The 288,358-nt window shown below is 38.6% G+C and overlaps 1 protein-coding gene across 3 annotated transcripts; it reads right to left on the bottom strand.

Moving 5' to 3' along the window:
* Nucleotides 1-151,135: 151,135 nt before the first annotated feature.
* Nucleotides 151,136-287,972, bottom strand: CD109 (CD109 molecule). 3 transcript variants are annotated; one of them, XM_063724863.1, is made up of 33 exons: nt 287,420-287,953; nt 286,143-286,315; nt 260,803-260,831; nt 253,512-253,742; nt 247,584-247,709; nt 227,399-227,438; nt 225,048-225,132; nt 220,014-220,110; nt 219,612-219,753; nt 218,808-218,917; nt 216,340-216,564; nt 215,538-215,639; nt 215,388-215,450; nt 214,168-214,344; nt 210,807-210,959; nt 201,895-201,969; nt 201,119-201,179; nt 199,641-199,782; nt 198,572-198,689; nt 196,918-197,031; nt 194,943-195,161; nt 193,795-193,939; nt 188,989-189,165; nt 178,466-178,547; nt 174,661-174,889; nt 173,483-173,648; nt 171,563-171,753; nt 170,578-170,733; nt 169,458-169,523; nt 166,595-166,737; nt 163,174-163,321; nt 161,148-161,250; nt 151,136-151,854 (listed from the first exon to the last, which is right to left on the bottom strand). In XM_063724863.1, exons 1-33 carry the CDS (start codon nt 287,491-287,493, stop codon nt 151,727-151,729), a joined length of 4,290 nt encoding a protein of 1,429 aa, XP_063580933.1. In that variant the 5' UTR covers nt 287,494-287,953; the 3' UTR covers nt 151,136-151,726. The 3 variants fall into 3 exon arrangements, with proteins under 3 accessions (XP_063580933.1, XP_054413733.2, XP_024104305.3); XM_054557758.2 differs by having other exon boundaries at nt 151,136-151,838; XM_024248537.3 differs by lacking the exon at nt 151,136-151,854 and adding an exon at nt 156,673-158,264 and having other exon boundaries at nt 287,420-287,972.
* Nucleotides 287,973-288,358: the final 386 nt, after the last annotated feature.

Raw genomic sequence — 288,358 nt, 5'->3', positions numbered from 1 at the left:
TGCCTCTTTGCAAGTCCAGATTATAGCCAGTCTCTTTCCTTAAGGTTAGTTTAAATTTATTGTTTTCCTCCAGCTCTATCTCTATAATCTTCAGTTCTGAGACTCACACTCCCTGAATATGCCAGCTTTCCTGCTCCCTATTTTCAAACATGCACCCTGGAACCTCATGGAGGTTTCCACCTCATATTTTCTCCCCAGCTTTCACCTCTCTTCTTGCTCACTTCATTGCCTAGCCTGCCAGATCTATTGTTTCAGATCCTCCTTTGCCACTGTCCTCAACCCCTCAATCTCTTGTCCCAACCTCACAGCATGAATCCAATCCTGGGTATTAGGGACTGAATATTTGTGTTCCCCCCAAATTCATATGTTGAAATCCTAACCCTCAATGTGCTGGTATTAGGAAATGGGGCCTTTGGGAGTTATTTAGGTCATGAGAGTGGAGCCCTCATGAATGGGATTAGTGCCCTTATAAAAGAGAACCCAGGAGAGTTTTCACGGTCTTTCCACCATCTGTAGATACCATGAGAAGTCTGCAGTCTGCAACAAAAAAGAAAACCTTCACCAGAACCCAACCATTCTGGCACTTTGATCCTGGACTTCCAGCCTCAAAAACTGTGAGAAATAAATTGTTGTTTAAGCCCCCCAGTTTATGGTATTCTGTTATAGCAGCACAAACTCACTAAGATAATTGTTCTGTGAAATAACGTTTGAGTTCTGGTAAATATTTCCTCCTTACAAAGTACATCTCAAGTTTCTTGACTATGCATATATTGGTTTAGTTGTTCTACAATTATTCTTTAAGCTTTATCATGTCCATTACAGATCTCTAAAAGTCATATCTACCTATCCAAACTAATGGCATACTAGAGATCAGTAGCTCATTATGACAGCTTCTGGTTGGGTTAAGATTATTAAAAATTAGTTTTTGCAGATATATCCTTAAAATGGTATCATTTTAAGTGAAAATATATAGCCATCACCCAAGAACAGGAATTATCTCAAATCTATAAATTGATCATTAGATATGATAATAAAAATTAATTTTCAACAAATATTTATTCAATACTTATTGTATGCATGATTTGATAGCAGTGGAAAATTTAGTCTAGTCAAGGACAAAAGACACACATACATAAAAAGATAATCTATACTTTAAGGTGACAAATAAATTTAAAAGCTGATTACTGACAATTATAGGCACAGGACTGCAGAAAAGGGGGCATAACTATGTGCTAAAGTGGTTGAGAAATATAGTATCTGAATGGAGCTTTGAAAGTTGGGAACAATATTCAAACACAGGGAGGGAAAGCATGAAGTATTCAACCAAAGGAAATGGTTTTAAAAATTCAAGGAGTACAGACATATTTAGGAGCCTGTAACTAGATCAATTTGGCTTAAATACAGGTTCAATTCAACTTGTAAAAAAGTGCTTACCGCACCTACTGCAGCCTGACCCTGTTCCAGGTGCTGGGATATCACTGTGAAGAAGTCAAACAGGCTAGAGGGGGCTCCGCTGCTCATGGGGCTTACAATCCAGTGGGTAGAGGCAGACAATCAGTAAGTAAACAAAAAAAAGAATGTCATATGGTGGTAAGTTCTGCAAAGAACATAAAATAGGAAAATAGAACAGAAAGTACACAGAACTCTAGCTTAGATTGGACAATCAGGGATATCTCTGGGGAGATGGCATTTGAGCTGAAATTTAAGTGACTAGAAGGTGCCAGCTACATAACGCTTTGGGGAACCAACACTAATCAGAAGTGATGGGAAAGGCAAAGCCATGGGGAGAATAAACTGGCATGGTCTGAATAAAAATAAGACCAGTGTAACTGGAGCACAACAATCAGTGGGGAGGATGGTGGCAGAAGAGGGGAGCCCCGTCACACAGGGCCTTGGGTCTGGTCATCAATGTAGACTTGGATCTACCTGACATAGGAAGTCATTGGAAGTTTTAAGAAGGGGAGTGATATAATCTGATATATATGTTTTTCAAATTCCTCTTTACTTGTGGAAGTGGCGATTTTAGGAGAAAACATGGAAGCAGTAACGCATTTATGAGGCTAAACGGACTGAATTTATTTTCCACAGAGGCAGTTCAAACTGTGAACACTAGCAAAAAATTGAGAAACTTTTTCCTGTCTGTGCCAACCACCGACCTTTAGGCAAATACGAAGTTCAGATGTTTTCTCATAATTTACGTGGTATACGCTACTGTTTTTCATCCAGTGGACTGTAAACATGACAGTTTCTACATGCACAGCTGATTTCACCATTCTGGTGGTCAAAAATCTGTATGAAACCATCTAACTCTGTCAAAAAATCCATTATCTCCAATCTGTTTTGCCCAGTTTTTACAATTGCCTTGACCAGGGTGTTATGTCCATAAGCATTAGCCAGACCTATGTGAAAGTGGACAGAGCAGTCACCCCTGATCCACATTGCCAGGACTGATGCAGTTGCTCTTTCAGGGCAGCTTGATCTTGAGTGAATAGCTGACACTCCAGCACATGCCCTACCCTGCAGTTTACCAGCTTTGAAATTTTTCATCCTTCCCTTCCCTTCCTTCCTGTATTTTCTGTCTATCTTCAAGCTGTAGCCTCTATTGCTCTACATTTCTAAAGTGAGTAGGAAGAGAATACAGAAGATTTCTTTCCAGGGATTCAAAGAATCATACTGGTGGAAAAAAATATATCATAAAATTTTTTCAGTCTTCTGCAAGTAGAACCAAGCTCCAACAGATCCATGTACTTGGTTATTCCTAATAGTTCACAGCAGAAATATTCTGCCGTGAAATCCAATTTAATGCAACACAACTCTGGGCCAGTGTCACTAGGACCCAAATAACACAATTTAGTTTTGTAGGATTATTATTTGGAAGGGATTTCAAGTAACGCAATTTAGTTTTTGTGTATATACATGTTTTGGGCTACCTATACAGATAAATGACCAAATGATAGTCAAAAGAAACAACTTAAGCACTTTTTTCCTAGACTTGTACAAAACTTTTTGATAAAAAAAGTCCTTATAAATTATGCATTAAAATAATCATGAAAACCATATTTCTAGCTGCATTTATTGTAAAATACAGTTATCTGTCTAAATGATACCTCTTTCACCTGTAAAATGACCATATTAATTCCTCCTTTACAGGGCTTTTGAGAATGTTAGCATTTCTATGCTTTGAAAATATTAAAATATCATATAAATATTATTTAATATTATATCATGAAACAGTAAAGGAAAGTAGCCTATTAAATAAATATGTATTTTTCTATATAGCCCCTGTGGGACAAACTACCTTTTAAGTAGAAAGGTAATTTGTCCTTTTAAGTAGAAAAGTAGTTTGTCCCACAGGGGCTATATCAATTCAAATTATTCAATTAAAACAACTACAGTTAGTTCCACAAAACCTATTGTGTGGATAGCCTCTAAATGGCTCCCAATGATGCCCTGCTCCTGGTTTTCATGTCCTGTGGAGCCTTCTCCCCTTGTATATGGGCTGGACCTACTGACTCACTTAAATAAAATATGACAAAGGTGATGGGATATCATTTCCAGTATTAGATTTTTAGAAGACCCTGGCTTCTGTCTTTTTCCCCTTCTTTTGCTCTCTCAATTCTTTACTCTGATGGAAGCCAGCTGCCATGTTGTAAGCTGCCCTATGAAGAGAGGTCCATGTGAAAAGGAACTGAGGAATGTCTCTGGTCAGTAGCCAGATAGCTAATGCAATCCATAGTTAACTTTGTCCATGGAATAAAATTAGGAGTAATTAAAGATATTTCAATATCTGCAATTGATAGCTTATAGTTATCAATTTTCAGGTGATTTTGATTGAGAATCCATGCTCCATAGAAACAAGAGCAAACAGCTCCATAGAATGTAAAAAGACTGTAAATGGGCCACCCTGTTTTTGTCAAAGAAAATTTATTGCCATCAAATTATTTTATTTTATTTGTAAATATTCATGGTGAGAGGTGACAGCGTGCTGGCAGCCCTCACAGCCCTCGCTCGCTCTCGGCGCCTCCTCAGCCTTGGCACCCACTTTGGTGGCACTTGAGGAGCCCTTCAGCCCACCGCTGCACTGTGGGAGCCCCTTTCTGGTCTGGCCAAGGCCGGAGCCGGCTCCCTCAGCTTTCGGGCAGGTGTGGAGGGAGAGGCGCAGGCAGGAACCAGGGCTGTGCACGGCGTTTGCGGGCCAGCGCAAGTTCTGGGTGGGTGTGGGCTTGGCGGGCCCAGCACTCGGAGCTGCTGGTGGGCTGGCCCCACGCAGTGAAGGGCTTAGCACCTGGGCCAGCAGCTGCTGTGCTGGATTTCTCGCCAAGCCTTAGCTGCCTCCCTGCAGGGCAGGGCTTGGGACCTGCAGCCTGCCATGCCTGAGCCTCCCCCACTCCCCCCACCGTGGGCTCCTGCGCCTCCGGGGCCTCCCCTACCAAAGCCACCTCCTGCTCTACAGTGCCTGGTCCCATCCACCACCCAAGGGCTGAGGACTGCAGCGCATGGCGCGGGACTCGCAGGCAGCTCCACCTGCGGCCCTGGCGCGGGATCCACTGGGTGAAGCCTGCAGGCCTCCTGAGTCTGGTGGGGACTTGGAGAACCTTTATGTCTAGCTAACGGATTGTAAATACACCAATCGGCACTCTGTATCTAGCTCAAGGTTTGTAAACACACCAATCAGCACCCTGTGTCTAGCTCAGGGTTTGTGAATGCACCAATCCACACTCTGTATCTAGCTAATCTAGTGGGGAGGTGGAGAACTTTTATGTCTAGCTCAGGGATTGTAAATGCACCAATCAGCACCCTGTCAAAACGGACCAATCAGCTCCCTGTCAAAACAGACCCATCAGCAGGATGTGGGTGGGGCCAGATAAGACAATAAAAGCAGGCTGCAGGAGCCCCCAGAGGCAACCCCCTGGACCCCCTTCCAGACTGTGGAAGCTTTGTTCTTTAGCTCTTTGTGATAAATATTGCTACTGCTCACTCTTTGGGTCCACACTGCCTTTGTAAGCTGTAACACTCACTGCAAAGGTCTGCAGCTTCACTCCTGAAGCCATCGAGACCACGAACCAACCTGGAGGAATGAACAACTCCAGACGCACTGCCTTAAGAGCTATAACACTCACCAGGAAGGTCTGCAGCTTCACTCCTGAGCCAGCGAGACCACGAGCCCACCAGAAGGAAGAAACTCCGAACACATCCAAACATCAGAAGGAACAAACTCCAGACACGCCACCTTTAAGAACTGTAACACTCACTGCAGGTGTCCGTGGCTTCATTCTTGAAGTCAGTGAGACCAAGAACCCACCAATTCCGGACACAATGGGATACAAGTACAATTTTGCTACATTGATATATTGTATTTTGGTGAAGTCAGGGCCTTCAGTGCATCCATCACTGGAGCAACACACATTGTACTTATCAAGCAACCTCCCATCATTTACCCTCCTCCCACTCCCCTCACCCCTTTGAGTCTCTGTGTGCATCACTCCATACTCTGCTTCCAAGTGTATACATTGTTTAGCTCCCACTTAAAAGTGAGAACATGCAGTATTTTTCTTTCCCTGTCTGAGTCATTTCACTTAAAATAATGGCCTCATGTTCCATCTATGTTGCTGCAAAAGACATGATTTCATTCACTTAACGTAATGTCCACCAAGCTCATCTATGATCCTGTGAATGACAGAATTTTATTCTTTTTTATGGCTAATAGTATTTCATTGTGTATATACCACATTTTCCTTATCCTCCATTGATGGACACTTAGGTTGATCCATACCTTTGTTGTCGTGAATAGTGCTGCAATGCAGATGTCTTTTTGGTAAAATGATTTCTCTTCCTTTGTGTAGATACCCAGTTGTACAATTGCTGGATCATATGATAGTTATATTTTTACCATCAACTTATTTTATACATGATAACTCACAAATCTATGCCTTGTTTATAAAACAGTACCTGTAGGGTCTCCTTTTACTTAGAATAGATTCTTCTATAAAACTTTTGCCAGGACTTCTACCAACCTAATACATATCATCAAGAAGCAGGACCTTTCCAACAAACCAAGGCTGATTAAGTTATTTCTCTTGTTTAAGTGACATGTTACTTTCTACTAAAAAATAGAAGCTTGTAATCATGATATCTTTATTTACCTTTATGGCTAGGAAATTTAGAGTTTGGGTTAGTATAGAAAAATCATAAAATGTAAACCCTCTGTTCTTTCTACCTCTAAAGTAGAATAAGTACTAGATTATCTGCACCCTATCTAGGATTAAAAAACATAAATTTTTTAACTACCCAGTTGATTACCAAGATGGCATGAAAATATCTTTTACCAGCATTCCCTCTTCTGATCATTAGAATTTGTTAGCCAGGCACGGTGGCGCACACCTGTAATCCCAGCACTTTGGGAGGCCGAGGCGGGTGGATCACAAGGTCAGGAGATCCACACCTTCCTGGTTAACACAATGAAACCCTGTCTCTACTAAAAATACAAAAAAAATAGCCAGGCATGGTGGCGGGCACCTGTCGTCCCAGCTACTCGGGAGGCTGAGGCAGGAGTATGGTGTGAACCCAGGAGGCGGAGCTTGCAGTGAGCCGAGATTGCGCCACGGCACTCCAGCCAGGGCGACAGAGCGAGACTGCATCTCAAAAAAAAAAAAAAAAAAAAAAAAAGAATTTGTCAGAAATGTTTTTGAAACAAGTTATCTTTTCTCTTTAGTACCAAAAAGAGATAATGCTAATCTTTTGTTTCCCGCTTATAAGGTAAAGGAACTCACTGAAAATGTATCTCAAGATCAAAAGCCAAATTGAGGAGAAAAAAATATAGTACTGACCATGCTCATGCCTGGGATTTCAATCTGCAGGCAGACCAACATTATTCTTCCAGACTAAAGTTGTCTGGGCATCACAGAGCATCCAGCAAGGTATCTGGAGACACACATGGTACTAATGCAGAGGTGAATCTAACTGACTGCAGGGGACATAGTGACTATCTGCTTGAGGGAGTATCATAGAGTACTAGACAAATAACATAAACCAAAGCCATAGAATTCCCAAATAATTTCCAAAATATCTAAAATTCCTGGATTTTTCTGGGTAGCATATGTTGACTTAAAAGAAAATATTCCCCCACTTAGAAAATAGGGGATATCTAGAGATGATTCTTTTTAATAAGTATTAATGAGGTTCCAGCTGGGACCTAAGTGCTGAAAAAAATGTGCCTTTTACTCTAGGCTTTTCTCGTCACACACCCACATCCTACTCCCTGCTGTATAACTTCTTTTCTAGTTTTCTCAGTATATTTTGGGTTTGGGGTATCTTTGGAGATAGATTTAGATGATAGGTCTTAGTAATATAAAGTGATCACAGTTAATTCCTCTGTTCATTGCTACTATGATCAAAAGCTAAAGTTGTGAATTGACCTATTCTGCGAAGAAAAGTTTAAGATCAAACTTTTCCCCTTGTTTATTTGGTAAATGAGAATTTCTGCACTTCAAATGCTATTTAAAGTCAAAGATAGTTTTACATACCTGTTTGCTAGTTTTATATATCTGTTTGCTTCTGAGGCCAGTTTAAGTTGACAGACCATAAACATTATCAAATATTAAAGAATGATAAATGGTATTACCCCTGAATGGGTGCATCACCCTAATAAATGTATCGCATATCCTAAGTTATACAAAAATTACTATCATTTTGAACAACCCAGTGATATTGACCTTGATGGAGAATACAGTGCATTGCAGGAGGCAGGACTAAGTCATTGCGATTTCCTAACCATCTAGAAAAACCCACATTTTACACATATTTCAATGACCTATCTAATTTCTATTAGGATTATATTCATTTGCTAGGGCTGTTACAAAGTACCATGCACTGACTGGCTTCAACAACAGAAATCTATTGTCTCACCATTTTGGGAACTATAAGTCCAAGATCAAGGTGTTGACTGGGTCAAGTACCCTCTAAAGGCACTAGAAAAAGGTCTGTCCCAGTCCTCTTCTGGTACTTTTTTTCTTTGTGGCAGCATAACTCCAATATTCACATGGCATTCTCTCTGTGTGAAAGTCTGTGTCCAAATTTTTTAAAAATAAGGACATCAGTTGTATTTTGTTAGGAACACACCCTACTTCAATATAACTTTATCCTAACAACTTATTACATCTTCAGTGATGCTATTTCCAAATCAAGTCACATTCTGAAGTACTGGGGACTAGGACTTCAACATATGAAGGGGGAGGTGGCACACAATTTAACCCAATACAAGGATCAATAAACCAAGATCATGAACTACTGATTTTGCCATCCAATTATGAATACCATCACTAAGCATTTTTGCAAATAGGCTATTTTGGTGAGCCTTGATGATAGATGACAGTCACTACCTTGAAAGGGTGATGCTGTCAAAAAGCATCTCTCCTGAAAAAGAAGGCTGACCTGGTAGCCAAGGCAGAAAAAGTTTTATCTACAGAGAGAATATTGATGTACCTCTTTTAAAGCCAGAGGTAAGCAAACCTACAATCAGCGGGGCCTAGGGAAATTGGGCAGAAAAGAAGAGTAAGATGGCTCAGAGATTTTAGAGACAAAATCATAGAAGTACTTAATTTTTTAGTTAAGGACACTGAAGGTAGAGGCTGAAGGGTACACAATTGGTTAGTGGCAAACCTGGAATTAGATTGAAGATCTACTGATACTCTTGTCTAGTGAGCTTTTCTCTACATCACCCAGGTTAGAACTCCAAAATGAGTCCAGGACAACTAGGATTAAAAAAAAAAGTACTAACCCAATACATAATTACTTGTCTTTGCATGTCTTAAACTCTAAAAACAGTGCACATCCAAAACATTCAGTAACTTTCATTCCATTTAGCCAGAAATGCATAGCTTGATGACTGACTGTTAAGTTGGCACTGCCCTCCAGAGGCCTGTGCTATCTGCTCAGTTGCCCCATCTGGCTGCCATCACGAAGCCTCTTGCTTGGCTGCCTACTCAGAACATCACTGTCACTAATTAGCCTTTCCTAAGTGGAAGGTATCCAGTCAGAGTTTCAGCAGCACATTCTGTGCATAATTAAATGCATGCAGTCACCAAACAAGAAGGCAAAGGCATGCTTTCTTAGCATGTGGAATAGTTATCCCTCACTTCACAGAAACTTTGCATAATTCATTGGAACTCATTTATCTGGCATCAGTTCCATAACTGACTGAAAACAAAAGCCAACTCATAAATCCAAAGGAATCGTCCATTTTAATTATGCATAAAATTCAAAAGAGGTCAAAGTATCAAACTGGAAACATGAAAAACAAATTACTATAGACCCATCTAAGAGAACAGTAATAAAATGTAAGATCCCCTTTTATGTTTCTCAGTTTCCTTACCAGAAATCTATATAAAGGTATCTGAGAAAGCAATGTTTTAGCTCTTGTTTCTCTCATTTAGTTCTAATTCTTTCCAGCTTATGATACAAAGAAAATCAAACTGGGACTCAGGAGTCTTGAATTCTGCAAGAATTTCTTCTGCTAAAAAGATGTGTGACCTTGATCAACTCCTTTAACCTCCTGTATCTCAATTCCTTCAACTTTAAAACAAGGGCCTGATTTAAATGATCTCAAAGGGCACTTGCAGATTTAACCCTCTATAATTCTCTGAAATCAATTTTGCAAGAACTAAGTCTTGAATTCCAAACCTCCATGGTCTGGAATTTCCCTACTTTATACACCATAAAGTGGTCTATATTATCAATGCAGTTGCCTTGGCAATGGGTCAAAGAGCTGGAGCCATTACAAATGATGATGCCCAAATAATTATTTCAAATGCCAAAAAGTATTTATTTCTTCTAAATTTATACCATTTGGAATAAGAATAATTTCCATAGGAATTTTCAAACACTCAAAAACATATTTTAATTTTGCCTCATACCTTTTGACCTGACAACTAAGCTGTTAGACATTAACATTTCAATGTAGCAAACTTGCCACGTTCACAGTGAGCAGCTGTGACCACTAATGGGAATCAAAAGCTCCTTCTGGTCAAACTCATAAATATTTTCTCTCAAAATGTGAGTACATAAAGCAGAATCACATATCTTTGTATCCACTCAACTATTCCCAAATTGTTTCTAAATTATTAAATTTGTGGTGCTTCTCACCATAGCATCTACAAGCTACAAAATTATAGGCAGTAAATCCAATGTGCAATTCATTTTTGGAGTTATTTTTGGACAAGTGAATTGAGCATACTCAGAAATGACTCCATGTATTATAAACAGGCATTAATTAATTTCCTCACTAGTTCTGGCAGGGCAATTTGCAATGCAGTTATTACCTATTCAAGATAAGAAAACTATGTAAGCATTTCTGTTGACGTGGTCAACTCAACTCTAAAATATTTTGCTTCTAGAATGCTTATATCTCAGGTTTCCAGGAGAAATATATGCCAAACAATGAAAACCCTTGGGAGGCTCCACTGCATAATAGCACTCCAAAAATGTCAGTAATATGAGAGCTTACTTTCCCATGTGTCAAACTCTATATGGTTAACTGATAGAAATTCTAAGATTTCAATGGTAGTCTATAAGAAAGACTGAACAGAAGGATAAGGCTAGGATCTAACTGAATTATGAATCAAGGGTGATCTGAAGTCCAAACTGCAAAGGAAGAGCACATAAAAACTTTGGGCTCAATTAATACTAATGTCCAGACCCCAAAGATCAATATGGTGAAAGGAAGCCAACAGCAGAAGTCAGCAGGATGCATCTATACTTTTAGTCTAGTGGGTAAAAGCATCAGGGGTACATTGAGGCTTATGTTCTGTGAAATTAAATGTCAGACAGTGACTGAAGGTATGGGGACAAGAACCACCATCTGTTAGAGTGAGAGGAGCAGGCAGCTTATAATAGCTAAGTAGAAGGTCAAGGCCTTCTAGTTTGAGTAGAGAACTGGGATACAAGAAACAGAGAAGGAGCCTAGAATTTGAAAGCTGTACCTCAGTATACCCAGAGCCTTCCCAAGACCAGGAGATTCTGCAATTAGTGAGAGTGATTCAGACAAGTATCACATCCCTTCTATTCTCTTTCTCCAATGGTGGAGATAGAGCTCCTGACTGCTATCTGGCTTGTTTCTCAATGTCTCAGGAATCACACAGAGCTGATGCTGGGAGGTAAACCTTTTGACAATAAGCCCCAAGATGGTGCAGGGATAGGCACAAATTGACACTGCTTGTTAATAACCTGTTAACAATTTCTTCCTTTGTCTCTAAACTGTGATCTTTCTTTTCCTTCATTCAAGCTCTTCTGATAAGGTGTGGGAGGAGTTTAAGTGGAGAAAGACAAAACAAAGTAGAGATGAAACTCATGATTAATAACCGTTGAATGGCACTAGTAAGATTCTTAGACTGTTTAACTTTAAAAGTTTTAAAAACTAAGGAATCCCAACTATTTTTTCTAAATGAGGAAACAAAAGCACAGAGAGGGAATTGACTCACTCAAATTCACACAGCCTGCTGGTCTCAGAACCATAAGAACCAAGATACCCTGCCTTAATCCAAAATACACCCTACTAAAAGACCTTGTCATCATAACTGATGGCCCCAATGGAATTCTGAAAATGGTAAACATCCCACAGATCCATCCCATTTGACAACCAATTTACTGCAGCTGACTGTATTCTTTTTCACTTACTGATGTGCCAGAATAACAGGGCTTTTTGAAAATAGATCCATATGGGTCAATATTTTTCATGAACATAGATGCCAAAAATTCCCAACAAAACACTAGCAAACCAAATTCAACAGCACATTAAAAGGATTATTCACCATGATGAAGTGGGATTTACCTTTGAGGTGCATGGATGGTTCAACATAGACAAAACTATAAATGTGATACACCACATTAATGAATGAGGGGCAAAAACCATATGATCATCAATAGATACAGAAAAGCTATTTAACAAAATGTGGCATCTTTGCATGATAAAAACTCAACAACTTAGGTACAGAAGGAATGTACCTCAAATTAATAAAGGCCATATATGACAAACCCCAAGCTAGCATCATATTCAACAATGAAAAGTTGAAATCTCTTCACCCAAGATCAGGAACAAGACAAGGATACACACTGTCATCACTCCTATTTAACATAGTACTAGAAGTCCCAGGCAGAGCAATTAGGCAAAAAAGAAATAAAAGTCATCCAAATTATTTTTTTAAATGCCAGCTGTCCCTGTTTGCAGATGAGATGATCTTACGTATATAGAAAACCTTAATAAATTCACCAAAAAAGCTGTTAGAACTAATAAATGTATTCAGTAAAGTTGCAGAGTCGACATACAAAATTCAGTAGCAGCTCTGTTCACTAATGATGAACTATCTGAAAAAGAAATTAAAAAGCCAATCCCATTCACAACAGCTACCCCGAAAATGAAACATGTAAGAATACATTTAACCAAGGAGGTAAAAGGTACACTGAAGACTATAAAATATTGATGAAAGAAATTGAAGAAGATGCAAATAAGTGAAAAGGTATGTTCATGTACTGGAAGAATATTGTTAAAATGTCCATATTACCCAAAGCTATCTACATATTCATCACAATCCCTGTCAAAACTCCAATAACATGTTTTCACAGACATAGAAGAAACAATCCTACAATTTGTTTGGAACAACAAAAAATCCTGAATAATCACAGCAATCTTGAGCAAAAAGAACAAAGCTGGAGGCATTATACTACCTGGCTTCAAAATATCCTACAAAACAGCATGGTACTGGCATAAAAGCACATAAACCAGTGGATCAGAATAGAGAGCTCAGAAATAAACCTATCCATTTACAGTCAGTTGATTTTCAACAGAGGTGCCAAGAACACACATGTAGAAAGGACAGTGTATTCAATAAATGGTATTGAGACAACTGGATATTTACATGCAGAAAAAATAGGCCCTTTTCTCATACTATATAGAAAAATCAACCCAAAATAAATTAGACTTAAGTGTAAGACCTAAAATTGTAGAACTACTAGAAGAAAACATAGATAAAAAGTGCCATGACATTGGTCTGAACTATGATTTTTTGGATATGACCCCAAAAGCACAGGCAACAAAGGCAAAAATAGACAAATGGAATTACATCAAACTAAAAAGCTACTGCAAATCAAGGAAAACAATCAGCAGAGTAAATCAACACCCTATAGAATGGGAAAAAATACTTGCAAACCATATATCTGATAAGAGGTTAATATCCAAAATATATAAGAAACTCAAACAACTCAATAGCAAGAAAAAAAACAATTTAAAAATAGGCAAAGGATCTGAATAGACAGTTCTCAAAAGAAGGTATACAAATGACTAACAGGTGTATGAAAAAATACTGAACATCACAAATCATCAGGAAATTTATAGTTAAAACTATGTGATATCACTTCACACCTGTTAGAATGGCTATTATCAAAAAGATCAATGATAACAAGTGTTGGGGAGGGTGTGGACAAAAGAGAATCCTCGTATGTGGTTGGTGGGAATGTAAATTAGCACAGCCATTATAGAAAACAGTATGGAGGTCCCTCAAAAAGTTAAATTTTTTAATTTTTAAATTTTTTTTAAAACTTAACCTTAAATGTAAATGGAACTATCATATGATCCAGTAATTCCACTACATATCCAAAGGAAATGAAACCAGTAAGTTGAAAAGATATCTGCACTCCCATGTTCAATGCAGCATTATTCACAATAGCCAAGATATGACATCATGCCTAAGTGTCTATCAGTGGGTAAATGGATAAAGAAAATGTGGTGTATGTATGTAATGGAATACTATTTCATCTTTAAAAAAAAAAAAAGGAAATCCTGTCCTTTGTGACAACATGGATGAAACTGGAGGATATTATGTTAAGTGAAATAAGCCAGGCACAGAGAGACAGTTCTGCATGACATGACTTATAAGTGGAATCTTTAAAAGTTGAATCCATGGAAGCAGTGGGTAGAATGGTGGTTACCAGGGTAGGTAGAGGGAGGTGGGTGAGAAGGTGTTGGTCAAAGGATAGAAAATTTCAGTTAGATAAGAGGAATAAGTTCAAGAGCTCTATTGAACAACATGACAACTACAGTTAATAACAATGTATTGTATTCTCAAAAATCACTGAAAAAGAAGATTTTAAGAGTTCTAGTCACAAAAAAAGATAAATATGTGAAGTGATGCATGTGTTAACTAGCTTGATTTAGCCATTCCACAAGTATACATATTTCAAAACATTATGTTGTATACAATAAATATATAGTATTTGTACTTGTCAATTTTAAAAATTAATTTTTAAAAGAAAATCAGGCCCTAGCTGTGCATTTGGTCCATACTAGCAAAATCTAGAAACAAAAAATATATGCATAAATAACAGATAAATTTGGATCTGATGCCCACAAAACACTCTGAGAGGAAAACGACAGAATCCCAGAATGAGATGGATGGCATGCAGTCAGCCTGAGAAGCCCCAGGAAGCCCTGACTTAGTGTCAGACATGACATGTTGCCAGCCACACCCTTAGAACACATCTGGAGCTCAAAGGGCACCATGTGAAAAACAGTCATCCAGATGCATTTTTCATATATAGCTGTCATAAAGATTGGTTCTTAGAACAAGCTAACATTTTTCTAATTCCCAAATGTAATGCCAAGACTTGCGGGGGGAAAATGTAGATGGCAGCAACATATGTTGGAATGGACCTAGTATATTCAGATCAATAATGTAGGATGCCAGATGACTCCTCGCACAAATTCTAATGTAAGTGGTCAGATGAAGGAAAACTTGGTTTCCAGATGAGGCACCAGTTTTAAAAGCCAAAATGACTCTATATCCCAGACAGGATATGGCAGGATGCTATAGGCAGAGGGTGGAAAAACTGTCTGTTTCCCCTTCCCCTGCCAAGTCAACCTGGCCATGTCAGGACACCCACTGCACATTTTTGATAGCTCCCCACTGCCTCTGAGGAGTTTCTATCATGCATCAGCTGCTTGACCACAGTGAGATTTAAGCTAATTGCTATGTGAAATATAAATCAGCAAATGCCAATTGAAAGTTCTTGGCAAAGTGAAACAATGCTAATTCTATTCCCTGGGCTTATGATAGCCCAAGCACTCTGCAATAATTATGGGAAAACAGCATTTTAGGAACATTGACAACTTAAAGGTAAATGTTAGGTTAAAGCTGCTACACAGGAATTGTTGTTGTTTGTTGTTGCTGTTTTATAGGAATATCTTCCCCTTTAGAAACCTAGATGCCTCATTCACAGAAAAAAAAAAAAAAGCAACACCAAATGGATATTTCATAGCTGTACATTGCTGAAATCCTGAAAAAGAAGTTTTCATGAATTATTTTCATCTCTACTTTCTGGAACACAGGGCAGCTGTAAGGCAGACACAGCCACAAATAAAAGTCACATAAATGAAAGACAAATATGGATAGAATTAGTACTCACAACTTGCAACATACATGGAGTAAGGTCTTTCTCTAACCCTGTGGCCACAGCCTATTCTACATTCTAATCTAAGAAGTACCCTGACCCTGCCCACATATAGTTTCTGCTATGACTTATGAAGAGGGTTTTTCATTTGTTGTTTTTCTTTTTCTTTTTCCTAGCTGCAACTACAACAAGGATTGGGGAATTTAATTTATTCACCATTCAGAGATGGTAATCTTTCTCCTTCCACCTTACTCCATTCCTACTAAATCCTGTTTTTAATGGGCACCAAGAAACTTGCTAGAAGAGGTGAAGTTTCTTTTGTTGCTATTTAATGTTCTTCCTCTTATCAAAGCACTTGATAGTTGAGTGCAATCAACTATATATATTTTTCTAGACTGGAGATGATTCTCCTATAATAGTGATTCTCAAATTTTAGATGTTTTCATACTCAGCTGACATGCTTGCTGAGACATAGATATCTGGGTCCCACATCCAGAGTTCTGATCCAGGAGGTCTGTCATGAAGCTCGAGAATTTACATTTCCAGCAAGTTCCCAGGTGATGGTGATGCTGCTGATCCAGGAACCATACTTTGAGATCTACTGTTTTAGAATATCCTACCAAGCTCTGAAGGTCATACAAAACAACCCAAAGGAGTTTAAGTCAAGAGAGTGGGTCATCTGTGATTATTAGTTTCAATCTTATTTTATGCAAGTAATGATTATGGCATAAGAACTATTATATTTTTTAAATGCAATAATAAACTTGGACTGGGTTCTCTCCTGTATATTGTAATGCATATAGCATAGCATATATATGTATGCTAGGGACTCACATCGTGAGCTGGCACATCAGATTTCAGAAAAGCACAGAACAGAAACCTTGACCGAGGTTAGGACAATCCAGTGGTGCCCCAGGGTATCCTTTGCTAGCAATCTGCAACTATACTGTGGGTTTTACTTTACAACAGAAACCATGTCTAAGAGGAAGACACTCAGAGAGGGAAGTTGAATAAGGAAAAGACTTAAGGAAGTTGGTATTTGCCTTTAACTGGATAAGATTTCTAAATTGAATATTTTCCAGATGTGAGGAAACAAGATAAAACCCAGGGGCTTCAACATGAACAGAGAAGGAATTTTGACAGCCTATTTGAGACTAGAATATAGACATTATCTTACAATAAGGGAATAAGGGAATGTGAAGCACAATCCAGCTTATGTAGTTACATTTACTTGGATACTTAGAAATAAAAATTGTATTTTGAGGACTTTCTTATTTTTATGAGGTTTGGAACTTTCATGGTGATTGTTATTTCCTCCCTCCTGGTTTTCCCTTTCTTTGGGTTGTCATTGCTCTTTGTATTCTCTATTAGAAAATGATTCTAGTCTTTTTTGTCTAAGTATAATAGAAGTTAAGGGTTTTTTTTTTTTTTCTTATTTAGGGCAAAGACAAAACAACCACAATTCTGAGAGTCAAGAAGCACAGTGGAAATTAAAATGATAGATGCCACAAGGCAAGACAAAAACACAGACAGAATGTTGTAAAACACCTGAATTTCACACTTGGGCATTTCTCACCAAAGAATTTTATAGAATCCTTGCAGGGTTTTTATATTTTTATATAAGCAACTCATTTGCTTAGACCATAATGGGTGCTGTCAGTTTTTTGGCTGAAGATCAGAGTTTTCTGAGTGATTCCAGCAGAAAAAGGTGCCTCTTATTGCCTCAAAGTCCTAATATACAAAGAGTTTGATCAGTAAATATTTGTTTAACAGCTACTTGCCCTAAGTGCTGAATATATTAAAGAAGGAAGCATAGATTCCTCTACCCTCTAAAAACTTAGTCTAGTGGGGGTACATAGACAAGTAAAAGAATACAAGCATATGGAACATCAGGTGAAGCTTTATAAAAGTAGTTCAATGCAGGCTGACATTTGAAAGGTAAATTGAAAAAATCATAACTAGCCAGCCAAAGGGGTGTTTTGCAGGTAGGAAGAACAGAGTACATGAAGGCTCAGTGGTGAATGATACCACATGAATAAAGGGAACTAAAAGGAAATTGGTATAACTGAAGTGCAATGGAGTGAGGTCTTATAAGTAGAGTGACCATATAAATTATTAACCAAACAAGGACAGTTTGGAACTACAATGCAGTTGCTATTTATAAACACACTGGAATAATAATGGCTTAAACTGAGATACATGCTCACTCTAATTGTGGACCATGTTTTGGAGTTTGGACTCTTTTTTCATTTTTCTGGCAATTTTTTTAACTTTAAGTTCTGGGATACATGTGCAGAATGTGCAGGCTTATTACATAGGTATATGTGTGCAATGATGGTTTGCTGCACCTATCAATCCATCCCAGAATTTCATATCCAGCCAAACTAAGCTTCATAAGCAAAGGAGAAATAAAATCTTTTCCAGACAAGCAAATGCTGAGGGATTTTGTCACCACCAGGCCTACTTGGCAAGAGCTCCCTGAAGGAAGCACTAAATATGGAAAGGAAAAACTGGTACCAGCCACTGCAAAAACATACCAAAATATAAAGACCAATGACACACTATGAAGAAACTGCATCAACTAGTGTGCTAAATAACCAGATAGCATCATTCATAATGACAGGATCAAATTCACACATAACAATATTAACTTTAAATGCATATCAGCTAAATGTCCCAAATAAAAGACACAGATTGGCAAATTGAATAGAGAGTCAAGACCCATCAGTGTGCTGTATTCAGGAGACCCATCTCATGTGCAAAGACGCACATAGGCTCAAACTAAAGGGATGGAAGAAAATTTACTGAGGAAATGGAAAGAAAAAAAAAAAAAACAAAGGTTGTAATCCTAGTCTCTGAAAAGACAATCTTTAAACCAACAAAAATCAAAGACAAAGAGCATTACATAATGGTAAAGGGATCAATGCAACAAGAAGAGCTAACTATACTAAATATATATGCACCCAATACAGGAGCATTCAGATTCATAAAACAAGTTATTAGAGACCTACGAAGAGACTTAGACTCCCAGACAATAATAATGGGAGACTTTAACGCCCCACTCTCAGTATTAGATCAACGAGACAGAAGTTAACAAGGATATTCAGGACATAAACTCAGCTCTGGATCAAGTGGACCTAATAGACATCTACAGAACTTTCCACCCCAAATCAACAGAATATACATTCTTCTCAGTGCCACATGGCACTTATTCTAAAATTGACCACATAATTGGAAGTAAAACACTCTTCAGAAAATGCAAAAGAACTGCAATCATAACAAACAGTCTCTCAGACCACAGTGCAATCAAATTAGAACTCAGGATTAAAAAATTCACTCAAAACTATACAACTACATGGAAATTGAACAATCTGCTCCTGAATGACTCCTGGGTAAATAATGAAATAAGGCAGAAACCAAGAAGTTCTCTGAAACCAATGAGAACAAAGAGACAATGTACCAAAATCTCTGGGACACAGCTCAAGCAGTATGAAGAGGGAAATTTACAGCACTAAATATCCACATCAGAAAGCTAGAAAGATCTGAAATCGACACCCTAACATCACAATTAAAAGAACTAGAGAAGCAAGAGCAAACAAATTCAAAAGCTAGCAAAAGATAAGAAATAACTAAGATCAGAGCAGAACTGAAGGAGACAGAGACACAAAAAAACCTTCAAAAATCCTTTTTTTTTTTGAGACAAAGTCTCACTGCAAAACCCAGGTTGGAGTGCAATGGCACGATCTCGGCTCACTGCAACCTCCACTTCCCAGGTTCAAGTGATTCTCCTGCCTCAGCCTCCTGAGTAGCTGGGATTACAGGGGTGCTCCACCATGCAGGCTAATTTTTGCATTTTTAGTAGGATGGGGTTTCACCAGGTTGACCAGGCTGGTCTCGAGCTCCTGACCTGAAGTGATCTGCCCACCTCAGCCTCCCAGCATACTGGGATTACAGGCATGAGCCACTGCACCCAGCCCAAAAAAAAATCTATTTTAAAGATAAAGATTAATTCATAGAATTATAAACAAGGACATGGCATATTCACATTTGTATTCTGCTATGATAATTCTGGCATCTGAATAGAGAATAAGTTGGAGGCACCATCCTGGAAAAACAGAGCAGTTAGCCAACTGTTCAGCAAAATATGATGATTACTAGGGAAGTGCCTGAAGAAATGGAGAGGAGTGAATGAATTCAAGCAAGTCTCAGAGGCTCAGTGTGAGTCTACATGGGACCTATAGAAATTGGTAATTAGGCTGGGAAGAGAGTTATCAGGAAGGTTCTTTCCACTTGTTTTGCATTCAAAATCTGGCAGGCCATTTATAGTCATGCCTTTAATTAAGGAACTTTGATACAAGTTGTGTTTTAAATAAATGAGAATCAGTCATGTTATATGTTGAAAATAGAAATCATATATTACTAATTCCTGAACACTTCCAGAAGTTTAGTTGATACCAAAATAAAAATAATACATATATAGATTGGTATAACTAGATGTCCCAATTTTCTAATATCAGTTTTTATTTCATTTAAATTCACCCTGGTCACTCTTGGTTAAAAATCAATTACTCATTCAGGTTAGAGAAAGATTTCTTTGATACAATAACAAAATCATGATTCATATAAGAAAATTTTTATGTTAAACTTTATCAAAATTAAGAACTCTGCTTTCAAAAGACATTATTAAGAAATGACAAGACGAGCCACAAACTAGGAGAAATATTTTCATATTGTATATCTGATTAAACACTTGTGTTGTAAATATATATAATTTTTAATTCTCAAAACTCACTAACAAGAAAACTAACAATCCAATAAAAGATGGGCAATTTGAACAGACATTTTACCAAAGATAATATATGCATTACAAATAGGCACACCAAAAGATGTTCACATCATTAGTTGTTAGGGAAATGCACATTTAAACTACAAATAAAATCACTACACATTTATTGCAATGCCTAAAACTTTTGAAAAGATTGTTGCAAGTGTTGACAAGGATATAGAGCAACTAGAACTCTCATACACTTCTGATAAGAGTGCAAACTGGTACAACACCTTGGAAAACGATACCTTTGATCGTTTCTTAAAAGTTACACATAAATCTCCAGTACAATCTAGTCAGTCCACTCCTAGGTATTTACCCCAAAGAAATGAAAGCATCTTTCCATGAAAAGGCAGATGCAAAAATGTCCATAGAGACTTTATTTGTAATAACTGAAAACTGGAAAAAAACACAAATGGTGATAAACAGATGGGTAAACAAATTACAAAATGTCCACACAATGAAATACTACTCAGAAACAATCAGAAGAATCTTTTTGACTCTCCAAGAAGCCAGGCCAAAATAGAAGAGTAAAAGATAACACACTATATGATTCTATTCGTATACAATCCTGGAAAACATAAAATAATCTATTGCAACAGAAAGCAGATCAGTGTTGCCTGCAGGTAGGGAGAGAAGAAGAGGGATTACTTTTGAGAGTGATGGATATGTTCATTATCTTGATTGTGATGTTAGTTTCACAGGTATATACATATGTCAAACATTATCGAAATGTATAATCTAAATGTGCAATTTTTGTATGTCAATTCTACTTCAATAAAGCCATTAAAAATAAAAGAAGGAAGAAAAAACCAGTTATCCACAGTGCACAATGTTGAGAATTTCTGATGAGCTGGCAAGAAAAATCAGGTAGTAGGCCAGGCGCGGTGGCTCACGCCTGTAATCGCAGCACTTTGGGAGGCTGAGGCGGGCAGATCACGAGGTCAAGAGGTCAAGACCATCCTGGCCAACATGGTGAAACCCATCTCTACTAAAAATACACAAAATTAGCTGGGTGTGGTGGTGCAAGCCTGTATTCCTAGCTACTCGGGAGACTGAGGCAGGAAAATTGCTTGAACCTGAGAGGCAAAGGTTGCAGTAAGCCGAGATTGCACCACTGCACTCCAGTCTGGCAACAGAGCAAGACTCCATCTCAAAAAAAAAAGAAAAAGAAAAATCAGGTAGTTTTTTGTGAGATCATCACCTACCTTGGCACTGGTAATCGAAATTTATTTACTCTCAAATATGAGCAGGAAGTACAAGAATAAGCCAGGCCAAAAGTGGGCTACTAAGGTGATCATACATACGCTGTCTTCCACAATGGTTGAACTAATTTACACTCCCACCAACAGTGTAAAAGTGTTCCTATTTTTCCACATCCTCTCCAGCGTCTGTTGTTTCCTGACTTTTTAATGATTGCCATTCTAACTGGCGTGAGATGGTATCTCATTGTGGTCTTGATTTGCATTCCTCTAATGACCAGTGATGATTAGCTTTTTTTCATGTGTTCATTGGCCGCATAAATGTTTGTTATTACCCGCTTTCTGAAGCCTACTTCTCTCAATTCATCGAACTCATTCTCTGTCCAGTTTTGTTCCTTTGCTAGTGAGGAGTTGTGATCCTTTGGAAGAGAAGAGGCATTCTGGTTTTTTATATTTTCAGCCTTTTTGTGCTGCTTTTTGTCATCTTCGTGGATTTATCTACCTTTGGTCTTTCATGTTGGTGACCTTCAGATGGGGTTTTTGCGTGGTCCTCCTTTTTGTTGATGTTGATGCTATTGCTTTCTGTTTGCTAGTTTTCCTTCTAACAGTCATGCCCTTCTTCTGCAGGTCCACTGGAGTTTGCTTGAGGTCCACTCCAGACCCTGTTTTCCTGGGTATCAGCAGCGGAGGCTGCAGAACAGCAAAGGTTGCTGCCTGCTTCTTCCTCTGGAAGTTTCGTCCCAGAGGGGCACCCACCAGATGCCAGCTGGAGCTCTCCTGTATGAGGTGTCTGTTGACCCCTGCTGGGAGGTGTCTCCCAGTCAGGAGGCACAGGGGTCAGGGACCCACTTGAGCAGGCGGTCTGTCCCTCAGCAGAGCTCAAGTGCTATGTTGGGAGATCAACTGCTCTTTTCAGAGCCAGCTGGCAAGAACATTTAAGTCTGCTGAAGCTGCGCCCACAGCCGCCCCTTTCCCCAGGTGCTCTGTCCCAGGCAGATGGGAGTTTTATCTATAGGCCCCTGACTGGGGCTACTGCCTTTCTTTTAGAGATGCCTTCCCCAGAGAGGAGAAATCTAGAGAGGCAGTCTGGCCACAGCGGCTTTGCTGCACTGTGGTGGGCTCTGCCCTGTGTTAACTTCCTGGTGGCTTTAACACTGAGGGGAAAACCACTTATTCAAGCCTCCATAATGGCCGACACCCCTCCCCCTACCAAGCTTGAGTATCCCAGGTCAACTTCAGACTGCTGTGCTGGCAGCAAGAATTTCAAGCCAGTGGATCATAGCTTGCTGGGCTCCATTGGGGTAGGATCCGCTGAACAAGACCACTGGCTCACTGGCTTCAACCCCTTTTCCAGGAGAGTGAATGGTTCTATCTCGCTGGCATTCCAGGCACCACTGTGGTATGAAAAAAACTCCTGCAGCTAGCTCAGTGTCTGCCCAAATGATGGCCCAATTTTGTGCTTGAAACCCAGGGCCCTGGTGGTTTAGGCACCCAAGGGAATCTCCTGGTCTGCAGGTTGCAAAGACCATGGGAAAAGCATAGTATCTGGGCCAGATAGCACAATCCATCACAGCTTGCCCTGGCTAGGGTAGAGCGTTCCCTGACCTCTTGGACTTCCCAGGTGAGGCGACACCCCACCCTGCTTCTGCTTGCCTTCCGTGGGCTGCACCCACTGTCTAACCAGTCCCAATCAGATGAACCGGGTACCTCAGTTGGAAATGCAGAAATCACCTGCCTTCTTCATTGATCTCGCTGGGAGCTGCAGACTGGAGCTGTTCCTATTCAGCCATCTTGCCACTTTTCCAATAGTATTTTTTATTGTACATGGGAGGGTATGAATAGCCCAATTCAGAGATCCTGAGCTTTCATTTCTACACATCCATTAAAAATCCTTAACAGGCCGGATGCAATGGCTCATGCCTGTAATCCCAGCACTTTGGGAGGCTGAGGCAGGTGGATCACAAGGTCAAGAGATTGAGACCATCCTGGCCAACATGGTGAAACACCATCCCTACTAAAAATATAAAAATTAGCTGGGCGTGGTGGCATGTGCCTGTAGTCCCAGCTACTCAGGAGGCTGAGGCAGGAGAATTGCTTGAACCTGGGAGGTGGAGGTTGCAGTGAGCCGAGATTGCGCCACTGCACTCCAGCCTGGCGACAGAGTGAGACTCCATCTCAGAAAAAAAAAAAAATCCTTAACAGCTGAGAATGGCTAGAGGTTTGGTGCTGCACACTGGTAAGCAGCTCCTTCAACTCCAAGCACTTCACTTCTCATTTCTCTCTCAACTGTCAGCCAGCAAGGATCTTGGAGTCACAGGTGTGAGATGCAGGTGTTGTTCATTTGTCCTCATGATATTCAAAATCTGACTGATGAGGAGAGTTTAGTAATTATGTCAAAATTTCCTAACTCTCACATTTCAAAATTTCAGAGTTCTTGCTAGAGCCTCATTTTCAATAAACTAAACCAAATAAGGATACAAATGTTGAAGGCAGCAAATATAAAGCTTTTAATAAGCCCATATGCAATATTGTTTAGTTTTTTTAATGTAACATATATAAATTCCAAGTTATAATTCTGAACACCACAAGTTAATTGGGCAGTGGTCACCTCGTCTCATTCATAGTGATAGGGAAATAAGTGATTCTAAAGAAGGTATGGGAACCAGCACAGTTGAATTAATCTCATTCATTTTACCATCCATTTCATCTGTGAATCTTATTAGCATACCTGGAGGAACAACCACATACGAAAAATGTAGCAGAAAATAAGAAAATACTCATAACTAGGGCAGAGGAAGCCTAGCAACCGCTGAAGCTGCACAAACAGTAGCATCTGACTGTTTGGGAAGTGAGCGCACTGGAGTAGAATGGAGATTTACTGAGAGGCATTGCAATCATCTCAAACACTGACAGGAATGTCAAGTGGAAGTGCCGGCATATATGATACAGTGTTCACCAAGCTCTCTCAAAGAGCACTTACACACCTGTAGGCAAAACTGTATTTCACATCATGGTATTAAAAAAATAATAATTCTGAAATTTTAAACTGCAGGTTTCATATACACAAAAACTTGTGTGGTTTCTCCACTTCTCTGAAAAATACATTTTTCCTCATTGTAGTTTATTTTAATTCCCATGTTAGGTCAGGACACTATTTATAGTTTAAGAAAATTAGGGGGAAGAAAAGGTCAGTATAGGGTTCAGTGTGGTAGTGGAAAAATATCTGGCTGGTATATTTTATGGAATGTTTTGCAATCACTTTTAAAATCTCTGGAAAGCTAAAGCTGAAGAACTTTATAGAAATTAAGGAGTTATTGGCAAGGCCTGTTGACTGAGACAGGTCAGTGGAAATACACCAATCACCACCCCTACCCCCGCCAAAAAAAAATCATAATTCAGGTTCTCCCTTTTCTTTCTCTAACAGTTGCCTGCCATCTAGTGGATGTAATGCAGTCAAGTCAGCAAGTGCTTTCTTTCAAAGCAATCAACGGTGCTTATTGAATCATGTAATAATGTCATTTGAATAAAAACAAGGCCAGGAGCTTATCCTACAGCACACCCCCAGAATAAAACCATCTCTGGTGAAGACTTAAAGGAACTATGAAAAGACAAAAAACAGATCATTTTTGTGCTTGGCTAATCAAAAACCAATTCCTTTTAAAGCCAAGCAACATTAAATAAAAAGGGAATTGCCATTTTTATGCTGTCTTTGCATGTTCTTGTGCTTAGTCTACAAATAACTTTATTTTGCTTCAACATAATTTTAACATGTGCGTTAAAAATCATTTAATCAATAATTATTTATTGAGCACCTCCAATGATAGATACTATAGGAAATACAAAAAAGTAAGAGATATAAGCCCAGCTCTCAGATTTACAACCTAGTGAGGAAGAAAAAAAATCCAAATGCAACAGCTAGCAACTGTGCTAACTTATGTGGTCCAAAGGAAGGAAAGATCAGTGAGGAGGAGAGAAACTTTCATAGTGACACTTGAGGACTTGAGGTGTATTTTGAGTATAATTAAAGACAAATGACTAAGTCCCTGGGCCTGGAGACAGTGAAGATACTTTTTACATGAATGGGGAATTTATATCTTAATATAAAGCAAAAGGAAAATGAATCTATAATGAAATAGGCTGACGAGACTGGTCATTTCAGGTGAACCTGGCCATACTGTAGGCAGACCAAATATCACCTAAGCACCTAATGCAACATCATGAAGATCTTTATGAAAGAGTTAAATTATATTGCTACCACCATCTGAGCTCTTAGATCCCTCATTATTTGCCGACAGTTGAGCAAATACTGCCTAATTGTAAGTGGAAACAAATGCCCTAATTGGACTCTACGAATACTCTTGCAAGACTTCCTGTTAGCCAAAGAGAAGCTCAGCTTGCCACACTCTTAAAATGTCTGAGAAGGGAAATCGGAGTTTATAGAGCCAGGTGCACTAGTGAACGCCCCACTCATCCTTTCAGGTGTTCCCTTTTGCCAACCGGTGAGGCCAAACAGCCCTTTGGAGGCTTGGGCTGCTTTCTAGGGCCAATGTGGAGCCCTCACCCTTTTCAGGGGCTGATAACTATTTTCCTTTCATTTCTCCCAAACCAGATTTTTATACTTTAAACTGTTCAGCTCACTTTAATATGAATTTTAAAGTGCTTTAAATTTTAAAGCAATTCTTGGTTCCATAGTTAATCTTTTCTGTTCTCATTTGCCTGTTCTTTGATTTGGGACTCTATCCTATTTATAGGGACTACATAACAATGATTAGAATTATCATTTTTTAATCCACTCTCTACTTATGTTCTTTTATGTAATCCTATAAGATGAGTATTGTTATCTCACTTTTACAGACAAGAAAATCGGAGGCTATGCAAATTGCCTAACATTACACAGAGAGTAACAAAGTAGGGATTTGATTTTAGATTTTTCTGATTTCAAATCATGTGTGTTTGTTTGTTATTTACTGAGCTCTGCTGCTTTCTACTAAGGAATACATCTTTTGTCCTTCTGTCAGAGCTGTAGTCTTTACATACATTTCCTCATGACTCACAAGCCTTGATTTAATCAGATGAATTCAATATGTAAAAGGCCTTTTAGGTCAGGGAGTACAACTTCCTGCCAAGACTAGGATTTTTCTCTATAAAGCATTTATTGTTCCAAACACATTTATAATAAATATCACATTTTTCTATTGCATACCCCCTATGAAGCCATCCCAATATCCAAGATTGCCATGTAAATGCTGTCAAATATTTCCCAACTCCCATTTCCAGCCTCTCACAGTTATAGTTCCCACCCTCCAACTTTTCTGCTTACCAAATAGAAAAATTCTTCCATTTCTACTCAAGGGAATAATTTTTTCAGTGGCTAAGCTATCACTTAACTGCAATAGAGAGACTAGGTTAACAGACACTTTGTCACTAGCAAAAGACTTTGCAAATAACAAGGTGACCTGAACCAAAACCTTAGACAGGCTGGGTTTTCTCGGGGGCCCCACTAGTGGTCACATTTGTGGTAAATACTTGCTCCTGAGGTTCTTTGGGAAAGAGAAGTGGGCAAGGACCCATGTGAGTCCCCAGTTCTCAGAGAATTATTGGCTGGCCTATTGAAATAGCATATTCACTGAAGGGTTCCTAGGGAAAAGAAAGTTTTAGTTCCATTTGAGTGTTTCCCAAACATTAAAAGAACTGTTTCACTGGGCCACAACCACATAAATTGCATTAGAAGCAACTTGTACCCTGTCCCAATCAAACTCTACCAAGCTGAGAGGCCTAGAAGCTCAAGGTCCTTATAGAGAACAAAAACCAAAGTCAGAGTATCAGAATCTTCCACTGGGTTCTCCTAATTAAGCAAGAGATTTACAATAAGGTAGTGAATATTTAAAAGACTTCATTAAAACTTGCAGTAATGTTAAATACACACATTAGTTTAAAATTTGAAAGGGATATTAGGTCACCTTGATGAGGGTTAATTATTTTCATGACTCTGGTCCCCACAAAGAAAGCAGACAAGATCACAGAAAGCCAAAACCAGAATCAGAGACCAGAGGCAATGGCTGCCACGTCTCCGTCAGTGCAGGCAAAGCCAGAAAAGCCAGATGCCCTGTATTAATCCATTTTCACACTGCCAATAAAGACATACCTGACACTAGGCAAGTTACAAAAGAAAAAGGTTTTATTGGACTTACAGTTCCACATGGTTAGGGAGGCCTCACAATCATGGCAGAAGGCAAGAAGGAGCAAGTCACATCTTAAGTGGATGGCGGCAGGCAAAGAAAGCTTGTGTGAGGCAACTCCCTTTTTTTAACCATCAGCTCTCCTGAAACTAATTTACTATCACGAGAACAGCTCAGGAAAGACCCGCCTCCATCATTCAATCACCTCCCACCAGGTTCCTCCCATAACACGTGGGAATTATGGGAGTACGATTCAGGATGAAATTTGGATGGGGACACAGAGCCAAACCATATCATACTCCTTCTACTGGAGATACATTTTACAATGAACAAAAGATAAAAGATTTTTCTGAAACTTAACTGGGGCAGGGGACAAGGGATTGGGTGGAAACTCACAATTTCGGAGCTCCTGAAAATCTGTAAAGAAACAACAGTAGCTAAGAAGACAGAATCAGAGAGCCCTGAGTTCAAATCCTACCTTGCTACTTTCCATGTTAGAAAAGTAACTTGACTTCTCAGAACCACACATTCCCTGTTTGAAAATTGGAAGTGTTGTGAGGATAAAATGAAATAATATCTGGAAGCACTTGGCACACTGCCTAGTACATCCTGTGAATTCAATTAATGGCATTTACCAAAACCAAGGGGGGTTATTAGTGTTGTTGCTATCTCTAATTGTCCATTAAAAAAACAGACACTGTATATAAAAATTTTAATCTAGCATGGCAAAACCCTGGTCCATCTTTACCAACCTCACCACCACTTCAGACACTCCAGAGGGCTGCTCATCCATTGCCTTCAAAATCGCATGAAATAGGCTATTCGGTACTTTCATGCACAAATTCAACTTTAAATCTCTAAAAAGTACGGCAGAGTCTACCAGACCTCCTACTTATATAAGTTATTAAAGTCTGATCTGCCAAAGACCACTGGAGGCAAGCCTGTACTCTGACAAACTCAGATTTATCTATGTAGATGCAGCAAGGGAAGGCACTCCCAGGCAAACACAGAATGCTACTCAGCAGGTAGGAGGAGGGAAGCGTCTTTTCTAAAGTTTGTCTTCTGTGAAAGATTCTGAGGAGTATCTAAGGGAAGCAGGGACAAGGTCTACATTGGTTGCTGTTTCTTGGGGCAAACTAGGAAAAACAAGGATTAACTAGGGACTGGGTGCTGTCATGAGGCAAGTTTGGTTTAGCAATTGGATGTCTCCAGTAATGGATGGGCAAAGTGGATCTGTATACTGGGTATAAAGGGAACTCTGTTGCTATCTCTACAACTTTTCTGTAAGTCCAAATAGTCATAATAGTCTTTTAAATATTATTATTTTAACCCTAAAACTCTTTACCAAAGGAAACTGCCACCTCACCACTCTGCTCACATTGAGTTACCAAGGAACCCCACTGGACAGAACACTCCTGGTGTGGTTTGAAATTCTCAGTTTGGGCCATCCCCTGAGTCACCCTTTCCAGAAGCAGATTGTACTGTTGGCTCATATTGTACTTGTGGAAAACTAAGATCCCTGAAGTTTTTCCTATATAAACTGGTAATAAGCCAGCTGTCCTCTTCACCCTCCTCTCCAAACTATACTCATGTAGCTTGGTTTTTAAGCCAAGCCTAGAACTTTACTGTTAATGTTTATCTTGTAAAGTTCCCCCTCTGTCAGTGCTGTGACATAGTAGAAGAGGACTAAGAATCAGAAATTCCAGGTGCAAATTCTAGTTCTCCAACCAGTTGCATAACTTTAAACAGGCCAGTCTATTCCTCTGGGTCTCATTTCTTTGTAAAATAAGCATGTCATCACTAGATAGTCTGGAAGATTTCTCCCAGCCCTAACATCCTGTCATCTCTCCTCATGCTTCTATCACACTAAGAGTCAGAATATTGCACTAGACTTTTTTCTTTATTTTATCTGCATTTTGTCTTTATTTTACTGATGAATAAAATTATTCCAGTGTGCCAATTACATTGACCAATATATAGCTAGAGGATTCTAACAAGCACTTTCAGGGTCTAAAGTCTCTTTTCCCTACACACAACAGCCTCCCCTTAACCTTGTTGGGTCCTCCTGCATCCTCCATCTCTCCTTTCCCCCTGCACACAAAGCTACCAAAAATCTTCTTAGCCTGGAAAAACACTTTCTGCCCCCATGTAACCTTCACTAGCTACTCCATCCTGTTCCTTCTCATGCAACTTCTCGAAGGGGCTGTCCGTACCCCTGTTTGCATATTATCGTTTACTTATTTCTTCATCCCCTGAAAATCAGATTTATTTTCCTACATGCTTCCAAACTGGTTTCTCAACCAGTAAACCTAGGGGCCTTGTCTCTGTCATTATCTTCACTGACCTTCCTGATACTGCATCTCTGACTCCATTTCCTTCTCCCCAGAGTTTCTCTGAGGCTTCATTTGAACTCTTCTCTTTTTTAGAAAGCTTCAACTATCATCTCTATACAAATGGCTCCCAAGTCTTCCTAACTAGCTCTGAATTTCTTTCATAAGTGACAGGATCATTTTATTGGGATACTAACTTTGAATGGCCTCTCCCTGCATTTTCCTCTTCCTGCTATTTCAAACAGGCAGCTGAGCCCTTAGAGATTCCTTATGTCAGGGCATTTTTGCTTCATAGAAGTCTGAAGGCTCTTCAGCTCCCTGCTCAGCTTCTAGCCTCATTTGCTAATACAACCTACTAGATAGAAATTCTGTCCAACTGGCTATGGGCAGGGCTGTGGTAGCTTTTGTCCAAGAGTACTACTAATAACTAAAAGGCTATAAAGCAGGTAATAGTCCAGAGTGATATTTAGCAGTAGGTCAGAGAGTTAACAGGCATTTTGCCAATCTCTCATAAAAGTACAAAAATGTTCTCTTTTCAGCCAGAGGAAGAACAAGCGATAAAGTTTAAGAGGTGGTCTGGTTACCTAGATGTGTAAATAAATATGGTTTGTTTTAAAGCTGAGAACATTTTTTATAATCCTTATCCATTTGCATGTCATGGAAACAGTCAAAACAATCCATATGACGACTTTTTAGTGCAAACAAGAATTTGCTGTAGAGATTGCTGAAACAAAACAGAAACACACCAAGAATAAAGTGAGAAGACAGCTAAACTGAGGACTCAACACACTAAAAGAAGGAAGAAGAATCTCTCTTCATTCAAAGATGTATTTATGAACACTAATTAAATGTCTTTCAATGTTTTGTGAAACAGATGGGAACTTTATTTGTTGTAAGGATTTAGAGATAATACAGAATTGAAGAGCAAAGCTTAAAAACCCAGAAACCCCACCACTATCACTTATTCTGCCCCCCAAAATTAATATTCAATTAAAAAACTAAATTTAGTCACATCTTTTTAAAAGACCACATTATTTAATTTATGAGTATGAGAAAAGCTGAAAATCAAAATATTTCTATAGTTTTTAGACTACATTCTGAGGTTTGTCCCATTTATATTTTCTAAAACAGTGATGCTGTGGGAAGACAGTAATTTTGAAATTGGTATCACATGTTGCAATGTAACAGACTTTCTGTTGAGTTAGGTCACTTATGGATTATTTAAGGACAGTTTTATTTTCTATTTCTTCTTGAATTCCTTTTTCCTATGAAAGCATGTCCATGATAACAGTTCAACATTAGTGAAGAATTCCCAGTGCCACCTAGCTGGGTTGGAAATCTTACGTCCTGAGATGGGCCTGGCTTTTCAATCATGGAGGTTCATTTCAGAACATCAATTTGAGGGAAGGATGTTATGTATATGAAAATATTTTTTAAATAATCAAATAATATCTGACTCTGAGAGAAAATTACAAAATATGGCTCTGACCATCCTGGGGAGAGAAAAAGTATGACAGGTGGTAAATTCAGATTAGGAATGTGTCATGTATTGCAGAAGACAAACTAAGAAAGAGGACAGGAGGGAACATTAAAGAGTACAAGTTGTTCCTCATCTCTATTTTTCCCCTTATGAGAGGAAAATAAAATCTTGGGACCCCAAACTCACTATGCCAAAAGGAAAAGTTAAACTTGGAAACAGAGTCATGCAAAAAAAGCTGCCTTTCCTTTTGTTCCTAAACAGATAGCTACAAGATAGAAGTCCACATATCTCCACAGGGTGCCTCTCTCACCCAGACAAATGTAAATTGACAGCTTATCTTCATGGGTGTGGGACAAGAGGAGACTAGAAATAGTCCCTTCGCCCACCTTGAGATGAATGCATATTGGACATCTTCCTCTACTCTATGTTTACTTTATCTTATGTAAAATATATATCTACTGAGTGTAAGATGAATACATAATTAAAAATTCCTCTACCCGCTCTTCTTCCCATTCAACATGTGGATTCAGTGAGTGCTATTCAAAGCTTCAAAAGAATGTAACCGCTTGTCTCTTTTGTCTCTTTTTTTCTTTTCTCCTTATCCTCCTGCCTGCTTTTTCCCCTTTAAGTATTAAAGCCCTCAAAATTCTCTTTGGAAAAAGTACAGGCCAAAGTGGCTTGTGTCTTCTTTCCTTGGGTGCATCCTCAACCTTGGCAAAATAAACCTCTAAACTGATTGAGAACTATCTTAGACACTTTTTTGGTTTATACCCTTCTTCTATAGTAATCTACTTTTCAGCTACACACCTGGCCACCTGGAATAAGCACTAAATTTCCAAGAACCTAGATATGGCTATGTGACCTCTAAGCTCTACCCAATGGGATATAAGTAGAAGTTCCTGTAACAGTTTTCAGAAAACTTCCTAAAGGAACAATTGGTATTAGCCACTGGCCCCGTCTTACCTCTTCCTCTATCCAGCTGCTTGGATACAGATGTGATGGCCTGATCTCCATCTCTAACTATGAAGACAAGGAGCACACCTTAGGGATGGCAGAATAAAGGCCAGAGAAGAACTCAGTCCTTGAGGACTTTGAGAAGCATTGCTACCATCCAGCCTCAGATTACTACGTTACTTCCCTAGGGCTGCCATAACAAATTACCACAAACTGGCTGGGTGCAGCGGCTCACGCCTGTAATCCCAACACTTTGGGAGGCCAAGGCAGGCAGATTACCTGAGGTCAGGAGTTTGAGACCAGCCTGACCAACATGGAGAAACCCCATCTCTACTAAAAATATAAAATTAGCTGGGCGTGGTGGCACATGCCTGTAATCCCAGCTACTCGGGAGGCTGAGGCAGGAGGATCACTTGAACCCAGGAGGCAGAGGTTGCAGTGAGCTGAGATTGTGCCATTGCACTCCAGCCTGAGCAACAAGAGCAAAACTCCATCTCAAAAAATAAATAAATAAATAAAATTTAAAAATTTAAAAAAAAATTACCACACACTGTGTGGCTTAAAACAGCAAAAATTTATTCTTTCACAGCTCTAGAGGCTAGAAGTTCAAAATCAACACATAGCCAAGGCCATGCTCACTCTGCACCCTCTGAGTATGGATCCTTCCTGGCCTCTCCCCATCTCTGGTGGTTGCTGGTGTTGGGAAAATAGAATTAAAAACAAAATATTCACTTAACCCAGAAAACCTTTCAACAAAGCTAGAAGAAAAAGAAAATTGTATTAATCAGTAAGCATTAACTAGAAAGGGATGTTCATCATAGGCATTTCACAAACAGATTACAAACCCAGAAGACAAAAATTCACTCTTTTCTACAGAAAAGCCTATGCAATTCATTCCATACATGTTCTCAAGATAAACAAATAACTAGTCCTTAAGTAAGAGGACTTGACTGCACCATTTGTTACACATCCTAGATTCACCTGGCAGCTGGGTGACTGTCTCTGTTTGCTAATTGGATTTATCCACAGGAAAAATAAATTTCTCCTATCTTTGTGGCAAGAGACAGTTTTAGAGAGAGGTGCATGCCCAAGTTAGGCTCCTACTCAGAAGAACAGATCAACGAGACAGAAAGTTAAGAAGGATACCCAGGAATTGAACTCAGTTCTGCACCAAGCGGACCTAATAGACATCTACAGAACTCTCCAACCCAAATCAACAGAATATACATTTTTTTCAGCACCACACCACACCTATTCCAAAATTGACCACATACTTGGAAGTAAAGCACTCCTCAGCAAATGTAAAAGAACACAAATTACAACAAACTGTCTCTCAGACCACCGTGCAATCAAACTAGAACTCAGGACTAAGAAACTCACTCAAAACCGCTCAACTGCATGGAAACTTAACAACCTGCTCCTGAATGACTACTGGATACATAACGAAATGAAGGCAGAAATAAAGATGTTCTTTGAAACCAATGAGAACAAAGACACAACATACCAGAATCTCCGGGACACATTCAAAGCAGTGTGTAGAGGGAAATTTATAGCACTAAATGCCCACAAGAGAAAGCAGGAAAGATCTAAAATTGACCCCTTAACATTACAATTAAAAGAACCAGAAAAGCAAGAGCAAACACATTCAAAAGCTAGCAGAAGACCAGAAATAACTAAAATCAGAGCAGAACTGAAGGAAATAGAGACACAAAAAACCCTTCAAAAAATTAATGAATCCAGGAGGTGGTTTTTTGAAAAGATCAACAAAACTGATAGACCGCTAGCAAGACTAATAAAGAAGAAAAGAGAGAAGAAACAAATAGATGCAATAAAAAATGATAAAGGCGATATCACCACCGATCCCACAGAAATACAAACTACCATCAGAGAATACTGTAAACACCTCTAAGCAAATAAACTAGAAAATCTAGAAGAAATGGATAAATTCCTCGACACATACACCCTCCCAAGACTAAACCAGGAAGAAGTTGAATCTCTGAATAGACCAACAACAGGCTCTGAAATTGTGGCAATAAACAATACCTTACCAACCAAAAAAAGTCCAGGACCAGATGGATTCACAGCTAAATTCTACCAGAGGTACAAGGAGGAGCTGGTACCATTCCTTCTGAAACTATTCCAATCAATAGAAAAAGAGGGAATCCTCCCTAACTCCTTTTATGAGGCCAGCATCATCCTGATACCAAAGCCGGGCAGAGACACAACCAAAAAAGAGAATTTTAGACCAATATCCGTGATGAACATCGATGCAAAAATCCTCCATAAAATACTGGCAAACCGAATCCAGCAGCACATCAAAAAGTTTATCCACTATGATCAAGTGGGCTACATCCCTGGGATGCAAGGCTGGTTCAACATAAGAAAATCAATAAATGTAATCCAGCATATAAACAGAACCAAAGACAAAAACCACATGATTATCTCAATAGATGCAGAAAAGGCCTTTGACAAAATTCAACAACCTTCATGCTAAAAACTCTCAATAAATTAGGTATTGATGGGATGTATCTCAAAATAATAAGAGCTATCTATGACAAACCCACAGCCAATATCATACTGAATGGGCAAAAACTGCAAGCATTCCCTTTGAAAACTGGCACAAGACAGGGATGCCCTCTCTCACCACTCCTATTCAACATAGTCTTGGAAGTTCTGGCCAGGGTGATCAGGCAGGAGAAGGAAATAAAGGGCATTCAATTAGGAAAAGAGAAGTCAAATTGTCCCTGTTTGCAGATGACATGATTGTATATCTAGAAAACCCCATCGTCTCAGCCCAAAATCTCCTTAAGCTGATAAGCAACTTCAGCAAAGTCTCAGGATACAAAATCAATGCGCAAAAATCACAAGCATTCTTATACACCAATAACAGACAAACAGAGAGCCAAATCATGAGTGAACTCCCATTCACAATTGCTTTAAAGAGAATAAAATACCTAGGAATCCAACTTACAAGGGATGTGAAGGACCTCTTCAAGGAGAACTACAAACCACTGCTCAAGGAAATAAAAGAGGATACAAAGAAATGGAAGAACATTCCATGCTCATGGGTAGGAAGAATCAATATCGTGAAAATGGCCATACTGCCCAAGGTAATTTATACATTCAATGCCATCCCTATCAAGCTACCAATGACTTTCTTCACAGAATTGGAAAAAACTAATTTAAAGTTTACATGGAACCAAAAAAGAGCCTGCATTGCCAAGTCAATCCTAAGCCAAAAGAACAAAGCCGGAGGCATCACACTACCTGACTTCAAACTATATTACAAGGCTACAGTAAACAAAACAGCATGGTACTGGTACCAAAACAGAGATATAGATCAATGGAACAGAACAGAGCCCTCAGAAATAATGTCGCATATCTACCACCATCTGATCTTTGAGAAACCTGAGAAAAACAAGAAATGGGGAAAGGATTCCCTATTTAATAAATGGTGCTGGGAAAACTAGCTAGCCATATGTAGAAAGCTGAAACTGGATCCCTTCCTTACATCTTATACAAAAATTAATTCAAGATGGATTAAAGACTTAAACGTTAGACCTAAAACCATAAAAACCCTAGAAGAAAACCTATGCAATACCATTCAGGACATAGGCATGGGCAAGGACTTCATGTCTAAAATACCAAAAGCAATGGCAACAAAAGCCAAAATTGACAAATGGGATCTAATTAAACTAACCAGCTTCTGCACAGCAAAAGAAACTACCATCAGAGTGAACAGGCAACCTACAAAATGGGAGAAAATTTTGCAACCTACTCATCTGACAAAGAGCTAATATTCAGAATCTACAATGAATTCCAACAAATTTACAAGAAAAAAACAAACAACCCCATCAAAAAGTGGGCAAAGGATATGAACAGACACTTCTCAAAAGAAGACATTTATGAAGCCAAAAGACACATGAAAAAATGCTCATCATCACTGGCCATCAGAGAAATGTAAATCAAAACCGCAATGAGACACCATCTCACACCAGTTAGAATGGCAATCATTAAAAAGTCAGGAAACAACAGGTGCTGGAGAGGATGTGGAGAAATAGGAACACTTTTACACTGTTGGTGGGACTGTAAACTAGTTCAACCATTGTGGAAGTCAGTGTGGCGATTCCTCAGGGATCTAGAACTAGAAATACCATTTGACCCAGCCATCCCATTTCTGGGTATATACCCAAAGGATTATAAATCATGCTGCTATAAAGACACATGCACACATATGTTTATTGCGGCACTATTCACAATAGCAAAGACTTGGAACCAACCCAAATGTCCAACAATGATAGACTGGATTAAGAAAATGTGGTACATATACACCATGGAATACTATGCAGCTATAAAAAATGAAGAGTTCATGTCCTTTGTAGGGACATGGATGAAACTGGAAACCATCATTCTCAGCAAACTATCGCAAGGACAAAAAACCAAACACCGCATGCTCTCACTCATACGTGGGAATTGAACAATGAGAACACATGGACACAGGAAGGGGAACGTCACACTCCTGGGACTGTTGTGGGGTGGGGGTAGGGGGGAGGGATAGCATTAGGAGATACACCTAATGCTAAATGACAAGTTGCTGGGTGCAGCACACCAACATGGCACATGTATACATATGTAACAAACCTGCACATTGTGCACATGTACCCTAAAACTTAAAGTATAACAATTTAAAAAAAAATTGCAATGCCTATACCAGTCTTTACATATCTTTTACAATTATACATAAGAGATTATGCTAATCACAACATTACCCAGCCTTCTTTTTCATCTCTATCATAGGCTGAATTGTGTCTCTCCTAAAATTTATATATTGAAGTCCTAACACCCAGTACCTCAAAAAAAGACTCTATTTGGAAATAGGGTATTTAAAGAAGTCATTAAAATGGGGCCATCAGGTGGGCCCTAATCCAATCTAACTTGTGTGCTTGCTAGAAGAGGAAATTAGGATACCCAAAGAGATCCCTGTGTGTCTGCACGGAGGGAGACGTGTGAAGAGCCAGCCAGGGAATGGCCATCTGCAAGCCAATGAGAGCGATCTGGGAGGAAACTAACTGCCAGCACCTTGATCTTGGACTTCCAGCCTCCAGGACTGTGAGAAAATAGATGGCTGTGATTTAAGCCACCCTGTCTGTGTTACTCTGTTATGGCAGCCCTAGCAAACTAACACAACCTGTGAGTACGTGTTTGTGATATATCCATGTCAGTGCTCATGGACCAACCCCCCTCATTTCATCATATAAACTATTATAATTGATTTCATCTTTGCCCTATTGATTGACATTTACATTGACTCCAGGTTTTGGTGTTTTATTTACTAATTCAAACAATGCAGCAATAAACATTTGTGCAGTGAGAAAAAAAAAAAGAGAGAAGAAGAAGACTGGGAAATAGGGCACTATCTTCCTTAATGATTGCATTTCAAAGAGATGGCTCCCAGGTACCAGAGAAAGACATTCCTAAAGAGAAGAAAGCTGGAAAGAAGTTTATTTACCTTTTTAAAAGATTTATGTATTTCTAACAGGCAGATAAAGAATTTATAATTACAAGTTTTCTAAAGTAAATATTCACAGGGAGAATTAAGCCTCTTATTTTTAATTTGTATTTACCCTTATATAGGCAATCCTTGCCTTATAGTTGCATCGTCCCAGTCTCTGCCTCTGTCGTCACAAGGCACAGTCTCTATGTGTCTTTCTATCCAAATTTCCCTCTTCTTAATAGGATACCAGTCGTTGGACTAGAGTACATTGTAATCCAGTATAACCTCATCTTAATTTGATGACATCTGCAAAGAGCTTATTCCCATGTAAGGCCACATTCACAGGTAAGGAAGGGAAAGGTATCTTTTTGGGGGGATATCTTTTGGGGGGACACAATTCAATCCACAACAATTGTCTACTTACAAAATTGTGTGTAGGAGAAAAAATTCTAATTTGGCTAAGCCACCATTATTTGGGGTCCTTGTTACTCACACCCAAATAGTTCTGGGACCTGGCAGAATCTGATGACAAATTAAGAACTCCAGCATCCTTCACTAAACCAGGTAAGCTCCTCTCCCTTGGGGCGGAGGGAACACTCTGGAGAAAATGCCCCAGGCCATCTCTTGTGTCATTAGTCCTTTATTATCCCAACTCCCATCCCAGTTGTAACCCTGAGGTGTTGCCTTCATTTTATCTCCTAGTTGACACCTAAAATTGCTTTAAGAGGAAAAAACAAAACCTTTTAATCATTTAGTTAGAGTTAAAAGTCCTAACAGACATATATGCTAGTTGTGGTAACACTTTAAAGTGAATGGGTTCCTGTAAAAATGCAATCAAACTATCAATCAACAGATATAAATTACTGAACTTAAATCCTTGGCTCTTTTTTAGGGAAAAGCACGTGGTGAGAGCAGAAACATTTCATTTTTCAAAGATCATATCCAGAATACTATTAAAATAGAAGCAGTTTTTGAACAGATAAGATGGAAAATGCATTTAAAATCCTAAATATTTAAGTTTGTTAGAATTACTGGATCAACTAGTGAAATCCTGAACATGCCATAACAACAACACAAAAAGCCCCTTTGTTTCGGCCCTGTGATAATTCCAAACTGCCTGAGGCAGACAACTTCTCTGTTGCTGATATAAGGTTATAGAGCAAAATGCATGCCAAGACAGAGAAGTAAAGAACCCAAAACAAAAACAGAGGCAAAAGGTATGTACGAGTTGTCCAGAAGGGGACTATTTATGGCAAAAACCGAGAGAGACAGCATTTGAGCTAAGCTCTCTATTGCGTAAGGAAAATCTTTTCAAAGGCCCAAAGTTTCAGAGAAAAAGAATGTCAACAAAAAAAAAGAAAAAAGAAAAAGAATGTCAGAATTTTAGATTTGCACTGAGTTAAGCATCACCTGTGTAGGTCCCAGCAGGTCCCTGTCAAGTAATTGAGTTTGACAGTTCCTCCAGAAATCATAAATCCCAAATGCTCAGAAATGAGCATTGAGTCAGTGACTGGTCAACAACCAATAAGCCTTATCACACAGTACAGGGTTTCTGCAGAGATGGTAAAATTAGTTGCACCCCAGGTAATTTTAACTTATCTATACATTTTCCCACTGAAGCCTCCTGAGCTTTCAGGGTTCCCACAACACAAAGCCATTTTCTAGCCAACCACATCAAAAGTTTATCTCAATTTACATAATAGGCGAAGTATTAAGAAAATGGGTTAGAATTCTATATTTTAGCAAGCTAAATTCCATGTTAAATGTATTAAGTTTGTTACTTAAACAATAATATTCTTTCTTTTCTGTGTAGATCTGGACAGTCGTATTTGCATTTTGCTCAACAGGCAAGGGGCACGTGAGAGCTTCTCCAAAAGAGGAATTTCACATGAAGAGAATTTTAAAAAACTCTTTGTGGCCAAAGTAATGAGATTGTTACCAAGCAATGGGAATTTTAGAATTCTTTAACACTTTCATTTTACTTGATCTAAAATCTGCAAGTGTTTTATTTTAGTAACCCAGAGGGCTGCCATTTTGAAGTGCTATGCTAAAATCTCTGACTATAAAAGGATGGCAGATGGCACTTCAGTGGTTGGAGTGATAGAAAGCAGACAAATGCCTTGTTTACTTAGGATTGCAGTTGTTCCCAACATCCTAGAATCACTCAGGAAGACTGCTGGAAATACAGATTCCTGATTCTAACACTCAGAGTTTCTGATTCATAAGGTACAAAGTAAAGCCTCAGAATCTGCATTTTCATAAGCACCCCAAGTAATCTGCTGCAGGTGATCAACCCATCATACTTTAAGAAGCAGTGCCTTACCCGCAAAGCCAAAGCAAGACTAAGCAAAAAGAACAAATCTGAAGGCATCACATTACCCGACTTGGAGCTCTACTCCGAGGCTATACTTACCAAAAGAGCATGGTATAAAAAATAGGTATGTAGACCAATGGAACAGAATAGAGAACCCAGAAATAAAGCCAAATATTATAGCCAACTGACCTTTGACAAAGTAAACAAAAACATAAAGTGTGGAAAGGACACCATATTCAATAAATGGTGCTGGGATAATTGGAAGCCACATGTAAAAGAATGAAACTGGATCGTCATCATAAAAATTCTAGAAAATTAGAAAAACTCCTCTAGATATTGGCTTAGGCAAAGAGTTCATGACCAAGAACCCAAAAGCAAATGCAACAAGAACAAAGATAAATAGATGGGACTTAATTAAACTAAAAAGCTTCTGCATAGCAAAAGAAATAATCAGCAGAGTAAACAACCCACAGAGTGGGAGAAAATATTTTCATACTCTGCATCTGACAAAGGACAAATATCAAGAATCTACAAAGAACTCAAATAAATCAGCAAGAGAAAAACAAATAATCCTATCAAAAAGTGGGCTATGGACAAGAATAGATAATTCTCAAAAGAAGATATACAAGTGGCCAAGAAACATGAAAAAATGCTCAACTTCACTAATTATCAGGGAAATGCAAATCAAAACCACAATGTGATACCACCTCACTCTAGCAAGAATGGCCATAATCAAAAAATCAAAAAAATAATCGATATTGGCATGGATGTGGTGAAAAGAGAACACTTTTACACTACTGGTGGGAATGTAAACTAGTACAACCGCTATGGAAAACAGTATAGAGACTCCTTAAAGAACTAAAAATAGAACTGCCATTTGATCCAGCAATCCCACTACTGGGTATCTACCCAGAAGAAAAGAAGTCATTATATTAAAAAGACACTTGCACATGGATGTTTTTAGCAGCACAATTTGCAATTGCAAAAATGTTGAAACAGCCTAAATGTCCATCAACTAACAAGTGGATAAAAGAAAATGTTGTATATATATATATATATATATATATATATATACACACACATACATATACATACCATGGAATACTACTCAACCATAAAAAAGGAATGAAATAATGGCATTTGCAGCGACCTGGATGGAGCTGGAGACCATTACTCTAGATGAACTAACTCAGGAATGGAAAACCAAACATCATATGTCCCCACTTATAAGTGGAAGTTAAGCTATGAGGATACAAAGGCATAAGAATGATACAAAGGCATAAGAATGATACAATGGATTCTGGGGACTCAGAGGGAATGGTGGAAGAGAGGTGAGGGATAAAAGAGTATATACTGGGTACAGTGTACACAGCTTGGGTGATAGGTGTACTAAAATCTCAGAAATCATCACTAAAGAACTTTTCCATGTAACCAAAATCTGCCTGTTCCCCAAAAACTACTGAAATAATAATAATGATAAAATTAAATTAAACAGTGCTTTAAACTTTAAATTTGAAAGACTACAATTTATTTGTAATGTATAACCCTGACAGTATGTCCCACCACCCCTGGAGCCAGACTACCCTTAACTTCCTGCCACCATCATCTCTCCCCGCCCATATATACACATGCCGTGATTTCTAGTTTGCATGCCAAACCAAACTGATTCTCCCATGTATATAGGGTAATGGGCCATCAAGCAGTAGTAATTACCTGGTGATTTCTTTCCCCTAATACAATCATTGTAAAAACATCCTTGAAATCTAGTCTACTTATTGCAGGGATCTTGATTCAATAATTTAACCAAACAAAGAAGTACCTCTCTGTATAGTAGTTCAAGCAGCAGTGTAATCCACAGAAACCCTTTAGTGACCAAGTACATTAGCACCTAAGTCCCATGAGCACTGAGGCCCACATACTCTCTTTTAAAACCTTGAGCCCTGACCACAAACTTTAACTATAAATCAATAGTGGAATTATTGTAGGTTTTTTATCTAAAAGGTACCTCAATGATCTGGTAACTGCAGGAGTTAGAATTGCATTCCCAAACTGCCTTTGTGGTACAAAAACGTAAGGTAGAGATATCGTAGGAAGCTGATGGGAGAAGTTTCCTGGCCAACTTGTTTTAAAACAAAAATTTACTTACCCAATTAGTTACACTGAAAGAGATTGACAGCAAAATCAAAAATACTACCAACCAAACTAATCCTGGTCCAAATTCCCAATGTTCATGAAATAAACACTTTTGGCAGCAGAACATGAGAAAAAATAAAACATACCAGAATTCCACAAAGAAATAAGGTGTACTCAGAGGATTAAATTTATGAATAACCCTCAGCATCAAAATAAACCATCCCAACTAAGTGTTCAAGCTCTTAATTCAATTGAAAAGGATGAAAAAATTGGGTCCCCATGCATTTCTGTTGAGTAAAGTAAATAAGATCATTTTAATCGTCTAATATGGGAGTAGCAAAGTAATAGAATAGCCAGAAATTTAATCTTTCAATCTGTGTATTTTACATTGCATTAATCATTGTCAAACACATTAGTTTGACAATGCTGAATATGTTCCTAAAAACACAAAGACATTGCTATAAATGTAAAATAAGAATAAGGAATACAAAATAATAAAATAAATAACTTTTGCATTTTACACTTCTACAGCTTGCACAAAGTGTATATGAAGGCATGGGAAACAAATGCTATCATCTAAAAAACAAAGTGTGTTTTACCAGACAGGATGGACCAAATGACCTTTATTCATGCTATTAAAATGTCTTTTGGCCTTTAGTTTATGGAATATCATTATTGAAAATTATGTTTATCTAAAGCACCTCTAAAATATGAATAATCATTTCAACAGAAAAAGCTACTAACATTCTATTGGAATGCCTCATGCTGTTTCGATTACTACAAATCTTTAAGTAGATGAAAAGAAATCATTAAGAGAGACTATAGTTAAAATAGTGAAAGCACTATAGAATATATTTTTATTACAAAAAGAGCAGGTACCATTCTAATCACATGGAATAGTCAAACAGGCAAAGGCCTTTGGGCACCTTTCAGTCACAGTCTTCTTCCTGGCCCACAATACTTTAAATATAAACCTAGATTTACCCAGCTTGGAGACCTCACCTTGGTCATATCTAAAGGTATGCTTGTAACTCAAAGCCTTTATGAGAAAACGAAAGGATTGCTTGAGTAGAACAAAACCGACACCAGTAAATGCATTGTGAACACTTTCCAAACATTTGATATTTAAGCAAATACTACAAAAAATAACAAAAGAAATAATTATACATGGTTATTAAAGTCTGTTGTTACTACCAATCCTCAGAACTGGAATATCAGTGAGATCCCCAGAATATAATACAGTAAGTAAAATTTCTCCTGGGCCATTTCAGACTCTCTTTTCACATCATCCATGCCATTTCCATCCCCAAAGGAAATACATTTGCCAAATAGAATGAGTCAAATGTCAAAAACTGGAAAAGGAGCCAAAGAAATTGCAAGCTAGAGGAACTCAGCCAAGGAGATGCAGAATATCAATAGGAAGTCAAGTTTAATGGAAGCCAATAGTCAGAGAAAGTAAGGTTGAGGGTAAGGACAGGTTGGTGGCACCTCTGTACATGCCAACTGTCAGATTTGTATGAAGGAGTCAGCAGGTTGTACTGGAATACAACTGCAATATCACTGCAACATCTGCCTCCCAGGTTTAAGTGATTCTCCAGCCTCAGCCTCTCAAGTAGTTGGGACTACAAGCGTGTGCCACCACGCCTGGCTAAAATGATGAAAGCAATAAACACATGGACAGGGAAATGGAAGATCATAAGCTTAAGGATTGACTCCTTGTTCCATTGAAGCAAGAGCAAGAATTGCCCTCTCAACCACAAAGAGTTAAGGGATGCAGGTATGACACAGAAAATATCTAACCTGGCCAGGCGCAGTGGCTTATGCTTGTAATCCCAGTACTTTGGGAGGCCAAGGTGGGCAGATCACTTGAGGTCAGGAGTTGAAGACCAGCCTGGCCAACATGGTGAAACCCTATCTCTACTAAAAATATAAAAATTAGCCAGGCATGGTGGTGCATGCCAGTAGTCCCAATTACTTGGGAGGCTGAGGCTGGAGAATCACTTAAACATGGGAGACAGAGGTTGCAGTGAGCCAAGATCACGCCACTGCACTCCAGCCTAGGCGACAGAGCGAGACTCCATCTCAAAAAACAACAACAAACAAAAAAAAGACCTAACCTGGCTGTATTCCCAATTGCTGCCTTATATTTCCCTACCTTGTTGGCCAGGGTTTAATGCCAAAAAATAATTCATAAAACATATGAATTTTGGATGTGTTGGCCTAGTTTACAGTGTTTTTTAATTATAAACTTAGGCACAGTAATCAATAATGGTAACAATCTCAAATACCTGAGCCAGAATCACAAGCCTCTTCTATAAGAAATTCTCATAATTTCTGCATATTTGCAGCTTTACTTACCTTTTTTTAATCCTTTCATTGGTAGAAAACAAGGAATGTCATTTGCTTTATTTCATCTGAGAAATAAATAAGTTGGAAGAACGTAAACTTACCTATCACCTCTTGATTACTTATTCATTCAACAAAGATTTATTGGGCACTGATATGTCTCAGTCATTTTGCTATACACTAGAAATTCCAAACACAAATAAGCCATAATCATATGCTTTGCTGGCCTATAGGGGAATAGCTGTCTTTATCTTTTGGGCAACAGGTAAGGATGTATGGCATCTTGGTTTTCATTATCCTGAAGGAATTCAGTGTTCAGATAGGCCCTACATCCTCAGTTTTACCTAACCTCCTCTAATTTCAGAAATTTTATTTCCTTCCTCCTTCCCCCATTCCCTCCCTTGGCCACTGCCCGGCATCCTGTCCTTATTTAGCGATTCCCCAGCCCTGAGGTGTCAAATTTCGGTGGTCTTCCCTCTCATCTCTATCTCTCGTCCACCTTGCTCTCTCATTCCCTTTTTCCTGCTGAGGTTATTCTTCATCCTTGATATGTCCTCCAGTATGGTTTACTCCTCGACTTTATATTTTTTTCTTCCTTATTTACTATGATCATCATTTAAAACATACCTTGACTAAAACCCAAACTCCCTTGCCACTTGCCCCTCTATTTGCTTTTTTAGAAATACACCTCTGAACCAATCCAGCTGTTCTTCTTTGCTCCATATCCAGCTTATTAAGTGCCATTGAACAAAAAGATTTTACAAATGAAGTATAAGGTGAGGGAATTTGAACTCCTACATATTTATGACCTAGAACTCCATTATATTTTTAATGCTGGTAAACAGTTTTCTGTGTCCTTGAATGGCTTCTCTTCATATTCCATCTTGAGGCTCTTTCATATCTTCATAAGTCTCTTCAAGTATTTAGTCCTACTACTTCTCCCTGCCCTTCCTAATGGTCATTATCTACTTCACAAAGAAAATAAAGGTCATTGGCACAAGCTTCTGTCAATAAGTTTTCTAACTCTTAGTTGATGCCTATGCCCAAGCAAGAGCAGATTGGAGAAATGTTCTTGTCCTTGGCCTTGCTCTGCCTGGTCAATGTTTGGAATCAGAAAGTTCAAATTCCTCTCTCTACATCTATCCATGCATTTTTCTCTCTCATCTCCATGCACCACTGTCTTTTCTTCAGTCTGCAGCGAGTCTCTCTGCTCTATTTTGTATCCCAACCCCTTTATTGTCTTAGGGACTCTATCACATCAAGACAATCTTTTACTTCTCCCTTCCTACTGCCTTCTTTTCTCAGCATATTCCCATGAGCAAAGCGATTCCACATTTAAGACCCTCCCCTTAACCCTAAATCTCCCTCTAACTATGGCCTATCTGATTGTTTCTTTTTTTAGAAAAGTTTTTTTTTTTTAAGAGTAGCCTGGACCCCAGTACTTCCAGGACTGAGGTTCAAGAGAAGCACAGTCTGCTGCCCCTGGAGTTTAACACCAGAGGCAAAAGCATGAAGGAGGTGCAGGATGCCACTTTTAGGACTGAGATTCTAGTGAGGCACCATTTAAGAGCCTAACCCAAAAGAATGTGAACCGTTCTGGAGCCCAGCGATTCTGGGGCTAAGTTGCAAAAGAAGAGCTGGCTGCTGACCAGGGATCTTAGGTGCAACAAATTGCACCTGGGGCTGAAGAGCAAGTGGTACACACATTCTGCAGTCACCAGTCTAGAATGCCATTAGTGAAGGCAGTGACTTCCCACCACAGTGGCAGGGCAGCAGCATGAGGGATTGTCCCACCCCTGCCTACCATGCCCACAATGGCCAGTGTCTATACACACCATGAGGGGATTTGAGAACAATCCAGCCCAGCCCACTTTGCCCCTTGTCCCCATGCTGAAGCACACGGTCTGGGAGCCACAGGATTGTCCAGCCCAGTTCACCAGCATCACCACCTGATCACTCCTCCCAAGGGACTGAGGTTAGCCTACCTAGCCAGCCACTACCACCATATCTGACACCTAGCTGGTGCCACCTGCTGGCATGGAGACTGGGCTACCATGCCCATCACAGTCATTGCCAACACCAGCACACACTGCTCAGGACCCAGAGGGTCATCCTGCCACTGCCATTACCCATGTGACACTGGCTGCCCAGGGGCCTGAGAACTCACCCACCTGCCCAGCTCATGGCTGGCAACATTGGCATCTGAGTAAGCCAACAACACGCCCAAGATTTGGCCTGCCTAGACCCACTAACACCCATGCCAGCATATGTCACCCTGGGACCAAAGGATAGGCATGCTAAGCCCACCACTACACCTACTGAGGCCCAAAGACTGGCCTACTTGGCATCCCAGTCTCCAGCAGAACATCACCACAGCCTCAACTAACAACCACACCCTAAGCCACAAAGGAAATCATAGATACCACTGATGCTCTTCACAGACAAAAAAAAATCAGAGACTACACTACTTCACACACCAAGAATCAAAGCCAAAGTGCTCTACCCAGCCAACACCCTGGATTCATCTTCAGGAAAAAGTAATCACCTATGAAAGCAAATTCAAAAAAGTAGAAGACATGGTGGATACACTAGATGCACAGATATCAACATAAGAACACAGGAAATGTGAAAAAAGAAAAAAAGAATACAATACCTCCAAAGGAACCAAATAATTCTCTGGCAATAGATCCCAATCAAACAGAAATTAACAAAATCCTGGAAAAAAAAAGAATTCAAATCATTGATTCTAAAGAAGCTCAGGGAGATAGCAGAGAATTTCAAAAAAATGAATAAATCAGAAAAACAATTCACGATATGAAGGAGAAATTTACCAGAGAGATAGATATCACAGGAAAGAACCAAACAGAAATACTGAAACTGAAGAATTCACTAAATAAACTATAAACACATTCAATCAGTTCCAAAACAGACTAGATAGCAGAAGATAGTAGAAGATAGCAGAAGAATCTCAGAACTTGAAGTTAGGTCTTTTGAAATAACACAGTAAGACAAAAATAAAGACAAAAGCACTTTGAAAGAGTGAACAAAGCCTTCATGTTATATGGGACACCCTAAGGCAACCAAATTTATGAATTATTGGTATCTGAGAAGGCGAAGATAAAATGAAAAGGTTCAAGAACCTATTTAATGAAAACTTACCACATCTAGCAAAGAATTAGACATCTGGGTACAGGAGGCCCAGCGATCCTCAAGAAGATATAATGTAAAAAAGTCTCCACTGTATGTTATAGTCAAAATATCTAAAATCAATGACAAAGAGAGAATTCTAAAAGAAAAAAAGCATCTAGTCACCTATAAAGGAATCCCTATCAGACTAACAGCAGACTTCTCAGCAGAAATCTTACAGATCAGAAGAGAAAGAGATAGCATATTCAAAGTGCTGAAAGAAAAAACACTGCCAGCCAAGGATACAGTATCCAGCAAAATTATCTTTCCTGAATGTAGGAGAAAAAAAAAATGTCTTCCCCAGACAAGCAAAAGCTGAGAGAATTCATCACCACTAGACTAGCCCTACATGAAGTGCTCAAGGGAGCCCTGGAAGCAAAAGTACAACATTTACCATTATGAAAACACACAAAAGTATAAAACTCAATAGTAAAGCAGACACACAAGTGAGAAAGAGAAAGAATTCAAATGGTACCACTACGGATAACAGCCAAACTACTCTTATTGTTGAAAAACAATAAGAGAAAAAGAAAGGAACAAAGAATATATTTTTAAAAACAAAAAAAATTAACAATATGAGAAAAACAAAACCTTGCAGATCAATAATAACCTTGAATGTGAATGAGTTAAATTATCCACTTAGAAGTATAGACTAGCTGAATGGATTTTTAAAAAGAAAAAACATGATGCAATTATCAGCTGCCTCTAAGAAACACACTTTACCTTTTAGGACATTTATACACTGAAAGGAAAGGAATGGAAAAAGTTCCCATGCAAATGGAAAACAAAAGCTAGTGGGAATAGCTATATTCATATCAGATAAAACAGACAAAATGAAAGCAAAAAAAGACAAAGAAAATTATTATATCATACATATGATATATGTGATATATTATATCATGATACAGGGATAGAGAAAATAACAAAGATTTTATGGCTAAGCACAGGTAACAAAAAAAGGCAAATGGGACTATATTAAACTAAAAAGCTTCTGAACAGCAAAGGAAATAATCAACAGAATGAAAAGACAACCTGTTGAATGGTGGAACATATTTGCAAACTATTTATCCAACAAGGGACTAATACCCTGAATATAGAAGGAACTCAAACAACTCCATGGTAAACAATAATAATAATTACCTCATCAAAGAGTGAGGAAATGACGTGAACAGACAATTTTCAGAAGAAGATGTAAGAATAGTCAACAGGTGTATTAAAAAGGTCTCAACATCACTAATCATCAGAGAAATTCAAATCAAAACTACAATGAGATATCATGTTGCCTCAATTAAAATGCCTGTTACGAAAAAGACTAAAAAATAACAAATGCTGGTGAGGATGCATAAAAAAGGGAATGCTTATACACTATTGGTGGGAATGTAAATTAGTATAGCCAGTATGGAAAATAGTGCATAGATTTCTCATAGAACTAAAACTAGAGCTACCATATAATCCTGGAATCCCACTATTGGATATTTATCCAAAAGAAAAGAAATCAGCATATCAAAGGGATACCTGCACTCCCATGTTTATTGCAGCACTATTCACAACAGCAAAGATACTAATCAACCTAAGTGTCAATCAATAGATTAATGGATAAAGAAAATGTAGTATGTATACACAATGGAATACTATTTTGCCATGAAAAAGAATGAAATCATATCATTTGCAGTAACATGAATAAAACTGGGTGTCATTCTGTTAAGTGAAATAACGCAGGCACAGAAAGACAAATAGTGCATGTTCTCACTCATATGTGTGGAAGCTAAAAAGCTCGATCTCATGGAGAAAGAGAGTATAGTACCAGAGGCTGGGAAGGGTGTGTAGGTAGGCAGGGGCATGAAGAGATGTTGGCTAATGAATACAAAGGTACATTTAGATAAAAGATATAAGATCTAATGTTTCACAGTAGAGTAGAGCGACTATTTAAAAAGTTGTTCTCATAGAGGCAGACAACAGAAAGACACTAGAGACTAGGAAAGGCATGGAGGACAGAGGGTGGGAGGATGAAGAGATGTTGGTCAATGAGTGCAAACATACATTTAGATAGAAGGTACAAGTACTAATGTTCGACAACAAAGTAGGGTGACTATAGTTAACAACAATGTATTGCATATTTCAAAGTAGGTAGAGGAGAGGACTTGAGTTGTTCCCAACACAGAAATAATAAATACTCAAGGTGACAGATACCCTAAATACCTGGACTTGATCATTACCTGTTCTATGCATGTAACAATATATCACATATACCCCATAAATATGTAAAATATCATGTATCAATTTTAAAATTAAATAAAAATAAGTAAATAAATGAAAAATAAGTCATATTTAAATATACTTGACATTTTAGTACCCACCAGGTCTCTACAGATGGATATTAAATAGTTATGATGTTAAAAGAAAATAAAACAAAAAAGAGAGAAAATCAAGATCGCTGCATATAAAGCAGAAAAGTTCTAATTTTAAGAGAATTTATAGATGGGAGTTTATTCAGTTGAAAGTCCCATAATATGAAAATTCCTAAGGTAGAAACCAAGTCAAAATATTACTCATGTGTTAGTCTATTTTTAAGTTTTTTTGTGGAGGTTAAGTAAATCTACAGTGGGAAAAGAACATTTTCCTAAATGAAGTCTCTTACTCTGTATGTAATACCCCAAGAGAATACTGTAAGTGCTAGTGCCTGAAAGTTTTTTAATGAACTAAGATTATCACTGGCAAATGCATTGTGGGAACAGCTCGGGCAGTAGGAGGCAGAAAGAAACCAGATGATCTAATGGTTGGTCTTTTTCTTGTCCAAAAATGATGAGTCTGTGAAGTGGGTAAATCATTATTTAAATGAGCTTTTAAAAATAAGCAAATATGAGAAAAATGAAAATAGCTGTTATGATATTAGAATGAAGCTAAATTTGAAATGTACACAGGGGAGGATTATACTCCAATGAAAGGCAAGAGGCTAGAAGTGTGTGTGTGTTTGTGTGTGTGTGTGTGTGTGTTGTTTGGGAAAGACAATATTGAACTATCCAAAAGTAGTTCTGGTTTGTATGCCGTCCAAAAATGTTTCAGCTGGGATGGAGTTAGCAGGGATGAAAGGTTTGGGAAAGAGCAAACCATGAACATTGTAGGAAACAAACAAAAAGTACTGGAGATATTTCCATTGTCAAGAAATGCCTCCAATAAGTGGACTTAAGAGAAAGTGAAAGTTTTAAAGCATGTTGTGCAAAGAAATACAATATAATAAAAGTAAGCCTTTTTGTATTTAACCTAGTCCATATGAGTATTCATGATTGAACTATTGTAAAGATAACATTCTAGCAGTAGAAGCAGCTTTAAGACTGAATAGACGGCTCAGTGGATTCTGCAGCACTTGCCATCTTCAAAATGACCCTATGATCAGGTTTTTTGTTTTGTTTTTCCACTACTTACTTCTTTCTTAGAAGCTTTATTCAAGCATGTGTATCAACATGACTCATCAGGCATAATTCATCTTGAAAGTGTATTCTATCAGGTATTTATTACAGGACTCTATATCAGCTTCAGCTCTCACCACCCCTCCTACCATGCACTCAGAAACTAGCTCTTTTTACTAGCTGTTCCAGCTTGTCCTCCCAGGTCTAAGGAAATAGTCATCCCTTGCTTGAAGATCATGTAATGTCTCATCTGGGACAGATGTCTTTTAAGGACTATGACTTCTCACCAAGTTTCACCCCATCTACTATTTGTTGCCATTAGACCCAATACTAGGGTCCCATCTCATCATGTTCCCCAGGGGAAGGACAAAGTTCCAACTAAGAAGAGATACCTTATATACCAAAATAATTAAGAGATTTTACTCATGTATGTAAATATATACCTGAGACCAAAGAGAACAGATTACAACCCTGGATCTGCTTACATTTAGTGACATGGGTAGACTTCCAGAGATTTAGGGTTTAATGTTGCAGTATATGCAACTGGAATTAGTTCCTACAGTTTACTTCATTTTTGGCTAAAACTTTGACTTAACTTTGGCCTACATTTAATGAAGTTGAGGTGTCAGAACCTCCTTGACATAATGCAGAGCAAGGAAACCAAAGGTTAAGGGAGATAGGAATGGTAAAGTGGATTTATAATATGTGACTTGCATTCACACTCACTCCTGCTACCTCCCTTGAGAGTTCCCAGAAGACACTCCCCTTACCAAGGCATGAAGAAAGACATTAGTGAGAAGGGTATTAACATTCTTGAAAATCTCTGTTGTTGCTTTCTGTGTAGGCCATGTATCATGGTAGAAGATGACACCATTGAGATGACTGCCAGATTTCAGCGGAGATGATGAGATCCTGGTGACCTCATCACCAGATGACAAAGCCCAGGTGACAGTGCTTAGCTGTCAGAGACAATGTGGATGAATTCACCATAAAGGGCAGCAGGGCCTTGTGGCAATCAGAGTTACTCAACCTATAGGAATCCTTGGCATGGCTAAGTCACAGTGTCCCTGGGAATGAAAGAGATGGAGAGCCTACTAAAATGTTTCTATCTTAGAAACGCCAATACCTCAGAAAAATCTCCCAGCTTGGTGACCAGAAACCTGACTTGAGTTATTACAGTGGGGGGTCATGGCTCTCATTCTGTTTTCAGTCCTAAACAAATTTATAAACCTGGTGCCTCTTGAGTGAAGGGGAGGCTAGGTCCCCTTGAGGAAGAATCCTTCAGCATTGTCACAAATATAGACTATACATTTTCCTCCGAATTCTCCCCAGAAGAATCTGTGCCATTTACTAGAGTGACTGCACACTTAAGGAAAAAAAATACCTGAGACTTTTCAGGAATTACTAGACACTGGAAGATCTCACTGAACAGTAGAGATGGAAGAAACTTACCAATATTATCTTCAGTCATCTCATTTTACAGATAAATTAAATCAGATAAAGAATAAATTAATTACAGATAAAGAATAAATTATTTATCCCTGGTCGGTAAGTAGCATAGACAGAACTAGAATCCAGTGCTCATTTCTTCCACTCTAGATCTCTCTCACAGCTGCTAAAATGAATGTAGTAAGCTTTTGCTTTAAGGGATTTTGCACTTTAACAATGATCAAACAGCTGACTCATCTGTTATAGCTTGCAGCTTTTAATTTATGGATTTAGCTTTTCATTTCCTTTAGATAAAAACTGTGACAAAATTAGATATATATCTTTTAAAATATTCTGAATAAAAAAAATTAAACACCAAAAGAGCTCAGTGCCAATCTTTTCATACAATCCCCACCCTGTGCTCATTACTTGCAATTCCTCAAAACAAAATAGCTGAATGGGCTTGGATTGAAAATAAGAAAATGTATTAAGATAAAGACTTAAAAATGATTAATTGATGGACAAAAATATGACTAAACCAAATATATAAACTAGATACCTCTCTTCCTTTCCTTCTCCTCGTATAAACTAATCTGCTATGCTAGAGGAATTGCCATACTCACCACCCATATAAATTAAGTTGTTGAACTACCTAATCTCTACAGGCTTATTTCACATTCACCTTTTGCTCTCAGAAATATTCAGTTTACCATATATATAAACTCTGAAAGACTATGGGAGATTAAAGCCAAAAGAGACCTGAGCCTATGGGAAATTAAAGCCAAAGGAGACCTGTTTCTTGCCCTCAACATTTTTATCTACAGTCTCACGGAAAAGACAATCAAGGTACCACAAGGACACAGAATTTTTAACTGAATGTTGAGAAAGAGATCTTTTTAAAAAATGGCAGGTGAGATGAATAGGGAGTATTTCAAATACCAGATATAGGAGAGGATTTTCAGGTTAGATTTCCATTCTGTGACTCCTAAAACCTTGGTTATGCTTATGCCAATGGAAGACTAATTATGCATTTAAAAATGTACATGTTAAAAGATCATAAAAGTGAAGATATTGGGCAAGGTTCATTTTAATGGAGAAATTAGCCATGAATCAGAAAGCCGAATTATTTTTATCAAGCACTTAACTCAGGTTTGAAAACAAAATACTATGGTACAATACCAATTATTTTCATTTCATTTCCCTCTTGTAAATGCTTTGGAGGAAAGAGTTTTCCTGAAATTATAGAAAACCTTCTCAGATATGAGATCAAGGTCACCATGGCTGAATTTGATTTTGGTACATCTGAGGTTAAAATTCATAGCATTTTTTAAGTAATCATAAAAAATACAAGCAAGATTAGTGGAAGAATAGCAAAAATAACACATCACTGTTTGGGCATCACTTCAATCACCCGATGGTAGCTGCTGCCCCAGAGATAGAAGAAAATGGGGAACCAAGAACAATATTTTAAAAGCCACTGAATAAACTCAACTTTAGGCAACCAAACAGAACTTTAATCACATTAATTACCTCTCTTATTTCAGACAAATATTTAAGATGAGCTGATGTGTAATAAAACAGCTTTGAAGTCAAACTGCTTGGGTTTGAATCCCAGACCCAGTGCTACTGCCTGTGTAAACATGGCCACATCATTTAACCTCTCCAAGTTAAATATCCAATGAATGTTGACCATTATTAATAATTAATTACCCAGCCCATTTGAAGCAGCACATTAGAAGCAGCACATTTGAAATGAGACCTTTGAGCAGCAGTGGGCATCAACAACATACTATAAGACAGAAAGAGTGAAAACTAGAAGAACTATAAAATTAGAAGCAAGAAGTCAATAAGCAGGGCAGTCTCAGGATGTTTAGCACTGCGACCAACAGACGATGATACTTTTGTAGTCCCTGATGGCAGGAATAAGCTTAATAAGAAATGTACAGAACATTTTTTAAGAAAATAACAATACATTACCAAAACATAGTTTTTAAAAACATTCTAAAAATTAACAGATATTCTATGTTTCTGAATGAGAAGATTCAATATTTTAAAGATATTAGTGTGTCCTAAATTAACATATATGTTATGCAACTACAACTGAAAGTCTAAACAAGATTATTATTTTATTTTGTAAAGGGATTCTACATATGAAAATAATGAATACATTTTAGAAAAAGAGAGAAGGAAGTAGAAGGACTCATGCTTCTGAATACCATAACATTTTAAAAGAATGTACTGATTTAAATAGTTTAGAAAGGGGGCAAGAGTAAAACAAAACATAAAGCCCCAAAAAAGACCCTAATATTATAAAAATTTAGGATTTTATAAGAAAACAGAATACATGGGGAAAGGAAAGATTATTTAACAAATAGTTCTGGGACAATTGGCCATATATTTGGAGTTAGGGGTAAGTTGAATTAAACTAAATTTCTACCTCAGTATACTAAAATATATTAAAATTAAATATAAAAATTAAATCCCTACTGTATTAGTTTGCTATGGCTACCCTTACAAAGTACTGCATGCTGAGTAACTTAAACAACAGAAATTTATTTTCTCAGAGTTTTGGGGGCTAGAAGTCCAAGATCAAGGTGTCAGCAGCGTTGGTTTCTTCTGAGGCCCCTACCCTTGGCTTGTAAATGGCCATCTTCTCCCTGTCTTCACATAGTCTTCCCTCTGTGCATGTCTGTGTCCTAATTTCCTCTCCTTATAAGGACATCAGTCATTTAGAATTAGGACCCACTCTAATGACCTCATTTTAATGTAATTACTTCTTTAAAGACCCTATCTCCGAATACAGTCACATTCTGAGAGACTTGGGTTTAGGACTTAAATATATGAGTGGGGGGTGGGGAATTATTCAGCCCATAACCCTTCCTATTCCTCTTCATTTTTTTTTCCTTTTTTTCACTTCCCTTGCTGTTTAATAGTTCACTTCTAAAGCCGTTGGCTGTGGCAGAATAAGATTAGGCGTCCACATCAAAAACAGAGGAAATGCAGTAATCCAAATTTGGGGGTCAGAGCCTAAGAAGAATGAAAAGCACATCCACGTTGGGGCAAGGGTGCAATTCCTGGCACAGGGTCTTAGAGTTTGAGCAGGGTGAGTATATTTACTTTGCGAGATGTCAATCAAGCCAAGAATAGAGTGAGGAAGTGTGTGCCCATGGCCACAGGGTATTAGAGCCCAAATGAAGTGAGGAGGTTATTCCCACGAAGGGGCACCCTGACATGGAATGCTGAGTCCACTGGACTGATGAGAAGCAGTAGCAATGAAAGGTTTAGCAACAAATAATACTAGAGAAGACAGTTACAAAAATGGAAAAAGAGAAAACTAGAATTAACTCCCTAAGATTTGAATGATATAGAGAGATGTAAATATATATAATATATTCCCTAGCTCTATCCACTGAAAGGGCCTGGGAACAATGGCATCCCAATAACAACGAGCACACCAGGTACCCATGTTTTGACTTCGAAAGACCATTTCTGCTAAGAGGAACCAGAGAACCATTCTTTTTGGAGAAATGGTTCATTTCAACGCTGAGGCAGGATAAGCACAAAATGAGTGTGAAACAAACATCTCATTGTGTCAAAAAATAAGAAGGTGGTCAAATAAAGAAGGGGAAATGCCAAAAGGACACATGAATAAACTCTCACTAGCTAAATAAGGAGACATTTGAGCATCAAAATAATTGATAGTAATCATCATAATGCATAAGATAAAATAGAAAATTCTGAGTCCATGTCAATATAAATAAATAAGTGAATGAATTAAAACTTTGTTTGATAAGAAATGGATTCAAAATACCTCCACACAAAATATGTATCACTTACAAAGGGGAAAACAATAACTTTAACACAGAGAAGTCTGGCAGGCACCATCTTAATCAGGTGATCAAAAATTTAAATCATTAGTGAAACAAATTGAAATCACATGCTACCTGGTAGGATACAATGAGAAGGATTCAGTGTTGCCTCTGTGATAGTCCTGACAAAAGAAAATGTTTAGCTTCAATCTTGTCATAAGGAAATATAAGATAAAACCAAACTGAGAGACATGCTACCAAAAAACTGGCCTGGAATCTTCAAAAATATCAAGACACAAAAATTGTTAAAAGGCTAAGGAACTGCTCAAGACTGAAGGAACTTAAAAAATACATAACAACTAAGTGTGGTTCTAAATTAGATTCACCTAATAGGAAGAATATTATTGTGATAGTTATCAAAATTTGAGTGAGATTGAAGGATTACATGGGATAAATGTATTAATGTTAATTTCCCAATGTTGATGTTTACATTGTGGTTATGTAGGGGAATGTCCTGGGATTTAGATGAGTTTAACTAATGCACATTAAATAGTTTAGGGATGATAAGGCATGAGATCATCAAGTTACTCTCAAATAGTTCAGGGAATAAGTATTCTCTCTCCTGTTCTTACAACTTTTCTCAGGCTTGTGATTTTAGAAAAAAATTGCTAAAGCTTTAAAATAATTAGATTGAATGAAGAACTTTCTAAGCAAAACAGCAAAGAAAAATATCATAGAGAAAAAAACTGATATATTGTTTCAAATTTTATATAGCCAAGAACAAACAAAATTCAATGGAAATAGCAAACTGAACAAAAGCATTTGCAACATTTGCGACCAAAGCCGAATTTTGTTCAGAGAAGCAGGGTATCCAGCTGTAGATGCTGTATTGGGCTACCCAGATGCTCTCTTTAGAACTGAGGCATTCATTCCTCCAGCTTCCAGGAGTGTTGGCAGTTGCCATTCTCAGCTGAGCCATTCCTAAGAGATTGCCCCCAGCCAAAGAGAGCCACCTTGCCCAAGTTTGCACTCCTGCCCAGCAGCAGTCTTCATCCTCGACTGGTCAATATAGAAAATAAAGATCCAATGCTCCTCTACTTTAAGTGACCAAACTCTAAAAGTCTACACCATCATCAAAATGGTAGCAGGGATTGGGGGTGATCTTGTTGCAACTACATCTCAATTCAACTCTTTCCTCTGCCCAGTACAATTTCCTTTTACTTTCCCAAAGGTAAGTTTCCTGAGGGTTTGACACAGTTAATTTCCTGCATACAAATACTCATCTCAAAGTCTGTCCCCCTAGAAACTCAATCTGAGACAACAGGCAAAATGTCCCCAGCCAAAGAAGGGTTGGTGCATTTACACCACCTGATCAATGAGTTTCTGGATGGAGCTTCTAGGAAACAGCTTTAAAAATGGAAAGACTCAGTTAGTACATTCCTATTCTCTTTATCTTCCTCCTTTCTTCCTACCTAGAATATGGATATAATATACAGAAATAGAGCAGCCATCTTGGATCCACAAGAATAAAAGCCAACCCAAATGTCCAACAATGATAGACTGGATTAAGAAAATGTGGCACATATACACCATGGAATACTATGCAGCCATAAAAAATGATGAGTTCACGTCCTTTGTAGGGACATGGATGAAATTGGAAATCATCATTCTCAGTAAACTATCGCAAGAACAAAAAACCAAACACCGCATATTCTCACTCATAGGTGGGAATTGAACAATGAGAACACATGGACACAGGAAGGGGAACATCACACTCTGGGGACTGTTGTGGGGTGGGGGGAGGGGGGAGGGATAGCATTGGGAGATATACCTAATGCTAGATGACGAGTTGGTGGGTGCAGCGCACCAGCATGGCACATGTATACATATGTAACTTACCTGCACATTGCGCACATGTACCATAAAACCTAAAGTATAATAATAATAATAATAAAAGAAAAAAAAAAAAAAAGCCGCCACTAAGGATGGTGGGGCAAAAAGCTAGAAGGAACCTGGGATTCCTATACAGCCCTTGACAGCTTCCCTGCCAATTTGGTATTAGGGAGCTATAAATCAAATCCCAGACATATCAGCCATTAACCAGTTAGGTCTTCTGTTACTTAGAGATGAATGCATTTCTAACCAATACATGAATCCACAACAATCTGCCATGGGCTCATGTGATTACATTCTGTCTTCCTCTCCAGTTTCACAGTCAAGGTCTGAGTTTAGGACTTTTTCATGGACAAAAATCTAATGACTCTTCTAAATCACTTTTAGACATCAGCAGTTATGCATAGCACATTGAATGATTTGCTGTTTATCACACAAGATCATGATCTTGACTTTTCACCATCTTTAAAACTGACAATGGAATCTCAAGGTACATGGAAGATATTAACTCCATTTCTTGTTTATTTTTTTTCCTAGTTGACCTCCACATCAAATGAAGTTAAACAGTCTCTCCTGAAAGTCAGGCAAGTTTTGACAGAAATGTGTTCATTATATGTACAATAATCTCTTAATTATACAAAAAAAGAGCAAGCTCTCTCAGCTTTGAAAATTGTATGATATACTCTAAGACTTTACTTCTCATTGCATCATTTATAGAATGGCATGCATTCTGTGACAGAAACAAACTTTTGTTTTACTGCTATTAATACATGATCATATCATCTTTTTGAATATGCTTTGTGTTACAATTAGTGATCCACATTTAAAACTCAATCACTTGTGAAGATAATAATGACATAATTATACTGAAGTGGTGATTATATGAACTGATGATATCTGTGGGTAGCATGGTTTTTGCATGTACAATGACACTGACAACTTTCCTAGGCCTGGCGGTCAAGTTTTTCCACACTGCCTTCCAATTACAGATATATTAAGAAGAAGGAAATGCCCATCTTAGAAATATGGAAACTTGGTATCAATACAAATTTTTTAGCCTAAAGATGATCATATTTCAGCATCATTCTGCAACTTCCTTTCTCTCAACAAAATACATGGAATACTATGCAGCCATAAAAAATGATGAGTTCATGTCCTTTGTAGGGACATGGATGAAGCTGGAAACCATCATTCTCAGCAAACTATCACAAGGACAAAAAACCAAACACCGCATGTTCTCACTCACAGGTGGGAACTGAACAATGAGAACACATGGACACAGGAAGGGGAACATCACACACCGGGGCCTGTTGTGGGGTGGGGGGAGGGGGGAGGGATAGCATTAGGAGGTACACCTAATGTTAAATGACAAGTTAATGGGTGCAGCACACCAACATGGCACATGTATACATATGTAACAAACCTGCACGTTGTGCACATGTACCCTAAAACTTAAAAATATAATAAAAAAATAGACATTTTTATCATTATGCATAGATCTACACATTCTAAAAGGGCATTTTATAATATGAATATATCATATTTACTTAATAATTTACCAATTTAAGAACATATTAATTCTTGTTTTCTCTAGTTCTATTTGTTGAAAGGGCCTGGGAGCAGTGGCATCCCAATAGCAATTTTATTGTTTGTCTCATTTATAAATATTGCTAAAATGACCATCCTTGTACAAATACTGTAGAATAAGTTTCTAGAACTGAAATTACTGATTTCAAGGGCATGTATGTTTTTAACATAAATTGGTATTGCCAATTTGCCCACTAAAGTTGCTGTATTAATTTACTCTTCCTGCAACAGTTTATGAGAGTATATGCTTCTTCATATGTTCACCCATACCAGCATTACCAATCTTTAAAATGTTTACTAACTTTATAGTCAAAAAGTATTACCTCATTTTTAAAATTTACATTTTTTTTTTTAGACGGAGTCTCGCTCTGTTGCCCAGGCTGGAGTGCAGTGGCGGGATCTCGGCTCACTGCAAGCTCCGCCTCCCGGGTTCACTCCATTCTCCTGCCTCAGCCTCCCGAGTATTTGGGACTACAGGCACCCGCCATCACGCCCCGCTAATTTCTTGTATATTTAGTAGAGATGGGTTTCACCATGTTGGCCAGGATGGTCTCGATCTCTTGACCTTGTGATCCACCCGCCTCAGCCTCCCAAAGTGCTGAGATTACAGGCGTGAGCCACCACGCCCGCCCTAAAATTTACATATTTTTAAGATTTTTGGCCATTTGTATTTCATCTGAATTGCATTTGTATCTTTCACCCATTTTTCTATTACATTGATGGCCTCTTCCTTTATTGATATGTATGTTATCTTTATATTTTTTGCATAGTAAGCCTTTATTTACATGTTGCAAATATGTGAACTTATTTCTTAATAGTAACTATAGTGTTATTTGCCATATCAAAGTTTTAAACATTTTATGTAATTAAATCTTTTTTTTTTTTTTTTTTTTTTTTTTTGCATCTCACACCTGTGACTCCAGGATCCTTGCTGGCTGACTGTTGAGAGAGAAATGAGGAGTGAAGTGCCTGGGGTCAAAGGAGGTGCTTGCCAGTGTGCAGCACCCAAACTCTAGCCATTCTCAGCTGTTAAGGATTTTTCTTTTTCCAAGACAGAGTCTCACTCTGTCGCCAGGCTGGAGTGCAATGGCGTGATCTCGGCTCACTGCAATTTCTGCCTGCCAGGTTCAAGCAATTCTCCTGCCTCAGCCTCCCGAGTAGCTGGGACTACAGGCGAGCACCACCATGCCCAGCTAATTTTTGTACTTTTAGTAGAGACAGGGTTTCACCATGTTGGCCAGAATGGTCTCGATATCTTGACCTTGTGATCCGCCCGCCTTGGCCTCCCAAAGTGCTGGGATTACCATGAGCCACTGCTCCTGGCCAATTAAATATTTTAATATTTTTCTCTATGCCTTCCAATTATCTAGTTTTCATAAAATCCAAAATTATAAAGATACTCATTTCCTAATACATGCCTTTAAGACTATTTAGTACTATTTAGGCATTATCTTATAGAATTTTTATGATATAAGTGGTTTTTATTCATTTCTAATAGACAATTATTTTAATTTTTATTTGACTAATGCAAAAGGCTACTGAAAAAAATATTTTTGAATTTTCAAATGTATAGGTTACATTTTTAATTTTTCATTAGTTTTTATTTTTTTCCTTTCATGTGTTCAGAAAATGTAGTATGTATTATTTTTACTTTATGAAAATCACTGAAATTTTTGTGTGACTAACAAACGTGAATACTTTATAAATGTTACATCATAATTTTAATAGAATAAATATTTTTATATGGTAGGCACAAAGAGAGAGAAAAATTGTTAATTTTATTATTCAAATTCCCTACACATCTACTTTTTGTTTTTTATTTAATAGGTTAGATTCTTAGAGATCCATGTTCAAGTCTCACACTATCATTGTGGTTTGTAAATTTCTTCTGTCATTTCTAAAAAATGTGGTTTTGAATAAAGCAATGCTACATGGCAAAGTGATTTAGGGGAAATGTGTAGAAGTGATTTTAAGATAGATCTTTACAAACAGCAAAGCCAGGTAGAGAAGAGAAGAAAGGGAATTCAAGACTGTTAGGACAACTTCCGAAAAGACACAGAGTACATTAAAGAAATGGCAACCCCATTTCATCCTGGCTTTTAGACACCTGCTTTTTCAAAAGTTAGGCAGCAATACCCTCCAGGGAGGTGAGATCCTGCTCAGGTACATGGGATTAACAAAATTGTGATTTTTTGTCAAGACAGGTTTAAGGATGGACATACTTTTAGCAAATGAGACCTATGGAGAAGTTAGCTGGGGGCCTTCTTGGAAAAGGCTTTCTTCTCTGGCTTAAAAGAAAAGAAAACCCAAGAAGAAACCTCTTCCTTTTTTTGGATGTGATTGTGTGAAGCCTGGCTGGGGATGAACATAAGGCCACAGCTGACATGTATGGAATGCAAATTAAACATTAAAATGCTGTGTCCTTGTGCAGCTGAATTATCAACACCATCTGTCACTGGGCTTTTTGTTATCCAAATAATATATGTCCTTATTATTTAAGCCATTTTTAGTTCAAGATTGTATTGCTTTCAACTGAAATACTAATACAAAAAATATATACACTTTTCAGGAAACATCTAGAAGTCTAATAGTGTTGGCACAGAAAGCAAATTGAAGAATGTAATAGGAGAAAGAAAGGCTGAAATGCATTTTTAAAGAGCTTTAGATGCTGTGCTCCTAAGCTTTTCTGTAAACAATGGGGAATTCTGCGTCTGCTTACATGTAGGAAAGAGCATTTTGGAAAGGATTAGAGAGAGGCTGAAACTAGAGGCTCAGAAACAAAGATAAAGCTAAGGTTCTGACCTAAAGGTGCTATTCTACCATCCCTTTATTTCCAGGGCACTGTAAGAAATCACCTGGTCCTTCCCTTTCTCCCTTATTTTCCTCCTTCCCTATCTCACTCTCTCCCTCTGCCCCTTATGTTCCATGCCTGACAAATGCAAGTTCACTGAAAAGCTATACAAATTTATTTACAGGTTACCTTAGAAATACCATGAGAATGTGTTTTGTAATTTTGGCTACAATAAAGTTGATGTCCTACAAGAAGAGTAACAAATCCATGGCTGAAAATGGAGAATTAGAAATTAAAGAAGTGGTTAAAAAAAAGAAAGTGCAGGAAGAAAGAGATTACAGTTTGTAAACAGGTGTATTTCCTAGATTTTTTACTTTTCTCTCCTCTTTCTCCAGATTACACTCTCAGCCTCAAATCAATAGTCTTGTTCTTGCTCGTGAGAACTGCAGATATTAACAAAGTCAATATTCTACCTATCACTTGTTATTTGGAATTTTGTAAGCCTATAACTTCAGAAAGTCTGATAATGCCATATTAAAAAGTTTAGAAGCATATTAAGAAATTTGGGGTACCTATGCATACAATAGATCTCTACTAAAAATACAAAAATTAGCCAGTGTGGTGTCATGCATCTGTAGTCCCAGCTACTCAGGAGGCTGAGGCAGCAGAATCGCTTGAACCCAGGAGGCAGAGGTTGCAGTGAGCCGAGATCATGCCATTGCCCTCCAGCCTGGACAACAGAGTGAGACTCTGTCTCATAAAAATAAAAAATAATAATGAAGAACATCTTTAAAAGCTGATTAAATATGTCCTCAAAGAAAATGAGCAGAACAATCTAAATAATCCTAGAACACGTAGTTTAGGTGGCATTATTTCCAAATTTCATATTTAGAATGTCCCAAGTAATTAAGAAACATTTCATTTTGCTTTGAATTACATATTCACAACTTTTTAAAAGGTAAACAACTAGAGTCTTCACAGAAAAAAAATACCTGTCAAAAGAGTAAACAAACAACCTACAGAATGGGAGAAAATATTTGTAAACTCTGCATCCAACAAAGGACTAATATCCAGAATCTATAAGAAATTTACACAATTCAACAAGGAAAAACAACCCTACTAAAAAGTAGGTAGAGGACATGAACAGACACTTGAAAGAAGACACACACATGGCCAATAAACATGAAAAAATGCTTAATGTCACTAATCATCAGAGCTATGCAAATCAAAACTACAATGAGATACCATCTCACACCAGTCAGAATGACTATTATTAAAAAGTCCAAAATTAGAAATTGGCAAGGTTGTGGAAAAAAGGGAACGCTTATACACTATTGGTGGGGATGCAAATTAGTTTAGCCCCTGTGGAAAGCACTTTAAAGGTTTTGCAAAGAACTAAAAATAGAATTACCATTTGACCCAGCAATCCCATTACTGGGTATATAGCCAAAGGAAAATAAATTGTTCTACCAAAAAGACCCCTGCACTTGTATGTTCATCATAGCACTAGTCACAACAGCAAAGACATGGAATAAACCCAGGTGTCCATCAATGGTGGATGGAATAAAGAAAATGTGGTATATATACACCATGGAATACTACACAGCCATTAAAAAGAATGAAATCATGTCCTTTGCAGCAATATGGATGCCGCTACAGGCCATTATTCTACACGAATTGACACAAAAACAGAAAATCAAAACCACGTGTTTTCACTTATAAGTGGGAGCCAAACATTGACTATACACAAACACACAGATAGGAGCAATAAATACTGAGGATCCCAAAAGGAGGAAAAGAGAGGGGCAGGCAAGAGTTGAAAAACTACCTGTTGGGTACTATATTCACTACTTGGGAAAGGAATCATTAGAAGCCTATACATCAGCATCACACAATATACTTTTGTAACAAACCTGCACATTTACCCCCAAATCTCAATTTAAAAAAAAAAAAAAACGGAATTTTATAAACAATAAAACCCTACAATTTTCAAAAAAAAAATAGAAGAAGAAGATACACAACTGGTACTAGCCTTCTGGAGGTCCATTAAGTAAAAATGCAACCATTTAGCTCTGCAGCACTGCTTCAAAATGTGCAACAAAGTACTCCCAAATTCATAGAAAACTGCAACAACAAAAATTAAAAGAACTTTTATAGAAAGTTGCAATAGTGAAAAGAAACCCTCAAGAGGAAATGGATTTTTTGAGTTAGATTTTGGCTGGAACTCTCCTTTCAAAAGTAATGAATCTTTCTTCAGGAACCAAAGTCTAATAAAGCCCGTGTGGGGTAACTATAATATAATATATAAATCTATATATATAGATTTATATAAATATAGAGTTATATATAACTATAATATAAATATAAATCCATAATAGCCACAATTTACTAAGCCCTGCTTTCAGATCAGATGTTTTATAGTAATTATTTTGAATCCTCACAACTCTACATAGTAGGTACTATTTTCCTCATTTCACATAACAAAAGAAAGACTCTAGCAGATTATATGCCTAGTCCAAAGTCAAACAGTTAGACAATTATAAAGCAGAAATTTGAACCCAGTTCTTCTAACTCCAAAACCCATTCACTTTTGACTATACTACACTGTTCCTAAAGGACTTAAAAGGCTAAAATAGATTGCTGAAAGTGGTGATCCACCTAGGGATGACATTCTGATTTCTGCTGGAGAAGCCAAAAATAACCAGAGGGTTAGAAGTTACTTGAGACCAGCATTATTCACTTTGTATCCCACCTATTTGGTTTGTTCAGTCACCACAACTAACTAGTGATGTCAGCAAGATGGCAGACTAGAAGCCCCTAGCACTCATCCCCTCACAAAATAACTGAAGGAGAGCATCACAGTGCATCAGAGAAGTAACAGAAGTCTTGGTGAGCACGGAAACTCAGGATGGCTACATAGAGAATCAGAGGAAATGTCAGGACACCACCATCCCATCACCCAACTGAGATAAGCTAGAAACCTGTAAGAATTTCTTTCCAAGGTAAGGTGATAAGCAAGTGGATAACAGCAACCCCAGACAACACCTTGGACACCTACAGACCTCACCACTGGAGTCTCTTGCAATCTTTACAGCCATCAGCACTAAGCCCAGCTGAGTGAGCTGGCTAGAGCCCACATAGCCATGTTCCCTCCAGAAAAGATGCCAACACTGTGCCCCACCCTCTGTGGCCCACATGGCTATTGCACTAAGCATCTTGGAAGTGGAACTACAGCTGGACTGTGTCTTGCTCTGGAGACAAGTAGCCACGGCTCTCCTTCATCCTAAGGCTAAGCCACCACCAAACCACCCCAGTCAAATGGCCTGACATCCCCAAGCTGAGCTGTCAGCATCTGTTACACTCTTTCCCATGCAGCCAAGCACAGGTTGCCACCTACTTCTCCCCCCATCCCCTTGGGCCAGAGCTGAAGCCTCACCCTGCATCCTGAGCAAACACTCTGATTTGGAAACTCAGAGCAATCATGCCTCTCAGGTGCCTAAATTGAAGCAATGCTCTGCCTCTCAAGAAATAGTGCCTGGTCACCCAGAGCAGTCATGCACCATAGTACCTAAGCCAAAGCTCCAACCTCCATCCCAGGGATAAAGTGCCTGGGCCACCCAGAGAAGTCATGACACCCAGGCCTGAGCCATACTGACAAATGGCACCCTGCAGAATTGGTGCCCTGGCTGAGCTGAGCAGCTGAACATCCTAGAGCTGGTTTGACATTGTATCCTCTGTCCAAGGGAAACACCACTGGCTGAGCTGAGACACCCCATGTTGGGTGTGTATATATTTAGGATCGTTAGGTCTTCTTGTTGAATTCAACTCTTTACCACCATCTAATGTCCTTCTTTGTCTTTTTTGATCATTGTTGGTTTAAAGTCTGTTTTGTCTTAAATTAGAATAGCAACCTCTACTTTTTTCTGTTTTTCATTTGCTTGGTAGATTTTCCTTCATCCCTTTACTTTGAGTCCTTTGGTGTCATTGCATGTGAGATGGGGCTCTTGGACACAGCATACCATTGGGTCTCCCTTCTTTTTTCAATTTGCCACCCTATAACTTTTAATTGAGGCATTTAGCTACTTTACATTTAAGGTTAGTATTGGTATGTGTAGATTTGATTCTGTCATCTTGTTGTTATCTGGTTATTATGCAGACCTGTTTGTGTGGTTGCTTTGTGGTGTCACTGGTCTATGTATTTAAGTGTGTTTTTTTAGTGGCCAGTAATGGTTTTTCTTTTCAATATTTAGCACCTCCTTCAGGACCTCTTATAAGGCAGGTCTGGTGGTAACAAATTCTCTTAGCATTCGCTTGTCTGAAAAAGGATCTTATTTCTCCTTCACTTATAAAGTTTAGTTTGGTTCTATGTGAAATTCTTGGTTGGAATTCCTTTTCTTTAAGAATGCTGGATATGAGCCCCCAGTCTCTTCTATCTTGTAGGGGTTTTGCTGGAAGTTCTACTGTTAGCCTAATGGAGTTCTCTTTGTAGGTGACCAAAGCCTTCTCTCTGGCTGCTCTTAATATCTTTTCTTTCATTTTGATCTCAGAAAATTTGATAGCTATGTGTTTTGTGATTGGTCTTATTGTGTGCTATTTCACAGGGGTTCTCTGCAGTTCCTGAATTTGAATGTTGGGCTTACTAAAAAGTTGGGGAAATTTTCATGGATGATATCCTAAAATATGTTTTCCAAGGTGCTGGCTTTCTCTCCCTCTCTTTCAGGGATGCCAATGTGTCATAGATTTGGTCACTTTACATAATCCTATATTTCTCAGAGGTTATGTTTATCCCTCTTTTATTATTTTTCCTTTATTTTTGTCTGAATTATTTCAGAGATCCAGTCTTCAAGCTCTGGGGTTCTTTTCTCAACTTGGTCAATTCTGCTGTTAATACTTGCAATTGTATTCTGAAATATTAATACTTGTAGTGAACTTATCAGCTCTATCAGATAAGTTTGGTTGTTTCTTATAAAGGCCATTTTACCTTTCATCTCCTGTATCATTTTATTGTATTCCTTAGAATCCTTCCATTGGGATTCAACTTTCTCCTAGTGCAGTCATTTCAGATAAGAAGACTCTGGCTTTTTGAGTTGCCAGAATTCTTTCTTATCTATGTGATCTGATGTTCCTTCAATCTTTGAAATTACTGTCTTTTAGGTGGATTGTTTTCCTTTGTCCTTTTAATGTCCTTGAAGGTTTGATTGTGGTATAAGGTGGGTTCAGTCAACTGGCTTCATTTCTGGAAGATTTTAGGGGGCCAAAGCTCAGCTCAGGACTCCTGAATCGCATTCTCTAACTCTAGGGGGGACTGGTAACAGGCCCCCAGCTTTGTTCTCTGGGTCTTCAAGGTTAGGAACCTGCTGTACCAGAGGGGCCAATGTGTTCCCAGACTGCTAGTGGTGCCAGCCAAAGCACTTCATCAGGCAGTGGCAGCAGGATCCATACTCATTCACACTTGCCAGCAGCAGCAGCAGCACCAGCAGTGCAGTATGGTGCATGCTTTGTGGCTGAGGTGGGGCACTAGTAGGCACAGGGTTGCCAGTCTTTGTGTGGACATTTGCAGCAGTGGCAATGGTAGTGGAGGCCCTTGATTTTTATATTAGGTTTAGAATCTATGTCATATGACTGGTTTTTGGCTCTCAGGTTAATCATATTCCCATTTCCTATTATGTCCTGTATTTCTGAGAACTACAATTCTCAGGCTGTCTTATCTTCTGCCTTTCTGGAAGATTTGGCAATGACAGGCACTGGCAGAAGATAGGAGTGGAAGAGTATTGAAGCCAGAGTATTTTTCCCTCTCTCTCTTTGCCTTTGGTGGTGCCACTGGCAATGGCTATATTTCTTCTGTAGCACTAGCTCTCAGCTGCAGCCTCTAACATGCTCCTAACTTTTTCCAGGTATTCTAAAATTTTAGGGTCTGAAAACATTAGTTTTTGCATTGTTTTTCTTATGTGGTGGAGAGAGTAGTGTGTTGCTGTTGCCATTCTCTGGATTGCCTTATTATACCCTGTTTGGCTGCTGAGCATTTTTACAGTCTGTTTGAACAATTGCCTTTATTAAATACTCTTTGATGAAGAGCTTACAGTGATTATACTGTTTCCTAGCTGGACTCTAACTGATACTGAACCTACATACAAAATGAGACTTCCTTGCAAGTTTTGTTCCTCATTATGGGTATATGTAAGTAACTAGGAAAAAAGAGATGTGGCCAGGCATGGTGGCTCACACCTGTAATCCCAGCACTTTGGGAGGCTGAGGCAGGCAGATCACAAGGTCAAGAGATTGAGCACATCCTGGCCAACATAGTGAAACCCCATCTCTACTAAAAAAAAAAAAAATACAAAAATTAGCTGGGTGTGGGGGCAGGCACCTGTAATCCCAGCTACTCTGGAGGCTGAGGCAGGAGAGTCCCTTGAACCAGGGAGGTGGAGTTTGCAGTGAGCTGAGATCGCACCACTGCACTCCAGCCTGGCAACAGAGTGAGACTCCGTCTCAAAAAAAAAAGAAAAAAGAGATGCTTAGTAGAAGAGTGAATGAAAACATATGAGCAATATCATAGCAGAGGGAGTGACTTTATCCTCTCACTTACGAATGTCTCACAAATAACTATTAAGAACCTCATATTGGGTCAGGCACAGTGGCTCATGCCTGTAATCCCAGAACTTTGGGAGGCCAAAGCAGGTGATCACTTGAGGTCAGGAGTTCAAGACCAGACTGGCCAACATGGTCAAACCCTGTCTCTATTTTTAAAAATACAAAAATTTGCTGGGCATGCTGGCACACACATGTAGTCTCAGTTACTTGGGAGGCTGAGGCATGAGAATCACTTGAAACCAGGAGGCAGAGGTTGCAGTGAGTTGAGAACGTGCCACTGCACTCCAGCCTGGTCAACAACAGAGCAAGAGTCTGTCTCAAAAAAATGGAGAAGAAAAAAGAACCTCATCTTGGGATAGCTAATCCCACAGGGAACCCAGAATCTCTTCAAAATTTAAATGTCCAAATATAGAAAATTATTATTTCTTAAAAAGTTACTTATTTAATGCTTGATAATTAATTTAAATAGAATTAGAAAAGTACTATATGCCTAATCTCCTCTGAAAACTGTACAGTTTTATTCTTAAATAATTTCATTCTTTAAGCCTCTCTGAGACTCAATTCCTCAAATGTGTAATCTAGGATGGAGAGACTAGATCAGTGGGTTTTAATGGTTTAGGGATATCAACCCATTTGAGAATATAATGAAATTATAAACTCCTTTCTCAGAAGAAGGAACTTGGTCACAAATTTTGTGTACTATTTCAGGGGTTCTCAGACCCTTCAAATCTCATCCATGGTCTTATGAAATGTCCACAGACTGATGATTATTAGACACTGGACTAGATCCCAGACATCTCCAAAGGTTCATTTAATTGTTTCATTGGGGGGGGTTCCACATCAGGTAAGGAAGATAAAACACCTGGAAATTAATTTGAGAAGACTGCCACAGTTATCTTCAATGTTGCCCAATAGAATGAACTGACAAAGATTTTCCCAGTCCTAGAACTCATACCTTTCCCAAGTGCCTGAGATGAGATCAGCTTCTTGGAATTATCAACTTGCTGGCATACACACAGAGCATGAGGGCTGGAGATGCAATAGCTCCCTGGGACTGATGATAGAACAAGGCTGTTTGCCATTTCCTCTCCAGTCTGAAAAAAGGCAAGTAGAAACCCCTAGAGGAATTACAGAATAGTAACATTTCCAAATTTCATAACAGAAACTGGAAACTTTAATAAAGCTCAGCTTTGATTCAGCCGTTCCAACATTTTTCACTTGAATGGCTCCTTTGCTGTCTCCCACTCCCCCACACTCCTGCCATCTATACACCTCCTGGTCTCCATCTGTTTCTGAATTGCTTTCAGCATTGACAGACATTGCCAAAATCTAATGATAACACTTTCTTCTCATGAAAAGCATGCATAGTAATCAAAAGGATTACTATGGATCAAGAAGGAAATGTAACAATTCTAGAGAGTATTATCCAGATAACAGAAAGATAGATCATCAGTTATATGTTTAATTAAAACTTTAAAAGCCCAGGCTTAATGCCTTTGTTTTGATATAATAAACTTATATAATTTTAGATATTTATTTTTAAATGTAAGTTATACAAAATGGTTGACAGCAGCTATATTGGGCTTCAGAATGCCTGAGCTTTAAGATTCATCTCTGCCATTAACTATTTTTGTGACTTTAGATAACAAAATCTTAAGATTAGAATAAGTCATCTCCAAATTGTATTCCAGCTCTAAAAATCTTATTTTGCTAGCATTTCTCAAAGTATATTTTAGGAAACAGTGGTCCTTCGGAAGTTTTCTCCAAAACAAAAATTGTACATATGCAAAAAACTTTAGGAGACCATGCAAATCTATTCACATTGTCATTTTATTCGTTAGAAATTCCCAATACAATGTAAGACCTAAAACCATAAATATCCTAGAAGAAAACCTAGGCAATACCATTCAGGACTTAGGAGTGGGCAAAGACTTCATGTCTAAAACACTAAAAGCAATGGCAACAAAAGCCAGAATTGACAAATGGGATCTAATTAAGCTAAAGAGCTTCTGCACAGCCAAAGAAATTATCACCAGAGTAAATAGGCAACCTAGAGAATGGGAGAAAATTTTTGCAATCTATCCATCTGACAAAGGGCTAATATCCAGAATCTACAAAGAACTTAAACAAATTTACAAGAAAAACACAAAATCCTCATCAAAAAGTGGGCAGAGGATATGAACAGATATTTCTCAAAAGAAGACATTTCTGCAACCAACAAACATGAAAAAATGCTCATCATCACTGGTCATTATAGAAATGCAAATCAAGACCACAATGAGATACTATCTCACACCAGTTAGAATGGTGATCATTAAAAAGTCAGGAAACAACAGATGCTGGAGAGGATGTGGAGAAATAGGAACACATTTACACTGTTGGTGGGAATGTAAATTAGTTCCACCATTGTGGAAGACAGTGTGGTGATTCCTCTAGGATCTAGAGCCAGAAATATCATTTGACCCAGCAATCCCATTACTGGGTATATATCCAAAGGATTATAAATCATTCTACTATAAAGACACATGCACATGTATGTTTATTACAGCACTATTCATAATAGCAAAGGCTTGGAACCAACCCAAATGTCCCACAATGATAGACTGGATAAAGAAAATGTGGCACATATACACCATGGAATACTATGCATAAAAAGGGATAAGCTCATGTCCTTTGCAGGGACATGGATGAAGCTGGAAACCATCATTCTCAGTAAACTAACAGAAGAATAGAAAACTAAACACCACATGTTCTCACTCATAAGCGGAAGTTGAACAATGAGAATGCATGGACATAGGGAGGGGAACATCACATATAAGAGCCTGTCAGGGGGTGGGGGTCAAGGGGAGGAGAAACACCTAATGTAGGTGACAGGTTGATGGATGCAGCAAAGCACCATGGCAGGTGTATATCTATGTAACAAAACTGCATGTTCTGCCCATGTACCCCAGAACTGAAAGTATAATATATAAAAAAAAAAGAACAAAGCTGACAGCATAATATTACCTGCCTTCAAATTATACAACAAAGCTATAGTAATCAAGACAGCATGGTACTGCCATAAAAAGAGACAATGTAACAGAATAGAGTGTCCAGAAATAAATCCACATATTTAAAATCAATTGATTTTCAATAAAGAGGCCAAAAACAATGGCCTCTTGCAATGGGGAAAGGACAGTCTCTTCTTGGTCTTGGGAAAACTGGATATCCATATGCAGAAAAAAGAAATTAGACTGTCATCTCACATCATAAATGAAAATCAACTCAAAATGCATTAAGGACTTAAACATAAGACTTGAAACTGTAAAAAACAAAAAGAAGAAGAAGAAGAGGAGGAGGAGGTGGAGGAGGAGGAGGAAGAAATTCCCAATACAGGCCAGGTGCTTTGGCTCACGCCTGCAATCCCAGCACTTTGGGAGGCCAAGGTGAGTGGATTGCCTGAGGTCAGGAGTTTGAGATCAGCCTGGCCAACATGGTGTAACCCCGTCTCTACTAAAAATACAAAAATTAGCTGGGTGTGGTGGCAGGTGCCTGTAATCCCAATTACTCAGGAGGCTGAGGCAGGAGAATCACTTGACCCCAGGAGGCAGAGGTTGCAATGAGCTGAGATCGTGCCATTGCACTCCAGCCTGGGTGACAAGAGTGAGACTTTGTCTCAAAAACAGAAGAAAAAAAGAAATTCTCAATACAAGTGAACATATTGAAGGCCATGAGAAATCTTATAAGGAAGGAATGGAGGAAGAAACATGCTTAGTTTTGTTTATTTCACTGTTTTCTAAATGTATCTGGCCTCAGAAAACTTTTATTAAATAGTATCTTTTGAGAGTCCATACAACACACTTTGAGAAACATTGTTCAACGTTTTGTATTAGCAAAAATGTTGATGTTTGAAATTTACTCTCAAGAATTACTGCTCAAAAAAATACTCTCAAGAAAGAAAATTTCCTCAAGAAAGCAGAGTTACTAAAAAATTTAAAAGGGTAGGGGGTTCTACAGAATGTGTAAATAAATGAAAAAAGACCTAGCATTTTGTGACCCAAAGTCAATGCTAATAAAGCTAAAGGGTATTAAGTGGATCCCTTCATAAAGTATTAACCAAAGTCACACTCACCTGAAAGTAGAAGGATTGGCTTGGAAAGGGCAGGGCAACAGTGGCAGGGGGCAGGAAACATTTCCCAAAGATATCTCTGCCACCATTCATTTTGCAGTTAGCAGCTAGCCAAGCTCTGTGGCATGACTGACATACTGCACATAATACCTTCAGACTACCTACAGCCAGGTGCAAGTGGGTCAGGTTTTTTAATTCAGTGAAAGTACTAGCAGGTATATTAGTTTCCTAATATAATAAACAGAAATGTGTTGTCTTACTATTCTGAAAACTAGAAGTCCGAAATCAAGGTGTCATTAGAGCTATGCTTCCTCTAAAACCTGTAAGGGAAAACTTCCTTGCCCCTTCCCTACTTCTGATGGTTTAGTGGCAATCTTTGAGGTTTCATGGCTCATAGTTGCATACCTTCCACAGTCTATCTTCACTCTCCATTCAGTATGATGTTAGCTGTGTGTTTGTCTTATATGACTTTTATTATTTTAAATTATGTTCCTTCTATGCCCAGTTTGTTGAGCATTTTTATCACAAAGTGATATTGAATTTTATCTAGTGCTTTTTCTGTGTCATTGAGATGATCATATGATTTTTCTCCTTCTGTTGATATAATGTGTCACATTTATTGATTTGGGTATGTTAAACTATCCTGACATCCCTGGCATAAATCCCACTTGATCATGGGGTATTATCTTTTTGATATGCTGTTGAATTCAATTTGCTAGTATTTTGTTGAGGGTATTGTGTTTATGTTCATGAAGGACTTTTTTTTTCTGTGTACTTGTCTGGTCATACCAGGATTGTGCTAGCCTCATAGAATGAGCTAGGGAGAACCTCCTCCTCTTCAATCTTTGGGAATAGTTTGAGTAGGATTGGTATTAGCCTCTTTATGTGTTTAGTAGAATTCAGCAGTAAATTCATTTGGTCCTGGGCTTTTCTCTCTTGGAAGATATTTTGTTACTGATTCACCTCACTACTCATTATTGAGGTTTTCACTTTAAATCTTGGTGGTTGGATGTTTTCTCCCTCTTTCTCATTCACTCTTGGCAGGTTATATGTTTCCAGGAATTTGTTCATTTATTCTAGGTTGTCTAATTTTTTAGCCTATAGTTGTTCATGATACACTGTGATGATGACTTTTGTATTTCTGTGGTATAAGTTATAATATTCCCTTTTTCATTTCTGATATTGTTTATTTGGCTCTTCTCTCTTCTTTCCTTAATCTAGCTAGAGTTTATCAATTTTGTGTATCTTTTTGAAGCACCAACTTTTTGGTTTTTGATCCTTTGTAATTTTTATTCTCTATTTCATTTAGTTCTACTCTGGTCTTTGTTGTCTTTCCTTCTGCTAATTTTGGATTTGGTTTGTTCTGCCTTTTCTAGTTCCTTAAGGTGCATCCTTAGATTGTTTATTTGAAATCCTTCTACTTTTTTATATAGGCATTTTTTGTTATAAATTTTCCTATTAGAATTGCTTTTGCTGTGTCCCATAGGTCTAAATAAGTTGTGTTTCTGCTCTTATTTGTTTCAAGAATTGTTTTTATTTCCATATTAATTACTTTATTGATTAAATAGTGATTCAGGAAAATGTTGTTTAATTTCCATGTATTTATATAGTTTCTAAGGTTCCTCTTGGTATTGATTTTTAGTTCTATTCCATTATTGCTTGAGAAGATACTGGATACAATTTTGATTTTTTTAATCTGTTGAGATTTGTTTTGTGGGCTAACATATGATTTATCCTGGAGAACGTTTGATGTGCTGATGTGAAGAACATGTATTGTTCAGTTTTTTGATAGAATGGTCTGTAAATGACTGTTAGGCCCATTTGGTCTAAAGTCTAGCTTAAATCCAAAGTTTCTTTGGTGACTTTCTGTCTAGATGATTTGTCTAAGCCTGAAAGTTGGGCATTGAAGTATCCCACTATTATACTGCAGTCTATCTCTCTCTTTAGATCTAGCAGTATTGCTTCATGAATCTGGGTGCTCCAGTGTTAGGTGCATATATACCTAGAATCACATCTTCTTGCTGGATTGATCCCTTTATCATTATATAATGTCCTTCTTTGTCTTTTTGTGGGGGTTCAGTCAGCATGGTAGGGAAAATTATAAGCCACAAACCTTCTTGGAAGGCCTGAAGGTTTTTGCAAAAGTCTCAGGATAAGGTTATGGCTGAAGGCAACCTAATCCTTACCTCCAGTAAATAGCTTAAAGTGGGTACAAAGGAAAGTAGAGTAGTTTACCTAACTAGCTTGTTTACTCATGTGGTCTTAAGTCTAACCTTTGATCTACTGTGGGTGCTTAATTGCTTTCTGCTCAGGAGGTCCACAATGTCAATTACCCTCTAATGTTTACTCACTATCTTTGTCCATTAATCTTTACTGAATGAATGCAAGTCTCACTGACTGATCAAGGCTGCGGCTGCTATTAAGTGGCCCGGATGCTCAGCCGAACTGTCAAAGCAGAGTATCTGTGTGTCAGCATACTTTATTCATCTGTTGTTGGGTCAGGGTCTGCAGGACAGACCCCCTCATCTTTTTTTGTTGTATTTTACTGATTTTGACTGAAGTCTGTCTTATTTGATATAGGTATACCTACTCCTGCTCACTTTTGGTTTCTGATTATGTGAAATATCATTTTTCCATTCATGTCTTTATAGATAAAGTGCATTTCTTGTAGGCACCATATATACTTTTAACCATTCAACCAGTCCATATCTTTTAAGTGTAGAATTTAATCCATTTATAGTCAATTTCACATATTGCTATGTGAAGTTTTGTTTCTGTCATATTTTTCATTTTTTCTGGTTGTTTTGCCTATTCTTTGTTCCTTTCTTTTTCTTCTATTGTTTGTATTGTGGTTTGGTAGTGTGTCCAGAATTGGTGGGTTCTTGGTCTTGCTGACTTCAAGAATGAAGCCACGGACCCTCACAGTGAATGTTACAGTTCTTAAAGATGGTGCATCTGGAGTTTGTGCGTTCAGATGTTCAGATGCATCCAGAGTTTCTTCCTTCTGGTGGGTTCGTGGTCTTGCTGACCTCAGGAGTGAAGCTGCAGACCTTCACAGTGAGTGTTACAGCTCTTAAAGGTGGCACATCTGGAGTTGTTCGTTCCTCCCATCTAAAGCTGTTCATCCCTCCCAGTGGGTCCATGGTCTCACTGGCTTCAGGAGTGAAGCTGCAGACCTTTGCAGTGAGTGTCACAGCTAATAAAGGTGGCGCAGACCCAAAGAGTGAGCAGCAGCAAGATTTAGTGTGAAGAGCAAAAGAACAAAGCTTCCACAGCATGGAAGGGGACCCAAGAGGGTTGCCCCTGCTGGCTCCGGCAGCCTGTTTTTATTCCCTTATCGGGCCCCACCCACATCCTGCTGATTGGTCCATTTTACAGAGAGCTGATTGGTCTGTTTTGACAGGGTGCTGATTGGTGCATTTACAAACCTTGAGCTAGACACAGAGTGCTGATTGGTGCATTTACAATCCTTTAGCTAGACACAAAAGTTCTCCAAGTCTCCATTAGATTAGCTAGACACAGAGCACTGATTGGTGCATTTACAAACCTTGAGCTAGACACAGGGTGCTGATTGGTGCATTTACAAACCTTGAGCTAGACACAAAGTGCTGATTGGTGCATTTACAAACCTTTAGCTAGACATAAAAGTTCTCCAAGTCCCCGTCCGACTCGGGAGCCCAGCTGGCTTCACCTAGTGGATCCCGCACTAGAGCCACAGGCAAAGATGCCCACGAGTCCCATGCCACACACAAGCACTCCTTGGGCAGTGGATGGGACCAGGAGCTATGGAGCAGGGGGCAGCGCCCATTGGGGAGGCTTGGGCCATGTGGGAGCCCACCATGGGGTACAGGAGGGCTCAGGCATGGCGGTCTGCAGGTCCCGAGCCCTGCCTCTCAGGGAAGGAGCTGAGGCCTGGTGAGAATTTGAGCATGGTGTGGGCGGGCCGGCAGTGCTGGTGGACCCAGTGCACCCTCCGCAGCTGCTAGCCTGGGTGCTAAGCCCCTCACTGCCCAGGGCCAGTGGTGCTGGCCAGCTGCTCCCAGTGCAGGGCCCGCTGAGCCCATGCCCACCCAGAACTCACACTGGCCCTCAAGTGCCGCATGCAGTCCCAGTTCCCACCCACACTTCTCCCTCCACACCTCCCTGCAAGCAGAAGGAGCCAGCTCCAGCCTCAGCCAGCACAGAGAGGGGCTCCCACAGTGCAGTCATGGGCTGAAGGGCTCCTCAAGCATGGCCAGAGTGGATGCTGAGGCTGAGGAGGCACTGAGAGCAAGTGAGGGCTGCTAGCACATTGCACATTGTCACCTCTCAATCCCCCCTCTAAACAGGACACCCCAACTATGTTGGGAATTTGGCCAATGACCACTCTAGCTACTTGCTGCTGGATGGCATGATGAAGGGGCCCTGCAGTTGTAGTGTCCTCCAGAGGGGAGCTCTCTAGGCCAGCAAAAGTCCCAGTGGGTTGTTCCAGGGGTCCTCCATAGAAGTTGTTAGTTGAACTCATTTGGGGTTCCATTTGTAAGATCATCTGTAGCTTGATGGCCTCAATTCTAGAGGAAACAAATTTAACAAGGAGGTTAAAAATACAGGGACCAAAGGTGAGTAACAGGAAGATGGCTGACATGGGACCTAGAAAGGGGAGAAGCCATGTTGCCCAACTCCAGAGGTTGGTATAAGAATTTGAAAGGCATTGCCTGATTTCAGAAGCCTTTTCCTATAAATGCCAGGCAGCATCTCTTACTATCCCTGACTGGTTAGTTTAAAAACAACACTCTTCCCCTAAGAAGGTGCAGAGTCCTCCTTTCTCAGCAGTGAGGAGGTCTAGGCCTTGGCGGTTTTGGAGAGTCACTGCTACCAAAGAGTCTATTTGGGATTGTAGAGTAAGGATAGATTTTGTTATTTCATGCAAACTGTCTGAAAAATCCTTTGAGAGTGTGTGGCAGTAGGATAATGAAGTAGATAAACTGGCTATTCCAGTTCCTGTAGTAGTAGCCATTCCTAACCCTATAAGTAGGGGTATTAGTTGTATGGCTCTGCACTGACAGACTTGAGCTTTGAGGGGTACTGATAAGGTTTGATTTCCTGGGGCAATGTTAATGTTGGGACTTAGAAAGACTAAGGTGTAGGTGCCTGTCTAGTCAGTAGGGAGGCAGATATAAGTTGATGTTCCACATAAGAAGCTGGTCCCTGGTGGAAGAGGCTTACTTTTAAGTATGGTTACATCACTAACTATGGCATAACCTACCCTTCATATCCCATTCTCCACAAATGAACTTCCATCAGAATATAGGTTAAGGTCAGGATTAGCTAAGGGGACTTCTAAGAGATCACCTCAGGTGCCATAAGTCTGGACTATAATTTGTTGGCAGTCATGTTCAGTTGGTTCCTCATCCTCTGGGAGAAAAGTGGCAGGGTTGAGGGCCACACACGTATGTATTTGAAGCACCAGTCCCTCAAGGAGTAGCCCTGGTATCTAAGTAGGCAGTTGTCTGATAGCCGTAAACTTCCTTTGGCACCTAGTATGCCATTTACATCATGAGTAGTCCAGACAGTGAGATTGTTTCCATGTATTATTTTGATAGCCTCTGACACTAAGACAGGCACCGCTGCAACTACCCATAAACAGTGAGGCCAGCCTTTTGCTACTACATCAATTTCCTTACTTAGGCATGCCACTGGTTGTGAGGTTGTCCCACAAGTCTGCATAAGGACTCCAAGAGCTATCCTGGCTCTCTGTGGCATATAAAGAGAAGTTAAGCCTGTGGGAAGGCTTAAAGCTGGAGCTTGTACTAGGGCCTGCTTTAAGGTTTTGAAGGTTGTTTCTGCCTCTGGTTCCCATTCTACTAGATGAGTATTTGCCCTCTGGGTTTCCTTGCTTAGAGTATAGAGGGGCCTGGCTATCTTGCTGTATCCAGGGATCCATAGTCAGCAAAAGCGGGTGATTCCAAGGAACCCCTACAATTGTGTTAATGTCTTAGGGCAAGGATAAGCCAGTATAGGCTGTATTCATTCCTTGCTGAGGGCCCTGGTCTCTCTGGCTAATATTAGGCCTAGATATTTGACCTGCTGTAGGCAAAGCTGGGCCTTTGACCTAGACACCTTGTACCCTTGATTAGCTAGAAAGTTCAAGAAATCTAAAGTAGCCTGCTGGCACGAGTCTTCTGAACTGGTAGACAAAAGTAAGTCATCCACATACTGAAGGACCAGAGTGCCTGGACTTGAGAAGTGGCCTCGATCTTGGGCCAGTACCTGATCAAACAGATGAGGACTATCCCTAAACTCTTGGGGCAAGACTGTCCACATGAGTTGGGATGTGTTGTCTGTGGGATCCTCAAAGCCAAAGAGAAACTGGGAATCAGAGTGCAGGGGAATACAGAAGAAGGCATCCTTGAGGTCCAGAACAGTGAACCATTATGCTTCCTCTGGTATTTCAGAGAGCAAGGTATAGGGGTTGGGTACAACTGGATATAGAGGATATATAACAGATACTGCCTCATTGATGAGTCTAAGATCTTGCACTAGTCTCCACTGACTATTCAGTTTTTCTACTCCTAGAATTGGGGTGTTGCAGGGACTGCTGCATTTCCTTACTGAGCCTTGAGCTTTTAAATATTTAACAATATCTTGTAATCCTTTATGAACTTCAGGCCTTAAGGGATATTGCCTTTGATAAGGGAAAGTGGTGGGGTCTTTTAGCCTGATTTGGACTGGGCAGGCATTTTTTGCCTTTCCAAATTGTCCTTCTAATGCCTAGACTTCAGGGTTGATTCCCTCCTCAAATAGGGGACAACAAATGGGTAACTTGTCCCCCATATTCATGTAGATAATAGCTCCAGCTTTGACTAATATAGCCCTCCCTAATAAGGGTATGGGACTTTCAGGCATAACAAGAAAGGCATGTGAAAAGAGCAAAGTCTCCCAACCACAACTGAGGAGGTGGGAGAAATACCAGGTTAGAGGGTGTCCCAGGATTCCTTGGATGGTAATGGACCTTGAGGACAGCCATCTGGGGCAGGAGATTAACACTGAGAAAGCCACACCAGTGTCCAGGAGGAAGTCAATTTCCTGGCCCTCAATGGTTAAGGTTACCCAGGGCTCAGTGAGGGTGATGACATGAGGTGGTGCTTGCCCCAGGCACCCTCAGTCCTGTTGTTGGATCATCTGGTAGGGGGCTTCTGGCCCAGAGAACCTTTGTCCTCTGGGGCAGTACACCTTCCAGTGATTGCCTTGGCATAGTGGATATGGGTGAGGGGGCGGCTTGTTTCTTGTTGGACAATCTTTTTTAAAGTGTCCTTGTAAACCACACTGATAACAAGCCCTACCAGGTGATTGGCCTGCTCCATTTTCTGTCCGCTCTGAACCACCAAGGTTTGTCTGTCTGATGGCCATGACTAAGGCTGTGGCCCTTCTCTGATCTCGCTTTTCCTTTTGGGCCTGTTCCTCTTGGTCCCTATTACAGAACACTGAGGTTGCCAGGTTTAATAATGCCTCCAAATTTGTTCAGGGCCCAGGGCTTGCTTTTGGAGCTTTATCCTGATATCTGCAGCTGACTGGGTAATAAACTTATCTTTTAGAATCAATTGACCATCAAGTGATTTGGGTGACAGGGGAGTATATTTTCTTAAGGCCTCCCATAGCTGCTCAAGGAAGGCAGAAGGATTTTCTTCCTTTCCCCGAGTTATGGTGGACATCATTGAATAATTCATGGGCTTTTTACCAATTCTCATTAGTCCTTCTAGAACACAAGTCAACAGGTGTTTACGACTCCAGTCCCCGTGATCTGAGTCAAGGTCCCAGTGGGGATCCATACTGGGGATGGCTTGCTGACAAGTAGGGAATTTGTCCCTTTCTTCAGCTGTCATTCTATCATTTACTTGACTAAAATACCAGGTATCTCCAAACTCTTGGGCTGCAGCTAAAGCCACATTCTTTTCATTAAAGGCCACGGTCTGATCTACATCTCTCCAAGCAAGGTTGAAGGTTTGCCATAGACCCTGCAGGACATCTATATACCTATCAGGATCATCCAAAAACTTCCCCAGGTCTGCCTTGATCTGCTTTAAATCAAAGAGGCAGAAGGGGACATGAACCCAGGTTGGGCCAAATTCCCCTCCCCCTACAGCTTGAAGGGGACATAACCAATAGCCTGGGGGTTTTTGTGGTCCTTTGGAGATTTCTTTGCTTATTTCCTTCTGGGCAGGCAAGATTACAGGAGGCTTATCATTAATAGGAAGGACAGCTATAGGGAGGGAAGGATATGGGGGTAAGCTGAAAGGTCCTCCTGTGGGATGTAAACTGCAAGCTTTGCATAGTTGTGTATTCTCCTTCAATGAAAAGAAAGTTTGGACATAAGGTGTTTCACTCCATTTGCCTTCCCTCTTACAGAAAACATCAAGCTGCAGGATAGTATTGTACTTTGTACTTCCCTCAGGTGGCCATTTTTCCCCATCAGAGAGAGAATATTGGGGCCAAGCCATAGTACAGAAAAAAAAATGAGCCATCTCTTTTTCAGGGTTTGTGGGTCAAATTGGTCCCAATGGCTTAGGATACATTTCAAGGGTGAGCTTGTTGATGCCTGAGTATTTCCCATCTGTAAGACAAAACTGGCCATGGTTTGGTTTGGTTTGTTTCTCCCCTTGCCCAAGAACCCACAACAGTCCCTGGACCCTGCTGATTGGAATATTTGCACTCACCAATGAAGCAGCAAAAACAACCCCTGCCCAAGAACCTGCAACAGTCCCTGGACCCTGCTGATCGGAACAGTTGTGCTCACCAATGCAGCAGCAGAAACACTAGTTTTCCTCCCAGACCACAAGGAGGACCAAGGAATGTCAGATTTAGTGGTCCTTACCAATGCATTCTCGAAAATCTGCACCCTTGCCTGTCCTCCTAGACCACAAAGAGGACTGAGAAAAATTGGATTTAGTGGCCCTTACCAACACATTCTCAAAAACCTGTTAGAGTCCTAAACATTCTCCTGTTAGTATTGGGACCTTACCCATGTCCTATAAAGATGTTATGCCCCCAAAAATGAAGTGGAGGGCCCTACCCTGAGGGAGAGAAGGGATCTCCAGAGTTGGAAGAGTGATGCCTTTTGTCCCCATTTATATGAATAGGAAGGATACAATTTCTGAGGCTCCCCATATCCTAGCTTCAGGAATAGCTTTTTTTAGGCCTGCTAGTCTGAGGAGGGATCCTAAAATTCCAGATAGTACCCACTACATTGGGGCTTTGGGAAAAAATTATGTCTTTCTGATTGGTGAGCCCAAGTGCCTAAAGAAGGTAACAGAGTCCTAGAGTTTATACTAGAAATCATTCTTATAGGAGAAACTAGAAAAGCACCAGAGACACGGAGTGATATTTAGAAGCAGGGCTAGCCTCAGAAAAGAGAGGCAAGAGGAAGTTTGTCTGGCAGGCATTAGGACCCAAGGGGCAAATGTCAGGGTAGATAGAATAGATGGGCGAGTCTTACTTGGGTGACATGACTTTGAGAGTTCCGCTCATGGCCACAGGGTCAACCAACTTGTTGTCAGGACCCCCGGAGCTGAATGACTTTCCTCTCTGTTGACGCTTGGCTCAGCCCAGAAGTACAGGAAAAGTGGAAGCTGGTTCCAGGCAAACCAATGCTCCCAACTCCAAAGAGTCAGGGGTTGTTAGAGAGCTCTTTCCCAGAAAGCCTGACACTCGTGTCTTTAGTCCAGCAGCTGTACTAGTAGCTTTTAACTGGCCAACAGGTGCCCAGTATTTAGCCCCCAAATTCTAAGGAAAAATAGGACAGAATAGCAAGCGAAAGAGGTCCAATGGTACTCACCACTTGGAGATAGGTGATAGTCTCAGTGCTTGGTGATAGGTGATGGTCTCACCACTTGACAATAGTCTCACTGCTTGGTGAAAGGTGATAGTCCCATCTGGGTTGCCAAAATGTGTCCAGAATTGGTGGATTCTTGGTCTCATTGACTTCAAGAATGAAGCCATGGACCCTCGCAGTGAGTGTTACAGTTCTTAAAGATGGTGTGTCCAGCGTTTGTGCCTTCAGATGTTCAGATGCGTCTGGAGACTCTTCCTTCTGGTGGGTTCGTGGTCTTGCTGATTTCAGGAGTGAAGCTTCAGACCTTTGCAGTGAGTGTCACAGCTCATAAAGGTGGCATGGACCCAAAGAGTGAGCAGCATCAGGATTTAGTGCAAAGAGTGAAAGAACAAAGCTTCCACATTGTGGAAGGGGACCTGAGCAGGTTGCTGCTGCTGGCTTGGGCAGCCTGCTTTTATTCCTTTATCTGGCCCCACCCACATCCTGTTGATTGGTCCATTTTACAGAGAGCTGATTGGTCCATTTTACAGAGAGCTGATTAGTCCATTTTGACAGGGCGCTGATTGCTGTATTTACAATCCCTGAGCTAGACACAGAGTGCTAATTGTTGCATTTACAATCCTCTAGCTAGACATAAAAGTTCTCCAAGTCCCCACAAGATTAGCTAGATACAGAGTGCTGATTGGTGCATCCACAGACCTGGAGCTAGACATAGAGTGCTGATTGGTGTGTATACAATCCTCCAGCTAGACATAAAAGTTCTCCAAGACCTCACCCAACTCAGAAGCCCAGCTGGCTTCACCTAGTGGATCTGGCACTGGGGCCATGGGCAGAGCTGCCCTCCACTCCTGTGCCATGCACCTGCACTCCTCAGCCCTTGGGCAGTGGATAGGACCGGGCATCACGGAGCAGGGGATGGCACCCATCAGGGAGGCTCGGGCCACACAGGAGCCCACTGAGGGGGGGGGCTCAGGCATGGTGGGCTGCAGGTCCCAAGCCCTGCCCCATGGGGAGGTGGCTGAGGCCCGACAAGAATTCAAGCGTGGCACGGGTGGGCCGGTAGTGCTGGGGAACCCGTGCACCCTCCCCAGCTGTTGGCCTGGATGCTAAGCCCCTCAACTGCCCAGGACCGGCAGCACTGGCCAGCCGCTCCAAGTGTGGGGCACTTCAAGCCTGCACCCACCTGGAACTCACGCTGGCCCGCGAGTGCCACGAGCAGCCCCAGTTCCCACCTGCGCCTCTCTCTCCATACCTCCCCGCAAGGAGAGGGAGCTGGCTCCAACCTCACTCTCCCAGAGAGGGGCTCCCACAGTGCAGCGGCCAGCTGAAGGGCTCCTCAAGCATGGCCAGAGTGGACGCCAAGGCCAAGGAGGTGCTGAGAGCAAGCCAGGGCTGCTAGCACGTTGTCACCTCTCAGTAGTTTTCTGTAATGGTACCAATTGAGCCCTTTCTCTTCCTCATTTGTGTGTTTGCTTTACCAGTGAGTTTTTTAACTCTGTTTGTTTTCATGATAGTAAATCTTGTCCTTTCACTTCTAGATTTAAGACTTCCTTAAACATTTTTCATAGGGCTGGTCTAGTAGTGGTGAATCCTTCAGCTTTTGTAGTGAATTCCTTCAGCTTGTCTGGGAAAGATTTTTTTGCCTTTATTTATAAAGGATAATTTTACTGGATATTGTTTCCTTGGCTGGCAGAGTTTTTTTTTATTTTAGCAATTTGAATATATATTATCCCATTCTTTCCTGACTGGTAAGGTTTCTGCTGAGAAGTTTACAGTTAGTCTGATAGGAGTTCCTTTATAGGTGACTAGATGTTTTACTCTTGCTGTTTTTTTAATCTCTCTTTGTCTTTGACTTTAGACAGTTTGATTATAGTGTGCGATGGAGAAGACCTTTTTGCATTGTATCTGTTTGGGGATCTCCAAGTCTCCTGTATCTCTATGTCTAAATATCTTGCTAGACTTGGGAAGTTTTCAGCTATTATTTTCTTAAGAGGTTTTCTAACCTTTTCATTCTCTCTTTGGTGAAAACCTCTTAATCCCAACAATTTGAATATTTGGTCACTTTATGGTACCCTATATGTCACAAAGGCTTTGCTTATTGCTTTTTTCTTCTTCTTTTTTATTTTTATCTGACTGGATTATTTCAAAAGTTTGTCTTCAACTTCTGAGATTCTTTCTTCTGCTTAGTCTAGTCTATTGTTGCAGCTCTCAAATGTATTTTGTATTCATTCAATGAATTCTTCAGTTTCAGAATTTCTATTTGGTTCTTTTGTATAATATCTAGCTCTTTAGTAAATTTCTCATTCATATCCTGAATTGTTTTTTCTGATACCTTTTTATTATTTTTCTAAATTATCTAGTATCTAAATGAGCTTCTTTAGAATCAGTAAGTTGAATTCTTTTTCTGGGATTTTGTGAATTTATTTTTGGTTGCAATCTGTTGCTAGAGAATTTTTATGTTCCTTTGGAGGTGTCATGTCCCTTGCCTTTTTATGCTTCCAGTGTGCTAATATTGATATCTCTTCATCTGGTGTAAGCATTGCTTCTTCTAATTGTTTGAATTACTTTCATATTAAGGGACTATTTCCTGGAGATTAACCTATGATGTTGATTAAGGAGGGCACTTCGGCTTCAATTCTGGGTGCATGCAGGAATGTAGTCTCTGTGTGATTTCTTCAGATAATAACATCAGTGATATCTGTGATTTCCTCAGTGGCTTAGGGTGCAGTTATTAGTGGAGGCTGTGGTGAAGTTTTTCTGGGGACTAGGATGCCAGTTGGGCCAGTCTTTGGGCCCCAGTGGCGTCGGTGGTGAGCTGACCTTGCCTGTCCCCAGGACCCAGATGGGATATGCTGGTACCTGGACTTAGTGTGTCCAAGCAAGCTGATTCTCGGGCCTCCAGGTGGCTTACTCAGATGCTGGTAGTAGCAGCAGTGGGTTGGAAAGAAGGATAAGTTATTGGGCCACTGGGAGGCTAGCATGGTATGGATGATGGTAAGAGCAGTGGTGAGATGACCCTCTGGTTCCTGGGCAGTATGCTGGTGTTGGTGTTGGCTTAGACAGGCTGAGTGTGTCTGTCTCCAGGCCTGCAAGAGGCATGTGCAGGTAAGTGCCAACTGTGGTATAGCATCTGGGTGGAGAGGCCCAACCTCACATCCCCAGGAGGATTGTTCTGATGCCAATGGAAGTAGATGAAACTGGGAAATCTCTTAGCCCTTAGACTATGTGCTCTGGCACTGAGAACCAAAGCTAGGCTGGGCAGGTTTGTTCTCAGGCCCCCCAGTGGTCTGTGCTGTGGTAGGCAGGGGTAGAAAATCCCCAGGTCATTGGCAGGATGCTCAAGTGAGAGGTGACAGTGACCACACTGCTACCCTTCCACTGGGGAGGGTGGTACTGCCTTCAGTGGCAGGCAGCCTAGGCTGGCTGGTAGGAACATGTGCACCTCTCATGCCTTAGCCCCAGTGTGTTCATGCCTTAGCCACTGCTTGATATGCAGCACCCCATTAACATCTTAGGCCCAACATTTTTAGCCCATGCATTGGCCATGCCTCAGCCCCTGCTGCAGTAGCCTGCAGTCACTCACATCTAAGCCTTAGAGGCAGCAGCCATGCTTCTCTTGTGCCTCAGCCCTAGTGCTGCTAGGCTTCCAGACAGTATGCAGTCTGCTGGGGGTAGAGCTCTAAATCGGAGCCTTGCTGTAGCTGCTTAGGTCTCAGGGAATGTGTGGGACACAATATGAGCTCCCTCTTTGGACAGTTTCATCCTACAACTTCTTGGTAGCTCTCTATGTTAGTTTCAGGACCTGCAAGGGTCAACAGGCTCTTCCATGGCTAGGAATGCAGGAGTTTGTTGAGGAAATGTGTACCACTAAGGGTTCTTCACTTCCCCTTTCCCTGTATTGGGAAGACTCTTGGCTCCCAGATTATCCTGGCTGAGCAGGCTGCCTTGCTTCCTTTTCCTTCTTTGCTTTAGGTATTTCCTGTCACTTTTCTTTTGAATTCTAGTTTTCTCTTTTGGATTATCTATTCAAAGTGTGATTATGTAACTCACAATTTTAGTTCTTAGTAAAGGAGGAAGGTATAAAATACCTCTAAACAGTGGTCTTCAAGCCTCCTCCCACAGATAATATTTCTTTTGTCATATAACATATCATGAGAGTAGTTTCTCATTATAGTCATAGGTTTCACCCACACTTACATGAGAGGGAATCATACAAGGGTAAGAGTCATTGGAGGTCATCTTAGAATCTGCCTTCAACATCATTCAAAGTTTCTGTTTTGTGTGTCCTAGACACTTTTATGGCCTTAATAGTACTTTATTTTTAAAGTATGAACAGTGTAAAATTGCATCAGAAGCCATAAATTCCACAAGAGAACTATTTAAAATGCCTTTTAAAACTAACATGTTTCAGTTGTTCAAAGTTATCTGGAAAACCTATCATTAGGCTGGTGCTTGCTTTGCTGGTCTTTGCCTAAAACACAATACCTGGGAGCAATTTTTCAGATACACTATTTCTATCACTGTGAAGTTAACAAAATCAGAATAAAAACTAGGTTAGAGAGAATATTTTGAAAATTTTTTTAAGTTCAAAAAATACTAAGCTTTAACTTTTGCATATTTGTAAACACAGGAAGGAAACAAATTATCCCGACACTAAGAACATCTGGAGCAATATAAAAAGAGTATTAGAATGACAGAAAACAACTCTAATCATATACATACTATCTATATTTTCTTGTACTCAGAAATAAATATTGGTTGTATTCAGTAAGCATCTAAACTGTCTCTTGTTCCATGAAATCCACAACTGAAATTCTTAACTCACCAGACCTTCTATTCTAGTTCAAAATTCAATTTTCCAAATTCTATTTCCCTTCCTCCTATCAAAGGTCTGAACATTTACAAAATTTATGAAGTGGAGTCTTGCCAATCCTAGAACTCAAACTAATGACTTAAAGTCTTGTAGTATGGACTTTGAAACAGACATCCCATGTCACACTTTGTAAAAACATCAGGAGATATACACCAACTTACAAAAATATGTCAGATGAAAATACAGTTCCTCTTATTAAAAAAGACAGTGATACAAGCAGTGTGTTTTATTATGTGTTTGAACATTCTATTTGTTTATATCAGCAATTGTATGACAAAAGTAAGGTTGTGGAATAACATTCCAGTTTGCATTATTTTGAACAGAGGTTCTAGAACACTGGCCCAAAGCATTCTTCAGAAAAGCATGTCTATCTATGCCACAATGGGGTGTCCAGAAGAGAAGTGAAAATATAGTAAAAAAAATTAATTCATACATTTGTATTTGTCATGATTAGCTGATGTTTTATTTGGTATTACCAAGAATGTAAAATCAAGATGGCAATTGGAGAAAATCTGCTTTAATTTAGTTATTAGACAAATTCTATTTCATTTAGGATGTATCTGTCTGCAGGTAACAGAATACACAACTAATGATGGCTAAAACCATGAGGACATTTACTGTTTACAAGTAGAGAGATAGATGGTCCCAAGTGGATTCACTAAGTCAACAATGTTGACTAAGACTCTGGCCTATTCTTCTCTTCCCATCTGCCATCCTCAGCACAACAGTGTCTTCACTCATGACCACAGGGTGGCTGCAACAGATCTGAGAATCATGCTCTCAGCATTCCAAGCAGGAAGGACAAAAGTAGGTAGAAAACAGCTCTCTTCCAGTTTACCCAGCACCATTTATTAAATAGGGAATCCTTTCCCCATTTCTTGTTTTTCTCAGGTTTGTCAAAGATCAGATAGTTGTAGATATGCGGCGTTATTTCTGAGGGCTCTGTTCTGTTCCATTGATCTATATCTCTGTTTTGGTACCAGTACCATGCTGTTTTGGTTACTGTAGCCTTGTAGTATAGTTTGAAGTCAGGTAGCTTGATGCCTCCAGCTTTGTTCTTTTGGCTTAGGATTGACTTGGCAATGTGGGCTCTTTTTTGGTTCCATATGAACTTTAAAGTAGTTCTTTCCAATTCTGTGAAAAAGTCATTGGTAGCTTAATGAGGATGGCATTGGATCTATAAATTACCTTGGGTAGTATGGCCATTTTCACGATATTGATACTTCCTACCCATGAGCAGGGAATGTTCTTCCATTTGTTTGTATCCTCTTCTATTTCATTGAGCAGTGGTCTGTAGTTCTCCTTGAAGAGGTCCTTCACATCCCTTGTAAGTTGGATTCCTAAGTATTTTATTCTCTTTGAAGCAATTGTGAATGGGAGTTCACTCATGATTTGGCTCTCTGTTTGTCTGTTATTGGTGTATAAGAATGCTTGTGATTTTTGTACATTGATTTTGTATCCTGAGACTTTGCTGAAGTTGCTTATCAGCTTAAGGAGATTTTGGGCTGAGACGATGGGGTTTCCTAGATATACAATCATGTCATCTGCAAACAGGGACAATTTGACTTCCTCTTTTCCTAATTGAATACCCTTTATTTCCTTCTCCTGCCTGATTGCCCTGGCCAGAACTTCCAACACTATGTTGAATAGGAGTGGTGAGAGAGGGCATCCCTGTCTTGTGCCAGTTTTCAAAGGTAATGCTTCCAGTTTTTGCCCATTCAGTATGATATTGGCTGTGGGTTTGTCATAGATAGCTCTTATTATTTTGAGATACGTCCCATCAATATCTAATTTATTGAGAGTTTTTAGCATGAAGCATTGTTGAATTTTGTCAAAGGCCTTTTCTGCATCTATTGAGATAATCATGTGGTTTTTGTCTTTGGTTCTGTTTATATGCTGGATTACATTTATTGACTTGCGTATATTGAACCAGCCTTGCATCCCAGGGATGAAGCCCACTTGATCATAGTGGATAAGCTTTTTGATGTGCTGCTGGATTTGGTTTGCCAGTATTTTACTGAGGATATTTGCATCAATGTTCATCAAGGATATTGGTCTAAAATTCTCTTTTTTGGTTGTGTCTCTGCCCGGCTTTGGTATCAGGATGATGCTGGCCTTATAAAATGAGTTAGGGAGGATTCCCTCTTTTTCTATTGATTGGAATAGTTTCAGAAGCAATGGTACCAGTTCCTCCTTGTACCTGTGGTAGAATTTGGCTGTGAATCCATCTGGTCCTGGACTCTTTTTGGTTGGTAAGCTATTGATTATTGCCATAATTTCAGATCCTGTTATTGGTCTATTCAGAGATTCAACTTCTTCCTGGTTTAGTCTTGAGAGAGTGTATGTGTTGAGGAATTTATCCATTTCTTCTAGATTTTCTAGTTTATTTGCGTGGAGGTGTTTGTAGTATTCTCTGATGGTAGTTTGTGTTTCTGTGGGATCGGTGATGATATCCCCTTTATCATTTTTTATTGCGTCTACTTGATTCTTCTCTCTTTTTTTCTTTATTAGTCTTGCCATGTGTAGGAAGCTGAAACTGGATCCCTTCCTTACACCTTATACAAAAATTGATTCAAGATGGATTAAAGACTTAAATGTTAGACCTAAAACCATAAAAACCTTAGAAGAAAATCTAGGCATTACCATTCAGGACATAGGCATGGGCAAGGACTTCATGTCTAAAATACCAAAAGCAATGGCAACAAAAGCCAAAATTGACAAATGGGATCTCATTAAACTAAAGAGCTTCTGCACAGCAAAAGAAACTACCATCAGAGTGAACAGGCAACCTACAAAATGGGAGAAAATTTTCGCAACCTACTCATCTGACAAAGGGCTAATATCCAGAATCTACAATGAACTCCAACAAATTTACAAGAAAAAAACAAACAACCCCATCAAAAAGTGGGCCAAGGATATGAACAGACACTTCTCAAAAGAAGACATTTATGCAGCCAAAAGACACATGAAAAAATGCTCATCATCACTGGCCATCAGAGAAATGTAAATCAAAATCACAATGAGATACCATCTCACACCAGTTAGAATGGCAATCATTAAAAAGTCAGGAAACAACAGGTGCTGGAGAGGATGTGGAGAAATAGGAACACTTTTACACTGTTGGTGGGACTGTAAACTAGTTCAACCATTGTGGAAGTCAGTGTGGCGATTCCTCAGGGATCTAGAACTAGAAATACCATTTGACCCAGCCATCCCATTACTGGGTATATACCCAAAGGACTATAAATCACAGTGCTATAAAGACACATGCACACATATGTTTATTGTGGCACTATTCACAATAGCAAAGACTTGGAACCAAGCCAAATGTCCAAAAATGATAGACTGGATTAAGAAAATGTGGCACATATACACCATGGAATGCTATGCAGCCATAAAAAATGATGAGTTCATGTCCTTTGTAGGGACATGGATGAAATTGGAAATCATCATTCTCAGTAAACTATCGCAAGGACAAAAAACCAAACACCGCATGTTCTCACTCATAGATGGGAATTGAACAGTGAGAACACATGGACACAGGAAGGGGAACATCACACTCTGGGGACTGTTGTGGGGTGGGGGGAGGGGGGAGGGATAGCATTAGGAGATATACCTAATGCTAAATGACGAGTTAATAGGTGCAGCACACCAGCATCGCACATGTATACGTATGTAACTAACCTGTATATTGTGCACATGTACCCTAAAACTTAAAGTATAATAAAAAAATTTTTTAAAAAAAGAAAACAGCTCTCTTCAGTAGTGCTTTTCTTATCAGAGAAGATCTGATATTGCTTACTGTAGATCCATCACAAAATTGCAAGAATGTTGGCACATTCACTGGGAGCTAATAATTTGAAGTTAATTCTGTTATAGTAGTGCTGGATGTCTAGTCAAAGTCTATTTTTCCTTCTTCCTTACAGATGTTACTCTTTCCTCCATGTGAGTCAGGTAAAGGTAACCCCATTCCCAGATCCTCATTCTTCTATGTCAATCAAGCGTTTTCCTATAAATCAAGTTTTCTGGTGCTTGCCACTGAAAGCACCTTAACTAATGCACTAAGCTATTTATAAAAGTGAGCTTTGAGCCATTCTAAGTATCCAAGAACAGGAAAATGTACTGTGGAAGAATAAATCATGAAATGGAAAGACATTGGCTATATGCTAAATTTTAAACCTAAACAGAAAACAATATAATCTCACATCTGTACCAAAAAGAAAGCACAAAATGCATATAAATGGGGAAGAGACTAAGGCTATAGCCCAAAATGTTAGCAATGAATAAGGAATTGTCAATGACTTTTCTTTCCATTTTTTCTTTCTTCCTTTTCTCTTTCTTGTTTCCTAAGTTTTTACCATGAATATATAATAATCTGATAGTAAAACTAAATTTAGTATATGCCAAAAGAAGTGTTACCATTATTTGAAAACTATATGGACTCACATTAATAAAATTATTATTTCTTCAATGTATTTAATAGTAGCAAAAGGAAAATAATCTTGAAGGCTGTTTTTCTAAAGCATATGTATTTTTACAAATATGTTTTACAATATAGTCTATTTGTACATACTGAAAAATATTAATGCAATGATAGTAAAAATAAGTAAAGTTTCTCTCACCCAACATTAAAATGACTTATGTTATACAAGTAATGGCTACTGATTAACAAAAAAATCATAATGACTTTATTAATATAATAAAGACCAAGTAATTGTCACTAATGGGTAGAATTATTTTATTTGAGGAATTTGTAGGAAGAATAAAGTAAAAGTATTAGGCAAGGTATGGCAAACTACTTGTGTTAGAAAAACTTCAGACAAATTAATTTTTTTTTTATAGAGGCTCGCTCTGTCACCAGGGTAGAGTGCAGTGGCACAATCACAGCTCACTGCAGGCTCTACCCCCTGGACTCAAGCGATCTTCCCACTTCAGCCCCCTGAGTAGCTGGGACCACATGTATGCACCACCATGTCTGGCTAATTTTTTAATTTTTTTTTTTTTTTTTTTGTAGAGACAGGGTCACCCTATTATTTTTCCCAGGCTGATCTCGAAACCCTGGGCTCAAAGTATCTGCCCACTTCAGCTTCCTAAAGTGCTTGAATTACAGGTGTGAGCCACTGTGCCCAGTTAGACAAAGTAAGTTTGACAGAGTTTGAGTAAAGAATTATTTATGAGTTGGGCAGCACTCAAAACCAGAGAAGTTCAGAGAACTCCACCAAGCAGCATGAACAGTGAGGTTTTATAACACAAATATGGAAGCAAAGTAGAGAAATCATCTGATTGACTGCAGATAAGCATTTGCATTAGTTGAGTATGGTCTGATCATTTGGCTGCCCATACTGGCTGATGCTTGGCTGTTTATGATTGGCTAAGAATTGGCTGTTTGTTACATTCTTAAGTTAGGCTTTTGTTTGTTTACACACTAAGTTAGGTTGCAGTTTGTTACATAGGAACTCAAAGTATGGAGACATCCTCAGGCAAATGGCCTCCTGCGTTGTTAGTCAGTCTCAAGTAGAGCTACTAAGGAAAAATATTCTGAAGACTAAAAAAGTGAATTTCCTAACTGATGGAAGCCTCAGGTTCTGCAGCAGTGCCTTGGAGGCCACACCATGTGCTGCACTGTGAAGTGGATAAGCTGGGTGCCTAGTGCAGCCCCTCTCCTATTCCAGCTGAGCTGCTTTACTTCTATCCAGTGTAAAATTTGTTTTCTAGATGTCTTTTGGAAAAATAAAAGGGAATGGGGGAAGTTTTGCTACCACATGTCACTGCCCAAATGAAGCTTCTTTTTCCTACTAAGAGGATAAACAGGGGTCCCCAACTGCTTATATAATTTACTGGATGAAAATAAATAGACTTCATAAATTACCTCCCAAATATTTGCTTCATACACTTTGAACAAGTATTAATGAGGTCAGGGCTACAGGAAGAGAAATTTTAAGACAGTTCTTGTTCCTGCCAAGAGTTAATCTAGGACAGGTTGTTGGATCCCTCCCCCAAAATCAACTCTAGAAAAACTATAGATGCTAGACGGAAACACAGAATGCAGCAATTAACAACAAGTAAAAAAAAGGTAAGAAAATCCCACAGACTGAAGCTTGCTATAAACTATAAACTGATTTGTGTGAGAGTAGGGTGGCCAAAGCCCAGGAGCCAGTGGTGAGGGAACGGGTTGGAGGAAAGCTTTTTTTCCACTCTTACCCCACTTTGTCTTAGAAAACTCATTTCCTGACTCTATATCACAGATAGTAGCAACTTCTTGGGTCATTTGTGATCATGGAGGGGAAATATCAGAGCAGTGCACAAGTCCATTGGAGGTAAAGAGTTTGGGAAATATGCTGACTGACCACCCATCCTCAACTCTTCAAAACCCAGGGCTGTGGATTATAACACAGGAGGCTGTCTCCTCCAATGATGCGTCTTTCCAGGAATTTCAAGATCAGTCCCTGACCAGAGAGTAGCTGAGCAGAATAGCAGCAAGCAGGAACTATCAATGAGGGTTTGTGGCTCCTGGGCTTCTCCTCCTCCCTCTTCCTAATTTTCTGACTGACTAGGGGCTAGTACTTATCTCCTTCCCAACACATTGCCAAACAGAATAGCTGGTAGTACCAGGGAAACATTGCCTCACAGACTCAAATAACAAACAAGATATCTGGGAAGTATAAGTTATTTCTTTAAGTCAACAAACTGAAAAATATATATCATTTGAAACAATGTTGTTGGAACAGAAAGGTCAAGATTTTAAATTAAGCATGATAGATATTCTTTAGAAGATAAGAGGAAAATAAAATAAAAAAAAGAAAAAATTTTTTAAACAACCAAGTGGAAATATTATATATGAAAATAAAATACTCAAAAGAAAGAACATAGTGGATTGGTGTAATAGCAGGTAGATGCTTTAAAAATCAACTGTAAGAAGACTGGGTTGAGAAGTTTCCCCAGAAGGCAGTGAGAATGAGAAAAGGAAAAAAATACAGAGTACAAAACTAGATATAGCAACATCCACATAATAAGAGTCTTAAAAGGAGGCAAAAAATGAAGAAATATTAGAAAAAAATAATGGAATTAAATGTCTTAGAATTAGACAAAGATGAAAGACCTCACATTAAAAAGGCCAATTCTGTGCAAAACAGAAGAGACTGGAGAGCCACAGAGATATGCTAAACTTAAATTAGAATGTTAAGGGCAGACAAAACTTATAAAGATTCCAGAAAGAAAGAGCACATCACCTACAAAAGATCAAGGATTAGATTGGCATTAGACTTCCCAAAGCAAAATTAGATGAAAAAGAACAGTGAAGTTATCAAGGTATTCAAGCAAAAGTCTTGAATATGGAATTTTGTATCCAGTTATTCAACATTGAGCATATAGTAAAAAACATCCTCAATTATACAAGGTCTGAAAAATTTTGTAACTTGTATGTTTTTTGTAAGCCTTGTGATAACCACAAAGCAAAAAACTACAATAGATACACTAAAAATAAAAAGCAAGGAATTAAAACATACTACCAGAAAAAATCACTTAACCACAAAGGAAGACTATAAGAAAGGAAGAAAAAAAAGAGATTTATAAAATAGCCAAAAAACAAGTAACAAAATATCAGTATTAAATCCTAATCTATCTGTAATAACCTTGGATATAAATGGACTAAATATTCCAACTAAAAGAGAAAGTGACTGAATGGCTAAAAATACCGAATCATATGCTGCCCACAAGAAGCTCACTTCACCTATAAAGACACACATAGACTAAAAGCAAAGGAATGGAAAAAAGATATTCCATGCAAACAGAAACTAATAAAGAACAGGAGTAGCTCTACTTATCAGATAAAACAGACTTGAAGTCAGAAATTATTTTTTTAAAAGACAAGACCATTATATAATGATCAAGGGGTCAATACTGCAGGATAATTTAATAATTTTTAAATATATACATTCAACACTGAAGCACTTAAGTATATAAAGCAAATATTAACAGGGCTGAAGGGTTAGATTTACTGTAATACCATAACAGTAGGGGACTTCAAAATCTCACTTTCAGCAATATACAGATAACCCAGGAAGAAAATCAACAAAGGAACATTGGAGTTAAACTACACCGTTTTTTTTTGTTTGTTTGTTTGTTTGGTTTGGTTTGGTTTGGCTTGGTTTTGAGACGGAGTTTCACTCTTGTTGCCCAGGCTGGAGTGCAATGGCACCATCTTGGCTCACTACAACCTCCACCCACGCACCGCACCCCACCCCCGGTTCAAGCGATTCTCCTGCCTCAAACTCCCAAATAGTTGCGATTACAGGCATGCGCTTCCACACCTGGCTAATTTTTGTATTTTTAGTAGAGACAGGATTTCACTATATTGGTCAGGCTGGTCTCAAACTCCTGACTTCAGGTAATCCACCTACCTCGGCCCCCCCAAAGTGCTGGGATTACAGACATGAGCCACAGTGCCTGGCCTAAACGGCACTCTAGACCAGGTAGACTAACAGATATTTACAGAACATTCCACAGAACAGCTGCAGAATACACATTCTTCTTAACAGCACATGGAACATTCTACAGGATCAACCATATGTTAGGCCAAACAAGTCTCAACAAATTTTTAACAGTTGGAATCACATCAAGTATCTTTGCTGACCACAGTGCAATAAAACTAAAAATCAATAACAGGAAGAACTTTGGAAATTATTTAAATAAATAAAAACTAAACAACATGCTTATAAATAACCAGTCAATGAAAACATTTTAAAAGAATTAAGGACAAATACCATGTGATTATTTCAATAGATGCTGAAAAAGTATATGATAAAATTCAACATTCCTCATCATAAAAACCCAACCAGCTGGACATAGAAGGAACATACCTCAACAAAATAAAGGCCATATGTGACAAACCCATAGCCAACATCATACTAAATGATGAAAGCTAAAACTTTTTCTCTAAGATATGGAACAAGACAAGGATGCCCACTTTCACTACTTTTATTCAACATAGTACTAGAAGTTCTAGCCAAAGTAATTGTGCAAGCAAAAGAAATAAAGGGCCTCAAAATTGGAAAAAAGGAAGTCAAATTGTTCTTGTTTGCAGATGACAAGATTATACATAGAGAAAACCCTAAAGACTACACCAAAAACAACTGTTTGAACTTATAAATGAATTTAGTAAAGCTTCAGGATACAAAATCAATGTATGAAACTAGGTAGTGTTCATATATAGCAATAGCAAACAATCTGAAAAACAAATCAAGAAAATAATTCCTTTCAAAATAGCTACAACTAATAATATAAAATACCTAGGAATAAACTTAACCCAGGAGATGAAAAATCTCTACAATGAAAACTACTAAACATAATGAAAGAAATTAAAGAGGAAACAGATAAGTGGAAAGATATCCTGTGTTCATGGATTGGAAGAATATTGTTAAAATGTCCATATTATCTAAAGTGATCTACAGATTCAATGCAATTGCTATCGAAATACTAATGGCATTCTTCACAGAAATAGGAAAAAAACTTTTAAAAATTCATACAGAAACATAAAAGACTCCAGATAGCCAAAGCAATCCTGAGCAAAAAGAACAAAGCTAAAGGCATTACACTATCTGTATTAGTCCATTCTCTGCTGTAAAGAACTACCTGAGACCGGGTAATTTATGAAGAAAAGAGATTTAATTAACTCACAGTTCCACAGGCTTAACAGAAAGTGTGACTGGGGGGCCTTGGGAAACTTAAAATCATGGCAGAAGGTGAAGGGGAAGCATGCACGTTTACCATGGCAGAGTAGGGGTGGTAGGAAGGGATGCGCCACACACTTTCAAACAACCAGATCTCATGAGAACTCACTCACTATTTTGAGAACAGCAGAGGGGAGGTCCACCCACCCTGATTCAATCACCTCCCACCAGGCCCCTCTTCTGACATATGGGATTACAATTTAAGATGAGATTTGGGAGGTGACACAGAGCCAAACCATATTATTCCACCCCTGTCCCCTTCCAAGTCTCATGTCCTTCTCACATTTCAAATCATGCCTTCCCAATAGTCATATGATATCTTAACTCATTCCAGCATTAACTCAAAATTTCAGGTCCAAAGTCTCATCTAAGACAAGGCAAGTCCCTTCTGCCTATGAGCCTGTAAGATCAAAAATAAGTTAGTTACTTCCAAGACACAACGGGGGCACAGGCATTGGGTAAATGCTCCCATTCCAAATGGGAGAAACTGGTCAAAACAAAAGGGCAATGGGCCACATGCAAGTCTGAAACCCAGCAGGTCAGTCTTTAAGTCTCAAAACTTCAAAATAATCTCTTTTGATGCCATGGATATGAGACATGTTCTCACATGTCTCACATCCACATCACATTGATGGAAGGGGTGGGCTCCCAAGGCCTTGGGCAGCTCCACCCCTATAGCACTGCAGGGGAAAGCCCCAGTTGCTGCTTTCACAAGCTGGCATTGAGTGTCTGTGGCTTTTCCAGGTGCCCGGTGCAAGCCATTGGTGGGTCTACCATTCTGGGGTCTGGAGGACGGTGGCCCTCTTCTCACGGTTCCACTAGGCAGTGCCCCAGTGAGGACTCTGTGTGGGGGCTCCAACCCTACATTTCCCCTCTGCATTTCCCATGGTAGAGGTTCTCCATGAGGTTTCTGCCCCTGCAGTGGACTTCTACCTGGACATCCAGGAATTTTCATACATCCTCTGAAATCTAGGCAGAGGTTCCCAAAGCTCACTTCTTGTCTTCTGCATGCACCCACACACCCAACACCATGTAGAAGCCACTAAGGCTTAGGGCTTGCACCATATGAAGCAACATCCCAAGCTGTACCTCGGTCCCTCTTAGCCACAGCTGGAGCTGGAGTGGCTGGGATGCAGGGTGCCATGCTCCAAGGCTGCACAGAGCAGCAAGGCCCTGGGCCCAGCCCATAAAACCATTTTTTCCTCATAGGCCTCCAGGCCTGTTATGAGAGGGGCTGCCAGCAAGGCCTCTGACATGCCCTGGAGACATTTTCCCCATTGTCTTGGCTATTAACATTTGGTTCCCCATTACTTATATAAATTTCTGCAGCTGGCTTGAATTCCTCCCTGAAAATGGACTTTTCTTTTTCACCACATGGTCAGGCTACAAATTTTCAAAACTTTTATGTTCTGCTTCCCTTTTAAACATAAATTTCAATTTCACACCATCTCTTTGTGAACATATATGACTGTATGCTGTTAGGGGCAGCCAGTCCACCTCTTGCACACTTTTCTGCTTAGAAAGTTCTTCCAGCAGATACCCTAAATCATCTCCCTCAAGTTCAAAGTTCCACAGATCTCTAGGGCAGGGGACAAATGCCACAAGTCTTTTCACATAATCTTTGCTCTAGTTCCCAATAAGTTCCTCATCTCCATCTGAGACCACCCTAGCCTGGACTTCATTGTCCATATCACGGTCAGCATTTTGGTCAAAGCCATTCAACAGGTCTTTAGGAAGTTCCAAACCTTCCCACATCTTCCTGTCTTATTCTGAGCCCTCCAAACTGTTCTAACCCCTGCCTATTACCAAGTTCCAAAGTTGCTTCCATGTTTTCTTTATAGGGATGCCCCAATAATACAAAAATTGGATTTCCCCAATTTCTGTATTAGTCCATTCTCACCCTGCTATAAACAACTACCTGAGACTGGTGATTTATGAAAAAAAGAGGTTTAATTGACACACAGTTCTACAGACTTAACAGGAAGCATGACCAGGAGGCCTCAGGAAACTCATAATCATGGCAGAAGGCAAAAGAGAAGAAAATACATCATCTTACCATGGCAGAGCAGGAGGTAGGGGAGTAGTGCCACACACTTTCAAATCACCAGATCTCATGAAAACTCACTAGCAGGGGAACAGCAAGGGGAATGTCTGTCCCCATGATTAAATCACCTCCCACCAGGCCCTTCCCCTGACATGTGGGGATTATAATTTGAGATGAGATTTGTGTAGGGACGCAGAGTCATACTGTATCACCACTTGACTTCAAAATATACTACAAAGCTAGAGTAACTGAACGAGCATGGTACTGGCATAAAAACCAACTAGAAAAATGAAACAGAATAGAGAACCCAGAAATAAATTAATTCATTTAAAGCCTACTAATTTTCGACAAAGGCACCAAGAACATAAATTGGGGAAAGCCTCATTTAATAAATGAGGCTGGTAAAACTGGATATATATAGGCAGAAGAATGAAACTGAACCCCTATCTCTCACCATATACAAAAATAAACTGTAAATGGATTAAAAAAACTTAAATGTAAAACATGAAACTACTAGAAGAAAACATAGAGGAAATCCTTAAAGAAACTGGACTTGGCAAAGATTTTTTAGAATAAGATCTGAAAAGCACAACATGAGCAAAAATAGACAAATTAGATTATATCAAAATAAAAACCTACACAGCAAAAGAAAAAATCAATAGAGTGAAGAGGAAACCTATAGAATAGGGGAAAGTATTTGCAAACTACGCATCTGCCAAGGGGTTGATATCCAGAATATATAACGAACTCAAACAACTCAATAGAAAAACCAAATAATAAAATTAAAAAATGAGTAAAAAACCTGAATAGACATCTTTGAAGACATATATATGGCCAATAGATATATGAAAAAATGCTCAGCATCACTAATCATCAGAGTAATGCATATCAAAAATACAGTGAGATATCACCTCATCCCAGTTAGAATGGCTATTATCAAACAGACAAAAAAATAACAAATGCTGGTGAGGATGTCAAGAAAAGGAAACTCTTATATACTGTTGGTGGAAATGTACATTAGTACAGCCCTTACAGAAAATGGTATGGAGGCTCCTGAAAAACTTAAAATAGAACTACCACGTGATTTAGCAATCCATTACTAGGTATACATCGAAAGGAAGTTAAACCAGTATGTCAAAGAAACATCTGCACACCCATGTTTATTGCAGCACTATTCACAATAGCCAAGACATGGAATTAACCTAAATTCCTACCTACAGATTAATGGGTGAAGAAAATACAATATATATTAATGAAATACTATTCACCCATCAAATAGAATGAAATTCTATCATTTGTGGCAACATGGATGAACCTGGAGCACATTGTGTTAAGTAAAATAACCCAAACACAGAAAGGCAAATACCGTATGATTGTATTCATATGTGGAATCTAAATAAGTTGACTTCATAAAAGTAGAGAGAATAGTGGTTATCAGAGGCTGGGAAGGGTAGGGAGAGGGGGAAACTGGCAGAGGTTGTTCAATGGGTACAAAGTTATATTTAGAAAGAATAAGTTTGGGTGTTCTGATATACAGTAAGGTCACTACAGCAAAAAACAATGTAGTATATATTTCAAGATAGCAAGATAGAGAAGATTTTGAATATTGTCACCACAAAGAAATAACAAATATTTTGAGTGATAGAAATGGTAATTACCCCCAAATTGATCATTATTCTATGTACATATTCACTGTAAAAACACCCTGTACCTCATAAATATGTACAATTATTATGTGTCCATTATAAATTTAAAATTGTAAACAAAAAGAAAAAGAAACATGGGATGGCAATCATAATTTCCGAAAAATAAAAATGCAAGGCAAAAACAATCATAAGAGATAAAGAAGAATGTTACCAAAAACAAGAACAATTGAAAAATGTATCAGTCAATGATGGAGTGTACAATAAGTATAAATAGATAAATCAACAATTTTAGATATAGATTTTAATATACCTTCTTAGAGACTAATATATCAGCCAGAAAAAAAAAATATGCAGTAATATCAATAACCTGAAGAATTTAAACAATAAGCTCCAACTATTAGACAATAGAGAACTTTTCACCTAACAGAGAATATTCGATCTTTATAAGCATACCATGTAACACTTAAAAAGTTAAATCTTGTTTTTGTCTATAAGGGAAGATTCCATACATTCCACAATATCAATGGTTTATATACTGCATTCTCCTAGCACAATGCATTAAAATTAGTGACTACTAACAAACAAACAGAGAACTTTAAAAAAAAAAATCTCACCTGTTTGGAAATATATGTTACCAAATTGTCCCTGTGTTAAAGAGGAAAAGAAGCAATACATAGAACTGACGGGTAATACAAACTTTGCTTTTCAGCCTTTGTTGGACATATGTAAAGCAGTACTCAGAGAAATTTTAGCTTTACATTTGTCAAGATACAAGAAAGTTTAAAAATCAATTGATGAGTCATTCAACTCAAGATGTTAAGGAAAGGGCTACGGAATAAACTTAAAGAAATAAGAAGGAAGGAAGTAATAAAGGCAGTGAGAAAAATAAATAAAGTAGAAACCAAATATTAAATAATGAGAAAAGTAATAAAACCAAAAACTGATTCTAGAACAGACTAATAATATTGACCAATAAAATGCAGAATGAAAAAATGGAAACTAACCACAGAAATTTTGGAGAATTTAAAAAAAATAATAAAAATTTTATAAATAATTCTGTGTGAATAATTTTGAATTCTAGATGAAAATGTTAAATTGCTAGAAAAATTTTAAATGCAAAAATTGATGCAAGAAAAAATAGAAAACTTAGATAAACCAATTAGGACTAAAGAATCTGAAAAGGTAAAAATCTCACTTACCCCATAAAAGAAAAAGAAAAAGAAAAAACAAGACCAAATAGTTTTTTGTGTGACTGAATCATTAAATTCTATATTACTACTAGTCATTCACAAAAACAGTAAAAGAATGTAAGCCTATTCAATCAGGCCATTTTTTTCCCCAAAACTATATAAGAAGAGAGCAAGAAAAGAAAATATAAGCACATGTCACGTATAAACATAGCTAAGCCAACAGAAGTAACTAAAACAATATAGGGGTCAGGGAAGCCAGCATTCCAGAAATGTTAAAGGCCTCACAAAAGTTTTATTTAATGATATGCTTTATTCACTTAAGGAGAACATCAGCAAATTAATGAAAATATCAATAGCTATTCATATGTGTAGGCAAATCATACAACTATATTGCTTTGATTTGAAATGACCCTGTATAAGAAATAACCTCCCCATCACATGGAAAATTCTAGATAAATACAATAACTAACTTAAAGCATTTTGTCACATAAAAGGATAATATACCACTAATATATGTGAGTGAAAAAGTTGATTTATTACATTCATTCCACTTACCCCAACTTTATTTATAGTTTAGTGGGGTAGGGTCCAAAGAAATGAAATACAGGACAATTTAGAAGTGTCAACTTTGTTCCCCAAAAGACTGGGTTATACAATGAGGTTAGCAGGCCTTCCTGGATCCCTGGAGGGACAGCCCTTCTGACTCTGCTATAGACTGACCCTGCTCATATTCAGAAGTAGGAAGCCACTAAACATATTCATCACCTTCTACTAAGATGGCTTCTGGGGACCAGAAAGCACTTAAATGCCAGGATTGATTTTTATTTTTCACCCTAGTCTGAGTAAATCTAGTTTTTAAGGAGGAGAGAGGGCACTTTTCTGAGAAGTCATTTGCATAACAAAAGGAGCATTATAATTGCCTTCTCTGTAGCAGAAAAAAAGTGAAGCATGTATTTAGACTAAATATCAGACCACATCCTGTGTCACATGGCATGGTACGGGAGTAATGACTGATTGCTGGCACAAAACGATAACTCTTTGGAAAAGAGCCTTATCCCTTTGTCCTTTTTCAGAAGTCATTACTTAAAAATTTAATGAGGCTAATTCAAAAAAGAAGAATCTATCCTTCCAGGAAGACAAAAATAAATTCCTCAACCTCTTTCACCTACCCTGCATACACACACAGATGTATACACACACACATACACACACACACACACACAGACCAGAGGAGCTGGGCTCCTGGGCAGAGGCCCCAAGACACACAGCAAAGTCCAGAAGACACTAAGGTTTGGGGCAGCCAATCCAGCCACATCTCAAGATTTTCTAGTTCATTCTCCTGCCTTTCAGCTGAGGGGCAAGACAGGAGGAATATTTAGTTGAATGATGTATCCAGCCAGGGGCACTGTTCCCAGGATGAATCAACTCTACCCCTCAACTGGGTAGAAAAATATTTTTTCCTAAATCTTATAGGGAGTTTGTGTTCCCACGCAAAAAGAGGATGAAGCAAGAATTAGGAAATTCTAGTAATAATCAAAGCCTGTCTTAAAAATCACATAATTTCATTCTGATTTCCTCACATTCATTTTTTCAAAGATCAATACAATTTTTACATAAATCTTAAATTCTGTAGGATTGTACGGCAGGAAGAAGTCCAAATCAAGACATTTTATAAATAAGGAAGCTGTAGGACAGCTCATAAAAAGAGATAGAGCCAGGACTTGAACCCAGATGTTCTGACCACTACTCCAGAATTTTTTCCACTCTATATTACTTTTCTGATAATTAAGCATATACGCATTTTGGAAGTTGGTTTTTTTTTTTTTTTTTTTTGAGACAAGAGTCACTCTGTCGCCCAGGCTGGAGTGCAGTGGAGCGATCTCAGCTCACCACAACCTCCGCCTCCCGGGTTCAAGCGATTCTCTTGCCTCAGCCTCCCGAGCAGCTAGTACTACAGGCACCCGCTACCACACCCAGCTAATTTTTTTTTTTTTTTTTAGTAGAGACGGGGTTTCACAGTGTTAGCCAGGTTGATGTCGATCTCCTGACCTCGTGATCCACCAGCCTCAGCCTCCCAAAATGCTGGGATTACAGGCGTGAGCCACCGTGCCGGCCAAAGATAAATTTTTAAAGGAAATCTCATTAAATCCATCATGTTTTAATTCACAACCAAGAAATTTTGCTGAACTATCAGAACATATTTGTGTCTCCCTATAAAACCATCAATGGTATTTATAGCGTTACTTAAATAAGCACAGCAGAAACAAATGGTAATTAACTAATCCAGATTTCCTGCCTGGGATTTGCTCTATACATGCCTTTTTTTTTTTTTTTTTTTCCATTTATTTGGAAAAGATTACCTCAACACTGATTAACAGAAACATAAAAAAGACAAAAGTTAACTTCCTTTTTTTCTTTTTTTAAGGCAGAGTCTCACCCTGTCACCCAGGCTGGAGAGAGTGGCATAATCTCAGCTCACTGCAGCCTTAACCTCCCCAGCTCAAGCGATCTGCTCACCTCAGCCCCCAAAACAGCTGGCACTACAGGCACACACCAGCACGCCCGGCTAATTTTTGTATTTTTTGTAGAGACAGGGTTTCGCCATGTTGCCCAGGCTGATGTCCAACTCCTGGGCTCAAGCGACCTACCTCGGCCTCCCAAAGTGCTGGGATTACAGGCGTGAGCCACCACACCCAGCTGAAAGTTCATTTTCTTAAATGGTGAATGTAATAAGTTAAAGAGAAAGTAGGAAGGATCTAGTATCTAATGAAAGTGAGTTATACCTGCTCAGAGACCCTCCATCGCTCAGCATGTTGCTGTCACAATTCACTACGATGGCACTCCTTTTTCAGCTTCTCCATTCGTTAAGCATTGCCATTATTTTATGCATTTATTTGTAGTGGATTTTAAAAGGGAAACAGGGAGGATTCCAAATTACCTGCATCTATAAGTGAACCATTGGCCTTCTACTAGCTTCTACTTTAAATGCTTTTGTTAGCACACATACCAAACCTAGTGCCAAGATAACAATCAGATAAAATTAAAAGCAATAGCCTGCAGCTGGAAAGGAAAACAGCAGTAATTTATTCTTTGAGTTGGGGCATGAGTTCTGATTAAAACTAATGATTAAAAAAGAACTCTTCAAGTTTGGCTACAAATTTCTCAGTATGCTTGGATTAGCCAACTTATGTCATCAACTAGGGTCTAAATTAAAGGAAAATTCCTGTATTGACTAGACAGCTATCTGTTCAACAATGAAATGTTGGCAATTGTTTCCTCCTTCATATTTTCTCTAAGCTCTTCCTACAAGACTGAACCATAATCAGTTAATTCATTGGCATGCTTCACAATGGCTTAAAAGGATGTTCTATTTTCTTCTAAAGAAATGTTTTAACATGTTAGTTTATATATATGCACATCTTAAGATTCTCTGTTTTTTTCTTAATTCTTCTTACAAAAGGTCACATAATTACAGTGTCCTCTGGAGATCATCAATACACCAACCTTGTCATCTGACAGTTGAGATAAAACTAAGATAAGAGAGCCTTACACCTGGTCCATTGTTTGGTCCCCAATGTTATACTGGCTTTCTTTTCTATCCTAACTACTAACCGCCATCTTCTGTGGCCATGTAGTGGTAACATAATAGGTACTATAATAATAGTAGTTCAAGTTGCATTTCCCCTACAAAAACTTGTGCTTAAGTAGTTCCAACACTGATCAAAATGGCGCAACTTTTTTATTATTATTATTATTATTATACTTTAAGTTTTAGGGTACATGTGCACAATGTGCAGGTTAGTTACATATGTATACATGTGCCATGCTGGTGTGCTGCACCCATTAACTCATCATTTAGCATTAGGTATATCTCCTAATGCTATCCCTCCCCCCTCCCCCTTTTTTTTTTTTTTTTTTTTTGAGATGGAGTCTCGCTCTGTCATCCAGGCTGGAGTGCAGTGGCACAATCTCAACTCACTGCAACCTCCACCTCCCCAGTTCAAGCGATTCTCCTGCCTCAGCCTCCCTAGTAGTTCGGACTACAGGCATGTGCCACCACACTCAGCTAATTTTTGTAATTTTAGTAGAGACAGGGTTTCACCATGTTGGCCAGGCTGGTCTTGAACTCCTGACCTCAGGTGATCCACTCGCCTCAGCCTCCCAATAAGTGGTGCAATTTTAAAGCAACATTTGATAATAAAATTTCAAGTAAACAAAATAATTAGATGTCTCCTTATAGCTAATTGTGACTATATGTAATTTATTTGTTTATTTATTCAACCACCATTTCTTGAGCACCAGGAACTGTTCTAAGGGCAAACAAGAGAGATCAAGAGAGACAGAGTTAGAACTTATGATCTACTGGGGAAAACAAGCAATAAAATGGTAAGTTTATAAAAGACTTAGTAACATTTCAACTAATGATAAGGACCATAGAGAAAGACATCCAAAATGCATCAAAAAGTGATCACTTCAAGGAGTTAAAAGACAGGGTAACCTTAGCTTGAGTGAACAGGGAAATGTCAGAGAAATGACATTTGTGCCCAGATCTGAATGACAAGGTAAAAGCAGGAATTACACCTGAGCAGAGGTGGCAGGGTAGGGTTTGACCTGTGAAGTAGCGTACATGTCCTTCTCTCCAAGTATTCTTGTCCAAAAGACTGAACATGAGCCAAACTCTTTCTACCTTCGGTCCTGCCTCTAGGAAAAATTGAATGTAGATAAAATTTATCCTGGTAATCTGAAGCCTTTCTTTCCATCCTTCTGTTTTCTCTCTTCCCTTCACTGATGCCTAAGGTTATATCCCCAAATCACCCATCAACTTCTTCCTCTTTCCACCACCAACCTAGCCCTGCATGCAAAGCAACCCTGTGATGCAGTGGTGCTCTTCAAACTAGTCTACTGAAAACCCTACTGCAGATGGGCATGAACCCACGTACACGAGGGCTCTGCATCTGTGTGTTATGCTATAAGGAAGTCATGGGAAATGTAAGTTACAGGTCAGGCTCTCCAGGAATGTACAGTCTATGAGGAAGACTCAATGCACAAATAATCATCACTGAATCCTCAAGATGTGCATTAACCACATGGTAGAGACCAACCACATGGTTAATCCACATTAAAAGGAGTTCGTAAAATGGAAACATCACCACTTGTGCAAACCTGGACTCTTATAATACAAAGAAATTTTTAAAAATAAAGGGTCAGTTGGTGAATATGTCTCACAATAATGACCCTCAAGATGACCTGTTCTTTGTGCCTCATGAAAGCCCGGAGTTATCAGGGTGCCCATTTCTAATAGAAAGGCTATTTGCCTCAAGTCCAACTTCCATGCTGGCATTTAAAACAAGTTTGCTACTTGCAGTATTTCAAAGCTATTTGTGGCATTTCTACTAAAATAATATATGGGAAAATGCAATAAGTAATAAATGTGATGGTAAACTGTTTATGCGGAAAGCATTAAGTGAGACTATCAAAAGCCGTTGGTTGAGGAGTTGAGGAAAAGACTGTAGTCTATTTCCACTGGAAGAAGTCAAGAGCTCTGGATTCTAACAGTCCAAATGCAAACCACACACTTTAAGCAGAGCATTTAAACATGTTTACAAGTGCCTGGTAAGGAGCTGAACTTTGAAAGAGCCTTTGATCAAACTTGGCTTTGGCTTTTGCAGGTCTAAGAGAGTGGCATCTGGGACTTGTTTACACAGATTGGGATAAAAAGCTATTTACATTTCAAATACATATTTGCCCTTGAAAGAATCAACTTCAGATGGCTTGGAGGTTTTATTTGGAGACCCAGTCAAAGGCTGAGTCCTCGACTGGGAGAAATACTTCCCACAGTTTTGATTGCCACATTGTGGTGATAATTCCACAGGCATCTCCCATCTGAGGGTAACCCAAGGAGCCAAACATCATGTGAGGACAATCCCACACAACCAAGAATTGTCCCCACTATAATGTAAGCTGTCCAAGTAAAACAAGCCAGTCACAAGAAGAGAAATACTTCTATGAAGTATCTAGAGTAGTCAGATTCAGAGACAGAAAGTATAATGGTGGTCACCAGCGTGTGGGAATGAGGACTGGGGGAGGGATGGAGAGTCACTATTTAATGGGTACGGAGTTTCGGTTTTGCAAGATGAAAAGAGTTCTGGAGATGGACAATGGAATTGGTTGCACGACAATGTGAAGTACTCTATAGCATTGAATTGTACGCTTACAAACAGTTAAGATGGTAAATTTTATGTTACATATATTTTACCATCATTAAAAATGAGCCTTAAAAATGCAATGGCAACTCCAGTTGAGATACATTGAATCCCAATCCAACTCTGAATCAGCCAAATTGAACATCAGAGGCAAGGAACACACTCCTTTCTCTTCCATCGCTTAGCATTAACCAGGGTAGAGTTATAGCATTTAGCTGTAATACAAAGCCCACAGCCAAACAGTTGAAAGTCTCATGAAATATAAACAATAACAAGTTAATACAGATCAAATCATTATGATATATGCAAAGAGACTTCATTCCATTTGGTCTAAGAACTCAGAGAACACCTCATTGGGTTCCAGATATGATTGCATGTGTAAAAGTTCTTTCTTAAGTTGTAAAACAATATATAAATAAGGTATCATACTTCTTATTTAATACAAATCCTCAATCTTGTTCCTTCAAATTACGACAAACATTCTACCACAAACAGAATCAGAAGGGCTTTATCTGGCCTTTCTCAGAACACAATAGTTACTATACAAGAGGAGGGAAAAAAACACATTAATTTTGCATGCTGGGATACACTACCAAATTTTGTATTTATACTCTTACAAATTAATTTTAAAAAAACATGACATGCCTGCAGAAATATGAACAAGCAATTTTCTAAAGATATACAAATTGGGAGATAAATATATGAAAGTGTTTGATTTCATTAGTATTTGGAAGGTGCTAATTAAATAACTAAGATATTTAGCCTTATTAGCAAGATTAGAAATGATATGACTGGACTACAGGCCCTACCTCTTGCCTTGCCCCAGAGACTAATAAGCTCCTTGATTAAGAAAAATCATTGCTAGAATGGTCATCTCACAGATTGCCTTTATACATGCAAAGAAAAAGAAAGGGATATAGATCCTTTCCTGCCCTCGCAGTCCCTAAGGTGCCTGATCTGGAAACAGGAATAAAAAGAATGCTAGCCTACATGAAAAGAGAGAAACAGCTTACAAACTATATGACAAGAAAACAATTTTGTCTTCTTTAGGAATTGAAATGATCCATTGCCCAAGAATTAACCTTGGGAGATATGTGAGCACTTGCTGGGTTTAACAGGAGTAATGGTCAATGACTAGATGGGCCCTCACCTGCCCTGGACCTACAGAGAGACTTGTGCTCCAAACCCTCTCAAACAGAAAGGCTTGCTTCTTCCTTAACTGCTTGCTCTTTGGACTTTGGAGAAAATATTACTAAGTACATTATATTACTTCCCACTTCCTTTAAGTTATTTTTATTTTTATTTTTAATTGCCTGGGCCCTTTAGTAAAGAAAGTTGCAAACACCTAAACAGCTAGTTTGGTGGTTTGGGGAGAATAAGGCACAGATTGCCCAGGAAAGGTCTCCGCTGTAAGGTGGCGAAGCGGGCCAGCAGCCTGTCAAGTCAGGCCAGCCAGTGGCCAACAGCAAGAAGGCCCCACCTACTTTGCAAATCCCTTGCTGGCAGGGACTAGATCGTCTTCGTTGTTTAATCTTGTTCAGCATTGAGCCCAATGCCTTATCATTAAGCAATGCTCAATTCCTCCACAGGCCCATTTTTATGGCAACTATCAAGTGGCATTTTTCCTTTAAGTAATACAAAAACAGACTCTTGTTTTCCTCCAGATGTTTCCCCTCTTACTTGGAGTTTAGTGAAATATTTTGTTAAATAAAATATCGCAGTGATGGATTACAAATGGCCCTGGGGTCAGGAGTGGGAAAATTGAAAATTCCCTGAAACAAAAACATCTCATCCCCATTTCTTCTGGGGTGAATTGCATGGGGCCCAGTTTAGGCCAGGACACCTTACATCACTTATGGATTCTAAGGCTGTGTTTCATTAGAAGATCGCTAGGAATTTATGTCAATTTGGATTCTGCTCAGGCCCTAGAAGCCAAGTGTTGACGGTGGGTGAGACATTTTATGCCCAGTTCTCCTGGAATGAAAGAAAACAGCTGTGTTTGTTTAAAAAAAAAGAAAACAGGTGGACATCATTACCATGATGGTCAAATAGTCATTGGATAAAAAGTAATTTCTCTCCCTTTACAGGAGGCAAGGCGATGAGTCTGTCAGGGGAATGCTCTTTAAATTAGGGCCTAGAAATTTGGGAAAAAAATGCAAAATTCTCTTCATTACTTCCAGCTCTCTAGAGTCCAGGAGACTTTTTAACAATGACACATCTAGTGGCTTCAGTGCCATTTGAGAAATAAGCAAAATCCTCTGATGCAATATTTTCCTCTATTAAAAATATTAGCTATTCATCAAGAGCACTGTCTTAGCCCCAGATGTCTAAAACTACCATTGGGATGGATCCTATCTCAGGGTAGGAAGGCATCATTTAACTACCTGAGAGGGAAAAGCAGACACATTCCAATGCTGTACAACAACATAACTCAAGACATGCCAAGACTCTTTCATGATATCTGTTACAACTACTCCATTGTCACCTAATAAATGTTCCCCCTGAATCCCCCTAGGTGATGTGCCCTTCCCCTCAAAAGCCATAGGGGCAGAGAGAAAGGAAAGGCAGGGAGGGCATCCCTGAGTCTACAGCCAAGACTGCTTGCAGGATTTTGCATCCCGTTGACCTTATCATCTATTCCTTCCAATGCTTGGAAATATCTCAGAAAATATTCCCTTTGTCCCTGCCACCTCTGTGATCTGGATTACTGGAATAACCTCCCAAAATCCCCACAGCCACCCCAAAATCAACCCTTTTATCTAATCCAAATCAGCCCACACACCACATTTGCTTTTATGGAAAAAAAAAAAAAGTTTATGCAGTTTGACACTCCCCAACTCAATAACAAATGAATAACAACAACAAAAACAATTCTTGTTCAAATGGCTCACCACAACATCCAGACTAGACTCACCCTTCCTATCCTAAATGCCTGCCCACAGATAATAGTTGCAATGACTAGACAGAACTCAGCCAAATGCAGCTAACCGCAGACAGTTTGGCCTGGACAGCCTGAAGTGGAACTGGACTAGGTAATAATGGGCTGTGAGGGCCTCAGCAAAGGGGAGGGTCTTTAGCAAGCCTGGCCTTAAGTAAAAACAAGGAAGAATAGAGAGCATCATGAGGAATGGCAAGGACATGCGGCTTTTCATTTGAATCTCTCACTTGCAGTGAGATACAGGGTGGGCTGAGGCAAATGGTAAGTGAGCCCTCACAGGCAGCCTCAGGACACAGCTACAGAGCTTAATCGAGAACTTGTACATCTGAGGGAACCTGCAGTGGAAGGAGGGAGTTGTGCCTTGGGCATCCCAAAATAAGCCAGTGAGCCACAAAGGCAGACTGAGGTAAAGATTCTGTTATAGGTGGAGCAGATTCTTCCCCAGTCCTTCAGGCTATTGTTTTTCTCAGCCAGGTCTTCAGGACAGATGAATTTTACCAGTGTTACTGAGCACTCTCAAGGTTCTAGATTTAACTCATTAGAGCCAGGACTAGGTTCTGGGCTGGCTGCACAGAATTTCATTCTGCATTTCCAAAGAGGGAGCTGTAGCACATGACCAACCTCATAGTTTGTCAATACATCTACAGTTACTCACTAGCAAAGACTATCAAGTAGGCTCTGAATTTAACCATACATGAGAAAGCACCCTTCCCCAGGGGGCAGATTTCACAGGCCTACACAACTCCACAGAAGAAATAGTGGAAACAGCCACAGGGGTGCAGAAGAATGGTTGCACAGGAGAGGGTAGTAGGGCTGGTGCCACTGCAAATTTCTCAACTTTGCAAGAAGGTAGCAATGTCTCAGGTACCACTTTCTGAGAGTGAAAATACGATGGATTTTTTTCCCTTAGACAAAACTGACCAGAAATTTCTTCCAGTTGATATTAGGTTATTAATTCATTGTGGTTTCTGGACAACTGGCATTGATTGGCATCCTGATAAAACTAAAACCAGCTATTGGTTTCTGTTGTTGGTTGGTTATTATTGTTTGGTTTCATCTAAACTTCTAACATCAGATACTATTGAGTTTCTTCTGTGACCTTTGGCAACACTATATACTGGGTTCTGGGAATATAATTTAGGTTACTCACTAAAGTTGTTGGGTGTGGGACTAGCACTATGAGGCTCTGTTGACTCTTTGTACTCTTTTCAAAAAGGAGGTTTGTCAGAGAATTGGCATCAGAGATTCTGAGGCCCTAAACCAATTGTACCCATACAAATGAGTGGCATACGGGATCTAGGTGTGTACACAGAGGCCAAGGACTTCTAACCAAGACTGAACAGAATGAGAAACTGGGAAGGACAGTAATTTATGTTATTAACTCATAAAAGCAATAGGACATGATTTGTGGTCTTAATTTTTTAATATAAATTTTAATTTCTCTCAGGGAATTTTATAAGGGCAGAAGTTTGAATTCAGATTTTGGACATCCCAAAGTTGTGGGAAAAGCCAAACTATTTACTGCTTTAGAAGGCAAAGGATTTATGCTGGGTTTTATTGTTATGTGTATTTAATAGTCATATAATCTCAACAAAACCTTGAGAGACAATGTTGGGCATAAATTGGAATAGCAATTAGAAGAGGAAATAACTTTCACCCTTGGACACAAAGTGGTTTTTTTTTTTTTTTTTTTTGAGCTTAGTTAGTTAATATGTTTTAACCATATGTGTACTTTCTGAGTCAAAATCTATATTGCCTACCAGCTGGTCCCAGAATAAGAACTAAAGGAGCAGTGTTTGGTATTGAAGGGTAACCAGGTGAAGATGGGATCAGGATTATCCTGAAGACAGAGATCATCTTACCCAAAGGGGATGATTGTGCCCCCAGTTGACCTTGAGCTTAATGATTAAGCCCAATGAGTGAGAGAGCACAAGGCAGAGAATGTTAGGGGAAACATTTCCTCCACACTCCTGTTGTTTCCTTCCAGATGGAGGTTGCTAAACTGAAGTGGCGATTCTGACCTTTTGCTGCTTACTTTCCTCTCTCAAAGCAGATGAGATGCAGTGACTTACATGATTAGCAAATGTGGGCAGCATGCCCACTTCAGTTCTTTCCTCCTCTTAAGAGTGAGCTGCCTGTAGATATCATTCATTCTGCTACTCCTTCAGGGATCTGTTATGAGGTCTTTTGGGTCTCACACAAAACTAGAATCTCAGATTTAGCCTTTATTAGAAATGAATGTGATGTCTTGGTTTCTCATCTGCCATTCCTTTGTTTTATTTCTGTTTGTTCAGCACTAAGGGAGGAAGGAGGAGGCACTGTTTATTGAGACCCCCACTACTCCTCTAACAGTATTTGTCTGCTAGAGCCATGCCTCTCGTTGTTGTCATTGTAAATGGAATAACACTTTACTCACAGAGAAGACACAGAGCAAGATCAAGCTGTGAGAGCTTCCTGTCTCCCTAGAAGGAAATGCTCCAGGCCTGAGGCACAATTGTATCAGACACTGCAAGGGTCAAGCAAGCTGTTCATGGCTGCCTTTCTCAGCAAGTATCAATACTGTTATTATGGTCTTGGCGGGTGGTCATTTTTGTTGACTCTGTCCGCATATCCTCCCTACCTGCTTTATTTATTTATTTATTATTTTTTATTTTTTTGTTTTTGAGACTGAGTCTCACTCTGTCGGCCAGGCTGGAGTGCAGTGGCGTGATCTCGGCTCACTGCAAGTTCTGCCTTCCCGGTTCACGCCATTCTTCTGTCTCAAACTCCCAAGTAGCTGGGACTACAGGCGCACGCCCCCACGCCCGGCTAATTTTTTGTATTTTTAGTAGAGACGGGGTTTCACTGTGTTAGTCAGGATGGTCTCAATCTCCTGACCTCGTAATCCGCCCACCTCGGCCTCCCAAAGTGGGGGGATTACAGGCATGAGCCACCACGCCAGGCCTATTTTTTAAAATAAATTTTATTGTATACGTTTAAGATATACAACATGATGTTATATGTATAGACAGCAAAATGGTTTCCATAGGGAAGCAAATTAACATATCCATCATTTCATTTTTTTTTATATTGACACAGTCATGTTAGTGTTGATTCTAAGCCTTTTATAAGATGGTTCCACCTTCCTCAAAAGTATTTCCCTCTCATTTTCCAATTCCTCAAGGCTCAGCAACTCCTCAAATCTCTTCCTAAATAATCCTACTCCCTATACCTCATCTAATTTACATTCTGTCATTCATATTAGTGCCGAGCTATTTTATACACCTTTTATTTCCTGAGCATCTGAACTCTTACATTTATTTGTAATACCTCCATCTTTGTGGTACCCAATACAGTGTATATATGCTGAAAGCAATTGATAAATTATTATTTTAATGAGCACTTTCTCTGCATTTCTCTGACATCTAAAAACATTCTGAAAAGTTTTCTATTTTAACAGTATGATAATAACTTCAACAATCTGAATGTTTGGACCATGATATAGTTGGGATATTTGTCCTCTCCAGATCTCGTATTGAAATGTGATCACCAATGTTGGAGCTGTGGCCCAGTCGGAGGTGTTTGGGTCATAGGGGCGATCCCCTTATGAATGGCTTGGTGCTCTTACCATAGTAATGAGTTCTCACTCCATTCATGCACAAAGGAGCTGGCGTTCAAAGGAGCCTTACATCTCTTGTTTCCTCTATCTCCATGTGACCCACCTGCCTGCTCCCTTCACATTCCACCATGAATAAAATCTCCCTGAGGCCAAGCCAGAAACCAAGCAGATGCTGGTGCCAAGCTTGTACAGCCTGCAGAACCGTAAGTCAAATAAACACCTTTACAAACTACCCAGCCTCAGGTATTCCTTTACAGTACTCTAAAACAAACTAATACAGATCACAAAAGGCAAAACTTTTTAGGTGTGTACGGCTTTTTGCAATATGTCTGAATTATATGTGGGAAGTCAAATGAATAATATATATATTCTAGGTACAAGGGATTCTAAGTACAAGGGATCAAAGAGAAAAATAAGAGCCCAGCTCTCATGGAGATCATCCTCAAGATTAGTAAGATCCCAAAGTATGGCCCAAAGATCATTTCATTAGAGCACCAGTAGTGACTTGCTAAACATTCAAGTTCCCAGGTCTCAGGACCTACTGAATCACCATCTCCAGGAGTGGGCTCAATAATCTCTTATTTAATGAGTTTCCCAGTGATTCTTAGGCACACTGAAGAGCAAGACAGAGACAAATAAGTGCTGTCCTCGACTAAAGGAGCACAAGACAGAGCACCTGACCTCAACTGCTCTTGAGAGAAAGCAGAAGCTTCTCAAAGGAAGTGATGTCTGAGCAGAGGTTGATGACAGATAATGAGTGAACCTGATGACAGAAGGAGAAGGTAGTTCCAGCAAGCAATGGAGTTTTTATTTTTAATTTATATCTACAATGGTTCTTACTCAAAATAAATCCACCCAACAGGATGCTGTTGTGGTAGTTGTGATTGTTTTTAACATCTGCTATCAGGCCGGGTGTGGTAGCCCACGCCTGTAATCCCAGCACTTTGGGAGGCTGAGGTGGGTAGATCACCTGGGGTCAGGAGTTCAAGACCAGCCTGGACAACATGGTGAAACCCCATCTCTACTAAAAATACAAAAAATTAGCCAGGCATGGTGGTGGGCGCCTGTAATCCCAACTACTTGAAAGGCTGGCATGAAAATTGCTTGAACCCAGGAGGCAGAGGTTGCAGTGAGCTGAGCTCACGCCGTTGCACTCCAGCCTGGGTGACACAGTGAGACTCTGCCTCAAAAAAAAAAAAGAAAAGAAAAAAAATCTGCCATCTGGATAACCCACATTTTGTTTAATTCTCATTACAATTTTCCAAGACAAGCTGAGCATTATTTTTAAACCTATTTTATAGATAAAGAAACTGAGGTAAATAATTACTCATACCATGCACCTGGGAAATGTCATACCTGGGATTAGAAGAATGAAGTGTTCTCATCCCCAATACCTGTGCCTTTTATTTCACCATGCCATGCTATTTCTTAAATAATTTATACCAACTTTAAAATACACTCTACCACCCAATTTCCCCCTTCCAATTAAAGATTTTAAATGATTTATGCATACTAGATTACCTCTGATGTCCACCCAAGCACCAAAATTCCACAGATATGTGGTGTTAAAATAAGATATAAGATCACCACTAATAGATTCATTTATGAGACATTGCCCTTAGTTTCCAAGCATGTGTTTATTTTGAGGCAAAAGCCGTGGTCAAATTGGGAAATACCCACTGGAAAAAAAAAATGTAAAATTAATGTTATGATTCAAGTAAAAATACAAACATGAAAAGAAAAGGCCACCATGACTAAATGTTGTGACATGACATGTTATATGAATAGTATTCAAATACCAGTAAACTTTTAAAACAAAAATGTTTAACTACTCATAGAATTAGTTCTAGCTTTGGAATCATTTATTTGAATTAAGGCACAGCCTTTATTTTTATGACTTATACCTACCAGCTCCTTTGTGCATGAATGGAGTGAGAACTCATTACCATGGGGAGGGCACCAAGCCATTCATAAAGGTATCGTCCCCATGACCCAAACACCTCCCACTGGGCCCCAGCTCCAACATTGGTGATCACATTTCAATGTGAGATTTGGAGAGGACAAATATCCCAACTATATCATGGTCCAAACATTCAGATTGTTGAAGTTATTATCATTCTGTTAAAATAGAAGACTTTTCAATTTGACAAATGAAGAGCGTAGAATACATACCCCAGGTCTGTCTTTCAAAGAGGATTGATGTTTCTTCAGATGTAGGTATTTTTTAATATTGATTTGTGTTAACAAAGTGATCTTTCAGATATGGGGGAGAGAAAGAAAACAGGATAAAGCATATCATTTAATATGCTTTTAACCTAAGTAACTGAAAACTTCGGTTCAATTTATTCAATCAATAAGGAATTTATGATCTCACATAGTAAGAAGTCAAAATACAAAATGTTCCAGGACTGATTAATTTAGCAGCTCACTGGCACCATTATGGATCAGATTCTTTTCCTCTTTTTCTCAGTTGTCTTCGGCAACTTCACTTCATCCTCTGACAAATGACAGCCACAGTTTCTACACATCATATCTTCATGACAATGGCAAGACACAAATAAGAAACTATTTCTTCTCATGTATCATTTTTATCAATGGCTTAAAACTTTCCCAGAAGCCATCCGGCAGACGTTCCCTCTCATCTCATTGGTCAGAATTGTGTCAGATCCTCATGCCTAACCAATCACTGGCAAGAGGAAAGGGGCCCCTGTGATTACCCTGGACTTGTGGTTCTCACATGGAACCAGACCTCCTACCTACACTTCAGCATGTACCCCTACCCTTCCCCGCATACCCTGTTCACATGGGACACTTAGAAATGTTTAGGAGTATTTAGGTGATACAGTCATCGGAGATGTTTTTGAAATTTAGACAATGGAGATCAAGGATGTTAAATGTCCTGCAATGCATTATATGTTCCCGCAAAACAAAGAATTCATCTGTTGTCTAAAATACAGATTCCCAACTTTAAGAATCACTGGCATCAGCCCTTGGGGCTGGATACAGGGCCTTCTCCTTCGAAGCACACAGTCAACTGAAGTGTGAGTCCTGGGGCAAAATCATGGTTCTGCTGGTGACAGCACCATCAGTACCTGCTGTGGAGTACAAACCAGTGAAAGCAGTAAGACAGTGAGGACGCTGGAAGTGAATTCAAGGTACTCTTCTTTCTTTGGCCCAGGCTGGAGTGAAGTGGCACGATCTTGGCTCACTGCAAGCTCTACCTCCCAGATTCACGCCAATCTCCTGCCTCAGCCTCCGGAGTAGCTGGGACTACAGGCGCCCGCCACCACGCCCGGCTAATTTTTTTGTATTTTTAGTAGAGACGGGGCTTCACTGTGTTAGCCAGGATGGTCTCCATCTCCTGACCTCGTGATCCACCCGCCTCGGCCTCCCAAAGTGCTGGGATTACAGGCATGAGCCACCATGCCCAGCCACTCTTCTTTCTTTCTGAGCTCTTAGATTCACACATCATAAATCTTACACAGTTTTTACATGATTTTTATAACAATTAGCACCCCAAACATGATACATGTAGGAAAGTCAATGTTCTAGTCAAATGAAAAGATAAACATAATGACCTTCACACTCAGTCCCTGCTTTTTTTTTAAATTTTATTTTATTTTTGTGAGATAGGGTCTCTCTCTGTTGCCCAGGTTGGGATGCAGTGGCGATTTTGATAAGAATGGTAATTTCCACTTTCCTGTTTTGTTCTTCATTGTGAAACAGTAAGTTTTGTTCATCCTTAAATGGCTACAAGTTGGAGTATAAAATTTATCCACACATGCCAACTTTTTTTAATCGAAAGCAACAAAATACTGTGAGAGGTGGCTATGGAATTTGAAGTATACCTGCACTAGACCAACTGACAACAGGGCTGCATGTAGGAGGCAGAGTGGGGAAACCACACCTGGCTGGCAGAACCAGCAAATCTTGTTCTGATGTATGAAGCAATGGGAAGTGGGGGATGGAAGGGGAATGGACAGATATGTCAGTTCTTTGTTTTCCTCTTCTGCAATCTGTTCTGCCGCTTGAATTGAGCCCTGGGCTATATTGATGAAAGATTCCAGTCTTTGAAAACAGAATATTGTCTATAAAGATTTGAAGGCCGGTCATGTGTGAGAGATTAGACATTTCTCTATGGCTACATAGACCAGGATAAGTGGGTGAAAGCTATCAGGAGACAATTTTCTAGCAGCGAGAGATTTCTAATGATGGAAACATAAGCCTTAGGAAAGGGTGAGGGTGTAGGTTTGGCAATCTCTGTGAGAGAGTTAAAGAGTTTTGGACTAGATGATCTTTATAGTTCCAGAGCCTTCTAGCCCAGTGATTAAGTGGCCGTAATGAAAAACTCGTTTGGGGGAACCAATTCTATTCCCTATATCTACTTCCTGGACCCATATTTCACAGTGAGTTTCATCAGATCTCTTCAACCCAAATCCAAAAGACAGTGCTAATTTATATCATTTTAAATAATGAGTACACTAAAGTAGATCTTTTAAAGGGAAAGGAGATAGTTAGAATATCTTGTCTTATTTAGCTGGTGTTCATGTTTCATTACTACATGATATGATAAGAAAATTCTTCAGGAATCAAATCCAAATTTGTTCAAATATTCTGCCTAACCCATCCAAAAATCTTCTAAATTATATGCAGTTCCAAAGTGTCCATCTTTTACAGCCCCCAGTAATTCTTGGCTTCACTGGTCAGTTATCAAAAGCATCACCTCATATATTTGAAACACTCCCTTAGGAAATTAGATATTTACTATTTCAATATATGTCTGTCCTATACATAGATAGATATATAGATAGATATTTTATATCTTAAAATGTGATCCAGTGACTTTTCAGTGCTCTAGCTAGAAAATATAACATAAAATTCATGTTCCTCAGTGATAGTTTTACTAACTACTTATAAATTTATTTATCCAAGTCCTATTTAAGAGAATACACCTTAAATCATATTCTCTTTTCTAAGTACTCACACAATTCCAGAAGAAAAGAATAAGTGTCTTCACTTATTCTTATAAAAAAAAGATGAGATTCATAAGCTACTAAGGCCAAACATTTACTATTTAATGAAACTGACAGTTATTTAGATACTAAATACTTGATCAACATCCTTAACTATAATAAATATATTTGGAAGTTTTATTTATTTCTAAAATGGCATTTGTCAAAGAAAGTTTCATCAACTTTAATAAAATCCATTACATAATGCTTCAAAAATACTCTTACTGAATTCATGATTAAAAAATAAACCTAAACTGAAATAAGCCAGTCACAAAAAGACAAATACTGTATAATTTCACTTACATGAGGTAGAGAAGTCAACTTTATAGAGATATAATGTAGAATGGTGGTTGCCAGTAGCTTAGAGGATGGTAGATGGGGAGTTGTTGGGTACAGAGTTTTAATTTTACAAGACAAAAAGAGATCTGGACGTTGACTTCACAACATTGTGAAAATACCTAATACTCCTGAACAGAACACTTCAAATTAGTCAAGATAATAGATTTTATGTTATGTATCTTTTACAATTAAATTTTTTAACTAATTTTAAAAGAAAAAATATATATATTTCCAGTTATGACTACTGAAATGGCCTAGAGGCAACGATACCCCAGTAGCAGTGGGCACATCTGACATCCAGATCTTGTTTTCTAAATACCATTTCCAACCAAAGGGAGAAAGGCTGATTCTAGTGAAAGTGTAAATTGAACCTGGAATATCTTAATATGCCAATAAGTAAAGTGGGGCTCAAGAAATGATGGGGACCTATCAAAATGACACAGAAACCAGCCTGACAGTTTCTAGTGTCCATACATTGAACAATTTAAGCATCAAAATGACTAATCAAAGTCACAGATTATATAGCACCTTGAATAAAAATAATCCATGCTGAAACTAAAACAAACAACAAATTAATTAAGAGAAAATGTTACTTAAATTAGAAAGCCACATTCTAATAAATGTAGAAGGAATAATAGCACTGGGAAAAAATCACTCTTTTGCAACTATTATGCTAATAATTGGTTCAGGCAAGAACTATCACTGGATGCTAAAATCACCTAATGTATATTTGTGTGGAACAGATAATTTGCAATGTCTTAAATATCTCCCCACAGAAAATTTATTAATTAATTTAAAAAGGGGGCAAATGGTACCTTTATAGTATAGAAATCTGGAAAATACCACCTGAACCTACTGATCAAATTTACCATCAATAATGGGAGAAAGTGACATCAGGTGCTTCCTGGTATGATACAGTGAGAAGGACACAGCATATCTTATATAGTAATAACTCTACCAAATAATCATAATGTGGAAAAAATGAAGAACAATCAGACAAACCTAAATTAAGAAACGTTCTACAAAATAACTGGCCTGTTTTCTCCCAATATATATCAGTCATAAAAAACACTGAGGAAATATTCTAGATTAAAGAGATGAGGGAGATATGGCATGCTATAAATGTCAATATTGGCACAGTTGGCAAATTTTGAATAGGACCTCTATATCAGATATTTATTGTATTAATTTTAAATTTTCTTAATTTGATCATTATAGTGTAATTATGGTTATATAAAAGAATTCCTTGTTTTTAGGAGGCATGGAAAAGAAGTAAACATAATATCTGTATATACACACATATTGAAAAGGAAAAAGAAAGAAAATAGGACAAAATGTTAGTAATTAGAGATCTTAGGTGAAAAGTATGCACAAATTCATTGTTCTATTCTTGCAAGATTTGAAATTTTTCAAAATAAAAAGTGTTACAAGTTTAAAATCCTTTAACAAAGGCACAGGTCTTGATGTAGGTCTTGATTTCTAAAAACTGAGTTACTTCAAAATCAAATATATTTTTAGATTGACTTCCTAAGAATATCTGAAAAATATGATCACCATTTCTTGTTGCTTTTTAAGCTACTAAAAGTTTACCTTGAAAAAATAACTACAACATTACTATTGTTGAGGTAAATAACATACAATCTTTAAACTGTCCTTTCATATGAACTTCGACCTTCTATAACTCTAGTTTTGTGAGGCCCCAGTAATACCTGTGATGTAAGCTGTTCACTGATTTTTCACTATGTTCACACATTATATTTCAGGAAATATTACTTAAGCAAAACATATCTAAATAAAAACAAAGTTACCATTAATACTGTATTGTTTTGAAAACCTAACTTCGAAACATATTCTACATAATAGTCCAGATGTTAGAAAATACAAATAATCACCCACGTCTATCAAAGAGGCCTATATTCCCACAACAGGACTGAAAACTAGAGTATGACAAGCTTAGTTCAGTGCTTTGCATACAGTATTCCCACAGCATGTGTAGATCAGGGTTTCTCAACCTCAGCACTACTGACATTTTGGCCCAGATAATCGTTTGTTGTGGATAACTGTCCTACTCTTGTAAGATGTTTAGCTGAGTCCCTGGCCTCAGCTAAACACTAGATTCCAGCAGCACATACCCTCCACCTCTCCCCGGAAATGACAACCAAATCTGTCTCCAGACATTGTCAAATGTACTCTGGGGAGGAAGATAAAAACTCTTCCCTATTTGAGAACAACTTATATAAAATGACTGATGAAAGCAAAACAAAGAAAGAGGAGAGAGAGAGGAGGGAGGGAAGAAAGAAGGGAGGGAAGTTATGTTCATTCTGAATTGGTTTTATCTACTATATATTCTGACTTTTTTAAATTATAGAACAAAATTTTGTTCTCTACAATTACTCAAGGTAGAATCTATACACTTACATACACGAAAACAATTTGAAACTATCAATCTTTCTAAAACCCAACCCAGATTGTGTACTTTCTCTACTCAAAAGTCTACAATAGTTTTTACCAAAGTTCAAATCCCTAGCCTTACATTTGAGACACAACACATTTCATACCTACCTTTCGAGCGTTACCCTGAAAAGCACCTGTTTAGAACAAACCATTCTAGAAATTTCACTCAAGTTCCATATTTCAATTTCAAATACCAAAACAAGGAACTCTGCAACCTCACGCAGATGATTCTGCTCCTCTTGCAATCCCAGGAAGAGGTAAAGAAAATTAAAAGATATGAAGAATAAATTAATCAATCACATAGTATTAATTTGGGGGGTAAATTAAGTATTGGTGTTTATAGGTTTTGTAATTATTATATTACTTTGTGTATATTTTGTTTTTTAAAGACTTTTTGAAACACTAACATGATCTGATATACTAAGTATATGAAGTTTATAATATAATATTTATAAGATATATTGTGTTTGTTAAATGTATAACACTACCTTATAAGTATTTTACAAGTTTTCATGAATCAATTATTTTAAATTTGCAAATGCAGATTTGTCTTCATTCATTTTGTGTTGCTACAGCAGAATACCTAAGAGTGAGTAATTTATGAGGAAAGAAAGTTTATTTAGCTCACTATTCTGCAGGCTGAGAAGTTCAAGGGCATTGCCCTGGCTTCTGATGGGGATTTTCATCCTGAGTCAAAATATGGTAGAGAAGGTCAAAGAGGAAGTAGACACATGTGAAGAGGCAAAACCTGAAGGATGTCCTGCTTTTTTTAAAAGAATCTACTCTCAAGGGACTAATCTACTCTGAAGAGAACTAATGCAGTCTCAACAGTGGGAGAACTCATGCACTACAAGAACAGCACCAAGTCATTCATGAGAAAGCCTCCTTCCTGCATGACCCAAACACTTCCCACTGGGCCCCATCTCCCAACACTGCCATACTGGGGATCAAATTTCACCATGAGTTTTGGTGGGGACAAACTCAAACCATAGCAAGATTGAAATGACTAAGAGAATTTAATCAAGCATACAAATGGCATTAAATATTTATATATTAAACACTTCATATATTAAAACTTTAAGATTTATTAAACATTATTCCAAAAACAAATGCAAAAGTGACTGCAATGCAAAAAAATCAAATTTATTAGTAAAATAGCAAAATTAATAAGTTGGTTTTACAGGCATAAAAAAACACTTTTAAAGTGTACACCTTTAATAAAATTGAAAATTAATTAACATGCAAGTAAACTATGTATTGTTTTCTATTTATAAATGTTTCTTACATACATTTGAAACTCCATTAATAACATTATCTTTAGCTCTTTTCTTACTCTGCTTTACGTTCCATTTATTTGTGTACATGTATCACTTCTGCTAGATTTTAATTTCCTGGAAGACAGAAATTGCACCTTCCTCATCTTTTACCTCCCACAGCATCTAGCAATATATCTCGCAGGTAGAAATAGTGCATTATGTTATGTAAAAGCATATATGTACTACAATATGCAAATAAAATGATTTTTTTCATATTAGGCACTCAATAAATGTTTCTAATGGTTACATAATATTTAAGAATAAGAAGAGACGCATCTTGTTAGAATCACATTATCCTCATATCACAGATCAGATTTTAAATATTACTACTTACACTACAAATGCTTAATGAAAATATCAGCCATTAAACTAGAAATGCATCTAATCAATCTATAAAGCACTGGGGCATCATTTCCTACAGATGTATCAAACCCATTTAATGGATACCAGGAGATTGCACAAAAATAGCTGCCAAATTTAGCACCCAATCACAATGCACAGTTTTTATTTTTAACCTAAGCTTACGTCTTTGATGTTATAGTTTAACAACCCTTGACTAAGTTATGACTTTCTAACATGGCCAGGAAACAAACAATCAAGAAGAAGCCCATCATTCTTGGATCAAATAGCTTGAAAAAAAGTAACCTCTATGGATTTAAAATGTAAATTAGATCTCTGCCAACAAGATTCTATACTATGTAAATGAAAAACATAGGAATTCTATTTCACCTTTGAGGGGAAGAAAAATTGGTTAGAACTCTGGATGTTATCTTACTTTGGACATCTGAAAAACTGAACTCTCTAGAATCTGGGTTCATCATTCAAATAAATGTTCCATGTGCTATTTTAAAAGATATATCTCATTTGGAAAAGAGCACTGAAAGATCCCCTTTCTTATATAATAGGTATGGAAATATTTACTCTAGAAGTGCAAATGTGTTGCACATTTTTAACAATTTGGCTTATTTTACTATAGAGGTTCTCTTAATTGAAATGTCTATAGCCACTCTATTCCTTACATTTTCCATATAAAAAGTAAGGAAACTTTACAAATAAGATGGGTAATAAAATTAGAATTAACATACTACAGGCAAAAATTTTATTTTACTTGTATGGAGTAATAATTTGACTTCCAAAATTCCAATTATTTGGAATAACTCACAACATTTCCCACTCTGACATTATTCTCAAGCTCTAGGAACTAAAGGAGCCAAATACAAATTTGACAAAGAAACTTTCCTGGAACTTGAAAAACATATACTCCATATGATAGAAAGAGATGCAGCTGGAAAAGAGTAAGATCAATTTATTCTTATTACAATATATATAGAGCACACAAGAGATTTTAGACAACTTAAAAAGAATGTGACAACACATTATTTCATTTAAGTATATGGTTTCTCTTAATTTTTCTAATTAACTGATTTTCTTCATTTGTAAAGTGCATAATTGTTAATACCCTAAGCTGCCTGGAAATTGAAATGTATATTATGAAATTTGCTCTTTTAAAAAATTTAAACAATTAACTATATAATTTAGAACATATGTACTTGATTATGCTTGATAACAGCATATACACATCTATTCCTCCCTTAATATGTGGGTTCAGGAGACACATTATTTCTCTGTAGAAGCAACACCTAGAAGTAATATGCTTTAACATAAGGGAAGCTGTAACCATGTCTATAGGAGAACTTTAAAAGGTATTCTACTTCTAGTATTTTGATGGCTAATCTTATGGCCTTGGTTAAATAACTATTCTATTCTTTGTTGTAATATCAAGGAATCTACATGGCTTAACATAAGGACCTCTCTACAGGTGTGAGCTCATCAACCTCTTCAATCATCTGCCACATCTCACAATTTTATACAAGACAAAATGAACATCTAAAGCAGATCTGAAGGAGAAAAGGAATCACAAGAAGAAAAATATGAAAAGGGCAGAGCTGGAAAAATAAAGAGGAAGTCCAACCCATTTTCTTTGAGAATGTTTTATGGACTATTACTATATGCCACTACTTGGATGAATCCACTGCTTAAAAGACTCTACCTAGCCACTCCTCTTCACCACACCACTTTGATATTACCCATTAATGTATTTTATGGAGCACTTTGTCCCAGATAATATTTCTGTAGGTGTCAACTGCAAAGGAAACAAACCCTTATCTAAGCCTCTCTGCACATCACCTCCTTACAATATCCATTGCCACTTTTTGACTGGCCAAGCACTTGCGTTACTTGAACATTTTCAATCTCATGTGGAATGCAAAATTCTTCCTTATACACCTGATTCCAGTTTCTGATAATGTCCTGAATGTAAATACAATCATAGATTTCTTTTTTTATTTTATTTTATTTTTAAGTTCCATGTGCAGGATGCGCAGGTTTGTTACATAGGTAAACGTGTGTCGTGGTGACAACCATAGATTTCTTACCTCTTCTTTGTAATTCCAGTTACAACAGCCTTAATAGAAATGAAGACAACTGTTTTCCTGTCACACTCACATTATCTTGAAAATCCAGAAATCTGCCCAGTCTTCTAAGTAGGTACTTGTTTACTGGTGATGGGTGGAAGGGAGAAAGGACAATAGAGACAACGGGCCAAGCAAGATAAAATAAAGGTCACAGAGAAGAATATGAAAAGCATTTGAGCCAGGATAGTTAGAGGTGGAAACACCAAATGACAATACTAGATTCAAAAGCAAAATCTGAGAAACACACACAACAGTAAAGCAGAGATCTCCAGAGCACCCTAAGGTTAACTGTTAAGGGCAATTGCAGCAAATTCACATCAGTTATGCATTTCATGTGTTGTCATTCATCATCTATGTGTTCTCCCAGACATGCAGGTGTCTTTTTTTTTTTTTTTTTTTTTATTTGAGACAGGGTCTCGCTGTGTCGCCCAGGCTGGAGTGCAGTGGTGCAGTCTTGGCTCACTGCGAGCTCCGCCTCCCGGGTTCACGCCATGGGTTCACGCCATTCTCCTGCCTCAGCCTCCTGAGTAACTGGGACTACAGGCGCCCGCCACCACGCCCGGCTAATTATTTTTTTTTTTATTTTTTATTTTTTTGTATTTTTAGTAGAGACGGGGTTTCACTGTGTTAGCCAGGATGGTCTCGATCTCCTGACCTCGTGATCCGCCCGCCTCAGCCTCCCAAAGTGCTGGGATTACAGGCATGAGCCACCGCGCCTGGCCACAGATGTCTTTACTTAGCTAAAATTCACCATAAAGAAATTGTTTAGTATTCTGATATTATCCATTCTCCTCACATTTCTTGCTCATGAAAGTCAACTTTCTATAATTGTTATTTCAACTAGCTAACATTCTTGCTTCCCAGATTCAGTGTTGGAAACCGTAAGGCTAGTTTCTTCTCCTTCAGGAAATCACCCAAAAACAACTAGTGAAATAAGAAACAGAAAAGTAAGCTCTATTTTTAATAAAATTCAGAGACTTTTGTAATCCCAAAACATAATGCATAAGGATGAGCTGCTAAATGCATTGAAGGTCAAATTGAGTTATGGGAAGACACCCAGAGAGGAAGTATTTAGCTGAAGATTTCAAACAAAGCCATCAGAGCACAGGTCCCCATGGCTTGGAGAACAACCTGAGAGAGTATGTAGCCTGGATCAAGGAGGAGCAGGAAAGGTAGGAGTAAACCAGCAATCACTCATACACACCATATTTTCAGAAAACTGTCAGGAATAAGGCTGGGTAGAATACATTATGTACACGCTGGCCTGCCAATCTCAGGTGGCTGGGAAGAAATAAAAGCTAAAAGAGTTTACCCACATAACCCTGTGTCATAAGGAATTTTACTTGTACAGGGAATTTTCTACAAGCCAGGAAAATTCCCTAACCCCTGTTTCACATAAATCTCCTCTACTATACAGTACAGAAAGAACACAATTGGTTCAAGAATGAGAGAAGAAAAAACAGAAAGGAGCCATCAGATAAACCTCACCAAAATACCACCTGAAAACGTACATATGTGTGTCTGTCCCTGTGTGTCTATGTGTCTATTTGTGTGTTTGAGTCTGTGTGTGTGTGTATGTAGTATAAAAGAGGGAGAAAGAAAAAAAGAGAGGAGATAACTGATAAAACAAATGGTAAAAAATACAAGAAAAATTGTTTCCATGCAGCAGATAAAAGCAAACTTTAAAATTTAATGAACTAATTAGTTCTATAAATCAGGAGCTCACAGCAAAAATGCAGGAGTTCAAGCAAGAAAATCCTTATCAAAATGGTGGCTCATGCCTGTAATCCTAGCACTCTAGAAGGCCAAGGCAAGTGGATTGCTTGAGTCTAGGAGTTGGTGACTAGCCTAGGCAACATGACAAAACCCTGTCTCTACAAAAAATACAAAAATTAGCTGGGCATGGTAGTGCACACCTGTAGTCCCAGCTACTCAGGGGGCTGAGGTGGAGGATGGCTAAAGCCCAGAAGGTTGAGACTGCAGTGAGCTATGATCACACCACTCCCCTCCAGCCTGGACAACAGAGCAAGACTCTATCTCAAAAAAAAAAAAAAATCTCAGTGACAATTTTGCAGAAATAGAAAAATCCATCCTAAAATTTATATGGAATCTCAAGGGACCATGAATAACAAAAACAATCTTTAAAAAGAAGAGCAAATTTGGATGTCTCACACTTCTGGTTTCAAAACTTACTACAAAGCTATAGTAATCATGTCTCAGAATGAGGAGCAGGTCAAATAAATAAATAAAAGCTATAGTAATGAAAATGGTGTGGTACTGGCATAAAGACAGACACATAGGCCAACGGGATAGCATAGAAAACCCAGAAATAAATCCTTCTATATATCATAAAATGATTTTTATAAGCATTCCAAGACCATTCAATGGAGAATGGACAGTCTTTTCATCAAATTCCACTGGGAAAACTGAATATCCACAACCAAAAGAATGGAATTAGACCCTTACTTACACCAGGTGAAAAATTAACTAAAAATGGGTCAAAGAGCTAAATATAAGAGCTAAAACTCCTAGAAGAAAACATGGGAAAACATTATGACATTGGATTTGGCAATGATTTTTTTGTATATGACACCGAAAGTATGGGCAACAAAAGATAAAATAAATAAGTGGGACTACATCAGAATTTAAAACTTCGGTGCATCCAAGGACACTATTAGCAGTGTGAAAGGCAATTCATGCAATGGGAAAAAATATTTACAAATCATATATCTTATAAGGAATTAATATCCGGAATATATAAAGAACTCCTACAATTCAGCAACAAAGAAAGAAACAGCCAACTTAAAAATAGATACTTAAATAAACATTTCTCCAAAGAAGACATATAAATGGCCAGTAAGCACATGAAAAGATATTTAACATCACTAGTCAATAGGGAAATGCAAATCAAACCCACAAGATGTCACTTCACACCCATTTGGATGGCTACTTTCAGAATAATAGAAAATAACAAGTATTGGTGAGAATGAGAAGAAACTGGAACCCTTGTGCACTGCTAGTGAAAATGTAAAAAGATGAAGCTTCTGTGTAAAATAGTATGGTGATTCCTCCAAAAGTTAAACATCAAATTATCATTTGATCCAGCAATTTCACTCCTAGCTACATACTCAAAAAGAATAATTGAAAGCAGGGACTCAAACAGATATTTGTACACCTATGTTCATAGCATCATAATTCACAATAACCAAAAGGAAGCAACCTGTGTTCATTGATGGATGAATGGAGAAACAAAATAAAGTATATATATTCAATGAATATTACTCAATTTTAGGAAGGAAAGAAATTCTAACATGCTACAACATGGATGAACCTTGACGAAATTATGTTAAGTGAAATAAGCCAGTCACAAAAGGCCAAATACTGTATGATTCCACTTATATGAGGTACTTAGAGACAAAAAGCAGAATGGTGGTTGCCAGGGCTGTGGAGAGCTGGAATGAGGAGCTGTTCTTTAATGGATATGGAATTTCCATTTAGGGAAATAAAGTTCCGGAGATGATGGTGCTAATGGTTGCACAACAATGTGAAATGCATTTAATGCCACTAAACTATACACTTAAAAAGGTTAAAATGGTAAAATTTTATATGATATATATTTTACCATGATAAAAGAGTGACAAGTTATGCATGAAGGAAGTTCAATAAAGTGCCCTAATTCAAACACAAAGGAAGATAAGTTATAGGGCAGAGGAGTCTGTCAATGCCAACGGCAGAGTTACTCATGGTCCTGGGGAAATTAATTAGAAAAAGTGACTAGACCACTGCAGAGAACCAGAAGATCCTATTTCTTATCTCTGCCACTGTCTGTCATCTGCCTTATTCTTTTTGCTCTGTTTGTATTTCCTCTTGGAAATACAACTTGGTTTGTATTTCCTCTTGGTTTGTGCAGACTTGGTTTGTATTTCCTCTGTTTGAGAGAAAAACCACTGTCTTTAATCTCTTGGTCTCAGAGCTAAATGTGAGAAGGGACACATTGTCCCACATTTGTCCAATCACCTATGAAGGCAGAGACAGGTTGTGTGAACCTGGATGCTCCCACTGCAGTCATGTAAATGGCCTTGGGGTGGGGGGCAGTGAAGCAGGGGCAAGGAATGAGGAGTTACAAGAAGGAAAAACCCCTGGGGTGGCCAGGTAGCTACATGGATGTCTGTTACAAACCCATACACATATTTAGCTTTCCATACTTTTCCAAATTCCTCATTTTCTCTTCGTATTCTTTGCTCTTACTGGCACCTACATTCTCCAAGGTTATCAGATTCTGTAAGTTCACTGGTCCACCCATACATACCTTAAATAAACTGCTCTGTACAGGGAGGAATTTACATGTCCCAAAGCCCTTTCCCAAGGGCTGCATCCCACTCTGCAACTCGAAACAATCCATTTGGCTCTTGTGATAATACATGGTCCCTCTTGAGTGATCCTATGAGCAGTTTCACAAGACTTTCTGGACATAACACCTTATTTCTCTATGCCATTAACAAATATTTTAGGGCAGAAACTTTTCTACACTCTATAAATCTAACCGCAGGGAAAAGGTGGCATTGGCAAGCAAGCTTGGGTCAGTTGTGGTGTTTGACAAACAATTCATAAGGATAATTCCAGGGCTTAAAGTTTATAAACTTAAAATTATATATGTGTATCATTATATGTAATTTTTACTAAAAACACCAATCATCATATTATATAAATTCCTTTACTATAGTGAAAGAAGAAGACTTTAAAGTAGTAAAAACATGTATTATTATATTAACTACCAAAAAATGGTTTCCATAGAAAAAGAAACCAAAACAATACAAATTGCATAAAGAAAAGAGTTTGAGCAAATCAAAGCCAGATGATAAAAGCTGAATACTAAAGAAAGAAAGAATGGCACACAGATGGTTCAAGAGAAGAACAGAATCAGCAAAACAAAATTCAAGAACACAAAAACCAAGCCTATACTGCTCCCAGATCCTCAGGAATGCTCACTGACTGGAAAAATGTATGTCCTGAATTGCAAGAGAGCCAACTAGAATGCTGATATAAACTCGGTGATTAAGAACGTGGGCACTGGAGTCATGGTGTGGGTTCAAATCTCACATCTGCTCTTAAGAAGCTATATAACATTGGGAAATAACTCAACAACCCTAAACTCATCTTTAAACTAGGGACAATAATTGTACTTTCTCCATTTGGTGGCTAGATGAATTAAGAGGCAATAAATTTAAAGCATTTGCTTTCCATTTAGTTAAGTACTAAATAATATTTTGATACATATTAGTTGTATATTTGAATATAATATCGAGTTAAGAATACAGAATGACATCCCAGATCACATTATTCCTGAAATGGCATTGTATTGTTTTATCATCAAACTCCAGTTTTTACTCTAGATTGCTTTCCCCAAGCAAAATATACATCTTCAATGTATGTGATCACACCAGAAGCTAAGGGATTATGGATCAATTCTGCAAGATTTAATCTTGGTCAATAGGATTTGGTGAAAGTCAGGTGAGTGAAATGAGGTGGCAGGGTGGTATAATGTTTAGTAACACATGCTCTGGAACCAGATCGCTAGGATTTGAGTCCAGGTTATACACCTACTATCATGTGATATATAGTTCACCTCATTTGTCAGTGTCTCTGTCTGTAATATTGCACTTACCCTGTAAGGCATTTGGAAGGATTACCTGGCATTAAATATGTAAAGAACTTTGAACAATGCCGGGCACATTGTAGTCAAGCAGTCAATGTCAGCTGCTGCCACAAGTGGCACATGGTGGCCAGCAACAGCTGCCCTATTGGAGAGAAGACTGGACAAGTGTTATGGATGAGCCCCTTGACAATGCCATATGATGATTTTCCTTTCTCACAGGAACACAGAGTCCATACTCTGTGATTATTAAGCAATTGTCATCAACATTTTGGTGTTCTTTTCCCAGGAAATAAATGGCCCTGAGGAAAAGAAAATGAAACATCTGGACTCTCCTGCTCAATGCCCCTTTGTTTAAAATTGGGATGGCTTGCTTCTTTCACGTCCCCCCAACATTAGAGAGGATTTATCCTTCTGTGTACTGGATAAAGGAAGAGGGTAGTGATCTGACAGCAACCTGGCACAACATATCTTTCCCAAAGAAGCAGTAAAAGGAGTTACACCCAGACACACACAAACACACAAACACACACACACACACACAGTCCTCTGAAGTACTCACTTTGTCATGCCTTCAAATGCAGGTGCAGGAGAATGCTTCTATTTCAGCCTTTCAACCAATGGGCCACAAAGTTCAGGGTCCCAGAGTCCTTGAAAGAACCCCATTTTCAACACAGGGGCTGAAGACAATGCAATTAACACCTAATATTGCTCAGCACTGTCTTGAAGTAAAGAACCTGTAGAAACCTCTTTTCACTGGTCTCTGTCTCTTGTACATTGACACTTCTGTATCATTGCAGAGTAAGACCTAGCCAAGAAAGTGAAAACATCCAGATCTGGGGAAATGTGAAAACAACTTGGATGCAGGAGACCTGTTTTAGCCCCTGCCCCAATTTTACCTTGTAACATTGGGAACATTACTCGGCCTCTCTGAACCTGTTTCTGGTTTCCTCACCTGAAAACAGCTGGGTGAGGGAGTCAGTTCTAAATTGATAATAAACAGATAAGTCCCCTACTTGGCCTTCTCCTTCTACCTAATCACTGATAGATTTGAAAGAACTCTGTCAAGGGGGAAGCTTAGAGTGCAGCTCTCTGTAGCATTTTATGTGAAAAGAAATACCAACTGTCCCCTCTTTGCGTGGGTCCTACTCTGAGTGGAATCCCCATCACCCTTTAAGGTGGCAATGAACAAACAAAAGCTCTCATGGGAAAGGAGGGCTAAGCCCTGTGACTCTAACTTTTTAACCCTGACATTCAAATTCCTGCTTTTGATGTGTCATCTATTACAGCTACCACTTCCATACTGGCCTCACCTGGAGGCATGGCTCTCACATTACAATTTTAACTTTCTTAAATTCCATTCAGTATAGCTGAAATAGGTCCAAAACATTTAGAAATCACTAACATCTAAGAGAAAACAGAATGAGAAAAAAAAATGGGCAACTAAATAATCTGGTTTAGGTGGTATAGTTCACCCATCTTCACCCTTCTCCCTGTTTCCCAGCCTGTCTGTATGGCAGAGGCGTCTTAAACCCCTCCTTCCTGGGAGCATCCTCAAGTGTATCTAAATATCCTCGCCCAAAGTCAAGACAGCAATACCCAGAGAAAGGCAAGAGCTCCCTCTCCCACCTCCTGATTTCCAGTTTTCTTTCTGAAGACCCACAACTTCCCCAGATTATGGCCCCAGGAATTACTGTCTCCTTTAGGGAGATGAAACTCCCACCCCAGGACCTTCCCTCTCTCACCAGGACAAGTGTATCACAAACAAGTATTCAGTTGAAGGCAGGGAAAAAGAAGATGGCTGGGCCTTATAGAGGTAAGCTTCCTTCATTATGGTATCAAATCCAGTAATGCACTTTCCTGTTAGAGAATTTCTAGACAGTCCTCCCAAATGAGAAGGGTTTCCTAGATTATCATAAAACATTTCTATATAGAAAAGCTAGTTCACAATGAGAAAGAACACGTGGAAGTTGAGTGCTGTACAGTGAAGATGGGCTTTGAGAAGCCCTCCAGGCAACCAAACCTCCACTAACAAGTCCATTTTGCTGTCTTTTCTGTTATGTTTATTCTTCTCCAGCTGTGACTATAAAACAGGACGCACTGGGGAGAAACATACTTCAAGTACAAAGCAAAAGTAGGTGGAAAAAGATAGTAATAAATATGTGTTCCATGATTAATCAGGAGTCTTGATTCCATTAGGAGATTAAAATTCCACAAATTCTAGGTCAAACTTTACTTGCCATAACTTATTCCCTAACCAAAACAGGCTAGAGAAATGACAGTAGAATCTGGCAATAGTACCTCTTTCTAAACTGTCCAAAGGTTAATGATCTCTTCAGTTTTGAAAATCAGGATTTACTTTTATAAAGTCAAAAAGAAACTCCCACTCTGTACATGGGTTTTTTTTTTTTTTTTTACTCTAAGAATAACAAATTATTATGCATAAATTACATGCCAAAAATAAGAATGCATCCTAAAAAGTATGTGGTAACAGAAGTAAGCAGATTATTTTAATAACCTTATCACCTGTTTTCCCAGAAAAGAGAAAAAGTCCTCCGATCTCATTTCATTCTTACTATTCAACAGGAACATTAAAATTAGGCAACAATTTGGGGGAGGTACTTTCTTCCCTCTAATCCTCTTCTGCCCCCTAGTGGTCGCATATTTTTATGTCATACAAGATAATTGCCATTTTGAATATCTGGTTGTTATATTTCCACCATTAGAGTAACTCTATTGTATTTTTACCCCTGTCATAAACCTTAAAACCAATTTAAAAAACACATCTGACTACTCAATAAAACTTCGCGGTTATTTTAGTACTTACATATTGTGTATTAACTTACAACAGCTTTATCTAAAATATTTTCCCTGGAAAACACCCAGAGATATTCTGGGTGAAATGACATTCATGTGGTGGGCTAAAGGTTCAGAAAGCAGGGAATATCATATCCTTTTAGAATTCAGAATATACATTATTATATTAAAGATAAATCCTACAGCAATGACACTTTTTGTGATTTCCTAAACTTTGCCATTAAATACTTTTTTTTTCACGTCAGACCTGTTAGCATCCTACAAAATACCATTTGAGGAAGTGTTGGTATCTAAGCATTATTCTCAACCCTATTGTTTTCTCCTGAGAATGGCTGAGAATTTCATTCTTTATGACTCTTCTTCCTTTGTCACACCTATTATGCCCCAATATATCAACTTCAGTTATTTTATTTGAACGCTATCAGGTTGGCAAAGTAATATACACTCCATAGCTAAAACTCCAGCAGGGTATCAAAATCAAATCCTTGAAATGCTGCTCAGCAGTAAAAGGAAATGAACATTGATACACACGACAGCTTGGATGATCTTAAGTGCATTTTGCTCAATGGAAAAAAAATCATCAAAGCTTACATACTGTATGATTCCATTTGTATAACATTCTCAAAATTACCATTATCAAGGCAGAGAATAGATAAGTAGTTACTAGGGATTAAGGAAGGATAGGGAGGGGATGAACCTAAGCGGCATGAAGAAGTCTCTTTGTGATGAGTAAACAAATCTGTGTCTTAACTATAAATGGTAGTTACATAAATCTGTACCTGTGATGAAAATGTCCTAAAATTATACAAAAAAGACATGTAAAAATAAATGCCTGTAAAAAGAACATGAAGCCAAGTAAGGCCTGTAGTCCAGTTAACTGTTTCCTGCTAATCAATGTTCTGGCTTCAATAATGCACCATAGTTAGATAAGATGTCACTGTTGGGGACACTGGATGACAGGCATACAGGACCTCTGTGTACTACTGTACAACTTTTTGTGAGTCTATAATTATTTCAAAATTAAAAATTTTTTTAAGTAAAATTCTATGGTCCACACCAATGAGTTCACAGTATGAATTCCTTTGGATTTTTCTGAATTCCTCAATAATGTTTAAATTCCTCTAAATTACAAAAGAACAAATATAGGAGTAGAGTGTTATATAAGAATAATTAGTTAATATGTCGTTATTCTGTGCATTGGCAGATTACTCACAGGTCCTGACTGTCTACTGGTTCTCCTCACTGGGATGAAATGAGATGAAATAAGCTTCACTCAAATGAATCCTTGATAAACACAGACACACACACATACACACTTTCACTTTCTCAGTGTTTCTTCATCTCAGTAAGTGCCTTTCTCCTATCCCCTAGTTACTAAGGCCAGACATTTTTTCTTTTTCTGGGCTTTTCATATTTACAGGTAAGGCCAGACTTTTTGAATCCTCGCTTTTCCTCACTTCCTACATCCCATCTATTCCCAGGTCTTACTTATAATACCTCCAAGATACCCCAAGTCCGCATATAAAGAATATACAAAAGGAAATGAGAATTCAAAGGAAACTGAGAGAATGGATCTGACAAATGGGAGTGTGCGAACATAGAAGGCAAAGGAGGAGGCAGAGCAAGAGGGCTGAATAGAAGCCTCCACTGATTGTCCCCCCTGCAGGAAAGCAAAATTTAATAACTATCTATACCAAAAAAAGCATCTTATAAGAAGCAGAAATCAGGATACAGATACCAGCTCAACCACAGTGGAGTACAATGCTAAGCAGGCTCTTGGGGTCCTCAATTCTGGGCCTTGGCTTGTGGATGACATTTTTGGACCTGTCCTGGTCCAGAGAGGAGTCCACTGCCCTGAAGGGTGAGTGCCAGGCCTGGCAGCATTCACCACAAGCTCACTGAAGAGCCCTTGGGCCTTAAGAGAACATTGGCCATAGCCTGCCAGTACTTTCCATGGGCCTGTGGTGGTGATGGCCCTAGGAAGAGACTCCTATGCCTGTGGAAAGGGGAAGGAAAAATGGGAAGAACTTTGTCTCATGGTTTGAATGCCAGCTTAGCTGTAGTAAAATAGAACAAAAGGCAGATGTTTAAGGTTTTTGACTCCACTCCCTGGCTCCTGGATAGCATCTCTAGACCTGTCCAGGGGCTGGGGTAACTTGCTGCCTTGAAGGGAAGAATACAAGCCTGGCTGGCTTTACCACCTGCTAACTGTAGAGTCCTATGGTCTTAAACAAACATAGGTGGTAGCCAGGTAGTGGTTACAGTGGGCCTTGGGTGAGACCCAGTGCTGTACTGACTTCAGGTATGACCCAGTAGAGTCTCAGCAATGGCCACAGGAGTACATGGGTCACCCCTCACTCAACTCTAGGTGACTCAAAACAGAGAGAAAGACCATTTGGGAGAAAGTAAGTGACAAGAACAACAGTATCTGCCTAACAACCCAGAGAATTCTTCCAGATCTTATCCAAGACCACTAAGTCTGCAAGAAGCACAATGTTACTGGGCTGGAGGTGATCGTGTTCCCTAATGCAGATATGGCTTAGATCATAACACCCAAGTACCTTTGAATACCTGAGAAGCCATCCCAAAAAGAACAAGTACAAACAAGCACAAACAAGCCCAGACTGTGAAGACTACAATAAATACCTAGCTCTTCAATACCTAGACACCAACAAACACCTGCAAGCATCAAGACCATTCAGGGAAACACGACCTTACCAAATGAATTAAATAAGGCACCTGGGACCAATCCTGGAGAAACAAAGATATGTGGCCTTTCAGAGAGAATTCAAAATGGCTATTTTGAGGAAACTCAAAAAAATTCAAAATAATATTGAGAAAGAATTCAGAATTATATCAGATAAATTTAACAAAGAAATTGAAATAATTTAAAAGAATCAAGCAGAAATTCTGGAGTTAAAAAAATATAATTGACATATTGAATAATGCATCAGAGTCTCTTAGTAGCAGAATTGATCAAGCAGAAGAAATAATTAGTGAGCTTGAAGATAAACTATTTGAAAATACATCATTTGAGGAGATAAAAGAAAAAATGAATAAAAAAGAATAAAGCATGTCTTCAAGATCTAGAAAATAACCACAAAGCGGCAAATCTAAGAGTTATTGGCCTTAAAGAGGAGGCAGAGAAATATATAAGAGTGGAAAATGTATTTAAAGGGATAATAACAGAGAACCTTGCAAACCTAGAGAAAAATATAAATATCCAAGCACAAGAAGGTTATGGAGCTCCAAGCATATTTAACTCAAAGAACACTGCCTCAAAACATGTAATAATCAAACTTCCAAAGGTTGAAGATAAAGAAAGGACCTTAAAAGCAGCAAGAGAAAAGAAACAAATAACATACAATGGAGCTCCAATACCCCTGGCAGAAGACTTTTCTGTGGAAACCTTACACATCAGGAGAGAGTGGCATAACATATTTAAAGTCTGGAAGGGAAAAAACTTTTATCCTAGAATGGTATATCCAGCAAAAATATCCTTGAAACCTGAAGGTGAAATAAAGACTTTCCCAGACAAAAGCTGAGGGATTTCATCAACACCTGTCCTACAAGAAACGCTAAAGGGAGTACTTCAATCAGAAAGAAAAAAAAATGTAAGAAATTTTCTGAAGATAAAAAACTCACTAGTAATTCTAAGTACACACAAAAACACAAAATATTATAGCACTGTAATTGTGGTATATAAACTACTCTTAGGTAGAAAGACTAAAAGGTAAACCAATCAAAAATAATAACTACAACAACTTTTCAAGAAATAGACGGTACAATAAGATATAAATAGAAACAATGAAAAGTTAAAAAGCAGGGGGACAAAGTTAAAGTGTTGAGTTTTTTTTCATTTTCTTATTGGTTGTTTGATCATGCAATCAGTGTTAACTTTTCATCAATTTAAAATAATGAGTTATAAGATATTATTTGCAAGCCATAAACTGAAATCAAAAAATATACAATGGGTACATAAAAAATAAAAAGCAAGAAATTAAAGCATACCACAAGAGAAAGTCAACTTCACTAAAAGGAAGACAGGAAGGAAGGAAAGAAGAAAGAAAAGACCACAAAACAACCAGAAAGCAAATGACAAAATGGCAGGAGTAGGTCTTTACTTATCAATAATAATATTAAATGTAAATAGACTAAACTCTCCAATCAAAATAAAGAGTGGCTGAATGGATTTTAAAAACAAGACCCAGTAATCTCTGGCCTACAAGAAACACACTTTACCTATAAAGACATAAATATACTGAAAATGAAGAGTTGGAAAAAGATATTTCATGCCAATGGAAACCAAAAAGAGCAGGAGTAGCTATACTTATTGCATACAAAATAGATTTCAAGACAAAAGCTACAAAAACAGACAAAGCCATTATATAATCATAAAAGCAGTCAATTCAGCAAGAGGATATAATAATTGTAAATGTTTATGCACCCAACACTGGAACACCAAGCTATATAAAGCAAATATTATAAGAGCTGAGGGGAGAAATAGACCCCCAACACAATAATAGCTGGAGACTTCAACTCCCAACTTTCAGCATTAGACAGATTTTCCAGACAGAAAATCAACAAAGAAACATCAGACTTAAGCTATACTAGAAAACAAATGGACCCAATAAATATTTACAAAACATTTTATCCAGTGGCTGAAGAATACACATTCTTCTCCTCAGCACATAGATCATTCTCAAGGATAGCCCATAGGTCACAAAACAAGTCTAAAACATTAGAAAAAAACTGAAATAATATCAAGCATCTTTTCTAACCACAACGAAATAAAACTAGAAATCAGTAACAACATGAATTTTGGAAACTATACAAACACATGCAACTTAAACAATATGCTCCTGAATGACCAGTGGGTCAATAAAGAAATTAAGAAAGAAATTGAAAAAAATTTTAAATAAGTGATGGAAATACAACATACCAAAACCTATGTGATACAGAGACAGTCACACTAAGAAGAAAGTTTATAGCTCTAAGTGCCTATAGCAAAAAAGCAGGAAAACTACAAATAAACAACATAACAATGCATCTTAAAGAAATAGAAAGGCAGAAACAAACCAAACCCAAAATTAGTAAAAGAAAAAAATCATAAAAGTCAGAGTAGGAATAAACGAAATTGAAATGAAGAGAGCAATAAAAAAGATCAATGAAATGAAAAGTTGGTTTTTTGAAAAGATTACCAAAATTGAAAAACCTTTAGCCAGACTAAGCAATATTAAAAATCAGAGACGAACCAAATAAATAAAATCAGAGATTAAAAAGGAGACATTACAGTTGATACCACAGATATTTGAAGGATCATTAGTGGCTATTATGAGCAACTATATGCCAATAAGTTGGAAAATCAAGAAGAAATGGATAAATTCCTAAACACATACAAACTACCAAGATTGAACCATGAAGAAATCCAAAAGCTGAATAGACCAATAACAAGTAATGAGATTAAAGTCATAATAGAGTCTCCCGGGAAAAAAAAAACTGGGACCTGATTGTTTAACTGCTGAATTCTACCAAACATTTAAAGAGCTAATACCAATTCTACTCAAACTATTCCAAAAAATAGAGGAGAAGGAAATACTTCCAAACTCATTCTACAAGGCCGGTATTACCCTGATACCAAAACCAGACAAAGGTACATCAAAAAAGGAAAACTATAGGCCAATATCTCTGATGAATATTGATGCAAAAACCCTTAACAAAATACTAGCAAATCAGATTTAACAATGCATTAAAAAGATCATTCATCATGACCAAGTGGATTTATCCCAGGGATGCAAAGATGGCTCAACATATGCAAATTTATCAATGTGATACATCATATCAACAGAAAGAAGGAAAAAACCCATATGTATTAGTCTGTGGGATGCAAAGATGGCTCAACATATGCAAATTTATCAATGTGATACATCATATCAACAGAAAGAAGGACAAAACACATACGTGTTAGTCTGTTTTCATGCTGTTGATAAAGACATACCAGAGACTGGGAAGAAAAAGAGGTTCCACATGGCTGGGGAGGCCTCAGAATCACGGTGGGAGGAAAAAGGCACTTCTTACATGGCAGCAGAAAGAGAAAATGAGAAAGAATCAAAAGTGGAAACCCCTGATAAACCCATCAGATCTTGTGAGATTTATTCACTATCATGAGAATAGCACAGAAAAACCAGCCCCCGTGATTAAATTGCCTCCCCCTTGGGTCTTTCCCACAACACTTAGAAATTCTGGGAGATACAATTCAAGTTGAGATTTGGTGGGGACACAGCCAAACCATATCATTCTGCCCCTCGCCCCTCCAAATCTTGTATCCTCACATTTCAAAACCTCACATTGCCTTCCCAATAGTCCCCCAAAGTCTTAACTCCTTTCAGCATTAATCCAAAAATCCACAGTCCAAAATCTCATCTAAGACACGGCAAGTCCTTTCTGCCTATGAACGTGTAAAATCAAAAGCAAGCTAGTTATTTCCTAGATACAATGGGGGTACAGGTATTGGGTAAATATGGCCATTCCAAATTACAGAAATTGGCCAAAACAAAGGGATTACAGGTCCCATGCAAGTCCAAAATCCAGTGGGGCAGTCACATTTTAAAGTTCCAAAATGATCTCCTTTGACTTCAGGTCTTACATCCAGGTTTCACTGATGCAAGAGGTGGATTCTCATGATCTTTGGCAGCTCTGCCCCTGTGGCTTTGCAGGGTACACCCTCCCTCCCAACTACTTTCATGGGCTGGCACTGAGTGTCTGTGGCTTTTCCAGGTGCAAGGTTGAAGGTATTGGTGGCTCTCTTCTCACAACTCCACTAGGCAGCACCCCACTAGGGACTCTGTGTGGGGGCTCCCACCTCACATTTCCCTTCTGCACAGCCCTAGCAGAGGTTCTCCATGAAGGCCCCAGCCCTGCAGCAAACTTTTGCCTGGGCATTCAGGCATTTCCATACATCTTCTGAAATCTAAGTGGAGGTTCCCAAACCTCAATTCTTGACTTCTGTGTACCCACAGGCTCAACATGGAAGCTGCCAAGGCTTGGGGCTTCCACCCTCTGAAGCCAGAGCCTGAGCTGTATGTTGGCCCCTTTCAGCCACAGCTGGAGTGGCTGGGATGCAGGGCACCAAGTCCCTAGGCTGCCCATAGCATGGGGACCCTGGGCCTAGCCCACAAAACTGTTTTATCCTCCTGGGCCTCCAGGCCTGTGACGGGAGGGGCTGCCATGAAGGTCTCTGACATGGCCTGGAGACATTTTCCCCATGGTCTTGGGGATTAACATGAGGCTCCTTGCTACTTATGCAAATTTCTGCAGCCAGCTTGAATTTCTCCCCAGAAAATGGGTTTTTCTTTTCTATTGCATAGTCAGGCTGCAAATTTTCTGAACTTTTATGCTCTGTTTCTCTTTTAAAATGGAATGCTTTTAACAATACCCCAGTCACCTCTTGAATGCTTTGCTGCTTAGAAATTTCTTCCGCCAGGTACCCTAAATTATCTCTCTCAAGTTCAAAGTTCCACAAATCTCTAGGGCATGGGCAAAATGCCACCAGTCTCTTTGCTAAAATAACAAGAGTCACCTTTGCTCCAGTTCCCAATAAGTTCCTCATCTCCATCTGAGACCACCTCAGCCTGGATTTTATTGTCCATATCGCTATCAGCATTTTGGGCAAAGCCATTCAACAAGTCTGTAGGAAGTAACAAACTTTCCCACATTTTCCTGTCTTCCTCTTAGCCGTTCAAACTGTTCCAATCTCTGCCTGTTACCCATTTCCAAAGTTGCTTCTACATTTTCAGGTATCTTTTCAGCAATGCCCTACTGGTACCAACTTACTGTATTAGTCTGTTTTCACACTGCTGACAAAGACATACCCGAAACTGGGAAGAAAAAGAGGTTTAATTGGACTTACAGTTCCACATGGTTGGGGGGGGCCTCAGAATCATGGCGGGAAGCAAAAGGCACTTCTTACATGGTAGCAGCAAGAGAGAATGAGGAAAATGAGCAAAGGCAGAAACCCCTGCTAAACCCAACAGATCTCATAAGACTTAATCACTATCACAAGAATAGCACAGAAAAACCAGCCCCCATGATTCAGTTACCTCCCCTTGGTTCCCTCCCACAATTTGTGGGAATTCTGAGAGATACAATTCAATTTGAGATTTGGTGGGGACACACCCAAACCATATCAACATATGATCATTTCAACTGACACTAAAAAAAAATTTTTGATAAAATGGAACACCCCTTCATGATAAAAACCTTCAAAAAACTGGGTATAAAAGAAACATACCTGAACATAATAAAAGGCATAGATGACAAACCCACAGCTAATATTATACTGAATGGGGAAAAAATGAAAACCTTTCCCCTAACATCTGTAACACAACAAGGATGCCCACTTTTACCACTGTTATTCAATACAGTACTGGAAGTTCTAGCCAGAGCAATCAGACATGAATAAGAAATAAAGGGCATCCAAATTAGAAAGGTAGATGTCAAATTTTCCTTGTTTGCAGATGATATGATCTTGTACTTGAAAAAACCTAAAGACTCCACCAAAAAACTATTAGAACTGATAAACAAATTCAGTCAAGTTGCAGATCAACATACAAAACATCAAAATATCAATGACATTCTTCACAGAAATAGAAAAAAATCCTAAAATTTATATTGAATCACAAGATATCCAGAATGGCCAAAGCTATACCAAGAAAAAAAAATGAAATTGGAGGAATCACATTACCTGACTTCAAATTATACTACAAAGCTATAGTAACCAAAACAATATGGTACTAGCCTAAAAATAGGCACACAATGGAACAGAATAGAGAGCTCAGAAACAAATCCATACATCTATAGTGAACTCATTTTCAACAAAGGTGCCAAGAACATACATTGGGGAAATGACAGTCTCTTCAATATTCTGGGAAAACTAGATATCCATATGCAGAAGAATGAAACTAGACCCTGTCTCTCACCATACACAAAAATCAAATCAAAATGGATTATTAAAGACTTAAATCTAAGACCTCAAACTATAAAACTACTGGCACAGCAAAGGAAACAACAAAATACAGAGACAACCCACTGAATGGGAGAAAAGATTTGCAAACTACTCATCTGACAAGAGATTAATAACCATAATATAAAAATTAAAAATGGGAAAAATATCCGAATAGACATTTCTCAATAAAAGACATACAAATGGCAAACAGGCATATGAAAATGTGTGTAACATAATTGATCATCAGAGAAATGCAAATCAAAACTACAATGCAATATCACCTCACCCCAGTTAAAATGGCTTTTATCCAAAAGACACGTGATTACAAATGCTGGTGAGGATGTAGAGAAAAGGGAAACCTCATCCACTGTTGGTAGGAATGTAAAATAGTATAACCACTAAGGAGAACAGTTTGGAGGTTCCTCAGAAAGCTAAAAATAGAGCTACCATCTGATCCAGCAATGGCACTGCTGGGTATACACCCAAAAGAAAGGAAATCAGTATATCAAAGGAATATCTGCACTCTCATGTTTGTTGCAGCATTATTCACAATGGCCAAGATTTGGAAGCAACATAAGTGTCTATCAACAGATGAATGAATAAAGAAAAGTGATACATATACAAAACGTAGTAATATTCAGCCATAAAAACGAATGAGATCCTGTCACTTGCAACAACACGGATGGAATTTGAGGTCATTGTGTTAAGTGAACTAAACCAGGCACAGAAAGACAAACTTTGCATATTATCACTTATTTGTGTGAGCTAAAAATTAAAACAATTGAACTTATGGAGATAGAGAGTAGAAGAATTGTTACCAGAGGCTCGGAAGGGTAGTCATGGGGATGGGGGGATGGTTAATGGGTACAAAAAAATAGAATGAATGAATAAGACCTAGTATTTGATAGCAGAACAGGGTGACTAGAGTCAATAATAATTTAATTGTACATTATTAAAAGCAAAAATATTATAATTGGATTGTTTGTAATCCAAAGGACAAATACTCCAGGTGATGGATACCCCATTTACCCTGATGTGATTACTACACATTGCATGCCTGTATCAAAATATCTCATGTACCCCATAAATGTATACACCTACTATGTACCCACAATCATTAAAAATTTTTTTAAAAGAAGTTAAAGGAAAAACGGGACTCAGGAAGAAGAGTAGTCAACAGTGCCAAATGCAAAGATGTCAAGAAGACAAGCAAGGACACTGTCCATTTGATGGAGAATAAGAGAGCCAATCACTAGATTTAGAGTAGCTTCTGCAAGGTAAGTCCAGGTTTTAGTGGTCTGAGGAATGATAAGCAAAGGAATGTAGGTAATAAATATAAAAAACTCTGTCAAGAAGTTTAGCTATGAAAGGAGATGAGATAGAGTCAAAGCTGAGAGAGACGCAGAATTTTTAATGGGAAGCTTTAGGATTTTTTTCAATTCTGGTAGAAAGAAGTCAATTACTATCTTTTCATAATATCTCTTATTTTGTCATTATAATACTTCAAAAGTATATTTAATAATTCACAACTACTATGTTAATTACTGAAATTAGTTAAAACCAAAAACAATTGAAACCTTATTCCTGCAGACTTGGGTAAGCATAGAAAGAAAGTAGATAATTTAATAAGAACACACAGAGCAGCATTTGCTCATAATTGTATGAATGAGGTTAACTTTTTATTTGGCACTTTAAACACAGGACTGAAATATCTATGGTGTTTGAGACTCAGCTGAGATTCTGCACTAATCTCCATAATTGAAATTTAACAAATCGCCCACTGGTCATGCTTAGAACTATTTCTTATTTCCCTCTCATTTGCATTTCTTTCTTTCCATCATTTTCTCCCTTTACTTCTTCTACTGCCATTTATTTATCTTTTATTTATTCATGTGGGAACGTTGTTCATTGCTGGTACCTCAAATTCTATTCAGTTAAACATTCCTGAACATGTACAGCGTTAAAGGTAATGTTAGATGCTGTGAGAGAGCACTGTACTCATCCTTGTAATTAGTAGCTAAACAAATTAACTGAGTTTCTGGAGAATATCAGACAATGGGACTTAAAAATAAGTAATATTTCCTTCATTAAACAAACTAAATTTTTTGGCATTTGCCATATTGAGTATCTACTATATGCTGAACTCTGTGTAGATAGCGAAGATTAAAAACTAAGTAATGTATAACCCCTGCCCTCCAGCAATGTGCTTCTCATTGCATTGATACGCAGAGTAAAGAAAAGATAAAGGGAAATGGGGCAATAGTAGAGGTGAAAATAGGACTCTCAGAAGCTACCAAGAGAAATGTAAACCTAGTTTGAATTTCTTAATAATAGAAAAAAGTCCCTTCCTATGTGTTTCTTTATAGTAAAAAAGAAAAATAAAATCCTTCAAACTACGAGTTTTTACTTACCAACCTGCCATATAATCTTATATTCCTAATTAATTTACCCTGTTCTTCAATATCTGTCAAACAATTCCTAAGAAAACAAAATGTATGGTAACTTGCCGGGGATGTGGGGGGAATGAAAACTACAAAATCAAAGACTTCAGCAAGAAAGGTAGTTGTCCATTTTCACTTGTTTGGGATGCCAAGACCTTTAGTGCATAACTTTATTATTATAACATTGTCATTATTTCTAAATTATTCAGTGTAAAGCCTACAGAGTACACTGAGTACCTCAGTCAGATTTATTAGATAGATAGACAGATGGATAGATAGATACACAGATAGATAGATAGATAGATAGATAGATCTATCATAGATCTCAGCATTTTTAGATAGATAGATGATAGATGATAGAAGATAGATAGATATAGATAGATAGATAGATAGATAGATAGATAGATAGATAGATGATAGATAGATAGATAGATGATAGACTCTATGGTATAGGGTAGAAATTCTAAAGATATGAACTTAAGATGTGGACTGTGAATTAAGTCCAACACCAATAAAAAAAATTAGTTCACAATGCAAGACAACATAATTAATGGTAACTTGTATAGTACAGATCCTAAATCAGGAATGGCAAAGTTCCCGCTCAAATGCCACCATCTGGCCTTGCCTCATCCATGCAGACATCCACAGCTAGTTCCAGCTCTTATTCCCACCACGTTCATAAGTGGCCTCCAAAACGCTGGCAGAATCCCCCAGGGCAGTAATTTCCAACTGATTTCAGCTGGTACTCAAGAGGACATCAATTTGGCATCCTAACTGTAAGAATTTATTTTAAAAAACACAATGAGTAAGTTATCCTAGAATGGATGGCAATTCCAGTCCTCCTATCTGTGACTACAGGCAGGTGTGCCAAGAGCAGAGGGTAAGTGTTGGGGCTGAGCCACCAGCACTGGCTAGGAACAGGACAGGAAGCAGGAACTGGGAAAGCCATCAACCTGCTAGAATTCAGACTTAAGGAAATTCATGCCCACAAACAGTCATGGAGTCCCTGCTTCATGCCACACAGAAGTCTCAATTTTACTCTTAAGAAGTTGTGGAGGGAGGAAAAAATAGAAGTTTTAGAACTTGTGCAAGGCACTTCATCTCCCTAGGTCTTAGTATAATTGGGGAACTGTGTTCTTTTCCTAAGACTGCTATAACAAAGTACCACAAAGTGGGTGGCTTAAAACATCAGAAATTTATTGTCTCACAGTTCTGAAGGCTGGGTCTGAATCAGGATGTCTGTAGTGCCATGTTTCCTCTGAAGCGTGTAGGGAAACCCTTCTTTTCCTCTTCCTAGCTTTTGGTGGCTTGGAGGCAACCTTAGGCGTTCCTTGGCTTGCAGCTGCATAACTCCAACCCCTGCCTTCATCACCATATGGTACTCTCCCTGTATGCCTCTGTCTCCAGATGGCCATCTTCTTATAATCTTATAAGGACAGCAGTCATATTGGATTAGGGGCTCACTCTACTCCAGTATGACCTCATATTAACTAATTACATGTGCAATGACCTTATTTTCAAATAAGGTCACATTCCAAGGTACTAAGGGGTTAGGACTTCAACATACTTTTTTGGAGATGACACAATTCAACCCATAACACAAGCTAAATTTACAAACCTTTCAACCTCTACAATTTTCAACACTCAATGCCAAAAAAAAAAAAAAAGTAATGGATAAGAAACCATTTTAAGAAGTGTCAGCCACTAATTAGCATCAGCTTCTACTAACCAACTTCAGGGACCATGTACTCACTACCTTCTGATTCAGGGATGCTCTATTTGGTTCTTCTTAATATTGAGCCAAACTCTACCCACTTGGAATGATTCTGGGACCTGAGCTTACTCATAGCAGTCTTTCGGATATTTGAAGACAAGCGTTAGAGTCTGGGTTGTCTCTTCCACCAGCTGAGCCACTGCATATCCTTTAATCTTTCATCCTGACACCATTACGGCTGCTCTGCTCCATGTGGACTCCAGTTGGTCTACTTTCCTAAATCGTGACATTAGTAACTGGACATAATACCCTGAAACATGCAGAACTAATACCCTCCTTCATGTGAAAACGGGAAGCATTTGCTCTCTTGTCACTGACTCATACTTTTCTTAACTATCAAGTCTTTCTCATGGGTGCTGCAATTTAATTTCTCTCTTATCCTGAACTCACGCAGTTGTCTGACCTTTTAGATAATTGGAATAACATAAAAGGGAATAAAAGACAACTACCAATCAGAGTGGAGAATCATCCAAAGTTCTTTCATCACCCCTTTACCCTAGGGATATTACCTAGCAGTAGATGGGCAGAAGACAGAAAGCTTTGGCCCACAACTTCCATGAAACAAATAGAAAACTCAAGGCAAAAAGGGAGACCTGGGACTTGCTGATTTTGAAACATAGTAACTGACAAGAAAAGTGGAAAACGTGGGAATTTCAGAATGGAGAACAGAGATAAAGTAGGGGATTTCTGTAGGGAAGAAGAGGGAGATAGCCTAAATAAAGCAGTGAGAATCTACCCACAAGTTTCTCTGCTAGCACAGGACATTGTCAAAGTCTGGGCAGTGAGGCCTTTTATGTTCCTATACAGGCTGACAGGACAATGTAACTAGATCAGGGGGCACAATATTCCTATATCTGAATCTCTATAATTTTGATTTATCACCAATGATTTTGAATAAATTGTTCCCTTCTTCATGGTCCCATTTGTGAATTCGCTGTAGTAGAAATGATTGCACAGGCAGTAGTAGGAAGGAGAAGAGAATCCATCAACCCCCAAGCCAAGTACCACCTCTGGCCCATTGTAATTATTAGAGATAACATCAGTACAGGCTACAGGGCATCAGAGACCCACCCTTTGGCAGCAGCTCAGCTACTGAATAGTAGAATTCCCTTCCTTCCTACCCAAAGTTACACATATACAGCTAACACCTAAACTGTATCCACTGATGTATGCACACATATAGTTATAACCATGATTTATTAAGCACCTAATATGTACTAGATATTGCAAACCCTGCCCAAGATCATGTTCTTGGCGAAGGTGTTGGGGTTACTGAGGAAATGTAATAAATCCTTCATCCCCATCTGGTATACAAAAGCCAACAAATGAAGGAACCAAAATATTCACTCTATTACTGATAAAGGCTAAATGGGGGGACACAACCTGATGTGAGTACCCAATGGATCTTCCCACTATAGCCCATTCTTGGCCAGAATTCCTCAACCTTTGCAGGCAGCTCTGGGCCTAGGCAAGACCTAGGTCAGCACAGGGGAACTGAGGATAATGTCAAGGTGGAACCCAAGAGGGAGATGAGCTCATCATTGCCATTTAATTCTTCTTAACTCGACAGTGCAGAAAAGCACTCTGTCGCCTTTGGGATGGAGCAAGTGAAGGGAGAGGCTCTAAGAAAATTTAAGGAAAAATTCCACCTCATATACACCAGGAAAGAAAACTCTCTCCCCTCTAACAAGAGGCAGATCCCAGACTCGAGGCCAGGCCTGCCTGGCACCAAAGCCCATGCTCTTACCCATCACAGTATCCATAGATGAATGTGTCTAGTGCACTGTTGGCAGGGAGGGCTACAAGGAGTCAATTTTCCTGGAAGATTTCGGATCAATAACAGAGAGAGAGAGAGAGAGAAAGAGAGAGAGGGAGATTGAGATTGAGATTGTGTCAGAAAGAAGAGAGATTAGGAGGACCGTATAGTATCTGTACCCCATGGCATATGGTCCAGCCGCCTGATCTTAGTTCTGAGAGAGAGAGAGGGAATAGGGGGGAGGGGGGTGGGCAGAAATTAAAAGAACAGTTGTCATTTAAAAACTCTGTAAGCCCTGAGCCACAACCAGCCCTACTAAGAATACAAAAAGATAAAGTATAGCACACAGACAGGGAGAGAACAACTCATCACTTCATTGTGGAACTCACTGTGGCTTGAGAGCAATTAAGCCTCCAGCGAACACAGCTCATCTTTGGCACAGAGATGGAAATGGCAGAACTGAGGGAGTAGTGGGCACCAGGGCTAATGCTCATGTGTTTATAGGCCCCGTAATGGTAGAAAAGACGGCAACACCAAGTGTTGCCAGTTAGAAATGTTAGCTGCATGCACCAGAATTAAATTTTTAACTTATTTTCTTGTTTATTAGTTTCCTACTGTTGTAGGAAACTAATTAGCACAAACTTAGTGATTGAAAACAACACACATTTTTATCTCACAGTTTCTCTGAGTCAACAGACTGGCCACATAGCTGGGTTCCTTGTTTAGGGTCTCATACCGCTATCATCAAGGCATCAGCTGGGGCTGCAGTCTGTTCTGAGGCTTAACGAGAGGATTCACTTTTGTGGGCAGAACTCAGTTCCTTTACAGCTGTAGGGGTTTCAGTTTCTCACTGGCTGTCAGCTGGAGGCTGCTGTCAGCTTCTAAAATCTGATCTTAATTTCTTGCCCAAAATTGGCAGCCCACATGGGCAGCTCACTTCTTCAAAGCCAGAAAAGGATGGAGAGACTCCAGCAAGAAGGTAACTACAATCTAATGCACACTCTGTCACCTTTGCCATGTTCTATTGTCCAGAGGCAAGTCACGGGTCACACACATAATCAAGGGAGGGGATCCACAATGGCCTGATCATCAGCAGGCAGGGGTCATGGGGCCCACCCTAGGGCCTACCCACCACCACAACTGGTTTAAACAAAGTAGATGTTTTCTCACTTGCAGAAGAAATCCAAAGGTAGGTGGTTCATGGTGGCTCCATAGTCATTAGGGACCCCGGCTCCTTCAAGATCTCCAGCCTCCAGTCCTAAGGGTTTGGCCTTCCCCCTAAAGGACCAAAAAACTGATAGAGCTTCAGTCAGTCATCCACAATCCAGGCAGCAGGATGAAGAAAAAGCAAAAAAAAAAAAAAAAAAAAAAAAAAAGGGCAAGGCACCTACTGCATTCTTTTTAAGAATACTTCTCACAAGTATCACTAATATCTTTAGCCTATATCCCACTGACCAGAACCTGGTCCAGGACTCTACCTTGCTGCAAAGGCATCTGGGAAATGTAGCTTCTCCTGAGACTAAGGAGGAGGAAGAGAACGTGTTGAATAGGAGGAAGAAAGCAGTCTCTCCTACACTGTACATCAACAAAGTGGGCCAGATAGGAGAGAAAGAACAAAGCAAATCCCAGGGGACAGCTCTTGGGATCTTTTGTGAGAGCACGGAACAGTCCTGGAAGCCCCCAGGAACCACTGGGAAGGACTGTCGGTGGGGCTGGAGGCCCTGCATCATCACTTAGATGGCATGGATGATGCTATTTCCAAGATCCCATTTCATACCCAGGCCAGTGAGGCCTGGAAAACTCATTAAATAATCCAGTGGTTCTCAGATTAAAATAATCATCAGAATCACCTATTTGCTTAACAATTCAGATCCAGAACCTGATTCTAGATATGCTGAATTAGGATTTCTTAAAGTAAGGCCAGAAATTTTTGTCAAATCATGCTCTTAAGAGAGTCTAATGTCTATCAAGTTTGGAAACTACCATTATAGATATTTTCAAAAAATAATTACTTCATCTTTTCCCAGTCTCCAAGTGAAGTTTCCTAGACTTGGGATATAAACTTATTTGTTAATCTAAGTATCTGTCCAGTGATTCCAATGACTATTCTTATATAAGAATGTATTAACTTAATCATATTAAATAATTGGCACCATGAGGTGATCTAGAAGGGCCCAGCATCACTTAGCTAGAGGGTTTTTCAACCTCAGAACTTTTCATATTTTGGGTCAAATAATTCTTTGTTGTAAGGAGCTGTCTGGTGCATTATAGGATGTTTAGCAGCATCCCTGGCCTCCATTCCCTAGATGACAACAGCACTACCTCCAATTATGTTAACCAAAAAATGTCCAGGCATTGACAAATGGCAGCTGAAGGCAAAATCACTTCCAGTTGAGAACCCCCAATTGTGAAATGCTATCTTTAGTATTTCACAGAAGCCCAGAAAATTCATGGCAACAGAAGTATTAAATAACACTGGGTGGGAATTAAGAAAATGTACATGAAATCTTATGTTCTGGCTGAGACAATCTGTGCCTTCATTTTCCTGTGTGTATAAAAACTATGTGTTCTATATACTTCTATATAATTTCCAGAGGTTAAGTGAGTGCTCACCTCACATTAATTTTTTTAATTTGTGTATTACTTATCTCTCCACTGAGGGGGGAGGTAAAGGAGGCTGGTAATCAAATTTCTTCAACTTTGTTATGTTGCTACCTTGCAACACAATAATCCCTACTCGAAGCTAGCCTCAAATATCCTGTTTCTCATAAATAAGCTTAAATAAGGGAGGTGTGCTATAGACATGCTTTATGCTAAAATAAAAAGAACACATAATAAATAGATGATGGGAATTTAAACGTTTATTAATAAATCATAATTTTCTATTGAATACATGATAAAGTACAATTAACAATAACATAACTTTCCAACATTAAAAATTAAAACTTTCAGAATCACCTTGATCAATATATAAAGCTTTAGTTCCTGGAAAAATAATATTTCAACAGTGTTCTTCTCATATGCAAAACAGCTTCCCAAAATAAGAGATTTGTGAATGAAATTTTATAAAGCTTCCTGGGTACAAAAGAGATTGACTCCACATCAACTGTGCCCTACTGAAAATCCAAACCGTACAGGCTTGAAGGCCAGAATTGAGCCACATTCTATTAAAGTTATCAAAGATAAAATCTTAAAGATCTACAAATGGAACATGGAACTACCTTCTACCACCAATTCAATACACTGGGCAAACGTGGTAAATCTTGGCCTCAAGACAACATAAGATAGAATGATTCTTAAATATGTAGCAACAGATAAATCAATATTATTCTTATTACAGAGACACATGTATACCAATTTATAACTGTTCTTTGCAGTAAGAAACTCAGAAATCATCTAAGAAATATCTATTTTCCTATGTTACAATTGAAATGAAAATGACAACATATTTTGTAAAATGATGCAATGTGGTATTGTCCTTTGATGAGACATGAAAACACAACTCACTGGCTAGAAATAGTCATAAAACAAGCCTACTTTCACTGATATATACTTACTTTAAAAGTTACACTTACTTCTTAGTTTTCTGAAGAAAGAAGGATAATGGTCCTCTATTCAAAGTAGTAATAAAAATAATTGCACCTCAAATTACTCCCAGTGTAACATAAGATATTTAATATTAACATAAATATCATTTGCATAGATGATAGAAAAATTCTAATTTCTTCAAAGTGCTATGCCTTACTGGAATTTGAAGACAAAATAAAAGTGAGGAATATACTCTTCTGCCTGTCCAGCAGAAGCCTCTACTGAGAATGTAAAAGGTTCTGAAGCTCATCCATGAATGAGTCCACTTACTATAAGTGTCTTAAATTTACAATGTGCAAAAAACCAATGCACCCAAGAATATATCATGGCACCTTGCCCCATGGTAACCACTTGGCAGACTCAAATAATAACTACCCTCATAGGGAGAAATCTTGCCAAGGGAGAATTTACAACATATTTTTAGAAAGAAATGAGTATTCAATCATTCAATAAAGCAAATCAGAAAAAGTAAGGTTGTCAAAAGAACTCCAGATTATATGCCAGCAGGTTAATAAAATAATTCTTTTTTAAAAAATGACAAAGAAAAATCATAATTCCAATTTTTTATTTAATGTCTTGAGTCTGCCAGACATGTCAAATGAAATAATTGAATTATGTAAAAATAAAAATAGTTGGTATTATATCGACAGACTACTTATAACTATATTTAGCATAAATAGAAATTAAAGCTAAATATGTCTTTTTCTAAAAAAAAAAAAATTATACCTAGGCTCAAAAGAATAGGAGCAGGGAGAGTTATGCTGTCCACAATTCTGAATATTTCCACATGCAGGATATGGTATTACATATGTAAGTAACATCTCCTAGGTAACAGAAATATATCTGGATTCTACATAAGCAAAACGCTCCTCAGATTATAATATATAATCCAAAATACTAAACCAAAGATACTATTTTAGAATGTTTTGAAAAACAAAGTACAATAGAACAACACAATAAGAGGAAGCATTTCATTGACCAGACATATTTTAATGGGCTTGAATTTCTTTTTTAAAACTATAACTAAATGTAATAAGATGGTGGAACCAACTATAAAAATGTTATTCTGTCCTAGAGTTGTTTGGCTACTAGGTTTTCCCAACATCAGTCTCTGGAAGCATTGGCCAATCGAAAGGGAGGTGAGATATGCTGGTGTCTTACTAAGGTTCCCAGTGAGTGGAAAAGAAGGGGGACTTTAGTTCATACCAGTAAATGACATTGACAGTATTCTAAATGGAAGAGCTTCAGCATAAGCAATCTTAATGGTAAAATGAGTTTTTTAATATTATTACTCATAGCATGTGAAGAAAATAATTTATACTAGTAATTATTACTACCACATATACTCCTTTTCTCCTTATGCCTGTGGTATTTTAGTCACTTTTAGTCCAAGCCCACTGCTTGTAGCAGAGCAAGTTCTCTAAGGGAAGTGTGAAGAAAGAAGTGGCCGGGACATCTGCACAGCCCCATGCACCAGGAGGCAGTGCTAGCTAACCCTTTCTGTTCCTTCTCATTGTTGTCCTCTTCATTTTTAATAAACTTACAATAAAAAGAGATGAGTTACAAGGTGACTTTTTTGTTTTTTGTTTTTTGAGACAGAATCTCGCTCTGTCCCCCAGGCTGGAATGCAGTGGCATGATCTCGGCTCAGTGCAACCTCTGTCTCTCAGGTTCAAGTGATTCTCCTGCCTCAGCCTCCCAAGTAGGTGGGACTACAGGTGCATGTCACCATGCCCGGCTAAATTTTGTATTTTTAGTAGGGACGGGGTTTCACCATATTGGTCAGGCTGGTCTCAAACTCCTGACCTTGTGATTCACCCGCCTCAGCCTCCCAGAGTGCTGGGATTACAGGCATGAGCCACCGCGCCCGGCCTACGAGGTGACTTTTAACTTGAAAACCTGGAGTTCTTCACCGAAAAAGTATTCAAATGCTAGTTTTTAAACAAGGAAATATGGTCTAAAAAAGATACAAACTGTCTTCCAATGGCCTTTCCATTCTAGTGTTTCCTAATATATTACACTAGAAGTTAACTATAAATTATATACTTTAAAATATAAAGTATTGATTGTCAGTATAAGGTTCCCAGGCCAGGAAAGAGGAGGGGAAAGTCCTTTGCCAAGACCCTCCCCCAATTTCTTTGTAAGCTGATTTCACCTTTAAAGAACTCCCAGAGAGTAAAGGGCAAAAACACGTTTACAAGGAGGCCCCAACATAACAAGTGCCTGTTTTAAAACAGATTGTGTCAGAGGTGTAAGAGTTCTAGAAACTTTTCCCCACTTAAAAAAAAAAGGCAAGAAAATTAAGTATTTGATACTTAACTGCCCTCTTTATAGACCACTGTCTGGGGATCTATTTTCTATGCATAGGTTTGCCAGCTTTAAAATACTGAATGTCAGTTATTCCTACTCTGGTATCCAAAATATCCATAAGCAATATATGAGCATCCATTCCACTATAATTTCTGAAAATTCACTAAAATAAGAGCATTTTAAAAAATTAACTTTAAAAGATACATTTGCATACCTTATTTTTGATGGATTTATTTTTAAATAGCTAAAAACATAAAGCAAATTCTTTGGAGCCCATGGAAATTACTTTTTCCCCTGTCCACTTGAGTGAAATGCCATAGAGCTAAAGAGAAAAACTAAACCATTTCTTAGATTGAATAAAAAATCATTAATTGTTTAAACATATCTAAATCATTTCAGTATATTTAGAAGGCAAAGAAGAAAGGGAGAAGGAAAGAAAAGAGAGAATGAGGAAAAGAAAAAAGGGGGATTCATCTTTAAAATTTCCATTCAGATAAATTATGTTACCCTTCAGAATACAGGGCAATTAAAGATTGAGGTGCTCAGGATTCGGGGATCTTAAAAGTTCACAGCAAGCATCAGATGTCACTAGACAACTGGCAGTCTAATGCTCATACCCCTGACCTAGAAGAGGTTCCACAGGATCCCTGGCCAATGCCAGGGATCTTTGGGTCAGCAGTCATGTCAAGATGCTCTGATTCTCCACAAACCCAGCTTGTTTCCCAAACTGCAGGGAGGTCAGTCTGCAGTGACTTACCTAGTATTTTGTTGTATCCCTGGCTCACAATGTCTCCCTGGTCTAGGATCTTCTAATCAAAATCCCATGAGGCACATATTGCAGTGCTCTCTGACTCTCACCCTTGAAATAGAGCTGGTGTGGGGCTGAGGATGTGGGAAGGAGACAGCACACCCAGCACCCCCCAGGGCAATTTTCAGTATGCTCCTCAACCTCTGAGATGGTGTGAAAAGCATAGGTAAATGTACTGCCCCTCACATTTCTCTACAGAGGAAAAGAGAGGGAGGGGAATGGCTGGGGTGTGTGATCAGATTTCGAGCAGAAAAAGACCGTGCCACTTAAAAAAATTCACCAACTAGATTCTGAAAAGAAAGAATTTCCAGTTAAGAAGTATCTACTGAGACCACTGGGCATGGGGTGGGTTGGGGTGGGGTGGGCAGTAGGGTTAGGTTGGAGGTGGGAAGGGAACAGATGAAGCTCCTCCTGCTGGCTGTTTTCTCCCATTCCCAGGGAAATCCATCTTTTAGCAAACATGGATGTGTAATAATGCTTAAGAATCTAGGTTCATTTCTTTCACAAAATGAGGAGAATACCTATTCTAAAGTAATACCTTTATTCTGGAGAAAACAAACACCTCCAAAAAAATTCTAAAAGATTTTGAGAGGGGAAAATATAGACACACAACTGCATTCATTCTGATCTTCCACACAAAGATCAGGTGAAGAAATCTATGCAGCTATACATACTAGGACCTGTTGTACACCATTCCCGCAACCCCATAGAAAGAAAAAAAAACTGTTTTTTCAAAATAGAAGCAGTATTCCTCTACGAAAACAAAACAATTACATGTGACTACTGGAAATGTTAGTGTTACACAGAGTCCTTTAAAAATAAATCACAGATAAAGTTCCAAAAAGTGCAGAAACATGAAACAGAAAATAAAAATGACTGAAGAGTGATGATGGGAGCCTGAAGCTCCATCCTCACAAGGACGGCAGCCCTGGACATCGCTGCAAAGGTCACAAGAGGACAGCTTCACTTCAGAGTTGTAACTTCTCACCGCCTGTCTCCCTGTTCAAAGAAGCAGACATCAGTTCACTCGGCTCCCTTGTTTAGAAACAATGACTTTGCCAAAACATAAGAGCATTTCGATACACTTCTCTGAGTTTTCCATTCTTATCCTAATTTTATTTTTCTTTACAAGAAACAACTGAAATGTCCAAGAGTGGTCCAAAGTACTAACCAAATCCAAGAGAGAAACAATGCGCTCAGTCCAATCTGTCTACCACCAGCAGCTGGCCAACATTAAAAGAGAGCAAATAGACTGCAGCTGCACACTGCAATCACAAGCACCACTTTAATCTCTTACTGCATCAGGAGAATTTTCAGTTAAGGACTGTTTAACCTCCTCAAGAGTTTATTTTAGGATGACATTCTCTATACACTCAAATCAAATTCTAATCATTAGAACTACTGAAAAGGGGCATTTACCCTGGCTCTAGTAAAGAAATACATAAATATGAAGGGAAGACTGCCTATGCAATACCTTGTTTTAAAACACTCAGCATATAGTATCTAAAAGCTAACATGACAAAAACTACTTAAAGTACCTATAAGACCACAGTGAACTCACTGTAAAACATAAATGAGTTTTATAATTTTTAAAATATATATTCTATTTTCAAATTAATTCATGATTTTTCAAAGACTGTTGTCCGTGTCGTAAATGTGTTTCGCATTTTTTAAAATGGGTTGGAAGGTTTAACTTATTCTGATCTTTCCCATATTTTCATTTTAAAATGGCCTCCTCATAAGTGTTTTCCATAAAAATTTGCATAGACTGAATTATTTTTGTTTCTTAAATGTTTAAAATGTTCCCCATGCACCCAAGAAATATAAATTGGGGAATTTCGCAACTATGTTAAGTAATAAAGTTGGACAACCAGTTACTGTCATTGGGTCTCCACAGTGTATTCCATCCCTCCACTAGAAAAAAAGTGCCACACCAGTGTTTCCCAAATGTCCCACAAGAACCTGGGTGAATCCTCTTCCTCAGTGCCAACAGGAGGCAAAAGACAAGAGGAACTGGCTTGTTGACTATGAGGAGAGAACTGGTGCTACACCTTAGTCTTGAATACTCTATGAAATACTAACAATGGGAACAAGTTCATTTCATTTAAAGTGTAATTATCTACAATTACCTAACACATAAAAATGTTCATGCTTCTCATGCATTGTGATGATTCTGAGCCACCACAAGTGCTTATTCAAAATAAGACATATTACAATTAGAAACATTAGGCCAGAGATCACATACAAAAAGTCACTCTGACTGAACACGGATTCATCCTATTAAACTTGGGCCATCTCCAGACCAGCTCTCTATTTTTACATCCTAAATTTCCACATTTTATAAAAATAAGAAGTTACCAGTAAAATCAAAGAAGCTCAAGTTATTTTCCAAACAGGCTATATTTTTCTTGATATACTTTTAAAATCTGTTATCAAGTGTAAGTTTCAGCAAAACACCAGACTCCCTCAATAAAGAAACAGCTAACTCCAGCCGATGCTACTGCATTGCAGATGCTGTTCATGTTCTCTCCTGAAGAAGTCCCATTTTATTTATTATTTGTTATTTATGTATTTACTATTCAGGGGTACATGTACAAGTTTGTTACAAGGGTATATTATGTGATGCTGAGGTTTGGGCTTGTATTGATCCTGTCACCCAAATAATGAACATAGTACCCAATAGAGAGTGTTTCAGCCCTTATTTCCCCTCTCCCTCCCCACTTTTGAAGTCCCCAGTGTCTACTGTTTCCATTTTTATGTCCATGTGTACCCAATGTTCAGCTCCCACTTATAAGTGAGAACATGTGATATTTGGTTTTCTGTTTCTTCATTAATTCACTTAGAATAATGACCTTCAGCTGCATCCACGTTGCTACAAAAGACATAATTTAGTTCTTTTTTATGGCTGTATAGTATTCCATGATGTACATCTACTACATTTTCTTTATCCAATTCACAGTTGATGGGCACCTAGGTCGATGACCTGTCTTTGCTATTGTGAATTAGTGCTGTGATAAATATATGAGTGCAGGTGTCTTTTTGGTAGAACAATTTATTGTCCTTTGGGTATATATCCAGTAATGGGATTGCAGGGTCAAATGGTAGCTCTACTTTAGAAGAACTCCCATCTTTTTTATTATACTTTAAGTTCTAGGGTACATGTGCACAACATGCAGGTTTGTTACATATGTATACATGTGCCATGTTGATGTGCTGCACCCATTAACCTGTCATTTACATTAGGTATATCTCCTAATGCTATCCCTCCCTCCTCCCCCAACCCCATGACAGGCCCTGCTATGTGATGATCCCCCCACCGTGTCCAAGTGTTCTCATTGTTCAATTCCCACCTATGAGCGCGAACATGAGGCATTTGGTTTTTTGTCCTTGCGATAGTTTGCTGAGAATGATGGTTTCCAGCTTCATCCATGTCCCTACAAAGGACATGAACTCATCCTTTTTTATAGCTGCATAGTATTCCATGGTGTATATGTGCCACGTTAAGAACTCCCATTTTAAAACTGGAAACAGATGGAATGGGTGCTTGGAATAGAAGCAATACCTTGCAAATGAGACATAACTGGACTCTCTATGCCAATTTTTCTTTGTAAAGTTTATAATTGTGAGTTAAAAATCTAAAACATTATGAAAAAATTTATCATTTTTAAATTTCATATGCTAAAACCTATCATGTGACCCTTGTAAATTATCAATAGTCTTCACCGAAATGGAATGCTCACTTCCTGCCTGCCCGCCTCCTATACTTTCTCCTACCAAATCCTGCCCTCGCCACAGAACCAATCCAATGGGTGGTCACTTCCAATAAATGAATGAATGCCTGGCTTAATTTCTAAAGTATTAAGAACTCCAAAGCATACTTACTTGGTTCATAGTAATCCACTATGGACACTGAAGCATCTTGGGTATTTGAAACTTTAAAGTTTCTCACAGCAGGAATATTAACACAAAACTGGGTTTCGTTTACCTTGAGAAATACAAAAGAGTCTTAAGGGGTTGGCACACTGTGTGTTCATGATTAAGTAAAGACATTTCTTTTTTCTTATCATTTTAGGAAACAAAGACTAACACTTAGGGAGGATTTCTACGTGTCAGATACTGTAGTAAGTACTTCCTATGAACTATCTTATTTAACTTGTAAAACAATGCTTACAAAAAGGTATTGTTCTTAGTTCCATTTTGCTGAATGGGATACTGAGAATTAGAGTGGTTAAGTAAGCAGCAAGCCTGAGGGTGCATGCACCTAGATCTCCTGTCTCAGATGGTGCACCCCACCCCCAGTTACTACTAATGGCTCACAGCAGCCTCCTTCTCCTGGGAATCGCCCTCAGCTCATGCAAGCCATGTCACCCAGTAGGTAAGGTAACTAAGATGGGGCTGTACTCCACAACCAATGACTGAGATGGGGTACACAAGGCCAGCCTATCTGTCTCCAAGAGGAATAGATTTGGCCAATTTGGCAAACAACACTCATTAAAGAATCAGAAATTAGTAAATTCCTTCAAACATTCCCTTATTTGCCAATAGTAGTAAATGAAAAGTCAAACTGACCACTCAAAGACTACTGGACACTCAAATCAAAATAACCATTAACAAGAGATCAAAGACAGAAGACAAACTCCAAAACCAATTACACTACTAAATTAAAACCTTAAATTTGTTTTTCAAGTTCCAAATCAGGCCAATGGCTTTCGAGCAGTGCTTAATGTAAGATAATTCCTAAAGAGCAAAAGAATCTAGAGACTGTTATTTAACATTATATTGAGACTGAATTAGTTTTAACAGGGCTTTAACCAAAGTGGTTTTGAAGTGCTAAAACAAATGAGACCATTCAAGAACTATCTTTTCAAAAGCATATATTTAGCAATATATTTCTGATTCATACTTAGCAAAACTGAAATAAGAAACATACAAACCCACCCATGTAATATGAAATCCTTAGAATACTATGAACTCAATATCAATTCAACCTATGAAGCTCATATAGATGCTATAAGAAAAGAATAAACTTACATACCACCAGTTTTGAGACATACCAAGTAGAGTCTGGAATTCTTCACTTACCTTTCCCTACACACTGTATGCACCTTATTCTTGAATCAGTAGTACTCATTCAGCAATGGAAAGAGTACACGAAGGTTATGTAATAATTCTATGTCAAGATCAAATCTCTGAGAATAGTCTTCCATGATTTAGCACCTAATTTTTCAAGGTAAGAATATGAACCCCTTTAAGGTTTGTTAAAAGCTTCATGGAAGAATTTTAAAATGTGTAATTAAGACTTTCATCTTCCAGCTAGGCATGGTGGCTCACATCTGTAATCCTAACACTTTGAGAGGCCAGGACCAGAAGATCACTGGAAGTCAGGAGTTCAAAACCAGCCTGGGCAACAAAGTGAGACCCTGTCTCTACAAAAACTTCTCATGCAATTATCTAGGCATGGTGGCATGCACCTGTGGTCCCAGCTACTCAGGAGCCTGAAGTGGGAGGATCACTTGAGCCCAGGAGTTGGAGGTTGCAGTGAGCTATGATTGCACCACTGCACTCCAGCCTAGGCAACTCCCTGAGGCAGACAGCCTCTCAAATTCAGATCTGGGCTGAATTTTTTTAATTATACTGTGGAAATTTCTATGTATTTCACATCTGGCATGAAATAACGATTTAGTTATGAAGACCTTCATCAGGCTCATCATTAATAGCAACTCTCTAAACTGATTTTATACTAGTCTTTCTAATGGAGATAAATATATGGTTGCCATGTTAAACTCATTCAGGGACACAAAAAGTTGAAATAACAATTACTTAAAGAAAACATACTTAAAGTAAGGTAGACATCTGGACACAAAACATAGTGGCTTTGTCAACAGCTACCTTATGTTTTACTACTTACAGAATCTAAATAGAGGTTGAGTTTTCCATGATCGTATTCCACTTTCTTCACTGTCTCACTCAGAGGAATTGCGTCTGAAGGCACTATAAAGCCACTTAGTAGGTTAACTTCCATAAGAGCCATGCCACTCCTAGCTGGGCCTGAAAAGCTAAATCAAAGAGGGAGGATGAATGAAAACTCCTCAGGAAAAACCCATAGCTGTTATCAAATTATCTTCATACAAAAATCAAACCCACCAAATGTTATTCCAAATACTGTTTGAGTTCAAATAAAATTCCCTATAGAGAATTTTAAAACAGGTTATCATTTTCTTACATGTGTGGTAATCTTATAACTTTTAACCATACAAGGAATAATGATACAACAATGTGTTCATCTGACAGATAGTATGCAATGCCTGCAATGTAAGAGGCTTGTGCTTATAAACTGTGACAGTACAATATACATCCTTTCAACAGACAACTCTATTTTCTAGTGGTGATTCCAAACAGAATTGCACTTTTCCTTTTCTCAAAAGTTGACAGCACCAAACTTGCAAGCTGAAAGCCAGGCCCTGAGAAGGAGGCATCACTTGACCACTTAGTGATAGGTCCCATCCAAGGTCTTAGCAACCTTTTATTCGTCTGATTTTAGAAACATCAGACCAGTAGGGAGAAGCCTTCCCTTTGTTCTCCCACATACTTGAAGAATATTTTGTGTTTTCTTTGGCCACCGTGAGGGAATTACAAGCCTTGGAAAGTTTTATTACACTGCATCCTTCTCTCGCCCTGTTGTACGCGATGTTAGCATCAAAGGATCTGGGCACCAACAACATTTTGTCTCCTTGAAAATAAATATTTTTCTAAAATGAATTGATGGCAAGAGCTTTTCATTTAGAGCAGAAGGAGCCCAGCTAAGTGATTATGGAAAGATATTTGCCTCCAATTTAAAAGAATCATAGCATTAAGTTAGTACCTGTTGTCCTTTTAAATGGCAAAAGCAAGAAGGGCTGTTAGAAAAATCTTGCTTTTTAGAGCAGAAAACCCATGCCTGCCAAACATGACTGATTGAAAAGCCATACAGTACAACTGCTGACTTCAGCTGGCTCTGCAATCCGAAGCAACTGAAACCATCTGCTGGCAATGCAGTGAGCCAAAATAGATGTTATTGAGAACTAATAAATGGATTGAAACTAGAGGTGTTTGCATATGAGAAAAAAATATAGATGAGAAAAAAACAGTCAACATGCTTAAACATTTAAAAGCACAATGCAGATTATACTTTCAGTACATATTAAAAGTACCTTGGTTGATCTGATCTCTCTACCAAGCCTAGGGCAGAATTTGTTAAACTATCATGCCACACAGAAAGCCTGGTATGAGGTAAGGTCTTGGACCCTGTTGATAGGGATAAAGTGTCTGAAATATCAGGTAATCTTTTTATAATGTGCTGCTGAAAAAATACACCTAAATGTTATTTGTCTTTCATACAGATTTTTCTCAGAAAACTAGTAGCAGCATTTAAATCCTTTTTATAAAACCCCTACCCTCACATGAAAACATTTCCCTTCTTCAAGCTCTACCTACCACCCAAATTCTGTTGCCTATCTGATTCCTGATGCTTAAAATTGGAAATCCTGCATCCTTACATGAACCCCTATAAATGCTGAGGCCTCTTCATAGTCTGAATCCTGGTTCCCCACCTCATTTTTCTCATGTTTCTTCACTTGATGTCTCTTAAGAGGTAAAAATCTCCCTCTCTTAACTCCATGAGGGTCTTCTTCTTTGCCCTTTTCAAAATTAGAATTTTAGACTTGCTTAGGGGATTGTTTCCATTAATTTCTGTATTCCCCTCAAACAGCAAGTTCCACAAGGCAGAGCTTGTGTCTTTTTTGGCTTACAATTATATTCCCACACCAGACACACAGACACCATGCCTGGCACATAATAGAGACTCAACCAATACTTGCTGAGGGAATAAATAAATGAATGAGAAAAGCAGGAATAGGCGGGGCACAGTAGCTCATGCCTGTAAGCCCAGCACTTTGGGAGGCCAACGCAGGAGGATCACTTAAGGCCAGGAATTTGAGAAAAGCAGGGATAATAATAACACATACTTTACAGAGTTCCTGTAAGAATTAAATGATATGCATATAAAAGTGTTTGGTGCCGTGCCTGGCATATAAGTTTGTAATTACTGTAGGTTGTTATTGTTTATAATAATAGTAATAACTTGAAGTTTTTATTCTATAACAAAGACCAATTGGAAGATTCGTAAAAAATAATTGGAGTCCTACTTTCTTCTCAGCTGAGAAGGATGCCACCGCAGAGATTCTGACATCCCCTTGCTGCTGGCCCAAAATGCCCAAGAAGGTGAAGAATGGAACAAATGTGGGACATTTTACCCCAAAATCATGAACAAGGTCCAAAGATAAAGACAGACAGTAGCAGTAATGGCAGAGACTGGGTCCAGGCAATGGCTGTGAAGGCTGGCCACCTGGATGAACACCCAGAGATGACCTTGAAGAACATCTGCCAGCTCAGGACCATATCAGGGATTTCTAGCCCAACAATAAGCTAAGTTAAACCAGGACACTATGGGATATTTTAGAAGAGCAAACAGCAGCTCCTCAATGCCAGTGCATCTTTAAGTCCCAGCTCAATACCAAATAATGCAGATGTAAGAGAATAGATTCACGAAAGAAAAAAAAGTGAAGCCTCTATTCAAGAACTTTCACAAGGAGTGTGCTCAAACTCCTGTGTACAGTGGAATGACCAAAAATCCGCAGCTTCCCAGTCTTACTGTGAGGTCAGTAGGGTTGAGGTAGAACCCTTTTTCCTTATTAACAAGATTCTCAGATGCTTTGGATATAGAACAATTTAAGAGTCAACTTAAAAAGTACTCCCAGAAGCTTCAGCTGTTAAGTGTCTAATTATCCAAGATGAGAAACTCCTAAACTGGAATATTTTCAATGTACCTAAAAAAAACACTATCCTCTTGATTGAATTTGCATGTTATCATAAAGTTTTGGGTTAAATGCCTAACCTTAACTAAACAGTTAAGGTTCAATATGAACCTGAAATAATTATTTCTACAGAAAAATAACTCATCACAAGAAATAACCATTTTTGAAGTATTAAATATGATTGACTTAATTTAAAGTTTTCCTAAATTAGACCTGAGTTTTATTAATTTATATATACACTGTTCTATTCATATTTGTTATACATCCAGGGAAAACTTGTAAATAATTTTTGTATGCATCTAATAAATGCTTGAATATAATTAGTAGTATTTCTAGTTTGTAATCTGAAGTGTAGCGCATAACTGAATTCTTTGTTCAATATAACTTCTTAGATTGATATAGACAACTATACATAATTAAACCTTCAAGTCTATTTTTTAAAGGAAAAAAAGAAGACAGACCTAAGCAGACACTTACCTTGTACACACATTCAAATCCACATGGTTGAGATCATCTTTATTTTCTTTTACAGCAACATCTAAATCAAAGGCTTCTTGATTTTGGATAGATCTTCGTCTTCTAGATGACCCAGAAGCCTTCGCATTATATACAACATTGAGCTGTAAAAAATAAACTAGCATAGATAACAAATTGGACATAAATTTCCATCATTATGCCTTCTAAATGCTGTATTAGGTAATGATTCTCTTTGGATGGACCCAGTAAGATTTTTAATCTTCAAACTAGAAAAAAATTAATTTTACTTGCTAACAAAGTATCACTATTAACAAATAGTATTACAATTTATAAAATTATGTTTAAATGGAGAAAACTGTTAAGTAATATTCCAAAACAAGTACAATAAAACACTATGGGCAATATTTGGGGATACTGTTTTGCCAAAGAGGGTAAACATTCCCTTGAGGAAAAAACTTTCTTGAGAGCGTCCACTAATTTCTAATGCCTGTTGCCCAAATGGAGTCATTTTTCTCTAACTAGAACTTCAGAAACTCTCAGTAGGATAAATCAAAACTGAAACATTGAAGAGCCTTAGTTGAACATTGCTGAGGATTATTTTTGTTCATACAACGTTTGTCAAAGATGATAAAATAAATGACAGCTTTCAAGTCAACTGGGTCTTTCTCGGCATCTACTCCGTACCCACCACTGATGTTAAAGGTGCTGTAGACACACTGGGAGAGCCTGAGGACCCGTGTCTTTCTCAAAGGGATCCTAAATCAGAAGCTTAGGAATGTACTCAAAACTTCCTAGTCCAGTGTCATCCCCAGATGGACTGGAATCTATTTAAATGTTTTACCTCATCCCCTTTTTTATAACAAGGTTCATAAAGCTTACTGTTGCCTTGTAAGGTTGTATTTTCTTTTAACTTATACCTAAAACACATTTAAATATGCACACGTGCACACACACACACACACACCCCCCTCAGAACTAACATCTAATACCCCTCATGGATTTGCATACTTAAAAAAATCCTCTAAGCCTTCATTTTTCAAATCTAAAAGTTGCAATCTTCTTATTCTGCCACAATCCAAACTCATATAATCCTTCATCCACTTGATCCTTCTGGTTATCTTACTTTGGACATTTGTCAACTCTTTCTTAAAGTATAATGATTAAATTATAGAGTATTCCTGAAGAAGCTGAAGAATAGTCCCATAAAATTGGAGAAATGCTTTCTATTATTTCCATCATCCCCCTTTCAGTGGCATGCAATTGTCCCTTTAGAGACCAATGCTATCAGGAAACAAACAAGGACTACTCTGTCTCTCAGGTCATAATTAATGCCCATCTATAACTAAGTATTAGGGTTTACATTTGGCAATAAAGCTCAACTGCTCACTCCGGGAACTTCAAAAGATCTTGCAGTTTATTTCCAACAGTTTAGTATTTTATTACCCAAAAGAGGGTAATATTTACTGCAAACTCATGAGTTTTCTTTGCCTTCCTTGTTCCAGAGCACTTATAAAAATATCAACTGTAAGAAATCTCAATACCCATTTCCGGGTGACCAACTTCTTTGTAATTTTTTTCCTTCCTCATGAGAAGTGCCTACTGGTCCCTTCCTTTTGTTTTCTGCATTTTGAGACCGACATGGGATTGATGAACATTCTGACCAACAGGTACCACATTTACCCTTGTGTGCTTCAAGCCTCCAGTAAAAAATCACTTGGTTTCAGTAATTTCTCTACATTTGGTTTATCAAAAATGAATTCCAACCAACTTCGTGATTTAAGTACATATAATTTTTCAATTTTATCTAGAATACACAGCATATTTACTTTTGGATTTACTCTTGGATTGCAAGACAGCTTGAGAATGAGAATTTTCCCATGGTCTTTGTTAGTAAAGATCGAAATAAATTGTTTACTTTCTCTTTCTGACCTTTTCACTGAATACCATTCCTTTTCATTGTGATCATTTTTCCTTTAGTTTTAAAAAATGTTTACTGTATTCTGAGTATAATGCAAAATAATCTTAGAATTATTTGGAAGTTTCTAAATTATACCTGCTTAGCAAGGTATACCCGCCCTACTCAGCAAGTATACCTGTTCTCTCTACTAGAATGATTGTGCTGGTTTTTGAAAAAAGTACTTTTTCTCCATAATAGCCATTTCTTTATTTTCTCAGTAAGTGTTTCAGTGTTTTTGTTTGGTCGTTTGGTTGTTTGTTTCTACCCAAGCACACAACCATTTCTGGTCCTATCACATATTATCTTTGAGTTCTAATGAGATGATTTTAAAGTCCTCAATATTTTTATGTGCTATTTAGTGTGATGATTATCTTATTCAGTATTTTTCATACTACTTCCATTTTATTGTAGCTCCTGCTGCACCATAAAAATGTAGATTTCTTTATATTTTCCTTCTGTACCAGAGGATTGAGCATAATTATGCTTTAATTGTTATATTTACTATTATATAAGATTTTACATTGAAGGGACACAATTCCTCCCCTCAAGTCAATAATTCTACCATGTTGACTTCTATATTCTCAGATGAATACTAAGAAATTATAAGTAAAACATGTGTTTGTTATCAGGAATCATATTGGAGGACATTAACCCTCACTTCAAAAAGCAAATAATCTCCAAGAAATAGTTTTCAAATAGAAAATCAATCTATGTAATTGCTCTCTACTCACTGGCTGGCAACATCTCTAATACTTTTTATTAAAGACGGTGATATATCTTGCTTAAGTCATAGATGTAAATCATTAAGAATTATATTCAAGTTATCTAAGATTTAACAAAGCCCCAAACCAAATAATTACTATAAAAAGTCATATTTAACTTAAAAAAATAAGCATCGTTACATACCTGACAAATAGCAAATCCAAAACCATTTGCAGAAATATTAACTGCAGTTGGCTGTACCACAGCAAGCTGAATCAAGGTGAAAAAAAGTGAATGAGGCTAATTTTCCATATCTAGATCCTTCCAAGTAGCACAACAGATCAGTCCTATCCCTCATTAGGAAAAGAAGCAATCACTGACAGCACTAAGAGCTTTGCACTGTCTCACATATCAAAAGCTATGGGTCAAATAGGTAAGCAAGGTGATGAAAGGAAAAGTGCACACTCCCCAAGCTCCCTCACCTCTGCCCATGGGAGGGCACATTAGTGCTACTGACAAGTCTGTCCTTCTGTTGGGGCTGAAGCATAAAAGACAAGAAACTAAAGTCATCTCCCTCTCCTGACCTCCCTTAATCAGGGCCTAATCCCCTGGCTTTCCCAGGAACACAATAACACATTGTCTATGACTGTGCCTAACTTTATTCCTTCTTTTCCTTTATCATCACCACTCTTCCTCACTTTCCAGAATTGAAGTTATCACCATCCATTGTACTCAACCTCCCACAAAACTGATCAAGGGAATAAAGTTAAGAACTAGCATATTCTTTTATTCTAGTTAAAGTAAGAATTCTACTACTGGTTCTATCAATTCTCCTAAGAAGACATGTGGAGCAGCTGAAAAGAACATGGTCTTCAGAATGAAGAGTTCAAATCCTAGCTCTACTGTTACTAGTAACATGATCTTGAGCAAGTCACTTAACCTCTCTCAGCCTCAGTTTTATCATATGTATGATGGGGATACATGTACTTACTTCTTAGAGTTACTTTGAGAAGTAAATGCAATAGCATATGTAAAGTAATCTAGCACAGTGTCTATGAAGAATAGAAACTCAACAGGTTTCTATGTTCATTCCTTTCCCAATGTTACAGTGCCCATGTTTTCTCCTGTTTCACTAATCTTTCCAAAGTTCCCCACCCTTCCAGAGCTCAGCAAATTCAGCCAAAGGAGGGCACCACTTCTCCCTATTCTTCTACAGAGCTCTGGAAACAAGTCTTTGTTGAAATCAACAGATTACAAATAAAGCAGTATTCCAGCATAAAGAATTGTCTACACTGATTTTTAAATAACTGCCCCTTGCCCACACCTCTGCTGTCTGAAGGAGTAAGCGGTTGTGTGTATCAATCAGAAACTTTACAGGACTTGGTGAGCTAGGCCCCGTCACGGTCACTTGGATATTTGTCCTTTCTGTATTCATTAGGGCTGCAAATTCAGACAGAGCCTTTAAAGCCACAGTGGTATCCTGTTGAGGGAAGAAAAACATTTGTACATATAAGTATATATCAAGGTCTTCAAAGAGTAAATTTAGTAGTATTTTGTTGCTGGATATTCATACACCTTCCTTCAGAGTGGAATGCTCCCTGATTCATATTTGAATGTCCTTGGCCTAGAGTACAGGAGAGGCTCAGAAAATGTTTGCTGAAATGTTTTATAGTTTTTAGTGTACAGATCTTACTGATTTTTGTCAGATTAATCCCTAAATATTAGTTCACATTTTATGCTATTTTGATTTGCGTGTCCATTGCTCATATATAGATACAATCGATTTCTGTACAATGATTTTTTTATACCACAATGTTACTAAACTCACTTGTTAATCCTAGTAGCATTTTTGTAGATCCCACTGAATTTTGCACATAAATGATCATATTATCAGTAAATTAAAAGTTTCAGTTTTTCCTTTCCAAAAAGAAGAGAAGAAAATAGAAAATATTTGCTATATGGAACTGAACATCTACTCTTACATCAGTTACCACAGATGAAAAATGGCAGATGGGGAACTGATTTATTCCATATAAATATCAGATATGAAGTTCATAATAATGAAGAGAAAAAAACTAAAATTAGTGAATTTAGCCTTTTGCTTAAGTTACTAAACTTTGAAACTGCCAAGTAATTTTATGAAATCAAGGAAAAAAATGCAACCACATACTTTTTAAAATATATATTTTTATATATAATATATAATTTATATAATATATATAAAATATATACTATATATTATATATAAAATATTATCTAATAAATAAATCTACATTATATATTATAGTTTAAAGGGAAAAAACTATCACCTGAGTAGATGCAAAACCACCCAAGCTATTTCTTTGCCTGCTTAGCCACCTCATAATTGGGATTCCCTCAGAAGTCTGAAATTGTAAGAAGTGTGAGAGCAGTGCATAGGCTGCAACTTCAATATCCAGGGATCGTGGCTGCCAGGAGTCAGAAAGTTTGGACTCTGATGACACCCAGAATTGCATGCCTCCTGCAAGAGAAAAGTAATAACATTCTGATCAATTATCCAGAAAAATTACATTTTATACCATTAAATATTCCTACTCTGGTCCAAGTTGTACTTAACTAGCATAAAAAATATATATTTGTATACATGTATTTATTTATGCCAAACATGTATTTATTTATCACAAACACACACACACATACATATGTATACATGTGCCTATATGTTGCTTTTTTAAACTATTACAAGTTAAGTATATCTTATCCAAAAAGCTTGGGGCCAGAAGTGTGTCCAATTTCTGTTTTGCTTGAATTTTTGGAATATTTACAGAATACATACATTCCAAAATCTGAAATGCTCAAAAATCTGAAACTTTTTGAGCACTGACATGATACTCAAAGGAAATGCTCATTGGAGCATTTTGGATTTCAGATTTTTGGATTAGGGATGCTCAACCTATATACTTATAAATTTTCATCCTTTTCTCATTGCCTACATTTGAGGATGTTTTGATGAAAATAGTTTTCCTAAGAGAAATTCCCTATATTTGGCTCAAGACTAAATAGCTATAAATAAAAGGAAAAAATAATATATTCCAGAAGATAATGCAGATTACTTATCTGACCAGGCCATCCCCAAAATATTTTAAGACACATTGAAAAGAATCCTGTTCTGGGAATCTGCCATTAACTAGCTCTAATATTCTGGAAAGACTCTCCCATTTTCATTATCTGAAGGTTGGTGTTAAAATTTTGAGGTTCAAGCCCCCAAGAAAAAAAATTAGGATCCCCAGCTAACTCAACAACCTTCCTAGAGATAATTCTGCTCTAGTCCCCAGAGGACCATCCTACTTCGTGCCGTCTCTCAAATATTACTATTTAGATGATGACTACACTTAGGTGGAATATTAAATAACTACCACTTAGCCAAGCAGACAAGAAGAAAAAATGTCAAAGACTGCTTCAGCCTCTATGCAATAATCTTCTAGTCCCCAGCTTTGGAACAGGTAACAAGGATTCAATCTAAGTTACTGTTAATACAATATTTTTTTACAGTCTCAGAAGAAGCCTCTAAACACTTTCTACAATTATCCCTTCTTGAATTAACAGAAATTTGAATCACTGGACATTATCTTATTTCTGCCCACCCACTCCCATCTCTCTCTTTCTTACACACACACACACACACACACACTTGGATCCCTGTCCACTTTGTATATAAAATACACATAATCCACTTACTAGCAGCATTTTTTGGTATTCACATTTCTTTTAATTAGCATTTTAGTTCCCATTTTTGAGCATTTGCTATGCAGCAGCACTACACATTATCTCATTTAATCCTCACAGCCACTCTAAAATAGGTGTCATTTCCACTTTACAGTTGGGAAAACTGAACCTCATAAAGGTAAGTTGCAGAACCAGGATTTGAACTTGTCTCTCCAGAACCCAAGGTCTTAGCAAATTACAAGGCTGCCAAACCAGAAATGGTATCAGACACTCAAAGGGTAACTGACATAGGGTATGACATATCTAAAATAAAGAGACATCTGAGCCCTGAAATTCTGTAGAAAAAAACCCTGAGGAGACCAGAAGTATTGTGGCCATGTCAGGCCCATCCTGATCTCATTATGTGTTTTACTTTTCACCAAAAGATGCAGATGTAATCAATTTCAAACCTGGCTAAAAATTTTTCTCATGTAAGTTATATATTTCATAAAGCATAACAACCTCAAGTGGGCCCAGCACATTACCTTCTTGTTCTGCTCTCCAAGTCAGCATATTCAAAGCTTCCTTCACTTTAGGACTCCCCACTGATGACAATGCATAAGTTATAAGGGCTAGAGTATAACTGTCTGAAATTCCTTTACTGAATTCAGACTCCAAAAAATGGATAGACTCTTGCACATCAATGTTAGGCTTGGAAGAAAAAAAGTATGTTTTTTACTATTCAGAGTAACCCATTACCACATATTGAAACAAAAAGTACTTTGAAACATGCATTTAAAAAATAAGCTCAGTGTCTATGAAGTACCTGACCTTGTCCTAGGCAATGAAAATCAACCATGATCATTGACATTTAAAGATTTGCCATGCATTTTGAAAATAATACTGTTTTTCAAGTTTTTATAAGTAAACAGGTGTCATTCCCTAGAAGAAAAAAGTAGAGCTTTTGCCAGTGTTTCTCCCACTCAGTAACATAAACTCAGATAAGAACAGCAAACTGCTTGAGAAATATATTTCTTATATTTGATCTCTGGTATTGCGGCCCTAAGTTCAGGAAAAGTTTAGCTTCTGCATGCCTACTAGTAGAATAGGAAAATAGTGGGGGTCCTAATAAAGAGAATGGCTTTGGTGATCTCATAAAATGCTGTAGGCAGTAAGCAGTAAAGGCATCAATCACCAGGACAGCTCTGGAGCAAACTTAAGCTCGTCAGCATACCTTTCCACACATACTCATTCTCATCCAGGCATCCATGCCCGTTCAACACACTTTTCAGGGTATGGGTGTTCTCAGCACTAAATTAACAGATATTGTAATTGTTCCATGATGTTTTAGAAGTAAAAAATCCTTCACAATCTAAACTTGCTAGAACACATTGTCAAATTTTAAATAATTTTCTTTCCCCTCAGAAATTAACTTTTTCAATGATAAAACATGTATTGACTTATCTTACCAATAGCAAGTACAATACATACATTAAAAAGCATTTTTAGAATTCTCTTAGTTATTCTGAAAGAGTGGGTTAATGTTTTTATTCTCAGATTTTGGAACATGGCCACAAATGCAAAGCAAAAGAGTACTCAAATTCAGATTTCACATGTGTTGTAAAACTGCAACTTGTTAAGTTTCCACACACATATTTGACCCATTAAGACCTACCTTCCTTGAATTTCCCATCTATCATTTATTAAATTAAAGATGAAATACCTGATACTTTCTATATCCCAGGAGAGAAGTTACAATATAGGCTGTAAGTGTTACTGGACTTTTATTGCCACCTTGAAGCTCACTATGAATCACTCTTCCTGGCTCCCAAAATTCACCGTTGGATTTCTGATGTCCTTTAAGCCAAGTGTATGTTCTGTGTAACACATTCTGATCAATATCTATGTAAGGATCGGCTTCAAGGAAACATCTTAAAACAAAAGCTGACAACCTTTATGAAAAGAGAAAAAAATTACATAAAATACACTTTATAAGGTCCACCAAATAACACCGAGCAAGCAAAACAACAACACTTTTTCCCCATCAGAAGATTCATCAAAGGGGGAATCACTGAAGATGGAACAAAGGAAAGAAAAAAAGCAAAAAAGAAAGAGCAAAGGAACAAGGTAAGCAACTCTCTCTAGCAGGCAGAACTGGTTTCCACTTGGGCTTGGCCAAGAAATTCCATGTTGACTCAAAAATCTCAGATTTGAAAAGGAATTTAGAAATTATCTAATCCACCTCCGTTTTTTTATTTTATTTTATTTTATTTTATATTTATTTATTTTTTATTGTTATACTTTAAGTTCTAGGGTACATGTGCACAACGTGCAGGTTTGTTACATATGTATACATGTGCCATGCTGGTGTGCTGCACCCATTAACTCGTCATTTATATTAGGTATGTCTCCTAATGCTATCCTTCCCCCCTCCCCCAACCCCACAACAGGACCCGGTGTGTGATGTTCCCCTTCCTGTGTCCAAGTGTTCTCATTGTTCAATTTCCACCTATGAGTGAGAACATGCGGTGTTTGGTTTTTTGTCCTTGCGATAGTTTGCTGAGAATGATGGTTTCCAGCTTCATCCATGTCCCTACAAAGGACATGAACTCAACCTTTTTTATGTCTGCATAGTATTGCATGGTGTATATGTGCCACATTTTCTTAATCCAGTCTATCATTGATGGACATTTGGGCTGGTTCCAAGTCTTTGCTATTGTGAATAGTGCCGCAATAAACATACATGTGCATGTGTCTTTATAGCAGCATGATTTATAATCCTTTGGGTATATACCCAGTAATGGGATGGCTGGGTGTGGGAAAAAGAAAGATCAGATTGTTACTGTGTCTGTGTAGAAAGAAGTAGACATAGGAGACTCCATTTTGTTCTGTACTAAGAAAAATTCTTCTGCCTTGAGATGCTGTTAATCTGTAACCTTACCCCCAACCGTGTGCTCTCTGAAACATGTGCTGTGTCAACTCAGGGTTAAATGGATTAAGGGCTGTGTAAGATGTGCCTTGTTAAACAGATGCTTGAAGGCAGCATGCTCGTTAAGAGTCATCACCACTCCCTAATCTCAAGTACCCAGGGACACAAACACTGCCGAAGGCCGCAGGGATCTCTGCCTAGGAAAGCCAGGTATTGTCCAAGGTTTCTCCCCATGTGATAGTCTGAAATATGGCCTCGTGGGAAGGGAAAACCTGACCGTCCCCCAGTCCGACACCCATAAAGGGTCTGTGCTGAGGAGGATTAGTATAAGAGGAAGGAACGCCTCTTTGCAGTTGAGACAAAAGGAAGGCATCTGTCTCCTGCCCGTCCCTGGGCAATGGAATGTGTCTCCTGCCTGTCCCTGGGCAATGGAATGTCTCGGTATAAAACCCGATTTTATGTTCATTTACTGAGATAGGGGAAAACTGCCTTAGGGCTGGAGGTGGGACATGCGGGCAGCAATACTGCTCTTTAAGGCATTGAGATGTTTATGTGTATGCATATCTAAAGCACGGCACTTAATTCTTTAACCCTGAGTTGACACAGCACATGTTTCAGAGAGCACGGGGTTGGGGGTAAGGTTACAGATCAACAGCATCTCAAGGCAGAAGAATTTTTCTTAGTACAGAACAAAATGGAGTCTCCTATGTCTACTTTCTACACAGACACAGTAACAATCTGATCTCTCTTTCTTTTCCCCACAGCTGGGTCAAATGGGATTTCTAGTTCTAGATCCTTGAGGAATCGCCACACTGTCTTCTACAATGGTTGAACTAGTTTACAGTCCCACCAACAGTGTAAAAGTGTTCCTATTTCTCCACATCCTCTCCAGCACCTGTTGTTTCCTGACTTTTTAATGATCGCCATTCTGACTGGTGTGAGATGGTATCTCATTGTGGTTTTGATTTACATTTCTCTGATGGCCAATGATGATGAGCATTTTTTAATGTGTCTGTTGAATCCAGCTCCATTATTTTGTAGACTGAGAATTTGACAGTCCAAGAGAGTTAAATAAATTGTCCAAGGTTATTCATCTTTGGACTGTTCTAGATATTTATCAAAAAAGAGCTCCAACACGCTTCAGTCAGCCCCAAAGCTGTGGGTGAAGAATGCATACATAGTTCACAAGCAAACTGTAGTACTTCAAGTGGGGGAAATGATATTTTTCTCTCCTATAGAATGGGAGTTAGACAACTGCAGCCTGTGGGCCAAATCTGCCTGGCCCAAATCTGGCCTTCAAGCTAAATACAGCCCAGGGCCTGTTTATGTGTGCACCACCCCAGCCCCTATCTGCCAACATCACCACCTAAGAGCGGGTTTTAAAAGGAGGAAAAGAAAAAGACAAAGACAGGAAAGAAAGAGGGAGGAGAGGGAGGAAGAGGGAAGAGCATGCAACGGAGACTCTACGCGGCTCGAAATGCCTGAAATACTTACAATCTGACCCTTTACAGAAAAGTTTGCCAGTCCCTGCTACAAAACACTATACTGAGGTAAAAAGAACATCAAGCAATAAAACACTGAAAGCTTTCTATTTATGGTTCTATATCCTGAGTCAGGCCAAGGCCAAGCGAAAATTTGAAGCAGATCTGTTTCATGTTAAATAAAGTTTCATGTGGTAAACATTACTAATATTCAGTAATATACAGTTCTCTTTTACTTTGGTTACACAGAGGAATTCACTTTCCTGCCCCAGTGAGGTTAGGCATAGCCATGTGACCAGCTCTGAGAAGGATAAAATGAGTAGAAATGACACACTCAGGATGAAGTCTCTAATTGCCAGTGCTATAGACTCCAGCCTCCTCCTTCCGGGCTGTGGCAAACCTGGAGCCTCCTTTTGGAGACGTGGACACGTTGGCAGCTGCAGAGCCCCCTGCTGACCACAATGGAAAGGCAGCATGAACAAGAAATCCCTTCATTGTTAATTGCTTAGATTGAGTAGGTTGGTTGTTACCACAGCACTCCTAGTCTATCCTGATTGATACAGTGAGTCAATCTTTTCCTGAGTAAAATAGGAAATTGAAGATAAGTACAAGAAGAGAGATTAATCATCCAAAATCAGCCACATAGAGATTCCAGTCTGGAGGAAACTGGCTGTTCATACTTAATTCCATCAGTGTTTGTTTTACACACACACACACACACACACACACACAAATTTAAAGAAACTACATTGACTGCAGTAACACAACACTTGTATTAGTCATGGAAGATTAAGAAAAAAGCTGTGTCATAATCACCCGGCATTTCTAACTGATTTTATCAGCTGCACCATCATCATAAAGTATTTTTATTTCTGCTTCTTCCACACACACACAAAAAACAGGATTTATAACTTATCTTTTCTAAATAAAAACATTTGATTTGTTCATGTTTGAAAATAATACTTTAAAAAGAAAATCTCTTTTTAAAGCCAGACTAAGGAAAAAGCAACCTCCCAGTCTATAATATATAGAGATATATCTGTCAATTTCATGGCTATTGTGACCTAGTGAAAGCCCATTCCATGACACGGATTTGTTCAGTTGGCAAAAACACTCACCAAGTGCTCCCAGAAGGGTCATAATTCCCAAAAGCACTGAAAGAGCCATCTTCCCTCTGATAGAGAAGTTCTCTCTGGTAACCTAGACACAAAAATGGACAGATATTCAAAGTAATCATTAACTTGTAATGGATGAAAGTTTCTAATTATGACTTCATATTGAGGAAATATGGGCAGAAAGGGGGAAAGAAGAAATCAAACCAATAACTAGTATTGAGTACTTTCTATTTTAAGTGCTGTTGGAAATTTAAAATGCCAGGACTTTTCAAGCAGAATGCATAAAATAAAAACTGTGATATCCCAGCCGGGTGCGGTGGCTCACGCCTATAATCCCAGCACTTTGGGAGGCCAAAGCAGGTGGATTACCTGAAGTCAGGAGTTCGAGACCAGCTTGACCAACATGGTGAAACCCCATCTCTACTAAAAATACAAAAAGTAGCTGGGTGTGGTGGCACTTGCCTGTAATCCCAGCTACTCGGGAGGCTGAGGCAGGAGAATTGCTTGAATCCAGGAAGCAGAGGTTGCAGTGAGCCGAGATTTGCGTCACTGCACTCCAGCCTAGGCAACAAGAGCAAAACTCCATCTCAAAAAAAAAAAAAAAAAAAAAAAACCCTGTGATATCCCAAATTAAAGTAAATTAAAAAATCACTATGGCATAGATGATGCTTCTAGCCATTCAAAAGCAAGCAAATTAAAGACAGATTTTTATTTAACTCTCTAGTGTTCATCAAAATTGTTTCAATGCTTAGTCATCTAGAATTGTTTGCTACAGAAGAAAAATACTATGTAGGGTACCATTAATTTAAGTTTAAGGCCAAAGTAGAAAATAAAAGTATTTTCTGTTCTTAGACCAGCAATACAGAGGAGGAAATGCTAAATAATCTAAGACGGTGGCTCTTAAATTTTGGGGCCATGGCCAACTGAGGTAAACCAAAAAACCAACTTGCCTGCCTACCCACCAATTCCATGTTTCCACTAAAATATATATACATATACACACACATATACACATGCTTAGTGGTGGCAATGATGTATCATTACAGAAGTAAATTGGGTAGGGGGTTAAGGCTCATGTAGCTGCATTAATAAAAGCAGATGTGTCATATTTGCAAATAGTTACAAATTTGCAAATAGTTTGCAAATAAAAAGCAGATGTTTCATATTTGCAAAGCAATGCACACAGATCTCAAAGTCCAGTGTGAGAAAACATAGGCCAAACTCTAAAGGATTCACCAAACAACCCACAATAAACTAACTTGCTAAAAATAAAGTTAAGATAGCAATAACTTATCACTAAAAAAGCAACCATTAGCAGGAACATTTCCAGCTCAAGGCATTATCAATGACTCTCTGATAGCCAAAAATCCTTCTAAAAATTACAGGATTCCACTATTAGCAGGTAAGGGCACACAGCCTGAGCTTTGCAGCACAGCCATGGCAAAGCTTGGCAACCATACTCATTTGTGAAATGTTGAAATCATTCCCCAGTAAACTGCAGTAATAAACAAATTTGACTTTATGAATACCATATTTTAGAAGCATCCAGAACTATAAGTAAAATTCATATTTGACTAACTAAACATAAGCATTAATGGTTTGAAATTACAGTTAATGTGCTCTCACCTTCAAGTCCCAAACTTCTCCCTGAGTCTTTCCAAAAGAAACCCTAGATTTAAGTATCTGATTTAAGTTACAATAAAACAAAATGCATAAAGAAAAAAAGAAAACAAGATACTCTGTTTCATGGTGATATTTAAGACTTATGGTAAAGGAAATATAAACATTTAAAGTGATGACAAAACTTTGCTTAATTTGAAGAAGGGAACATTAGATTATACCCTTTATGTTCTAATTGAATTATTATGGTATAGTAATTAGCCAACTTTCATTGAGCACTTATGAGATGTCAGGAACTGTTCGAAGTCCTTTGCAGGATTAACTCAGGTAATTCTCACAAGGACCCTCTGACATAGATGCTATTATTATTCCCTTTTTTACAGATAATGAGACTGAAACTCAGCGGATACAGATACCATGTGCATGGTCACACAGCTAACAGGGAGTGAAGTTGTGCATTAGCCAAGGTCTCACTGGCTCCAAGGCCACTGTCTCCTAGTAAATCACAGAGCTCTTCCAATTATTAAACATGATAAAAGAAGAAAAGACCTCAGTATAGTACCTTTTACATGGAAAGCTCTCAACAAACAATAGGCATTACTCTCTAATATAGGTGTACAGGAAGGCTCTCTAAGCACCAGATGCAATAAAATAAAAAAATTGATGCATTTGACTATTTTTTTAAAGTTTTTAAACTATTCCAAGGCAAAACACACTATAAGCAAGGCTTAACAAATAAATTAAGACCATATTTGCAACATATAAGATGGATAAATAGCTAATATCAATATTATGTAATTTTTATGTATGTTTATATGTTATTACATACATGTATATACATATATAAAGAACTTTTTAAAAATTAGGGTAAAGGATAAAAAGACCTATAAAAATAAGTGAATAAAAGACAAAACAGATAAGTCACAAAAGACAAAAATATAAAAACAAATTTTAATATAGAAAACATGTTCAACTTCATAATAGGAGAAACTCAAATTAAACCTACACTGAGATACCATTTCTCTCCCATCAGATTAGCATTAAGATTCAAAAGTCTGACCACTCCTTCTGTTGGGTGAGCTGTATGGAAACCAGCACTGATCCACTGCTAGAGGGAATTCAGAAGGGTACAACTACCATGTAGGGGAAGGTCTTTACCCTCTGACCCAGTAATCCCAGTTCTAGGAATCAACCCTGAAGACACACCTCCAACAATACAAAAATATATACGCAGAAGATTATTCATTACAGCATCATCTGTAATTGTAACATAATGGAAACAATCTTAGTGCCCCAAAACTGGAGACTGATTGAATAAACTATGGTACACACACATGATGGAGTACTATGCAGCTGTGAAAAAAAGAATGAGGAATATCTCAGTCAACTGATGCAGAGTAATTTCCTGGATATACTGTTAAGTGAAAAAGGCAAAGTGTAAAATAGTACATATAGATATACTATCTTCTGTGTAATAAAAAGGGGAAATGAGGCCAGGCGCCAAGGTTCACCTATTGCCAAGGTTCAGCACTTTGGGAGGCCAAGGCGAGCGGATCACTTCAGCCTAGGAGTTTGAGACCAGCCTGGGCAATATGACAAAAGCCTGTCTCTACAAAAATACAAAAAAAAAAAAAAAAAAAAATTAGCATGGTGGCACGTGCCTGTAGTCCCACCTGTTCAGGAGGCTGAAGTGGGAGAATCACCTGAGCCCAGTAAGTCAAGGCTGCAGTGAACCATGATTGTGCCACTGCACTCCAGCCTTGGCAAAGGGAGACGCCCTGTCTTTAAAAAAAAAAAAAAAAAATGGGTTGGGGGAATGAGAAAACATATATGTATACGTTTATTTTCGCAAAAGGAGAGAGAGAAAAGATAATCTAGAAACTAATGAAGTCGGTTACTGGTATATTTGTCCCCACACAAATCTCATGTTCAATTATAATCCTCAATGTTGGAGGTAAGGCCCAGTGGGAGGTGATTGGATCTTGGTGCTGTCCTTGAGATAGTGAGTGAGTTACTGCAAGATCTGGTCATTTGAAAGTGTGTGGCACCTCCCCAAAACACTGTCTCTCTTGTCCTTGTTTTCACCATGTGATGTGCCTGCTCCCAGTTCGCCTTCTGCCACAATTGTAAGCTTCCTGAGACCTTCCTAGAAGGAAATGCCGGCGCTATGCTTCCTGCACAGCCTGCAGAATCATGAGCCAATTAAACCTCTTTTCTTATAAATTACTCAGCCTCAGATATCTCTTTATAGTAATGCAAGAACCGCCTGATACAGTTACCAACAAGGGGTAGGGAGAAAGAAAAGGGGAAGAAGAGACACTCTTTTGAATATACTTCTCAAAATAAGTTTGTCTTTTGGAAGCATGTTAATGTTCTACATGTTCAAAACATAAACAAAAGTGGAAAAAATTAAATGATAGGCATTATCACTACTCTAGTTCATTTTATCATGTTTTAGTTTTTCACATAACCTTTAAAAATGCAGTATATTATCTCATTTTTCAGAGGCAGCCAGGGATCACAGAGAAGCAAAATAATTAATGTTCACAAAAGAAATCAGCAACAGAGTCCAGGACATTCTCCCTCAATTTTCAATTAAGGACTAAATTCTCCAGATAGCCAGAGTTTAACTATGAACTCAACCTAAGAAAAAAGAGGAAAAGGAAAGAAGAGAGGAGAAGGAGAGGAGAGGGAAGAAGAAAAAAGAAAATAGGTTTGAGGCCCTCAATCCCTACAAAAAAGTTTGAGGTACTTTTGTGACAGAAAGACCAACCTCAAGGAGAGGACCATGTGCCTCCACGCCCCCAGATCACATCAACAACGGCAGTTCCAAGTATGAGATATTGTGAAACTGGTCAGAGATGAGATCACGGAGATGAGATCAGTGCTTATGGAAATTACCCCTCAGGTGGCTGACCTCCAACATTCCCCATTAATATCAACAACTAGCACCATTCTTCCACTAGAGGCAGCCAGCCCAGAGAAGAGGCCACAGACAATCACCAGTTTTGCAGTGAATTTCTTGAGCAGGCTTAGATAACACTGAGAATCCAAACCACCAGCTCTGCTCCCACGGAAAAGTAAGGGAGAAATTCAGAACCTAGAGAGAACTTGTATGTCTCCTTGTGGGAGTCTCCTGCGAGGTTTCCTTCCTCATCTTAAACCAGCATGCATCATTGTGGATCCCTCGACTGTCCTCCAAATCGTCCCAGTGTATCAGGCCTAATTTCCATCCCATAAACGAAACAGGGCCAGGCACAGTGGCTCATGCCTATAATCCCAGCACTTTGGGAGGCCAAGGCGGGTAGATCACCTGAGGTCAGGAGTTTGAAACCAGCCTGGCTAATATGGCAAAGTCCCATCTCTACTAAAAATACAAAAATTAGCCAGGTATGGTGGCACACACCTGTAGTCCCAGCTACTCGGGAGGCTGAAGCAGGAGAATTGCTTGAACCTGAGAGGCGGAGGTTGCAGTGAGCCAAGATCGTACCACTGTACTCCAGACTGGACGACAGAGGAAGACTCCATCTCAAAAAAAAGAAAAAAAAAAAACAAAAAACAGGACACTGATGACTCATCTATAATGTTTGTTGTTAATACAACAACTCAGCCTTCCAGTGCAGTCATCTAAGTTGGAGACTCTGCATCACAACAGACGAGAAAGGCAAAAACATAGCTCTCTCCAAAAGTTTATGAAGAAATAAGAGTATCACCTTTAAGTTAAACATTTTAGGAACAGCTCTTGAGTTTGAAAAGTAATCATATGCTCAGAACTTTCATAGACTTCTGAAAATTGAAATGTAGAAGTCCAGAGGCTCTTAAGATAAAAACCCATGAGCCCTTCATAAAGGGCCAGATAAGACACATCCTGTTCTGGGTTATGAATTTTCTTTGGGATAACCATGAATGTAAAATTTCAAAATTTATTATAACAAAGATAAAAATACTGCTCACAAACAATGAAAAAGTAACATTCTAAACATAGTTTGACTTGATTTACCTCGTGTCAAAATTACATGTAAATAAAGGAAGTAAAGTCGGCTACTTGTGACTATTTCAAGAATTTTCTCTGTTAATAAGCTGATAAAAAAAATTCTCTGTATTAAAAGAAATCATTATGAACTTGCTTACTTTCTATGACATGAAATGGAAAGTGAGAACATGACAGTTTTTTAAGCTATGGCCACTAGCCATACTTGTGACCAACGGCAGCATCCGAATTCTGAAGCCTTCTTTATTTTTATTTCAATAGAGGAAATATAGTGTTTTCAATTAGACTTGGTTTGAGTCTCACTTTAAAAAGTTGAACTGCAGGCACTGTGATTTAAATATCTGAGGAAAACAAATGGTTTAAATCTTCAATTAACAGGTTCAGGATTTCCAGGCCTTATCAAAAACAGTTTTCATGTTATGGTTCCATTTTCCTTTTTGACAGCAAAGACACTTCATTCAATGATGTAGCTGTTGTTTTGACCAACAAAATAATGGGTTAGGTTACAGAACTCCTGGGCCAAGCATGATTTAAGTAAAACAATGCGCTGTTCATAAATGACATTTAAATAATATAATCATGACTCACGCTGAAGCCACTTTAATTTCTTAAAAAATAAAAACAACTACGGTGTATTTAAAGGACTTTGGAAAATGTGATGGCAAAAGAAAAAAGAGAGTCTCTGAAATGAGACACTGATTTCATAATGAAAAGCATTATACCAAGAAGCTTTTGTCCACTACTTTAAAATATAATTTAGTTCAGCATGTGAGATGATGTATTTTTGGGGAGCTCCACTGTGCTGACTTTTATCAGCCACTTCACCAGCAAAAAGAGTAGCACATGGAAATCACTGGTCACATTTCTTAGCTGCTAAGAGAATGCCAAGGCCAAGTTGACCCATTAGTGCCCAGAGATCATCCTACTACACTGTGGGGGCGCTTCAGAGATCTTCTGGACCCAATATTCACATTAGGATGATGGACCTAAAGTCCAAAAAAGTTAATATCGGTAATAAGTTATTCGCCCATTCTGGATTTTTGAGATGCCCACATAACAATACAATGAAGGTCAAACATGGTCCCCACTGTCACAGAGCTCCCCCTCTAAATGCAGGGACAGATGATGGACAGGATAATTTTAAATAATGTTAAGTGAAGAAATAAAATGGACTAGTACAAATTAGAGTTACTAAGTGGTCAGGGAAGGCCACTCTGAGGCAAACATCAACTGAATGATGAAAAGGAGCAGCCATGGAAAGACCTAGGGGGAAAGCAAGCCAGGAGAAGGAAGGGAAAGCATCATGTCCCTGAAGCAGCATGGAGCTCAAAGTGTTCCAGACACAGCCAGCTCCAGATGAGGCTAAGGAGGGAAGCCGAGCCAGGTCACCCAGGACCCTGTAGGCTGAAGCCGGGAGCCCACTGCAGGATCATAAGCAAGCAAGTGACAGGATCTTGACATTTTCAAAGACCGCTTTTACATTATATGGAGAATGTACTGAAGGGCAGGGAACACAGAAAAAGACTACTCAGGAAGTCGTTGGAGTAGTCCAGTGAGCAATCATGCTTGAATGGAACAATTAGCAGTGGGATGGAGAGAAGTAGAAGAATTTCTTATCGGTTTTTAGAGGGAGAATGGACAGGATTTATTCGCTGACATTAACCCCTAACTCCCTAGTTAGAGGCAAGTAATTCTACTATAGCTGATATTCGTTGTGCACTTACTACGTGTTGAATAAAATGCTGACATATCTCACTGACTCCTCAAAACAACCCTACCACGTGGGTTCTTTTATTCTCACTGACTCCTCAAAACAACCCTACCACATGGGTTCTTTTATTCTCACTGACTCCTCAAAACAACCCTGCCAAGTGGGTTATTTTATTATCCCTGTCTTCCAGGTAAAAAAACCAAGCCTTGGAGACACACTAAGAACCTGTTCCAAGGTGGGAGCCAGGACTCAAGCCCAGGTCTGACTGCCTCCACAGCCAGTGCTATGCCCCGATCTACTTCCTCCCAAGGGGCACTCGCCTAATTTACAGCTGTAGCGCTCGGCATTCTCAACACTTTAGAGGACGGCTTGGCATTTAGAGAACGATGCTTTTTTTGCACTCTGGCCACTGCACCTTCTAACAACCAACAGATGTGAGGAGGGATCTCAGGCAATCAGTAGAGACCCTCTCTGGGTTACTTTGAAAAACTACAGTTTGGCCACCTACCTGGCCAGGACTGACCTGAGGGACTAGCACTGCTTTGGGAAAACAACAGACACTGAGGATTTGGACCATTCATTTTGTAGGATGGTTGCTGATCCACAGCAAAAGTATCTAGGACATATACTGAAATTATTTTTAAGGAATGAGTTTTCACTGCTTACATGTTTCAAGCTATGTAAAATTTATCCTTTCTGTTTAAAGCATTAATATTTGATTAGCCAGAGTTACAGTTCATAAAGCGTATGTAAATATGGAGTTATGTGGCATTTTCTGAAATATTTTACATTATTGTATTAAAATATCCCAAAGAATGTATGCCAAATTATAAAGCACCAGTCTAATTCCTATGTAGTTTCTACTTCAAACCAGAAAAACTAAATCTTGAATACAAATTGGAATCTTGTTTTCAAAAGGTACAAAGTTCATTCATGACAATCCCAAATAATTTTTACTTATCTCTTTAATTACAGCCATTATGCCAATGTGTAAAGATTTCATTTGTGTTTAGCATGGCACACAATATACCACAGAGACCACTTAGTACCACTTAAATTTAATTATAATAAAATTTGAAAAAGGTTATTCTTGTATGTATATATTTAAAACATGACCAATCCACAAATGTGTATAAACAGGGATAATTTTACATGGGCAATTCTATACAGGAAATTCCAACTGCCGGATCTCTACAAATTTCCCAGAGGACCTCACCACCTGGTGCATTTCAGGGCCGGTCATAGTGTCTGCATGGTCTGGCCCTAATCTAAGGGAAAATATACCACTATGTCCTTCCCCACGTCAGAACTCAGGCCACACTCAGCCCTGATTCTAAACGCTGGTCTCCCTTGGTTTGTGATCTCATACACTGCATTGTTCCTGACCCGCAACCCCTTGACTCCCATTCAGCCTTTGTCTGTGCCATTCTATCCCAGGGAGATCTTCAGACACTGACTCCAGCTCATCTGCTTAAACTCAACACCTTACAGCTTACTTCAGTCTAATCTGACACCCCATATTCTAACCTTTGGTGCCTCCTTCTCTACAGGACCCCATGTTCCTCCCTTAATATTTTATCAAAACCTCCAGTGAGACTTCTTACATGGTGGTGATACTCAAGCACCCCGTCCCGATTCCTGGTCCTTTCCATCATATCCCATTGCTTCTAAAAACCCAAGAACACTGCAAATCAGAATTATCCCATAGTGTTCTGAGGAACAAGGTGGACGGTGGAGCCAGACCACCATGGGTAAATTATTTAACCTCTCTGTACCTCAATTTCCTCATCTATAAAGTGGAAATAATAATAGTACACCTGCTCCTAGAGTTCTTGTGAGAATTAAATGAAACATGCATAAAACATTTAAACAGATTTAGTTGCTATTACTGTCATTACATAGAATTATTTTAGAATAAAAAGGTCTCTACACAATAAGGGAACCTGGAAGAAAAGCTCACATTACAATTGTGTCTTTACTGAGTTTTCTAATTCTTCTGTGGAGAAATTAGCAATCAATTAATAGCTTGCCCCTACTTTTCATTTAATCCATTTGTTATTAAAAAAAAACAAAAACTAAAAAAATTAGGAGTTGGAAAGCGTTGAACTATATTTTTCTTAGATTATAGTGAAATCTCATTTTTAATCAGTTTGTGTGAGCCCTTCTAATCTTCATGAATTTGATGGACAGGATATATCACACAAATTGTGCAGAGAGAAAAACTCAGCCACAGAGAGTTTGTGCTAGAGGTCCACTAACAAGGAAATATAAAACTGAGACTGTAACTTTTGGTTAGCTTTTGGAGTATTTCAGAAAATCAAATTTACTTTACTATTAACATCAAACTTATCTCACATCTCTTTGTTTCCTCCTAGGTGTGGATGTCAAGAGCATAGGCTCAGAGTCCAAATCCCAGCTCTATATGACTATATGACCCTGGGCAAGTTAGCTAACTTTTCTGCACCTCAGCTTCCTCATCTGCAAAAAAACAGGATCATGCTAATACTAATGGTGAGCCTTCAATGAGGTATGAGATGTAAAGTGTTTAGAACACTGCCTGCCACACAGTACACACTCAACTCATGTTAGCTGCTGTTATTAACAAGTTGCCAAAACAAAGGATCTGGTGCCTGTGAACAGTTTCCACCTTTCAAGGTGTCAAGATACAGTCTTTACTAGCATGACATTTCCTCAGGGTCCAGCAGGTCCTCCTCATCATTTTAAATGCACTGAAAAGGTCCCCACCACACGGTACTGCGTCTGTTTACATACAAACCATCTTCTCCACTGAGCAGCGAATTCCTTAAGAGAGGCCCTGGCTCCCTCTGTTTTCTTGGCACGAGAACTGATCCTGGCACTAAGAAACACTCCACAAATGTGTAATAAAATGAATGAGTATTCCTCTAGATTTTTAAGGAGTTTTAAATTTCAGATACCTTAGTATAATACAAGCCCCCCACCACCAGAAACTAACTCTTAAGCCATTACTAACAAACATCTTAGCAGCAGTGAGTGAATAGTTAGCTAAAGGAAGAATAGTAACAGCTTTCCATTGTTTGCACTTCCTGCACACGCCAACACCGTGTAGCCCATCACTTACCTAAGACAAAATCCATCTATTTTGAAATATGGTCTAGAATGAACCCTACCTGAAATAAACAAATTTTTTTTCTACAAACAAATGTAGGTCTCTAAAATGCTTACCTTGCCTCATAAATGAAAGAGCTTTTTCTTTCAAATTATCTGTCAGTTGTTTCTTTTTAGTCAGATAATCCAAAATGTAAATATTTGGAGCAAAATTTATCATGTTCTGTTCACCACAGCCATAAGGCATCCGAATCAATGAGGCTAAGCCATTGATGGAAGGACCAAGAACATCTCCTGGAAGCACAAGACATGCAATTCATTCAGTAAATACTCAGTAACAACTACCTGCTGGTGGCAAAGAGACTTCCGCTGAGTACAGAAGGCCTCTGTCATTGAAGCAATGTGATTATTCCACTGCTTGGAACAGAGTTGAAACTTTACATCAAGATTTTAGGAAGACTGGTCAAAAAAATAACAATGCTCTGGTACTGAACTTGTAGGTCGTGTGATGAAAGAGGACATTTTTAGCTCAGTTAAGCATGTGGCATAAATTAGGCAAAAAATAATTTTTTAAAAAAATCTTTAAAAAAATGTACAGAATTGATCAGTAAGACACCATCACTCATACAGGAAACAAACATTTTATTAGTAGTATTCTTCACGCAAACAAAATTTTATTCTTATTTCTTACTAATACACCACAAGCACTTGAGAAATAATTTTTAAAAAAAACAATGAGATTAAGAAAATGTGGCACATCTACACCATGGAATACTATGCAGCCATAAGAAATGATGAGTTCATGTCCTTTGTAGGGACATGGATGAAATTGGAAATCATCATTCTCAGTAAACTATCGCAAGAACAAAAAACCAAACACCGCATATTCTCACTCATAGGTGGGAATTGAACAATGAGAACACATGGACACAGGAAGGGGAACATCACACTTCAGGGACTGTTGTGGGTTGGGGGGAGGGGGGAGGGATAACATTGGGAGATATACCTAATGCTAGATGACGAGTTGGTGGGTGCAGTGCACCAGCATGGCACATGTATACATATGTAACTTACTGCACATTGGGCACATGTACCATAAAACCTAAAGTATAATAATAATAATAATAATAATAATAATTACAATAAAAGAAAAAAAAATTACAGAAATGCATTTAAAATTACAGAAACCTATTTTGTATTTTTCCTTCTGAGACAACAATAATTAATAATTAAGTCCATTTATTCCTTAACTATAGTTTTAAAATGGAAGTAATATTGTTGCATGGTAATCATTTATCTTAAACCATGTTTTAATCTTATGCGGTATTTGGATTTTTTAATGTTTCTAATTTTATGTCATAAAAAGCATTTATGGGCAAAAAAAAAAAAAAAAAAAAAAAAAAAAAAAAAAAAAAAAAAAAAAAAAACAATGAGGATTGTAGTGTTTTCCAATGTGTTCTATTTAGTAACAACAAATATTTCAATTAATCTCAGGATCAAAAGGATTCGGAAAAGGATTCAAAGTTAGTAATCTAAAATTAAACAAAACACATGCTTTAAAAACCCTCTACCCACATCCTAATACCACAACTCAGGGAAAGTAGCAAAAATTCAGAAATATGAAGGCTGAGTTCTAATTTTGGCCCTGCCATTGTTAAGCTGTATAGATAAAAGTATCTTTCTAGGTAGTTTATTTTGAAAACTTATACCAAGCCAAGTCCAAATACCTAGTGAAAATGTGATCCTAAAAAATGAATATGAAAAAAAAGGCAAAAGAACCTGTTTCATACGAATAGACTGAAGCTGTGCCAGTATAGCTTAAATTTTAGATGTGAATACAAAGAAAAAAATAGAGGTTATATTATTACCACTGCAGGCTATGTGTTTAATATTCAAAGTGAACATAGACTATCAAAGTTCAAAGAAGCAAGCTAAAATTCGTACATTCTGGGATACAAAATAGGTCTTTAAAACAACATGTAAAAATAAAACTTGAAAATCCGTTCTTTACATCAAGCATAAAAATTAAGCCTCGGGGTATTTCCATGATGACAGACAGAATCGTTCCTATGTAAGGAGTGATGGTACATATTTAAAAAGCCAGGCTCCTTCCCTCTGTGTATATGTGTGCATGTGTGTTTGTGTGTGTGTGTGCATGTGTGTGTGTGTGTATGTGTAGTGCATCTCCCAGCATCCCATCACTGTGGGAGATGCTTAAGCAGAATTTATTCCCCTAAATAGAGAGCTTATTTAATTCCTTTTAAGAATTGCCCAGGCACATTGGTGCATGCCTGTAGTCCCAGTTACGCAAGGGGCTGATGCAGGAGGACTACATGAGCTCAGAAGTTCAAGTCCAGCCTGGGGCAAGCATAGCTAAACCCTGCCTCTTCCAAAAAAAAATTATATATATATATATATATGCCTCCAAATAAAGTCCTCTGCCTATGGATTGGTTGTTTGGGTTATAATAAAAAAGCATTACACCTGCCAGTGAAATATAAAAGAACTGTAAAAAAGTGTTTTAGGTCTTAACGCCTTAAAGACCTAACAAACTATTAGACAACATTAAATAAAATGTTTTCTTCAGTTATTTGTAAAGCACAACTATATAAACAAACCATTTGTGAGGGTTAATTTTGTGTGCCAACTTAAGTGAGCCAAGGGGTGCCTAGATTAAGCATTGTTTCTGAGTGTCTGTGAGGGTGTTTCTAGATGACATTAGCATTTGAATTGGTGGACTGGGTCCAGCAGATTGTCCTCCCCAGTGTGTGTGGGCACCATCCAATCCACTGAGAGCCTGAATACACAAAAGCTTGAGGAAGGAGGAATTCACCCTTTTTTTCCTGCCTCACTACTTGAGCTGAGACATCTCATCTCATCTTCTCCTAGCACTGGGATTTACATCATCAGCTCCTCTGGTTCACAGGCCTTTGGACTCAGAGTGAGTACTACCAGCCTTCCTGGGTCTCCAGCTTGCAAAAGCGGATCATGGGACTTCTCAGCCTCCATAATTGCATGAGCCAATTCCTCATAATAAACCTCCTTTTATATATAAGTATCTCCTATTGGTTCTGTTTCTCTAGAGAACCTTGACTAATAACACCATTTGTGTAGACACTGTGTTTAATTAAAAAGTACTTTTAGGCTGGGCGCAATGGCTCGTGCCTGTAATCCCGGCACTTTGGGAGGCTGAGGTGGGTAGATCACCTGAGGTGAGGGGTTTGAGACCAGCCTGGCCAACATGGTGAAATCCTGTCTCTAATGAAAATACAAAAAATTAGCCGGGCATGGTGGCACACACCTGTAGTCCCAGCTTCATGGGAGGCCAAGGTATAAGAACTACTTAAACCCAGGAGGCGGTGGTTGCAGTGAACCGAGATCACACCACTGCACTCCAGCCTGGGCTACAGAGAAAGACTCCATCTCAAAAAAAAAAAAAAAAGTACTTTTAGCATGGTAAATATAGTTAATAACAAGAGTATTGTACATTTCCAAATTGCTAAGAAAGGCTGAGCGCCATGGCTCACACCTGTAATCCCAGCACTTTGGGTCAGGGGTTCGAGACCAGCCTGGCCAACACCGCAAAAGCCCATCTCTACTAAAACTACAGAAACTAGCTGTGCGTGGTGGCACGCGCCTGTAATTCCAGCTACTCAGGAGGCTGGGGCAGGAGACTCGCTTGAACCCCAAGAGGCAGAGGTTGCAGTGAGCCAAGATCCTGCCACTGCACTCTAGCCTGGGAGACAGAGCGAGACTCCACCAAAAAAAAAAAAAAGGCTGGGCGCGGTGGCTCGTGCCTGTAATCCCAGCACTTTGGGAGGCCGAGGCGGGCGGATCATGAGGTCAGGAGATGGAGACCATCCTGGCTAACATGGTGAAACTCCGTCTCTACTAAAAAATACAAAAAAAAAAATTAGCCAGGCGTGGCGGCGGGTGCCTGTAGTCCCAAGTACTCGGGAGGCTGAGGCAGGAGAATGGCGTGAACCTGGGAGGCAGAGCTTCCAGTGAGTTGAGTTCGCGCCAATGCACTCCAGCCTGGGCAACAGAGCGAGACTCCGCCTCAAAAAAAAAAAATGCTCAGACAGCAAATTTCAAATGTTCTTCCCACAAAAAAAAATAGTTAAGTATTTGAGGTGATGACTACATCAACCAGCTTGACTTAGTTATTCCACATTGCATTCATAAACCATAATATCACTTTGTATCCCATAAATTTATACAATTATAAATTGCCAATTTTTGAAAAGTACTATTATGTTATGGAAAGTAACTAGGAGAGGTGACCGAAGTCAGTGAGTAACTTCCTACTGTAAAGGTTACTCATATCCTGCACGGAGAACTGCTCTAGGGAGTAGTACTCAACCTTTGGTTATCAGAACCACTTGTGAAAGTCTTTTAAGATATACGTCTGACCAAGCCATAGCGCAAGCGATTCTGACTTAGTAGGTTTAGAGTAGAACCCAGATGTTTCTGTATTTACAGAGCTCCTTAGAAGATTCTGATATTCACCAGTGGTGGAGAGCCACAGAAGCCAGAAGCTCTGCTCTTAGGAATGACCCCTCCCTCCAGCCACGGTATAGTGAGGCCTTGCTACTCAAAGTGTGGTCTACAAGCCAAAGTATCACCAACAGCTAGGAGCTTGTTAGAAAAGCAGATTCCCAGGCCCCACTCCACACCTAGTAAACCAGAATTTGCTTTTAAACAAGACTCCCAGGTGATTCTTATGCACACTGAAGATTGAGAACTGTTTTAGGATACATAATTTGCTAGCCTTCATATTATAATCAGTTGTTGGGCCCAATTAAAAACTTTTGCCATCTCTTCTTATTAGGACTCAATAAGAAAATACATCTATAATTACAGGAACAACATACATGATCATATACAATTAAACCAATAGATGGTGATATACTCTATTCTTACCAATTGCGGTGATCTGAACTCTTTCACTGCCAGTCACTGTATTAGGAGGAAATGAGAAACTCAAAGTTTTCAGGGTACTCTGTAGCCTATTGTCAGTCAAGTCTAATAAGATGGATTGTGAATATGATTTTTCTATTCCTTCAGCCTGTTGAGAAAAATGAACACAATTAACATGGTCTCTACTCACATATTTACAGAGAACGCAGATATGAACACAAACATCTGACCTGTTGTGTCTGAGGTTTGTGTACGGCTCAATAAGCACCTATCATTTCTTATTTTGTTTTCTTTAAATTAGATGTTTTATTTAAACAAGTAATAAATTCATTTCACAGAATGAGTTTTTCTTGTTAGTTTGTATTACAAATTACCATAACTTTAATTTTTCCTTTTAGATTTTCTCACTAAGTACAGTACCCTTCATTAACTGAAATGTGTTTTTCACAGGATTTATACTTAATAGGCACCATTTCCATGGAACTGAATTAAATCTGATGACACAGTGCCTACCATTTTGTTATTCTTACTTCAAATCTGTTAGTAAGTTCTAGTTAAATTAGATAAGGCATCCCATGGACTGGCCTTCAAAATGACAAAGAAGAAGATGAAAATGTAAGGAAAAAAACCCTTTGAGGTAGTTCCTATTATTATCCAAAGAGGGGGAGATTTAATGCCTTGTTCAAAATCACACTTGGCAGAGCTGAGATTCAAACACAGGGTTGCCTCACCCCAGAATACAAGTGCTTATCCACTATGCTCATTATCTTTCTGTCTAGAATGTCTTCTCTGAAAAAAATCTACAAAATCTCTTTTAACTTCACTGAAAAATTCCAAAATTCCAAATCTACAAATCGACTTGACCGTGTTTTAATAGGATCCCAACATAACACAGTCTGTAGATATAAATGACTGCAGAAGAGACGTTAGTCTTTATAGTCACATTCCTGACTAAATTTAAAGAGGAAATTGGCAATTATTTCTAAATGATTATTTTTACATACAGATAAGAAAGTGATTAGGCATTACCAGAAGGGTAAAGAAGATGACCTACTAGATATGCCAAAAAATTTAGCCAAGAGAAAAAAATCTTCTGCTTCCTTTTTAATTATGTATTTCCATTTCATTTCTTTCAGACATCAAATATTTACCTTTACTAAAATCATCTGGGTGATAGCATCAGAAGCAGTGGGTGAAAGAGCTGTGACTGTGATAGGAATTTCTCCCAGATGTGTTGGCCTGATGGGAAAAAGAACAGTTGCCCCATCCTCACTGGGAACCAGAATGGTCTGCTGGTGGCCTGTGACATTTATTTCACTTGAAGTCATTAGAATATCAAATTTGTCACTTTTCTCAATGATTACCTTAACCTGAAAGAAAAAAATAAATCAAAGCTTTTGTATAATAAATGCTCTTCAGTAAAGTGCTCTTTTATCCCAGTTTAAGTACTGTCAAATCTGTGAGGCTCAAGACTAGACAAAAGATGAGACAAAGATTTGACCAAGGAGAGTATCAAAGGGTATCAGGAAAAACTTCTTTTCTGTGCTTTCCCCTCAACCTCAAGATACATGCGGAAAGGGCGATCTTCAGCCCCATTTCTAGTCCTCCCACTAACATTAAATTCTCTCACTATCTGAAGCCATTAGATGGTAAGGGTGTGCACAGAAAGGCTATTTCATATATTGATATTACTACCAGCTTGATTTAACTATGTCATCCTGGAACATACTGGTCTCATTAGAAAAATTTGAAGAAAACAGCATGAAATGTTATTGAATTTATTGAAGTCTCTGTAAAAAATTATTCCAAGGAAAGTACAACTCAGATATTTAGTCCTGAAGCATATCTTGGTTGTAAACTTTTGTAAATTATCCCAAAGTTGCAAGTCTCATCAATAATAGCATTTCTCTAGGCCTTACATTTTATGAATTATTTTCTCGTTGATTTTTTCATCTGCTTTTCAGAGTATCTTTTGTGGGTATAATAATTATCATTTCCATTTTACAGATGAGAAAACTATAATTAAGTCATTTGCTGGTAAGTGGTAGATTAAACATTGAATCCAGGCCTTTAGACTCTAGATCTTTTGCTTGTTACACGGTCCCATGATGACTGGGTTAAAAAGTAAAATTAAAAAATAAAAAAAATTTACTTCCCACTTTGTCAGCCAAATATGCCAATAAAAAGCTTAAAAAATTAAAATTTAAATTAAAAAATTATATATAAAGTGCCTAAAGATATTATGTCATTTTCATGCATGTGATAAAGTTAATTACATATCTCTACTTATTCTGGGGGAGGAAAAATCAGTCACTTGGTTAACATACTGTGGGCACAACACAAACAGTGAACCTAATTCCTGCCTCCCAGGGACATGACTAGCTAACGAGATACAAGGTACGTGAATCCAATAGTGAATCCTTGAAAATATAAACATGGGGGCTACAAACCTAACAGAATGGCAGCTGGGCACAGTGGCTCATGTCTGTAATGCCAGCACTTCGGGAGGCCAAGGCAGGCAGATCACTTGAGGCCGGGAGTTCAAGACCCGCCTGGCCAACATGGCAACACTCTGTCTCTATGAAAAACACAAAAATTAGCTGGGCATGGTGGTGCACCCTTGTAATCCCAGCTACTCGGAGGCTGAGGCAGGAGAATCACTTGAACCTGGGAGGCGGAAGTTGCAGTGAGCCGAGATCATGCCACTGCACTCCAGCCTGGGCAACAGAGCAAGACCATGTCTCAAAAAAAAAAAAAAAAAAATGCAGTGGTCACAGAGTGGCAGTGAGAAGTGGCCACACATTCTAGATGTGGGGAAAACCAGGGGAAAATGCAGGGAGGCAGGAAAGAGAAAGGCATGCTTCAGAGACAATAAGGAACTTACATGGCAAAAGTGGAAAACCTATGCTGAAAATTCAAGGACGTAATGTGTAGACATGCTAATGATATCCTTAGACATTAATTAGCAGAAGAAATCACTGACAAGACATGTCTATTTTCAGCCTCCCAGAAATGTATAAAGTGCTTAGAATCCCAAATGCCCAGATACTACACAACCCAATCCCTTCATGCTACCTCCATTTTCTCCTGTAGTGTAAATGATCAACAAAAGCTTGAATACATTACCTCAGTGGCATCTTTCAAATAATTGAATATAGTTATTTCCAAAGCAAATTCTTCACCTCTGATAACAGAGTAGGGAAGATTCAAAAAAATGAAAAATGGTTGGAAGGCTTGGAGCTGGAAAGAACACAATGAGTACATATTTTTATTCAGGTCAAAATTCTTCACATTTTATGCAATGAAATGCAATCTTTATAAAACCTGTGAAGCTTTTAACTTCAGCTAGAAATGTCAACTTGCTATCAACAGAAAGCAAACAGCAACTTATCACAAACAAATGATGGCAAATTGACTTGATTTATGTTACTTAACATAATAATCACTCTACTTTATTAAGTGCCTTATAGCAACCAAGCACTTCACATAAATTATTTTGTTTGGTTATTACAACCCCATAAGGTTACTGTTAGTCTCCTAGTTTACAGAAAAGAAAATTAAATTTTAGGGATTTTTGTAACCAGTACAAATTCATATTGCTGGCAAGTAGAGGAGCCAGAACTAGAACCCATCCTGTCTAATCCCAAAGCAATTTGCTCTTCTTTCATGCTGTATTGACTCCACCAATCTGCTTTAAAAGCCCTGCCAAATCCAACAGCCCCTGTTCTAGTGTGGGACATCTGAATACATGTGCTTCCTGACTAAATAAGAGGAAATTGGAAATTATTTCTAAAACATATATATGATTTATTTTTACATACAGATAAGAAAATGTGTGGGACATCTGAATACATGTGCTTCCTCCTCAGTGATCCAATTCTGATATTGTTGGCCAAGTCCTACAGAAAAGGCCAAGCCCCACCCCTGCATCTAAAGCTAAACCTGGATTAGTTTAGGCCAGTGGTTTTGCTGGCAGCAGTAACTCCCTCTAGAGTTTATCTGCACATTTGTGAAGGTGTCTTAGATTGTCACCATGACTCGAAGGTGCTATAGGTAGTTAGTGGGTGACAGTCTGCAATACTCAGGATAGCCCCAGACAATGAAAAATTGCCCTGTGTTCCTAATGATTCTTGAATGTCCCTTCAGACATTCATGTTGCCGAATTGTCTGTTTATAATGGCCTGAGCTTACAATCTAATTCCAATTTCTATATAAACCCAAAGCATTTTTCAATCTACACTGAATTTTTCATGAATACAATTATTTTGTAAATCAAAATTACATTTCAATTTCAAATGAGACAATTCAGGCCACTCATGGTCAATATATTCCTCCTGCCAGTGACTGGCTTAGGAAACAATATATGATGCAATTTGACCAAAAGACATGATGGAATATTGGCTAGGGAACATCTTGAGAAGTTCTGTTCATTCTTGAAGAGGACAAACAGAAAGACTCACTCTCTCTCTCCTCTCCTCTTTCTCTCTCTCTCTTTTTCTTTCTCTCTCTTCTGGCCTTTGGAGATGGTTAGTTCAGGTCAATAATAAACTTTTCTACTCAAATCTTAATATGGACTTCGCACATTTAGCAATTTATATAGCTATATATAGCTCACATTCTTAAATATAAAACAGATAAAAACCAAAAGACAAAGCCAAGGATCTCTAAACTGTGATAAACATTATAAGCAGTCATTTAAAAAAAAAAAAACCTTGAGAAGCTGATGCTCTATTAGCTTAATGTCACTGTAACACCGATAAGAAGCTCTTTAATACAATACCTCCACTGGAGTAGTTGTTAGTCCAAGACCCAGGTCCTCAGAGATCACAAAACCAGTAGCCACCCAAGAAGTGATAGAATCAGGTACAGTTACTTCAAATTCTTGGTAAATCCTGGAACTGAAGTCAAGATAATAAACATAAACATCACAAAACCAAGAACTGATACATTTTGAAATAAGTCAAAATAATCTAAACTATTTTTGGAAGAATTTCAATTTTTCCTATTGTTTACATATCTGAATTTAAAACCATTTAAAAGGTTTAAGTATAAAACAGTAAATCCCAACTTTTCAAAGAATAGGTCATCATAAGGTCATAATACTGCATATTGATCCATATTCTAATAAAATCTTCCTGCAAAATTTACATCTTCAGAATAAACATTATTTTTTCACAAATTTTTTATAAATAATAAATACATATTTTCAAACTTAACTCCGATTTTTTCTCTAAATTTGCAGAAGTTTTTCTCTGTATCCCTGTCAATGCTGTTATTTGTTTCCTTGAGATTTCACTTATGTGTTAACTCAAGTATCTTTAAACAGCTGACTATAAAATACTATGTGGATTTCATGATTTACCTGCTCAATTATCAGGCCAGGTAGTACGGGGTTTATCAGCCAAGCTGAATTCCTTCCACCACCCATGCCCCTTCTCCCTGTGACTCCTGGGAATGCTTTGTGAGGAGCAGGGTTCAGTTAGCGGTACTGCCAGGGGTCGCAGGAGGTAATCATGAGTGCTTCCCATCCTGTGACAACAAATGTACTCCCAGCAATTTTTCTTTAACAAGAATCATGAGACTTCAAGGAAGTCAAAATCACCCTTCAGTTAAAAAAAAAAAAAAAGGCCTATCTTCTCATTGATGAGACCTTCCTGCCATAATTTATGTGTGGCTTTATCAAAAACTGTATTTAGATTCAATAAATATCATTTCCTAAAAAATCCTTTTGATCTACTTAGTTCTTAGTTACACTATGTTTGTACTTAAACATTAGAAAGCGGGCAAAGCTTATTTAAAACAAACACTAAACAAAATATGTATGGGCAAAGAACTTTATAAATTTTTACCCCATGTTGGTGTCTAGCCAAATCCAAGTCTCTGGAAAATGCTTTCGGACATGTGGACTGCTACCCAAAGAAAAGTCATGAATATCTACTATATGTCCTTCATTTTCCTCCATAAACCTCTCAGCATATTCTGCATTGTCATCTATAAATAAACATTGACAGTAGTTAGAAAAACAGTCACTGGAGAGAATGAATTGTAAACTCCACATACAGAATGAATGTCGATCACTTGCGGTGTCCAGAGACATAATGTACCAGTGAGAGTATCAGGTTCCTTCTATTACAATGAAAAGGCAGAAGAAGGTTTTCAGAAAAGGTAAAGGATACAGTAAGTATTACTGGCAATAGAATGGATATTACAGTGGGCATCAAGAAAGATTCAATATGTAAAAAAGAACAAAGATGGGTAAAAACTGAGACTGAAAAATGGAAAAACACGCTTGGAAGATTGTCTAGGATAGAGGGTTATATGAGGAAAGCTAAATGTACCACATGTCTTTAATATAGAGAGATCATAATGACTTCATAACATCTTCAAGACTATAAAATTATCTTTTAAGTTTCAGGACAGAGGATCAGGTGTCCTGTTGGGGCAAGAACCAGCCCAAAGAGACCCTGGGGCTTAGCATGGAATAACAGAATACCTGACAGAAACAGGGAATTCAGGGACAGAAACTGTGACAGTTCTAGAAGCCTTTCAAGATAATGTTAGTATAACTTAACCTGAAAGAAAAGCGAATCCCTTCTAAGGTTAACCATTCTAATTTATACATTTCTTTCAGTCAAAACATTTTATGACTTCTTTCTAAAAGCACACTTATTATTACTTGGCAGCCAACTCTATTTAGCAATTCAAGAAACTAGGATGTACAGATATAATCCTGCCCAGGAAGAACTCAGATTGATGAGGGGTGTGTGTGTGTGTGTGTGTGTGTGTGTCTGTGTGTGTGTGTGTGTCTGTGTGTGTGTGTGTGTGTGTCTGTGTGTCTATGTCTCTGTGTGTGTGTGTCTGTGTCTATGTCTGTGTGTGTGTGTGTGTGTGTGTGTGTACCAGAATACTTTATGGCATGATGGCATCTGGGCTATTTTCTAGGTGAACATCAAAAAGCTGGAGTACAAAAATATTTCAAAAATATGTTGCTCCTTTTAAATAATTCCAAAAGAATAGGACAGTTTGTGATACGAATCAGAAGAAAAGCAGCTTCCAGTATGTCCAAAAATATAACTACCTCAAAGAATTACCTAGAGAAAAAGGAAAGCATTCACTTCAAATATCTAGACAGGAGCTCAGATGAACGTTCCATGTCATGGCCCAGATGTACTTCTAAGTACATTAAACTCCAAACATTTTGGGAGAAGAGAACAGAAAAATGAAAATCACAATCTCTATGTTCATCTAAAAAATATCCATACCTATATAAGTAATGTTGAATATCATGTGAAAGACAAATACAAGCACGTCACCATGTATTACTTACAAACACCATCAATATAATCCTTCATGAGGTTTGCATCTGTCAATACCCAGAGTCCACATTCCTAAAAAGAATAATTTTAATTTTCTTTTAAAACACAAGTTTAAATGCTCACTAAATTATCAAGGCAGTCTCCCAAACTCCTGACTCACTTGTGCTCATATTTGAGAGCTTAGGTACACACATGCACATACATTCGACCTTTCTGTTTCTCACTCAAACACACACACATGCACACACACATCAACCTTTCTCACTCAAACACACACACGCGCACGCACATCGATCTTTCTCACTCAAACACACACATACGCACACACATCGATCTTTCTCACTCAAACACACACACACATACACATTGATCTTTCTCAATCACACATACACACATCAATCTTACACACACACACATACACACACACACACTCATGCATAAGAGCCATTTCAAAGTCAAAGAAATATATATAAAATATATTTAAATATATATAAAATATATGTATATATTACATATATATAAAATATATTTATATGGAAATACATATACATAAAGGAAAAATTATGTTTAATGTAAATTCCATTAACTTTTCCAATGGTGAATTGTTCCATTTGCTTTTAAAACTGGAAAGATGATTATCTTTTCATTTCAAATTATACTTACATAAGACTGCGCTTCAGTGACACATTTAATAAAAGGTTAACATCTCAAAATGATCACTAATTCTGAAAGGGTTTGCAATAGTAAAAAATATTAATATCTTTTCAATATAGCAAGCAAAACATACCTGAAAGACTGCAAAAGAATTCATGAACATGCCTAAATAATATCCTGTGTTATAAAGTTCCAACTCATGGACCACCTAAGGAGAAGATAAAATATACGGAATGAATGGATTCATAACAACTTTCCACACTTCTTCCAAGTAACTTAGATAAGACTTAGCCTTCATGTTTATCAACTTTGAAAATGACACAAATTGAGGAGAAATGAATATGTAATTGCTTTGTTCATCAGTCAGTCAGCCAAAATTACATTTCTTACTTACACTTACTTTTACTCTGTTCAGCAATCCAGAGATCCTAAGAAGTCTGGACTTGAGTTCTGCCAAAGAGAACTTAGATGTTACTGTTTGACAAGACCAACAGGCAGAGGTCAGCATTAAAAATGACCCACACTTTTGGCAGAGATAAACAGGTTAACTTTGTTGGAGATTAATATAAACTCTGCAAAATGTCAGTGACCTAAATTTACAAAAAAAAAAAAAACTGAAGAGGCAATTTACAAAAGTAGAAATATAAGTTATTAATAAGCAGAAAAATATTCAGCCTCACTGATAAAGCAATGCAAATGACAACATTCATGAGATATAGTTTTTTCAAAAATGAGATATTTGCATGTACCCCATTAGCAATGCTTTTTTTTAAAAAAAATAGTACTCATTGCTAGCAAGAGTGGGTAAAACAGGCTAAAAGAGTAAAACTGTCAGATCCTCAAAAAATTAACATAGAATTAGAATATGACCCAGTAATTCCACTCCTAGGTATATACCCAAAAGGACTGAAAACAGTAACTCCAAGAGATACTTGTATGCCACTGTTCATTGCAGCAATAGTCGCAATAGCCAAAAAGGTGGAAACAACCTGTGTCCATCAGCAGAAAAATGGATAAACAAAATGTGGTATAAATACACAGCACGATATTATTCAGCCGTAAAAAGAAATGAAGCTCTGAGGCTAGGTGCAGTGGCTCACACCTGTAATCCCAGCACTTTGGGAGGCCGAGGCGGGCAGATCATGAGGTCAGGAGTTTGAGACCAGCCTGGCCAACATAGTGAAACCCCGTCTCTACTAAAAATACAAAAAATTAGCTGGGCGTAGTGGTGGGCGCCTGTAGTCCCAACTACTCAGGAGGCAGAGGAAGGAGAATGGTTTGAACCGGGGAGGCGGAGGTTGCAGTGAGCCAAGATCGCGCTATTGCACTCCAGCCTGGGTAACAGAGCGAGACTCCATCTCAAAAAAAAAAAAAGAAATGAAGCTCTGATACATGCTACAACATGGAATAATCTTGAAAACACTGTGCTAAGTGAAATAAGCCAGACACAAAAGGGCAAATATTATATAAATGTGAAATATCTAGAATAGGTAAATTCATAAAGACAGAAGTAGACTAGAGGTTCCCAAGGGCTGTGGGGAAGGGGAAATGAGTAGTAATTGCTTAATGGTTACAGAGTCTCTGTCTGGAGCCAAGCAAATGTTGGTGATGGTCATATAACATTGTGACGTAATTAATGTCGCTGAATTAAACACTTAAAATGGTAAAAATAGCAAATTTTATTTTATATATATTTAACTTCAATGAAAATCAAGTATTATACCTTTTTAGGTAATAATTTTGATACTTCTCCCTAATTTACATTAACCAGACAAATTAAGACAAAGTCAGAATAAAAAATCACAAAAAAAATCTAAGTTGAAAAAAACACATTCCAGCACAAAATTAAACACCTGCAACCACGATTTCTGCAATGCTAACGACAACCACAGCTGCATCCACAGTAAGCAACTAGAACAGGCACCAGTAAGAAAACAATAAAATAAGAAAAAAAATTCATAATGTGTCAACAAGGTGGCAAGTAGACAAGGGAGCCAGAGCCAGGCATACTGGAGAGAAAAGGCTATAGTTCCATGACTCTAACTCTGTCACAAAATACAAATACATGAAGATTTGCTTCCACTCTTGCTCAGACACCAATTCAAGAAGCAGCTTCTAAACAGTGGTTATCAGCACAAGACAAGAATGCCCTCTCTCACTGCTCCTATTCAGTATAGTACTAGAAGTTCTGGCCAGGGCAATCAGGCAAAAGAAAGAAAGAAAGAATGAAAGAAAGGGCATCCAAATAGGAAGAGAGGAAGTCAAACTATCCCTGTTTGCAGATGACATAATCCTATATCTAGAAAACCCCATAGTCTCAGCCCAAAAGTTTCTTAAACCAATAAACAACTTCAGGAAAGCCTCGATGTGTGAAAATCACTAGCATTCCTATACACCAACAACACACAGCAGAGAGCCAAATCAGAAATAAACTCCCATTCACAACTGCCACAAAAAGATAAAATCCTTAAGAACACAGCTAACTAGGGAGGTAAAAGATCTCTACAAGGAGAACTACAAACCACTGCTCAAAGAAATCATAGATGAACAAACCAATGGGAAAACATCCCATGCTCATGAATAGGAAGAATCAATATTGTTAAAATGGCCATACTGCCCAAAGCAATTTATGTATTCAATGCTATTCCTATTAAACTACTACATTCTTCACAGAACTAGAGAAAACTATTTTAAAATTCATATGGAACCAAAAAAGAGCTAGTATAGCCAAGACAATCCTAACCAAAAAGGACAAAGCTGGAGGCATCATGCTACCAGAGTTCAAACTGTACTACAAGGCTACAGTAACCAAAACAGCATGGTACTCACACAAAAACAGACACATAGACCAATGGAACAGAATAGAGAACGCAGAAATAAGACTGCACATCTACAACTATCTGATCTTCAACAAATCTGACAAAAACAAGCAATGGGGAAAGGATTCTCTATTCAATAAATGGTGCTGGGAGAGCTGGCTAGCCATACACAGAAGATTGAAACTGGACCCCTTCCTTACACCATATACAAAAATTAACACAAGATGGATTAAAAACTTAAATATAAAACCCAAAACTATAAAAACCCTGGAAGACAACCTAGGCAATACCATTCAGGACATAGGCACAGCCAAAGATTTCAAAAGCAATTGCAACAAAAGCAAAAATTGACAAATGGGATCAAATTAAATGAAAGAGATCTGCACAGCAAAAGAAACTATCAACACAGTAAACAACCTACAAAATGGGAGAAAATTTTTGCAAACTATGCATCTGACAAAAATCTAATATCCAGCATCTATAAGGAACTTAAACATATTTACAAGAAAAAAAATTTTAAAAGCCAGCAAAGGAGCCAGGCACAGTGGCTCATGCCTCTAATCCCAGCACTTTGGGAGGCCAAGGTAGGCAGATCACCTGAGGTCAAGAGTTCAAGACCAGCCTGACCAACATGAAGAAACCCCATCTCTACTAAAAAATACAAAATTGGCCAAGCATGGTGGCACATGCCTGTAATTCCAGCTACTTGGGAGGCTGAGGCAGGAGAATCACTTGAACCCGGGAGGTGGAGGTTGCCATGAGCTGAGATCATACCATTGCACTCCAGCGTGGGCAACAAGAGGGAAACTCCATCTCAAAAAAAAAAAAAATGGGCAAAGGATATGAACAGACACTTTTCAAAAGAAGTCATACATGCATACATGCGGCCTACAATCATATGAGAAAAAGCTCAACATCACTGATCATTAGAGAAATGCAAATCAGAACCATAAGTAGGCCACCAGGCACAGTGCTCACATCTGTAACCCCAGCACTTTGGGAGGGCAAAGCAGGAGGATCACTTGAGATCAGGAGTTTGAAACCAGCCTGTCCAACATGGTGAAACCCTGTCTCTATTAAAATACAAAAATCAGCTGGGTATGATGGCTTACGCCTGTAATCCCAGCTACTTGGGAGGCTGAGGCAGGAGAATCGCTTGAACCCAGGAGGTGAAGGTTGCAGTGAGCCAAGATCACATCACTGCACTCCAGCCTGGGTGACAGATCAAGGCTCTGTCAAAAAAAAAAAAAAAAAAGGCCACTTGCATGGTGGCTCACACCTGCAATCCCAGCACTTTAGGAGGCTGAGGCAGATGGATCACAAGGTCAGGAGTTTGAGATCAGCCAGGCCAATATGGTGAAACCCCATCTCTACTAAAAAAATTTAAAAATTAGCCAGGCGTGGAGGTGCACACCTGTAGTCCCAGCTACTCGGGAGGCTGAGGCAGGAGAATCAGTTGAACCTGGGAGGCAGAGGTTGCAGTGAGCCGAGATCACACCACTGCACTCCAGCCTGAGCAACAGAGTGAGACTTTGTCTCAAAAAAATAAAATAAAATAAAAACACACAATGAGATAGCATCTCACACCAGTCAGAAGGGATAGCTATCATTTAAAAGTCAAAAAAATAACAGATGCTGGAGAGGTTGTAGAGAAAAGGAACACTTATACACTGTTGGTAGGAGTGTTAATTAATTCAGCCATTGTACAAGACAATGTGACAATTCCTCAAAGACTTAAGGCAGAAACACCATTTCAATACTAGCAATCCCATTATTGGGTATATATCCAAAGGAATATAAATCATTCTATTATAAAGATGTATGCATGCATATGTTCATTGCAGCACTATTCACAAAAGCAAAGACATGGAATCAAACTAAACGTCCATCAATGATAGACTGGATAAAGAAAATGTGGTACATGTACACCAAGGAATACTAGGCAGCCATAAAGAACAAGATCATCTCCTTTGCAGGTACATGGATGGAGCTGGAGGTCATTATCCTTAGCAAACTAACGCAGGAACAGAAAACCAAATACCACATGTTCTCACTTATAAGTGGGAGTTAAATGATGAGAACACATGGACACATAGAGAGGAACAACACACAGTAGGGCTTGTCAGAGGGTGGAGGGTGGGAGGAGGGAGAGGACCAGGAAAAATAACTAATGGGTACTAGACTTAATACCTGAGTAATGAAATAATCTGTACAACAAACCCCTATGACACAAGTTTGCCTATGTAACAAACCTGCACATGTACCCCTGAACTTAAAAGTTTAAATAAATAAATAGATAAACAAATGATGGCTACAGGGGCGAGGGGGGAAGGAAGAAGAGAGTGGGAATATGGAGGTCAAAGGATACAAAATAGCAGATATGTGGGATGAAAAAATGCAGTTATATAATCTAGAACATGAGAGATATAGTTAATAGAATTGTATGATATTTGGAGTTTTCATTAAATCAATTTTAACTGCTTTTGTCACAAAAATGTAGCTATGCGAAATGATAAATATGTAAATTTGCTTCACTACAGTAACCGTTATACTGCCTATATGTAGTCCATAACCTCATGTATACACAATAACCTCATATATATACATATATACATATATATACACATAACCTCAAATGTACACAATAAAATTTATTTATAAGAAAGCAAAAGCAGCATCTATCTCATAAAGAAATCTTCCTGTTCTCACTGGCTCAATAAACAAAGCATTGTCAAAGCTGCAGCATAGGCTAACGACAAGAAGGCTAATGTCTAAAAATTACTCCTGGAAGATCCACATACTTAAATTATTCCAAGGCATTCAAGAGGCTATTGACAACACATAAAAATTTAACAACAAAAAAAAAAGAAGCCAAAACAGTCTACTATGACAGGCTCCCGACTCCCTCCTCCAGAACCAACTGGAGAAACAATAAAAGCAAGCAGAAAACTTCAACGTGCACAGTGAGAAAACCCCAGGAAGAGTGGCGGACATCTTGAATTGGTCTTGGGAGAAAGTGCATCACTTCAGTCTAAGGCAGAAGGCAGCTAGACGCAGCAGCAGACATAGAAGTCAGAAAACAGGCTGGAGGAGAGGTTTTTAAATTTTGCTCTTATTTCCCTCCAGGGGGTAGCCTCAGGACACACAGTCCTGGCAACTTCACTGCCAAAATCAACAGCAGTAGCAGCTCAGACTGCCTGTGCAAGTATCCAAAAGATAATACCAGGTCAGCACCTCTGCCTTTCTAGTGTGGGAAAGTGAGGAAAACACGCAGACAGACCCATGTCCCTCAAGCATTCACTCTTCCTCTCCTCCTCCTCCAAACCCTCAGGGCTGGTGAATCATAACCTCAGGAGACCTTCTCTTACCGGTGCTCTTTTCCCCAAGGGTTTAAGAGTGAAACTCTGAATAGAGGCAGGCAGCAGAAAGGATCAAGAGTAATTCTCTAGTCCATGAGGCTAGTCCTCTCCCCTCAGGAGGGAGTCATAGGACTTACACAGATTGGAACCTGATGCTCAGCCTTCCCCAATAGATATTATCAGAGGATCTGCCAAATCAACTAGACTTCCAAAGAGTATAAATACTGTAAAAGTAAGACGTCCAACCAGACAACATATAGCATGTGATACAAAATTACTGAAAAGGTCAATTCAATAATTTAAAATACACATAGCAAATATACACAAGGAGATAATGGGAAATATCAGAATATAAAACAAAAACAAGAAACAAAGGAAAAATAATAGATATTAAAAACATAACAGCTGACATAAAAGACATAATATGAGAGATTAAAGTAGATTAAAATACAGCTAATGAATGATCACTAAGCTGAGTCGACTGAAGAACTCTCCCAGAGAAACACAGAAAAGACAAAGAGATAGAAAACATAAAACAAAAAACTAAGAGATGTGAAGGAGGAAGTAAAAGTGCCAATTTCTGAAAAACGAAAGTCCCAGAAGGAGAGAAAAAATAAAATGGAGAGGAAGAAATAATCAACACAGATTTCTGCAATTAAAAAATGAAAGAACAGCATAGATTGAAAGGGCAATCTATGATAACATGGAATAAAATCTGTACAGGAGCAAAATGATCTGGCCAGGGCAGGAGGAGAAGGAGGAGGCAGAGGTAGAGACCAAAAGGATACAGGCGCATACTAGAAGATTCAAATATTGATAACCTTCAGAAACCAACAAGGATAAATTAATATGGGTACAGTCTGTAACTAACAGAGTAACAAAAATAGAATGCATAACTTCTAAATCACCAAAACAAATTTAATCTAGCCCACAGAAAAAGAATCTAAATTTTAAAATATAAAAAAGCAGAAAAAAGTCCCCATTAGAAAAAGAATTACCATACTTATAAGTGGATTAAATAAAAGCTTATTAAAAGATGTTGACTATTAGATTAGATTGAAAAACAAAAGCAAAATATAATAATATGCTATTTAAAAGATACACTTAAAAACTTACAAAAGGTTGAAAATAAGAAATGTAAAAATACACCACGAAAATATGAACCAAAAGAAAGCTGAGAAAGCAATCTTAATATCTGAAAAAATTTAATGTAAATATACATATATTATATGTATATATAAATATACTTGTAAATATATATATTACACACATATATATATAAATGTAAATAGAGACAGAGTGCGCAGCACATCAGATGGGGTGTGTGTGTATGTGTATGTATACACATATATGTACACACAAACATACACATATGTAGGGAAGAAAAAATGAAATAATATATTTACCAAGATATTTAGAAAGCTATAAAATAACAGATACTATTATATTCAGTTAAATCAAATGCAAGATCTATAGACATAAAACTAATGTGAACTCAGGAAAAGTCAAAGAGAAAAAAATGACCAACTGGTTGTAAAAAAAAAAAGTTTTCAAAAAAAAAGAAAAGATTGAAAAAAATAGTTGTATAGACTGGATAAAATGTACAATTTTTCAAAGCAAACTAAATTTTACAATATGACCAAATCAACCCAACTATATATAGTTTTCTTTCTGATGTATTGTTAATCACTCTACTGAATCCATTAATAGACAAAAATTATACAATGTAGTTTACAACTGACAATGGTACACAAGAATATATCAAGGACATATAAATAAAAATCAAATGACTAATGAATATGGGATTCATTTATGCAATGCTAGATGTTCATATACTTCTTGGTTTGTAAGTTTTCTGCAGAGTAACATGATTTCACCCCCTCAATATACTGCAAATTCCTGATTCAATGGGAACTGTAATTTTTTTTTTTTTTTTTTTTTTTTGAGACAGAGTCTTGCTCTGTCACCCAGGCTGGAGTGCAGCGGCGCGATCTCTGCTCGCTGCAAGCTCCGCCTCCCGGGTTCATATCATTCTCCTGCCTCAGCCTCCCGAGTAGCTGGGACTACAGGTGCCCACCAACACGCCCAGCTAATTTTTTGTATTTTTAGTAGAGACGGGGTTTCACCATGTTAGCCAGGATGGTCTCGATCTCCTGACCTAGTGATCCACCCGCCTCGGCCTCCCAAAGTGCTGGGATTACAGGCATGAGCCACCATGCCCAGCACAATGGGCACTGTAATTATTTATAACCATTATGTATAACCAAAATAGAACACACTTCAAAAATTATCTAAAGCTCTCTTATCCAATGTAACCCAGAATTATGCAAGTCAATTTCCTAGTACTTTCTTGAGTGTCTTAAAATGTAGTATGAAAATGAAGGAAAACTATAGGTGGCATTTTTTATTGTATATATTTATGGAATACAATGTGATATATTGATATTTGTATATACTGTGGAATTATTAAGCTAATTAACACATCTATCACCTTGCATACTACATACTGATCATTTTTTGTGGTGAGAACATTTAAAATCTACTCTTTTAGCAATTTTCAAGTATATGGTACATTATCATTAACTACAGTCACCATGTTGTACCATAGACCTCCAGAATTTATTCCTCCCATCTAACTTTAGGTGATAATTCTGATGAAAGACAGCAAGGACACTTAATCACATAAGCTTCTTTCCAACATAACCATTACGATACAGATTACTTTTCGTTTGGAAGCTTTACTAATTATTGACTTACACATGCAAAGGAACTAATGAAATTTTCTTTAAATATTTAAAGTAATACAATAAAGTTTCCTCTTTCTCTTGTAATATGTATTTTCATAATGAAAAAATAGCTAAACTCACATTTTCCATTGTAATATCATTAGAGGCATTCATCAGATTCACACTTTTGTCAATAGCTACAATCCCAACTATGGAGTCAGGCTGTGTCACAGAGATCCTAAGCGAGACTTTCTCAGATGGTTCAGCTTTCACTTTACTCCAATATAGGTTTATCTAAAAAAGCGAGAAAGGAGGATTAACTTATTTCACTTTTTTAAAGCATATTCTTGCCAATAGCAGACCACTGGCTCAAAATATAGCAAAGATTCTACATTTGCCTTGGCTCAGGGATAATTCTAAAACCATACATAACCCTTCTCTAGGGAAAGGAATAAAAAAACTACTCCCAGAGTGTTTGCAAGTCATAGAACTTATTACAGTGGTATAAATCTGAATTATTCTTTAATTCTGTATCTTTTTTCTTCCCTTTCTCCATCTCCCACCCCTCAGATCCCAGCCAGTGCTGAGTAGAAGACAGCAGTGTCTAGCATACCTGGGGAAGGCCAGTATACAAAGGAGAAACACAAAAGAGGAAAGAAACTGCAGATGCCTACATGTTGGTGACGTGAACTTAGAAGTGAAGGCAAGGAGAGCTCCTCGGGGACTCATAGAACCACCTGGACTGAGGGTGAGGGGAGGCCTTTCCAAGGGAGTGGGTGGTTAGAGCAAACACTAGTCCAGGCCCTCATGCTCTGTCTCCATGGCCTTCTAAACTTCCTCACCATTACCCTCAGGAAAGCATGGTCCTGGACCTACTAATACTTTATAAAGAGCATCAGTCATCGCATCACTGCTGAACCAAATGGCCTTGTCAGGAGGCCCCTGCCTACTGGGCATTTTCTTTTTTTGTTTTTGAGATGGAGTTTCACTCTTGTTGCCCAGGCTAGAGTACAACGGCATGATCTCGGCTCACTGCAACCTTTGCCTCCTGGGTTCAAGTGATTCTCCTGCCTCAGCCTCCCAAGTAGCTGGGATTACAGGTGTGCACCACCATGCCTGGCTAATTTTTGTATCTTTTTTGGTAGAGACAGGGTTTCACCATGTTGGTCAGGCTGGTCTCCAACTCCTGACCTCAGGTGATCTGCCTGCCTCGGCCTCCCAAAGTGCTGGGATTACAGGCGTGAGCCACAGTGCCCGGCCCCTGCTGGGAATTTTCATTTCATCTAGCTCTATCTCAACATTCTGCTGTGTCAGTGATTATAATGCCTGACCAAGAGGGCCTTAACATTCCCCTCAAGTTGACTCTACAAAGACAGGTTTCTTCCTAACTATAAGCCCCTGAGCTCCCTTTTCTTAAAGCATTTATTTTAGAAAACATGCAATTATAAATTCTTTCTCCAACTCTCTGAGATGTAAATCTTTTCCCAGCCTCTGGCCAGTTTTACAACCCAGGCATGTCTTTCTCAAGGTCCTCAGAGCCATCCCTTTGAAGTATAATCATCAAGAAAGACAGAGTCCCAATTGATCTCATTCTCTGTGGGAGGGTGGAAACCTAACTTCTGTAAGTACTAATTAGCAAACACAGACTACCTAATCACATTGACCAACCTCCCAACAATGTCCTCCAGCACTTTCATATGAGTTCACCCCAGTGCTTAAAAACTCTTCTGCCTTTTGTTTCAGCAGAGTTGAGTTTAATCTCTCTCTTCTATTGCAATAGTCTTGAATAAAGCCTTCCTTACCTGTTTAACTTGTCCAGTGCAATTTTTTTCTGACATGCCTGTCAAACCACTGTATGTAGGTTACTTTCTCCACCTACACACTAAAGCGTGGGGGAGAGGGAGCAGCATGTTCAAGACTCAGTCTTAGACCTTGTACTTCTCACTCTATACTCTGTACCTCAGAGCCCCATGGCTTCAACTTGCACTTCTGTGTGGATGATTTCTAAACCTAAACCTCTTGCCACTCCTACAGCTCATTCATTTATTCCATAGTCATTACTGAACATTAATAAACATTCGCTAACTTTCTCTTGCTTAGACATATTCCATTTCTAATTATGTTGTTTCTTTATAAATGTGATGATTATCACATAAAAATAAGAGAAAGATATATAGTTGCAAATGGAACTGAAACTAATTCCTTTCTGTTATAGCTAAGAAATTACTTGAAAGTATGCTATTCATATACTCTGCTTCCTCAGAGTCCGTGATCTTTTACACTGTAACTAGCTTTAGAACCTGGTCTTGCTTTCTGAGATGTTTAAGCCTCCATAACTCCTACTTTAAAATTCACCTTTGTCAGGCAATTACTAGGATCACTAGAAGTGAAAAGTTGTGCTCTACCACTAACAAAACATAGTGTTATCTTTTTAAGAACTCTTTTCATAAGCTACAAAAATAGAAGTTTGTATTATATTTTAACAATCAAAGTGAGAGTAATAATTCTCAACAAAACTAAAGTACAGGCCTGGCACAGTGGCTCATGTCTGTAATCCCAGCACCTTGCGAGGAGGAAGCAGGTGGATCTCCTGAGCCCAGGGGTTACAGACCAACCTGGGCAACATGGCAAAACCCTGTCTCTACCAAAAATACAAAAATTAGCCAGTCTCATAACCTAGTCTCAAAAAATAAATAAATACAAATTTTAAAAAAAGAAAGTACAGATCACTACTGTTACTTCTCAAATATTTTAACAAATAAAGCAAAAAGAAATAGAAGAACCATACTCTGCAAATCACTATTTAAAGGAATAATTTTTTACATAAGAGGATGGAGAGGGCAGCAGTTGTTAGTGACAGCAATGGCTCATTCTGATATACATAAGATGATGCAATCAGGTTTCTTTTCAGGGCTGGGGTCTAAAGGGATTTCCTACTCAAGCTGGTCACATTAGGCTATAAAAGGCACTGGTGCACTTGGAGACCAGACTCCACACAGATCCTCACATGCAAGGTAATCAAGCTCATTGAAAAGTTGCCCTGGGCTAGTTTCCAGCTAATTAAGTAGATTAATGAAAGCCCAGCTCTGCTTCTACGTATTATCCTAGATGGCCTCACTCCCTCCCACACCCTTTATATCACTGCAATATCAACACCACACGAATTCTATGTTACCACTGGAATTTCACTCCTGGGCAATATTAATTCAACCATTTGAAAAATTCTGAAACAGCTTCATGATCTGAGTTAAAGTCTTAAAGACCAGAACCATAGTTTACAAATAGACTATCAATCCCCAATAACTCCACAAGTGAAAATATATATGTAGTGCTAAATATTGAAAAGTTTAACCATAGTTAAACTAGAAACATAGTTCTAGAAATAGAATAATATAAATTTCTAACCAATTTGGTTTAATGATACTTTTCTAAAGAAATATTACATTTCTCAGACTTCACTAATATAAAGTTTTCTTTTAAACATCATTACCTTAAATCTTACCTTATTTTTAAAAACAAGCTGAACAGGAATTTTTAGAACATCACTTATAATTTCCCCATCATCTTCAATATAATACACAATTACACAGGCTTTTGGAGTCCAAGAATTTTCTGGTGTTAAAGAGAACATTGTTGAATTTTGTTTTCCTACAGCCACCAACTGTCCCCTGGATACTATCTGAAAAGAATAGTAGATGGGTTTAATTTATTGCCAAACCTAGTAGGATCTCATCTGAAGCTACATTAATCATAATTGTATGCATACACACAAATTCTTGAATTAAACCAGCTTCAAAGTCTTTTGGAATGCAGGAAAACCTCTCTGACAAACACAGAGAGCATACACTGAGAAACAGAAAATGGTAAGATTAAAGTAACACTGATTGGAGCAACAGTAGCTTCATAGTCAAGAATCTATTTTTGATTGCAAGGAATACAGGGCACCATTGGGAAAGCTGAATTAGCAAAATTACATGGTCATGGATAGCACTTTTTATTTTCTTTTTCATTTTTCTTACATTGTATAATTTTCTATAATGAATATATATAGCTTATCAAATAGAAATTTAAATTTTAAACATAAAATGAGATTTAGTTATCTATTTTAAATTGGAAATGCAAATATAGGTGAAGAAATAAAAAAGGTTTTTTATTTGATTGCAACGTAAAAAGGACAAGCTGAAAAGGTATGAGGCTGAGTTATAAAAATTAATAAGTTTAGTGTAGATATGAGGTAGACACCATTTAAGATGATTCTCAACCTAAATGCCCATCAAAGGTAGACTGGATAAAGAAAATGTGGTACATATACACTACGGAATACTATGCAGCTATAAAAAAGAATAAAATCATGTCCTTTGCAGGAAGATGGATGGAGCTGGAGGCCATTAACCTTAGCAAACTAATGCAGGAACAGAAAACCAAATACCACATGTTCTCACTTATAAGTGCACACTAAATGATGAGAACACATGGACACATAGAGGGGAACAACCGACACTGGGGCCTATGGGAGGGTGGAGGGTAGGAGGAGGGAGAGGATCAGGAAAAATAACTAATGGGTACTAGGCTTAATACCTGGGTGATGAAATAACCTGTACAGCAAACCCCCATGACATGAGTTAGCTATATAACAAACCTGCACATGTACCCCTGAACTAAAAAGTGAATAAAAAGATGATTCTATAATAAATCATAAATTTAGATTCTATAAGAGATTACCATATAGCTTAACTCCTTCAATCGTTTGTTGCCGCTAACCACCAACTCAAAAGGCGATCCCACCTAGAAAAAAACCTTAATTAATATGTACATATCAAAAGCAAGATAGTCCAATTATATTGTAATTCTCAAGTGAGTTGTAAGCATTACCTTTATATTTTCATCTCTTGTTTTTAGTTGGATGTATGTCTTACTAGGAGACTTAAACAGACTATGAACTGCCATGCTACTTTTACTACCAAGGAAATAGGCCTATAATAAAAGAAAAAGGAGCTGTAAATGTTCATCTTTAGTAACACCTTGAGAAAAGATGCTACCTGCTGAACAATTATTAAAGACCAAATTCATCTTCACTTTTTTTTAATGCAAGAAAAATACATTCACCAGATATTAGATTTTCATCATTTTATAGCTTATACTGTAAAGAAACTGATAGCTTTAAAACACAGGAGAGGAATATATATATATACGCACACACATATACGCACACACATATACATATACATATATACGTATACATATGTATGTGTGTATACGTATATATGTATACATGTATATATACATATATACATGTATACATGTATATATACATATATACATATATGTATATATTTTTATGTATATATATTTATCTTTCATTTCAGTTCCTGCCAAAATAAAATTTCAAATGACTGACCTCAAACACTAGACTGGGGATTTGAGGAAATTCTCCATCATATCTTCATATTGCTATATTTTACTGTGCTCTTCAAAATGAACTTACAAGGAAAAATTTAATCTAACCTTCAGCCACTGTCATTAAATTACTTTTACCACTCTCCTCCATTTTGTAAAATAGAAACATGTGTCCACTTCCTATGTACTTTCAGTTCTGACAAGTTGAGTGCCTACCACAAGATTACTACTGTAATGGTGTTGTTGCAGTGACACAATGATGGGAAACAGATGGCACCTTCAACTGTAGCTCACTGGAATCCTCCAGGATTGGGAATTCAATCTTAAAAGTTCCACTTTGGGGGACAGTATAATTTATTTTCTGAACAGCTTCCATTTTCTGATTTCCACTGTTAGATCCACTCCAGTACTCAGTATAGTTTCTCTGTGTCACTGTTATAACTACATTATTTCTTCTTTCTTCAAGAGTCAGTTGGTTGCCATCAGCACGAGTTACCTTCACCTAATGGTCAAAACAAAACATCTTAAAAACACAAAAGATTTAAATACAATTAAATACAGTTTCCGTCTGTAGTATTCTCATGAAATTGAACTCTCAAAAATTATTGGTAGCACTATAATATCCAGATTCATTGGCCTCTCTCTAGGAGGCATCCAACATCACTGATTACTCCCTTGTTAATATTATGGATTCCCTTACCTTCTACGACTCCAAAACAACCCCCTTCACTTCCTACCTCTCTTTGTGCATCCTCTCAGCATCCTTTTCAGTTCCTCTTCCCTCTCCCTAAATGTGGGAATTTTGGACATCTGTTCTTCTCCCTTCCTCCAAGGTCTCAGCACTCCTATTGCTTAGCTTGTCATCTCTGTGATTGTACCCTAAAGCCAAAATTCCCATCCTCGCCTTGCTCTGGAGTTCATGCCCAACACCTCCAGTTACCTGCAGGAAACTTCTACTTGGATATCCTGGACACCTTGAATTCACACATCTAAAATGAGCAACCATGTCATTTTCCTATTTTTGCTAACATCACGATTCTGTAAGACTTTACATTTCTGAATTTTCCCTCCCTCTCCCCACCCCCCAAATCCAATGAACACCAAAGTCCTATGCTTCTCTCTTCCATCCTCTCCACTCCCACAGCTACAACCACAAGGCTGCCCATCCCCTCACTCCTGGGCTACAGCCATCCTCCTGCACACAGCCTGAGCAGTCTCCCTCAAACACTACCTGAGTGCACCCTGAACTTGCCAGCCAGACCTCTCCTTCTTGTCTCACTTCTTATCTTGCTCCCCACCTCCCACTCCCATGCCCAAGCATTTAAAACCCAACTAATCTTTTAAAAAAGTTTGGACCATCCTCTACCATAAAGCATCCCATAATAACCCCCATGCCTATCCCACAGCCAACTCTCCCTCCCTGATCGCCCATGGTTTCACTCTACTCATTCAGAAATTACCATTTGCAGCCTCAATTTTTTAAACTTACCTTTTCAAACTGCCTAAATTAAGATCACTGAAATCAGAAACTACCTGAAACGTCTACTGACCCATTCAACAAGTGACTCCTCCATTCTTTCTTTCTTTGTTGTTTTAGTTTTTTGTTTTTTTTTTTGAAATGGAGTTCTGCTTTTGTTGCCCAGGCTGGAGTGCAATGGCGCAATCTCCACTCACCACAACCTTCACCTCCCGGGTTCAAGCGATTCTTCTGCCTCAGCCTCCCGAGTAGTTGGGATTACAGGCATGTGCCACCACGCCCGGCTAATTTTTTGTGTTTTTAGTAGAGACGGAGTTTCTCCATGTTGGTCAGGCTGGTCTCGAACTCCTGACCTCAGGTGATCCGCCTGCCTCGGCCCCCCAAAGTGCTGGGATTACAGGCATGAGCCACCACACCTGACCTGACTCCTCCTTTCTTTAAATCAGAGATCAGCCAACTACTGCAAGCTGATAGGCCAATCCAGTATGTTTGTAAATAAAGTTTTACTGGAACACATTCCACTCTCACTTACTTATAAATTGGCTATGGCTGCTTTCACACTACAATGGCAGAGCTGAGTAGCTGTGACAAAGACCACACGGCCACAAAGCTGAAAATATTTACTCTCTAGCCCTTTGCAGAAAAAGTTTGGCAACCCCTGCTTTAAATCCCTACAGAAATTAATCTGTAACACTAATGTTAATCTGCCATGAGTTATAGTTAAGTATATATTTTCCTGTCACCATCACAAAAACTGTGAACCTGAGGGTAGGGACTGAGCTCTTCTTGGCTCTATAGCCCTGCCCAACATCATGCCTTGCTCATTGTCAAAATTCACACAATTAATGTGTTAATTCAACATTATCTCCAAAAAATGAGATTTGTTGATAATTTTTAATGTAACATCTTTGCTAGAACTACAATTAATCATTATAAAAACCAAATTGAAATTGAAATTTTTGACTACCATGTAATTATTTCAATTAATTAATAAAAGCTTCAGTGTAGCAATCCACATCTAACTTAAATTGCTTGTAAAAAAAATACATTTTCAAAAAAATATTTTTATTGTTGTTGAAAACTACTTTTTTAGAAAAAATAGACAAAGGTCATTTGGAAACAAATCTACATGCCCCACATATCTAAAGAGACAAAGTTATATACTTTTTGGCTTAAATTTTTTAAAAAGCATTGAAAATATTATTTCCCATTCTATTTCATTAAGCTGAACTTACTGCTATGGACTGGAAATAAATATACCAACTTACAGTGGCTGTGAAGTTGAGAGATGGCTTCAAGACAGTAGTATAATCAAAAAACTCAAGGATGTAATCATGTTGCTTGAAGAACACATTAGTGCTTGCATTTCTTGAAATACCTTTTTTGGAAATTGCACAATTTAGAAAGCAAAAGTAATGTTTCACCAAAACCTTCTATCTACCAAATCTCTCCATCTAACCTATTGCAAAAAGGGTTAAAAATATCAGGGCACATAAGCCTCATCACCATATTGACTTTGACACTACAAGCACCACACAGTTCTATGATGTTCCCTATGGATCCCTTCTAAGCACCATTGCTGCCATTCTACCATAGTGACATGTACAACAGCAGCAAATTAAGGCCAATGAAAGAATCGTCTTTTGCTCTTTCGGGGATTGGCTAAAGTTGTTGAAATAGTAACAGAAAGGTCCAAGAAACTCCACTTTATTTTCTTATTAAAAGTGAAAACTGTCTAGGAACAGCTGAGATTTCAGTGATTTTAAAAAGAAGAAGGTTACCAGCTGAAAATGTAAGCCTTTCCATGTAGTTTTCAGGGGGAAAGAGTAGAAATGGAAAAAAAAAATTACAAAGAGCTATCACATGTGGTTGAAGTAGTGACTTTCATAGAAAATAAGGTCCCCATTATAAAATCATCCTGCAACTTAGACTAACAGTCATAACAATTTCAACATTAAATAGCATCTTTAGAAAGTCAATGATGCTCCCAAATGAAAGTGCCAGTTATAATAAGAAAGATGATAAAGCAGTGTCACATGAATAGTTTTACCTTCACTTTAAAGTCTACAAACCTGTAACTGATTCTGTCACTGTGGCTAAAATTTCTACTGGTCCAGGGGAAGATAGATCCAGGTATTCAGAAAGTCCATTTGAAGAATCCATTACATTTTTCATCTCTTCATCATTAAAAGAGAAGTTTGCAGATCCATTTATCTGTTTTGTTTAAAAGTTCAGTATTATTTATCATTTTAGCAATTCAAATTTTAGAAATAAAACTCAAACTAAGTCACAAAAATATGATAGCTCTGGTACCATTTTAATCGCTATAATTGCGTAAATTCTCATTTGTTCAATGCTGGAAAGCTCTTGATTTTCGTACACTTAACTTTTTGTTAATTCAGTACTAAATCTTATTTCTAGAAAAATACACATATTTTACCCATCACAAGTTATAAAGTGTCTGCAAAAGTTACCTTAAATGTTTTTGTAATATTTTTCTTCTTTCCCCAAAAGGATAAAGGTAAAAACGTAAGCGTTACGTCTCCTTTCACTGGCTTCCCATATGTATACCTGAATAATTATAAACATAGTCTTTTTATGTATCAACTTGATATTGTCAGAACACAATAAAAATACTACTTTCAATAGCATACATTAGCAATCTAACATTTTAAAAAATTACATTGGGCTGGGCGCAGTGGCTCACGCCTGTAATCCCAGCACTTTGGGGGGCTGAGGTGGGTGGATCACGAGGTCAAGAGTGCAAGGCCAGCCTGGCCAACATAGTGAAACCCCGTCTCTACTAAAAATACAAAAATTAGCTGGGCATGGTGGCGGGCACCTGTACTCCCAGCTACTTTGGAGGCTGAGGCAGGAGAACTGCTTGAACCCAGGAGGTGGAGGTTGCAGTGAGCCGAGATCGCATCACTGCACTCCAGCCTGGGTGACACAGCAAGACTCTGTCTCAAAATAAATAAATTAAAAAAAAATACATTATGGGATGGCAAAACACTAAAAAGAGAAAATTTTAAAAAGAAAAAAGTTACATTAAAAACATACTCCTACTATAATTTTTTAAATTAAACCCAATAAAAATGTCTTTAATAAATGGTGATCCCGGATGGGCACGGTGGCTCGTGGCTCATGCCTGTAATCCCAGCACTTTGGGAGGCCAAGGCTGGTGGATCACGAGGTCAGGAGTTCAAGACCAGCCTGGCCAGGATGGTGAAACCCCATCTCTACTAAAAATACAAAAAAATTAGCCAGGTGTGGTGGTGGGTGCCTGTAATCTCAGTTACTTGGAGGCTGAGGCAGAGAACTGTTTGAACCCAGGAGGTGGAGGCTGCAGTGAGCCAAGATCGTGCCACTGCACTTCAGCCTGGGTAACAGAGCGAGACTCCAATTCAAAAAATAAATAAATAAATAAATAAATGGTGATCCTTAAAATTAAGTTTCCAAAATGGGAAGACTTTTAACTATAGTAGCTTAAAACAGTTCTTAACCACACACTCTGCCCAACCTCTGACCATCTGAAAGACTCCAGAAAATACCTGATCATAATTGAGAGTGACAGTTTCCTGTCCAAAGATTTTTTAAAGATTATGTAAATCTTTCACTCCTAGAAATCTGGACTGGCCCATTAACTGAATGCCCACGAAACTTCGCAGCTTTAGAAGATTTTTAAATGTCAGCTGATAGTGCAATTACCATGGTCTATTGCTGCATGTTCCGATATTAGCCCGGGAGGTTTATTACACCATAGATTCTGAAGCACCAAATGTGCTCATGGCTGTCAAAAATTGATTTTTTGCCAAAAAATTTAAAATAAGAATAATTTTTAAAATCCAAAGTACCAAACTTAGTTTCTGGGTTTGTGTGTGTGTGTGTTTTAGACACAGTCTCACTCTGTCACCCAGGCTGGATGCAGTGGCATGATCTCAGCTCTGCCGAGATGGAGGCTCTGCAACCTCCACCTCGGGGGTTCAAGAGATTCTCCCGCCTCAGCCTCCTGAGTAGCTGGGATGACAAGCGCACACTACCACGCCCAGGGAATTTTATTTTATTTTATTTTTTGAGACAGAGTCTTACTCTATCACCCAGGCTGGAGTGCAGTGGCACGATCTCGGCTCACTGCAACCTCTGCCTCCTGGGTTCAATCGATTCTCCTGCTTCAGCCTCCCAAATAGCTGGGATTATAGGCGTCTGCCACTACACCCAGCTAATTTTTGTATTTTCAGTAGAAATGGAGTTTCACCATATTGGCCAGGCTGGTCTCAAACTCCTGACTTCAAGTGATCCACCCAGTTTGGCCCCCCAAAGTGCTGGGATTATAGGCACGAGCCACCTCACCTGGCCCAAACTTAGCTTCGTGAGTCAAATATTCTCTGCTACTTTTCTTTCTATGTATTAATTTTATCCTCTCTCATTATAGGAAAGTCTCTTCATGTGAAGAAGAGGCAATACATTTTACTGCCAGAAAGCCTTTTTAAGTACATTTCCTGGGTTGCTCCTATCTCTATTGTGAAATGCTGAGCCAGACATGGAAGTCAATTTTGCTTTGCAGTCTATAAATCACAGCAGTAAACGGCTGCTTCCTGAATCCATTAACTGAACACAGAAACAGCCCCTCATCTGGATCAACTCAACTCAAAAGCAAATATTAAAATATAGCATATTCCAAACTAAGAAGAAAAAAAAAATCCAAGTTCAAATGCACCACATTTCCAAACAAAAACAGTAAAGTCAGTGGAAACCCTGGTTAGCAACCTTAGCATCAAATTCACTCATTCAAGAGTCTTCGAAACCTGACTCTACTTGTATCGTGCTAAAGATTAAATAAAAGCAAAACTAGAATGCCAGGATATTGTATTTTAACAGAGTTATATCACATGGTAGTAAAAGGATCTTTAAAATCCAAATACAATTTAAAGTACTCTCAGACACAAAAATTTTTAATTTTGACTTTAATGTGAAGCAGATTTAGTTTTCCAACCACCAAGCTGGTTCTAATAATTGTGAAACAAAGACACAATTATTGTCCCAAATAGAACCTGGAAGCATTTGGGATAAGTTAATCACTCAGAAAATAAAATCTTGACTAATTTTTAAAAAGCAAATCAGGCCAGGAGTGGTGGAACATGCCTGTAGTCTCAGCACTTTAGGAGACCAAGGCAGGAGTATCATGTGAGGCCAGGAGTTCAAGACCAGCCTGGAGAAAATGGCAAGACCCCATCTCTATAAAGGAAAAAAAATAGCCAGGCGTGGTGGCTTCCACCTGTAGTCCTAGCTACTTGGGAGGCTGAGGTGGGAAGATCGCTTGAGCCCAGGTGTTTGGGGATGCAGTGAGCTATGACTGCACCACTGGACTCCAGCCTGTGAGAGAGTGAGACTTCATCACTTAAAAAAATAAAATGAAATATCAAAATATTCTAGGATAGTATCATTAACAAAACACGGAATTTTTTTCTCTGAAAGCAGCCATAGTACAAAAAAAGGACAAAAACATAAAATAATACCTTCCCTTCTGATCAGTGGTAAATGAAAAAAAAAAAGGAAATGAAAACATAAAAACCCAAAAGGACAGGCTTTGGAGAACTTCCAGAGAGCTGAAAACATGGAGGTTCCTGGAGGGCAGCATGCTCAGAAAGGGCATGGAAGCTCCATGTTGCTTCCCACATGCCTCACCTGACATATCTCTTCCAGCTCTTCATCTCTATCCATTGTAAAATCCTTTGCAATAAGCCAACAAAGTGTTTTCCTGAGTCCTGTGAGTAGCTCCAGCAAATTAGTCAAACCCAAAGAGAAGGTAGTGGGAACTCCGATTTACAGTCAATCAGTCAGAAGTACAGGTGACAATCTATTACTTGTGAGTGTCATCTGCAGTGGGAGGCAGTCTTGGAGTGAGTCCTCATCTATGATCTGATGCTGTCTCCCAGTAGATAGTGTCAGACTTGAATTGAACTAGAGGAGACCCAGCTGGTGTCCCCTGCAGAACCGATTGATTGGGTTTTGGTGGGGAGAAATCCTCATCCACCTCTTCATGACCAGAAGTCACAGAAGTCTTCTGTGTTGATTGTTGAATGAGGATATAAGAGAAACTGAATTTCTTTTTTCCTATATCCACAGAACTCCAAATACCTGGCTTTTGATTTGGTATGAAGACCTTTGCTGTGCTACATACAGCTTAGAGCTGAAATCTTAAGGGTTATGTTGCTTATCTATTTGTTCTTTTTTTTTTTTTTCTTTTTGAGACAAAGTCTCCCTCTATCAGCCAGGCTGAAGTGCAATGGTACAATCTTGGCTTACTGCAACCTCCACCTCCCAGGTTCAAGCAATTCTCATGCCTCACCCTCCCGAGTAGCAGAGAGTGTGCCACCATGCCCAGCTAATTTTTGTATTTTTAGTAGAGATGGAGTTTTGCCATGTTGGCCAAGCTGGCCTCAAACTCCTGGTCTCAAGTGATCCACCCTCCTCAGCCCCCCAAAGTGCTGGCATTACAGGTGTGAGCCACTGTGCCTGGCCTATTTGTTCTTTCAATAGGTATATATTGGATACCTACTCCATGGTTGGCACTGTAGTAGACACCAAGGTGCTGTAGTACACAAGACACAGAGCCACCTTCAGAAAGGTGGACGAGCAAACAGCAGCTCTGTGTAACTAGTATTATGAGGGGTATAAGGAGGGTTGGGGGCAAGTAGTAAGCCTTGAAATTACCTACGTAATGGCCTATTAGTCAGAAAAAAGCATTTTACATTTTTAGAAGCTAAAGTTTGTGACAGTAGAGAATGGGCTGGAGTAGAGAAAGGTGGAATGTTTCAAAAGACATGAATCCAGAAAAGAGCCCTGCAAGATAAACTAAAGAATCTGAACTTCACTCTCAAGCTACAAGAGAAGAGTCCTTGAATTACTTGAGGGCTAATCCCAGCCTGCACTTCAGAGAACCATTAGACTGGAACTCTGACGATGCTTTTTGCCTCAGCAAAACAAAATGCCATGCATTGTTCAACCCAGTGAGTCAAAATCATGACAGCCAACATAGATCTGTTGTGTTAGGTGGGTTGGAAGTCTCTGTGTTCGTATGATGTGACATGATGGATAAATGTGGATTATTTACTCATCTGTTAATTGCAATAAGGCAACCAATTCTCTCCCCCAAGAGCTCTATCTCCATTAGCAATGGAAAAAAATAGAATTTAAGTAAAGATAAGTTACTTCAATTCCATGTCATCTGAAAAAAAAACAGTGCTATCTATAATATAAATCCCTTAATAAGTCTAAGAAATATGGAAATATTTTAAGACTGGGTCGGCTTGCAAGCAGAGCGATAGATGCAGAGAAATGTGGAGATCTGTCCCATGCTTAATTATTTATTATAAATAGTCATTTACTGTCCACTAAGGTATTTCAATAAGCAAAAATTGCCCTAATATTCTGAAGTATATAATCAGCTTTTGGTCATACAGTTTTATAATGGTTTCGAGTCATATCAAAAGAAAAATGACACTTACTTTGCCGTGATGGTACCATTTAAATGCTTAGAATTCATAGAACAATATAAGGGTGTCTGCAAAGTCACTTCAAATTTTGGTAACACTGGAAAAGAAAAGCAAGGGTAAATCTTTTTTTTTTTTTTTTTTTGAGATGAAGAAGCAAGGGTAAATCTCTTAAAGAATCTACTTCACTATCATCTTCCATGGAATAAAATGAAAAATAAAATCGTTGTGAAGGAGTTGATAATTTGTACTATTTGAACTTAAATTTATTAGAATCCAAATACATATTAAGACAGATGAAAAGCCCTTTGTTTCACCCAAAACTAGAAATCCCTAGTTTGGTCAGCTTTATATAATTAAGGTATGAGGCTGGGAGCAGTGGCTCACGCCTGTAATTCTAGAACTTGGGAGGCAGAGACAGGTGGATCACCTGAGGTCAGGAGTTCAAGACCAGCCTGGCCAGCATGGTGAATCCTGTTCCTACTAAAAATACAAAAATTGTTGGGCATGGTGGTGCATGCCTGTAATCCCAGCTACTCAGGAGGCTGAGGCAGGAGAATCACTTGAACCCAGGAGGCAGTGGTTGCAGTGACCCGAGATCATGCCACTGCACTCCAGCCTGAGTGACACAGTGAGACTCTGTCTCGAAAAATAATAATAATAATTAAGGTATAAACTATTTTATAAGTACTAATACTATAATTGATATAAAGCACTCCACCAGAGTAAAAATTGTGTGTTTCTTTATAGTCTATAAAACTTTTTTTCTATAGTTCTCTAACCAAAGAAACAGGCCACTCTCATAACAAGGCACCTCACCATTCAACTAACATAAGAGAAATATCAAAAAAGCCAAATGGTCAACAATATAGGGCAGACCTTCAGCTCCAATCAAGGCTAACAGCCCTGAATGTACCAAGACACTCCTAGACTCTAGATCAGTCTAGGACAGGGAGACCAAAAAGTCACGTGAGTCAACTATGACCCCGCCCCCGCAATCCCCACCACCAAGAAAATCCAAATGCCTCTTCCTCAAACATCATAGGATTGCAATCAATTCCCCACCTCCACTATACCTCATTCAACAACATACAACCACCCAGCATACCACTACAATGAGATATAAAGATAGCCTATAGAAATGTTGGTCCCCTATGACTTATTCTTCTAGATCAGGGCTGTCTAAAAGACATAAAATGGGAGCCATATGTGTAATTTTTCATTTCTAGTAGCCAAATTTTAAAAGTAAAAATAAGCAGGTGAAATTAATTTTTATATTTTACTTAACCCTATATATCTAAAATATTATCGTTTCAACAAATAATCAAAATTTAAAAATGGTTATTAATGAACTATTTTTCTTTCTTTCATTTTTCTTGTACTAAGTCTTTGACATCTGGTGTCTCCATTCGGACTAGCCACATTTGAAGTGCTCAACAGCCACACATGGCAAGTGGCCCCGCTACTGGAGAGCACAGTTACAGATCAGAGTTCAGCAAACTATGACCAGCATGAACCAAGAACATTTTTTACAATTTTTAACTGGTTGAAAAAAATCAAAAGAAGAACAATATTTCATGACATACGAAAATTATATGAAATTCAAATTTTCATGCCCATAAAATAAAGTTTATTGCACCACAGCAACATTCATGTACATATTATCTTTGGCTGCTCTCATGCTACCAAGGCAAAATTGAGTAGTAACGACAGAGACATATGGCCCACAGAGCCTGAGGTATTACTACCTATATATTATAAATTCTACTGCCTAAATAAAACCCAATCTCAAAAAGAAGCTCAAATCAAATGAAAAACTGCATGTGCAACCTCGAAATAACTATTCAAATTATAACTAATACTAAGATCCTATGCTTTCAGTCTCATCTCTCATTCCTCTCCATTCACCAACAAAATAGATGGGTCCAACTGTTTTTATCTATGGGTTTCTAACAGATATTGTAAGTATGGCACCTGCAAGAAGAGGATTTACCTGAGAAACAGACCATCTTTACCAATGCCAATCAAATGAAAAATATGGAAGAGAATTTGTTAAGTATTTTTAAGTGCAACATTTTAAATATTTTTTGATCACAACAAAGTAGAAAAATAGAAAAATCATGTTGTGGATAAGAAAAAGACTAGCACAATACAACTATAGGTGATTTTTTTCTACTTTTTTCTGTATAATGAGATTTTAGAATTTTTACAAGGAAAAAAAATATGGTTAGGCCTTTAAAAAAACACCAGAATTTTAACTCCATTGAGATTTTTACTTCAAATAATACATCTCTTAAAAATTTCTCTAATCTCTGCTGAAAGTAACAAATGTTTTTTTCTTCCAAAATAGATTGAGGAACTCTTACCATATTCTGAAACCTGAAATGATTGATAATATGTCTGGTCCTATTGGGCAGGGGAGAAAAAAAGACAAGAAAGTATATGAGTTCTTATTTATTTTGCTTGCTTGCTTACTTGCATAAAACAATTTAGAAAATTAATTTTTAAATTACATTTATAATGATGCAATGAACAAACCTGTTTATTTTCATTTATGGAAGTGTATTTGTAGACAACTGCAACATGAAGCCTGTAAAATTTCATGAATTTTTCTTGCCAACCCGTTAGCATAAAATGGTGACCTATCTCTATAATTCATTGCGGGTCATTTAAACATACTGCTTAATCTGACTTCCATTATTTGTGAAATAAGAACTAGATTAAACTAGATAATTCAGGAATTTATGAAGCAAAGATAACACAGGTCAAACTAAAAAATAACTGCAGATTTGTTTTGGATATCATTATCAAAAATTAATGGAGAAAATGAAGTTACACATAACTCAAATACTTGTAAATAATTAAGGGTGCAAAATCTTCATGGAACAACGTGCTTCACTTTTCCAATTCCTTGAATTATTTTCTACTGTAATCCTTAAATCAATACATCCTATGTGGTTATAATAGATACTGTTATTTATTTCCTTTTCCACAATCAACAAGAAAACGTGGGCTATTATCGTATCATTTATCTAACTCTTCATATTTCTTTTTGTTTTTGTTTTTGTTTTTTCAGACAGGGTCTTGCTTTGTCATCCAGGCTGGAGTGTAGTGGTACAAACACAGCTCACTGAAGCCTCAACCTCCTGGACTCAAGCGATTCTCCTGCCTCAGCCCGCCAACTAGCTGGGACCACAGGGGCAAGTCACCATGCCCAACTAATTTTTTTTTTTTAAAGTAGAACGGGATTTTGCCATGTTGCCCAGGCTGGTCTCAAACTCCTGAGCTCAAACAATCACACCTCAGCCTCCCAAAGTGCTAGGATTACAGGCGTGAGCCACCATGCCCAGTCAACTCTTCATATTTCTAAATCGTTCATTCTAAATCAAGGTAGCACATTAAATAGAACCTCTCCAAATTGGCTATGTAATTCCACTAATGAAATTTGTATTGTAAATTTAATTCCCAAATTTATCAAATCAAACACAGAGATGCAGCTATAAAATAATAGCTTTTGTTAACAAATACCCTTGATTAATCTAAAATATCTGTACACCACGAAGTTATTTTTCAGTCCTAAAAGAAGGCCATAGTTCACTTCAAAATATAAAACAAATATAACCACTAACATGCTAACAAATAAATTGTGTATCAATTGGCTTCAACATTGTCATGTAAAGAGGATCCCATCTTTGGTTAGCTGTTGTTGAAAAATAAAAATTTTAAAAAAAGAAAATCTCAAAGAAATTTTGTTGTTTTGATCGATTTGTGACTTCATATTTGTGACTTCTATCTCAAATTGTTTTCATATCATATAGTAACATTATAAATTACATGTATTTGATTCATTTACAAGTTCTAACATGTCATTCTCAAAAGTCAAATCAAGAAGGTAATTTACCTATTACCTGTTTTACTAATGAACATAGGAATGCTAGTCTTTAAGTTAGTTTTTGCTTTATTACTGAGGCCAGCACAGACAAGACTATGGAATAAGTAACAATTATGATGTTTCTGTTTCTCAAGTTTCATTCATATAGCAAACATTAATTGAGTAAATACAACATGCAAAACACCATGTGAGGCTCTAAAATCACAGTCCTCAGCATTAGAGAGTCTAGTGGTGGAGACAGACATAGTCAAGAACAATAATTCAAGACTGACAGTGTCCTGGGGTTTCATGCACTGTGTTTTTGCTCTAACTCTTGCCTATTCTTGACTTATATGTACTTCCATCCCTCCTCATTTTCCATCCTTCCTCATTCTTAGCTTAAATATTACTGCTTCACTTTTTGATCATTTTTGTATCCCTCATAGTTTATCCCTTGGGGTGCCAACCTGTTATAGCACCTAGTATAAAATAAGTGCTCAATAAATGTGTGTTTGATTAAATAAAAATTATTAGCTTTTACAAATATAGGAAATCAACTTACTTATTTGAGCCTACTTTAAACAACAGCCTGAAACTAAGTTTTAGGTCATCATTTGTTTAACACATAAGTAGTTTACATTAGATTATATTTGAAATGAATTCCATCTCCCCTCTGCCTCCTACATTGCCAGTCCCTGATCAATTCTGGATTTTCCATCTTTCCATTGACCATCTCCTTCCCCTCACTCAGTCTCTAAACACTCTTGTCTTTTGTTCTCTTGGTATTCCTAATTATCTCTCTGACCCCTTCCTTGTTTCCTTTATGCATCTCTTTCTGATCCTTAAATGTTGGCCTTTCCCATGCTGAGCCCTCTTCTCACTCTTCAGGCTCTCATCAGCTCTCAGGGTTTTAACTGCCATTCCTAGAATAAAGACACCTAAATCCTTATCTCTATCCCAGATTGAGACTCAAATCCACCTGCCAGACATCTCCACCTGAATTTCTGACAGAATGTCCTGGATTTATTGATCTGGATTTAGCCTCTTTCAAACAGCTTTTCTTGATTGCCCTCTCCCCATGGTGGGTTAGATACCCCTTCTCTCCTATAATATCCTGACTATAACTCAATCATCTTGCCTAACACAATATATGATAATCATTTGCTTTGTGTACACCTCCTGTAAGAGACTATGAAATCCTTGAGAGCACAGAACCTAGTAAAGCATGCCTTCAACGTTTGTTGAATAAACATAAGTATAAATGAATAAATGAGTCAATTCTTGCCCCCAGTCTGGTTCTTACAGTGCTCAACAGATCAGCCTCAGTTATCAGGCAGCATCTCCTGCAACACATTAAAATAATCTTATCTTGAGAAGGATCAAACAACCCTGAAGAGGCAAATGACCCATAGAGTAACCTTAACTCTGCCCTTTACGTGGAAGGAACATGAATGCCCCAAGGAGTGAATGCATCCAGCCATCATAGAAAACCGAAGAACATGAAGGAAGAAAAGTATTTCTTTTCACTGACATTTTAAATTGTTCCAATAAATCTAGAAAACATTTTGGAAGTGAGTGCTGACAGTATGCTTTCTACTACACAATGTCTTCCCAAGGTGCTCATAAGTGGTAAAATGCAAATCAACAAATAAATTATTTTACTGTCCAAGGGATTTGAAAAGTAGAAATTAGTTTTGTAATGTCCAGTGTATTGTCCATTAGGCAAACAGGCCATACAACTTTTCAGAATTAATTCAGTTATTTTAATGAGATATATAATCAAGTACAAAAGATACTGAAATATTTAAATAATAATTCAGAGAATTAATAGCCATTTATGCCATATATAACCACAAAAACACTGATACTGAGTACTTTCGTTAATCTAGAACAGGGATCTGCAAACTTTTCCTGTAAAGAGCGGGATAGTAAATATTTTAGGCTTTGTAGGCCATATGGTCTCTGTCCCAACTACTTAACAATGCTGTTGCAGTGCAAATGTAGCCAGAGACAATTTGTAAACAAACGAGCACGACTATGTTCCAATAAATCTTTATTTACAAAAACAGGTGTCAGGCTACATTTGGTTTTTCTGCCCGGGTTTGCTAACCTCTAGTTTAAAAAAAGGAATAAAATGTATTTCCAAATTGTTCTGTGTTCATTCTAGGTGAACTAAACTAAATTTGACTAAACTTTACTGAAAACATGGAGCAAAAAAATGCAGTCCTTTTGTAGGAAGTCCAAGCTTCTCTTATGAAACAATTTTCCTTCAGTTTCAAAATAATTTTATCTGTTTCAAAATGAGTATTTGTGTTAACTGTAGTTCATCAAATACAGTTTATACTCATTCACTCTGCCAGCAACTGGAAAAAAGGCTAACCTGAAGGCTTAAATACTTGGGCAGCATGTCTTTTAAGCAAACACCTCCCCAGGCAAGAGAAGCATAACTCATGTCTCCTGAGCTCTTCTTTCCCCAATATGGTCACTGTTCCATGGGGAAAACTCTCTCTTAAAAACCTGCTCCAAAGCACATCCAGTAGAAACTCTCTGTTTCTACTGGATGTAAGCCTGCCTTGATTAGATTTTCTAAACAACTTCTAAAGCAGAAGTAGAAAATAAGAGTCAGCAGGTATTCTTAGCAACCTCTGTAATTTCTCTACCTCTTGTCCCTGAGTCAATAATTCATTGTGAGGGTGTATGTTACAGAAATTAGACAAATGAAGTGGGAAAGAGAAAACACATTATTTTTACCACTCTTTTAAGAAGTATGCTATGACTAGAATACAAATTGAGACATGTGAATTACTACAACCATCTATTCCAGTTACAGAATTTTTCTTCCCTAACCATGATGCCATCCAACTCTTGAGTTTCTATTTTTAACAGATTTGAAGAAATATAGCATATTACGTGACCATTAAAAAATATATTTTAAAATGCAGGTCAGTTTCTTTCAACTCTTGCTTCTGGAGTAAAAAGCAATGCCAGAATCAAAACTAAGGTGCTGGTTGGATTATTTCTGTTTGTTCATTATGTTCTTTTATGGTCATTTCAATTCCCTAATAGTTTGTTTTAGCACTACTCTCCAGTGTCTGGATGTACCTTTTACTTTAAGAAAGGCACTGAATTTGTTAAATCTGCACATAACGGGAGGTTAAAAGGGAACTATTTCAGACTCAGTTTTGCGTTTGGCCCCCAAGACAACAGATGTCAACTATGTCCACCTTCCACAGGTGAAGGATGCAGGACTTGCAAAGGAGGTTTCCAAAAACTGGTTTTGTAACTCTTAACCTGTCACCAAGGTGGAAAGGTCAAGATAAAAATAAAACTGGAAGGGAATTTCAGGAGAGAGCTTTCGATGAGCTAGGAGTGGCACTCACCACACCCTGGGGCATCAGGTAGAGCTGCTTGGCCCTCGTTTCAAGCCTTGGGAAAGGGGCTTCCATAGACAATGCAAACAACTAGGTATGTGTCCCTGGGGGCATCCTCAAGCTGTCAGTGAGCAGGCTGTTGACATACCTGAATACTCTAAAGGGTATAATATTTGTGCTGGCAGTGGAGCTAAGAGTGTGCTATGCTAGGAGTGGTCTGCATCTCCTGAATGTTGAGGATCAGAGAAAGCACGAGCATTTTCCCTCAACTAGATATGCCAAAAGAGCAAGTCAGCATGGGACTGTTTTCTATCCTGATCAAAACAGCCTTAGTAGGAATAAGGCAAGCCCTGAGAAGAGGGAAGCTGAGGTGTGTGATCTAGATGCCCAGGAGCTAAAGATGGAGTTATGAGCTGCCATTTGGAGGAGACAGATTCAAAAGCATCCAGGGTACTTTGGATGAAAGACCTCCCCACAATCTTAAGGGTCCTCCTAGGAATACAGAAAGGAGTTCTAAAAAGGAAAAATGTTAGTTTTAAATGCCATCTTAGCCCAGAGAGGTCTCATGCAGATGACAACAGTATTACATTGAACCATATTAAATTGCCATTTTTGCAGGACAAATATTAGCAAGTTCACATGACCCATCCTTATATATCAGATGAGAATTTTGTTACCCCTCACTTCTCTTTCCTCCACCCAATTCAGTCTGGAGGAGTCAAAGGCAGCCTAGTGAGTTGGAGGCAGGCATCCAGACCAAAGAAGACCCAAGCTGGAGAAGGGAGCATTTTATTTTATTAGACTGGACATATTAATTACTGAATGTAGACTGTTTGTGTGTATGAAAGTAACCGAACATGACAGGACCTTTTGTTGCCAAAGAGTAACCATAAAAATGATGAGATTTTCCCTACATTTTATCAAGGAGTAGGGAAGAATTAGTCCCAAAGAACAGGACAAAATGGCACAAAAATAATGTGCTTTTTTTACTTCACCTATCAAGTAATAAATGTTCAACCTCACAGTTACACATAAATAACTGGGCATGAATATGTTAAGTAAGAATAGGAATACCATAATATAAATGAAATTATATTGCTGCTGCCTCCACCAGATAATCATATTAATTCTCTCTTTCTTAGGAACAGAAGTTGTAGACTATTATATAATTAGCCTACATTACATAGCTATATTATGTATAGCTATTTATGCGCTTTATTGCCCTTGAAATCTGGATTCTGCCTCTCCCGTTTCACTGGCCCCAGGAGATGCTCGGTATGCCACGTTGTTTTCCTCTAACCGCCTGTCACCTTTCTCAGGCCTCACTCCCTTTGAGGCCTCTGCAGCACCTGGAAAGCCACTCTCTCTGAATCTCTTCCCCTCTGCTCTGTGCCTGAACTTGCTTGCTTTTCTCTTCCCAAAACTGGGTGTTCTTTCTCTATTGCTTTGGATGGCTTCTCTGCTTTGCTCCTAAATGTGATTTCTGATGGCTCAGTCCAAATACATCTAGCTCATACCACTCACCCAAACTGAGCTTCCATCCCTAACTTCCCTAGAACTGATATGGGTGATTCTCCCAAAGACCCAACTTGAAATTCCCAGGCACCTTTTGCTCCTCTTTCTTCTCTGCCCCAATCGAAATCTAGTCACTAGCCCTAATGATTCTGCCTTTAAGTGTCTCTTGAATTCATCCATTCCTCTTTAATTTTTTCTGCTCTCTTACTGCAGTCCCCTATTACCTTTGAACTTACTAACACTGAAGGTATTTGATTATAAGCTAACATTGAAGGTATTCTTATATTTGTTAAGCAATAATACTAACCCCTGGTAGTCTCCTGGACTTTAGTTTCTCTCCCTCTAATCACCCTACATGCTGCCACCAAAGTGATCTACCTAAAACACAACTTTAATCATGTCATACTTTTACATAGAAACTTTCTACTAAAGCAATAAGAAGACAACACATACTGATGATTTTTGTTTGTTTGGAAGTTTACCATAAGGGTGTCATACTTTCTACACTATCATGTTTGGATGTTTTTACCTTACTCATGCATTACTTTTATAACAAGAGGAAAATTATGAAGGTATGATCCTATAACTTTCATAATTTGAGAGACCCATTCACACACATTTTGTTTCCTTTGTCCTCAGAAGTCCTATATTGAAATTTGCATCACTGATTGAAATTCAAAGTAAAATACACGAAAGTTTTTAGAGCTGCCTGCTGTCTACAAAATGAAATATAAAACTTCAGCCTGATAGCCAATATCCTCCACAGCTCGGCCCACAAACTTCCCCACCTTTCTCTTCAACTACTACTCTCTACAAGCCCTCCATTCCAGCCAGTGCCTGCTCCCAGCCCCACAGCCCTGTCAGCCAGCTCAGAGCCCACCACTTCCCATCCAAGTCCTACAGTCCCCTCCAGCCCTATCTTGGACTTGTAAAGCTGTGAAGATCCTTAAAAATCCCTTGATCCAAATCCCTTATTTTACAGCTGAGGAAACAGAGACCCACAGCTGAAATGCCATGCCCACCATCACTTGACTAGAGCACAGTACCCAGGTCTTAGGACTCCTAAACTAATGCTCTTTGCATTTGTTACACGAAGCTTTTCTGATTGTAAGCTCCTTGAAAGCCGGGTCTGTGTCTTATCACCCTTAGATGTGTACTGACTGGTGTTTCTTCCCACCCTTACATACAACAGAAAAGCTTCATATTTTTAGCTTTATTCTGATCCCTACTAACCTGACTGCCTAAACCTATTGCCTCCATAACAGCAATCATGTAATATCCTATTTTTCCCCTCTTTTATTTTTACCATAAAATTGGGAGACCTTAAAAATAAAAAAGAAATCACAATGGAAATATCATCCTGTAAAAGTGTCAGTTGATGTACACTGACCTACTTAGAGGAATGACAGAGTCAATAGGGTTTGCAAAATGAGAGAAAATGTTTATTAATGTTTACATCATCCTTTCCTTCGCTTTCCTGTTTAGAGTCTAAACACCTGTGGTCTAAACTGTAGTTGCAACATATTTCTCTATGGGGTTCAACCCAAACTCAGCATCAGAATCAGCTGTGGTGGGTTTAATAAATAGAGATGTCCAGTTCCTACCCCAGAGCTACTGAATCAGAATTACCAGGGCTAAGGCCCAAACACAACAAATGCATTCATTCATCCATTCCTTCAAGAGATATTCATTGCGCCTGAGTGGCAGGTGTAATGGGAATACAACCCTGCACGGACCTGCTGATCTAGTGGAAAGAAGGATATTTATCAAATAACCACATACGTGAGTATATATTACGAATTATGATAAAAGCTGTGAATTAACATTTACAGACAGTTATGAAATCTGGAGATGAGACGGGAAAAACAGAGTCAGATCAGGTAAGACCCTGTGTAGGCCATGGTAAAACATCTGAATTTTGTTCTGAGGCCAGTGGAAAGTCTTTCGACAGTTTTAAGCTGGGGAATAACATGATCCAACTAATGTTTAGATGATTTTTATTGCTGCTTAGAGAATTGGTTGCAAAGGGGAAAAAAACTAAATGCAGAGAGATTAAGACACTGTAATATCTAGGAACAATATAATAGTGGCTTGGACAAAGGAGGGAGAGGTGGAAATAGAGAAGTAGGTGGATCTGAAATACATTTAAGGTTGAGGCAGGCAGATCGCTTGAGCTAAGGAGTTAGAGACCAGCCTGGGCAACATGGTGAAACCCCATCTCTACAAAAAATACAAAAATTAGCCGGGCATGGTGGCACACACCTGTACTCCCAGCTACTCGGGAGATGGAGGCAGGAAGATCACTTGAACTCGAGAGGTGGAGGTTGCAGTGAGCTGAGATTGCCTGGGTGACAGAGCAAGACTCTGTCTCAGGGTAAAAAAAAAAAAAGAAAGAAATATATTTAAGGGCAAAAGCTGTGGGAATTGGTGAAGGTCTGAATATGGGTGGTCAGGCAGCATGAGGTGTCAAGAACTCTAAGGTTACCAGCCTGCACAGCTGAATGGATAGAGCAATTAAATAAGATAGGAAATGCTGCAGAAGAGCCAGGTGTGGTGGGGAAAGATTGTTAAAAATGATACTGGACATGAAGAGTTTGGGATGCTTTGAAACATCCAAATACAGATGCTGAATAGGTAGATAGTTTTAAAGGTCTAGAACTCAGAGGTATAGGTTCTCTCAGAGAGGCCAATTTGAGAGTCATTGGTGTATAGATGGAAACTGAAACCACGTCTTCGGGTGAACTTCCCTAGAGTGAGAAATGAAAGGAACTTAAAACCAAACTTGCAATGTGCCAATACGTAATAGAGAGTAAATGACAAAAGTGACCAAGAAGAAGAATCCAAACAAGTAGAAAGAAATCTCAGAGCCAAACTGGAGTGAGTTGGGAAAATGGAGGCAGAGAGATCAGACAACATTTTTTTTAGAAGACTGGCTAGAATGGGAATGTGAAGTCACTGAAGAGGAAGTACAGTTAAAGTACAGTACTTCTCTATATTTTTTGTTTTTTCAATGAGAAAGAATTAAACATATTAGATTTTATAAAAAGATCCAAGACAGAAAGAGATCCAGTTTGAAGACTGAGAAGAAAGAGACTGTCAACACTGCAAGTTTTCTGACAAAGTAGAGGAAGAAAGAAGCCAAGGCAGAAATCGGGATATTGGTCTTAGATATGAATAGGACCTTTCCCCTAAAAAGAAGAGAATAAGCATGAGATGGGCACAGGCAACACATGCAAATCTGGCAGAAAAAGTGAAAGAAATTCCCATCTGATGACTGTGTTCTCTGTGAAGTGGAAAGGAAGATAATCTACTGAGTGTGAGGAGGGAGGAATCAGAACCTCCCCAGGAGACAGTTTTTTTCCTGAATCCCTTCTCTCATTAGAAAGGATTACAAATATTCTGGTTCTTATCAAGGCTGGAACTAAACACCTGAAGAACTGAAGCTGGTCTATACCTGACAGTCACTCATAGTGACAGGACTTGGGAATAACGGTTCTAACCAATGACCAAGACATAGACCATACAAGCCTCCAGTTAGCAGAATAGTGGCCAGGTATCCAGGTATCACAAGCACATTCATACTCCTAAAACAGTGTTACCATCTGCAGTACGAATACATTATGCAGTACAAGGGACAAACTTGTTTCCTTGGTGTTAAAAAAAAAAAAAGTACTAACTAGAAACATATGCCCTTTAAAAACAAACAATAAACAAAAACCACCCATTTAACCCTCTCTGTTCCTACTCAAAGTAGAAGGAACTATGGTTTTTAAAGACATGTAACATGACCACCTTTCTTGGGCACCTATCTCAAGCAAGGGAGCAAAAGCAGCAGCATAGCTACAGCTTCGTACTGAATAGGAAAGTTATCCTTGAGGGAAATAACTCCATTTCTTGCTCTTTCTCCCTTTCCTCACTCCACCCAGGGACTTGGTACTCATTTCAGTGTCCCCTTCCCCCTCACCCAGGGCTGCCACCACTGGTCAGAGCCCAGTGAGTTATCATTTTCCAAAACTCCCTCTATGCCACTGAAAATAAAGCATCATATAGAACGATACACACATACCACACAAACGTCAAATTCTTGCTTTTATATTGTACTATAATAACATAAGATATAACCACTGGGTGCACTGCATTAAGATAATATAGGGCCTCTTTGTGCTATCTTTGCAACTTTCTGTGAATCTACCTAAAGGTAGACAGTTATTTTAAAAATTAATCTTCTTGGCTGAGCACAGTGGCTTATGCCTATAATCCCAGCCCTTTGGAAGGCAGAGGCGGGCGGATCACTCGAGGTCAGAAGTTCAAGACCAGCCTGGCCAATGTGGTGAAACCTTGTCTCTACTAAAAATACAAAAATTTAGCCAGGCATGGTGGTGGGTGCCTGTAATCCCAGTTACTCGGGAGGCTGAGGCAGGTGAATCACTTGAACCTGGGAGGCGGAGGTTGCAGTGAGCCAAGATCGTGCCACTGCACTCCAGCCTGGGTGACAGAGCAGGACTCTGTCTCAAAAACAAACAACAAAAAATTAATCTTTGCACACCTCATATGACCAAGGTTATAGAGGCTGTGAGGTGACAGCAGCCTAATCCTTAATAGTATATTAATGGATATTAAATAGATGAACCAAGTAACCTACATGCTGGACTCAAATCTTCAATCTAAACACATGGCTGCTGTGGTCAGAATCTGTGAGACGTTGGGAACAATCCAACGTGCAAACAAGGTGATCCCGTGGCATCCACAAGTCATATAAAAGAAGTAGGTGTCTTCTCCACCAATGCATACAGCAAGCCCTGTTGACATCTAAATTCAACCTTCAAGGAGGCCATATTAAAACAGCAATTGCTGGCCAGGCATGGTGACTCATGCCTGTAATCCCAGCACTTTGGGAGGCCAGGGTGGGCGATCACCTGAGGTCAAGAGTTCAAGACCAGCCTGGCCAATATGGTGAAACCCTGTCTCTACTAAAAATACAAAAATTAGCCAGGCCCATGGTGGCACATGCCTGTAATCCCAGCTACTCAGGAGGCTAAGGCAGGAGAATCACTTGAACCTGGGAGGCAGAAGTTGCAGTAAGCTGAGACGGCACCACTGCACTCCAGCCTGGGTGACAGAGCAAGACTCTGTCTCAAAAATAAATAAATAAATAAAACAGCAATTGCTGCACATATTAAATAATTTGATTTTACAGAACTGAAAGTATGAGTAAACTAGTTTCTAGTCCTGACCCTCCCACAACACACTGTGTGAGCCTAACCAGCTCATGTCACTTATCTCAGATTCTTCCTCCATAAAGTGGGGAGATGGATATAGGCGACCTCTAAGATCATCTATAGCACTGAGACCCTGTGCTATGTACTGATGATGCTACGTACTCAGACCCTCCATTTCATTGATGAACACAACATCCTAAAGTCTGGCCCCAAAGTTTTCTAACTGATGCCAAAAACATGTATCTTCAGAGAGGGGTACAGAAGACACATTTGAAAGGAGGGGTCCTCCTAGGGTGGCTTCTGGAGAGAAAGAACAAAACAAAGAACTCCTCATGAAAATTTGCATATGGGGCCTAGAAATTAAAATGCACACTGCCAAAGGACTGGCACTAGCAGATCAAATGGCTCAATAAAGACACAAGAATAATATGGCACCAAAATTATAAGTGCATTTTAGACTTTATAACAAACTAGAATATTCAGTTCTTGCCTGAGATTTTTTTTAATTTTCAAAATGAGAAAGTCCAGGGGATTAATCCAAAAGTCCTGTTTTCCATTAGCTCACAGGTTCATCAAATACAGCAACCATATATATTCTCAAAATGAAAATATACAAAGATATTTCTACTAAGTTGCAAGATCATATAGCAGAATGAGACTAGAAGTCAAAGAACATCACAAAGGATAATAACAGCAATCACCTAGAAGAAGCTCTATTCACTCATTCTTTCATCCCACAAGCATGAATGAGTTCCCATAACAGGTCAGATATTATATTAGACAGAATAAATATGAAAATTAATAAAATAGAATTCCTGTCTTCAAGGAGTTCACAGTTTAAGAAATGAGGCAGACATTTTTTTAAATATCTGAAGATAATAATAGGTTCTGGAGATGGATGGTGGCAGATGGTTGCACCACAGTGTGAATGCACCTGATGCTACCTAACTTTTAAATTGTTAAAATGGTAAATTTTATACATATATCTTACCACAATTTTTAAAAAAGGAAAATAACACTACATTGATTAATAAATGCTATTCTAGAGGTGTTTATCGGGGCCTTTGGAAGAACGGAGGAGAAAGTGCTGAGTTCTGCCAGATGATGCTCTAAGAAATCAATATTCTAAAACCATCTCCTCCCTCCCTTTCTCACTGAACAAGGATATAAGAGTTTGAGATCCTTCCCAAAAAAAGCATTCTTCTTATAAGCAAAGACTAGCGAAAGTATTTTGGAAGCCACAACCACATTTCAGGAGAATGCCACTGTTTTCTGACCTGTCAAAGTTTTGCTCCATGCTTTCTGTTAAGTTGTCATCACAAGCCAGGCGGGTTAAGCAGATGCTACTGGTAGAGTGCTTTAGGGACAAGAACTGTCCAAACAAAGATGTGCTCTTTTGCAAAAGAAAAACAGCTCCAGAGATACTTAACAGAAGAAGCAAGCTGACCCAGGCAGACGCTGGACAAGAAGTCCAGAAAAAATAAGGAATATCCTGAAAGGTTATAAAAAGCAGTAAGGTGTTGGCAACCCTCACCCAATCTAGAAAAAACAACTAACTCAAGAGAAACTAGATGTAACTGTTAGAAGCAAAGAAATAACTCAATGCAGATTGCTTCTGAGTTACATAATAATTTGATAACCCATTTCATTATACAGGGCTCCAGAAGAGTGACTTCAAGCCTTAACCCTGTTGAGTTTTCTGCTTGCTATTTCTTGTTCCCCACCTCTAACAATGGCTTAAGATTGAGACAACGGTTACAAAATTGTAGTTAGTGACAGATAGAAAAGACTATAAGATTATCAAGTTCAGTGGTTCCCAAGCTGGCTGTGCATCTGAAGCATCAGAGAAGCTGTTGTAAAGGATATACAATGTCCCAGAAATTCTGACTTAGTATGTCTAAGGTGCTGGGAAGCTCTACTGAGCTGATTACCTAGAAAGGTAAAGTAAATAGCAGAAAGTAGCACTGCTGAGGAATTCAAAGAATAAATCAGATGGCCTGTCCCCAGTTCCATACCTTGTTGACTGCCCAACACTGCCTCTCAATGGAAAAGATGTATTCTAAAGATGCCTAGCTGCGGGCATTTATCAGCACTTCTCAAAATGCGGTTCAAAAAACTAGTAGAATTTCCTGGAGTGCTTATTTAAAATTCAAACTCCTAGGTCCCATGCCAAAATTAGTAAATTGTGATCTGGGTGGGGGACCTGGACTACGCATCTTTAAACAAGCTCCCAGTCCATTGATTCTGTGGCACACTGATATTTCAGAACCAGCTTCAGCCTCAGGTGGCCATTATGGTAAACTCAAATGCCTAAGCCACTCTAGAAAGAAGAAAAGACTTCCATCTGACAATGAGGAAAGACAGCACAGGGTTGCCGTCATCAAATGACCAGGAATCTCTCAGTGACTCAGGCTCTTCTTTTGGGCTCTTGGAGGAACATGAGCACCAGTGCATGGGTCACGCAAAGACCTGGAGCACTGGGCTGCGGGCTGCACTGCTCTGGCCAGATCCCTCCTGGCTCCCAGAAGCCGGGTTCTCGGACACCAACATTAGCCTTTCTTTTAAAGAACCCCTAAAATCACCTTCTAGTAACCTCGAATATAATTTTTAAATCATAGATGCAAAAACATTCGCAACCAAATGTGGTATATTCACACAATGGAATATTATTCAGCCTTTAAAAGAGAGAAAATTCTGACATATGCTACAACATGGGTGAGCCATAATAACATTATGCTAAGAGAAAAAAGCCAGTCTCAAAAAGAGATCCTGTATGATTCTGCTGATATAAGACTAATCAACACCACAGAGATAGAAAGTACAGTGGCTGCCAGGGGCTGGGGGGTGGGAGGGAATGAAGAGTTGTTGTTTAATAGGTGTAGATTTTCAGTTTTGCAAGATGAAAAGAGTTACGGAGATGGATGGTGGTGATGAATGCACAACAATATGAATGTACTTAATACCACTGAACTGTACACTTACAAATGGTTACAATGGCAAATTTTATGTTATGTGTATTTTACTACAGAAAAAAAAATGGAGGGAAAAACCATTTGCAGGCCAGGCACAGTGGCTCATGCCTGTAATCCTAGCACTTTGGAAAGCCAAGGCAAGTGAATCACCTGAGGTCAGGAGTTCGAGCCCAGCCTGACCAACATGGTGAAACTCCATCTCTACTAAAAATACAAAAATTAGCTGAACATGATGGCGCACACCTGTAATCCCAGCTACTCAGGAGGATGAGGCAGGAAAATCACTTGAACCTGCGAGGTGGAGGTTGCAATGAGCTGAGATTGCACACTGCACTCCAGACTGGTCAACAGAGTGAGACTCTTTCTCAAAAAACAAAACAAAACAAAAAAAAATGTGTAATTATTTGAGAAAACTGTCAACACCAATCACGAGATAACATACCTAGAGATAAGGTACCTAGAGAACTATACTGCGAAGAAATGAAAATACAAGGAATGTCTAACTTTTAAAACACATTATCTTCCTAAGGTGTATTTTCAAGTCAATTATTAAATCGGAACATATTCCCACACTCAACTTATAATGTACCTGAAGTATAACGGCCCTATAAAACACACTTCTATGAAAAGATGTTACAGCCAAAATATACCTCTGCTCTCTGAGGGGAGGGCTTGGTGCTCTAGACAAAGAAATGATGAAAAAGAGCTAGGCAATCAAAGTATGGCAGAGGTAGAAGACTTGGTCATATTCTCAAGAGAAGTACAATCCCCAGAGTAGCAAAGAACTATTCACACTAGAATATGTGTGTCAATTAAGCACACGTATAAGTAGCACAAAAACAGCCAGGGCTCTTACTAAACTTTACTGATTTTAAGAGGTCTTAAAAATTATAATCATCAAGAGTTTCTTTGCAATTTAATTAAACTAGCATTGTAAAAAAAAAAAAAAAGTCTATGTATATATTGAGAACTTATGATGTCCCACCATCATATGCTGAGCAATGAAAGAGATAAAACATAAGATGGAAAACCAAGGTGGCAGGGTAGAGAGAACCTTGGATTTGGTGTCAAAAGGCCTGTTCTAATCCTAGTTTGGGAAGTTGTGGGACACTGGGCAAATCACTTAACTAATCCCCCAAAACATTTGTTTCCTTTCTTGGCCAGGCACAGTGGCTCATGCCTGTAATCCCAGCACTTTGGGAGGCCGAGTAGGGTGGATCACTTGAGGTCTGGAGTTCGAGACCACCCTGGCCAACATGATGAAACCGTCTCTACTAAAAATACAAAAATTAGCTGGGCGTGGTGGCCTGTAATCCCAGCTACTCAGGAGGCTGAGGCAGGAGAATCGCTTGAACCTGGGATGTGGAGGTTCCAGTGAGCCGAGATCACACCACAGCCCGGGCAAAAGAGCGAGACTCTGTCTCAAAAAAAAAAAGAAAGAAAGAAAAAGAAGAAAACTAGAAATCCTACTAGACCAAAATAAATACTCACCATTACTATCATAAAAAACCTTGAAGGTGAAAAGCAATACAATACTTGAAGGGCAAACAATTTAGATTAATCCAGAAAGGTTAACATGGTATCATAAAGGACTTATTCACTCTTATTCTACAAACAAACATGTTATTAATACAAGTGGAGAAATGCCAAGGAGCCGTCAAGTATTGTTTTACTTAAAGGATCCTTTTCCTGACCTAGGACAAAGGGTAACTGAAGAATACCACTTTCTGATTACCTGTATAGTCATTACAAATCAAAGCTCTGATAACTCCGGTAATTCTTAAAGAGATTGTCCATCAGTGGGAATACTCATATCATTCCATATTTTTTCTACAGACAAAATGGAATTTCAAAACTCTCCCGAAGGCTGTGTATGATGGCTCACACATGTAATCCCAGCACTTTGTGAGGCCAAGGCAGAAGGATTGCTTGAGTCCAGGAGCTCAAGATCAGCCTGGGCAACATAACAAGACCCTGTCTCTATGAAAAAGAAAAAAAATTTTTTTTAATTAGGCAGGCGTAGTGGCACATAGCTGTAGTCCCTGCTACTCAGGAGGCTGAGGCAGGAGGATCACTTGAGCCCAGGAGTTCGAGGCTGCAGTGAACTATGATTGTGCCACTTCACTCTAGCCTGGGTGACAGACGACAACCCTGTCTCTTACAAATTAAAAAATTTAAAAAATACTTTCTTTTTTTTTTTAGACGGAGTATCGCTCTGTCGCCCAGGCTGGAGAGCGGTGGCGCGATCTTGGCTCGCTGCAAGCTCCGCCTCCCGGGTTCACGCCATTCTCCTGCCTCAGCCACCCGAGTAGCTGGGACTACAAGCGCCCTCCACCACGCCCGGCTAATTTTTCGTATTTTTAGTAGAGACGGGGTTTCACCGTATTAGCCAAGATGGTCTCCATCTCCTGACCTCGTGATCCGCCCGCCTCGGCTTCCCAAAGTGCTGGGATTACAGGCGTGAGCCACCGCGCCCCGCCAATACTTTCTTGAAAATAAATATTTTCCTTCCCTGAGTTTTATATTGAGAATGGTGACTGCCTCCGAAAAGTAAAAATATAGCCTCTAATGGTGGGCTATTTAAATAATAAATACATTTCCTCCATGTTATTATTCACTACTAAAAGAAAAGGGGTTTAATAACAAGAAATATACAGTCCTTTAATGCTGCGCAGTAGTCAAAAACAAAAGCTAGAGACCAAGGCCACAGTTGCTTCTCATAACATTTCCTTGGTTATACTGACCCCTGGTGGTTCTAAAAGGGCTCTTTTTTTTAAGGGGCTTATTTTTTCTTAGTTGAATGCCTCAAATTAACATACCTCGAATGACGAGTACCTGACCAATATTCTTGTCTTCAAAAAGATAAAGATGCTTTATAGAATATAGAAAAGGGAAAATTGCATTTGGTTCAAGACGAATTATTGTTATATAGTTTTCACACATTCGTTTTAAGCAAATACTGCTTTCTACTTACATGCAAAAGCACTGAACTTGGTCCCAGGAACAGAGAGGTGAGCAAGACCAGAAGGTCACCAGCTTTACAAAGGCTACTGTCTATCATGGACCGCTAATTAAAAGTGACATGAATGAATTAAGGGAAGCACACAGTACTATGGGAATGTCTGGAACAGCCAGGCCACTTTAGAGAATGCCTGCAGGTTAAAAGCAAGTAGCGAGAATAAGGAAGAAAAAACATTCTCAGCAGAGAGAACAGCATGATGAAAGGCTCTAGAATGAGACAGATGGGTGAGTTTAAGAAACTTAAGGGACATAAGATGTCTAAAGCATAGAGTTCAAGAGGAAGGGCGGCACTTCACAAGACTGAAAAGTTGGGTAAGGGTCAGATCTTGCAAATGCTTTTCATTTTTTAAGCACCTAATTTTCCTTAAGAACATTTTTTTTCTATAAAAGCAATATGACAAGCCAAGTCCACAAACCACAACATGATGAATCCTATAAATCTTTCAAAGTATAATCTCACATCTTCTGCAAAGTCTCCCTCTGTTATTCCATCCCCCTCTCTTCTGGTACTTATTCCATCCACCATTCAATGAACAAATTAATCCCTCAGCGCCTGTTATCCAGCTAAAACTGCTCTTGCTGGTCATTGTGCAGAGGTGGCGTCTGAATGGACCAACAATGGACACCTCAACCCGGGGCGGCCCACCCACAGGCTGCCAGCCACCTGTGCAGAGGCTTGCTTTAAAGACTCTGGGCATGATGGTTATTTAGCTAAGCTAATGGAATCAGAAGAACTGAAGAACACCTCAAAGGTTGGCAGAAGAGTGAAAGGAGAACAGAGCAGACCATGGGAGACAGAAGGAGCAGCTGGCCCCAAAACATTGGTGCTTGTGCTAACAATAAACCCTCTTTATCACCAAGCTGGACTGAGCACCTTACAATTCCTCTGCTATTGCACTGCCTTGTGTTTGTCTGTCCCCCTTATGTCATTTAATTTTTATCATATTGTTCATGTCACCATGACAATGACCTTTGAAAATGGAGGTCATGTGTTTACCTTCTTTGTATTCATCACAACCATAAAGTCCTTAACACATACTGGGTTGGTGGGTGGGTGGGTGGATGGAAGGATCGATGGATGGATGGATGGATGGATGGACAAAAAAAAAGTGATTCTTAAGAATTTAAGTGGGAACTGAAAATAATATTCAAACTACTTTAAACTCACAATGTGCTTCCTAATCTACACCGCCGTCATTCTCCACATGCTCCAGTAACATCAACTTCTCCCAAATCCCCAGACCATAAGGTTCTCTTCCATTTTCCCTACTCCTACACAAATTTTTCCCTATTTTCTAAGTTTCACAAATGCCTACTCTTTCCACTTTCTCTACAAGCTCAGATACAAAGGTTTAAAAATAAAAGCAAAGTACTCATAGTTTGTATACAACAATATAATTTATGCAAAAAAAAAAAAAAAGAATTCCACTTCCCCTAGAACTCATCACACCCTGCTCTAGGCTTCCATTTATAATGGTGGTTATTATTACACTGTTATAAGTAAGGAAATAAGCAAAGACCTCACTGCAAATTGTCCATGACTTTAATGGTTATGCATTACATTGTTCTCTAAAAGTATGAGCCCCTTTCATAATATTGCCTCAAATGTTCTTTAAAACCACATCATACATTCAGTAGAGCTTTTGCTACCTTAAAAAGAATAATATTGGTAAACACATCATACAAACACCCATAAAGATGCAGGGTGGCCATGAAGCAAATATTGAGAGTCCATTGTGCCTCCAGCACTGTTCTCATTCATACAGGTCAATTCACATACCAGTCCCACCTACTCAAGGCTCAGCAACAATGCTTAGAATAAGCTATAATTTCATGCATTTCATATTACATATCTTCCCCTTTAGATACAGAAAAAAAATGATTATATCTTATATGTTTATATGTCACATAAATATAGAAAAATATAAAGGTTTACATGTTACATACTAAATGACCAATTTATATCACATAAAACAGTTAAGTCTCATTGCTTTTTAAAATTATTTCCATCCCATTGTGTTTGTGTCTCATTCATTCCAATAAATGCCCTCCATTTAGATGTATATGGCATTTAATGCCCTCCGTTTAGATTTCAGAGCTATACAAGTTGGCAGCAAGTAAAGGCAATAGGTGTAGAAGCTAGGGAAAAAGGATTGGGGAACAGCAGTAGGTGTGGCTATTTAAGTCACTGTTTCTTAAAACAAAGATAAAAGTAGGTTAATCTAATCACTCATTAGGAGTCATTATTCTAAGGCATAAAATTTGCCAAATAATAGCTATGTGTTCATTACTTAGTTTTAAAACAATACATGAAACAAATAAGTAAACGTTGTGTACTAAAATGTCAAAATGTTTTAACCTTTACACATCATATCATAGAAAAAGACAACAGTTATGAAAATTCTAATGTGTTAGAATGAAGGCTAGATAAACATCATAAATTAAAAATAAACCGTTTAAATTGTCTAAATGTTCACATTAATTTTTTTCTCTTCATTGTATAAATGACTTTGGAGATTTTCCCCCACCTGACCTAATTAAATCACTTTAACATTCCCCCAAAAAAATATATTTATACTCACATTCACTTGAACTTGAATAGACCAGTCACCAAGTATTGGATGGGAAGATAGCTGAAAAGTTTTGGAAATGACTCCAAGATCACTTTGTTGTGACAACCACTGTTGGATCAAATTTGATTTGGGGTCCTAAAATGAAAACCAGACATGTAAGTATGTAGAGGCTGCCCATGTGCATGTGTATCCTATCAGGTTAGGAACAATGCCTTGCAGCATTCCCACCCAGGTCCAGAACTTTACTCCAAAATATGGCACAAATATGGCTGGATGGCAGGATGTGAGGATGGAAAGAAGGAGACAAATTAGAGATATATTAACCTAACAAAGTTAAAAGGTCTGGAAATGTGAGAGAGGAATCTAGGATGACTGCTGGAATGGCTTGGATGAATGCTGCATGAACATTTTGGAAAACGTAGGCTCTATATTACTAAAGAAGACAAATCAAAGTTTATTCTTTTCTCATATTTCTCCTGAGTTCATCTTGATTCTGCTCCACCTTTTAATTCCTGGCACCCTGTTTCCTTCTACATGAAACACTACAACATGTACATCACCAAACCCCTGGTGGCGGCGGTGGTGGTAGTAGTGTTAAAAGAAAATGTAACTGTAGAGATAACAGGCCCCATTTATTAAAGGCTCAATATGTGTCAGGCACTCTGCCTTATCTCTAATCATTACAATTCTCCTTTAGGACATGGTTATCCTCACTTTATAGTTGAGAAAACTGATTCCTGGAGAGGGAGGTACGCATTCAAGTGACTGGCATGACTCAATATTACAGCACCAGTGCACGATGAAATTCAGAATCCAAACTTATGTCTGCCTTTTAACTCAACAGAAGCATATTGGAGAGATGTTTAAACAAGGATATACATGGAAAACACTTCACTCTTCCTATAACCTCCCAAACAACAATCCCTTCATGCAACATTTATCCAAGCCATTCCAGCAGTCATCCTAGATTCCTCTCTCACATTTCCAGACCTTTTAACTTTGTTAGGTTAATGTGTCTCTAATTTGTCTCCTTCTTTCCATCCTCACATCCAGCCACCATGTCCTATTTTCTAACTAATGCAACTAATCTTCCCCCTCTAGTCTTGCCCTCTCCAATACATCTTCCCCACTACCAACAGTGTGATCCATCTGAAACACAAATCTGAGAATGAGTTACAGTGGTTGAAATACTTGGCACAGTCCCTGGCATATAAAAGCAGTGACTATACACTTTTTATAGTCCCTGATTATAGTATATGATGATTATACTAGACCACTAGGTACCCAGGGCTTTTGTTTGCCTACAGGAAGTCTACACTTCTTTGCCTAGTTTACAAGGCCCTTACTAATACTACTCCATCTATATTTCTAGGCTCATCTTCCTCCAAACATACAGATTTGTTTGCAGTTTATTCCCAAAAGCCCATGCGTGTAGGTCTCTGCAGCTGCTGCATGGAAATCCCTCCCTTCCTTGTCCACTGGTGAAATCAGTTTCAGCTTCTTGCCGCCTATACATGCCTCCAATAGGCAGAGGTGACTGCTTCCTGGAAAGTCCCTAGTATATCTGGAGTTTATCTCTCTTGAATACATATTTTTGTTAAAGGCAGTAAAATATGTTTATTTTACATATTTTATTTTGCCAAAAATCTGTATTTTATTATTCCCAACTAGACTGTGACTGAGAGCAGGGGTTGAATATTTTCCCTTAGACTTATGCTCTAAACTTTGCCTAGAAGTAGTGAGTGGGGCCAGTTATTAGAACAGAAGAAACCTCTCTCCCAGAGTGGAGATATGACAGTTAGGGGTAAGTACAATGCTGAGAACTGTGCAGAAAGCAGTCTAATAAGCCAGAAACCAATTGTGAAAACCAGAGACCAAAAGCAAGTCAAGAACAAGCAGGTCACTGTATCCTTGGCAAACTCCTGGGCCAGGCATTGTAATGAGCAGTTGGCCCTACTGTGCCTGCCACAGCATGATGCATGGGAGGGCTATGAAGTTCAAAGGCTCAGGAACAAAGGAAGAAATACAAATAGCCAATAAATACATGCTGTCTAGTAATTAAGGAAATACAAATGAAAACAATATAATAGTGTGTTTCTTCTGTCAGACTGACACAGATAAAAATAATAATAACAATAATTCTTGGTGTTACCTGAAGTGGAGGAAAACGGAATGTCCATATTCTACTGAAACATTATGGTAATGAGGGCATACATTTCTCCTGGACAATGAAGTCTGAACTGACCTCATTGATGGCTTTGTACCTGGGGGATCTGGAGGGTTGGGGGAGAATGAGATAATTCCTCTGCTTTCCCAAGCCTGTCTTGGACCTAGGTCTAACTGTCACCAATAAGGCAGAGGGAGAGAATGCAGAAACACCAGACGTCTACAAGGCACATCAGGATTTGAACCAGCCAAGCATGGTGATGTCACAGCAGAGCCCAGCATTTGCATGTGGCCATCTGCTGCTACGACACAGCCATGTACAGTATGAGCAATACCCCTGTCACAGCCAGAAAAGCTGCAGGCCACAGATCCTGGAATAGTGGCCCCACATGCCCTTCGAGTCACCTTTAGATGGCTCTGGATCTCTGTCAGATGCCTCAACACAGCACACAGTACCTGATTGTCTCAAGCAGTAAGCTCCCTGGCTGGAGAATATGCCTGTGAGAACTATTTCTGGATTATGTGTGAAGGACATGTCTGTCCAGCATGTAGAATTAGAGAATTCAAATCACTCAAATAAGGTAGCCTCCTCACCCGGCCAGGGGTCAGGTTCTGAGTTAGTCACCACTGCTCCAAAACAGAGTGTCAGGGCACAATAACAGGATATACCCCCAGGCCAATAACACCTGTTCCCCTACAAGATCATTTACCCATACTAGCACCAACAACTTCTGGATGGAGAGGTCAGAGCAGAAGCCATGCCAGCTGCCATCAGAGTGTCAGAGGCACTCAATTCCATTGTGTCAGGCCAAATTGGCTAGAGGAGGCCAGAAGCGTGGGAGACACAGGTTATGTTTTTTCTACTGCCAAAAGGCCTCGAAGCTCCTTTCCCTCCTGAGAACACCAGTTATTGGGGCATGCAAAATGAATAATACCCAAAGATGGCCTGCAGTCCCCAATAACAACAATGAACACTCTGAAGGTGCTGTGACCGTCAGTATCTTAGCTACATCCTGCAGCCATTTCTGGCTGGGCAAGATGGGCCCCGTTAACTCTCAAGTGCACTTCTCCACATCAGCCTGCAGGTGGTGCTGTGCCAAGGAGTACAACTGTCTCAGTCAGGGGCTCCAGTTCAGGCTAAGTCCCAATTTTTTCTGAAAAGTTTTGCCAAGACACCAATTATTCCACACTGAAAGATGTAGAAAATATCATAGACTTGTAAACCTGGCCCAAATGTCTGTTTTCAGCTGAAAGAGTTCACATCACTGCTCCCACCTGGCCTCTGCAAGTTACAAGGAGGAAGGCAGCTAGACCTAAGTCCACATTTGAGCATCACCTCCCAGGTACAGAGACAGGAACATGGCCACCCCTCACTCACAGCTCCAAAACACTTTGGGTTCCAGGTAGAATTTTAGTTTAAACTCCCCTCCCCTGGCCAAGAGGGTCATATCGGTACCAGAGCTAACAAGAGGAAAGTCTCTCTGAGCCCTTTCCAGAAAGCCAAACGTGGTCTGCTAAGTCCCAAACTGCACAGAAGAGCCCAAAGAATCTGCAAATCAAAGGTTCAAAGGAAGATACTAGAGCAGAGTAGAGAGGCAGAACTATGAAAATGCACAGACTAATTATCCAGAACCAGCAGGGTTAGTTCTGGGTTAATGTCTAGAACAGGCAATTTATGCAGTGCTAACTTTTATTTGCCTGCAATAGAAGGAAGCATTGAATGTAAACACCCAGAGATAGCCAGACATTTATTAAACCATCTATTGTACACATCCTTTCTGGCATACAGTAAGCTCTCCATATATGTGGGTAAATGATGAAAGATGGTATGAATGGAGTCAGTTCAACTCTGCTCAGAGGGTGACATGAATTTAGAAATGCTATTCACTATGTCAACCTGCTTTATAAACATTCCATTACATACCAAAGGCAAACTCTGAAATAACGCTAGTTCAATTCAAGAAATATGCATTGAACACCATGGCAACAAATGTGATACTGGCTACAAATATATCTTGGCTCAAAGTTAAATGTATACATGTTGATTTGATTGGGTTTTGTTGTTTTAATTTATAACAACAAATAAACTAAGAATAGAAAGATACCAAACTAAAAGGCCTACTTTACCTTCCACGCTACGTTATTCATTAGAATATCTGGAGTAACCAATGTCCTGAGACTAAAGAGGTTCCCAGGACCAGAGACTTTTCAGTTTTAAAATCAGGGGCATCCCAGGCAGACTGGGATGTTAGTCACCCTATTTCCAAGTAATGATCAAATGTCCAGTGTTCTTCTCTGTTTAAATATAGAAAACCAGGTCCAGCTGGATCTCAGTTGTCTTCAACTTGATTCTCACAGGAAAGCACTCAGTGTGCTAACCACAGTGCCTCCAAATCATCAGAGTATTAAGCAGCAGAGACAAAATTACTACCTTTCAAAAGGGGTTCCTAAAATAATAATAATGGCTAACGTTTAGTGAGCATGTACTATGTGCCAGACACAGTTCTAAATGGTTTACTTGAATTATCTCACTTAAGCCTCATAAAAACCTTGTGAGGTTTTATTATTACATATTTTCTAGATAAGGAAACTGAGGTTCTAGAAGGTTAATTAATTTACCCAGGATCACACAGCTAGCATCTAGCATCTATTCTTCTTAGAGCTGACAGTGATCCTTTTAAGATGTTAAGTTAGATTACATCAAGTCTCGCCTCAGAATTCTCCAGTGAATTCTCACTTCACTTAGCATAAGTTTCAAAGTCCCTATCATGGCCAGTAAGGCGCTGCATGAGCCCCACCCCAACCCATCTACTTGTATACGACCTCATCTCCTAGCACCTGTCCCCTCGCCCCAGGGCTCCAGCACACTGCCAGCTTGTTGTTCCTCCAATGCGCCAAACAAGCTCCCCCTCAGGGCCTTTCCATGTGCTTCCCCCTCTGTATGGGCTTATTTTCTTTTACTGTCTTTGGCTCTCTGCTCAAACCAGTCTTCCCAGACAACCCTAGAGAAAGCAACAAACATGCTGGGCGCAGTGGCTCACGCCTATAATCCCAGCATCTTTGGGAGGCTGAGGTGGGTGGATCGCGAGGTCAGCCTGACCAACATGGAGAAACCCCGTCTCTACTAAAAATTCACATTTAGGCAGACGTGGTGGCACATGCCTATAATGCCAGCTACTCAGGAGGCTGAGGCAGGAGAATGGCTTGAACCCAGGAGGCGGAGGTTGCAGTGAGCCAAGATCATGCATTGCACTCCAGCCTGGGCAACAAGAGTGAAACTCCATCTCAAAAAAAAAAAGAAGAAAAGTAGCAAACACAAACTCTCTCTCTCTCACTCCCTTTTTCTCTCTCATACACACACACAAATACATACATATCTGTCCCTTTATAAATATATATTTGTATGTTTATTTATTATGTCTGTCTCCTACTACCCACTGAAAAATAAACTCAGTGTCAGCAGGGACTTAATCTCTTCTGTTCACTGCCCTATCGCTGTGCCTGCAACACAGAAGTTTAATAAATGTTTGACAACTGTATAAATCAATGAAGACGCCAGGCCTGGAACTCAAGCAGGTTGACTCTAAAGGCTGAGCTCTTAACCCAGTGCTGCATGCACCACCTTCTTTCCTATTAGAGGAGTTCCATGTTGGGAGGGAAGCTTATCTTAGGTGAATTCTAAGATATTCCAGTGTCAACACAAGCAGAACTTCCCAGAGGGGGTTAGTAAGATGGCTAGAATTCCTTGCTTCATTTCTGTCTGGCACTTACCTTAATGAGAATGTTTAAAGAGGTTTTGTAAGGCTTGAAATCTGAGAAAAGTGTAACAATGCGAAACTTCACTTCTTGCTTTGGCTTGTATAAGGCCTTGTCTGTTTGAATGAAGACAGATATTCTCTTGGTCTCAAATGATAAGCGCGTACTATTAGAGAATAAAATCTCATCCTGGGTACGTCCTGTTACACGTAGCTCATAAATCTCATCTGCACTGTTCAGAGGTAGCTGGGGGGAAAAAGAGATCACACATCAAGGTCTCATTATTTTACCTCAAAAATGTTTTAATTACAAGTTAGAATAAAAAAGTAAATACACAGTATTATCAAAAGTAACTGCGATGTTGAAAATTTGCCCCTCCCAGGCATCAGAGTTAAACAATTTGTTTTCCCTCTTTTAACTTCCTGCAGTTTGCTCTCCAGTTACATCACAGGGCTCCTGGAATGGGGGACACATAGCCCACTGCTCTCCCTCAGCAGGAGTCACCTTGCCATTTCCTATTCCAAGTGCAAATTCATCCTCCCTAACAGTTATTGCAGGTCAGAATATTTAACATCCTTCAACCTTCTTTTCCACGCTCACCCTATTTGAGGCAGTCAACTGATGAAAGGCTCTTCTGCACAAAATTTGTTTTCTTGCTATATTCTCTCAACCTGTTTTCTGAGATGCATTCTCCTAATGCATCTTGCGCATATGTGTCATAGTCTTGGTAGGGATGATGATGCTGCTACTTCTATTACTACTATTAATAACAGAAATCCTTCCCGGGCACAGTAACTCACACCTGTAATCCCAGCACTTTGGGAGACCAAGGTAGGCAGATCACCTGAGGTCAGGAGTTTGAGACCAGCCTGGCCAACATGGTGAAACCCCATTTCTACTAAAAATACAAAAATTACCCAGGTGTGGTGGCACGCGCCTGTAGTCCCAGCTACTCTGGGAGGCTGAGGCAGGAGAATCGCTTGAACATGGAGGTTGCAGTGAGCCGAGATCGTGCCACTGCACTCCAGCCTGGGCAACAGAGCGAGAATTTGTCTCAAAATAATAATAATAATAGTAATAACAATAGAAGTCCTACCTTCTAGCATTAGCAGACCAGAGCCATAATGAGCAGTTTACCTGCACTATGTCATTTTAATTCACAACAATCCCTCAGGTGGATATTCTTATTAAAATCATTTCAGACACACACACTACACACAGACGCACACATACACACACACACACCTTGATGTGGTAATTTTAAAATATGTCCAAAAATTCTCTGACTTTAGTCCCTTCAAAAGGTGAAGCCTACTTCCCCAGACTTAGTGATTTCCTTCTAAATCCTAGAATTAGGCTATGTCAGAAAAATAATACCTTCTTCCCTGTTGTCTCTCTTTCTCGCTTGGATCACTCACTCTGGGGGAAGCCAGAGTGGTGTGGTAAGGACACTAGAGAAGTCTGTGGAGAGGCCCACATTGGGAGGAACCAGGGCCTCCCACCAACCACCAACAACCACGTGTCAGCCTAATGAATGAGCTGCCTCACAGAATGTCTTAGCCCTGGTGAAGCCTTCAGATGACTGCAGCCCTAGCTGATATCTTGATTGCAACCTCGTGAGACTCCAAATCAGAAATGCCCAACCATATTGCTCCCAATTCTTCACCCACAAAGACTGTGAGAAGTAATAAAAGTATAATTTATTGTTGTTTGAAGCAAAGTTTTAGAGTTACTTAGCAATAGATAACCAGCATGCTTGACTTTTAGTTGATTTTCGTATTAAAACTGAGGTCCCAAAACTATATCCTGACTCATTTTTGCAAATAAGTTTTGTCTACAGATAGCTCAAAGGAGATTTTCCAATAATAGCAGACATCAGAATGCTATTAATATAGTTAAGAATATGAAGAAAGTGCAAGAAACCACTGTCAACAATAAAATGGTCAGCAGGAAGTATTTAGGAAGAAGAGTACTGATGTCTGCAATTTACTTGGAAATACATTTAAAAATAAGATGAATTAATGGATGGATAGAAAGATGGGTAGATGGATAGATGTATGATAGAGCAAGTATAGTAAAATGTTAATGGTAGACCGTAAGTGGCAAGTATAGGAGTGTTCATTATGAAACATTTTCAAGTTTTTTGTATATTTGAAAAGTTAATAATAAAATGTTAGGAAAAACAATCAGTATGTCACCTTCAAATGACTTCTGGTGTCAATTTTTGCTTTTCTTCAATAAAGAAGTGTTTTGTTTTGTTTTGTTTTGTTTTGAGACGAACTCTTGCTCTGTTGCCCAGGCTGGAGTGCAGTGGCTCAATCTCAACCCCACCTCTTGGGTTCAAGTGATTCTCCTGCCTCAGCCTCCCAAGTAGCTGGGACTACAGGTGTGTGCCACCATGCCTGGCTAATTTTTGTATTTTTAGTAGAGAAAAGGTTTTACCATGTTGGCCAGGCTGGTTTCGAATTCCTGACCTCAAGTGATCCACCGGCCTCGGCCTCCCAAAGTGATGGGATTATACATGTGAGCCACTGCACTCAGCCTAAAGAAGTATTTATTGAGCACCCTTTGTGTACCAGGATGTCCTAGGTACTTGGGATACAACATGAACCAAAGACCTGTGCCCTGGTAGAGCAGAGTCTAGCCTGGAACTTGCAATCTTAAATTATATTTTCTCAAGTGATACTTCAGTCTTCAGACCCTTTGAATCAGATTTCCTAATATTATAAACAAGAAAATATATACGCCAGGAACCAGAATATTATATGCTTATAAATGGCATCGATTTCTAAATATTTCATGTTTAAAAATATATTTGATGGGATTGCTCTTCGTGATTTGATATGTTTATCATTTTTAGTGGCACAGAGGCCCCAGAACAGATGCTAGATTGAAGACTGATGTCAAATTAATGACACAGAGGCCTAGAGCTAAAGAAGCCTATTAACCACAAGCAGGCTAAAGGGTCAGAGAATTAAAATAAATGCAATTATGCCTGAAAACAGTTTATTCTACCTGCTACTCTATCCTCCTTCAGGGAGCTGACACTGACTCAGGGGAAACATTACTGACTATCTTCCTGCTCCTTTGGGTTACCTTAACTAATTTGCTTTTTTAACTTTTCCCCGTTAAAAACCCCACCTTGCCATATATAAAATTTAGGTAATTTGGGATCCTCAAAGACTCAGTGTTAGTCCCAGGGCAGGCCACCCAGAGATGACAATATGGGTCTTGGTGAATCATTAGACCTGGGAGCCTGTATGAAGCATGGGGCATCACCACATGTCTCGGGGTGTCACCACGTACTCCAGGTGCTGCTCCAGAGTCTTGTGGTGTCAGTGCAGACCTCGGTGCTCCATGGTTAACAATGGGGGCGCATAATGAGACTGCAGAAAAGATTATTGACTTTAAGCAATTTTTATAAAAGTTTCTCTCTCTGTGCCAGATCTGGAGTGGGTTATAACCTGCCCACAGCAGAGTGGACACCATGAGGTAATAGAAGCTCCTGCATCTTTACTGGTAAATTGCCTTCTGCCTTCTTGGGGCCACAGTTACTGGAAAAGGTTCCCGAAATTGGTGGGGGGAAGGGGGAAAAAAAAAAGCTGTTCCTTGATAAGTGACTTCCATAGCTCTTACAAAGGAGTCAATTATTTACCCACAGAGATTTTGGACTCCTTGACCACAGGGCACAGGGCTGGAGGAAGGTGCAGTTCCCACAGTGAGAGGCTGTCTGAAAGCAGGACAAGAGTCTGGGAATTGACAATATCCCAAAGCTTTGACCAACAGAATATCAATCAGCCTCTGGATTGGGTGTGTTGATTCTCACTTATGCACGTCTATTTTGTGTATACATAAATGCAAACTCTCTGAGGAGATGATACCTCTCTGCCTAGGATACATAAGGTAAGCATGCTCAAAAACATTCTTACTAGACAATAAATAAGGATTATTTATTCTAATCTGGGCTGTCTAAAGCCATTTCACCTTCTCTGAAAGATTCACTGCTGTAAGGAAACTGAGACAACACAATAGTATTTATCCTCATATACTTCAGGAGTAATGCCAGTTACTAAACATAACAGAGACAATTTTTCAAAATAAAATTGAGAAATCTAAGATGATAGTTTCCATTAAAAATATATTAGTAATTATACTCACACATGAAAAACATTTCTAATCAAATAAAACCACTCCCTCATTTGACAAAGAGAACAAAAGAAGTTTTTCTGCCATATTGTGTACAAAACAATATTTATATTAAGTCTCAATTTATGTTTTTTATTTACTTCATATTGGGGGTTATTTTAGTGTCTTGAAGTACAATGAGTAAATCAGAAATAAAAAACACATTCGTGTTAACACACTTGAAATATTTATATTTTACACTAAAAAGCCATAAAGACCTTAAAAATAATTTAAAATATTACATTTACAAATGTCAGAATGCAAGTGCACTTTAAAAGGTGGTTCTATTCACAGGTATGTTCTCACTGGGGAAAAAAAGTTGGTTCTGCTTTAATTGAAAACTCATTAAAATGCAGAGCCTTCTTTTTTTGTCAAGCATTATCAAATTTGTCCATACACTTTATTTCTAAGTCTTTCATATTGTGCTTTACTAAAAAGAGATACACTCCAAAATATAATCTCTACTAAAGCTTTCAATAGATAATAGCTATATTTATATACAATTGAAATGGCATAATATTAAAAACAAATACTGGATGTCAGAGTTAGTATTTCATATACTTAAGACTTAAAAGAAGTATAGTAGGCTGGGCACAGTGGCTCGCGCCTGTAATCCCAGGACTTTGGGAGGCCGAGGTAGGTGGATCACCTGAGGTTGGTAGTTCAAGGCCAGCCTGACCAACATGGCGAAACCCCGTCCCTACTAAAAATACAAAAAAAATTAGCTGGGCATGGTGGTGCATGCCTGTAATCCCAGCTACTCGGGAGGCTGAGGCAGGAGAATCTGTTGAACCCGGGAAATGGAGGTTGCAGTGAGCCGAGATCACACCGCTGCTCTCCAGCCTGGGCAACAAGAGAGAAACTCTGTCTCAAAAAAAAAAAAAAAAAGAAGTGTAGTAGACAAATTTCTAGTTAATATTAGCTCAGACACGTACAGTTTATACTAGTATCATTGAAAGAAACTCTCATGCCCTTGCCCCACCTTCTCCTTTCAGCCTTTCTACACTTCTGGTATGTGAAACTGCAAACACCTTTGAGGAAACCTGACAATTATTGTGCTTTAGGCTGTGATTCCTGAGCTTAAACCCCACCCTCCTTCTGCTATAGGGCTAATATATGACACAGGATTTATTTTCATCTTACCACTGGAATACCCTTTCAACAAAGTTCTGCACCCAGGCACTGGGGCCAGTATCTAATGTTTTAGGTTATTTTTATGCAATCTAATATTTTATTGCCACAAAGATTGCAGGGTTTTTTTCCCCCACTTCTGCCTGCTTATGCCTTTTTTCCTCCTCTTTCTGTTATTAGCAGCAGTATATTTCTTAGGAAAGAAAGTACAAATATATTATGTAAGAAACAAAATAGATATAGCATACTAAGTAATTTTTATAAAGTATTGTTTGAGAGTACAATATTCTCTATGAACCCCCCAAAATAAATGTGATTTCTGAATGTGCTTGACAAGTAACTTTCAAAAGGTACTAAGTGGGCCAGGTGTGGTGGCTCACTCCTGTAATCCCAGCACTTTGGGAGACCAAGGCAGGAGGGATGCTTGGGCCCAGGAGTTTGAGACAAGCCTAGGCAACATAGGGAGACCTGTTTCTACAAAAAATAAAAAATTAGCCAGGCATGGTGGCACATGCCAGTAGTCGGGAGGCTGAGGTGAGAAGATTGCTTGAACCTGGGAGATTGAGGCTGCAGTTAGCCATGATTGTGCCACTGAACTCCAGCCTGGGCAACAGACCAAGACCTATCCCAAAAAAAAAAAAAAAAAAAAAAAAAACATTTAAGGTAATGAGCAAACCTGGCTTATGAGGTAATGCTGATACTAATCAAGTATACAATGTGTCAGGACCTAAGTCATTAGTCCTCTGTTCTCAGAAAAGTACACATATCAAACTGCACCTGCTGTTGGATGCTGTGGTTTACTATACTGTACATTAAGCATGTAAAGCCCCAAAACAAAGCATAGTAATGAAAGCATAAACTTCCAAATCAAAGCTATAGGAAGATTCATCCTCAAACATTTAATAATAAGATTTTATGAATCTCTCAACAAAATAATAACCCCTTTCCATTTCTATAGCAAGTGCTACAACACTTCCACATCTCATTTCACTCCAGGACATGCTGTGAGATAAAGATGGTATCTTCATTCTCTTTTCCAAGGCCAGGGCTATGGTAAGGTGAGTGAGGCACTTGTCTAAGGTGCAAAATTTAAGGGGGTACCAAAAAATTTAGCAATCGAGAAAATAATATTTTAATACAATATTTTAAAATATCAAAATTAATGCAAAAAATTATAAACAAAAAAGTCGAAGTTTTAAACAAAGACAGGGTCAATATTACGGATTTTTCCTTTTGCCTCAAGTTCTAGTATGTCTCAGCATGGCACTGCTCTTTTCAAGCACAAGGAAACTGAGGAGCAGAGTTCCACACTAGAAGGCTCATTACGACAGAAGCAGGAGCAAACGAGCCCAGATGCCTTTTTTTTTTTAACTTTTATTTTAAGTTCAGGGGTACAAGTGCAGGTTTGTTACATAGGTAAACTTGTGTCATGGGGGTTGTCGCACAGATTATTTCATCACCCAGTTGCTAAGCCTAGAACCCATTAGCTATTGTTCCTGATCCTCTCCCTCCTCCCTCCCCCTACCCTCCAGTAGGCCCCAGTGTGTGTTGTTCCCCTCTATGTGTCCATGTGTTCTCATCATTCAGCTCCCACTTATAAGTGAGAACATGTGGTGTTTAGTTTTCTGTTCCTATTTTAGTTTGCTAAAGATAATGGCCTCCAGCTCCATCCATGTTCCTGCAAAGGACATGGTCTCGTTCTTTTTTATGACCAGTCCAGATTTCTGTGCTAATAGTCCAGGCCAGTTTCCTTCAGTGAAGTCTTCTATTTTACAAGAGGAAAATCTCTGCCAAGAGTTTGAAGAGCCTCATAATCAATCTCCTTGAAATAATATTATTCATAAATAATCTGAAGGCTGAACTAAACTCCAGCCAAACTTACATGAAATGTGAAATGTGTGAATTGACATAAAATCCAATAAAATATTAATTTATTTAGTTCACTGATACAATATATTTCTGAAACCAAATTTTTTAAATGGATACTTACTGATGGAAGAGTAAGTGTCTTAAAAGAGCCTAAAAGGAAAACAGAAAAGAAAACAGAGTTAGCACAATTTGAATATGATGATAGAATACAAACCTCCAAAACTCTCCCAATACTCTTACCTGTGTAGGTGGAATCATAAATACATTTGGTGAAACCAAAATGACATTTAAATGCCCAGAAGACCCAATAAATTATTACATATTTTTGTGCCAAACAATTAAAAATCAGGATTAAAAGGGTATCAGTGGGCGAACCCAAAAAACATTAGGTTCTGCTTCTCTTTGCCATTATCATTTTTGTTGTCGTTGTTGCTGCTGCCCTTGTTGCTATTTTAAGGTTATACGTGCTTGCGGGACACTTCACACACTGTACAGAAGTAGCCTGAGGTTTATTTCTTGTCCTCATACCCTCGTGATAAAGGAAGAAAGGAAGGCATTAGTCATGTCAGGGGTGAGCTGGGACTCAAAACTGACTCATGAGTACTGGGGTGACGCAGACTTTTTCTCGTGTAAAGTTTCTATACATAGGACTGCTAATTAAACTCATGCCAATTTCTCATCAGATCCATTTATTTCAAGGGGAAAAATGGTTTCATGTTAAAAATAAGAGAACTTGTCCAAAGTTCCTATCGAAGATGGCAGGCCCTTGGGAAATAAAATGGAGCAAAAGATGATTTTAAAGAGAGAGAAGGAAATAATAGGCTCCGGTTCCTTCATTCATTTAAAAACTAGCACAATGTGCAAGACAGACAAGATCCCTCTCCTCCAGGAAGCCAAATGGGTCTATCATGTGAGAGCAGAGGCACCAGAGCACAGCACAGTACACAGCAGGGGTTAACCTAGCAGCATCTGGCATCAGACCACATCAAGAATTTGATACCTACTGGCCCTGTCCTTGAACAAATTACCTGATTCTCTAGCTCAATTTTTTTCATCCATAAGATGAGGATGCTAATAATCATACCAATCTCATGAGGTGGTTGTAAGGAATAAGTATGTTGATATCCGTAAAGCATACAGAACAGTTCCTGACACATAGAAAACACTTGATATATATTAGCTATTATAGTGTCAAAAAGCTTGAAGAGTTTTCCATTGGAGATGTCATATGCCCCTATAGACGTGGTCTTCAAATTTTTATGATAGAGTACTCCATCAATAAAAATACTTGGTATACCTTACCAATGTCAAATTAGATTTATAAAATTATATACATGTATTTTCTCAACCAAAATATTAAACATTAGAAAAACTTTATAGCCAGGCACAGTGGCTCACACCTGTAATCCCAGCACTTTGGGAGACTGAGGCAGACAGAACACCTGAAGTCAGGAGTTCAAGACCAGCCTGGCCAACATGGCAAAACCCCATCTCCACTAAAAACTACAAAAATTAGCCAGGCATAGTGGCACGCCTGTAGTCCCAGCTACTTGGGAGGCTGAGGAAGGAGGATTGCTTGAACCCAGGAGGTGGAAGTTGCAGTGAGCTGAGATCACATCACTGCACTACAGCCTGGGCAACAGAGTGAGACTCTGTCTCAAAAATAAATAAATCAATCAATAAAAAGAAAAAGAGAAACACTTTAACTTCTTAGTTTTGCTTAATAAAATAATAGAAATAAAAATTACTGGCTGGGCATGGGTGGCTCATGCCTGTAATCCCAGCACTTTGGGAGGCCGAGGCAGGCGGATCATGAGGTCAGGAGATCGAGACCATCCTGGCTAACATGGTGAAACCCTGTCTCTACTAAAAATACCAAAAATTAGCCGGGTGTGGTGGCGGGCGCCTGTAGTCCTAGCTACTCAGGAGGCTGAGGCAGGAGAATGGTGTGAACCCAGGAGGCGGAGCATGCAGCGAGCTGAGATCGTGCCACTGCACTCCAGCCTGTGCTACAGAGGGAGACTCCATCTCAAAAAAAAAAAAAAGAAAGAAAAATTACTACATTTTCTACTTCCATCCTTATAAATGGTCTTATATACTCTTAGACGTGTGCACACTCACTTTGAAGACTACCACCCCAGTGGGCCTCCATGAAATACAAGTATGTTTTCAGGAACAGATAAGTAATTCATCACCATCACTTACCACCTAGCACAGATCAGTTCACCTAATAACTGTCATCATAGGAAGCAAAGAGCAAGACTCTTAAATAACAGGATATTGAACATGATGTTTCAAAAAGGTGAAGAAGGAAGTATCGTGGAACAGATATACATAGTACAGGTAGGACAAGCAGCACATCGGAGGGATGAAGGGAAGGCACCTAGAGAAAATGATGCCAGTGTCTAGGGTTGTAGGATATGGAGAAATTAGCCATATGAGCAAAGAGGGATACAATGTTACAGGCAGAAGAGCAGCAAATGCAAAGCAGTGGAGATCAACCTGAGTCTACCAAACCAAAGAGCTGGGTGAGCAAAGACCACAGCCAGAAAGAGAGCAGTAGCCAGGAGGCCTGGCCTGATCAAAAGCGGCTCTTTGGACAAGATGAGGCCTCACCAGGATTATCCCAGTTGACACTGTTATTCCAGCATCCTGATTTAGCATTTGTCCTGGATCTTTTTGGTTAGCAAAATATTATTCTAGGATGGGTTTAATGTGCACATAAATTAACTTTGAAAATGTTTTATTCTTTAATTGACAAGTAATAATTGAATATATTTATGGTATACCACATATAGATGATAGATGTATACCTTATGGAATGAGGTATACCTTATGGAATGGCTAAACCACACTATTTAACATGTGCCTTACCTCACATAACTACCTGTGGAAAGGAACAATTAAAATTATACTCTCAGCAATTTTTAAGTATACAATATGTTGATATTAACCATAGTCACCATGCTGTACACTAGATCTCCTGAAATTATTCCTCCCGTATAACTGAAATTTTGTGTCTATTGATCAACATCTCCCCATTCCTTTCACCTTCTGGTAACTGCCATTTTACCCTTTGTTTCTATGAGCTCATCTTTTTTTACCCTCCACATATAAGTGAGATCATGCAATATTTGTTTTTCTGTGCTTGGCTTATTTCACTTAACATAATGTCCTCCAGGTTCATCCATGTCACTGAAAATGACAGGACCTCCTTCTTTTTACATTTTTTTGGTAAAAAAAAAAATGGCTGAATAGTGTTCCATTATGTATATATACCACACTTTCTTTATCCATTTATCCATTGATGGACACTGACATCGATTCCATATCTTAGATATTGGGAATAATGCTGCAGTGGATGTAGGGGTGCAGCTATCTCTTCAACATACTGATTTCATATCTTTGGATATACACCAGTTGTGCTTTGGGAGTATCTTACCTTGTAGGAAGAAACTTCTGTTCATTAAGCTTACTTTTAATGGGAAAGATTTATTATATTCTATACTGAATTGAAGTGAAATTGAAAAGCCCTAGGATATTTCAGCAAGTAAACTTCGTAAAACTTTCAAAGGAACCATAAATAGAGACAATTTACTGGACAAATTTTGTCCTGTAAAAACATTTGTTGAAGAGAAGCATGGGGCTCTGCAAGCAGACCCTGTGAAATATTTGGGCTGAAACATTTAAATATTGCAATACGGGGGTGTTGGGGGATGGAATTGAGAATACCATCCATGTAGCAGAATTTGTTCTGATCTTATCAGGTACTTGAGCATGTGTGGAGAGGGTGTTTTCTTAATTGAAAATATTATGGTCAGATCACTTGAATAATAAAATAAATAATGGGTTACAACCTACTGAATACAAGAATCTATGAGTTCATGCTGATGTACAATTAAATACATGACTGAGTGAAAGAGAAGAAAGAGTTATTCCTTACCACAGAATTCCAACTAATAGATGTAGAAGGAATCGTGGAATTCAAAAATTTCACAACTATCACAAAAATAATGGCAATAATCATCAATCTAGCATGTACAGGCTAAATGAGAATTGTGAGAAATAATAAACCATTGTTGTTTTAATCTACTAAGTCTGGGGGCGGCTTGTTTCACAGCAACAGTTCACTGGAACACTACAGAAATGAGCAAGATTAACTAGCAACTCTTTAAAGCTGCTCAGTCACATACAGGAGCCTCTAAATACATGTGGCTATTGAGCCACTGAAATAAGCAGCAAGTGTAAAATACACCCCATATTTCTGAGACTTACAACCAAAAAAAATGTAAAATGTCATGTCAATAATTTTATAGTGATTAAATGTTGAACTAATAATACTTGTAAATTATTGGGTTAAATAAAATATATTATTACAATTAATTTCACCTGTTTCTCTTTTTTTTTAGTGCAGCTACTAGAAAATTTCCAATAACTTATGTAGTTGACTTATACTTGTATTGGACAGAACTGGTTGCGGGGATAGAAGACTTAAATTTGTGTTTAGCAACAATGAAACAACCAACAGATCAGACAGAATGCAAATTTTTAGTTATATGAATAAAATAATAATAATAGTATATACCACTTACAGAGTGTTCTAAAGCATTACATACATTAACGAGTTTAAAGCTCACAACAATACTATTAAGTATTATTACCCTTATTTTACAAATGAGAACACTGAGACACAGAGATGTGAAATGACTTGCTCAGGGTCACACAGACAAAAAGTAGTGGGACCAAGCTTCTGACCCTAACCACCTGACTCGTGGGTCTGAGCTCTAAACCACTGCTCTGCACTGACTCTGAATATAAAAAAAAAATAGTTGTATGCACATCAATCAATGTGACACATCATATCAACAGAATGAAGGGCAAAAACTATATGACTGTTTCAATTGATACTTTTAAAAAATTTGATAAAATTCAGCACCTCTTCATGATAAAAACCCTCAAAAAACTGCATATAGAAGGAACATACCTCAACATAAAAAAAGCCATATATGACAGACCCACAGCTAGTATCATACTAAATGGGGAAAAACTGAAAGCCTTTCCTCCAAGATCAGGAAGACGACAAGAATGCCCACTTTCACCACTGTTACTCAAGATATACTGGAAGTCCTAGCTAGAGCAATCAGACAAGAGAAAGAAATGAACGGCAGGCAAATTGGAAAGGAAGAAGTCAAATTATTCTTGTTCGCAGATGATATGATATTTTTAATTAATTTATTTTTTAAAGATAAATAGACACAGGGTCTCCCTATGTTGCCGAGGCTGGTCTCAGACTCCAGGGCTCAAGTGATCTGGCCCTCCTCCACCTCCCAAAGTGCTGGGATTACAGGCATGAGTCACCACGCCCAGCCAATATGATCTTATATTTGGAAAAACCTAAAGATGCCACCAAAACACGATTAGAACTGATAAACTCAGTCTAGTTGCAGGATACAAAATCAACATACAAGAATCAGTAGAAGCTGGGCGCAGTGGCTCACGCCTGTAATCCCAGCACTTTGGGAGGCCAAGGCGGGCGGATCACAAGGTCAGGAGATCGAAACCGTCCTGGTTAACATGGTGAAACCCCGTCTCTACTAAAAATACAAAAAATTAGCTGGGCATGGTTGCAGGCGCCTGTAGTCCCAGCTACTTGGGAGTCTGAGGCAGGAGAATGGCCTGAACCCGGAAGGCGGAGCTTGCAGTGAACCGAGATTGCGACACTGCACTCCAGCCTGGGTGACAGAGCGAGACTCCATCTGAAAAAAAAAAAAGAATCAGTAGAATTTCTATATGCCAGCAGTGAACAATCTGAAAAAGAAGTCAAGAAAGTAATCCCATTTACAATAGCAGCAAATAAAGTTAAATACCCAGGCATTAACTTAATCAAAAAAGTGAAAAATCTGTACAATGAAAAGCATAAAACACTGATAAAAAAATTAGAGATGACACCAAAAAAATGAAAAGATATTCCATGTTCATGGATTGAAATTATCAATATTGTTAAAATGTCCATGTTGCCTAAAGCAATCTACAGATTTAATGCGATCTCTATCAAAATACCAATGGCATTCTTCACAGAAATAGAAAAAACAATCCTAAAATTTTTATGGAACCACCAAAGACCTAGAATAGCCAAAGCTATACTGAGAAAGAAAAAAAAAAAAAAAAAAGGAGAAATCACATTACCTGACTTCAAATTATGCTACAGAGCTATAGTAACCAAAACAGCATGATATTGGCATAAAAACAGACACACGACCAATGGAAAACAATAGAGAACCCAGAAGCAAATCCATACACCTACAGTGAACTCATTTTTGACAAAGGTGCCAAGAACATATATTGAGGAAAAGATAGTCTCTTCAATAAATGGTGCTAGGAAAACTGGATGTCCGTATGCAGACGAATGAAACTAGACCCTACCTCTCACCATACACTAAAATCAAATCAAAATGGATTAAAGACTTAAACCTAAAACCTAAAATTGTGAAACTACTAAAAGAAAACTTTGGAGGAGCTCTCCAGGACACTGAACTGGGGAAAGATTTCTTGAGCAATATCCCACAAGCACAGGCAACCAAAGCAAAAATCGACAAATGGGATCACATCAAGTTAAAAAGCTTCTGCGCAATAAAGGAAACAATCAACAAAATGAAGATACAACTCAGAATGAGAGAAAATCTTTGTAACTACTCATCTCACAAGGGATTAATAACCAAAACACATAAGGAGCTCAAATAACTCTACAGGAAAAAATCTAATAATCCAATTAAAAATGGGAAAAAGATCTGAATAGACATTTCTCAAAAGAAGACATATAAATGGCAAACAGGTATATGAAAAGGCCCTCTCAATACCATTGATCATTAGAGAAATGCAAATCAAAACTACAATGAGACATCATATCACCCCAGTTAAAATGGCTTTTATCCAAAGGACAGGCAGTAACAAATGCTGGTGAGGATGTGGAGGAAAGGGAACCCTCGTACACTGTTGATGGAAATGAAAATTAGCACAACCACTATGGAGAACAGTTTGGAGGTTCCTCATAAAACTAAAAATAGAGCTACCATACAATCCAGCAATCCCACTGCTGAGTATATACCCAAAAGAAAGGAAATCAGTATATCAAAGAGCTAACTTCACTCCCATGTTTGTTACACCACTGTTCGTAATAGCTAAGATTTGGAAGCAACCTAAGTGTCCATCAACAAATGAATGGATAAAGAAAATGTGGTACATGTACACAATGAAGTCCTACTCAGCCATAAAAATGAATGAGATCCTGTCATTTGCAACAACATGGATGGAACTGAAGGTCATTATGTTAAGTGAAATAAGACAAACACAGAAAGACAAACTTTGCATGTTCTCACTTATTTGTGATAGCTAAAAATTAAAACAATTGAACTAATGGAGATAGAGAGTAGAAGGATGGTTACCAGAGGCTGGGGAGAGTAGTGAAGGGTTAGGGAGCAAGTGAGGATGGTTAATGGGCACAAAAAGTAGTTAGAAAAATGAATAAGACCTAGTATTTGATAGCACAACAAGGGGACTGTAGTCAATAACAATTTAATTGTACATTTTTAAATAACTAAAATAGTATAACTGGATTGTTTGTAACACAAAGGACAAATGCTTGAGGGAACGGATATCCCAGTTACTATGATGTGGTTGTTGACATTGCATGCCTGTTTCAAAGTATCTCATGTACACTGTAAATATATACACCTTCTATGTATCCACAACAATTAAAAATTAAAAAATGAATCAGTTGTACAGTTGGTTTTATTATACATATCTTTTTTTTTTTTTTTTTGGAGACAGGGTCTCACTCTGTCACCCAGGCTGGAGTACACTGGTGCAATCATAGCTCACTGCCACCCCAAACTCCTGGACTCAAGCGATTCTCCTGCCTCAGCCTCCCGAGTAACTAGGACTACAAGCACAGGCCACTGTGCCTGGCTAATGTTTTTTACTTTTTTGTAGAAACGGGGGCTCATTATGTTGCCCAGGCTGCTCTCAAACTCCTAGGCTCAAGTGATCCTCCCACCTTGACTTCCCAAGGCCCTAGGATTACAGATGTGAGTCACTGTGCCTCATCACTGGTTTTTGTTTGTTTTTCAGACAGAGTCTTGCTCTGTCGCCCAGGCTGGAGTGCAGTGGCACGATCTCAGCTCACTGCAACCTCCACCTCCCAGGTTCAAGAGATTCTCATGCCTCAGCCTCCCATGTAGCTGGGACTACAGGCAAGCACCATCACAGCTGGCTAATTTTTTGTGTTTTTAGTAGAGACAGGGTTTTGCCATGTTGGCCAGGCTGGTCTCGAACTCCTGACCTCAAGTGATCTGCCCGCCTCAGCCTCCCAAAGTGCTGGGATTACAGGCGTGAGCCACTGGACTTGGCCTTGTGCCTCACCATTGTTTTTATTATACATATCTTTGATTATAGTAAAAGTTCCACTGCCTGTATAGCCTGTTTGTATATGTTGCTACACCACTTCCTCAATCATGGATGTTCAAAATCTCAATCATCTTGAACTCTTTTCTCTCCTCATCTCTAAGTTTATCACTCACCAGAACCTGTGGATTCTTCCTCCATGAAGTTTCTCTTAGAAGAAACTTAGAGTTATACTCTAAGCACTGCAGTAGCGAAGCTAACTCTAAAATAATTTGTGTCATACAAGAACTCTGAAAAGGATATAAAAACTAAAAACTTTCCAAACTCATGTCAATTCTTCACACTACACAGTTTTGACATATTTGAAGTTGATTCCAAGATCTGAAACATTCCTCTTCAAAGGAAAGTTAAACAGTAGCCAACTCTGAGACGGTAATTACAATGCAGGAGGTTTACTAAGGAGTATTCAGTGGATCAGCACCTGCAGAAGGGAAAGGGAGAAACTGAACTAGGGGAGAGAGCAGTGGGGCTGCAATGCAGGCTCCAAAGAGGCATCCACCAGGGCAGCTCAGAAGCAGTCAGGGCCAGTGAGAGTTGTCCTGAACTGGGGCGAAAGGGCTGGACCTTCATACCCCACGTCAATCAGTCACATAATACAGGCCATCCCCCGGAGGGAGGCCACCATGGGCAAGGCAATTCTCCAGCTGATACAATCATCAGAGACAATTGGCTCTGAAGGCAGTCGGGCACAACACTCCTAGCAGCTTTTGGGAAAAGGTCCTTCATCCCTAAAGAGCGATCTGGGCCCTAAAACACAGCATCCACCATAATGTCCCACATTGGAATAAAATAGAAACAAACTCCAGTGAGCTTCGCCCCAACAAACCAGCACCCTCCATTATTGAGAGTTACTTATTTTTCATTGTATTAAGATAAATCATCAGGGGTTGATTTATTATGCTAGCTCCATAACTGGAGGAAGCAATGTGCTTCCTTCCTGCCCTGGTCTGATACCAGCTACCACCCACCGGCAGCAAATTTACAAGGACGAAGAATGACGGGGGAGGGGTGGTAATTTATTTTTATCCAATGACATCAGCAAGGAGAAAGTAAAAAAACAGTTGGGAGTCTACAATCCAAATGAGGCTCTCGGAGATCGACTAATTGGAGGCCAAGCATTCTGGCACTTCAAAACAAGCTAAACAGATTTGAAGTGCAGGAAATCTCATTTCATAGTAGAAGTGTTTTTCGTTTTGTCTTTTGTTTTTAATGCAGCTCCGAATCAAGTCAAATCTTTGAGGAATTCTCTCACTAGAGAGAAGTTGGATGAGCAGTTCAACTGCATGCCTGGGTCCTACTGCTCAGATACATGACCTTATCTGTTCACAGATGCAAGAAAGATACAGAGCTAGAAACATAAGTCCTACCCAGGCCAGGCGTGGCAGCTCACACCTATAATACCAGTACTTTGGGAGGGCTGAGGCAGAAGGATCCCTTGAGGCAAGGAGTTCAAGACCAGCCTGGGCAACATGGTGTGACCCCATCTCTATTTAAAAAAAAATAAAAATACAAAATACAAAGACTCTTCCCAAACGCTATGGTGTAGGGACAGAGATGTCCCACCCACCCCTATTTCTTGCTGGATCCAGGGAGCGACTCAGAGGATATGTGGACACATCCAATCTAAGGCCTACTCACTGGTCTCATGCGTCCTTAATAAAAAGTCGATTTTAAGTACTTGACATTTTTTTCTGCTGATCTTCCCTTTAAATTTACAAATACAGCTTGGAATTTCCTAGGCACTTATGAAGTCCTAGCATAGGACTTATTTGAAAGTTCTATTCATTTAGCAATAATTTACACAACCAAAACATAAAATTGGGGGCAGCGGGGAGGAGAGTGGGGGCAGCATAGATGAGAGAGGAATAATAATCTCTTTCTCTGCTGTTGCTAGGTTGAGAATTAAATAGATAGTATTTGCAAATTGTGGTGAACATTTTTCTCCCTTTTGGCGAGGCTCCATTCAGACACGGGAAATGGTCACCACCTCTTGAAACCCAGTATGGCACTCTTTTAAATCACTAACTAAAGACACACTCTGTTATGTAAGGTTCTTCTTAGTGTTTTTATAGATAACTTTATAAAACTCCAATCATTTCTGTGTATAACCAGAGACAATCAATCTCAAAACCCTTTCAGATGCTTTCTCCTTCCCAGTGCTGCTTGTGTTTGAAGGCTTCACGTTTGGCACAGCCTGAGAACCGGCCGTTTGATTTACAAATAGAGTCAAAGCTATTTTTAAATTGCGTAATAAGCATACACAAAAACTAACCTTTCCTTAACTTTTTAAACATAGTCTGCAATACCATTATATGCTGCCTCTTCTGACATCTGTCCTCACCAAATAACTTTGGAAAATCATTCAAGGGAAGGAGTAGTGTGTAACTGGAAATCCAACTAGGTACAGAAATACTCTCTATGAAAAAAAAGTGGATTTTCCACTAGATATATATATATGCCTGACTTAGTGTTTGCTGCTTAATTATTTTTGGCAGCCTTTTGCTACTCAGTCTTATGCAATAATAAATTTATTATCACTTTTTTAGCTGAAAATTTTGATCTCTTTATCAATTTACTAAATTTTTTCCTCATTCTTCAGCAGTTTCTTTGATCTACAGATAAGTGAGAAATAAGGGTTTTCCCTCCACAAATTCATGGAAAACAAAACTTTAAAATACAATTTTTTTTGAGACGGAGTCTCTCTTTGTTGCCCAGGCTGGAGTGCAGTGGCATGATCTCGGCTCACTACAACCTCCGCTTCCCAGGTTCAAGCAATCCTCCTGCCTCAGCCCCCCTAGTAGCTGGGATTAGAAGCATGTGCCACCATACCAGCTAATTTTTGTATAAAATACAATAATTTTTTTAGAGAGCGAAATAATAGACATTGGAGATTCATATGGCAGGGAGGTGAGGGATAAGAAATGACTTAATGGATACAACATACACTATTTGGCTGATGTTTATACTAAAAGCCCAGACTCCACCACTACCCAAAATATCCATGTAAGAAAACTGCACATGTACCCCCTAAATCTATAAAAATAAAATATTTTAAAAACTTAAAGTACGATTTTAAAAATACAATGTTTCTGCTTCACAGTTTAATGTCACTTTAAGGCAAAAAAACTGTTGGGTAAATTCAGTCTACACAGAAAATACAAGTATTCTGAGCAAAACAAAACCAAACAAAAAATCTTCTTTGGTCCCTTACATACTCCTTTTATATTTTTCTCTCTTATTTCCCTTTGCTTACAAATATCTTAATAAATTTGAATTTCATAAACAAAGTTTTGTTCCACTTAGACTGCTGAGTAAAAAAAAAGCAGGTCAAACACAAACCTACTAAAAGTAAAATAAATACAATGGTACACTACAAAGTAAATGTTAGGTTAAGTACAAATGAAAAATCCAGAGTCAAGCAAGGTTCTTGGCTGCTAAATGTACAGGGCATTTTTAACGGCAGGGTCGGCAATCCACAGCCTACAGATCCAGTCTGGCCCACGCCTGTTTTTTGTACAGTTCATGAACTAAGAACAGGTTTGCATTTCTAAATAGCTGGGGGGAGTATCAAAAGAAGAATAATATTTCATGATAAGTAAAAATTACCTGAACTCAAAATTTCAGCATCCATAAATAAAGTTCTGTTGGTACACAACCATGCTCATTTGTTTATGAACCGTCTACAGCTGCTTCCGAGCTACAAAGGCAGAGTTGAGCAGCTGCAATAAAGACCTGAAGGTTGGCAAAACCCACACGCTTAGCATTTGGCCCTTTACAGAAATTTTGCCGACCCCTGTGGCTCTCTTTGGGGAGATTTGCTTCTTCCTCAAGGGATAAGGAATAAAGTTGAAGATCCACCTAAACCAAAATGAGTCACCAGCAGGGAGACTTGGACTCATGCCACAGGCTTGTGGTCAGGCATCAGTATTAATATGTGATACTGGGAAACACCAGTTACAACATAGTTAACATCCCTTGGTGTTTTCTATGTACCAAGCATTGTGATAAATGTTTTAAAGATGTGCACTAAGAAAAAAAAATAGAAAAAATTGGGCAGTATGGCCATTTTCACGATATTGATTCTTCCTACCCATGAGCATGGAATGTTCTTCCATTTCTTTGTGTCCTCTTTTATTTCGTTGAGCAGTGGTTTGTAGTTCTCCTTGAAGAGGTCCTTCACATCCCTTGTAAGTTGGATTCCTAGGTATTTTATTCTCTTTGAAGCAATTGTGAATGGGAGTTCACTCATGATTTGGCTCTCTGTTTGTCTGTTATTGGTGTATAAGAACGCTTGTGATTTTTGCACATTGATTTTGTATCCTGAGACTTTGCTGAAGTTGCTTATCAGCTTAAGGAGATTTTGGGCTGAGAAAATGGGGTTTTCTAGATATACAATCATGTCATCTGCAAACAGGGACAATTTGACTTCTTCTTTTCCTAATTGAATACCCTTTATTCCTTTCTCCTGCCTGATTGCCCTAGCCAGAACTTCCAACACTATGTTGAATAAGAGTACTCGGTGAGAGAGGGCATCCCTGTCTTGTGCCAGTTTTCAAAGGGAATGCTTCCAGTTTTTGCCCATTCAGTATGTTATTGGCTGTGGGTTTATCATGAACAGCTCTTATTATTTTTAGATATGTCCCATCAATACCTAATTTATTGAGAGTTTTTAGCATGAAGGGCTGTTGAATTTTGTCAAAGGCCTTTTCTGCATCTATTGAGATAATCATGTGGTTTTTGTCTTTGGTTCTGTTTATATGCTGGATTACGTTTATTGATTTGCATATGTTGAACCAGCCTTGCATCCCAGGGATGAAGCCCACTTGATCATGGTGGATAAGCTTTTTGATGTGCTGCTGGATTTGGTTTGCCAGTATTTTATTGAAGATTTTTGCATCGATATTCATCAGGGATATTGGTCTAAAATTCTCTTTTTTTGTTGTGTCTCTGCCAGGCTTTGGTATCAGGAAAATGGCCATACTGCCCAAGGTAATTTATAGATTCAATGCCATCCCCATCAAGCTACCAATGACTTTCTTCATAGCATTGGAAAAAACTACTTTAAAGTTCATATGGAACCAAAAAACAACTCACATTGCCACGTCAATCCTAAGCCAAAAGAGCAAAGCTGGAGGCATCATGCTACTTGACTTCAAACTATACTACAAGGCTACAGTAACCAAAACAGCATGGTACTGGTAACAAAACAGAGATATAGACCAATGGAACAGAATAGAGCCCTCAGAAATAATGCCACACATCTACAACTATCTGATCTTTGACAAATCTGACACAAACAAGAAATGGGGAAAGGATTCCCTATTTAATAAATGGTGCTGGGAAAACCAGCTACCAATATGTAGAAAGCTGAAACTGGATCCCTTCTTTACACCTTATACAAAAATTAATTCAAGATGGATTAAAGACTTAAATGTTAGACCTAAAACCATAAAAACCCTAAAAGAAAACCTAGGCAATACCATTCAGGACACAGGCATGGGCAAGGACTTCATGTCTAAAACACCAAAAGCAATGGCAACAAAAGCCAAAATTGACAAATGGGATCTAATTAAACTAAAGAGCTTCTGCAAAGCCAAAGGAACTACCATCAGAGTGAACAGGCAACCTACAGAATGGGAGAACATTTTTGCAACCTGCTCATCTGACAAAGGGCTAATATCCAGAATCTACAAAGAACTCAAACAAATTTACAAGAAAAAAACAAACAACCCCATCAACAAGTGGGCAAAGGATATGAACAGACACTTCTTAAAAGAAGACATTTGTGCAGCCAAAAAACACATGGAAAAATGCTCATCATCACTGGCCATCAGAGAAATGCAGATCAAAACCACAATGAGATATCATCTTACACCAGTTAGAATGGCAATCATTAAAAAGTCAGGAAACAACAGGTACTGGAGAGGATGTGGAGAAATAGGAACACTTTTACACTGTTGGTGGGACTGTAAACTAGTTCAACCATTGTGGAAGACAGTGTGGCAATTCCTCAGGGATCTAGAACTAGAAATACCATTTGACCCAGCCCTCCCATTACTGGGTATATACACAAAGGATTATAAATCATGCTGCTATAAAGACACATGCACACGTATGTTTATTGCAGCACTATTCACAATAGCAAAGACTTGGAACCAAGCCAAATGTCCAACAGTGATAGACTGGATTAAGAAAATGTGGCACATAGACACCATGGAATACTATGCAGCCATAAAAAATGATGAGTTCATGTCCTTTGTAGGGACATGGATGAAGCTGGAAACCATCATTCTCAGCAAACTGTCGCAAGGACAAAAAACCAAACACCACATGTTCTCACTCATAGGTGAGAATTGAACAACGAGAACACTTGGACACAGGAGGGGGAACATCACACAACAGGGCCTGTCATGGGGTGGGGGGAGGGGGAAGGGATAGCATTAGGAGATATACCAAATGTAAGTGACGCGTTAATGGGTGCAGCACACCAACATGGCACATGTATAAGTATGTAACAAACCTGCATGTTGTGCACATGTACCCTAGGACTTAAAATATAATTAAAAATATATATATATAGAAAAAGATAATAATTTTAAATCAAAGTTCTTAACTGCATAATAAAAGAAAAAATAATAACTAATATTTATTAAATTAGGTTTCTTTTATGTGCCAAAAAAAGAAAAAAATTGGGTGAAATTAATTTTAATAACATATTTTATTTAACTCAATATGTCCAAAATATTAACATTGAACATGAAATCATTATTTTAAAATCGTAAGTTTTATTGCATTTCTTGGAACTAAGTATTCAAAATCCATTATGTATTTTACACTCATGGCACATCTCAATTTGTATGAGCCACATTTCAAGTGCTCAAAAACCACATGTGGTTAGTAGCTACCATATTGGATGATACAGCTCTTAAGTATTATCTCATTTAATCCTCTCAACAATGCTATGAGGTGGGTACTATTATTAGGTGATGCTAGGGTTCAATTTCAGTGTGCTTCACTGAGCGCCCATTCTAACCCACTGTGCCTCCCAAACAGTGCAGGACAGACCCAGCTATTCCTTCCAAAACAGTAGTGCAAACATAACCTCATATCCCTTCCCTCCTTGTCCCTCCTCTGTAGCTTACTGCACTCTCATTTACTATTTGGATACACCCACTCTTTCATCTTTTCTCTCTTATCCATGTTGTTACTACCTCAAGCCCCTATGTAGCTACGTAGATAACCATTCCTCTTAGACCATTCCTCTTCAACTGATCCATAAATAAAGTATATGGATGGACTATAAAATCCTTCATAGCATTCATATCACACTCCCCAACTCCCATGGCCACGGCAGACACAGCTAATTCATCCAGTTCTCTAGTCCAGTAAACCCAGGCTTGACTTTGAAACTGTCAACACGGCACCCGAACCAGCCTCTACAATCAACTTGGGCTGACACATCAAATGAAGCCTACTCTGCTTCCCTGCAAAGAGCACAGGCACAGGAACCTCATGTGGTCACCAAATATTTATGTTACCCAGCATTGTGCCATATGCAATTGTGCTGAATAAATTTGAATTGCTCAGAATAATAAATTCCCTGTCTTATCTATATTCCTGAGGAGCTTTAACATATATTGCAGTGAAACTTAAGTTTGTAATACTAAGTCATTTCTGCCAGCTATATTTTCATAAATGTCAATTCCTAACACAGCCCTGCCAAAAGGGAGCTACTAGGTGTTCTTTAAAAATTTTCCTCTTCATTTATTTCCAAGCTCTTTACCAGTCTGGTTTTCGGATTTTATTTTATGAATCGTTTCTTCAGAACTAACAACCTATAGGTCTGTCATCTACCTACCTACTGCTACCCCCTCCACCAAATCTTTGACCAATTTCACCCTGAGCCTTGCAACAGAAGAAAGTCACCTCATAGAATTCTCCAAGGTAAGTGAAGAGTGGAAGAGAGAGAGCAAGACCAAGATCCACTTTAATCCTCCTAGACAAGTTTTATCATTGCACCTTTCGTATGCTGGTCATCGTGGCCCACACCAAGAGATGGTGAATTACAAATTCACTGACTACCATGGAAGTAATAAAGTAACTCCACCAAGTCCTCTCGAGCTTCAACTGAGGCATATCTTCATCGTAAACAGCCCTTTCCTCTTCTCTCTCCTCCCTGTGTTAGCTCTCCCAAATACAAATATGACTTCCTGCCCCTGTATTCTAATTTCCTACAAGCCAGCAGTGACCCACTTTAGGGCACCACCAGGGAAGATCTCCAATCCTGTGTTTCTCTTTGCAGTCTGCCACTACTTTTAACTTTTACCCCTATTTCCTATAAAGTGGTGGCCAGATCTGTGCAATTTACAAGTCGGTAGATATGTTTTCCTAAAACTGTATTTCAATTTTATTCATCATCTCAATTTCATACCTCAAAATATTTCTTTCCTTACTGATTCTCTTCTACTTCTTTCTTTCTTCAAAGAACAAAGTATGAGGGTTTTTAAAGGATAATCCACTTGCCTCTGCCCCAATACTGATCTCACCACTTCTAACCCAGGAATTATCCACCCTCTCCTTTGCCTTAACCACTTTCACCTTTCTAATGTGCCTTTTGAGAGACCATCTACCTCTCTCCTTTCAACCACCAAACTTCTGGAAAGAATAAATTTTGATTATATTTTTCACCATCCATTTATTCCCTCAAATTTGCTTTTGCTCCCAACATTCAACTTAAAGCCATTTACTTAAGGGTCACCAATGTTCTTTCCTCTGTCCTCATCTTCTCTTCTCTGACCTGAGAGAATTGATACTATTAAACCTTCCTTCTTGGAACTTCTTCTTCCTTTGGCTTCTGAGACATTTTCAATCTACCCTTCTCTGACTGCTTGTTGTCTACTCTATTCTTTTCTTTTCTTTTTTTTTTTTTTTTCCTTGAGACAGGGCCATGCTTTGTTACCCAGGCTAGAGTACAGCGGCACTATAACTGTAGCTCAAGAAATCCTCCCGCCTCAGCCTCCTGAGTAGCTGGGACTACAAGCACATGCCACCATGTCCAGCTAATTTTGCTTTATTTTTAGTAGAGATGAGGTTCCAATATGTTGTCCAGGCTGATCTCAAACTCTTGAGCTCAAGCGATCTGCTCACCTCAGCCTCCCAAGTTGCTGGGATTACAGGCATGAGCCACTGTGTCTGGTCTTTTCCCCTTCATTAACTTATTTTCCTCTTTCCAAGCTTCTCTCAAAAGTCTTGTTCTTTCCATGAGCTCTGTCACTCTCGTGCATCTTATGTATTTCCAGGACTTCAAAATATTGTCTGCCTCTATGAAAATAATGCCTAAATCTCTCTCCCCAGCTGCAATTTCAAAACTATCTGCTGGACATCTCCACCTGGATGTCTCCCCAAACTTATATCCAAAGCAGAATGAAACATCTTTTCAGAAAATATATATACAAGCCCCTATCTCCTTTTCATAACTGCCACACCCAGCCAGCAGCTCTTTCTTCCGGCACACCCTTCCCGTCTCTAGTACATGAAGTAATTGTTCCCTCCAAATGCCAAATATGTCAGCAGAGGTGGGACATTTATGAATGGACATCTATATAGCTCTGGAAGTAAAAGATAATAGTACCAGGCACAGGCTCACATACAAGAAGCACTATTTACAAACCACATTGTATTTTTTATACAAAAAATAAAAACTCCTCCAGCCTTCTGCACTTTTAATATTATATTATCCTTCTGGGACCTCTGAATCTCCTCCAGTGCCTTCCTTTCTCTTATTCCCCACTCCCCATTCATTCATGTTTCACATACGGCAAATAATCAATAAATAATACATTAATGAGAAGAAATGTCTGTGTAGAAACAACTAGTTTCAGCATTATAAAGCCCTCTTCACAGGACATAAAGGATCAACAGTAACCCAGCCCAAATTCTTATGGGATCTGTTTTCTATTTCCACCACAATCCTTCAGTGAGTCACTAGGACAGTGACTCATTCAGTGCTAGAAGAGGAGCAGCACATGTTTAACTTGGAGTTTAAAGAATCAGTGTGTTCACTTTTAACTTCACCCAATCGTTGATTCACAATCAAACCCCAAGTCGTGTTTCTCTGCGGCTGAAAACGAACACCAGCGCTTAGGATTGAGGGCTGCTTAAAAGCAAACATGAAAGTCCATGAGGAGCCTTCCCTCCGCTGCCATGAATCATCACAGGCTTGCAGGGGCATGCTACTCACCCTCGAGCTTTCCAGTATTTGGTCGAGTACAATTTGTGAGATACCAAAGGGCAGTTGTTCTCATTCTAATGTGACTAAGAATCACCTGTGGTGATGGTGGAACATAAAGGTTAGATTCTCTTTTTTTTTTTTTTTTTGAGATGGAGTCTTGTTCTGTCGCCCAGGCTAGAGTGCACTGGTATGATCTCTGCTCACTGCAGCCTCTGCCTCCTGGGTTCAAGCGATTCTCCTGCCTCAGCCTCCCAAGTAGCTGGGACTATAGGTGCCCACGACTACGCCTGGCTAATTTTTGTGTTTTTGGTAGAGATGGGGTTTCACCATGTTGGCCAGGCTGGTCTCGAACTTCTGGCCTCAAGTGATCCACCTACCTTGGCTTCCCAAAGTGCTGGGATTATAGGCGTGAGCCACCACACCCAGCCGAGATTCTTGATTCTTACCCATGTCTTGAGGGAGGCCATGAATCAGCCTTTTTAATAAATACAATTTGTACTTTGAGAAACACAGCAACAGAATTTAGCTTTTAAAAGGTCTACGAAGCTTCTAACCCAGCCCCCACCCCTTACACAGAACCATTAGTGCATAAAGAGCAACTCCACCTTGAGCTAAAATAAGAAACTTTCACAATATGCAAGTAAGCATTTTTAAACTCCTTAGCCTTATTTTCTTCCATATCAGAAGAATCAGCATTTGTAAATATATCTTAGGTCTTAAGCTCAGCTCTCCATATGTTAGGAAAGTTTTGTAGAGTATAATGGAAATAGCACTGGACTGCAAATTTGGGAAACTGCAAACTGTTTCCAGCTCTGCCACCAACAAGTGATTTGACCTTGGGAAAATCCCCAGATCCCATGCCTCACCTCAGTCTCCTCAGCCATATATTAGGCTATTGAATTGGCTTATCTTTGAGGTCCCCTCCAGCTCCAAAACTCTATGAGGCTGAAAGTAAATTAAGAGGAGAGCTGGCATTTCATCTTGTAATTCTTTCGATTCAAATTAGATTTCATTAGATCCAAGTCTATCTACTGCAAGCAAATGTGAAAATGATTTTAGTGGAAGATGACTGCAACATTGCATCAATATCCCAAAATCAAGGAAATAAAAATACTTCACTCTCTTCCCAGCAATAGAAAACTTTATGGTCTCTGGACCTCAGATACAACTAACTTCAAATTCAGGCTTCACCATTTACCAACTGGGTTAACTCAGAAAAACTAATTGTTCTCTCTTTGCCTCAATTTCCTCACCTCCAAAATGAAGACAAGAGTATCTACTTCATCAGGTTGTTAAAATTAAATACTGTGCATAAAGTCCTTGGCACTATGAGGAAACTGGATATTTAATATGTTAAATCCCTTCCAATCCCCTCCTAGGGATGTGTCTTTTATAGAGTTCCTGGTTCAAGATCATCACAATAGGTGATTAATAATTGCCTTTGACATAAACTGTTGCTACTCTCTTCTAGTAAAAATAGCTACCATTTTCTTGAATAATTCCTTTGTGTTAAGTGCCTTGAATATGTTACCTCATTTAATCCTCACAATATCCATATAATTGTATAAGGCAGAAACCACTATTTTTCAGATGATGAAACTGAAGCCTGGTGAGATCATGACTGCCCACAGCCACACAACCATTAAGTGGAATGGCCAGCACCTGTGCCCAGGTAGCCAGGCTCCAGAGCCCAGGCACATCATGATTACGCTGCGGTCCTCTATTCTCAGGTACCACCTACCTGTTAATATACATCACACACAAGAACAAAGACGATGTGTGAATGAAAAGCCTACACCCTTTAAAAAAAATTCTAACATAACTGCAGGTTCAGACTGAGTTATGTTGGCAAAGCTGCCTGTGAAAACCTGCTCTGGGAGATCTGCCCACACACTACACTAATTAATCTACTTTCTTAAAGACCATGGGACTGATTTTTATCTACGAGGCATGAAATGCATGTTCAGGAGCTTTGTTTCCACCAGAAAACCATCCAAACCAAATTGGATGATTTTTTAAGTTTTTCAGCTAATATCTCAATTTTTAAAAATTTCCCACCCTTACTGAGCCAAGATGGAAAATAAAATATACCATAGTCAATGTGAGAAAGACAACAAAGGAAAAAACAGATTTTTTTTAAAATCTTTAAAAAAAGAAGGTTAACACTCCATTAACTCTCCAGGATTTTAGGGCAAAAAGAAAAAGCGAGTTACAGACACATTTATAGAGCACATCCCACCCCAATAACTCAATGGGAAGATGGAAGTAGGCTTGGCAGCCTTTAAAAAATGGTGCCCCCAAACCAGCAGGCACTCACCTGGAGATGCCCATGCAGAGTCCCCAAAATTTCAGTAGGCATTTTCAGTTTAGGTTTTTGGGAGTTTTGGGTTTTGAGGGTTCTTTTGTTTTTGTTTTTGAGATAGAATCTCACTGTGTTGTCCAGGCTGGTCTCAAACTCCTGGGCTGAAGCAATCCTCCCACCTCAGCCTCCCAAGCTCTGGGATTACTGTTGTGAGCCACTGCACCCAGCCTCTAGCATTTTTTCTTAAATCAGGTTTACATGAAACTAATGATGATGAATTCATTAATGAGGGAGAAAGGCTATATTCTTTATTACTTGAAGTGACTCTTGTTCAGTGACTTTATTTCCTGAAGTAGATCACGAAAACTACTGAAAGTTTACAAATGAAAATGTCAAATTGTAGCAAGAGAAGGGAAAATAAAACAGAAATTATGGTTTCAAGGACATCATGAAAATTAAATTATTTTATATGCCTTAACAGATGAGAGGACAGTTCTCAAAATGTTCTTAGTTCCTTTTTTCTTGATTTGGCATGGAACTCCTTTCACAGTAAGGAAAGAGAAAAAAAAACAATATGGGAAGAGACAAAGGGACAGACTCACTCTCCACCCAATACAACAGTCTGACTTGATTTTAAATGCCCATAGCTGCGCCATCTTCTCTCCTCTGGTAATTATTACCTGCTGAACTTTTACTACATTTTGTCAATTATGTTTATTTAACTAGCTCTTTATACAAAGGAAGATAAGATTAGGAACATAGTTCTAATCACTATGGAGATGATGGCAATGATGCTGATAGTGGTAGAGGCAGTGGCAGTGGTAACAGTGACAAGCAATCTTTTGAATCTCACTACAAGAAAGGCATTGATACACCTTCCCAGAACTCTGCAAAGTGTAGCAGAAATACTTTTTCTAAAGGTCTATTATTCACCAAAAAAAAAAAAAGCCCATAATCGCCGGGCGCGGTGGCTCACGCCTGTAATCCTAGCACTTTGGGAGGCCAAGGCAGGCAGGTCACGAGGTCAGGAGTTCAAGACCAACCTGACTAACATGGTGAAACCTCGTCTCTACTAAAAATACAAAAAATTAGCCAGGCATGGTGGCACACGCCTGTAGTCCCAGTTACTCGGGAGGCTGAGGCAGGAGAATCGCTTGAATCAGGGAGGCGGAGGTTGCAGTGAGCCGAGATCGCACCACTGCACTCCAGCCTGGGCGACAGAGCGAGACTCTGTCTCAAAAAAAAAAAAAAAAAAACTATAATCGATCCCCAATAAATGTAGAATTAATGTATTTTTAAATGAATAACAGTAATATAACCTATACTCCTGGCCATAAAAGTGGAAATGTAAATAAAATCTCCCCCATATCTGTCAAACAAACAAATGAACTCTTCCCTGAAGAAATGCCATACTTTTTCACCTTTATTAAATACATTTCTCCATTTGAACAATTTAGTTATTACTATTTCCAACACAAATTGAGCCAGAAATCTATTGTGGTTTGGGTAAAACACCTCCCTACCCTGAGGATTTCTAAGAAATCCAGAACTGCTAGAGATAAGCTACTAAGAAACAGTCCACTGCCTTACCCAACTCTACCAGAAGATAAATCTTTATTAAAACCAACCTTCTGTTGGTGGGCGGGGGGTGGCTCATAGGAAAATGAAACAATCAGGCTCATACCCGTACTCCCAGCACTTCGGGAGGCTGAGGCAGGAAGATCGCTTGAGCCCAGGAGTTCAAGACCAGTCTGGGCAACATAGCAAGACCCCATCTCTACAAAAAAAAAAAAAAAAAAATTTAAACCTAGCATGCTGGCACTTGCCTGTAGTCCCAGCTATTCAGGAGGCTGAGACAGCAGGATCACTTGAGCCCAAGAATTCCAAGTTGCAGTGAACTATGATTTCACCACTGCACTCTGGCCTGGGCAACAGAGTGAGACCCTGTCCGTTAAAAATAAAAGGTATTTATTTGTTGGTGTTTATGTGATGGAGAAAAAACAAAACATGAATCCACATCCAGATACTTGAAGATCCAGACCCCTGATTTAGAAGTCCTGGTTTATCTACATATTGTTACAACTGGAGAAGCCAGATAAAGCAAAGGATGTGAAGACAAGCAGGGAGAAGTGTCTTGATCCTCAAGTCCTCACATTACAGGAAGCATCTGCTCTGAGAACAATAACTCCCAGCCTCTGATAATACAGTAACATTCTCCTTTGAAAGAGGAGAGTGCTCCTAGCAATGGCATTTTCAATGAAACTCTATGTCAATAGAGTCAAAAACAGCCCACGAAAGAAGCAGCATTTTCCCTCTTTCCTTCCCACAGATCCATTCTGCTCCCAGGACAGCTTTGCCCAACCCAGTCTTGAGTACTTGAACTTTCCCATGGGCATATAAGGAACCTTCTTCCAAAAGAAGATCTAAGAATAAAGCTGAAAACCAAGCCACAACAACATGCACCCCAATGCAGGTACTATTTGTTGCAAAAAAGAGAGAGACTGATAACAGAGATCACAGAAAAGACCTAACAGGTGAAATTCTAGAATTAGAGTATGTAAATGTCCAAGCAAATCTCAAATATTTATCAAAAACATCCATATATATTCTGGATCTCTGCATTGCAGGAAAACTGCCACACTAGTGGAGCCAATATTATAAATTCTTTTTTTTTTAACTTTTATTTTAGTTTCAGGGATACATGTGCAGGTTTGTTATTTAGGTAAATTGCCTGTCATAGGGCTTTAGTGTACACCTTATTTCATCATCCAGGTGATAAGTGTGGTACCCAATAGGTGGTTTTTTAATACCCTCCCTCTTCTCACTCATAAATTCTTAATGAATAAATAATGAATGTGGAACTACCTTAAGTATTATGTCCTGTGATTTAATATTTCAATATTTTCTTTAGCGACTATCATAAGATCAGGAGTCATTCATTTTCAGAAATGATAGTCCAATAACGAAAGTTGAAGTCTGCCCCCATGTAAAAAGGAAATGGGCTTTCTGCATCCTCTTCTGCAGTATTATTACACTAATAATATTAGCAATTGTTGTTTATTGCATGCCTAAGAGGTACTATATACAGATTTTAACTTTATAACTGCCCTGGGAGATCAGTTTCATTATTTCCATTTTATAGACGAGGAAACTGTGGCTCAAAGCAGATAAGTAACCTACCTAAGATCATACAACTAGTAGCAAAGTAGTACCAGGATTCCAACTCAGATCTTAAGGGTGAACCTATACTTCCCCTCCAGGGAAATAAGACCTCCCACTTCCCTGACATTGCTTCTATGAGGGACAAAAGTGACTTGCCCCTACACACACCATCTCTTCCTGACTCCTATTCCAAATATACCTACCCCGTGAACTTCCAGTGGGGAAAGAACTACAGATGCAGATAAACTTTTACTTTTATTTTATTTCATGATGGTGTTCATTTCTCTGCGCTTGTAGAGAATAAACACTTACGTAATGAATACCATCCACCCTTCATTACGTGCCTTAAATGTTTTTTTTTAAATAACTCTTAACATTATAAAAACGTATGTCTCGGCCAGGAGCAGTAGCTTATGACTGTAATCCCAGCACTTTGAGAGGCCAAGGTGGGTAGATCACTTGAACTTAGGAGTTCGAGACCAGCCTGGGCAACATGGTGAGAGCTTGTCTCTAAAAATAATTATAATAATCTAAAAAAAGAAAAAAATGCAATAAAAGTTCATTTTAATGAAAAATGTTTTAAGTATTTAAGTATTTACCTCTTCCTCCCAAAATTATTTTTCCCTTAGTACTGAAAAAGAAGACATTCACTGGCCCAATTTAACCTTGGGCCATGTCAGAACCCAAACTTGAAACAAGAACCAAACTTGGTTCTGCTACAAATGTCTCCCACTTTCACACTATTTTCTTTTTTCTCTTGTTACTTTAAAACTTAAGAAATATTCCATAAAACTGGATTTTAACTATTGTATAGCTTTTCCTTTCCTTCCTACAGGCCTATTCTATAAAATACTTTGCACTCAATAAATATGGTTTTGTGTTAGAGACTAGCCCATTTCCTCTTCTGGGGCACACATCGGCCTACACTTCCCAGCTTCCTTTGCCTGTGAATATGAGCAGTAGTGATGTGAGCTATTTCTAGGCCTATCCCATGAAAACCTCCCACATGCGCTTCCCATGCTCTTCCCCTTCTCCCATGAAGAAACTCCATGCTCTTCGCCGGCAGTCTTGGGAGACATGTGATGATAATGGAGCCACAAAATGGAACGAACCTGGGTCTCTGAATCTGCGCTTGGAAGAGCACCCAGGAACACCATCTAGGACTTTACATGAGTGAGAATTAAAAGTATATTAGGTAACATACTGCAAATTTGGGGTTTCTCTGCTATATTACCTAACACATGACCTTATTAACATATTCCAGTTATTACTGCAGAAGGGTAAGACTTTATGCTGTTTATCTTACCTTTTTCAAAGACTCCTTCTGCTTCCAGGACAGAGACAGTGAGGTTTGATACTGTCTTGAGCAGCTCCGCCTTCACAGTCACCTGTGAGGGGCAGTGTTCCAGAAGCTCCACCCCAATAGTCACATTTCCTCCGGGCCTGATGATCCCTGGAGCTGTCACCAGAAACCGAGGCCTAAAGAGTTCCCAACAAGGGAAAAACAAAGTTTCTTATCCTCACATCTCCTTTCCTTTGTGACCCTCAGATTTCCTAGTGCGATAGGCACTCCATACTGTGCCAATTCCAGTTGTTTCCGTTAACATTGCCCACTGCTCTATTTAGCAACTGAATTGAAATGCTACTGAAACAACAATTCCCATAAATCAATTTTAATGCAGTAATTCATGCATCACTACTAGAGGAAGGCCTGTGTTATTATTTCCATTTTATAAACCATGAACAGCACAGAAGGAACCATGATGTAAATGGCTTGCACCGGGGCATACTGGAGTTATTGGCAAAGCAAAAGTCTCTAAGCTTCTCCTTTACAGAGGACCTTATCCCAGCGTCATTATTTTCTTGTTGCTGTTGTGTTTTTTAACTAAGATTTTGCCTGTTTCTTATTCAAACCTTTATGCTTGAGTAGCTGCCCAACGAGGGTAAAAAATTATTTAACTAATACCATTGATTGAAATATACCATTTGAAAATAAACTACAACTGCCAAAAATTCCAGGTATAGCGGATCATAAAAGAAGTCACTAAAGCAGCACTTTCTCTGCTATAACTAGGGGTTAGGGCTCAACTACAGAAATCTTTAGGAATGAATGGGGCTTGCCATTATTGGGTGCTGTTTTTTCTTCCTATAATGTCTGCCCCTGAACCCATACATCAGTCTCCTCCACCACACTTTGGCAATGCTAAGGTTGAGACATCTTGGTTAGAAAAAATATATCATGTCTTTGAGAGAAGAATCGCAATCTGGGAGCAAAAAATTGAGAAGCAAAAGGCAGAGGCAATGTGGACTAAAAATAAAATGACTCTCTTCAGAAAGTTGCTATGGCCAGGGAGACGCCTAAACAACTTCATGAGTGGAGAAAGTAACCGTCCCATGGAAAGCCACGCTGAAGCTACATATAGTCAAACCTCCAGGCCAGTAGCAGGCTGGGGACTGCAGCCGCGCGGGCGTTTCCCACCCGCTGCGGCACAGCAGCCGCCACCTCCCCGAAGCCCTGGCCCAGAGCCGCAAAGCGGCCCAGGCCCGCGTGCCCGCGCGCCCCTCGCGCGTCCACGTTCCTACCCGGGGGCCACGGCCAGCGCGGCGGTGCACACGCAGAGGAGGTGGGCGGCGGTCAGGAGCGGCGGGCCCTGCATCTCGACGGCGTCTGCCTGGTCTACAGTCCGCTGCCGGGGAAATTCGCGGGCACCGTGGGGTGTGGCTTGCCACCTCCTCCCTGATTTTTTTTTCCCTCTTAATTCGAGTTTAGTAATCTGAAATGGGCGCGCCTAACAGCAGAGTGAGAGATCTAAATTGAGACAGGACTTGGAGGCTCCACCCCTCCCATCCCTATTACAATGGCGCTTCTCGCTGCTGTGGCAAACATCGCAAATCCAGGGGGTGAGAAAGCAGTTGCTAAACGCAGGCGGCCCCACCTGGCCCGGCGTCCCGGCTGGCCGCGGAGAACAGAGCGCGCCCACTTCCCCGGCCCACCGGGTTCCTCAGGCTGTTTACACTAGCGCTCTACCAACGATGCCCAGGGTGAGTAAACAGGACCATCCTTGTGAGGAGAAATTCATAGCAGCTATGTGAAGTGGAAAAAAGTCAATCATTGTCCTCCAGACTATGAGTCAGAATTTTAGAGAAACGGCACACACACACGCATGCACGCACGCACACGCGCGCCAAGCCGGGGCGTATTTCCTGGGTAGTTATTTAATGTATATGAATGGAAACAGAGAAAAACTATTTTTCCTTAAAACAAAAAATGAGGTCTACTGCTTTCCTTTCCAGGAAAATGTTATGATTTCTCACCTTAAAAAAAAAAAAAGAAGAGAACTGGCACTGCAGACGTTAGGTGTTGCTACTTGGAACCCTGAAAAAATATTACCTAAGAAGATGCCTTTATATTTTTGCTACAGAAAGAATTCGGTAGAACTGTAAAGCTTGGAGCAATCTGTCTGAACACAATTAGGGTTGGGGTGGCTCTCCTGTCTGAATGAAGGCCAGTGGCCGGTGGTG

The sequence above is a fragment of the Pongo abelii genome, chromosome 5 (assembly GCF_028885655.2).
Source record: "Pongo abelii isolate AG06213 chromosome 5, NHGRI_mPonAbe1-v2.0_pri, whole genome shotgun sequence".
In the NCBI taxonomy this organism is placed as follows: domain Eukaryota; kingdom Metazoa; phylum Chordata; class Mammalia; order Primates; family Hominidae; genus Pongo; species Pongo abelii.
Note: the sequence above shows the minus strand (reverse complement) of the source record. Positions and strands in the feature narration are given on the sequence as shown.

Bases quoted from the DNA above. Each gene is read 5' to 3' on its own strand.
- CD109 (XM_024248537.3), bottom strand. From the start codon at position 287,493: ATGCAGGGCCCGCCGCTCCTGACCGCCGCCCACCTCCTCTGCGTGTGC. The intron at 201,180-201,894 runs GTATGTTTTGCT...TATTCTTTTTAG, and splicing joins ATTCTTTTGCAGTCTTTCAG to GAATGTGGACTCTGGGTATT. The intron at 178,548-188,988 runs GTAAGCATTTTA...TTTTGTGTCTAG, and splicing joins TCTTTCATTTATGAGGCAAG to GTTACCAGAGAGAACTTCTC.